The sequence below is a fragment of the Ovis aries genome, chromosome 23 (genome assembly GCF_016772045.2).
Source record: "Ovis aries strain OAR_USU_Benz2616 breed Rambouillet chromosome 23, ARS-UI_Ramb_v3.0, whole genome shotgun sequence".
Classification (NCBI taxonomy): Eukaryota; Metazoa; Chordata; class Mammalia; order Artiodactyla; family Bovidae; genus Ovis; species Ovis aries.
This window is the reverse complement of record NC_056076.1, coordinates 5,172,786-5,461,143: the sequence shown is the minus strand read 5'-3', so window position 1 is coordinate 5,461,143 and position 288,358 is coordinate 5,172,786. Positions and strand designations below refer to the sequence as shown.

The 288,358-nt window shown below is 40.1% G+C and overlaps 1 protein-coding gene, 1 long non-coding RNA gene and 1 other non-coding gene across 8 annotated transcripts; 1 reads left to right on the top strand and 2 right to left on the bottom strand.

Annotated features, from left to right (window-relative positions):
• Positions 1–74,338: 74,338 nt before the first annotated feature.
• NETO1 (neuropilin and tolloid like 1) lies at positions 74,339–191,585 on the bottom strand. 5 transcript variants are annotated; one of them, XM_042239213.2, is made up of 11 exons: positions 191,196–191,585; positions 189,143–189,196; positions 188,768–188,905; positions 183,531–183,779; positions 133,952–133,993; positions 133,706–133,872; positions 121,394–121,622; positions 93,049–93,162; positions 89,868–90,426; positions 88,822–88,896; positions 74,339–87,977 (listed from the first exon to the last, which is right to left on the bottom strand). In XM_042239213.2, the coding sequence occupies exons 1-10, from the start codon at positions 191,221–191,223 to the stop codon at positions 88,836–88,838; spliced, it is 1,641 nt and encodes a 546-aa protein (XP_042095147.1). In that variant the 5' UTR covers positions 191,224–191,585; the 3' UTR covers positions 74,339–87,977; positions 88,822–88,835. The 5 variants fall into 5 exon arrangements, with proteins under 5 accessions (XP_042095147.1, XP_004020448.1, XP_042095146.1 ...); XM_004020399.5 differs by having other exon boundaries at positions 133,706–133,833; XM_042239212.2 differs by having other exon boundaries at positions 74,339–88,896.
• A 1,754-nt stretch (positions 191,586–193,339) lies between these two features.
• Positions 193,340–226,256, top strand: LOC132658517 (uncharacterized). Of its 2 annotated transcripts, none has more exons than XR_009598274.1 (4): positions 193,340–193,839; positions 205,936–206,053; positions 224,046–224,126; positions 224,231–226,256. It is a non-coding gene; the product is annotated as an uncharacterized LOC132658517 (long non-coding RNA). The 2 variants fall into 2 exon arrangements; XR_009598275.1 differs by having other exon boundaries at positions 224,226–226,256.
• A 47,229-nt stretch (positions 226,257–273,485) lies between these two features.
• Positions 273,486–273,557, bottom strand: TRNAF-GAA (transfer RNA phenylalanine (anticodon GAA)). Its single transcript has one exon. It is a non-coding gene; the product is annotated as a tRNA-Phe (tRNA).
• Between the last annotated feature and the right edge of the window lie 14,801 nt (positions 273,558–288,358).

The following is a 288,358-nucleotide window of genomic DNA, read 5'->3' as shown; positions in this document are numbered from 1 at the left end:
TACCACAGTTTTTAACTCCGGATTCCAGAGACATTAAAAATCCCTTTGAACCAAACTACCTGTCTCTCAAACAAAAGAAATAAACGGAAAGTTATAAAATTAGCAGACAAATTTCTGTTTCTTGGAAAGAGAAACCAAACACTCTGATGAAATTTTAGATGTATTGCAAGGGTCTTCCCAATCCCAGAAACAGGAATTACAGGAATTCGATTAGTATAGGTCCCTATCGAAGACTCTATACCTGATAAAATTGTTGACCCCCAGAGAGCTATTTATTGGCACGGTCATCAGGCTTTGTTCCACGGGGTAAGTGTCCATGTAAGTGTCTACGTAGAAGCAGCAGGAATATGAAGAATGGGAGGGAGGGTCAGTGGGCCAGAGAACAGACTCATTGTGAGATAAACCAAGTAAAATATCGGGATGCGCCCTGTTCTTACTCCTGTGTGTTACTGGACTGCGTTAGTCGCTCAGTCCTGTTCAACTCTTTGAGACCCCATGGACTGTAGCCCACCAGTCTCCTCTGTCCATGGAATTCTCCAGGCAAGAACACTGGAGTGGATTCCCATTCCCTTCTCCAGAGGAACATCCCAACCCAGGGATTGAACCCTGGTCTCCTGCCTCGCAGGCAGATTCTTTACCGTTTGAGCTACAGGAAATCCTAATTCCAGCATTACAGTTGCCTTTACTTTAATTGTCTGCTTCATGTTTATCCTCTCCATCACGCTGTGAACTTTCTCAAGTCAAGGATTTTTAAACCTGAATTTCTCAAGAACGGTGGTTCTAGTAAGTTCTCAATGGATGATTGTAGAAAGAAGGGTGATAGAATTGACGAACATCAATTCTAACAACCCTCAACACACATACACACATGCACACATAAACATGGATATTTGGTATCTAGGTTACAAAATTCAGATCCAAGACATTTAACTGACTCACGCAAGGACCTTCAGCCTGTTGGCAGGTCCGATTATAAAAAGAAATCTCTGCATTTGTAGACCACTTACTTTCAAAAACACTCACTCTTTTTCCCTCTGCAATCATTTTAATATCTGTTGAATTCTCTTGCTGCTTTCCTTCCCTAAAGAATACAAACAGCCTTGTACTAAAATTCATCTACTTTAGTCAAACACATAATAAGGAATCCATTCATATTCTGAAATAAATACAAGGTGTATATGCATGCTGTGTGGGATACTGCTCACTGAATTCTCAAGGCACAAAAGAAGGAGAGCAGTTATGAAAATGTTTCTGCCTTAAAACTAAAATCTTAGCAGTAACTAAGAAAAATTGTTACCTGTCTAATAATAGGCTACTAGTGCCTTTCTATAAGGAAATCGGTAAAATATGCTTTCCTGGGAAGGGCCTCTGTGTCACAAACACACTAACAAGGAGATTAGATGCTTTGCAAACTTCTTTAGTGAGGAGACTGCTCATTTATTTTTTAATGGGCATTTCTGTTTCCTAGCAACCAGAAAGTACTGCATTAATCTATCTGCTGCTTACGGAACAGATAACTCAGGTGCTATCTGCGGCAGCTGAGCTGTGGAAGAAAAGGAAAAGGCAACCTGAAAGAAATTTATCATTTTTTTTTATTTATACTGTTGATTCAAATTATATGATCCCTGCTCAACTTTCTTGGGTTTGCAAATTACCAAGCTGAAACCAGACCGTGTAGGTATTCTATAGTTATTAAATAGGAAAGACTAATAAATAACTTTAAAATATTTTCCTATTTTTCTTAATCTGAATGAGTATGATTATTCATTTCAAAGCTGATTTCACTTCCAGAAAGCACTTTCTGGAATTATAGACATGGCAACATGTGTCAGGACATAGAAGTGTCACTCTGCATGCCCGGCATCAACGGTACTAGAGACGTTTGGGAACAGGAAGCCACACTATCACATCCCAGCTTGCTTTTCCATGCAAATCTGGGCTTAAACGCCGTGGAATTAGCATCTCTGGACCATCCATTGCTTGCCAAAGCTGACTCCTCATAAAACTCGACACTCCTGTCTTATGCCACATCTCAAAGTATCTCACCAACAGCGGAGCTACAAATATTCCTGTGAAATTCGTTCAGGAATTAAAATTCAAACTTGCATAAATCTAGGCATCATACAATGTCTTAGGAGTGCAGTTTGAATGAGCAGCTTAAAAAATTTTACCTATAGATTTTAAGGAAATAATGCCATCATCTGGATCTGAAAAGTACTAAAATAATTCTTTCTGAATTAAAATTAGATTTAGTGTAGCCCGTTATTAGACCAGTGTAGGTACTTGTTCCTTACCTATCATGCTATCACCCTGCTCCTTTCCTAATTTAGAAACTACATTTTAAATTAGTAGATTAAAAACATCAAAGATCCCTGGTAGACAACTCTGTCTAAACATAGATTTGTAAGAATAGTATCTGAAGGATAACACTAGAATGATACATCTGAGTAAATTTGCTTTAAGATTATTTTCTTTCATGGTTATGTCATACAAATTTCTCTTCAAATTACTATGAATTAAAAATGCTAAAAATCTGGTTAAAAAGCAAACACTAAACAATAATGTAATCAGTTGAAATACAGTAAGTGAGGGAAATATTTATATTGTACACAGAAGAATTTGGACATGAACAGAATGTCTATTTTTGTGATTTTAAACTAACATTTGACTAATACATTCAGTTCATCATTCCAGACAACATAAGAGTTTTTACAATGCAGTTGAAGAGGAGGAAAAACTTTTCCTTTCTTCTCTTCTAGTTTCTTTGGCTGATCTAATGATTAAATTAACCTAAGACAGGGCTTCTCAAGTGGTGTTAGTGGTAAAGAACCCTTCTGCCAATACAGGAGACTTAAGAGATGCTGGTTCGATCCCTGGGTCAGAAAGATCCCCTAGAGAAGGAAATGGCAACCCACTCCAGTATTCTTGCCTCGAGAATTCCATGGATAGTGGGGCCTGACGGGCTACAGTCCATAGGGTTGCAAAGAGTCAGACAAGACTGAAGCGACTTAGCATGCATGATGCAAGACAGATTGCTGCTAAGTCACTTCAGTCGTGTCCAACTCCGTGCGACCCCATAGACAGCAGCCCACCAGGCTCCCCAACCCTGGGATTCTCCAGGCAAGAACACTGGAGTGGGTTGCCATTTCCTTCTCCAATGCATGAAAGGGAAAAGTGAAAGTGAAGTCGCTCAGGTGGGGCGGACTCTTCTCAACCCCATAGACAGCAGCCTACCAGGCTCCCCAGTCCCTGGGATTCTCCAGGCAAGAACACTGGAATGGGTTGCCATTTCCTTCTCCAAAGCATGAAAGTGAAAAGTGAAAGTGAAGTCGCTCAGTTGTGTCCGACCCTCAGCGACCCCATGGACTGCAGCCTTCCAGGCTCCTCCATCCATGGGATTTTCCAGGCAAGAGTACTGGAGTGGGGTGCCATTGCCTTCTCCACAAGACAGATTAATAGGACACAAATTTTATGGAAACTCATAGAAAGAGAACACTCAGTGAAGTGACCAAAGCAGTCAGTTTTATGTCTTTTAGACAAAGAAACAATAAATTTGTGAGGAACTACCATGCAAAGAAGTTTGGGCATGGGGTAGTAAGTTGGTGAAGAAGTAACACTGTTTGTTTATACCACCTTCTCAGCCCTATATTCTCTGTGTCTGGTGATAAGGTTACCTGCTACCTCCAGGCAATCGGAGGGTGCCTTTCACAGATGAGATGTATTATTTCCTGCTTCCAGGGAGACAAAAGTTTCTTCTTGAACCAGAGGCTTCTTAAACTCTAATTCAAAATAACCCATATACCAGAGTCACATTTTGAGGAGGCCTGCCCTGAACTTCATCACTGTAACCAGTGGTTTTGTGAGGAATTATGATAGGATCTTACTGATCGAGGCAAAAACATCAAAGAAAATTTGAAGTAGTCACTGTCTTCAATCTATTTGACTAACCTGCCATTATGATCAGTGATGTAATTTAATAAAGTATCGTTTATTCTTTACCATGTATGTGAAACTATGCGCTATGTTATGTGTGATATAGAAAGCACACAGATCACTTAGACAAGACCCTCATGGTTATTAAGATTGTAATGTATTTGTAGTTAATTTTTAAAGCCTGCCATCAGTGGCTTATCCACTCATTCATCCCATATAGTGTTGCCTGCTGCTGCTGCTGCTGCTGCTAAGTCGCTTCAGTCCTGTCTGACTCTGTACGACCCCATAAACGGCAGCCCACCAGGCTCCCCCATCCCTGGGATTTTCCAGGCAAGAACACTGGAGTGAGTTGCCATTTCCTTCTCCAATGCATGAAAGTGAAAAGGGAAAGTGAAGTTGCTCAGTTGTGTCCAACTCTTAGCAACCCCATGGACTGCAGCCCACCAGGCTCCCCTGTCCATGGGATTTTCCAGGCAAGAGTACTGGAGGGGGGTGCCATTGCCTTCTGAGCACCTTGTAAAGTATATTCTGGCCAGGAACACAGGAACAGGTAAGGCAGAAGGGATTTACACTGCAAGGGATGTGTTGCATTCAGAGAGAGGTGTTTTCTAGCAGAACATGAGAAATGTTATACACGAGGTATAAACAAGTGCTTTCAGAGCCTAGAGGAGAAGCAATACAGTAGTATATTAAAAAGTAGTTTGTGTTATTTTGCACGGCAAGCAGTTCTCAGGGATTCATAATTGCAGTCACAGTGGCCTCCTGTGGCGGTAAGATATTTTTACAAAGTAATATCCTTTAGTTATTCTCAAATAAAATTTTACAACTGATTCATACACATTTTCACACTTACTCTAGGGTATAGGAAGTGACAGAGAAAGCCCAGAAAAGCCCTCCTCTTCATCTCTGCCAGTAACCTAGAATTCTTTCTCAAAGATTTCAGAAATCAAACTGAGGACCACGGGTCAAAGTAACCACATAGGGGTTCTTTCCCAGACAAGCCAATTCTTTCTTGATCATAGTAACCAAAGATATTTTTCTTCTCTATTTCTGCCATGGCTTAGGTTTGTTATTGTTGGTGCTTTTCAGGGTATGAGTTGTCTTTTAGTCATCTGTGCAAGCCCATTATGTTCACCAGATTTCCCTGAACTGAGTTCCCACCTGGAAAATCGTTAAATGAGGAAAAGTGCAGTTGATCTCAAGGAGCCTTCATCTGATCTCAAAATAAAATCAGTGCCAGCGTGGTCGAGGTGGCTTATTCACTCCTGATATTTCAAAAATAAGGTCCCTAGCTTAGGCAAATGGATATTTATATAGCAATTTACTGAGCATCTGAAGTATCCTAATTGAATTGCTGGTTGTGAAATGGAGAAAAATAGAAAGAAAAAAAGCCCCCGTTCTTATCTTCTTTCAATCTGGAGAAAATGGGATGGAAGATACAGCTGATAAGCAAATGTGTGCACATTGGATGGTGAGTACTGTGAACAGACAGTCAGTGTAAGGGGAGAGTCACTTTACACACTTTTCATAGTGAAGTTGTAAATACCTATGTGAGCACATTATAATATTTCTTTCCTTTATTGCTTTTCATCTTATTTCCTTAGGCCTACTGATTTTATAACAATATTTTATAAAAGAATGGCAGTTATTTTCAGGAAAATTATTGACCTTAATGATTTTAAAGCCAGAGAACAAGAAAGAAGTTTAAAGAGGGCAAAGAAACAAAGTCATTCAAAACTTCAAGAGAATCAAATATTCTTTCAAAAGTCTAACTTGGTTTGATAGAAGGTCCCTATTTAAATATAATCTCCTAGGTTATTGTTATTTATAAGTATTGTTAAATATTATTTATAAGAAGCAACATCTCAAACTATTCTCAGTCCTCTCATAGAAAGTGAAGTCAGTAATAATTTGTATTTATTTTCATGAATATCCATGGGAAAATAAAAGAAAGCAAATGAGAAAACACAAATGTCTGTAAAAAGGATTACAATATCATTATACCTACAAATTATTTTAATTAGAAATATAAAGAAAATATTTAGCTTTATCTTGAATCAAGCAGATTGTTTATTTTTAGTTTGATGCCCACTGTTTAAAAGGAAAACCACCATTTTAGAAGTTTCCAAATAAACAGCTCATACCAGAAATTACTAGTGATATTTAATCTATTAATATTTATAATTGACATTTTTCCAAACTCAAATATATTTCTTTTTCTTTTGTAAGATAGAGCATCATTTATAAAACATATTCTCCAAAGTACTAAAATCCTATAAATATGAAAAAGTTATCTTAAGTATTTATCTCATTTAAGGGAAAAAATGATCATAACCAGTGCTCAGTATAAACAAAACTGCAATTAAGCCCAGTTGCAATGAGAAAACAATTGAAGCAGCAAAAAGCTGGAGAGTGAAGGGGCTGAAAACAAAAATCTTTCTTTCTCATGAATTTTATACCTTACTCAGCAAATCTGACAAACAATTGCAGAATGTTGTGTGTTCTGTGTATGTTTCTGCTTTCTTAAGTACAGAAGTCATTTATGGTAAGTTTGAACACTTGTACACATCTCAAAGTCCAGCGCTGATGCTGCAGAATAAACAGTGGTCTTCATAAATCTATATTGTAAGAAATGGTTACCAGGGATGGTCTCCAAAGAAGAAGTTTGCAAAGAATCAGATTGTTAAGTGGTCAATTTGATGGCAACAAATGAAAAATTCTGAGGCCCTGCTTCCATTTTCTGACCTGAGCCAATGCTGACACAGACAGCTGGCGGTTCTTGCGGTCACCAGGCTGGTGTGAATAGAAAGTGACAGCAGTGTGCTACTTGTCACATTTGAATGAACAGCTACGGTGACAGGAAGTCTTTACATGTCAACATGATAACTGTGGCTCTGTGAGAGCCCAAATTCCGTGTTATTGTCCCCTGGAGGGAAATTGGTACCTGATAAATTGACTTCTTTCAATGAAGTCAACACATATTTATTGAGAATCTTGGGCCATAAAGAAGGCTGAGTGCCGAAGAATTGATGCTTTCAAATTGTGTTGCTGCAGAAGACGCTTGAGAGTCCTTTGGATTGCAAAGAGATCAAATCAGTCCTTCCTAAAGGAAATCAACCCTGAATATTCATTGGAAGGATTGATGCTGAAGCTCCAATACTTTGGCCACCTGATGCGAAGGGCTGGTTCACTGGAAAAGAATCTGATGCTGGGAAAGATTGAAGGCACGAAGAGAAGGGGATGGCAGAAGATGAGATGGTTGGATAACATCACTAACTCACTGGACACTGAATATGAGCAAACTGTGGAAGATAGTGAAGGGCAAGGAAGCCTGGAATGCTACAGTCCATGGGGTGGCAAAAAGATGGGCACAATTTACTGACTGAACAACAACCACCACCCTTGGCAAACACCATGGTTATCCAGTGGTTGATGGGGTATATCAGTCCCTTACTCTCAGGGAGCTTTCCCTCCATTGGGAGAAATGGGGAAGAGAGACATCACAAAGAAGCCGAATCCTTAAAGACAATCTCTCATCATGGTATGTGCTATGAGGGAAGCAAAACTAAGAGGGGCAACAAGACAGAAACACTGGAGTGCCTTGAACTCAGTGGTAAGGATAAGGCGCCTGAGATAAGAGGGCGGAGATCAACAAAAGGAACATTCCATGGGGCAAAACAGCAGGGCAAGGTCTTCATTAACAAACTTTGGATGTTTGCAGAAAGCTCAAGTTCAGAGTGAGGCAAGGCTCTGATGGTTCCACCTAAATAACAAACGTAATCTAATATGCAATATACACATCTTCTATGTAAGCAAAAGTAACACCCTGAAATAAACTAACCTGCAAAGCAATCTTTCAGGTCAGCTCAGTTCAGTCGCTCAGTCGTGTCCAACTCTTTGTCACCCCATGAATCACAGCACGCCAGGCCTCCCTGTCCATCACCAACTCCCGGAGTTCACTCAGACTCACGTCCATCGAGTCAGTGATGTCATCCAGCCATCTCATCCTCTGTTGTCCCCTTCTCCTCCTGGCCCAATCCCTCAGAGCATCAGGGTCTTTTCCAACGAGTCAACTCTTCGCATGAGGTGGTCAAAGTACTGGAGTTTCAGCTTCAGCACCATTCCCCCAAAGAAATCCGAGAGCTGAACCCCTTCAAAATGGACTGGTTGGATCTCCTTGCAGTCCAAGGACTCTCAAGAGTCTTCTCCAACACCGCACTTCAAACGCATCAATTCTTCAGCGCTCAGCTTTCTTGATAATCCAACTCTCCCATCCATACATGACCACAGAAAAAACATAGCCTTGACTAAACGGACCTTTGTTGGCAAAGTAATGTCTCTGCTTTTCAATATGCTATCTAGGTTGGTCATACCTTTTCTTCCAAGGAGTAAGCGCCTTTTAATTTCATGGCTGCAATCAACATCTGCAGTGATTTCGGAGTCCCAAAAAATAAAGTCTGACACAGTTTCCACTGTTTCCCCATCTATTTTCCATGAAGTGATGGGACCAGATGCCATGATCTTCGTTCTCTGAATGTTGAGCTTTAAGCCAACTTTTTCACTTTCCTCTTTCACTTTCATCAAGAGGCTTTTTAGTTCCTCTTCACTCTCTGCCATAAAGGTGGTGTCATCTGCATATCTGAGGTTACTGATATTTCTCCCTGGATTCTTGATTCCAGCTTGTTCTTCTTCCAGCCCAGCGTTTCTCATGATGTACTCTGCAAAGAAGTTAAATAAGCAGGATGACAGTATACAGCCTTGACTTACTCCTTTTCCTATTTGGAACCAGTCTGTTTTTCCATGTCCAGTTCTAACTGTTGCTTCCTGACCTGCATGTAGGTTTTTCAAGAGGCAGGTTAGGTGGTCTGGTATTCCCATCTCTTTCAGAATTTTCCATAGTTTATTGTGATCCACACAGTCAATGGCTTTAGCATAGTCAATAAAGCAGAAATAGATGTTTTTCTGGAACTCTCTTGCTTTTTCCATGATCCAGCAGATGTTGGCAATTGGATCTCTGGTTCCTCTGCCTTTTCTGAAACCAGCATGAACATCTGGAAGTTCACGGTTCACTTATTGCTGAAGCCCGGTTTGGAGAATTTTGAGCATTATTTTACTAGCGTGTGAGATGAGTGCAATTATGTGGTAGTTTGAGCATTCTTTGGCATTGCCTTTCTTTGGAATTGGAATGAAAACTGACCTTTTCCAGTCCTGTGGCCACTGCTGAGTTTTCCAAATTTGTTGGCATATTGAGTGCAGCACTTTCACAGTATCATCTTTCAGGATTTGAAACAGCTCAACTGGAATTCCATCACCTCCACTAGCATTGTTCATAGTGATGCTTTCTAAGGCCCCCTTGACTTCACATTCCAGGATGTCTGACTCTAGGTGAGTGATCACACCATCATGATTAAATGGGTCATGAAGATCTTTTTTGTATAGTTCTTCCATGTGTTCTTGCCACCTCTTCTTAATATCTTCTGCTGACACAATGTGGTCCACTGGAGAAGGGAATGGCAAACCACTTCAGTATTCTTGCCTGGAGAACCACATGAACAGTATGAAAAGGCAAAATGATAGGATACCAAAGAGGAACTCCCCAGGTCAGTAGGTGCCCAATATGCTACTGGAGATCAGTAGAGAAATAACTCCAGAAAGAATGAAGGGATGGAACCACAGCAAAAACAATACCCAGTTGTGGATGTGACTGGTGATAGAAGCAAGGTCTGATGCTGTAAACAGCAATATTGCATAGGAACCTGGAATGTCAGGTTCATGAATCAGGCAAATCGGAAGTGGTCAAACAAGCGATGGCAAAAGTGAACGTCGACATTCTAGGAATCAGCGAACTAAAATGGACTGGAATGGGTGAATTTAACTCAGATGACCATTACATCTACTACTGCAGGCAGGAATCCCTCAGAAGAAATGGAGTAGCCATTATGGTCAACAAAAGAGTCCAAAGTGCACTACATGGATACAATCTCAAAAATGACAGTATGATCTCTATTCGTTTCCAAGGCAAACCATTCAATATCACAGTAATCCAATCTATACCCCAACAAGTAACGCTGAAGAAACTGAAATTGAATGGTTTTATGAAACCTACAAGACCTTTTAGAACTAACACCCAAAAAGATGTCCTTTTCATTTTAGGGGACTGGAACGCTAAAGTAGGAAGTTAAGAAACACCTGGAGTAACAGGCAAATTTGGCCTTGGAATATGGAATGAAGCAGGGCAAAGACCAATAGCGTTTTGCCAAGAAAATGCACTGGTCATAGCAAACACCCTCTTCCAACAACACAAGAGAAGACTCTACACATGGACATCACCAGACTGTCAACACCGAAATCAGATTGATTATATTCTTTGCAGCCAAAGATGGAAGCTCTATTCAGTCAACAAAAACAAGACCAGGAGCTGACTGTGGCTCAGATCATGAACTCCTTATTGCCAAATTCAGACTCAAATTGAAGAGAGTAGGAAAACCGCTAGACCATTCAGGTATGACCTAAATCAAATCCCTTCTGATTATACAGTGGAAGTGAGAAATAGAATTAAGGGACTAGATCTGATAGATAGAGTGCCTGATAAACTATGGTCTGAGGTTCGTGACATTGTACAGGAGACAGGGATCAAGACCATCCCCATGGAAAAGAAATGCAAAAAAGCAAAATGGCTGTCTGGGAGGCCTTACAAATAGCTGTGAAAGAAGAGAAGTAAAGCAAAGAGAAAAAGAAAGATATAAGCATCTGAATGCAGAGTTCCAAAAATAGCAAGAAGAGATAAGAAAGCCTTCTTCAGTGATCAATGTAAGAAATAGAGGAAAACAACAGAATGGGAAAGACTAGAGATCTCTTCAAGGAAATCAGAGACACCAAGGAACATTTCATGCAAAGATGGGCTCGATAAAGGACAGAAATGGTATGGACCTAACAGAAGCAGAAGATATTAAGAAGCAGTCTTTAGTTTCCAATAAATTGTAAAGGAATGATTATTATTAAGAAAACACATAAACTGATTCCAATCTCCCACTTGCTCCTGCCTCCTCCGTCTCCCCCTTGATATCCATATATTTATTCTCTACTTCTGAGTCTCTATTTCTGCTTTGCAACTAAGATCATCTATATACTATCGATATTATGTATAAAATAGGTAACTAATGAGAACCTCCTGGTTAGCTTAGACAGCTCTACTCAGTGCTCTATCGTGACCTAAATGGGAAGGAAATCTAAAAGAGAGAGGATATTCGTATATGTAGTGTGGATTCATTTTGCCGTACAGTAGAAATTGACACAACATTCTAAAGCCACTATACTTCAATAAAAGTTAATTTAAAAAACACACAAAAGTACTTTGGGTTACACTTAGTTCTTCATTATTTATTACATCTTTTTTGTTGTTGTCTTTCATTCCACAATTTCCAGCAGCAGTCTTTTTCCTAGGATACATGCTTAATTTCCCTCTCACCGAAAATTTCATCTCTTACCCCAAGCCCATTTCATTCCAATACTCACAGAAAATAAAAATATATCCCTGCAGATCTGGAGAAGAGTTGCCAAGTATATTCAATTTATTCCACTTTTGTATCTAATTTCACAGGGTTAACCCAATTCCAGCCTCTCCTCCTTGCTGAGGGATGTGAAGACCCGTTGTACAGTCTTAGTACATCTATGCTTATGACTACATTTCAAGTGGTCCATGAATCATCTGCTATTTCCCACATATCTATTTTAGACTCGCCAAGGGAGAAGCAGTTCTGAAATATGTTGTGTTAGCAGTACTTTTTTTTTTTTCAAATGACATATGTCACCTAATCTCCTCTGCCACAACAGGAAATCTGGACCCTTTTCCTGTCAAAGCAGCATCCACTTCTATCAATAGAGTTCCCAGAGCATCATTCAGCAACAGGGTATTCCACTACCCTGAAACAAGCAATACTGAGCACCAGCAACTCACACTTGGTGGTATTTTGAGAGTGAGAGCAGCATTCTCCCCAGTACATGATGTCGGATGGATGCCTCCTGGATAGATCAAGACTCCTCCGTGTTTTCTCCTCTGACAGCACACTGTCAGACCAGACCGCTAGAATTTCAAGAGCCTGGGTTTTATTTTGAAGGTTCGGCTTCAAACTCAGCTCATTATTTGTAGATGTTGCTATCAAACAAGTGAGTTTTAAGGAATGAAAGTTTTAAGGATTGCAAGTTTTAAGGACAGCATCATGGCATTACCTTGCCATGTAATAAAGTCCATATGTAATATTTTTTCCTTAAGGTAAAAGTGAACAGTGAAAAAGCATTAGTTGCTCAGTCCTGTCTGACTCCTTGTGACCCCATGGTCTTGAGCGTGCCAGGCTCCTCTGTCCACAGGAATCTCCAGACAAGAATACTGGAGTAGGTTGCCATTTCCTTCTCCAGGGATCTACCCAACCCAGGAATTGAACCCAGGTATCCTGTATCACAGGCAGATTCCTTGTCATCTGAGCAACCAGGGAAGCCCCTTCTTAAGGTAAAGTGTCTTCAACTAGGAAAACAAATAATACTTTGAGATCGACTAGTACTTTTCTAATCTTTAGCTTATATTGCTTTTGTGGGAGAGTGTGTGTGTGTATGTGTATGCAAAGAAGGATATCTTCAGAGGAATAGGAGAAGGGTGTAGCCTGGTGTACACTGAATGAAGGATGCTGCACGCTGTACGACTGTGACAGACACCACTAAGACTCCAGATTAGTTACACGGAAAGAGAGGAACCCGGGTGGACACAACGACTGAATCAACTATTGACTCCTTATTAGAGACCTAATATTTCAAAATTATGAAACCAAAGCAAAATAATTTGGGATACCTGAACATTCACATATAGTACTTTCATTGTCATTCCCTCTCTTCTTTTTTTTCTAGAGCGGCTAGACACTTTGACTGCGACAATCTTACAGCATCTTTGTCTGAGGTCAGCTCCCTCATGGGCTAGGATAGAGATCCTAGGATAGACATCAGTATACACAGGTACATAATTTAGGATTTTTGATAGTCACCAAACATTTGCTCAGGTTTATGTCTGCTGTGAAATTAATAAGACCTAGGCAAAAATATTGGAAAAGACAATGGCACCCCACTCCAGTACTCTTGCCTGGAAACTCCCATGGACGGAGGAGCCTGGTGGGCTGCAGTCCATGGGGTCACTAAGAGTCGGACATGACTGAGCGACTTCACTTTCACTTTTCACTTTCATGCACTGGAGAAGGAAATGGCAACCCACTCCAGTGTTCTTGCCTGGAGAATCCCAGGGATAGGGGAGCTGGTGGGCTGCCATCTATGGAGTTGCACAGAGTCGGACACAACTGACTTGACTTAGCAGCAGGCAAAAATATTGTAGTTTTGAGTATGTGTATGTGATATGAACAATGAAATTGCCCACATTCGTGCAGGCAAGCAAGCCCTAACTACTTCGCATTTAGAGCAGGATCATGGCTAATGTTGCTCTTGGAGGGATGGGTAATACTCATGATACTCATGGCAGGACTATTGAGGTTGGAGGAGTAAATGGCAACCCACTCCAGTACTCTTGCCTGGAAAATCACATGGGCAGAGGAGGCTGGCAGACTACAGTCCATGGATTGTGGAGAGTCTGACATGACTGTCCAATGAAGCCTGTGTGTTGAAGTGATGATGGACTTTGCAATAAAATGTGGTATGTGGTTCAAAAAACAACAGAAATAAATGTGCTGATAAAGCATAACTGCATGTCATATAAATGTGATAGATATCAGATTGGATGAGAAAATGATGGAAAATATCTCTAGAGAAAATTTTAAAAGGGGTGAAATTTGGCATAAATCCAAAACAGGGGTGAAGCAAGTGGGAGGAACCACTTAGAAGAACTAAAAGGAGCATTCAGATTCAGGGAAAGAAAGCTTGTGAGGAAGCAAAATTCCTGGGAAGAGTGTATTCTAGAAGGAGAGGGTCCTTAAGAGTGTTGGATTATGCAGAGCTGTCAAGAAAAACAAAGAGTCAGAGAAAGGCACTTGAATTGATCCGCTATTTGTAAAATCCTCAACTGCCACTCAAATGATCCAGGGCTTTCATGATAAGCCCTGGTTAATGACGGGAGCTTCATCTGCAATGCAATGGAGATGGAGGAGAATCCCATTTAATACAGTTAAGAAACTGACATTTATCACTCCATTCCCTACCATGCAGAATCTGCTAAAATAAAATATCCTGACATTGGGAAGATTGTGGAAATATGAACACTGGCTATGAAAGTTCAAAATGTGACATTTGTTCAAGAAGTTGTCATAACATTTTATAGATATCTCCTTTTAAAAATGCAATTTCAAGGAGACTTCTCCCAAAATAAAAACATCTTCTGTAACAGCATCAGGTATAAAGCACAGTGTCTATTTGGGGAAACAATGTGGATGTCCACCCCAGGGGAAAGAATCAGCCCGCACTTTCCACGCTCATCTTGCTGAGTTGTGCCTATACCTACAACCCTCCACACCATGCCAACCCCTTCTGTGAAAACACACGGGACCTTCTCTCTAGCTGCAAGCCACAGTCTCATGTTTTAGCTGATTCTACACATCAGACTTATGAAAAGAACTGACTGCCATCACAATTCTTTATGTGACTTCATGACTTCAAAATCCAGCTTATGGCTCTAACCCTTCATTCAAACCATGTTTTTCTTAACCATCTACCGGCAAATTCAATGCAGTCTATTTTTCCTTATGTAACATTATCCTCTGCAGCACTTGACCTACAAGCTATTTCTTGTTTCGCCTGCTAGGATGTGATACTTTTCTCATTCTTCTCCCTACCTGCACTTTCTGTCTATCCTTGAATGGGTTCCAACACATTCCCATCTCCTTACAGCCAACATTATGGGCTTCCCAGGTGGCTCAGTGGTAAAGAGTCCACCTGCCAATGCAGGAGACAAGGGTTCGAGCCCTGGGTCAGGAAGATCCCCTGGAGAAGGGAATGGATACCCACTCCAGTATTCTTGCCTGGAGAATCAGAGGAGCCTGGCAGGCTACAGTCCATGGGGTCACAAACGTGTCAGATGATTTAACAACTAAACAGCAGCAGCATAGCCAGTATTATCAGTTTTCCATTCTTCTTTAACGCTCTCTAGCTCTCTCCATCCCACACCCAACCCACTGGCAATCTTACATATGGCGCAGATTTATCTCTACCATGTCTATGTGATGTTTAAAGAAAAAAACTACAAGGACGAGATGGACAATTTTTTTTTAAAGAACTGTCTCGAGGGGAATTTGCTTCTCTATTAACATATATTGATTCTAAATCCAGCACCTGATCGGCTATGTAGATTTTTTTTAACCCTCTTTTTTTTTTTTTTTAATCAATTTTCCAGAGGAAACACAAGCCAAGGAAGACAACTCTTTCGGTGAGTTCATGAAATTTTTGATTGCTGAATGACCATCAATGCCAGGTCCCTCTGTTGGGAACCAAATCATGACCAGGAGGTTGCTGTTAGAGGAGTTAAGTGATTTTTAAATGACATGTGAAGCTCTAGTGGTTGGATGAGTCATAGAGAAATAAAATCTCTATTTTACAGTGATTTTTATGAAGATAATGAGGACGAGTCATTAGCAGCAGAGACTGTTCTTTCTGCCAGAGGACGCTGGAGGGATACTGACAAACCCTCAGGATGTGGTCTCCTAACTCAGAACTTCCTACCAGTCACCTGGTGGGGCTTCATCATTATAACACTTCCTTGTGCTAGATCTGTTTTCATTGCCAAAAACATGGCTTTAGGTTAATTTAGTCACATTTGGAGTTGAGCTGATCTTATAAGACATCTGACTTCTTACGGAGGTTTAGAAAACCACCTAGTTCTAGGAGCACACTGAATGATCACTGCCAAGATGGGTAACTTGGGAAATATTTAGAAAATAGCTCATATCACCTATTTAGTGTTATTTTATTAGTCCAACATTTCATATTTTCATTTTCCCTCAAAAGCTGTCAGATATTTCAAAAACGCCTGTATAAACCACACTCATTCCTACATGTTGAGCTCCAGACTATTTATTCAAACAACTTTTGACACATTTCCAGCAGGTTGCAATAAACAGAAACTTAAATGAAGGCACATTCACAGTCAGGTCCATTGTCTCCTGCCTTCTCCATCCCTTCCTCCCAGGCTCTAACAATCCATATCTGTCTTCTGAACTTTCTTTTTTTGAATATTGCTGTCAATATCTTACTATGCTTTGAGACATCACCATCATCTTCCATGTCCAATCTTCTGTTTGTCCTTACCCTTGACATGTCTCTAATCCCATGACATCCATCATGGTTCAGGTTCACATTACTTGCACCGAATCATGTAATAACCCTTTTCATGGTCTCCAGATTCTAATTTCTATCCAATCAATCTCTCCAAAACACTAGAGCCAGCAGAACCTTCCTCAACTACAGTTTTATTTCTATTACCTTCCTTTGCTAATGTCTTTATTGGCTCCCCCTGGACTTACTAAAATCTAAAGTGACAAAAAGAGAATAATTAAAACTCAAGCTCAATTAGACAGAGCCAGGTGTGACACCTAACTATACCACCTTTCAGATTTGCAACTGACCTGAATGCCCTCCTTTGTAGTACAGGCTTAAAGGTACTATTTACTTATCTCATGCTTTATTGTGAATATTATGCTGGAAAAATATAAAGTGTTTAGAATAGTGCTTGGCATATATTAAGTTGTTAGTATCATTATGTAAATTATTTAACAGAGTGTTGAAGGCTTATGGTGATTTGTCTCCAAACAAAAGTTTAAATTTGAACATCCTTAATTAATATTTTAACCAAACTGATCCCCAAATAGATTATCAGCAGTCATGTCAATTTTCTGTTTTCATTATTTTCTTGTTACAACCTTTTCTTAATATATTTGCTAGCTATTTACTTATAAATTCTATTCATTTGTTTAAATCCAGTGCATAACCATTATCTTGAAGAATGTGTGTGTGTGTGTGTGTGTGCGTGTGTGTGTGTGTGTTCAGTCGCTAAGTTATGTCTGACTCTTGTGACCTGATGGATTGTAGCCCACCAGGCTTCTCTGTCCATGTGATTCTCCAGGCAAGAGTACTGGAGTGGGTTGCCATTTCCTCCTCCGGGGGATCTTTCCGACCCAGGGATCAAACCTGCATCTCTTGCCTCTCCTGCATTGGCAGACAGATTCTTTACCACTGAGCCACCAGGGAAGCCCCACCTTGAAGAATACAGCTTCCCTGTTGGTGTCAGTCAGAGTAAAAGCAGTACTGATAACAATAACTAACGTAAACTGAACAGTTACACCTTCCATCCTCTGATTTAAGAACTTCGCATATATTGCAGCAGAGTCAGCTTCTGTGGATTCTCGTAGCATTTTGATAGCTCTAACTCACCTCGTGTACTATTGGCAGCATCACTGATTTTTATAAATCTTGTTCAGACAGTGTCATCTTCTTGCTCAAAATCTTTATCCTGAACCTCAGTGACACTGACAAGGATGGTGCGAATTCCTCAGCTGTTGATTCAGCCCACCGCCACTCATTGTCCCAGTTTCCTCCTGGTCCCTTGGACATGTACACAAGCACTTCTCTCACATTCTCCCAGGCTCTACCCTGCACACACGTCTTGCCTTCGAGATGCTTCGTCTCTGCTCAGTTCATCTTGCCTCCCCTACCTGGTTACTCTTGCAATTTATTCACCCTATTGTTCCATCTGTCTTGTCTGGCTTTGGGGACTATGTCAAGTCTACCCCCTGGCACCATCTTTCTTAGCTCCAATCTTTCTTAGCTCACTCCCCGTGTACAAAAGCACTGTTTGCATCACTCCCTTGGAAGCTGAGAATCCGAGCTTTCAGTGCGTATTTTTCTGTATGTTTCTTGCTTCTTGAAATAACTCAAAAGCTATTCAAGGACAGGGAGCATGTTTTCTGCTGCTTCACAGACGCAATTCTAATCTTGACCAGGTGACACACCATCATCTCCCCTTTGGCTCTCCTTCCCTGGTCACCTCTCTCTTGGCTAAGCAAAGAGCCCTCAGATCCCAAGGAAGGAGAATGAGGTGTTGAACAGCGAGTCACAGATCAGCTTTCTCATCACAGAAGGCCTTGAATCTCACACCAGACAAGAATCTTAAAAGCCAAGCTTTGTAGAAATAAAACTCTGTGTTTGTCTGGAGTCATTTAGCTCTCATTTGATGGACTGAGAGACAGGCTTTGCTATACTAATCATAGACTTTAAGAAGGAAAAACTTTAATAAGACTCTAGCAGGAGATGGAAAGCCTATGCCTTCAGGTTTTCAGTAATTGGGAAAAAGAGGCTGATTAAGAGAAAGCAGGGTCGCAACAGAGAGATCTCGTCCTACCCTGTGAAGTTCAAGTTCTAGTTTATGGTTGTTCAGTTGCTAAGTCGTATCCAACCCTGAACCACCTGGACTGCAGCATGCCTGGCTCCCCTGTCCTTCACCATCTCCCAGAGTTTGCCCAACACATGTCCATTGAGTCAGTGATGCTATCAGCCATCCCATCCTCTGTCACCACCTTCACCTTTTGCCTTCACTCTTCCCCAGCATCAGGGTCTTTTACAATGAGTTGGCTGTTTGCATCGGAAGAAGAAGAAGGGAAGGTGAGAGCATGTCCCAGTTATTGCAGGTTTGGAGCACACCGTCCTGAAACCTAGCGTCTTAAAGAGCTTGTATCCTCAGCCTGGGCAGGCTCTGCTCCACGCTGTCAGCTGAGTCAACACTGCTGGGGCCTGGCATCTTTGGAAGGATGGTGCCTGGGCTGGAAGGACTTCAACTTCTGGAGGAGGTAGAGGAGCTCCTCGGCATTAATCTCCAACCCTGAGAAATCTCTTTGCCTTGTCTCTCAATCTGATAAATTCAAGATAGCTGGACTTCCTATATGGAGGCTCAGTTGAAAGAGAGATTAAAATCAATAAGCATCAATAGTGAGAGAGATTAAGAGAACAGGCAAACCCAGCTTCCTCTTGGCTGGCTAGCCTGAAAAGTGATGTATCCACTCTTTAGACAAGAGTCTCTAAGGATGACCTTTTGCAAGGGAAGGTTAAATACTTTTGTATAAAGAGTATCAAAGTATCTATGGATGCACTCTAAACCATCTCTGCAGATGAGTAGTGGAATGGAAATCTGTAGAGGAAGCCCACTGACCTACTGCCCATTGCTAATCTTGCAGGAGACAGCACCCAGGTAACCTGTGCCCCACTGCAGATGGGGCGTCATCCCTGGAAACAAGACATCACAGTCTGGCTGGACAGAGAGACAGCACTTTAAGAAGCCAGCCCTTCCCAGTGCAGGCAGGAAGGGTCCTGAGGTTCCCCAAGCCTCTCGATGGATGAGCCAAGTAGCTGTAGAGGGGAAAAGTAAACAAGAAAGAAAAGATTTCCAGCACAACTGTAGGGCAGAGATCAAACGAGAACTGTGAGTGCTTGCCAGTGCCTGTAGGAGGTGAGGTGTGGAGGGACCACATAGGAGGAAGAATTGTCAGGCGATGCCAACAAAGCTCCAGGCAGCTAGCAGGGGAGCCACCTGGTGGGCCACGATGATGATACCCACTCCAGGACCTACCAGAGGTCAGGAGATCCTCCAAATCCCATGTCAAGTCCTGTGAGCACACATGAACCCCTACTTTTCACCCAGACCTCAATTTGGGGAGAAGGCGAAGGAGGCAGAACTCTGAGACTGAGTGTTTACTGGGGACCAAGTTATTTGAGCAAACTCTGGAAATAGTGAAGGACAGGGAGGCCTGGCATGCTGCAGTCCATGAGGTCGCAAAGGGTCAGACACGACTTTGTGACTGAAAACAAAAACAAAGTTATTTGATTTATTTCATCCCTAAAAAGGAATTGAGCTTAGATAGTTAAAGTTTATTTATGGAAAGGAAATTGTTAAGTCTAGGAGAGACGGTTCTCATTTTTTTGGTATCCACTGGGGTGAGGCTTGTAGAATAAGCTGAATCAAATATAGAATGTAAAAAAAGCTATACTGTATTTTCTTTGTACATCTCAGTTAACGTAAGTAGGTTTTCAACACTGGTGTGAATATATCCACAGCGCAACATGCTATGAATGTCTTACATAGAGAACAGAGTCCATAAATATGTATTAAGTTGGTCCTTTAAAGATTTTGCAAATGCAGAGAATCCCAAAAAGTATTCCAAGGAGTGAACATTTATTAAATGCAATCAAACTCAAAATGTGTTTAAGAAGTTCAACAGGATCGGCCTTCCAGCGTCACAGACATTATTCCTGAAGTGAGCAGCCACAAAGACACCCTGCATGTTAGACTGTCCAGGGTGAAAGGCGTGGACAGGCTTCCTTGGCTCTGGAGCTGCAGGGGGCTGGTGCTGTGGGCGGTTTTGCAACCAGCTCTGCCCCAGGGTTGGCACTGCTCTGACCATGGCCCATGCTCCCTTGGTGGCTTAGTGATAGGAGCCTCGAATACTAGGTGACGAAGCTCCATGTCCCTAACTTCCGGGGTTGTGCACGCGCCTTTCACCCCATAAAGGAAGGCTTGAGCCTTGATGGAAGGAACTTGTTTCACATCCTTAGAGACTAATGAAGAACCACCACCTTTTCTGCCCGACCCCGACCTCGCGTCCCAGAGATGGAAAATGCCCTTGGCACCTTTTAACCTCAGAGAGGTCTGAGCTGCTTGTGCCTGTTCTGCCTGTGAAACGTAGAGCAAGCCACTTTCTGCACATCTTCCATTTCACCTCCTTTCTAGCAATCTGGTATCAGTTCCTAATCTCTCCTCCCCAACCCTTCCCCTTTTGAAAGATTTTCTGCGAGAATTGCTGTTGGTTTTCAGGAAAATGGATCCCTATCGGCCCATGAAAGGGAAGACCACAAAACTGGTGCGGACTTAAAAAACTAGCAACTAAAAATGAGACTCAGACACAGGAAAGCTTTCTCCCATTTTGCTCGCTCTCAGGGAGTGTGGATGGCAGAATCTCCCAGGGCGAAATACTCTGGAGAGTTGTGTTGGTTCAAGGGGGGCCCTAGCTCCTCAGAGCCTGTGCTACAGCCTCCGGAAAGGACGATCTGAACGCCTAGTTGAGCAGCACCCCCAGCGCCTGTGCTTAGTCACGTCCGCCTTTTTGTTTCCTTACGCTGTAGAGTCAGCCCACATCATCCAGACTTCACGCAGGAACCGGGGTGAAGGGGTCACACTCTATCTTGTGCAGCAGTGACTATAAATCACACTTACTCTTGCAATTGATTTCTCACTGGGCCACCTTGACATCACAGAATTTCCGACACGGTTAGTCTGCTCAGAATTCACTTGATTCACTCAGTGTGAGTTTTTAAAGTTGCAATAAATACCAGGAAGACTTTTTATGTGCAAGATAATTTTCTGTAATCTCTGAAACCATAGCGATGTACCAGGCTATAGATCAACATGATGGGGAGGAGGCAGTAGGAAAGATGGAAATATGAGCGCACCTCCAAGGTCTGATGGCAAGAAAATGTAATTGTCTAAAGAATGATATTCCCAACCCAGGGATTGAACCCAGGTCTCTCTCATTGCAGGCGGATTCTTTACCATCTGAGCCACCAGGGAAGCCCAGAGAATGATAATTTGGAAAAGTTAGGAAGCTCCTCTCCCCCAAATGCCCTATGAAAACAGGACAAGTAGACATGTTACCAAAAGGGGGACCTCAGGACAAGTAAGCAGAACGCCTGTGTTAGTCACCAGACAGAAAAAAAAGAAGAAGTAAAGGCAAGTCAGGATTTCCCAGCGTGAGAAACGAGTACAGAAATAGAGCTCTGGGCTGGAACCCACAACGGGCAGACTGTCGCCCCCCTCTGCTTCCCTCTATCCATTACTCCTGCTCTGTGTTTAGTTGCTCAGTTGTATCCAACTCTTTGTGAACCCATGCACTATAGCCCACGAAGTTCCTCTGTCCATGGGATTCTCCAGGCAAGAATACTGGAGTGGGTTGTCATTTCCTCCTCCAGGGGATCTTTCTGACCCAGGGATCGAATCCAGGCCTCCTGCATTGCAGGCAAATTCTTTACCATCTGAGCCACCAGGAAAGCCCAATTTTGTGGTATAATTACTGCTTTAATTCCACTCTCCAATTTTGATTCACATTGTCATTAAGCTCCTTGATGTAGATTTGGTCTTACATGGAGTAACCAATTGGAGAAGGAAATAGCAACCCACTCCAGTATTCTTGCCTGGAGTATCCCAGGGACAGAGGAGCTGGCTGGCTGCCATCTGTGGGGTTGCACAGAGTCCAACACAACTCAAGCGTCTTAGCAGCAGCAGCAACAGGAGTAACCAGTGGACTTCCCTGGTGGCTCAGCTGGTAAAGAATGCCTGCAATGCAGGAGATCTGGATTTGATCCCAAGATTGGGAAGATTCCCTGGAGGAGGGCACAGCAGCCCACTCCAGTATTCTTGTCTGGAGAATCCCCATGGACAGAGGAGCCTGGCGGGCTACAGTCCAAGGGGTCGCTAAGAGTTGGACACAACTGAGGGACTAAGCACGCATACCCTAAAATTACACAAACATTATTTTTTAGTTGCTTGGGGCCTGGATAGCAACTATAGAGATTTAAAAATACAGATATAATAGGAGAAGAGCAGAAATAGTTAGTTGTGCATGTCAAAATCTGTGCCTAGCTGACAACAGGATTGTATTTATATTTTGCTTGAGCTTAATTCCTTGCATATATTTTCAGACCTATAATAAACCCCAAGCTGCCTCAAAGGTTCACATGGGTGTCATCTATGGGGTCCCCTTCTGAGAATAGTTATATTAACTTCTTATTGGTCAATAAACTCTCTCCAATTAGAAGTTAAGATGTTTGAAGTCGGGGGTTTGGGGTTTGGTTTTATCCCCCACAGTATCTACAAGAGTGCCTTACAGACTTACATAAAGGTATTCTATTGATGTCCTTTAAAGTAATAGCTTCAAGCAGAGTTTGCTAAGTCACTTCAGTAGTGTCGGACTCTGTGCGACCCCATAGATGGCAGCCCACCAGGCTCCCCCGTCCCTGGGATTCTCCAGGCAAGAACACTGGAGTGGGTTGCCATTTCCTTCTCCAATGCATGAAAGTGAAAAGTGAACGTGAAGTCGCTCAGTCATGTCTGACTCTTAGCGACCCCATGGACTGCAGCCTACCAGGCTCCTCCATCCATAGGATTTTCCAGGCAAGAGTACTGGAGTGGGTTGCCATTGCCTTCTCCAAGCAGAGTTTATTCCCTGCCATTTCTGGAAAAAACAATGAAAGACTCAATTATGTCTATGCTTAATCCCTATTCAGGGCAGGGAAAAAGAGAGGACCAAACTCTGTGGACATTTGATTGGCGTCAAGATTGGGGAGCCTCCATCAATGTAATTCAATGAGAAATCAGATTAGAGTCTGCTTACTGAATAGTTCAGGTGTCGTTCGCATCATTATATTTCTGTTTGTGCTGAATCGTGCACACTTAGGTTAACTTGGGTTTGGGTCCTTATCTCTGAAAAAGACACTCTTATTGAATTAAATAAAATGTGTTATTTTTAAATGGACCTGTTGTTCCACAGGAAAATATTTGCTGTATCACATTGTAACCACAGATTTAGCCAGATCACATAATTTAGATGGTTGCTGCTGCTGCTGCTGCTGCTGCTGCTGCTAAGTCGCTTCAGTCGTGTCCAACCCTGTGTGACTCCATAAACAGCAGCCCACCAGGCTCCCCCGTCCCTGGGATTCTTCAGGCAAGAACACTGGAGTGGGTTGCCATATTCTTCTCCAATGCATGAAAGTGAAAAGGGAAAGTGAAGTCGCTCAGTCGTGTCCGACCCTCAGCGACCCCATGGACTGCAGCCTACCGGGCTCCTCCATCCATGGGATTTTCCATACAATAGTACTGGAGAGGGGTGCCAGTGCCTTCTCGGAATTTAGATGGCTACATGTGGTCAACTATATGATAGCCTTAGAGGCGTACAATAAGCTCAAGCAACAGGTAAGAGGCAATTCATTCCTGACATGGGATGAAAAACGACCTTTGTTTCAAGAAATTAGTCTTAAACTATTTTAAAAAGATATTTCCTAAAAAATCTCCCCTATGTTTAATATCTTTATTGAGAAGTTATTTATATACCATAAAGTTCATCCACTGAATCTCGTATAGTTGGGTACTTTTTGTATATTCACAGAATAGTGCAACCATCACAACCAAAGTTATGTACATTTCCATCACTACAAAAAGGCACTCCTCCTCCATAGGTGAGACACCCTGTACTGCCCATTTCTCCTGACACAACTTCATGTCTATTTCTGCCCCTAGCCCATCCTGTACACTGGATGAATGGAATCAGAGGATGTATATAGCCTCTTGTGTCTTGTTTCCACCAATCAGCATAAAACCTTCACCATTCATCCACGTAAATCAGAATTGCACTCCTTTTGTTGTGGATAATATATCATTGTATGGATATATCCATACAATATGCATTGCGTCATATATCCAATGTATGGATATACCACATTCCCCACTTGATGGGCATTGGGATGGGTCCCGCTTTCTGTCTATATCTTGCAGCATTTTAAAAGATGCCTTTTCACAAACCCACAGAGCCCGCTTGCGCTTTCGCACTTGGAAAGTGTGAAAATCAGCCTCTTCTCCAACCTCCAGCACAGAAGCTTCCCAACTTGTTGGCAGGGCAACCGCCCAAGCTCCTGCTGCAGTTACTCTAAAGATGGACTTCCATTTCTCCCCGAGCATTCAGTGGCATAATCAAGATAACATTTGGGGGTCTTTTCTGTTTTTTTCTCATTCATTGGCTGAATCCACTTCACCGATCATCTTCATGATATTACAGAATAAAAATAAATACTTTCCAAAATTGAACACAAAGAGCCCCAGTATGATAGAAAAAAAATCTGTTTCTCTCCACAATGATGTCGTTGTCTATTGGGAAAACAAAGCACAGTCAAATTTTCTCTGCACTCCGCGTTGTATTATAGCAAAGTGACCTGCACTAAACTTTAAGAAATTTTGTGAGAAAGAAGCAGCTCTTAAAACACGAACTTGCATGTAACAAATCAAATGAAAAACCAAAGCCCAAAGCCCAAAACTAATAAATCCTCATTGCTCTGTATTTTGTTAGTTTGCTTGCTATGTATTTTAAATTTCTTACTTGCTGCTACTGCTAAATCACTCAGTCGTGTCCGACTCTGTGCGACCCCATAGACGGCAGCCCACCAGGCTCCCCCATCCCTGGGATTCTCCAGGCAAGAACACTGGAGTGGGTTGCCATTTCCTTCTCCAATGCATGAAAGTGAAAACTGAACGTGAAGTCACTCAGTTGTGTCTGACCCTCAGCGACCCCCATGGACTGCAGCCCACCAGGCTCCTTCATCCACGGGGTTTTCCAGGCAAGAGTACTGGAGAGGGTACTGCTGCTCAAGACAGGGGTGTGGGCCAGGAGCTGAGCCTGCTGACTTGCTACCCCCAGCCCAGGCCACTTGAACAGCATTCTTAGTTGCTAGTATTTTCTTTATCCAAAGATGGAATTTTAGCGTACACATTCACACGCACATACACACACACATGTGTTCAGTTCAGTGAGTAAAAATAAATTCTTGGGTTCTTCCTTTCTATTCCTTCCTTCCTTGTTTTTTTCTTCTCTGTCTGACTCTTCCATCTCTGACTCTTTCTCTCTGTCTCCCTGACTCTCTCTTCCCAGAGCTGGTTCACAGAGATGTTTTTTCCCGGGCCACGTATGAGTTGAGCTCTCACTATGCTCTCACTGATGTCTCTGGGAAGGATGTCCAAGTGTGGGGAAGCAGCCCAAGGGACGTGCCAGAAATACGGGACACATCAAAAAGCTGAATGGGTTGGGGTTATGAAGAGATATTTGAGAGCAACTCTATGACATTCCTTTCAATCTCAGTATGCAGAAAGTTGGGGAAATGACCAGAGCCAATTAAGCTTAGGTTCTATTGTGTGCAATGAAAAAATAAAATACAAAAAAGTGGTGAAATACAGGAGGAATTTTTACCTTACACAGATGATAAATCTAGAGGTTAGCCATCTATTGCTAGTATGAAGGTTCCCACATCTTATGCAGGACTAAGCTGTGATTGTTCCATTCAAGCCACCCAGAATTTGTTTCTGTCTTCAGATGAACTCATGGCACAAGATGGTTGCTGGAGTGCCAGCCATTATAGCTATATTCCAAGCTTTAGGGATGAGATAGAAGGAGGGCAGCAAGTGGCATACCACATAGGTAAGTTAGCGTCTTTTAAAATCCTGAAGTGGGTTCTCAGCACTTACTCAAGCACTGTGACTGTGACTTTCCGGGAGTAAACCATCTGCCTCTCATGTCAGTCTCTGTATCATGACATCTATGGATGCCTCAGTCACCTCTGCTCTTTATTCAGTGATCCTCTCAGGTGCTGCTAAACCATCACTCAAGTCTACAAGTCTCGCCTCATATTCTACACACTTATCAAGGTCACATGGGAAGCAGCCTAACATTACATGAAAGCAAGAGCACATTTGTGAAGCTGGTTTAGATCTAGATGCCTAGATAAATCATGGGAAGTTCCAAAACTTGGATTTCACCTTCTCCCCAGACATTCTCCAGGAAGAAGAGTAGAATCCCTGCTTCTGGATGCCCCAGACCCATCTAGAGCTTTATTGTCACTCTCTGAGGAGTTTGGTCAACAGTGGATGGAGAACGAATCTCTTTCTCAGGAATTCTCAAAAATAAAATCCTTTATTTCCCTTGGATTCTTCTCTTAACCATATCTGTGAAATATATTCTCTACTGGGGTCCAGCTTAATTCCGACTACAACTTAGGTTTTCCTAAAGTTGCTAATCCTGTTTGTGACATTCTGTCCCATGATTGGTATTGACTGTTTATGAGTTTCTGGAAAGTGAGGATAAGTTTTGATTAATGCATAGTAATTTAATCATGCTGCTGTTGTTGTTATTTAGTAACTAGGTTATGTCTAACTCCTTGTGACCCCATAGACGGAGGCCCACCAGGCTCCTCTGTCCATGGGATTTCACCAGGCAAGAATACTGGAGTAGGTTTCCATTTCCTTCTCCAAGAGATCTTCCTGACACAGGAATTAAACCCACGTATCCCACATAGCATGGGCAGGCAGATTCTTTACCCCTGAGCCATCTGGAAAGCCACATTTAATCATATAATCAACTATAATATGATTTCAATATTCTTATGAAACCACCATCTAGTAAATGAAGGCTTAGTTCCTTGAGAATTAAATATGAAGATGACACCCCTGCCCCCGACCTCTCCTCTACTTCGTCTCTTCACCCAGCGGGGTGGCCTACTAGGCATGTTCATCACTAAAACACTCATTAAGTGTGAAAACTGTTTGAAAACAATTTTGCTTTTCTAGTTTTGGTTCAGCTTTCCATGGGAAAGAACCCAAGATTACTTAGAGAAAACAACATTCTTTTGATTCTGAACTTCAATTCACATGTCCCATCTAAAGTTCAAGGACTGTATTTTAGTTTTTTGTTTTTTGTTTTTTTTTTTTTTAAACAAACACTAGATAAACTTTAAAGGGATACCCTGAGGAAGAGTAATTACTTTGGAATTGATTCTGCTGTTCAAGTGGCTTCTCACTTTAGAGAAACAATTAAAGCTTTCCACTTCTGGGCCTCGGTTCCCAGAATAATTGGGCATTCGAATTCCTTGGGATGCACGTCAGAGATGAAGGTGAGACGGGCACAGAAGATCACTCTCAGCAAACGTCGCTCTCTTCCTGCTCCCCTGCACTCCTGCAGCAAGCTGTAAATGACAACATGCCGTGTGAATGCCAGAGTCTCACAGGCTTTGACGGCTGCACACACATTTTTGCACATTTAGTCCTACACATCCTGAGGTAGTTTAGACTAGATGTTTGCAAATCCCAGACTCTTGGGACATGCAGAAGGTATGCAAAGGGGATCCCAAAGTAAGGGACATTAATTTCCCATTCTGTGGAACACACACAAAGCAGCTGGACACAGATGTTGACCACAACCCCCAGGACCAGTATTCTTATCTGGGAAATCCCATGGACAGAGAAGCCGGCGGGTTACAGTCCGTGCAGTCACAGTGAGTTGTGCATGACTGAGCAATGAACCAAGAAACGAATTTCCCATTCTGTGGAAGCAATTGGATGTGGATACTGTTGACCACAAGGTTCAGGGGAATCTGAAATTACAGGATGTTACTTCTACACCCTACCGTTCTGAATATATCTTACCATGGAAACTTTTTTTGTTGTTTCTTCATTAAAGGTTTAGACAACTTATACCCACATCCAGAAAACATTCATAGGAATACAAATATCAGTGTATATACTGTATCTAAATACCAAGTTATGTTTACATAATGATGCTGATACCACAGATATACACCTGGATAGGAAGTCTCATAGAATAATTTCTTCATCAAATAAAATCATGATACTGGAATCGCTGAATACAGCCAAATTGCTTAATATCACCTTTTGAGGTTTGAGTCAAAACTTACTGCCATACATTTATTTTGGTCAGTAATTTATATCATGCTATAATAAAAAAAAACACTCATGGAATTTTTATTATTATTTCAGCACAAGAGTTCTACTAATGGCACACTGAGTTCCTGTCTGGGTCAAACACTGTACTTAAGCAATGGCATCAAAAATCAGGATTCTCTGTTCTCCCCTAAATTATATGCTACACTGCCTAGCCTGTTTCAGAGTAGAGGAGTACTAAATTAAGTTTCTAAAAATATCTAGTCAAGGCAGGCATACTGGACAATGTCTATGCATGTTATCGTTAAAACATGACAATATCATTGAGGAAGATTCATTTGTTTCTGATCCCTCATCTTTCCTTTCTCTCTTTAGGTAACACTTGGAAGAATGCATGTAGTTTAAGACAAGGGCTTCAGAGGACTTCTCTGGCGGTCTAGTGTTTAAGATTCTGTGCTTTCATTGCAGTGGTGATAAAGAATCCACTTGCCAATATAGGAGATACAAGAGAAGTATGTTTGATCCCTGGGTCAGGAAGATCCCCTGGAGAAGGAAACGGCAACCCACTCCAATATTCTTGCCTGGTTCCATAGACAGGGAACCTGGTGAGCTACAGTCCACTGGGTCTGAGTTGGACGTGACTGAAAAACTGAGCACACACACAATGCTGGGGTCCCTGGGTTCAACCCCACGGGCTGCATGGAGGGGCCAAATTAAAAGGAAAAAAAAAGAAAAAGACGCGGTTTCCAGACCTCCTCGTTAGAGTGAAATAAAGAATGTGAAGAAATCAAAGATCACAATGCTTTCCCCCCCCCACACTCAAAACAAACACACCCAGAATCAGAACAGAAGCCAGTTCAAATAGGCATAAACACATCTCTCATGGGAAGCTGAGCAGGCACCTCTACGCTTACATTAAGGAGATAAATCATCCTCTTCTCCCTTCCAGACATAGGAGTTCCGATAAGGACCTGGAACTTCGCAACACGGCTCGTGAGGATCTGCCCTGGGCACTGGCCCCGTCATGGGAACTGCCCCATCGCTTACTGCCTGTTGAGCATTTGTCCTCATCTAACTCGAGTGGCAGAGTCTTCTCCACGGATGACTCCTCATTCCTCTGCACATGTTTCCTCATTTGGTTCCAGGACATAATATTCTCCTGATTTTTCTCCCCCTTCATCGATTTTCTTTCTCGGGAACAGTTTGGTGGCCACCCCTCTTTCCCCCCGATCTCCTATATTTGAGCGTCAAGGTCCGCTTGTGGTTCTCTTCTCCATCCTACCCCCTCTCATCCAGTCCTGTCTCACGGCCTCATACCGTGTATACACTGACAATTGCTTTACGTGTACTGTAAGCCTTGAGCTCTCCTGAAGTCCAGACTCATCTACCCAACGGCCAGCACGATACACAGCCTGTGTGTCTAACAGACATCCCGAACGACAGGTGTGCACTCGGAGAGCCTCGTCTCCTTCTTCATATCAGCTCTGGGCTTTCCTCACTCTGATGATGGCCAGCTCTTCTCTCCATCCTCAAGGCCAAATCCTTCATGGCATCCTTGACTCATCTCACTGATTCCTACTCTACAGCCAAGGAAGAAGAAGAAAACCCTTGGACCTCTGACATTCCGCTTCCTAACAGCTGGGAGGCCCTTTTGGCTCTGTCTTTGGAATGCAGCTGGACCCCAGTAATGCGGTTCACTCCCGTGCACCACGCTGATCCAGGCCACAATGACTTCTCACCTGGACGAATGCAGGAGACTTCAAGCAGCTCTCTCTACACTGGTCATCTGCTGGCTGTTCTTGAAGAAGCATCAGGACCATCTTTGCAAGTATCAGATTCTGCCACCCCGCTGCTTTTCATTCTGCTTAAAAGTCCCGCTTTTCCACTGGGTGACTGCACTCCGATGACCTGTCTCTGTCTTTGCTGCCCCTTAGCTCTTGTCTCAGAGCTTCCCAGGTGGTCCTGGTGGTAAGGAGCCTGTCTATCAATGCAGGAGATGAGACTTTGGGCTGGAGGAGGAAATGGCAGCCTGCTCCAGTATTCTTCCCTGAAATTTTCCATGAACAGAGGAGCCTGGCCATGGGGTGGTGAAGAGTCGGCCATGACTGAGTGACTAACAATTCCTCTTTCAGGAGGTGAACAGGGTTCACTGCGCCCACACCAGCCTCCTCGCTCACCTACAGTACTGCAGGCGAGGCCCCAAGGCAGGGCTTGAGCTTCCTCTTGTCCTGTGAATGCAGTGCTCTCTTCACAGATGTCGCTGGTTATTTCCCACTTGTGCTTCTAGAGTCTGCGTAAAGGGCATGTCCTTGCAAGTCCTACTCTCACTACTCTATGAAAACTCTAAGTGTGAGTCACTCAGTCATGACCGTCTCTTTGCGACCCCATGGACTGTAGCCCGCCAGGCTCCACTGTTCATGGGATTCTCCAGGCAAGAAATCTGGAGTGGGTCGTTATTTCCTTCTCCAGGGATCTTTCAGACCCAAGAATCGAACCAGGGTCCCGTCCATTGCAGGCAGATTCTTTACCACCTGAACCACCAGGGAAGCCCTAAAACTATAAACTCCAACCCTTCTTTTTTCTCCTCTGCAGTTTATGTTCTCAAAGCCCTTATCAATCTTTAATAAACCCTGTGGTTTCTATTATACTTACTCACTACACTTACTGATCTGATGTGTGAGAACATAAGGGTCTCAAGGACAATCACCTTTGTTTTGTTGAAGGATACGTCCAACAAGTAGAAGACCATACAGAACACAGATGGATGAGAAATACTGAACGGTCAAGGGTGCTGCGAATTAAATTCCCCAAAATCAAAAATGTAAAAGCTTAATGGGCAAAATGAAAGGAGGATTAATGTAAAGCCTTATATCTCAGTGTCCGCTATGCTGGGTCTCTTGTTCCTTCTCTCCCTTCCTAGTATGTGCTCAGTTTAAAGAGCTGCACTCAAACAGCTCTAAAGCCACAGCATTGACAGAATAAACAGATGAACTCAAAACTACTTGGAAGTATCCATAATTTGGGGTTTCCTTTCTTTATTTCTCTTTGCCTGCTCTTTTTAAAGAAGCAATCTTTAGGTATGCATAACTGAAAAAATTCTTTGGACTTCCTAGGTAGCACTGTCTCTGAGATCCAGAGACAAGAGATGTGGGTTTGATCCCTGGGTCAGGAAGATTCCCTGGAAGAGGAAATGGTACCCCATTCTAGTATTCTTGCCTGGAATTCCATGGATGGAGGGAAACACTTTAGGCCTGAGTAAAAACAGACAGACAAATTCATGATGCATCCTTTGAACTGGCTACATTTAAAAGGAAAATTTTCAGCAAGCTCTGATCATAAGCAGCTGTCTTATTGGTTCCTAAGGAAGACCAAGTTAAAATCAGAAAAGAAAATGTGGCAGCTAGCCTTAGGGACTTCCTAACAGGATGATGAAAGAAGAAAAATTAGACTTAAAACAAAAATCCAACATAAATTCCCCGTCTTAAAAATTGCTCTCCTACAAATAATCAGGAAATAGATCAGCTGGACCTCAGTGTTCAAGGACTAACTGAAACAACTGTCTTGAAAACTATACAAAACCAGAAGCAAAATTCTTAATATGATATGAAGCTGTTATCTTTAACAATTCCAAAACCAATTTTCAAAATCCGTATAGATATTATAAAACATAAAGATATTAGAACAAAATTGTCCTGTACTTAAGAAAAAAAGAAAATTTTAAACAGCAATTACCCTGAAACCCTTAGAGGGGGGAAAAAAATCTTAAATTCCTTCTCCGTCTCTTGAAGTTATAAATCTTATCATCTCTTTGAAGTATAAGCATAGCCCACAAATGCCTGAGAGTGAAGGAAGAAAAAAGGAAAGAGGCCTTTTTAAAAATTCAAACTGCAAAGGGGATCTCTTAACCAAACTCTACACCACAGTCACCACAAGATTGCTGATCAAGAGCAAAAGCAAAACTTAAAATTCTTCTCCAAGAATAGCAATGCTTCAGGCATCTAAGCAAGTTCAGTTAATTAATTACAACTGTAATTTACAAAATAGTAAATTTTGATTTGGGGGTAGTTTGTCCAAAATATCAAAAATGAATGTATCTGACTGATGACTCAAGTTTTGAATGAAAGCTAAAAGAGTTCTCTGTGTGAATGTATGCCTGCTTATGCATATACATTATAAATGTGGTATTTTTATACCTTCAGATGATATTGCCAAAATTAATTTCTAAAAGAACTCCACTTAATTAGATTAAAAACAAACAAGCACCTAAATGAATTAAGATACAGCACAGACTAGCCCAAGTGCTTCACAAGCTCACATGATATAGGATTAATCTTTAGTAAATAAAAGCTAGTTTAAGTTTGTTGGTTTAGTTCATACAGACATGTCTTTAGAAATGTCAGTGTAAATATAATACATTTATCCTATGTAAGTTCTAAAAGTCAAATAAGCACATTTTATCTCTATTACAAAATTTATCAGCAGATATATACATACATACATAAGATGGCTAATTGCTTTAATGTTTTCTAAAGTCTTCAGGAGTAATCTTTGTGTGATTGTTAAGAACACATGCATTAAGCAGGTGTAAACAAGTAAGAGTTTTTGGGTGAACGTTTAAACAAAAACTGTCTTATGATATATTTACTTAAACAGTTTTCCCAAATCTCTTTGGTAACCTATACCATTAGAATTTTGCTAAGTTAAATTAAATGATGAAAATTCATTGACAATTGATGACCTTTTCCAAATAAGATAAAATAATAGAACACTAATTATTGAACATAGGTCTGTCTACTGTTGGCTTCCTATTGTAGAGAAACTGAAGACAAATTTTGAACTGTGGTGTTGGAGAATTTTCTTGAGAGTCCCTTGGACTTCAAGGAGTCCTAAAGGAAATCAGTCCTGAATATTCATTGGAAGGACTGATGCTGAAGCTGAAACTCCAATACTTTGGCCACCTCATGTGAAGAACTGACTCATTAGAAAAGACCCTGATGCTGGGAAAGACTGAAGGCAGGAGGAGAAGGGGACGACAGAGGATGAGATGGTTGGATGGCATCACCGATGCTATGGACATGAGTTTGAGTAAACTCCAGGAGTTGGTGATGGACAGGGAAGCCTGGCACGCTGCAGTCCATGGGGTCACAAACAGTCAGACACAACTGAGCAACTGAAATGAACTGAAGACAAATTTGAGTCTGTGAGTCAATGTCAGGTCCCACCCTGAAAGACTGAACTGTTAAAAAGAACTTTGTAGCAATTATAAAGAGGGAACTGAGCAAAATTAAATGATGATGGAAGTGGTGAGGATGGGGCCATATCATACTGGCCAGAGAAAGACAGGTGGGCATAAGAGGTATAATATACCCACTGTCTGAATGACTGTCTGCAGAGGGCTTTACCTTGGTTTCTATATGAATAAGCAGTTTAAAGTTTATTTTGATATTTTGCACTTTTGAGGTAACTCTCATTAACAGCACTGATTATTCAATAATTTGTCGTTTGGGTAACATGACTGTCAGTGTTTCTCACATTTGGGGGCCTGGAAAAAGTGCAGTTTCTTGCTGAATAGAAATTTCCTCACCTTCATCTTAGACCAATTTGATGATAGCCTTTCCAATAGCCCTGTTAGTAGATTCTGTGTTAGCCTGAGTCAGCACTTGTTTACACAGCTGTCCTTGTCAAGCACGTGTTCCGTTTTAGACTTCCCTCTCAAGGAATTGGAAGGCAGTAAAAATGACCATCATTTTAATACTTCTAGTCTGAAACTGTCTGACAGTTGATCAGTTAATCAAAGATATATTTGAAATTAGGGAATAAAAAAGTGATTCAATGTTACACACCATATTTCAAAGTAAAACACACAGGCATTTTCGCTTGCCAGCCTATTAGCTCAGGGCCAGAAGCTTCCTTTGAGTTTAAGTGCATATACTGAAGTCTGGTCTAGTCTATCTTGAGTATATTACAGCCTATAGCATCTTTATGACTTCTAGTTCCATTTTCTTTTATGTGGAAATTATGAATCAATCTGATTTCAGATTCATATAATGAACTTGTGCATGTTTTCTTTAGTCTGTTAAATTTTCACTCATACATAAATGGAGTTTTTCTTTCACTTGTTACTATAAGTTTTTTGAAACCATTTGACATAAATTTTACAGAGAAAGATCTCTAGATTTTCCTTCACTGTTTATTCCTTGAGGTGACATCTGATTTCACCACATTAAAATAATAAGCTCAGTCACTACAAATGGCGTTTTGAAGAAACAAAACCATCTCTTGGTGAGACCAGGGATTGAACCCAGGTCTCTCACATTGCAAGCAGATTCTTTACCAGCCGAGCCACAAGGGAAGCCCACATATTAACTATAGGAAGCAGAAATTCTAAAACTCAGAGAGTAAAAAACGCTCAGCTAGCCAGAAGTGACCATCTCCATGGAATAATATCAGTGTGTCAAAAAAATAGAAAAATAAAAAATAAATAAAGGACACACTCTGGGTTCAATGATCATCCATTAAGAGAACGTCTTCATTAACTCCAATTAACTTCTGAAATAGTTATTGCCTTAAACTCTTCCGAGGGGCATAAGTTCACATTCCCAGGACCATGGCTGATGTATAAATGCACACAGGAACAGAGGTCCCAGAAATCGGTTAGCAGGCTTCCCCCGACACCTGCACAGACACACATTCTCAAATGTCCCTCACCTGCCCAATCACAAAGGCAGGACTCCTTAAACAAGCAGGTAAAACAAAGGAATTACAGTATCTTCTCAGGGCTCTCCTCCCAATTGTCTTCACACAAAACGGCCAGTCGATTACAGGCAGAACTCTTTTTTAATAACTCAGAGTTAATGCATCAACAAACTAGAAGTTGACCATGAAATTTTAATCTGATGTGGAAACAGGATGTCAAGATGTATTTTGCAATTGCTATTGCATTTCATTTTATTTGTGATCAATACCTAGAGGGGGCTGTGAATGGAGTGTAGACTGTGAAACCACTTGTTCGTATATGCTGCTGCTGCTGCTGCTGCTGCTAAGTCACTTCAGTCGTGTCCGACTCTGTGCGACCCCAGAGACAGCAGCCCACCAGGCTTCCCCGTCCCTGGGATTCTCCAGGCAAGACCACTGGAGTGGGTTGCCATCTCCTTCTCCAATGCATGAAAGTGAAAAGTGAAAGTGAAGTCGCTCAGTCGTGTCAGACTCTTCGCGACCCCATGGACTGCAACCTACCAGGCTCCTCCTTCCATGGGATTTTCCAGGCAAGAACACTGGAGTGGGGTGTCATCGTATATGCTAGAGCCTAGGAAAATGTCCCCTTTTACATTTCAGCTTCTTGGAGGGAGAGAAAGAGAAGGGACAGGCAGAAGCATAAAATAATCATATTTTGAGCCTTAATCACATTTAAAAAATCAAAGCACAATTTTAGAATTTCAGTTTATTGGGTGAGATCCAGTTATCAAAGTAAGAGTTCAGAACCTCTTTTTTTTAATTATTTATTTTAATTGGAGGCTAATTACATTACAATGTTGTAGCGGTTTTCGCCATACATTGACATGAATCAGCCCTGGATGTACATGTGTCCCCCATCCTGAACCTCTGTTTCTATAGGAAATTTTCTTCTTGAGAAATAGCGGTCCTCGTGAGAGTCACTAGCTCCCTCCGGTGGCCACTGTCAGGCATTACCACCTCTCACAGTCCCTGGGTTTTCTGTCCTTAGTCGTTTGAAACAAATGAGCGAGCGGACCTTTTTGTTCCCAAAGCTGCAACTCATCTGAGACTTTCATAAATAGTTTAGACTTACACCAATTTCATAAAGATAATAAATTCCCCTTAAAAGTCTGAATCTCCAATACACTCGATAGATCTGTGCTCTTGGTTGAAGATGATCACATCGTTTTTTCTTCTCGTGTGTGTGTGCCTCGAGCAAACCTTGAACCAAAAGCATGTATGTCAGCAGCCATCTCGAGATTCCGAACTGAAGAGGCTGACAGGGTTTGACAGGGAGTCCTGCTCCGCTGCTTCCTACCCAGCCGAGCAGAAGACCACAGCACCCCGAGCACTAGCGGAGAGCAAGGGCGCGCAGCCAGCCCTCACCCGGCGCCTTAGAGGGCGGGGGCGGGTCCGAACCAGACCCGGGGCCCGCGCGGCCTCCTTCGCATGCGTCCGCCACGGATGCGCGGGGGCCGGCCGCAGGGGCATGGCGAGCCGCTGCCCCCGAGGCACAGAAGAACAGACATCACACACGCTCAGCCGGGCTCACGAGAGACGCCTGGCGTCCGGTGCACGCGCGGGGCCGGGGGCGCGCGTTCACGGAGCGGCCCCGAGGCTGTGCGCCCGCAAACCTGCGGAACCCGCAATCTCAGCAATCAGGGCCTAGTCTTTCCCTGTAGGAAGAGGTCTGAATTACAGCAATACCACTTTCAACTCCATTCTTAGGGACAGAAAATCAAAGTTCGGAGAGACCTTCTCTGGCTTTCTTCCAAAGTGAGCCATCCTATATATTTTCAAATTTTTGTTCTCCAGCCACGCTTAGGTGAAGATAGACCCACGGTATCATCTCCCTGACTGCCTGACTGCCTAGAGAGCAAACGTTTCTGTAAGAAGCCCTTCAATCCTTAGTTAACTCCTCCGATTCCTGATGGGATTCTTTCCCTGTCTCCCCCCCTCTCCCTCTCTTCTTTTCTCTCTCTCTCTCTCTCGCTCTCTCTCTCTCTCTCTCTCTCTCTCTCTCTCTCTCTCTCTCTCTCTCTCTCTCATTCTCTCCATGGTCCAGTTCGCCTTTCACCTCCCTGGTGCCTACACTCTTGGTTTCACCCGCCCCGCGATGAGCGATCTTCACCTGCCAACTAATTAGCCAAGTCCCCTTTCCTTCCCTTTCTTTGACGATCGATTTCTTTAATCCTTTCTCTATAGTCTATGCTTTTATTAAGAGGCTGAACAAAAAAATGGAAGCAGTTTACATGACAAGATATCCCAAAGGGAAGATGACATTAATATGCTTTGATGACTTGGTCAAACCAAGCAATGATTTCTGGTAGGTCGTTGACAAATGTGAAAATACTTCTTACTAGGCTACATCACAGAAATCTCATTTGCATAAGTGCAACAGCAACGTATGCATAGGGTGCACACGCAATTTTATCACCCCCAAAGTTTGCACAGAAAACCCACTTCTTGATTTAGGAATTTATAGAATCAGGAAGCTGGAGGGGACAGAGGACCTTCAACCGTCAGCTGGCCATGTGCCCTTCAATCAGACAGAGTGATGTCAAACCTTTCCTCTCATCACTTTCTTCTTTGACATCCATTGAAGAGGACAGTGATGTTCCAGTTTCTGCAAGGATATTGAAAAACTTCTCCTAGACTCCAGTAAGACTGAAAATTCTACCTTGAAAGTTCTCAGTCTTTGAAACAGCTACTTCTTTATCATGTAGCAGAAAAGAAGGTGTTGGCGGGGGGGGGGGAGATCTCTCTTCATGGTAAAATGTCCCTGAGGATTAACGAGTAGCTTCAAAACTCTCTGAAGCTATGTCTAAAATTAATTGCAAAATGTACTAAAGGAAAGGGCTTTCCTGGTAAAGCATCTGCCTGCAATGCGGGGAACCTGGGTCCGATACCCCAATCCTGGGTCGGGAAGATCCCTTAGAGAAGGAAATGGCAACCCACTCCAGTACTCTTGCCTGGAAAATTCTATGGATGGAGGAGCCTGGTAGGGGGATCGCAGAGACTCGGGCATGACTGAGCAACTTCACTGGCACTAAAGGAAATAGTTTTGACTCATTAGTACGTATCTATCCAATGTGAAATTGTATAAAGTTAAGTTGCCAAAAGGAGCTTGAGGTTACATGAAAAATGTTATAGTTACTCTGCACCCCAAAGTACATAGCTGCCCCCAAATGCTGTCCTAGGTAACTGGTGATTGTCATTCTTGTTCCACTGGAGAGGCAGTTAGAGTAACTTTAGATAAGGATAACTGAGGAATTGATGCTTTTGAATTGTGGTGCTGGAGAAGACTCTTTGGAGTCCCTTGGACAGCAAGGAGATCAAACCAGTCCATCCTAAAGGAGATCAGTTCTGAATATTCACTGGAAGGACTGATGCTGAAGCTGATGCTTCAAATATCCTACCAGAACAAAGACAAAAAATAAATTACTTTCCAGGTATAATTGCCATAGTAACTATTTTTACATTGAGTTTGTATATATTGGCTTGTTTGTGTTTTATCATGTTTGCTGTTGTTCATACTTAGGAAACTTTTTGGACAATTTGCCTGTTTTTGATTTTTTTTTAATGAAAAACAGGCACCATGTCTTCAAAATTTACTTTCTCTGTGTGTTCTCTGTTTTTGTTTATCTGCCCTGACTTATTTCTCCTGATAGGCAACTCATTTTTAGAACTTCTCTATCCCCACAAATTGTCACTTTTACATCAGTTTAAATATGCCACACAAGTGTTTAAAATTAATTTTAAAGCTTTCACCTCTTATTTCACTGAACTGCAGAACTTGAATGGATCTATCAGATCCAATCTGATACTGATTTTAGAAATGAGGACCAGCCTGTGGTACCATTAAATCCATAATCAAATCACTGAAACTTATGACAGTTGTGGGCCTCCCTGGTAGCTCAGACAGAAAAGAATCTGCACGCAGTGTGGAAGACCCAGATTTGATCCCTGGGTCAGGAAGATGCCCTGGAGAAGAGAATGGCAACCCACTCCAGTATTCTTCCCTGGAGAATCCCATGGACAGAGGGGCTTGGCGGGCTATGGTCCATGGTGGTCACAAAGAGTCAGACACAACTGAGCGACTAACACATTCACTTTATGACAGCTGTTTTTGATGCTGTTTTTTTATTCATTGTTTTTATTTATGTAATCATGGAGCTTCTCACATATTTTTAGAAATGTCTATAATTTTTATCATCATATACATTGCTTCAAAGGCTATGTCTTATTCATTATTAGACCCAAAAGCAAATTTTCATTGGAAATGAATCACTAAGTTAGATGAGGCTTTTTTACTTTCAAATATTTTATTTATCTGTGTGTTAATACTATTTCATTTTTTTCTAGAATAAAGTAGGGCGGAGCACACTTTTATTTCTATTTTAGCATTTTTGCAGATTGGTTTAAAAACTTCTTTCAGAAAGGCAGGAATGGAACAAGTTTTAACAATGCCATTTATTTCTTTGAGCCCCTTTCAAGATATATTCCAAATATCACAGCATGATCTATGATATAAAACCATTTTTAATACTCTATCCTATGACAGCTTGATTAAGTTCTGTCAGGAAAAAGTTTGGAAGACTTTAAAATGAAAAAAATAAGATTACTTTGTGTTCTTTCAATGAAATGGTGGAAAGCCTAGTGACCCTCAGGCCTTATCTGATCTGTCTTCTTTTTCAGCTGACCTATTTTATCATTCTTTAAGTTGTAGATAATTGATAATAATGCTAATAATTATTTTTTCATGGACATTAAAATGCATTTTATTAGGCAGAGATTCAATGAACAACCACACACTGGGAAAAGGGGTCCCTGACAGTTCCTGCCCTGTGGACAGTGAGTCCTTTTGTATCAATTAGCAAATTCATTTCAGCATTCCTGGTTGCTTGATGTGTGCGTCTACTTCTGGATTATTCTTTGCTGTGATTTTCCCATCGTATTGGCCTTGTCACTAATTAATGAGTTAAATAATACTCAGGCTATGCTTATTTTAGATTTGTGTGAAGGTCACAATTTTACTTTCTTAAAAGTTATCTTCTATTCTGGAGTTGCCAGTGGATTGCCCAGCAGAACCAGGTAAATTGTATCACCAGAGGTGGAGAACCATGCCATCTCCCTGGGAGATGAACCCAGAGTGATTTCTAAACAGCAGCAGACCTGAATCTCTGTCTCTGTAGTTTTTTTTATTTTTTTAATGCAACTTGTTTTGTTTAATTTGATGTTTGGCTTGCATGTAAGCAATAAATTGCTTTCTCTTGGTAGGCATTTTGACTGGGGATTGGTTTATGCTGGACCATTTGAAGATATCTGTAGATGGATGATAGAAATCTATTTTAAATAAGATGACAGAGAATCTAGCTTCCCAGTATTTTTGTCTATTTGTTCAATATATTTAAAGCATGTAACTAAGACCCAGTTTAGTGACAAAATAATTTGTTCCATAGTCATTAAAGCTACTAATTTTCTCAGTCTCTATTCCAATATTGTGACATATTGATATTTAAGGTACAGATGTATTACACCCAATGCAAACAAACTCAGAATTCCTGAAGGCAGACTTTTCTTTCTAAGTTGGATAGAAAGAGACGGAGGATGGTGTCAACCAGCATGAAGCAGAAGCACACGCTGCGTTAGGGTTATTGTGGAGATCGAGTAAATACATGTAGAGCAATTAGAAAAGCACCCACAGAGAGCAAACACTCAACCTCGACAAATGTTCACTTTTATCCTTCACTTGTGTTCTTGATCAAATAGAATTTTGTCTTGAGACTGTTCAAAAGTTCATCCTGCATTGGATTTATCGAAACATGATATGATACTGGAATTTAGGGCATATTGTATTTGATAGTAGCCAATTAATAAACATTTATTGAATAAATGATATCTTCAAAGGGAAAAATTACCTTTTGTTTGGACAATGTTTTTTAGAAAATACTTCTTTATTATAAACTTGAATAAGTCAGCTTCTATATCCCATAATTTATATCCCTATTCATGTACAGAATAGTCAGAACACTTATCTATGACATCCCAGGTGTGTAAGACTTCTGTCCTTTAGGCCAACACCTACTAACTTTTCAAATATTCTTTACACAATACAGGATTTGGTGCCGGAGAAGACTCTTGAGAGTCCCTAGGGCTGCAAGGAGATCACACCAGTCAGTCCTAAAGGAAATCAACTCTGAATATTCATTGGAAGCACTGATGCTGAAGCTGAAGTTCCAGTACCCTGGCCATCTGATGCAGAGAGCTGACTCATTGGAAAAGACCTTGATGCTGAGAAAGATTGAAAGTGGAAGGAGAAGGGGACAATAGAGGATGAGATGGTTGGATGGCATCACCAACTCGATGGACATGAGTTTGTGCAAACTCCAGGAGACTGCAGCCAGAACTTGTGAAAATGCAGAGTCCTCCAGTATACTGTAATAATGTTGTATCTTATATATCTACAAGATTAATAGTGTCCTCAGCAAATATCCAGGATACGCTAAATGAGGAATTATTCCAAATGCTAAATAAGGACTTGTCTTGTCGTTGGTGCAGCTGAGTTCCAGTAAGCTTTATGTGATCTTCAATCATTTAGAATTATCCAGCCACGGCTACTCCAGTTAGTGGGAGCACAGAAACTAAACACATCTTGTTCTGCTCTGGACTGTTCAGTTGTCAGCTGTGTGTCCCCGCTGGCCTTCCTTATCATTTATTAATATATAAGCAGGCTAGGATATAAATAAGTGGTTGCTGTATTCAGCTTCTGAATCAAACGCAGCCTTTTCCTGACAACTGACCATATGGTGTCCACTCATTTTCATAAATAAATCTTCAGAACTATGGTAACAGGTTGATCTCTGAAGTACATGATATAAAATCTTCAGGCAATGGGAACTGTGTTATTTCCTTGAAGCAGAAACCTCATCTGATAATAACAGATGTCCTGTTCTCTCCAGTAGAGGTCTCTCTTATACTTTCTCAACAATCTAGAAAAACAATGAACCATGATTCTTCAGCATCACTAACTCACTGGACATGAGTTTGAGCAAACTTCCTGAGACAGTGAAGGTCAGGGAAGCCTGGCATGATGCAGTCTATGGCATCACAAAGAGACAGACACGACTTAGCGACTGAACAACAGCAAGCAACAATGTTTTTTAAGAAAACTTTTCTATAGATGTTCAGTGATACTTAACACTGTCAGCTCTAAGGGTTTTTGGAAAATCAATTTCAAGTTGTGTCATCATCAGAGGAATATTTTCCTGCTGCTTCTACATAATTTTAAATGAAGTTGGAGCGTGATTCTAACAAATAAAAAAGCTGCAGGAGCTTCCAGTTAATATGGATACTGACCAAAATGTTAGGAAAGACATGCTCTATATGCCTGGATATTTATCATCTCTATCCCCCTTCATTGAAGAGACAAGAGAAGATCCATCAGTGTTCTAGAAATGCAAAATATGCTGTTCACTCCTGCAGCAAGACTCGGAGTTTCAGCTCTTAGCTGAACTTAGGGTGTCGGTGGCACCTGTGATCTTCTTTTAATTGAGTAAAATGAGTCTTGAGAGCAGAGTGGGAAGTTGTTCACTTGAAATGCTGTTTCCTTTACATTTGTTTACATGAAATGTTGAGCAAGACTATGTGTGTTTGGTTGAAAGGTGGTGGGGAATAGGGCTTAGCAATGCTATTCCTCAAAGGAAGGTTATTTCTCATCACTCAAATCTGTAAACTAACTCCCTCCACCACGCCCCCATTTCTTTGGGCTCCCTGGTGGCTCAGATGGTAAAGAATTTGCTTGCAATGCAGGAGACCTGGGTTCAATCCCTGGGTCAGGAAGATCTACTTAAGAAGGGAATGGCATCCCACTCCAGTATTCTTGCCTGGACAATTCCATGGACAGAGGAGCCTGGGGGCTACAGTCCATGGGGTCACAAAGAGTTGGACATGACTGAGTGACTAACGCTTTCACTTTGGGCTTCCCAGGTGGTAAAGAATCCTCCTGCCAATCTGGGAAACATACGAGATGTAGGTTTGATCGCTGGGTTGGGAAGATCCCTGAAGAACTGAATGGCTACCTGCTTCAGTATTCTTGCCTGGAGAATACCAGGGTCGGAGTAGCCTAATGGGCTACAGTTCATGGGATTGCAAAGAGTTGGACATGACTGACATGACTTAGCACATCCCCATTTTATAGGAAAAGTAACAAACGATAGAGGTATAGTAAGAGAACTGAAATTAAACATCTGTGACTAGAAATGTAAAGTCAAGCCTGTATCACTCCCAGGTAAAACTCATTCCATTCTTTTCTGTTACAGAGAAAATATCTGCCTTAAAGATTAAAATGTACCAGATTGTCATATCTGAATTTTTTACAGCTTTGTATTAGTATTCATCATGCATATATGGGCTCAGAGATCAAATAATCTGTATGACAATCACACAACTATCTTGGGGTTAATAAACCTTCTTTTTACTGTTAAATGTTTGAACTAATCTTCTCAGGAAATGAATATAAAAATAGGAGTTGACAATCTACCTTATCTTAGAGAAAGCGCTCAGATCCCATAAGAGGCCTGCTGCTCTAAAGCATAAAAAGCTTTATGATTTTACTTACTAAATGACTTTCAAGTCAGGTAAATAGAGTAGCATTTCTTTGAAAGCCTTCATCGGTTGTCAAGTTCAGTTCACTTCAGTTTAGTCGCTCAGTCGTATCTGACTCTTTGTGACCCCATGAATCGCAGCACACCAGGCATCCCTGTCCATCACCAGCTCCTGGAGTTCACTCAGACTCACGTCCATCGAGTCCGTGATGCCATCCAGCCATCTCATCCTCTGTCGTCCCCTTCTCCTCCTTCCCCAAATCCCTCCCAGCATCAGAGTCTTTTCCAATGAGTCAACTCTTCCAATGAGGTGGCCAAAGTACTGGAGTTTCAGCTTTAGCATCATTCCTTCCAAAGAAATCCGAGGGCTGATCTCCTTCAGAATGGACTGGTTGGGTCTCCTTGCAGTCCAAGGGACTCTCAAGAGTCTCCTCGAACACCACAGTTCAAAAGCATCAATTCTTCAGTTGTCAATTCTGCCCACTAATAAACCTTCATCAGTTCAATTCAGTCGCTCAGTCATGCCCAATTCTTTGCAACCCCATGGACTGCAGCATGCCAGGCTTCCCTGTCCATCACCAACTCCTAGAATAAACCTTCATAAACAGTGATAAAAAAAGGAGCAACAGGCACCAAAGTGAACACCACATCTCTAGATGACGGCTATTAAATGGTAATGCACTAAAGCTAAATATTCAATTACTTCGTATGAAGCCCATCTTCCTCTAGTATAAAATAATACTGATGCTAGCTATTTCAGTGATGAAGATTCTAAGCTATATTAAACTTTCTTCAGCAAAGGAATCTGTGTGCATGCTTAGTTGTTCAGTTGTGTCTGACTCTTTGCAACCTCAAGGACTGTGGCCCTCTGGGCTCCTCTGTCCATGGGATTCTCCTGGCAAGAATACTAGAGTGGATAGCCATGCCCTTCTCCCGAGGATCTTCCCGACTCAGGGATTGAATCCAGGTCTCCTGCATTGCAGGCAGATTCTTTACTGTCTGAGCCACCAGGGAAGCCTGAATAAAAGAAGTGAGCTGAAACTGTTGTAAACACATCATATGCTTCTGCTTTAAAGTATGAAACCACATGCATTAAATCGTTATCCAGAGAGAATAGCACAACAGAGTGTGATTCAGAGTGATTGTGGAAGTTGGATGGGTCGTATGTAGAGATACAGTTTTTGTTTGGTGCTGATATTTGAAGTTACTCAAAGCAGTTCCAGAGACAAGTGGAAAATAGTCACAGTATAATAATGAATCATGTCTTGATCAAAAAAGAATTATCCTCTACTAACCTTTTTAATTTTACTTGGGTCATGTATATGCTCATGAAAGATTAGAATATTTGCAAGAGTGATATGAGTCTATTATTTTACATGTAACAGATCCCCAACTCATTTCCTCTGTGACTCAATTCCTATCAATTCTTGTTGTTTCTTAGCAACGTTACAAACCCAGGCTCTATAGGGCTTCACATCCGGCAAGGGGTGGGTGGGGGGGTTGTGTCTCCATGATTTTTTTGGGTTATCAATGGATAAGACTTTCTAACCAATTAATAGGACGCCATACCTTGTATATATACTTTTTAAAGAATCATATAGAGGACTCCTGTTTTGGTAAAGACAGAGCAGAAGCAGCTTTTTCCCCCTTTTCTTTCTGCTCATCATTAATAAAGCTCTGAACATTACATGTAAAGCAAAAATAAGAAGATTCTTAAAGGGGGAAAGAAAAGGCAGACCCAACAGTGACCTTGAAACCCAAAAAGGAGTTAACAGAGTTCCTAAGTTTTCTTTTGCCTCATGCAGTCCAGACTTAGAGCTGAAGAATTCTACCCGTGACCCAGAAACTTGAATGAACACTGTCCAAAAAGTCCCAACAAAGCCTGTTCTCTTTGGTTAAAAAATCTAGAAAGGTGCATCCTGGGAAAACAGGATTTTGATTTTTTATTTAATTGAAGGATAAGTGCTTTACAATGTCGCCTGGTTTCTGCTGTACAACACATGTGCCCTCAGCCTCGAGCCTCCCGCCCCCACCCCTCTGGTCATCACAGAGCGGAGAGCTGAGCTCCCTGCGCTGCCCAGCAGCTTCCCAGCAGCTCGCTTTTCTCACACGTGGTGGTGTCCATAAGTCGATGCTACTCTCTCAATTCGTCCCCCTCTCTCCTTCCCCCACTGTGTCCACAAGCCCTTTCGCTGTGTCTGCAACTCTAATCCTGCCCTACAAATAGGCTCATCAGTATCATTTTTCTAGAGTCTGTATCTATGCATTAACATATGATGGTGGTCTTTTTTTCCTTTCTGACGCACTTCACTCTGTATAACAGGCTGTAGGTTCATCTCACAAATGACCCAGTTTTGTTCCAACAGAATAGTTTAGACAACAGTCTCTCTACTTCAGGGAAAACCACAGGGAAAAAAACTCAGCTCCATCCCACCTCTGCCATCAAAGAGAGCAGGGAGTTTAGATTCCTGCTCTCCCCAGGCTCCAGACTCCCCACTGGATAGTGTCATCCTGGCTGGACGGTGACACGTGGAGAGCCAGGACTCCCGGCCCCGCCGGGATCGATGAGGTGGCCCCCCTGCCCCACCATCGGGTTCTGTCACTGCTGGATAACCGCCCAGCAGTAACGAGGCCAACCCCTCCACTCCATCAGCAGAGAACAGCTGAGGAGCTGAAGCAAGACACCCCTGCCCCTCCAAGCCCCCGAGGGTCAAATAGGAACCAGGGCAAGGGGCATCCCCCTGCTCCGGGAAACTGGGACCACCCCCAGCTGGCAGCAGGAACCCTGCTCCCTTCTCTTGTCCAAAGTGAATAAGAGGGTGTGGACCAAAGAGAAGACTCAAATAGGACCCAGCTTCAGCTGGAAGTCATTTGTCATGACCAGAATTAAGGAAAAAATGATTAAAATGAGAAAATTCAAACAACGGACTCCAAACAGCAACATGATACTGATGCTAGAATTATCTGATAAGGGCTTTAAAGAAGCCACGAGAAAAATGCTTCAACATCATAAGCACAAACAGACAAGTTTCAAGAAAGAAAACGAAGTTATAAAGAACCAAATGGAGGTATTAGAACTATGAAATATAATAAGTGAAATCAAAAACCCATTGGATGTGGTCCACAAAAGAATGAGAAAGAAGAAAATCAGTGAACTTGAAGTTAGAATAATATGTATCACTGAATATGTATTACAAGAAGCCAACACCCGGGTGGCTCAGTGGTAAAGACCCCATCTGCCAAGCAGGAGACATGGGTTCCATCTCTGAGTTGGGAAGCTCTTTTGGAGGAGGGCACGGCAAGATTTTCCAGGATTCTTGCCGGGAAAGTTTCATGGACAGAAGAGCCTGGTGGGCTACAGTTCATGGGGTTGCAGAGTCAGATACGACTTGGTGACTAAACAGCAACAAATATGTGAAAAGGAGAGAAACATACTGGAAAAGATGGACAGATTAACAGAGGCCTGTGTGATTGTAACACAAGATCTGAAACATGTGTCATGGGAGGCCTGGGTGAGGATGAGGACAAAGACAAGACTGAAAACGGAGTTTAATAGTTAAACTTGGCAAAAAACATGAATTCTTTTCAAGTACAGGTGGCATATTTACCAAGATAGACTTCACCCTGGCTCAGAAAACAAATCTCCATAAATTTAAAACAAATGAAGTCGTATAGAATGTATTCCTCGGTCACAGTGGAATTGAACTAGAAATCAATAACAGAAAGACAGGAGAAGTCCAGGCGCTAGGAAACCAAACACTATGTTCCAAACAATCCTGAGGTCAAAGAGGAAGTCTCTGGGGAAATAAAAGAAACAGTGAACCAAATGAAAATACACTGAACTGAATATATTCATAGAATTTATGGAGTAATTCCTAGAGGATTAAACAAAATCCTTATAAATCTAGGATTTATAAGAGCAAGCTGAGGTTGAATTATTATCTCTGTCACATAATACCAGTTTCTTAGAATTATGATGTGATGGTACAATGTTTTAAATAATTTTTTTTCAGTAATTAGTAATAATAATCACCATTCAGTACTGTTATATGTGGTGGCATAAATTATTATCTGCATAAATAAGCTTATAAATGGAAAGTCAATAAATATCTATTGTATTTAGAGAAGTGATTCAAACTGCAAAGTCCTTGTTTGATAGTCTCAATACCTTAGCTATTAAATCTGTTTACTTTCTATAACTTCAGAAATGGCTTTTTGTGTGTGTGTGAAGAGCTTTATCATTTAGAAAGCCAACAGGGATTAACTCCACAATGTTGGTTTCAATAAGGACAATTTAGCTTCAAAGAGGAAAGGAAGGCAGTTGATACACTTTCTCAACATCTGGCAAGCCATTTTAAAGCACTGAGTTAACTGGTTGGAATGGTTTTATAGAAGGTGTCTTTGTTGCATTTAATATCAGACTGGATAAATATGAGGCTGTCATTTTAAAGACAAAGTCCTGGCAAATTGCTATGATGGCATGCTCCAAACAGCTGTCACTGACCCACTGTAATAATATATTAGTTTGCATAATGGGTACCTTAAAATCCTGCAAGTAATTGTTACATAAGAAAAAAGAATAAAAGTATCATCTGCTATTTTGAATGGCAGATGAACACCATGAGCTCTACTTAATGCTGTTGATGTAAAGTACAAGGGAGATGTTATAAAACTCACTGACAGGTATAAACACACTTCAAAATATGTACAAGATCAATCAACGCGATGCACAACTTTCACCTGCCAGCTGCTCCATGCAGATAAGACAACTGCAGAGTCCTGGCAGGAACCATGCCAATAAAACAGCTTCTCCAAGGATCCCTCTGCAAGGGTGACACTTCCTTGCCGAGCCTGCATCCTCAGTCCTCCAGTGAAGGTGCGCCTTAATCCAGGTGAGAAAGCAGGGGAAACGGAGAATGACTTTGAGTTATGTGAGCAGTCAAGTCAAAAGTCAGTGCAGCAGATAAAATAATTAGTGTACACTTCGTGTGTCATTAATCTGAAATGAGGGAATGGCAGAGAGAGGGGGGAAAGAGACGGCGAGAGAAAGGGACTGTTATTCAAGTGGCCTTAGGCAGTTTATTTATTGAAAAGTAGTTTATTGGAAAACTATAAACAGTGTGATAATGCCTTCAGGCAGATATTTTCCATTTGAAATATAACTGAATTTTAGAGCTCGAAGGCGCCTTGGAAATCTTTTCGTTGTTTATTTTACACATGGGGAAATCACAGAATTAAGCGCTTTACTCAAGGTAACCGCAAGTCAGGAACAGAGATGATAATAGAAACTGCTTCTTCTAATTCTCCATTTATTTCTGACCAGATTCCTTATCCTCTTCTAAATTGCAAGAGTCAGTGTTTCCATTTTTTTCCCTCAGTTTTTCTGCACAGGGCTACACTTCTGGGTGTGCTCCAGTCCATGGAGTCACAAAGAGTTGGATACAACTTAGCAACTGAACCACAACAACAACATTGTGGGGCCTGATCCACAAGTCAGGTCAGGATGTGCTGAGATGTGGATGCAGAGACTGTGAGGAGGCAGGCGGTGGTGGCTTGACCCCGGAGACCCTGGAGTCTCAGTGTCCACTGAGGAAAGGCACCGTCGTGTTGGAAACAGATTGTGCACGTGGGCCTTTGCTTTCCTGTCAGCACATGTGATGAGAAAGACTGAGATAAAGCCTGCGACCCCATGGACTGTAGCCCAGCAGGCTCCTCTGTCCGTGGGATTCTCCAGGCAAGAATACTGGAGTGGGTTGCCGTGCCCTTTGCCAGGGGCTCTTCCTGAACCTGGGATTGAACATGGGTCTCTCACATTGCAGGCAGATTCTTTACTGTCTGAGCCACCAGTCTTTAGCTCTAAACTCTGCTTCCCTATTCTGCCGTCAAATCAGGTGGGAATACTCTGCAGGCTTTAGAGCCCGGTCACTGTAACGGTTATCTAGCAGAAGAAACAAAATGCTGAGTAGAACTTCGTGCCCTGACTCTCAGGCTTATATTCTAATCCCAGAGCAGCCGCTGACTAACTGCTTCCTCTTGTAGGTGTTTAAGGCTTCCCTGGTCCTCTGTGTTCTCAGGGATAAATACATTTAAGGATGTAATTCTGTAATATGTGAAAATGTATCCTAAACAGCTAAGTATGAAAACTCACAGTTATCATTACCCTCATAGCACTTAATGATTGGTTTCCACACATCCAAACTTTTCCAGTCTTTTTTTTTTATATATAATTTTGAAATTATTTGACAGCGCCATGCAGCTTGTCGAATCTCAGTTCCCCAATCAGAGATTGAACCTGCGCCCTCTGCATTGAAGTGCAGTGTCCTAACCACTGCACCACCAGGGAAGCCTCTGTGTTTTTCCAGTTCTTGACAGCACCATGAAGAGTTGGCGGAACCAGCCTCACAGTCCACGGTCCTGCTGCTCTGATCTCTTTTACCCACATTACTTCTCTTGCACCATCTTGCCTTTCCCTCCGACTGCCCCCAGAGCCTAAAATCCCTTGGCATGGCTGCCAAGACCCTTCCCCGTCTGGCATGTGATGGGTGTGGTGGGCTCAACACAGTTCCCCCTCTTATCAACCATACAACTTCCTGCACTTTTTTTTCCCTCTCCTGATCAGATCAGCCTTTCCTTCCCTGTCCATCTGTGGAAAACCTCCACTTTTTGGTCTGTTCCTGAAGCCTCACTGGCCTGATTGCAAAAACAATGTTGAACAATGACATAGAATTATCAACAATATTACACTCAGGGACCATGTTTGGGAACCACTTTGTAATCAAAATGCATTTAACAGTAATTTTTTTACCATTTAAAAAATAATCTAGGACTTCCTCAGTGGCCCATTGGGTAAGACTCCTCGCTCCCAATGCCTGGGGCACAGGTTCAATCCCTGGTCAGGGAACTAAGGTCCAGCATGGTGCAGGGTGTGGACAAAATAAAATGAAATAATCTAATATAGTTTTCAAGATGGTTTCATTGAATAAATTCTGGAGGGTGGTAGCAACCAGCCCTCTTCTGAAAATATCAAATGCTTTGAGTTACTGTGATAGGAAACTTAGGATTTAATAAAATCTAAATTTAACCAATGACAGATCAAAGAACAGTTAGCTGAAATAAAATTGATCAGTTGGTTCTTGTAAAAAGTATTTCCTGAGTTGCCTTTAAAATATTGTTTGATGTATATTGAATATTTGGGGGCATGCCATTGCAGAAAGCAAGGTACAGACGGTTGATTTCAAGAGAGGCTCAGGTTCTGAAACTGTCATAACAGAACTAAATTTATTAGAAACTATAGTGATCAGATTGAATTGATATTTTAGGGAAAAAAATTACACTTTCCCAAAAGTTTGGCACAGTTCTTATCTTTGAAAGAGAAGGCTTAATTTTGCATTTTGGGTGGTTCAACCACGTTAACGTAAACCCAGTAATTCTCTTAAATATTAAAGTGATATCTGCATTGTTATAGTAGTACTTTAAAAATTATGAAATAATTATCTGGAATAATGAGAATTATGACCTTAGCTTTTATGGATTATAAAGAATATTATAGATAGATGGATATGGATAGATATACCCCAATGTCTCTTTTAGATTCAACTCAGTTGTGTCCAACTCTTTGCAGCCCCATGGGCTGCAGTACTCAGGCTTCCCTGTCCCTCAGTAACTGCTGAAGCTTAGTCAAGTCCATTGAGTCAGTGATGCCATCCAACCATCTCATCCTCTGTCCTCCCCTTCTCCTGCCCTCAATCTTCCCCAGCATCAGGGTCTTTTCCAATGAGTCAGCTCTTTGCATCAGGTGGCCAGAGTATTGGCATTTCAGCTTCAACATCAGTCCTTCCAATGAACATTCAGGACTGATTTCCTTTAGGATGGACTGGTTGGATCTCCCTGCAGTCCAAGGGACTCTCAAGTCTTCTCCAATACCACAATTCAAAAGCATCATTTCTTTGGTTCTCAGCTTTCTTTATAGTCCAACTCTCACATCCATACATGACTACGGGAAAAACTATACCTTTGACTAGATGGACCTTTGTCAGCAAAGTAATGTCTGCTTTTTAATATTTTTTAAATTTATTTATTTTTGACTGTGCTGGGTCATCCTTGCTGCTTGTGGGCTTTCTCTAGTTACATCGAGGGAGGGCTATTCTCTAGTTGTGGTGTGATGGCTTCTCATTGTGGTGGCCTCTCTTGTTGCAAAGCATGGGCTCTAGGCATGCTGGATTTAGTAGTTGTGAAGGGGCTTATTTGCTCCTTGGCATGTGGGATCTTCCCAGATCATGGATTGCACCTGTGCCTCAGTGCATTGGAAGGTGGATTCTTAACCACTGGACCAGCAGGGAGGTTCCCATGGACAGAGGAGACTCGTGGGCAATAATCATGCATTTAAATGTAAATAATTTTGTTGTTGTTTAGTCACTAAGTCCTGTCTCTGTTCATGGATTTCCCAGATAAGAATACTGCTGCCATTTCCTTCTCCAGGGGATCTTCCTGACCCAGGGATCAAACCCATATCTCTTCTGTCTCCCACATTGCAGGTGAATTCTTTGTCTGATGGGCCATAGGGGAAGCCCTGCGTGCTACAATCCCTCCACTTTCCCACTTGGCAAATATTCTTCCAGGAATCCTTTGGTGGTCCAGTGGTTAAAACTCCACACTGACACTGCAAGAAGGCACAGGTTCAATCCTTGGTCAGGGAACTGAGATCCTACAGGCTGTACTGTGTGGTCAGAAAAACAAAGCAAAATAAATATACTTCCTGGAGCAGCCAGAGTGGCCTTTCAGAGACATCAGTCTGATTGTGTTGCCATACAGCTCATATCTCCCCACAGTTGTGTAGCAATGAGAAAAATTCTAGTCTTTTTTTTAAGTAATTGTTTTTATTTTGAAACAATCTGAAGCTGTCAGGAAAAAAAAATAAAACTATAAATACCATATAAAGGAGTTTCTTTCCTACAATGCATTTCAGAGAAATTGTCAATATGTTGTCCATCATACTCAATATTAGAATGTATATTTCCTATATATAGGGAACTTCTCCTATGTTGGGCTTCCTTGGAGGCTCTGATGGTAAAGAATCTACTTGCAATTCAGGAGACCTGGATTTGATCCCTGGTTCAGGAAGATACCTTGGAAAGGGAATGGCAACTCACTCGGATATTCTTGACTGGAGAATTCCATGGACAGAGGAGCCTGACAGGCTACATTCCTCGGGGTCACAAAAAGTTGGACACGACTGAGCAACTATCAATATTCACTTTTTTTTTTCTCCTACATAATCGCAATAAGACCAACAAACATAAGAAATAAAAATGGCTACATTTCCACAGTATCATCCTCAGATACCATTCAAGTTCTGTCAGTTTTCCCAACAGCATTTTGTATAACAAAATGACCCAGATCAAAACCATGCTTTAAAATTGGTTATGTCTTCTCAACCTTTCCCTGGCTTCATAACTTTGACACTTTTGAAGATTACAAGCCAGATGTTTTCTAGAATGTGCTTTCATTTAGGTTTTTCTGATGTTTTCATAGGATTTGATTCAGGTTACACATCTTTGAAGCAAATATCATGAAAGTGACAATGTGTTCTTTTCATTGCATCCTATCAAGTTTGATATGACTCGTTTCTCTGATGTTAACTTTGATTCCCTAATTAAAATAGCACCTGCCAGACTTTTCTGGAAAGTTACACATCCGTTTCACCAACATCACACTTGAGAATGAGACCGTCACTGTCGCCCTATTCTTTTTCTCGATTGTTGCTACCATGTTACCTAGAAACCAATCACCGGTTTTGTCTTCTCCCTTCTCCTGCTTCTTGCCATCCAATCATCAAACATTTAAATAAAGCAAGAACAGTTTCATTTGGGGGACATGATAGTCTCCTGTTCAGTTCTATTAGAGGCCCCAAATTGGAGCCATCAGGGTACAGGGTGATTATGGGGGGGCTGATGTTAGAAAATAGAGCTGGCCTGAGAGCCATTAGCATATAGATGGTAATAAAATGAAGAGAATGAGTGAAACCACTTGGGGGAAAATTATGGGATGAGGAGAGTGATGGGACAGGAGCAGAATCCTTAGAGACACTCGTATGGATGAGATTGTCAGATGACAGGCAATTCAAGAGCAAATAAAGACATTGCAAAGTTAATTGCAAAGTTTCAGAGAGAGCCACAGGAATGAGAAGGTAGGTGGAAGAAACAGTCTTTCAGAGCTTGATCAACAGCAGATGTAGCAGATGTACCCACAAAGCATTTAGTGGTGACTAGTCTTTGAAAGGAGTAAAAATAGAGATTTGACACATTTTTCTGTTTTTTTGGATTAAAATGTATATGTTTGCTTTGATAGAGAGGAACACACATTGGATACCTGATATACATCAGTCATTAATGTCCTAGATGATCTGATCTTAAAATGGTCTTATTTAATAAACTCTCATGAGAAAAAAATATAAATAGGTATTATTATTCCATAATTTATAGTTCAAGCAATACTCGGTTGGGAAATGGTTTATTCAGACTGGAACTCAGGTACATATGAACCTCAGATCTACACTAGATCATGTATGCCAAGGAGATTTTAAAATAAATTGATTTATATATATACATGAGAAAACTGATATTAGATCAAGACAAGTGTTTCCGTTACCTTCTCTTCAGATGTTTACACAGCAAATTAAAATTTTATTTTCATGAGTTACAGTTGTTTTGCAAGACTTTCTGAAGGACAGGACCTTTCTGTACCTTATGTGCATGCATGGGTGCTCAGCTGCTCAGTCCTGTTCAACTCCTTTCCACCCCATGGACTGTAGGCCACCAGGTTCCTCTGTTAATGGAATTTTTCCAGGCAACAACACAGGAGCATGTTGCCATTTCCTACTCCAGGGGATCTTCCTGAGCCAGGGATCAAACCCACATCTGTTGTATCTCCTGCATTGGCAGGTGGATTTTTTTTACCACTTCTCCACCTAGTAAGCCCTTTATGTTGCTTATTAATGTCAAAAATCTAACACAGACCACAGCAATGATTACTGGAAACAGCCACTTAAGAAAATGGATGTATCCAGCAGAAATACCACATTTAGTCAGCATATATTCAGTGAATGTCCAAATTGTTCCAAGCCCGCTTTTGGTGCTGCAAAGAGGACAATGAGCCCCATGTATACATTCTCTGATCTCACAGTTTTCCTTTACAGAGTGGATGATAGATAACACACAAGCAAACACAATGTGCTGAGGGATCCTGATCACTCAGGAGAAATACAGCAGGACAAAGAGATAAAGAGCACCCATGTGGGCAGAAGAGGATGGAGCGCAGCTCTTTTAGATAGAGAGGTGGTGGACGTCAACTCTCAGGTGACAGCTGAGCAGAGACCTGAAGTCTGTGAGCTAACCATGCGGCTGTAACAAGGAAGAGGTGATTAGGAAGGACAAAAGTGTTTCGTCAGATGAATAATAGCTGGCGGCTTATTCCAAGATAGATTGTTAGGAATCTGGAGAAAGATTGAGTAGGAACTAGTAATAATGATGGCAAAACACACACAAACAATATTCAAGAGTAAATGGTCTGTTTTGGACCAATTAGCCCATTTTCTCTGGGTACTATGTTTCTTTCTGCTTGATTTCCACCAGAAAGCATGGGCTCGTGCAGGTGTGCAAATTCCGTAAAGATCGTGTATTTAGAATGGAAGCAAACAGACTCATTAGCTCATGCCCTCCGTCCCTCTGGCAGAGCAGAGCAGAGGTTAAAGGGATCCTCAGTAATAATCTATGACTTCAATAAGCTAAACGCATATGGTTAATCATTCACAACCTCCCACTACGGTATGTCTACATTACATACCTATGTATGTCTGTGTTATAATTTCTGTTTTCAGGATGGAGAACTGGAGTTGGTAATGAAGCAGAAGTCTCCTGAGAAAGTTATTTTCAAGCCTAGTTTAAATTTTTGGCTCACTAATTTTGTGATGTATTATTAGACTGGAAAATCCCAAATCATCACTTGGAATAAATATGAAACCCACATGGCTTCTTCCACACAACAACGCTTCACAGCTTCTAAGTCCATGGAAGAGAGTTACTACCAGGACCCCTCTCCTGAGACTTTTCTATTCAACCAGACACACCTGGTTTTAAAGCAGAAAGGTCAGCCTCGTCACCTCACAAAGGCTGTGGTGGCGTTTCTACAAAACATGTCACTTTGAACACAAAGTCAGTGAGGTGCCTCTATTGGGATTACATTATTGGAATCAAGGAGAAGTATTTTCAAATGTCATGCTCCTATCATATAAATTTCTGCACCTGTTTTAAACATCATAAAGAAGAGTATTAGCCAGAAGCACTTAGATAAAAGTTCTTCTGTGACAAAAGAAATAAGGAAATAAAACCCTGGCAGGGTTTTGTCTGAGAGCAGCCATATTGTTAAGAATCTGAGCTGTTGTTCACAGATAAACGGCTGTGACTCTAATCCCAGCCTAGCAACCTGTGGCAAGAGTTTTCATCTTTCTAGGTTTAGGGACTTTTATTTTTAAAATGGGCAAAGTAATAATACTTATTTCATTGGGTTGCTGTGGGTGTTAGAGAAGATAATGCCTATAAATTATTAAGCACAATTCCTGGCATATAGTAAGCAGTTAATAAATAATAGCTATTGGAAAAATATTTAAATAATTATATTATTTTGTACATATAAGTATCACATTTATTAAATGTAATATGTTTTATTAATATTTAGTAAAATGCATAAAATTATTAGATTTATAATAGATTGGAAATTATTAGATTTATAATAAATTAGAAATTATTAGATTTATAATTAATTAGATTGCAATGAAATAAAATCTAATACTGTAAAATTTAATACATTTTATTAAATGTATTAGACTCAATTTCAAACTTATTTAAAACTCTAAGATCTATAAAGATTTCACACTTAATCTTTTAAAAAGATCAATAAAATCATTCAGTGTATTTTTTATGGTAAAAAATATATAGTGTCAGTTTTATACACACTAAAAGTATTTTTAGTGAAACTTCTTCCAAGGGGAATTCCTGGTTCTAAAAGTTGTCGATTATATCTGCACAATGCTGAATTATTTGCTTTCATCTAATGTTCAACCATAAAATATGCTTTTAAGAAATCTGATTAAGTAGTAAATGATTTTAACATTTAAAGCGATTTTTTTTTCTGTATGTCGTTTCAGCATTTTTCACCAGGAGGAGAAAAAGACATTCTGCCTAGTGAGAGAACATTGATATAACCACAGAAATATGTGTTATTAATATTTATGTAAGGTTATTTTGAACTGTGGTGTTGGAGAAGACTCTTGAGAGTCCCTTGGACTGCAAGGAGATCCAACCAGTCCATTCTAAAGGAGATCAGCCCTGGGATTTCTTTGGAAGGAATGATGCTAAAGCTGAAACTCCAGTACTTTGGCCACCTCATGCGAAGAGTTAACTCATTGGAAAAGACTCTGATGCTGGGAGGGATTGGGGGCAGGAGGAGAAGGGACAGAGGATGAGATGGCTGGATGGCATCACTGACTCGATGGACGTGAATCTGAGTGAACTCCGGGAGTTGGTGATGGACAGGGAGGCCTGGCATGCTGCGATTCATGGGGTCGCAAAGAGTCGGACATGACTGAACGACTGAACTGAACTGAACTGAAGGTTATTTTAAATTCAAAATGGTTTCCTAAAAGATATACACCCTTCAAATAAAGGTAATTCTGTATTTCAAGCCAAAATAATCAGGTAGTAAATGAAAAAAGGGAACTTACCTAATCAGAAGAAAATATAAGAATTTCAGGATGAATTTGGCATTTCCTTTTTTGCAAAAATTAGAAGTTATGAGAAACACTTATGTGTGTATGTGTTAGTCACTCAGTTGTGTCTGATTCTTTGTGACCCCATGGACTGTAGCCAAGCAGGCTCCTCTACCCATAGAATTTTCCAGGCAAGAATACTGGAGTGGGTAGCCATTCCTTTTTCCAGGGAATCTTCCTGACCCAGGGATCAAACCCAGGTCTCCTGAGTCTCCTGGTTGGCAGGTGGATTCTTTTACTGCTGAGCTGTCAGGGAAGCCCTTCTCTCACTTTATCTACAGACAATTTCACTTGCCAAAAAATAAGGCGAGGGGCGTGTTTTAAAATGAGTCACCCTGAAGCCATGCTCTAGTCAGGGTGCTAGTGGTCGTGAATTAGTTGAGGGATTTCCCACATAAGAAAATTCTATTTGAGTCTGTTTGAGAGTCTGTCTTACTTTTTGCTTTATACTTTAGCTATAATCATCTTATAGAAGCATGCTACTGAAAGGTGAAATGATCATTACCTGGGATAACAAGCTCATCTCCTGAACTAATTCTCAATAGATTATATACTGAGAGGTGAAATTTTAAGGCAAACCACAATTATCAAGATTCAGAACTCATTTGATTTTAAAAAACATATAGACTTGACCTAAAAACTAAGATCCATCATCTTTCTCAGAAGAAACCGTAGGATTTCCCTGCTAATGCAGGGGTTGGGACACTTTGCTTCCACTGCAGGGTCATGGGTTCGATCTCTAGGGATCTATGATCCCTCATGCCATGCAGCGAAGCCAAAACAGAGGAAAAAAATAAGGAAAATCAACTCTAGCCTTTTACAGCATTTCCTTGTGGTCTCAGGCAGGCTATGATGGAATCTATAGAATGAGTGCAGTGTTACTACTTGTGTTTAACACAGAAAATGTCAGAGAGATGCAAAGACGTCAACAGTAACAGAACTAAGAGCAAGCAAGCATGGTCTGAGGTCCCACTTGCTGCTTTTTCACAGTCTTCTGCGATCCTGTAGATATTTTAGGAGCCATTTATAAAGACTATTCTGCCCTTGGAAGTACAAATGTAACTACTAAGGTCAATACAAATTGACATTTTTAGAAATATAAAACTAGACATAAATCCATACTAATGTGTATACATAAACTGCTCCTTTACTTGTGAAACAATCATTATGTTTTCACAACAGATATTGATATTCTACTTAGCAAAAGAATGAGATTTTTTTATAAGAAATGTAAGCAAGTAATATTTTAAGACAGTTTCAGTAGAAAGCCAGGCTTTCTGTTGGTATAATGACTTCAAAAAAGAAGTCAAAGTATTGCTCATGAGGTAAAGAGCAGGATTTGCTTTCAGGCTTTCAAAGAAAAGATAGATAGTTATAAAGAAACATCAAAGTGAAAACAGGGATGTAGAGAAGATCCCAGGGAAAAGAGGACCCTGGTCATTCTCAAGAAAATCTCCATTTTGTGGCATCCCAAAAGACAAAACCACTGCTATGAATTTTTGAATGTGTATTGAGGTTCAACAATTTGAAACACTTCCTGGGATCTTTAATTGAAATGTACTTCATTATTTAGTAAATTCTTCCTTATTCACAATTGCTTTGTGTGAGTTGATCTTGGATGGGCTTCTCAGGTGGCTCAATGGTAAAGAATCTGCCTGCCAAGGCAGGAGGTTCAAGAGATGCAACTTCAACCCTTGGATTGGGAAGGTCCCTGGAGAAGGAAATGGTTCAGTTCAGTTCCGTACAGTCGCTCAGTCGTGTCCAACTCTTTGCGACCCCATGAATCGCAGCATTTCAGGCCTCCCTGTCCATCACCAACTTCGGGAGTTCACTCAGACTCATGTCCTTCGGGTCCGTGTTGCCATCCAGCTATCTCATCCTTGGTCGTCCCCTTCTCCTCCTGCCCCCAGTCCTTCCCAGCATCAGAGTCTTTTCCAATGAGTCAACTCTTCGCATGCCAAAGTACTGGAGTTTCAGCTTTAGCATCATTGCTTCCAAAGAAATTCGAGGGCTGATCTCCTTCAGAATGGACTCGTTGGATCCCCTTGCAGTCCAAGGGACTCTCAAGAGTCTTCTCCAACACCACAGTTCAAAAGCATTAATTATTCCGTGCTCAGCCTTCTTCACAGTCCAACTCTCACATCCATACATGACCACAGGAAAAACCATAGCCTTGACTAGACGGCGCATAGTCGGCAAAGTAATGTCTCTGCTTTTGAATATACTATCTAGGTTGGTCATAACTTTTCTTCCAAGGAGGAAGCATCTTTTAATTTCATGGCTGCACGCACATCTGCAGTGATTTTGGAGCCCCCCAAAATAAAGTCTGACGCTGTTTCTACTGTTTCCCCATCTATTTCCCATGAAGTGATGGGACCAGATGCCATGATCTTCGTTTTCTGAATGTTGAGCTTTAAGCCAACATTTTCGCTCTCCTCTTTCACTTTCATCAAGAGGCTTTTAGCTCCTCTTCACTTTCTGCCATAAGGGTGGTGTCATCTGCATATCTGAGGTTATTGATACTTCTCCTGGCAATCTTGATTCGAGCTTGTGTTTCTTCCAGTCCAGCGTTTCTCACGATGTACTCTGCAAAGAAGTTAAATAAGCAGGGTGACAATATACAGCCTTGACATACTCCTTTTCCTATTTGGAACCAGTCTATTGTTCTATGTCAAGTTCTAACCATTGCTTCCTGACCTGCATACAGATTTCTCAAGAGGCAGGTCAGGTGGTCTGGTATCCCCATCTCTTTCAGAATTTTCCACAGTTGATTGTGATCCACACAGTCAAAGGCTTTGGCATAGTCAATAAAGCAGAAATAGATGTTTTTCTGGAACTCTCTTGCTTTTTCAATGATCCAGCAGATGTTGGCAATTTGATCTCTGGTTCCTCTGCCTTTTCTAAAACCAGCTTGAACATCAAGAACTTCATGGTTCACATATTGCTGAAGCCTGGCTTGGAGAATTTTGAGCATTACTTTACTAGCATGTGACATGAGTGCAATTGTGCGGTAGTTTGAGCATTCTTTGGCATTGCCTTTCCTTGGGATTGGAATGAAAACTGACCTTTCCCAGTCCTGTGGCCACTGCTGAGTTTTCCAAATTTGTTGGCATACTGAGTGCAGCACTTTCACAGTATCATCTTTCAGGATTTGAAACAGCTCAACTGGAATTCCATCACCTCCACTAGCTTTGTTCGTAGTGATGCTTTCTAAGGCCCACTTGTCTTCACATTCCAGGATGTCTGGCTCTAGATTAGTGATCACATTATCATGATTATCTGGGTCGTGAAGATCTTTTTTGTACAGTTCTTCTGTGTATTCTTGCCACCTCTCCTTAATATCTTCTGCTTCTGTTAGGTCCAGAACATTTCTATCCTTAATCAAGCCCATCTTTGCATGAAATGTTCCCTTGGTATCTCTAATTTTCTTGAAGAGATCTCTAGTCTTTCCCATTCTGTTGTTTTCCTCTATTTCTTTGCATTGATTGCTGAAGAAGGCTTTCTTATCTCTTCTTGCTATTCTTTGGAACTCTGCATTCAGATGCTTATATCTTTCCTTCTCTCCTTTGCTTTTTGCCTCTCTTCTTTTCACAGCTCTTTGTAAGGCCTCCCCAGACAGCCATTTTGCTTTTTTGAATTTCTTTTCCATGGGGATGGTCTTGATCCCTGTCTCCTGTACAATGTCAGGAACCTCATTCCATAGTTCATCAGGCACTCTATCTATCAGATCTAGGCCCTTAAATCTATTTCTCACTTCCACTGTATAATCATAAGGGATTTGATTTAGATCATACCTGAATGGTCTAGTGGTTTTCCCTACTTTCTTCAATTAAATCTGAATTTGGCAATAAGGAGTTCATGATCTGAGCCACAGTCAGCTCCTGGTCTTGTTTTTGTTGACTGTATAGAGTTTCTCCATCTTTGGCTGCAAAGAATATAATCAATCTGATTTTGGTGTTGACTATCTGGTGATGTCCATGTGTAGCGTCTTCTCTTGTGTTGTTGGAAGAGGGTGTTTGCTATGACCAGTGCATTGTCTTGGCAAAACTCTATTAGTCTTTGCCCTGCTTCATTCCACATTCTAAGGCCAAATTTGCCTGTTACTCCAGGTGTTTCTTGACTTCCTCCTTTTGCATTCCAGTCCCCTACAATGAGAAGGACATCTTTTTTGGGTGTTAGTTCTAAAAGGTCTTGTAGGTCTTCATAAAACCATTCAACTTCAGCTTCTTCAGCGTTACTGGTTGGGGCATAGACTTGGATAACTGTGATATTGAATGGTTTGCCTTGGAGACGAACAGAGATCATTCTGTCATTTTTGAGATTGCATCCAAGTACTGCATTTTGGACTCTTTTGTTGACCATGATGGCTACTCCATTTCTTCTAAGGGATTCCTGCCCACAGTAGTAGATATAATGGTCATCTGAGTTAAATTCACCCATTCCAGTCCATTTTAGTTCGCTGATTCCTAGAATGTCGATGTTCACCCTTGCTATCTCTTGCTTGACCACTTCCAATTTGCCTTGATTCATGGACCTGACATTCCAGGTTCCTATGCAATATTGCCCTTTGCAGCATCGGATCTTGCTTCTATCACCAGTCATATCCACAACTGGGTATTGTTTTTGCTTTGGCTCCATCCCCTCATTCTTTCTGGAGTTATTTCTCCACTGATCTCCAGTAGCATATTGGACAGCTAATGACCTGGGGAGTTCCCCTTTTGATATCCTATCTTTGCCTTTTCATACTGTTCATGGGGTTCTCAAGGCAAGAATACTGAAGTGGCTTGCCATTCCCTTCTCCAGTGGACCACATTCTGTCAGACTTCTCAACCACGACCTGCCTGTCTTGGGTTGCCCCGCAAGCATGGCTTGGTTTCATTGAGTTAGACAAGGCTGTGGTCCTAGTGTGATTAGATTGACTAGTTTTCTGTGAGTATGGTTTCAGTGTGTCTGCCCTCTGATGCCCTCTTGCAACACCTACCATCTTACTTGGGTTTCTCTTACCTTGGGTATGGGGCATCTCTTCATGGCTGTTCCAGCAAAGCACAGCCGCTGCTGCTTACCTTGGATGAGAGGTATCTCCTTACCGCTGCAGTTCCTGACCTTCAATGTAGGATAGCTCCTCTAGGCCCTCCTGTGCCTGCACAGCCACTGCTCCTTGGGTTGCTCCTCCTGGCCGCCTACCCTCACCTCAGGCGTGGGTGGCTCAGGAGAAGCCACCTCTTACCCGAGGCCAGGGGTGGTGACCCTGAGGAGCCACCCAGAGCCCGAGGCCAGGGGCTGCAGCTGGGAGGAAATGGTAACCCACTCCAATATTCTTGCTGGGAAAATTCCATGGACAGAAGAGCCTGGCAGGCCATAGTTCATGAGGATCACAAAAAATCAAACATGACTGAACACAAAGTATTGTATTATACACAATATTATATTCTACTGTGCTAAGAGAAAGGTGAGAGGCTGATTTTTTCATCTGTATTTTCATGACAATGTGCAAACTCATGATCACATGCAAGGAAAAGTGATCCATAACATATAAGACTTCTTTCTATTTAATTCACAAGAATATTCTAGGGAGATCTTGGGCACCATGGGGTTCAGGGTATGGATGAGTAGCTAATTTGCCAAATGGGGATCTGGTCTTTAGTCACAGTTGCAGCCCAGAGAGGAGCCTGGATGCAGGAGGCCACCTGTCTTGGACTCTGTCCACTTTTCTGCTCTGCTAAAAGACCCTAATGCGGGGAGGGATTGGGGGCTGGAGGAGAAGGGAACGACAGAGGATGAGATGGCTGGATGGCATCACTGACTTGATGGATATGCGTTTGAGTAAACTCTGGGAGATGTTGATGGACAGGGAGGCCTGGCGTGCTGCGATTCATGGGGTTGCAAAGAGACGACTGAGTGACTGAGCGACTGAACTGAACTGAACTCTTTTCATAGGAACTTTGTTCTTATGAAGGGGCTTCCCTGGTGGCTCAGACAGTAAAGAATCTGCCTGCAATACGAGAGACCTGGGTTTGATCCCTGAGTCGGGAAGATCCCTTGGAGAAGGGCATGGCTACCCACGCCAGTATTCTTGCCTGGAGAATGCCATGGACAGAGGAACCTGGCCAGCTAGAATCCACAGGGTCGCAAATAGTCAGACATAACTGAACAGCCATCACTTTCACTTTGCCCTTATGAAACCAAATTCATGCACCATGTACAGAATCCAAGTGGGAAGAGAAGGTAAACATTATGGGTCACCTGAGTTCTATTATTTAGGGTCAGAAACAATCCATTTGCAGAATTGTCATGCAAAGACTTCTATTGACACATCACCACCTTGAACTTGTTCACGGGGCCATGTCTGGCCAGGAAGGTGGATGTGAAGCTGGGCACATCACTGGGTGAAACAGGCCACACTTCAAAGGCTGAGGAACTCTAGATGGTTTGGGGACATCATTCTTCTCTTAAAAACCAATTCTTCAAGAGCCAAAAGAGTCATAGAACTGTGAATCTGTCACTCTCCTTGCAATTTTAACAGCCCTCTAAATGCACCCCCATTCCTATCATAGAGTTAATTAATGCAAATGGTAGTTTCCTGGAATAGACTCATTAGGTAAATCCCAAATGGATCTCAGGCTGCCAGTTAGGAATAAAAGGAAGTAGGCTTGTGTACAGATCCTGCATTAATTAGAACCCATCTGGTTTCATGAACGGACTCCAAACCCTCCACGAGCCAAAAGGATGTGTTTCATCTGCTGTGACAATAGCAACACCTAAGGCTCCATGTCGCCCCATCTGATAATCAGGACGGGCACCGGCCTGGCTGCAGGGTCCATTTTTGGCAGGGTCTCCCCAGGGTCCCCTTCCCCAGCCTGTGTCAAGAAATCACTGAATTCCATACTGTGGTGACTACAGAGACCTAATAGGTCATTTTCCTTGTTTAAAGAGACAGCATTTTCCCCTCTGAGATTTTTTTAGTATCGAATGGACGATGGTCTTGGAAATTGGAGTCTACTTTCAGATATGTTGGGATCTAGCTTGTTTCCTCCTGACATGGTTCTCCTCCTAGAAGGTGTGGGCATTGTGTTGGCAGCACTCAACTGGCAAAGAGAAGAGCAAGACCCTATTCTCAGATCTGTTGGGAGACCTCAGGGAAGTCACTCAACCTCTCTGGTCCTCAGTTTGTCAACTATGGAGCCCATGGTTCACCCTAGATGCGTCTGAAACCTTTCAGCTTGCACTCTCTTTTCTCCTCCCTCGACAAGGCGAGACCTTGATGATCCATTCTTCCATGCGTCTTTTAAAAAGCTCACATGTGCGGTAGGTAGATCATTCGGTATGGTTTCCTTTACTTAGAGGGCAAAACACTGCTTCCCCATCGTTTTCTATCCTCATCATTTTTAAAGAAGATTGAGAAGTTAGTGAGAATATACCTACTATGTCAAAGCGTCTGCCTGCAATGTGGGAGACCTGGGTTCCATCCCTGGGTGGGGAAGAGCCCCTAGAGAAGGAAATGGCAACCCGCTCCAGTATTCTTGCCTGGAGAATCCCATGGACAGAGGAGCTTGGTGGGCTACAGTCCACGGGTCGCAAAGAGTCCGACACGACTGAGCGACTTCACTTTCACTTTCACTTTCATAGTCACTATAATTAATATTTGTTAACAATTTAGTTATTTAGGGAAACATTTTCATGTAACATTTTCATTCTGCTATTCCTTCTGAGCGGTACAGCTTCAAACCCCAAATTCCAAAAGGGATTAAAATCCCACACCATCTACCTCACTGTTGGGGAATTAACTCTTAAGACTGACAAACAAATACTCTTGAACACCCCCTCCCACACAGTAGTGCAGTTCAGGTGGGTTAATTGACTCTTTAAAGTCTATTCATACAAAATGCACACTAATTATTAATAAATGCAGAGTAGTGTTTGAAGAATAATATAGGGAATCATGACTAGAATACTTAGTAAAATGTTTTTTAGGACTAAAGTGAAGCAAGATTTCTCCCTCTTAACAAGTAATCATTCGCTCATAAATTCTATAGACACTTGTTGGACATTCTCTATATCAGATGTTTTGCTGGATTATAGTAAAAGTGTGGGCTTCCCCAATCATTCAGCAGTAAAGAATCCCCCTGCAATGTAGGAGATGAAGGAGACATGGGTTCAACCCCTGTGTCAGGAAGATCCCCGAGAGGAGGGCATGGCAACCCACTCTAGTATTCTTGCCTGGATAATTCCATGGACAGAGGAGCCTGGTGGGCTACAGTCCATAGGGCTGCAAAGAGTCAGACACAACTGAGCACACACACACATAGAGTGATAAAAATGTGAATAGGACCATGTGTGCTAGTTGCTCAGTCATGTTCAGTCTTTGCAACCCAATGGACTGTAGCCCACCAGGCTGTCCATGAGATCCTCCAGGCAAGAATACTGGAGTAGGTAGCCATTCCCTTCTCCAAGGCTCTTCCTGACCCAGGGATTGAATCCGGGTCTCCTGCATGCAGACTCTTTACCACCTGAGCCACCAGGGAAGCCCCTGAAATCCCTTGTCTCAAATTCAAATACAATGAGGAGAAATAACCAAGAAAATCCATCATTGCAAGAACAGACTATTGTATCTGAATTCAAGTCTATGGGAGCAAGGACTAGAGGGGCCACCACGCCAGACTGAGAAAGTCAGGTGTGTCCTGGAATACAAGAAAGACACTGAATCTCTTACAGGGTTGCCAAGAGGCAATCTGGAAGGAAAAGAGATAAGATGCTGCTGAAGCCCTCAGGTGAAAACAGAAGTTATTGTAATGCAGACTGGTTCTCCAAAATGCCAACTTGGCACCAAAGAAATACTCAGACCAGTGAAAGTGAAAGTTGCTCAGTTGTGCCTGACTCATGGAATTCTCCAGGCCAGAATACTGGAGTGGGTAGCCGTTCCCTTCTGCAGGGATCTTCCCAACCCAGGGATCAAACCCAAGTCTTCTTCTTTGCAGGTGGACTTTTTACCAGTTGAGCCACAAGGGAAGCCACTCAGAATAGAATTTCTTCATCAAAAGGAAGGTGACTTCATCTAGGATGTCAGATTAGAAAATTTAGGTGTCTGGATGTCCAATGGTGATGGATGAGAAGTAATATATGTGGTGACTGAAAGAAAAAAGACCAGAGAAATGTCAAAGATACTTAAAGCAGAGCTTATTTTGTTGAAAGTTGAACAACAGCAGTCTGAACTTATGGAAGCCAAAAGAAACATCAGAAAACCCTAAAAGGTATCAACAACAAAAGATGAGCTTTAACTTTAACATGAACAGCATATGGGCAACTTAAAAATGGATCCAGAAAGCCACTCTGCAGAAAAAAGTGACAGAAATTTAGGTAATTTCCTGATTCAGAAGCCAAGATATTTAACTGACTCAGACTACCTAGGCTTCCGCTTTCTGCTCTCATGGGCATTTCTCTTACACCAGATTCCAAGTATCTGATTCTGATCTCCCTATGATCTTGCAATGGCTAATGAGAACACTCAATGACTTTCTTCTCCTCTGCTAGTGACTAAGTCTTTAAGAGTTGGAGAATCACTCTTATTGTTCATAACTGTCTCTCTTGAGTTCCGTCAGAGAGCTCAGCAAAAGTTGAACACCAAGAGTGAATGGTGATTGGTTATATTAATTTGTGTGTGTGCAAAAGTAGGAAGTCAAGAAACACCTGGAATAACAGGGAAATTTGGCCTTGGAATGTGGAATGAAGCAGGGCAAAGACTAATAGAGTTTTGCCAAGAAAATGCACTGGTCATAGGAAACACCCTCTTCCAGCAACACAAGAGAAGACTCTACACATGGACATCACCAGATGGTCAACACCAAAATCAGATTGATTATATTCTCTGCAGCCAAAGATGGAGAAGCTCTATACAGTCAACAAAAACAAGACCAGGAGCTGATTGTGGCTCAGATCATGAACTCCTTATTACCAAATTCAGACTGAAATTGAAGAAAGCAGGTAAAACTGCTAGACCATTCAGGTATGACCTAAATAAAATTCCTTATGATTATACAGTGGAAGTGAGAAATAGATTTAAGGGCCTAGATCTGATAGATAGAGTGCCTGATGAACTATGGACGGAGGTTCCTGACATTGTACAGGAGACAGGGATCAAGACCATCCCCATGGAAAAGAAATGCACAAGAGCAAAATGGCTGTCTGGGGAGGCCTTACAAAGAGCTGTGAAAAGAAGAGAGGCAAAACACCAAGGAGAAAAGGAAAGATATAAGCATCTGAATGCAGAGTTCCAAAGAATAGCAAAAAGAGATAAGAAAGTCTTCTTCAGCGATCAATGCAAAGAAATAGAGGAAAACAACAGAATGGGAAAGACTAGAGATCTCTTCAAGAAAATTAGAGATACCAAGGGAACATTTCATGCAAAGATGGGCTCGATAAAGGACAGAAATGGTATGGACCTAACAGAAGCAGAAGATATTAAGGAGAGGTGGCAAGAATACACAGAAGAACTGTACAAAAACGATCTTCACGACCCAGATAATCACGATGGTGTGATCACTAATCTAGAGCCAGACATCTTGGAATGTGAAGTCAAGTGGGCCTTAGAAAGCATCACTATGAACAAAGCTAGTGGAGGAGATGGATTTCCAGTTGAGCTATTTCAAATCCTGAAAGATGATGCTGTGAAAGTGCTGCACTCAATATGCCAACAAATTTGGAAAACTCAGCAGTGGCCACAGGACAGGAAAAGGTCAGTTTTCATTCCAATCCCAAAGAAAGGCAATGCTAAAGAATGCTCAAACTACCGCACAATTGCACTCATGTCACATGCTAGTAAAGTAATGCTCAAAATTCTCCAAGCCAGGCTTCAGCAATATGTGAACCGTGAACTTCCTGATGTCCAAGCTGGTTTCAGAAAATGCAGAGGAACCAGAGATCAAATTGCCAACATCCACTGGATCACTGAAAAAGCAAGAGAGTTCCAGAAAAACATCTATTTCTGCTTTATTGACTATGCCAAAGCCTTTGACTGTGTGGATCACAAGAAACTGTGGGAAATTCTGAAAGAGATGGGGATACCAGACCACCTGACCTGCCTCTTGAGAAATCTGTATGCAGGTCAGGAAGCAACAGTTAGAACTGGACATAGAACAACAGACTGGTTCCAAATAGGAAAAGGAGTGTCAAGGCTGTATATTGTCACCCTGCTTATTTAACTTCTATGCAGAGTACATCATGAGAAACGCTGGGCTGGAAGAAACACAAGCTGGAATCAAGATTACTGGGAAAAATATCAATAACCTCAGATATGCAGGATGACACCACCCTTATGGCAGAAAGTGAAGAGGAACTAAAAGCCTCTTGATGAAAGTGAAAGAGGAGAGTGAAAAAGTTGGCTTAAAGCTCAGCATTCAGAAAATGAAGATCATGGCATCTGGTCCCATCACTTCATGGGAAATAGATGGGGAAAGAGTGGAAACAGTGTCAGACTTTATTTTCTGGGGCTCCAAAATCACTTTAGATGGTGACTGCAGCCATGAAATTAAAAGACACTTACTCCTTGGAAAAAAAGTGATGACCAACCTAGATAGTATATTCAAAAGCAGAGACATTAATTTGCCAACTAAGGTCCGTCTAGTCAAGGCTATGGTTTTTCCAGTAGTCATGTATGGATGTGAGAGTTGGACTGGGAAGAAGGCTGAGCACCGAAGAATTGATGCTTTTGAACTGTGGTGTTGGAGAAGACTCTTGAGAGTCCCTTGGACTGCAAGGAGATGCAACCAGTCCATTCTGAAGGAGATCAACCCTGGGATTTCTTTGGAAGGAATGATGCTGAAGCTGAAACTCCAGTACTTTGGCCACCTCATGCGAAGTGTTGACTCGTTGGAAAATACTTTGATGCTGGGAGGGATTAAGGGCAGGAGAAGAAGGGGACAACAGAGGATGAGATGGCTGGATGGCATCACTGACTTGATAGATGCAAGTCTGAGTGAACTCCAGGAGTTGGTGATGGACAGGGAGGCCTGGTGTGCTGCGATTCATGGGGTTGCAAAGAGTCGGACACGACTGAGCGACTGAACTGAACTGATGAGCGCTCAGTCATGTCTGACTCTTGGCGAACCTTTGGAATGAAGCTTGCCAGGCTTCTCCGTCCATGGGATTCTCAAGGCAAGAACTCTGGAGTGGTTAGCCATTCTCTTCTTCAGGAGATCTTCCCAACCTTGGGATTGAACCTGCGTCTCTTTGGTCTCTTGCGTTGGCAGGTGGATTATTTACACTGCACCATCTGGGATTTACAAGAAGGTAAACTAGTAGTTCAGATGGTAAAAACTCTGCCTGAAATGCTGGAGACCTGGGTTCGATCCCTGGGTCAGGAAGATCCCCTGGAGAAGGGAATGGCTACCCACACCTGTCCATTCTTCCACGGACAGTGGAGCCTGCTGGGCTATAGTCCATGGATCACAAAGAGTTGGACACAACTGAGCGAATATCACTTTTTTCAAACTGAGCAAGAAGCAATGTGGAAAATAGACAACCTGACCTCTAGTCACTGACTGGTCACGGCTCTTGGGCACAGCATCTGAAACACTTCCATTTTTCAGCCACTAACAGCAGCCCTCCTTCTTGAAAAAACCCTTGACCAGCCTCCTCCCCTGGAAAACTCCCAATTTTCCTTTGATGCCCAGCTTAAGAGTTATTTGAGTGGCTTCATGACCAGAAAAACTGCATTTGGTCCCTGCTTTGGCTGGAGAACAAGGTTGTCTCTGTGAGTTTGTAAGAAGGCAATATAACAACCAGAACCATATCAAAGATGTAGGAAATATCTTTCTAATTTTTTCAGGGCATTACCTGTTTTTGAGATACCCAATCTCCATTCATATTATACAAATATAAATATACCTTATATCTCTACATAGCTAAGTCTATGTCACTGCAATTATCTATTTACTTACCATCTTCACAAGAACATGGATGTTCATGTTTAAATTTCTAGGTCACAAATAGGTATCTGGCACAGAGCATGTACTTTACAAATATTAATTTAATGTATGAAGCCATGATTAAAATATTAAATGAACATGCAAATATTTTTTTAATTTAAAAATAGTAAAACTCACATAAGAACAATCAAATTACTTTATTGCATTATATATGTATAATATGTATATATATAATTGTACATACACTATAATTTTATAAGCTTTACCATGCATGTATAATATGTGCATATATAATTGCACATACCCTATGATACTTCAAATATTTATCGTATTTATTTTTTGTTGCTGCTAGTCAGAAGTCAAACTAATAAACACTTTCTTTTTACCAAGAATGTGAGAAGCAGTATAGCTGAGTCAAACTGTCATGAAACTATGAAATCTATGAGTATGGCATTACTTCAATTTGTTAACTAAAGTTTTATATTTTGTTTAAGTTTAGATTCACTTTAGAAGCAATCTGTCAAATTATTTCAGGTTGGCAGACAGTACAAACAGTCACTTTATTCTGCAACGTTTTGAAAGAATGTGGGCGAGAGATTTTTCTTCAAGAATGAAATTGGAAAGTTGATTTTCTTGCTGCCAGTAACTATGGTCTCATATGTTTCTAAATACCTTTCTTAAGAAGAAGGATCCAGGAAAAGACTGAAGGAATGACAGTGACCCATCAGATCTCTAGAGCTAAAAGAGGAAAAGCAAAGTCACTTCTTGATTTATATCAAATAGTGTAGGTTGAAAGAATATGCTGCCAGCGGGAAGATATGAAAATAGACTGAAACCCCAGGACCAGAAGTGGCAAACAAACCCCCAGCTTTCAATGCCAAAGGTAGTTGGTGAGAAGTAGGTGAGATATTAAAAATGCTAAAAGAAGATAGATTTCAGGAAACCAAAGTTACTGAGCAAAGCAATGAAACTGCTTGTTGTTGTTCAGTGACAAAATTGTGTCCAACTCTTTGCCAGCCCGTGGACTGCAGCCCAGTATGCTCCTGTGTCCTCCACTATCTCCCAGAGTTTTCTCAAATTCACATCCACTGAGTCGATGATGCTACCTAACCATCTCATCCTTTGCCATCCCCTTCCCCTTTTGTCTTCAATATTTCGCAGCACCAGGGTCTTTTTCAATGAGTCAACTCTTCGCATCAGGTGACCAAAGTATTGGAGTTTCAGCTTCAGCGCATGTCCTTCCAATGAATATTCAGAATTGATTTCCTTTAGGACTAGCTGGTTGGATCTCCTTGCAGTCCAAGGGACTCTCAAGAGTCTTCTCCAGCACTATAATTTGAAAGCATCAATTCTTTGATGTTCAGCCATTTTTTTGGTCCAACACTTTATTTATATCTATATTTTTCTGTATCATTTATGAATAATATAATATATATATTGAATAATATAATTCAGTATACATATATTGAATACATATTGAATATATATAATATAATATATATTATATTAAATGTAATTATTCTATATATATAATTGAATAATATAATGAATATATATATATATATATATACACACACACACACACATTGGTAGCCTGCTGTGTCCCTGAGGCAATGTTAGATACTATATGTATACAGAGAGGTAACAAAACACACAATAAATAGTGCTTGCCCTCAGTGGAATTTTCAGTCTACAGGGATGACTGTTTTCTAATTGTTGGCATATTGGAGTAACATTTTCTCAGTAGAGAAGTGGATCGAGGGACATGGGGGTGAGCACCACCCAACAGAAACACAAAGAATGTGCATACTGAGGACCAAAGACAAGTAACAGTGTTTTAGCCAAAATCCAGGTTAAAAAACAAGGGTAAACAGGAAGTATGGATCTTATAGAAGTTGCAAACACCGCCATGTAGGTTTCCTCTTGGACATTCATGTAGTTCATCACAGTCATGGTGATGATTGCAAAGGATTGAGCATTTCAAGTAAAAGAGGCAGAAGCTAGGTGTTTTTGCTATCATCTTAAGGGATATTCTTAATTGTAAATGTGCCATAGATACACTCTCCATAACACATTATTTGCCATATTATAGACCCAGTTCTTTTTCATGCTGTCTTTGGAAATACTATACTCAATTATGTTGCATTTTGAACACAAATCAGTATTCACTCATGTCTTCAAGACATTGTCTATAATCTGTTTCAGTCACAGGTAAGCAGCAAGGTATGTAACTGTTTGATTAGATTATTGAGTCAAATTACATATTTGTGTATACATTGATAGTAACTCCATTCAATAATAAATTTGCAACAGTATTATGGATAAAGATTACTTTATTCCTCAGAGACAGATAGAATAGGAATAAGTAACACCTGTAAAACAGAAAAGGCTGTTAATCTTTATTTAGTGGGTCCTGATAGATGGGCCTGAATCTCTTGATGGTAATTGCACTGAACATTTAATAGCAGGTTTTGTTTTCGAAGGCCTTCCTCTGCATGAATCTTTATGACAGCATTGGTGACAGTGCTATCATTTTGTATGTTTAGGTTTGTAGACTGCACAAAAGAAGGTGGTTTTTTTTTTTTTTTGGCATCATGTATAATTCAATATGCTGCCACTTGGTATATAGCAAGACCTCATCTTTTACCATTTATGATTTTTAAAAATCTAGGCTTTTTAAAGATATGCTTACCTGGAAGCGTTATTTTCGTTTTATGGCACTACATTACCTATTTAAAAATACATGAAATTTCTTATAAACTCAAGGGGTTCAAATGTTGTATATTCTCTATAAATGGTAGCCATTGTTGTTCAGTTGCCCAGTCATGTCCACCTCTTTGCGACCTCATGGACTGCACTACTCCAGGCCCCCCTGTCTGTCACCATCTCCCGGAGTTTGCCCAAGGTCATGTCCATGGCATCAGTGATGCCATTCAGCCATCACATTCCCTGATGCCCTCTTCTCCTTCTACCCTCACTCCTTCCCAGCATCAGGGTCTTTTCCAATGAGTAGGCTGTTTGCATCAGGTGACCAAAATAATGATAGCCATATTAATAATAAAAAATGAAATACATTCTCTAGAGAATAAACTTTAAAAACATAGTCAATATGTAATATGCCAATATCTTGTCAGCATACTCAAACCCTTGGTCTCATTCCTAGATGTCGATAAGAATATTGTTACTACTTCTATGAGGTCAAAATCCTTTTTGTAAAATCCTTTTGCAATTTCCAAAATAATCTCCTGCCAAAGCCAGAACCAGTAGCTGATCACAAAAAGCAATTAGGGAAATTGTCTATTTTAGATACACAGGTTTCTTTGTATATGCTGACTACTTCTATGATGCTTTCTATTTTGTTCCTGCAGAGTTAACTGGGTTGAATTAAGCAAACTGGTTGGAATATATGGGGCTTTCCAGGTAGCGCTAGTGGTAAAGATCCTACCTGAAACTGTAGGAGAGGTAAGAGACACAGGTTCAATCCCTGGATCAGGAAGATCCCCTGGAGGAGGGCATGGCAACCCCAACCCACTCCAGCATTCTTGCCTGGAGAATCCCATGGACAGAAGAGCCTGATGGGCTACAGTCCATAGGGTTGCACAGAATTGGACATGGCTGAAGTAACTTAGCACAGATGCACAGTGAAATATATATATATATATATAATTCGAAAAATTTCAAGAGTGTTCTTCCCAATGACCATTTCTATTCCATTCAGAAAAGAATCACTGCACCCCTACTATTGGCAGTACCACCATTGGAATTAAGCCGTAGGACAAATCTTCCACCTGTAATTAGTCTAGGTCAGGTCAGGAAAGCAGAATTTCCATGGTATTATAAGGCTCAGACAATAAAGAATCTGCTTGCAATGCAGGAGACCTGGGTCAGGGTTCGATCCCTGGGTCAGGAAGATCCCCTGGAGAAGAGAATGGCACCCCGCTCCAGTATTCTTGCCTGGAGAACCCCATGGACAGAGGAGCCTGGTGGGCTAGTCCATGGGGTCGCAGAATCGGACAGGACTGAGTGACTATCACCGTCACACACACCATAAGAATAAGGAGTTTAATACGAGAACTGGGGACTCCACGGATGTAAGAGGAGAAGGTTAACGCAGGGCTGAGAACTGCGGACACGTTCCGTGAAGACTTATGAGCGAAGCACAGGGGACAGAGAAGACAGAGCTCCGGAGCCGCCAGAGCCGCCATTTCTGGTCACCACAGCGGAGAACCGGAAGCTTGGAGACGTGGCCCCGGAGGTGCTGCATCTGCCCCCCCGTGACTTCCTGAAAACGGCGTCCACCCTGTCCCCCCTTCCAAGAGCTGTGTGAGGGCCTCTCTCACCAACGCTACCCCTGAGTCAGAGAGGGAGGGAATACCGTGGAACCTAGTTTCCCATCCTACTACGTAGTGTTGGTGGTGCGTCATGAAAAACAGACAATCCAACTGAATTCCTGTAAAGAGAAACCAAACAAACAACTCACCATTGATGGGAAAATTAGTTTTCATAGAGATGAACATGCATGCATATTGTTATTTTTTGTTTTGTTTTTCTTTCTAACCAGCCAAATAGTTTTAAATCCTTTCTTTGGTGTTAGTCATATAATGTCACTGAGCATCAATTCCCCAAGGAAAAGCATGGGGCTACTTACACCCATCTTATAATTGAGTTCCTGAGGATTGAGTTAGATAGTGCATATCAAACAACAGTACATCTCAGGAGCCTGATAAATGCAGTCATCATTTAGGATACGTTCACCAATGAGAAACCTAGATTAATCTCTGGGAGTCCCTGTATTTATTGGCTCTGTGAACTGGATAAATCAGTTGACATCTTTAAGACTCATCTTACTCACCTGTAAAATGGAGAACATAATAATATCTTCCTTCAGAATTAAAGGCAGGATACAATTAAACAAAATAATGTATGTTCAAGAATCACTTTATAATTATCCTTTAATGGTTTCCCAGTAACTTGTCATTTTCAGTACAAATCTTCATGCTGACAGGAGAAAACTCATATCTATTGCTGAGAAGCCGAACCCTACTAATAGATGCATAAGTTGTTTGTCTTTGCTGAGACCAAGCTCTAGCTTCTGCCATAATCTGACTTGTGCGTGACCATCAGGTAAATCGAGAATACTCTAGGGAAAGCAATGAATTGAGTCTGATTACAAAATGGTTTTTTTTTTTTTTTTTTTGGTGTGTGATTGCATTTTTGCTTTTTGACAAGCACAATTTCCAAAATAATTTCTTGGATAGTCTTTAGATATATCCTTTCAGAGCTTTACAGGATTAAGCTGTCAATTTACAAAGAATTGCACCAAGAAATGTAATGGTATCTGAAAAAAAATGTAAGCATATCAAAGTAATCATTCTTGGTAAAACTTGAGGAGAATGTAAACCTCTAATCTTTTTTTTTTTTTTTTTGATCAAGTCCATCATGAATAGTTGAAAGATTTTCGTGATTAAAAAAAAGCTAATAGAAAAAAAAATTGTAAAATGTTTGCAGTTCTGCTAAGCCTGGCTTATGCCCAGCACACATTTTTTGAAAAATTTTACTTATGTATTTTTCTGCTCTTCACACTATGCTCTTTTGGCCCAATACGTTCTTCACACACTCACTCAAATTCAAATCAGAGGGACTTCCCTGGTGGTTAAGATTTGGCCTTCCAGGGCAAGGGATGCAGGTTCGATCCCTGGTTGAGGAGGTAAGATCCCACATGCCTTGTGGCCAAAAAACCCAAAACATAAAACAGAAGCGACATTGTAGCAAATTCAATACAGACTTTAAAAATAGTACATAGCAGAAAAGTCTTTAAAAATTTGAATCTAATTTCATGTAGATACTTCTCTCAGCATAGATCACCCTAATATATACCCTCTTCTTGCTCATCTTGTTTCTCTTACCCTACTGGCATTAGCTTGCCCTGTGATTATTCCTCTTATTATGGAAAAGTTTTCCATTCAACCAGAAAGTGTTTATGGTGTGTCCAGCATATCTTCTGGGGTTACAAAAAAAAAAAAAAACGAAAAGGATTTCTTCTTTCCCTCAGAAAGCTGGCACCCTGGTGGGAAGAAAAGATACAAACATAAGCAATTCAATTATTTATTTAACGAAATATGCTGGGCATCAACTTCTCCTCCCAGAGACCAAATATTGGTCTTCCCTCTCTACCAACCCACTGAATAGTGAATGACACAGGAAAAGATGATGACACCAAAACAAAATGACAAGCAGGGAATAATTCTGTCTGAAGAATTTAGAAAGTATCAATTAAGGAGAGGCTTTGTCAGTGATCGGCGCTCATGCAAGATCTGCGGCATGGAAGAGACTCCTCCAGGGCAAGGCACACACAGCTGGAGGCGGCTCCCCGACGTGCAGGCATGTTCTTGAGAGCTCGCCGCCTCACTCCGTTCTGTGGACTCCAACAGTTGTGCGTGGTTGTCCAGAGAATCTCGAGAATGACAGAATCCTGTAGGCATCGGAGCTCCTTTGGTGCTTTCAGCTGAGACCTTTGGTGCAACGTCTCTGAACCCTGCTCCTTCAGGCTTTCCCAAAACTTACTTAAAAGCCCTTTCTTCCTAGATGTGTCTCCCATGCCTTGACTATCGCAGGCGGTTTTGATTTTCCTGGTGGGTCCATGTCAGGAACTTCTATCCTCTTTCACCTGCACTGGTGATGCCCCAGTGGTTCCCAGTGGTTCTCAGGGACCTGGGTCCTTGCTCTTGCATGGGCTCTTCTCCAGGCAGCAACAGAAAGCACCAGGGAGAGCTGAGCCTCATTCAGCCACTGCTCTGCTGAGACTCTGCAACGGCTTCCCAGCTCAGTCAGAATACAACCTGATTTTTACAGCGTGGCTTGACCATCCTTATCTGATGCCATCCCCAGCTGCTCCTCCCTTTATCTCTTGATGCTCACTCCCTCCCCATCCCTCCCACACTGTCTTCTCATTCCAAACTCCAGGTAATCTCGTCCCGCAGATATTCACATCTCCCTATTTTACTTGACTAAGACTTTGGTCAAGCATGACACTATCAGAAGTGCTCTGTCTTTTCCTCATAGAGTAACAATTCTGCATCTCAACTCTCTCTATTCCTCCAGTATGCCTAATTGTTTGGTCAAGACACATTCATAAGATGACGTGTGATTGTTATTGCTGCTGTTTATTCCCTTTTGTATGTTTCCTTTAACTAGATTGCATGACACAAAAGAGGGAATATTTTCATCTGCTTTATGACTAAAACAGTCTGTGTACCTTTGCTATTTGGTGGCTCAGTTGTGTCTGACTCTTTGCAGCCCTATGGACTGTAGCCCACCAGGCTCCTCTGTTCATGGGATTTTCCAGGCAAGAATACTGGAGTGGGTTGCCATTTCCTTCTCCAGGGGATCTTCCTGACACAGGGATCAAACCCTAGTTTCCTTACTGATGAATTGCTATTGCTTGTGTTATATTTGTTGAATAAATTGGCAATGGCCCTGATAACCACCACCACAAGCCAAAGGAGCATACATTTGTAGCATTGAACTTTTTGGAATGTCAAAATGTCTAACTGTAGGAAATTCATGGATATAGAAAGAAGAGTCAGACTCTCAATTCAGACACACAAGAATCACATGTTACACAGGATCAAAATTCACCAATATGTTAAAGGATACAGGTCACCGTGAATCTAAGGTAAAGCATGTGAAGTACAGTGGTGCAAACTCAACACTCTCAGTCCTTTATAGCTGCTGTGGGACCGCCATACACAATTTCAGCATAGGGTCCCTCTAAGTGGATTGTGTATGACTTCCCTTACTGAGAGAGACATTTCAGTGATGAAATATTGTCATTTATTACTTAGATAGCTGCATGCTGATTTGGACAGTTTTTAGCAGATTTTGTGCCATAAATCCATGAATTGTAATTTCATTTATCACAAGCAGTTTAGACAGGCCAGTGCATCACGCTATAACGAATCCACAGATGAAGATTCTCTACTATCTTGCTCCAGTGATTCCCATCAGGAATTCCTAAAGCATTCTTTCAAGGAGAATTGACTGTTATATCTGTCTTTTGTTCCTTGTCTCCATTGGCACTCATTAGATCAGAAAGAGTGGTTTTAAGTTAATGGCTAACATTTTCTTCCCCATTTTTTTTTTTTAAATTAAGAAACGGGTTATCAAAAGGCAGCAAAATTGTGCATGGTTAAGACTATAGATTCCATACCTAGACTTCCAAAATTAAGTCCAGGCCATACAATGTATTAGTTACAAGAGGTTGGGTATGTTATGGAACTTCTTTGAACTGCATTTTCAAGTCTGTAAAATACGCTAACAACAACTACCTTCTATGGTTGTTATGAGGATTGACTGGGAAATACCTGTAAAATATTTAGAACAGTGCTTCACAGAAGTTGAACCTTCAATCATGGTTCCTGACTAAATACTTTAATGCAGAGCTATTGTTTAGGGAGTCATCACACTTTTGAGATAAAACTCCTTTCTGTACCTTCAGAAATGGCTAAGTGGGCTACACTTACTAGGAAAACAGGAATACGTACAGGTGGGTGTTCTGGTAAAAATTCAAATTGAAGTACTATCAGGAATGTTTTTTGGGTGAAATGAATTTATCATAACAATCTATAGTTTCATCCAATTAAGCCAGGAAAATGGATATTCCCCTCTGTGTAATCACAAACTACAGGGAATCACAATTGAATAGACCCCAGACTGAGTCAAATTACTCAGTGCTTCTATCAGTCACATTTTGCTGTCTCCCTGTTCCCTTGAGATAAAAGTTTGATGGTGGTTGATTTTAGAAAGATTAAAATTCTTATCACTGGGTGATTAGATTTGAAGTCATTCCTTGTGAAAAACTGAAGTGATAAAATTTTAACTTTCTATGTTCCGTGGCTGATTAGTTAGAATTTAAGTTATTAACCCTCCTAGGAAATGCTCTAAAATGTCTAATAGACCTGGGTAGAGTCTCCATGCTCTCCTGAAGACACTGACCAACCATTTTTAAAAAGGGAGTTTATTCCCTGAGAATAAAGGAAAAATTTAGAGATCCATAAGAACTGATTCTGGTCCACATGAATGAATTAAGGAGAGCTGACTAGAGCTGTTTGTGTGCATGCTCAGTCATTTCAGTCATGTCCAAGTCTTTTGCGACCCCATGGACTGCAGTCCACTAGGCTTATTTGTCCATGATATGAACCAGGCAAAAATACTGGAGTGGGTTGCCATTTCCTCCTCCAGGGGATCTTCCCAACCCAGGAATCAAACCTCTATCTCCTGCACTGGCAGGCAGATTCTTTACCACTAGCACCACCCGGGAAGCCCCAGAGCTGTTTAGGTCAGGAATATAAATCAGAAAGAGAGCACGTGATGCTTTTTCATTTCAATGCCATTTTAGTATAGACGATAGTCTCCTTTTTAAATCCCCATGAGAAGTGAGAGATATCCATGAAAGGGAGGGCTTCTCTGGTGGCTCAGTGGTAAAGAATCTGCCTGCAATACAGGAGACACCAGTTCAATCCCTGGGTTGGGAAGATCCTCTGGAGAAGGAAATGGGACCCCATCCAGTATTCTTGCCTGGAGAATCCCACGGACAGAGGAGCCTGGTGGGCTACAGTCCATGGGGTGGCAAAGAGTTGGACATGCCTGAGGCACCAAACAAAACAACAGCACAAAAGGGAACACCCGCTCATTAGAAACATGCATTGTTCTCATATCTAATTTAATGTCTCAGGATTAAAGAACTAATAGCTCAGAAACAACTGAGTCAAATGCTTCATTCTTGTGTGAAATTTAATTAGGCAACATTGTCATAAGTTAAGCAAAACAATCTCAGGGAAGGATTTCGAAAATGCCCTTAGCAAGCGAAAACATTTCAGTTAAAATCCATCAACATCTTTGGATCAGGAAAACAGAAAACATAGTAGATACATCAACGGAGAGACTGTGCTCAAGGAAATTCTGTTACTCAGGTTGGAAGGCAGGAAAAATGAAAAGGGGGTGGGGGGTCACAGGTATTAAGCCACACAAAGCCTGGCCAGCTCTGGGACTGAGGAAACAAGGAAATGAACCGAGGTTTTCAGAATATAGAATCCAGGAGTCCTTCAGAGGCAGGGCTGAGCGCTTTGAGGGAGACGCGTAGGCTGGTTCATCTGTCTCTGAGGGAGCGGCGAGCCTTGGTCCCCAGGTGCTGAAGGAGGCTGGGGGCTGCGCTGAGTCCAAGTGAATGCCAGACGGAATTCAATCCCTCGAAGGCCGACAGAAACAGAACAAAACCTAGACGTCCTCTGGGGCCTCATGTGCCACTCCACCTTCCTCTCCTCACCTCTGTGAGGAGGTCTGAGCAGGGATCAGCTGGCAAAGGAGATGGTTCATTTGCAGCGTGTCAGCCCTACCCATCTAGAGCAGAGTCGATTTGCAGGTGATACATAACACCTTACCAACAAGAACAGTCCTTCAAAAAATGATGCCTGCTTACAGATGGCTGAAGGACAACATAGGGCCAGAAAATATCTGTGTATCATAGAAAAATTTCAACAAAACTGGGAGAAGAAACTTGGCCTTAGAAAAGGGGTAAGGAGGGTGTGTGTTCTCACAAGAATATTTATAAAATCATAATTCTTTAACATTATCAATTAATAAGAGTTTGTTCATCTTTTCTTTTGACACATAAAGAATGTCCTTTCAGACAGTTGGGCAAGTGTATTATATGAAACTGTTTTGTAGTAGTATACATCCTTAACAATAATGATCTACTAGGAAGAGCTGCCTTTCAAAGAGTGGTTTTTTAAAAAGATACTTTTATTCATAAAGTTAGCATATGTAAGAATATAAAAATCTACAGAGACTTCTATTAAAAGCTAATAAGTAGTACTCCCTCAGGCTTACTTTGAATCTGGCTTAATTCTATAGTGTTTAGAAAAGTGAAAGTGTTATCGCTCAGTTGTGTCTGACTCTTTGTGACCCCATGGACTGTAGCCCACCAGGCTCCTCTGTTCATGGGTCTACAGGCAAGAATTCTGGAGTGGGTAGCCATTCCCTTCTTCAGGGGATCTTTCCAACCCAGGAATCAAAACCAGGTCTCCCATATTCCAGGCAGATTCTTTCCCATCTGAGCCACCAGGGAAGGACCAGAGTTTCTAGAAGGAAGGGCTAATAAATAGAAGCCAAGTGACAAGCCAGGACAGTGCTTCTGTGCCAAGTAAAGAGATGATTAGTTTAAATGTAACTTTTGTACTCATCTGCTTATTCAAACAGAGTCATACTGACTGTGCACTTAACAGCTATTTTGAGGGATACCCAAATTGCCCATTTCCGATACCTACATTCAAATCCTTATGTTATAGAAATAACAATTCTCAATTACACATCATTAGGAGCACACCTGTGCTATCTAGTACCAACCTCAGTTATGACAGATGGTGGCAAATTAATAGCTAAGAGTTAAAGGCTGACCTCCTTCTCCCCCAGCTACTCACCCCTACAGTCCTTCCATTTGGTCCTGTCCTAAGAAGCCCTCCCAAACTGATGAAAGGTGAGGTCTACTCCTGAGCTGTCTAAATCCCAGGTTGATCACAGTGCCGGAGAGCTCCTTCTTTGTCAGCAATGCCTGGTTGACAGGTGGATAAACATGGGCCTCAGAGTTGACATTTTCCCCACTCTGTGGGACAAACTGGTTAGACACACATGTGAAAACTAGAGCTCCCATACTGGTACCACCATTTTCACATTGTTTATTTATAGACAGTGTCATCTCTAATTTTTGTAGCAAATTTCTTCATTAGGTACAGACTTTGTATTTTACAGATAAAGAAGGTGAAGCTCAGAGAATTCCAACAACATAAGAGCTCATGAAAAATACGAAGTGAAGCTAATATTTGAATTTGAATTCATTCTGTTGAAAAGCTATTTTCATTGCATCATACCACATTTTTATACCATAATTTGGCCACCGGATGCAATAAGCCAACTCAGTGGAAAAGACCCTGGTGCTGGGAAAGATTGAAGGCAAGAGGAGAAGGGGGTGACAGAGGATGAGTTAACTGGATGGCATCACCGACTCAATGGACATGAGTTTGAGCAAACCCTGGGAGATGGTGGACAGGGAAGCCTGGTGTGCTGCAGTTCGTGGAGCTGCAAAGAGCTGGACATGACTTAGCGATTGAACAACAATAATGATTACGAGACCGCAGTTACCTATCTAGTTGGCTATATGCTTGCTTATCCTGCTCTCAAGCTATCAGGCAAATGTATACCAAACTATTGTCTGGGACTGAAAACCAGAGTTTTCTGTCAAGTGTTGGTGCTTCTGATTGTACTTGTTAAGCTCTGGAGCTCAATGTTGTTCAGTAAGATGATGCAATAATATAAACACTGGAGAAAATCTCATTTGGGTGAAATGAAAATTGGTGGGTTCCAGAAGTCATACATTTCACTGTGGACAAGAAGAGGCTGGGAGTTATTTTTCATACCTGCTCCATATAGATGATGCATTTGTTCCATGACTAGGAAATGAAGTTTACACATAATTTAGGAAAAGTGATTTATTTATAATGTATTATAGGGTATAAAAAGTATTTTCCAATGCATTGTCATTTGGTCCTCAAGAGCAATAGGATGGAGAAAAGTTACTATAATACATATTTTTACAGCTGAGAAAACACAAAAGCATGGGATTTTGTGATTAAGCATCAACTAATTTCAGTGAAACATACTATATTGAATATTAAAGGGTTGCATTCACATCAGTGAGGACTGATGGCTGATTCTGGAGTTAATCAGCTTGAGTTCAGACCTGGATATTTCATTCCTTATTGTATAATCCTAAAAAAGCCACCAAAACTCTCTGCAGTTTCTTCATATGTACAATGGAATTTATGACAACAACAAGAACAACCATAACAAGTATTGTTAGTAGTAATCATAGAATTGCTAAAACGACTAAAGGAATAAACACATGGAAAGCTTTCAGAATGGGGCTTAGCATGTAACACTCAGTATCTTGACTAGTTACCCAACCATAATCTTAAAATAATAAAAAATGGCAGAAAACAAACCGAAAGTAAGACAGGTATTTCTAGGTATCTAACAATCCACCAGTTGTTCTTTTCAATATCTTGTTTCTGTACTCTTCTGATTTCCTCTATTTATTTCATTTTCATTCAGTTTAGGTAACACAGTGCTGTCAGAGGATTCTACTTCAAGGACAATTTTTCAGCCAAACTTTGCTGAGATATTGAAATCCTGAGAATGAAATGTGAAATCCCTTGGATGGCATTAGCTGCACTCAGAAATCAAGATGTAAATGCAATTTTGCTCTTCCAACTGTATTGACTATTATTCCTTTACTCTAATCCTCTGTTCCAGCCAACTCAAATCCATGACGTTGGGAGACTGTTCTCTTCTCTGATTTCTCTAGGTGGATATCTCCCTGATATACTGCTTGGCCACAGTCCTCAATCTTCAAGATCTGCTTAGAAAAGCAACTATTCATTAAACCTCTCTTCTCTCCTTGAGAATATATCCTACCTCCACATCTGTGCTAATAATGTCTTTATTATAAAACACTCTTTATATTGTATACTCCTGACAGTTGAATATATTTCATCTTCCATGCCAGATTAGCAGGAAGTAACTAATTAGCTTTTCTAATGGAAAGCTTAGCAAATAATTTTGAATTTCATTTTCCTTACTGACCTCCTCTAAAAACACTTTCCTCTATAAGCCTCCATAATTATGTTCCTTGTCAGCTCGCCACCTTTTATTGTCATCCCCAAAGCACTTAGGAAGAGTCCTGGCACACAGTTTAGACAGGCTCAAAAAACACTGGCTATGTTAAACTTAGCCCATGAGAAAATGAATGGAAAGCACAAATTTTATAATGTGATATAATAAGGAAATTTTTATTTTAAGTAATTTATATGTTGTGTTTTCTGGCCACTTTTACATTTTGTGTCTTGATCTGTGTCTATTAAGAGGAGGGCAATTTTTTTTTTTTATTTTTCCAAAGAATGAGCCAATGTAAAATGACAATGCTTTAGAGTATGGAGAGGTGGTAGAAGCTGGGGATAAACAAGAACACTTGGCTGCACAACTGCGGATAAAAATAAATGGTTTAACTTAACAATCACGCTGGTGCAGTAATAAGAGCCTTCTGGGAACCAGCTCTCATAAGTTTGAAGTCTGAAGCAGGTTGAGTTTATTATTCTTACCGCTCTGATTAGGTTTATAGCCACACTTTAATTCTCTAATCAAATGGAATTTAATCATGACAAATCAAACATTACATATGATTATTCTCTAATATGATATGTAAAAATGGCATATGTATAAAATCAAGTGCAAAAACTTATATTTCCAAATCAGCACACTAGACTTGAATTAGGCAAGTAAAATGCATTTGGACGGAAGTAAAAAAACCTTCATTCAGGGTTTCAGAAAGTGAAAGTCAAGTCGCTCAGTCGTGTCCGACTCTTCGTGACCCCATGGACTTCAGCCTACGAGGCTCCTCCGTCCATGGGATTTTCCAGGCAAGAGTACTGGAGTGGGTTGCCATTGCCTTCTCCAAGGGTTTCAGAGGTGTTGCACATAACCATGATATGCCTTCCAGATTTTGAAAGTAAATTCAAACATAGAGAATTGAACCCAAAACAGCTATTTTCAAATGAGTGAATGTGGTGTGTAACTACGCTGTCAGAAAACATCTTATGGGATTAATAAAGCAGTCATGCAAGTAATATTTGAATTCACTTTATCAAAAATGTATCTTTATTAAAATAACTTGATTTGAAACATCTTGAAAGTCTCAAAATATCCCTTTCCTTATCTACATATGTCTCCCCATTTGAATTTAAATCAAAGGTTGATCTTCAGATGACATGGTCTGATATAGCCTATACGTATGCTGGTAAATTTTAATGCTGACTTTTAAAGATCTTCCCTCAGGGGACTCTCAGGCATTGTGGAGCTGCCGCACTCTCAGGATCCAGCATCTAGATTTACAGCAGGGACAACAGATGCCTCCAGCTCCCTTCCTCAGACTCATTACTACCTTCTCGAATGATCAGGCAATGCCCATACTTAGACATTTTTAGTGTTACCACTGGAGAGGCCTATCTTCATCTGAAATATTTTTGTTTTCCATAGAGCTGTTGTGTGTTAAATATACGTAAGCCATCTATCTTCATCATTATACCTAATGCAGTTGGATTTGTTTTTTAAGTTCTTGATTTATGGTGTAAATCTCCTTTCATCAGTGAACCAGCAGATTGGAAGCATCCTGCTCCTTTAGGAAGAACTAGAGAGAAAAGTCCTGTGGATATTTCAAGGGACAGTGAAAAGTAAGTGGTTCACATGTACATCATTCTTTTTGAGATTATTCATTCAACGTGTATAGGATCTTATGACAACTTCTAAATAGAGATTTTTAAATAGACTCAATGGGCATGAGTTTAAGCAAACTCCAGGAGATGGTGACGGACAGGGAGGCCTAGCATGCTGCGGTCCATGGGGTTGCAAAGAAGTCAGATATGACTTAGTGACTGAACAGCAACAGAGAGAATAATATAAAATATAGCCAATCACTTAAAAACAGATCTCTAGATGCATTAACTCTGAAATAAAAAGGTCATGAAAATAAGCATGACAATAAAAGAATTAGTCAAATCAAATTAAAAAAGACTAAATTTTAACATAATGTGGATAAAATCTGTAGCAAAACAATAAAAATAATCTTTCTTTATAATGTCCTACACAGCTTTTCTATTCACCAGTTTATCAAATTCATGAAGTGATTATTTCTGTGGACTGATATTTTTTAAAATACAGACTACTCAGAATTGCTATCATAATCAATTTTCTTTTTATAATTTTTTCTTTCCCATTTATTTGTTTCTCTAACACAGAATTCCCAACAGGGATGTATGTGAGTAAATTCATCTATTGAGTTTGTAGAGCTTGCTTGTGTTACCAGGTTGGAATTGTGATAGATTAGACAGCTTTGCCATTTGAAGGACAAAATTCTATAGAATTCAGCAGTTTTGGAAATGCTATTAAGCAGATTTATAGCAATCTGGTTTTTATAAATTATTTTCTAAGAATACACATTCAATATTTAAAATTACCCACTCACTAAATCAAACTTTATAGAATGTGTATATAATTCAAAAGCAATTAAATATATTATAATATTATTTTAATTTATATTAAAAATCATAATTAGTAAGCTTTCAGGATTTATATACGTGACTGAGTATAAGGACAACTTAGAATTGTGTAATTTGGGTCATACAGGGCTTGTGATTTTAAAGTATTAAGGAAAAAAAAAAAGTTTCTTTTCTAAAAGGGGACCATATTCCATAAAGTTTTCAAAGTCAAATTTGGAAGAAGTACGCCTTAATTCTTAAGGACTTCCTGTAGTCTAAAAGGTGGGAAGAATTGATATAAAGTGTGTACTTACGTAAGTCAGTTTTTATCACTCTAATAGAAGAAAGCATTTCTCTTAACTCAAGTTAGGAAATTATTATACATTTTTATATATCTTTATATAAAAAGTTATAAGAGCAAGCATGTGACACAGGAAATGGAAGAGTAACAGCAGTATTAGAGAATGCATGCTTTTTACAGTGTGTCTAATAAAAAGAACATTTTTCCAACTCAAATATCCAGTACTGACATGCAGGGTATTTTCTTAAACTGCCAGTCAATCATATTGCTAAATGTTTAATCAAAAATCATTTCTATTAAAGGGTATGAATGGTAAAATACCTGACTTCAAAACTATTTCTGAAACTTGGAATCTTCCTTTGATTAAAAAAAAAAAAAAGGAAATGGGAGTATATAGGAAAGACAAAAAAAAATTGAGATTTTTCTTATTGCAATCTAGTAATTTTACTTAGTACTTTTGGCTGCATTTAATGATATTACAACAACAGATGTTTATAGTCCATAAAACCTCTAGCTGGTGTTTCCATGGTCCATATTTTCACTTTTCACTGTAGCATGTTCAAAATCACTCAGGAACGCACTATTCTCAAGCAGTCTATATAATGAGAACAATGTACATGTAACACAAAGTTCATCCAAAATTGTGGGTTGTTTTTTTTTTTTTTTTCACATATCACGCAATGTACAATTATCTAACAAAGACATAAAGCAACATAGAAGCAAAGTGAAACCGACAGGAAAAATAAAGCTGGGATAGTCTCAATCAGGAACTAATTTCTTCTTCAAGTTTCCAGTAAATCTCAAAAGGTATTTAAAAACTAAGGAGCACTTGGTGGCCTGCAACCAAATTATGAAATGAACATATCATTGTGCAGCGGGGAGGTCTTGCCGAAGTAATAACAAATGTCTGTAATTCTTAAGTTTGGATAAAGGCAGTGGAATGAATTTAGAAATATGTCCACTTTTCATAATTCACTATAGAATTTCCTTTTCACAGTCCCCATGTTTGTATAAATAGTTCTTCTCTGAAAATAAAACACAGTTAAAACATTTTCTCCCAATGAAATATGCACACAAATCCACCAATTTATCAAGGTAACATAGAGCATAGGAACGCATTCACCTAATTCAAGAATAGTTGATAGGTTTGAAGAGCTTTAAAGAGATTAATTATAAGTAAATGTAACTGGAGACAAATTAGTCTAATAGAGACATAGACTCTTAAGTGCTAAAAATAAAGCCATTATGTTACCTGATAACAAAAATAGATGTACACATAGACAACTGATATTCATGGAAAGTTTTACATTATCAAGCATTCAAATTTTATATTATAAAATTTGACATAACATGCTGCATTTAATTTGGATGAAGTAAGCTACATATTCATGCAAAAATAAGAGTGCGCAAATTGTATCAGTACCACCAAATAGTGTATGCGTTTTGAGTAGATATTGCCAAATTAATACAATTATCGCCAGTTTTATATGTTGACTTCAGTTATATTGAGACAGTATTCAATTCTTTAACTATGAGAACCTTGGATTTCTTTTGGTATTCAAGAGTTCACCAATTTTTGTATCTTTACCTTAAAGCATAGAAAGCTTAATTTATTAACTTAACATCCTTTTAAATTACATTGTATTATAATGCTTGATGGTAAGAATATTAACATGTAAAGTTACGTCTAAGAATCATCCATCCATCAGCATTGAATCCAGTATGTTTCTAATCATGAAATGTTATGAAACACGTATCTCTGGAAATAATGAGTAGATAGCACATTCCCTTAAAAAACTGCAAGACGATTGCAACAGAACAAAACAGAATACAACAAGGTGGGAGAGGGAACCGAGGGCTCTGGCTTACCTTGAATTTTCTTTTTAGACCCTAGTTGTGTTGTATTCAGATTCATGTTTGCTTAGAGACCCAATGAGGCAGAACCTGGAATGTTACGGCTATTTCATTCAACAAAGTAATATTTTCACAAAAAAACAAATATGCACACAAGTATTTACTTAAAAGCATTCCTAAAAATTCATAAAAGTGTGGAAATAGATTTTTTTTTCCATCAGCATGCAAAAATCGCTAATCAACTAAAAATAGGTTTCTGAGGTTATATAATGAATTGAGGAAGTATGAACTTTTATACAACAAACTAAATGCTAGTAAACATGCAAAGCAAAACAAAATTTGATTGGATTTGGGGATTTAAAGTCACTTCTTTTTTTCTAAGTTTAAATTTTCTTTCCTCAAGACTTTTATTAGTTTGGAGGCTCATAATACAATATAGATAATTTTGTCTTCATATCAAAAGGAAAATGTTTTTACTAATTCTTGCCACAATTAAATATAAATGTTTAAGGTTTTAGCATACCACGCTATCAAACACAATTTATAATATAAGTATTATGTGGTATGTGGGAAAAAGTATTTTAATGTTCATACCAAAAATATAATGCATTATATTGCAAAATATGTTATTTTACATTAAAATTGTTCAGCAAGATGGGTTAACCACCTTGGTAAGGCAATGAATTCCAAATATCATCTCACATCTTAAAATATAGAAATATTGATGAGAGCAAACTTTATCACCACGTGGAAGAAAATTAGCTATATAAATCTGCAATATAAGTTAACATCAGATCTTTTATAGAAATAAATATTATATATGTATAGAAATAAACAAAATCTCTTTGGTCTGTGTAAGCACACCTATATGTACCTAAATGGGATTTAGGAAAAATATAGAAAGCAGGGCAACAAGGAAAAGAAGAGGCAAACTCTGAAATACTATGGTTTGTCATTAACGAAGGAGAGACTGAAATGGGAAGGCAGACTAGAACAGGGTATGCTGGAAGCATCTCAGTCTTCAGGTTATACTTGTCATCAAAAAATCTATAGATACTGACCGCTGGACGGCTTTCTCGTGGCGGGACAGCCTGTGACTCGTGGTGGGCACCTCCTCGATCTCGTCGATGTCACAGGCGTCGGCAGCCTCCTGGGAGTAGTTGTGTTTCATGACGAGGATGTTCCTTCTGTTCATGGGCGGGATGAGGGGTTTGACGGGCTGTGGGGGCATCTCGGTCAAGACAGAAGCATCTCTCGTGCTGAGGTTGCTGCGGCTGCCTTTCGCACTGGACAGTTGTGAACCACAGTGATGGTCGTGAATGCATTTGGAAGAGGACCTCCTCAGTTTATGGTAGTTTTCAAAGTCGTCGGCCACATCGGCAAAGTCAGCTGTGGTTCCTGTCCCTCTGAGGGTACACAGCTCATAGTGAGGAGGCTCAAACACCTCCTGGAAAACTGTCTGGTCAAAGTCCGATTTCCTTTGGACATATTTTTTACGAGGCTGTTTGATCTGCACAATGACAGAAATGATAATAAGGATGATCACAATGCAGGAAGTCACGCCAATGACCGTCCCACTGGTGTTGGTCAGCTGGTCCAGCAGCCCGGCCTTCCTCTTTTCTACAGGTCCAGGGAGCAAAAACAACAAACAAACAAAACAAGAAACAACCCACCACGCATTAATATGGCAGTCAAAGCGTACATCGAGAACTTCAAGATGAAGTAGGCTGAGCATAAAAATTTTCACTGTCTTAAATGTAAAACGAGTCTTTAAAAGACACAAAGAATTTCACAAGAGCCCTCTCTGCTAGCCTCAGAAACAGCCACCACCACCAACCCCGCCATTGCACAGCATCACTCACTTAAATGTAATATACGTTTTGGAGAAGGTCTCATAAAACCTTTAGGATGACATCTGCAAATCAGCTGGTCATGTTAAAAATAGTACCTTCTTCTTCTCGTTGGTGTAAGAAAACTCACACATGCCAGCAATGGGAACACAAACATACCTATATTGTTTTGTATTTATTCTTGATGTGGATAACTGAACTCACAGTTTTCTGATATCAAAAGATTATGATTACACTTTGAAGACAGACACTTCTGGAATGCTGGCATGAGGATTTCTGTGAGTCTTTTTCCCAATGCAACAGTTTTGGCAAAAATTTTAAAAGTAACATTTAAAGTTCCTGGAAATTGAGTGGCATACAGCAAACAGAGGTACATACGTTCAAGAAAATCTACTAAATTTGTTTAAGAACAGGGATAGCTTGTGGCCTTTGAGCTGCTCCACCCTCAGTTCGTCCTGATGGTTTCTCTCCCTATTGGCCCCAGTTTGGAGGTACAGCACCCCCCACCCTACCAGCAAGGGCAAGCCGCCAGCATTTCTCTACTCTCTTTCCACCCCTCAGATCCATCCTGCAGATTCTCCATTCCAGGGAGGAGACGGCGGCCAATGCTGGCCCCTCCTCTCCTCCCTCCAGGCCCCACTGGTAGGATAGAAGGTCTATACCTGGACAGCAGGTTGAGCACACTGGGCTCCAATCACATGTGTCCCAGCTCACTCATAGCGTGAAACTATCTGAAGGGGTAAGCTGAGAAGACCAGAGGTCCTCATCCTCAGCCAGGGCCTGATTCATAAAGCGGGAGTGTTCCTCCCAGAGAATTGGGCCGCTGTCCCTGCCTCCATCCCACTTCCCCCATCAGCGCACAGAGAGTGGTGGTGCCCATGGAGAGAGGTGGGCCATAAGAACCATGGCCACAAATCCGCTTTAACTAAGTAAAGCCAATCTCTAACAGTGCTGTACGAGCTCCTTCACAAAACATTTAATTCCCCTTCCATTCCAAGGAGGTTCCTTGGACACAACACGGATCATTGCTCACAGTCTCTAAATAACTGTTGCCAGTTCTGCTTCTCTTGTTGATTCTGTGAGCAATAGGTACTGTGGTAATGCCTCTCTGCTTCAATATTTTAATAGAAGATATTGGACTTTAGGGCTGCTCTGGTGGCATAGTAGTAAAGAATCTGCCTCCCATTGCAGAAGATGCAAGAGATGCAGGTTCGATCCCTGGGTTGGGAAAATCCCTTGTGGAGGAAATGGCAACCTGTTCCAGTATTCTTGCCTGGGAAATGCCAAGGACAGAGGAGCTTGGTGGGCTACAGTCCCTGGGGTTGAAAAAGAGTCAGCCACAACAGCATGCACACACACACACTGGACTTTAAGTATGGACAGTTATTTGCCCGTTTTTTTTTTTCCTTTGCAGATTGGTGAATATAAGATCTGAACAGAAGAGGGTATGTGGTACTTTGAACTTAACCAAAACCTGCATCATTCATAATCAAGTGAAGAGTTTTGTTATTCAGTTGCTAAGTTGTGTCTGACTCCAAGACTCCATGGACTGCAGCATCCCAGACTTCCCTGTCCTTCACCATCTCCCAGAGTTTGCTCAAATTCATGGCTATTGAGTCAGTGATGCCATCCAAACATCTCTTCCTCTGTCACCCCCTTCTCCTGCCTTCAGTTTTTCCCAGTATCAGGGTCTTTTCCAGTGAGTCAGCTCCTCACATCAGGTGGTGTACAGGCCAGAGAAGGAGGCTGGATCAAGGGAAGATATTCTCATTGGAAAGGAAACAAAGCATTTCAGTAGGAAAACTGAAGTCGAGGTAAGCAGCTTTAGGCACCTGAGGGCCCTAAGGTTCCTTGGATACAGTTGCACCTCTAGAGCATGTGCACAATGGCCCATGAAGACAGCCTGGGGTTGATGGAGAGGTGTAGCCACTGATGAGGGAGCTTCTGATAGGAAACCCAACTTGGCTTGAGAAGCTCCAGTGGCCAGTCCATGGTGCTGCAGCTCCAGAAGGGAGATGAGCCAATAAGCATCTCTGTCCATGGAAGTCTCCAGGCAAGAATACTGGAGAGGGTAGCCATTTCCTTCTCCAGGGGATCTTCCCTTCCCAGGGATCGAACCTGGGTCTCCCACATTGAAGGCAGATTCTTTATCATCTGCACCACCAGGGAAGCCCATTCAAGTGTAAAAGGCAGTTCATTGCGTGTTAAGGAATGCAAAAACAACAAGAATAAAAGCCAAGAAAAAGGCCTACAAATCAATTCTAAAACAGATAGGAAGTTGGTAAAGCCAATATACAATCTATATTTAAGATCGTCTGATGCATAAAAACATTGGATAAGCTTCTTCCCACACTACAGATAGGTTTTGCCAAGTCCAGGGACTCATGATTACCTTTACAATGATTTTCATCCCAAGGGTACACACAGTTCTGGAGTCCATTGCATACCAACGTATTGTTAATACACATGTTACTGTGGCAGAAGAAAGTATTGCCTTCACAGGGAGCTAAAAGAGAAGAAAAAAATGAAGGAAACAGTTTTAACTGATGCTCAGTTGTAAATCACTCACATCACAAACCTAGAAACAAAAAAGATTAGTATGATAATTCACAGTCAGGTTGAGATAAATGATAAGACCGACATTCCATTCGCAGAAGTGTTGCCATAGCAGTAATTATTTCTTGTGCTACTAACCGAGCTGGCATTCTTCTAGATGTGTTCAGCTTATAAAACTGGCACAGGAGGTTTTCCATCATAAAAATGAAGCACTTTATCAATGCGAGTTCTTTTTTTTTCACTTTGTGCATTCATTTAGAGAAACTTCACTGATGACCACATGCATAACATTATGCTTTACACTGAAGTTCTGTATGTATAAATTTAACTGTCCTGTTCAAAAAAGTTTTAGTTTAATGGAACCATTGAAATACTTTGGAAAGTGTATGCTTACAAAATACTAATGAAGAAACTATATACTAAACCAAACCCTATGATATTATTTAAGCATACGAAAGAAGCAAAGAATATCATGGAAATTCAGAACAAAGGAAAATTAATCTTGAACAACATAAGAAAAATACATATCATTCTCATTGACATTTAGCATGTAATATGGTAACGAAATTAGCCTCAGTTCAGTTCAGTTCAGTTCAGTCGCTCAGTCGTGTCCGACTCTTTGCGACCCCATGAATCGCAGCACGCCAGGTCTCCCTGTCCATCACCATCTCCAGGAGTTCACTCAGATTCATGTTCATCGAGTCAGTGATGCCATCCAGCCAACTCATCCTCTGTTGTCACCTCCTCCTGCCCCCAATCCCTCCCAGCATCAGAGTCTTTTCCAATGAGTCAACTCTTTGCATGAGGTGGCCAAAGTACTGGAGTTTCAGCTTTAGCATCAGTCCTTTCAAAGAAATCTCAGGGCTGATCTCCTTGCAGTCCAAGGGACTCTCAAGAGTCTTCTCCCTACTTGGCCTATATTTCACACAGTCTACTAACTTTAGGTACAATGGCCAATGATCTCTATATTATAATTCATGTTGGATAAGGTAAGAACTCTAAGAATTATGTAACTTGGTAATAAAAATATAAGAACTAGCGATGCGTCTAATTGAACAAATTCTAATGTTAGATATGACTTCAATATTACAAAAATACATTTCTTTCATTATAGAATAATTGGTTATTTATAACAAATCTCTAGAGTAATACTACACTATGAATTACAGACAGGGCTTTAAAGTAATTTTTGGTTTTGCCTTTTTAATCATCCACATCTCATAAAATGTAATTTTAGTGTTTATTTTTGTCAATAGTAGTTCCATAACCATTTTCAGGACAGGTATCCCCAGAAAAACCCATTAGATACCAAACACAAAATTTACAGTGGTTCATCAGTAAAGTTTTTATCAGTGATCAGTATTATCTAAACAGTGCAGTCATGTGATAATTTTCACCTTCAAAACCACATATTGTGGGGTGTTTTTTCTTTAAGGAAAGTTATCTTCTTTAAATGTATGTTCTATATTAATCAAAGTTGTTAGGAAAATGCTTTACATAAGGTAAGTTAAAATATTTGAATGTTCCCAGAGGAATACTTTCTTTAAATGATCAAGTCTTGAAAATCAAAAGCAACATAATTTGAACCAGGCATTCCTCTGACTCTCCAAGCCCTTCTCCCTGCTGTCCCCCTCATCCCAGACCCCAGGAGAGTTTCTTCTTCCTTCTGCTTGGTTTGCCTCTAAATCCCTTGTTAGATAATAAAAAAGATGTAATTGTCATTTCAAAAAACAGTATTAAAGAGTAGAAAAGATGCAGATGCAGTAGTCATTTTGAAAAGTATCAGACTTAACATTTTATTTGACCCCTGCTTTCAACATGGTGTAAAGCTTTTATAATGCAAAATGTAATGATGTGATCTATTACTGCAAAAGTCTGCTTTTCAGTATGGAACTAACTTTGAATTTCTGTAGTCAACCATTTTGCAGAACCAATATGGTCTGTTTAGCAGATAATGAATGTTGTCAAAATGTGTACACAGAACAAAAAAGGAGTTTTCTGCAAATAGATTAGAACAGCTGCAAAATGGAAAAAACACTTACTACCTGATAAACTGCAGTGGTTTTGAAAGTACAACTAATCCATCAAGTAAAGAATACCTTTAAAAGATCATAAATATGCTTTGAAAGAGGAGGAAAAATTATTAGAATTACTATTAAATAGGATGGGTTTGCTTTTAAAATTTTAAATCTATAGGTAAAATGGCATCGCATTCTGTACCAGTGAGGTAGAACAGTAGCTTAGTAAAGGCACTAAAGATTTGGATTCCAAATTCTCCAAAAGTGATTTTGTTTCTGTTTCTGCTACTCAATAAGTCTCAACAATGTCTTACAAAACACCAAAGTGTCAGTCAGTTATCATTAAATATTGGTGGTTTGACTGGGAATGGAACAGGGCATCTAGGACTGTCAATAAATCATATTCCTGACACATTACATGAGATAATTATGCAAATATGCCAGTTAATTGAAACCATCCTCACTTGCAAAAAGATTACTATTCCACTCCTGTTTCATTTTTCCTTCCTCACCTTCGCTAACATTTATAGAACTGCCAGGCAAACAACAAACATAAGCAAATGAGCACACTGTGCAGTGGCTAAGAAACAAATGATCACAGCTCCTACTCCTTGAACAAAACTAAAGATTGTCTCATAGACACCAAAAACAAAATAGGATCAGATTCTGAACTGTCTTTATATTGTACGTCTGAACATTTCTCTGTTCTAAAATGTGAATGCACAGGAGTTCATTAAAGATTCTAATTTTTACCTCCTGCTAAAAAAAACTAAATGGCAGCTTCCTGCCTCCCAAATCAAGGTATGTTCTCACTGTTCCTTCAAGGATGTCTGAGGATATACACACATTCAGCCCATAAGCGCTTCCCATTGCTCCCCACACGCTCCTGAGACCTTGGGTTCATTGGCCACACTGTTCCCTCCCTTTCTCTGTGTCCTAGAAAAATTCCAGCTCTACTCTGCTATCCAAATCCTATCAGAATGAAATTATCTATAGAGTCTTGAAATATCATTCCAATCTATCAGAAAGTTATCTTTGCCTTAAATCCTATTCTACTTTTAATTTTTAAAAGAGTTTAACACTTAGTATAAGTTTTTCATCTTTCCCCATGAGTTCTTTAAGGCTATGAACATGCTTTTTTTTTTCTTTAACAAAAAAAAGTATTTTTAATTTCTTAGTGGGTTAATATTTCTAGGGTTGTAGTAAAGAGTCAACAGATATTTTAATTAATTTAATATCAGCTAAACTTTTGAAAGTTTAGCTGACCAATTTAGCTCTGAATATCCCAGAGAGAGATGATTCTTGCAAGTGTGTTTATCGGTGGAGAATTAACCCTCCAGGTCAACTCTTCAAATGCAACAGAAATTGTGATATTCTTAGCAACTAAATCTCATTCATTCATTTGGTTCTCTGACTACTGCTGAAAAAAGCACATATTCTATCAATTTTTAGAGGACTTATTCTACTTGGAAATTCAATATACATTGTCAAAAGCGATTGTCTCTTAAAAAAACCAACCCCCTTATTTCCTAAAATTATCTTGAAGAAATCAAGGTTTACTTATGTTAGGTAGTTAGAATAGGAAAAGGGGGTCCAAAATGGTGGTGGCTAAAATACAAAGGAGGGAAAAGCCCGAGAAAATAGAACAAAGGAAGGTCCAGGGACCCGAGTGAGGACCTCGAGTAAAACAAACAGCCCTCCTGGCTAGCCCAGTTTACATACAGCAGGCTCAGGGGGAGGAGAAAAAATATTTAAAAAGAGGAGCCAAAATTGAGCCAGGGGCTTCTCATCGTATCTTTTGGGTCGGCCCACCCTCAAGGCCTGAGGATGTATTTTCAGTTGCTTTCTAAATAAAACTGAGCTGTAACACTGATCCATCCATTGCTTCAAATTTTTGCTGCAGTGAAACAGAACCAAGGAAATTACACACTCCCCTGACACCAGAAAGTGGCAGCTAATAAAGTAACCCTCAAAATTCAAAGTATTTCACACAGTTAGTGTCTACGATCAGAAATCTACTTATTTCCAAGGATCAAGCCAATGAAAACTGTGAGCACAGGTCAGGTATTCAGCAGATTTTCTGTCAGGTTACGAAGAGGATTCCTTGGCACGTTTTTCCCCACTGCTTTCTCCTCCTGTCCTTCAGCTCCTCTCTCCACCTATGCCACTGCTTACAAAGTATTGGGCAGGTCATCATCTTTCCATTTCTGAAAGTTGTGCCTGAAATCATTTAGCTAAGATTGGGACTCAAACCCTCGTGGCAGGGACTCTGTGCTATGCTTCGTCACTTAGTCATGTCTGACTGGGACTTCAGACTGGCCAAAAATCCATGGTGCCTGGCTTCAGGACCTAATGAAGCTCAGGCCCTTGATGCCTTACTGAAAAAAACTCAGTGAGAGACACAGCGATAGGTAAGGTGTGGATTTGTTTGTATTCAGAGAGAAGCACATTCAGAGTGTGGGCCATCACAGAGGGGAGTGGCTGTGGAATGTGATGTGGTTAGTTTTTGTGGGCTGGGTGATTTCATATGCTAATGAGTGGGAGGATCATTCCAACAATTGGGGAACCACCCACTCCTCAGTCTTTCGACAGTGCCTTGGAACTGTGCTGGCGCCTCTGGGTGTGTCATTTAGCTTACAGATTGAGGATCAAGGTTTAGTTGAATTTGACTAGTCATCTTGGACCCATCTGATTTTAATCAGTTTATGTTATGCCCTTGGGCTTTGTCATTTTTTCAAAAGTTGGGCCCTGACCCCTTCCCTCCTGTTTCATGCTCTTTTCCTGAGCCCCTTCTGGGCTCACAATGTTGCCTTTCCTGTCCCTTTCTGCAGGGACAACCAGAAAATAGCTGGCCCTTGGGAGAGAAATACCATATAATATCCAATCTTTCTAGATATTCAGGCCTTCGTCCTCCATGCTTCTTACAACACGTGCATCAACAGCATTTCTCAGTGAACCCACTAGGGCAGATGACAGGCACACAATGCCTGCTAAAAGTCCATCTATTGGTGGTATCTCTTCAAGGGCAATTGGGCTTATAGGGATAATGTTTGCCATTTTGGGAGTTAGCCCTGCAGGTTGTTTGGACCCAAATCCTTACCACACTTCTCCTAAAGTTACATAGGAGACACACCCCTGGATCAAATCTCCACTCTACTTTTATGGAACATCTAGTTTGTTGCCTCTTATCAGTTTGTTCCTAAGCCACTTCCTAACTCCTACAACCAGGGCTCTGCCCCCTTGTAGGCAACATTGCTCCACTCAGCCTATTATTAAAATACACTTAAGGCCCCTAACAGGACCAGATAACCCACTCCTTTGTCATTACTTCTGTTATTACCAAAAGTGGATCTATGGCAATAAAATGTTTACCATTGGAAACACCCTAAACTGCTCTTATGGAGGACTAGGGGAAGAAATCAGTGACTTACATTTCCTCAAAGCAATAAGAGGATAAGGCTTATGGCTGTTTTACCAGGTTCCCAGTCTCGGCACAGGCTTGGATGGCTTTACATCATGGTATCTATTCCCATCCATAGTGGACAAACCAGCATAGAGTTAAGATTACAACCCCTTAATCCTTCCCAGCACTGATAGTACTAGAGACCTTCAAGATGCCCAACTCTAGCCTGGGGATCCCAGGAGGTCAACCTGCCTCGACCTGCCTAGGGATCTGACCCCTGGGAGGCTGACATGCCTCAACCTGCTTGGGGATCTGCACCTTGACTTAGGATGCCCAGCTCTCAGGCTGCAGCAATACTGGGTAGGATAAGTGCCGGGAGCCAGCGTGAGGAATCCCGCCCGTGGCAATGGTCATGAGGAAAGAAGCCAGACAAAACGCAAAGGTGTGATCTAGCTTCAGGGGTTCCCCTGAGTTTTCCTGAACATCTACCCCCAAAAAACCAGAATCTGCCTGCACACCACCACTATTCTCTGGCAAAAAGTTAATTCAGGGCTTCAGTCTCCTGCATCAGCTCAAACCCTTGATGGCTCTCTAACTTGCCTAACAGGTTTCCCCGGACATTTTACAATTTGTGAATTGCATACAGCCCCCCAACCTCGAGAGGCACAAAGCTTAAAGCATCTTAAAGATACAGAGCCTTTTCTAAAGAGCTAAAAATCATATTGGTGACAGGTTTTCACTGTTGACTCAATGACTGCTGCCAGGCCTCCATATTCTTTATCTTTTAGGCACCTGAAAGATATTAATCAATGTAATTGGGGTATAGAAACAGGAATATAGTAGTTTTGATATTAGCAACACTAGACTTTTGAGTTACTTACTTTTCTCTGTTATATATCACTGCACTCCTCTTGTGTCCTTGCTATGTAAGAATGTAACTTTATTTAGTGCTTTCTGAGAGTGGCACCAGACTTTGGGAAGAACAACATAAATAAGTCTTCTGGTTGACAAATCCTTATCAGAAAAGGGCCGTAAAATGTCAGTTGGCCCTCTGGCCAGAAGATGATGTAAATCACCTAAGACTTGTGTATACAACTAGGTCTACAGAAAGAAAGCCTGGTTTTGATAAGAGTCAGGGCTGCTGATGCTTCATAATTTTGTATTACCCATTGATCTCTATGTACAATCAAAAAGGTATAAAAGGCCTAAAAGACAATAGAGGCCGTGCCAGTCACTGGACTGGTTTCCCCCGTGTCTTCTCTTTAGTCTAATTTCTGGCTGAGTTCCCATCTGGGGCGTGGAGGCTCGCCATGTCTACTTATTTGCCCTGGCTTCTAAGATCCATAAGAGAGGGAGCCCAAGGCGGGGCACCCTCCGATATTCAAACGGACGCTGATGGCCTAACGTAGATGGTGCAAACTTCTTGTCTCGAAGTTTTATTGGCTTTCCACGTAAACCAAGTTATTCAGCCTCTTTTCTCCACTTAATTTTCCTACTACACTATTTCTTCCTAATCTAATCTTATATTTCTAATTAAATATATAAATAAGTTTTTCCTTGCCTACGCTGTTCACCCTTCAAACTACCCTGGATCCACCGGGGCTGGACCCTGGCAGATAAGCTTCAGAAAGACTCACCGCTAAGGAAGTCCACTTATGGAAATAGAAGAAGGCCTATTAGTTGGGACCATGCCTGGTCTCAGCGATAACTGAGGAGTCCAATGAGAACCCCATTGCTTTTCTGGAAAGTCTAGAAGAGGCCCTCCAAAAGTTTATCCATCTGGACTTAGACTCTTACAAGGGACAGGTGATTTTAAAGGACATATTCCTGTCCCTATGTGCATCAGGTATCAGGATAAAGTTACAACAGCTCCAGTAGCAGGACCCTGCTGCCTCTTCAGATGAGATGGTCCAGATAGCCACCAATACTTTTTATAACAGAGAACAAGAGAGAGAGGCCAAGCCCCAGAAGAGAGAGAGAAGGAAAGAGACAAGGCATGCCTAGATGCTGGCCACCCTCCAGGGAAGCCCTATGGCAAACCCCGAGTCCTTGAAGGACAAGGCACAGGGCAAACACCTAATCTGTAGACAGGTGAGACATTGGGCCAAAGAGTGTCAAAACCATGACAAGTCTCATAAAACGGCTTGCTACAAATGCCATCAATTGGGACACTGGGCGGCACTCTGGCCTCAGGACTCAAGACTCTCAAGGTCAAATGCCAAGCCTTCCCTCATGATGGTTCAAGAGGACTGAAGCAGCCCATTCCAGCCAGCCCACCTGTCACAGATAATCATCAACAGGGCTGGAACCAAAAGTGCAACTGGATGTGGCAGGTAGATCCAAGAATTTCTTGGTTGACACAGGGGCTACCTACTCTGTCCTGACCTCCATCTTCACAGCCTTCTCAGTGCAAACCTGTACCATTTTGAGTGCTACAGGAAAAAACAATTACAGAAAGATTTACCTGAGCACTTCTTTGTTGCTGGGATGGACAACTATTTTCCCATCAGTTTCTTGGTCCTTGAGTGTCTTACTCCCTTATTGGGAAGAGAGATTTCCTTGCCTTTGAAATCTTGCAGCAATTGCAGTCCTGATAGAAGATACTTTAAAATTCTCTTCTGGGGGCAAACTAACTATTTTTACCAGCCACCAAGTGAAACAACTCCTGAATGGCAGAGGCCATTTATGGATGTCTGATCAAAGGAGCCTCAGATATCAAGTACAGCTGATGGAAAATCCAGGTCTCACTATATCCACTTGTGAGGTTTTCAACCCAGCCACCCTCCTGCCTACTGCTGAGGGCTCTTTCCCCTTTCACTGTTGCCTAGAAACCTTGGGCCACTGGACAAAACCCCGAGAGGGATTGTCAGAAGATCCTCTGACCAATCCTGAGGAAATCTGGTACACTGATGGAAGCAGCTTTGTCTTAGATGGAAAAAGAAGAGCCAGGTATGCAGTAGTCTCTAATTTTGAGACCACAGAGGCTAAGCCTTTGCCCCAGGTACTTCAGCCCAATTAGCTGAGCTCATGGCCCTGACTTGAGCTTTAGAGCTGGGAAAAGGAAAAAGAGTAGCCATTTATACTGACTCCATGTATGCCTTTCTGGTGCTACATGCACATGAAGCTATTTGGAAAGAAAGAGGCCACTTGACCACCCAATTATCCCCAATCAAATATGGTGATCAAATCCTCAGGCTCTTAGAGGCAGTTCATCCACCCACTGAGGTTTCAGTCTCCCACTGTAAAGGACACCAAAAAGGGAGCATGGAAATGGCACGAGGGAACCAAGCAGCTGATCAGGCAGCTAGGAGAGCAGTATTACAGAACAATGACCTAATAGGGGTTGTCACCTTAGTTCCACAGACTAATTTACCAGAAACTCCATCATATACTGAAGGTGAGACTCTTAAAGCTAAGAGCGAGGGCCTTCAAGAGGATCATATGGGGTGGTTCCAAAAGGAAGGACTCCTTTTTCTGCCTGGACCCTCCAATAGAAGTTGGCTAACTCCTTACATGCCACCACTCATTTAGGGGAGAAGGCACTCCAAAGATTACCACAAAGGTCCTTCAGAGGAACAGGCCTCCAAACAACTATAAGGCAAGTGGTTTCTTCTTGTCCCACTTGCCAATGAAACAACCCCTGAGGAGCTCAAAAACCCCAGCTAGCCCAGCCCATCCAGTGATGTGAGGCCTACCTAGGAGAGGGCTGGCTGATGAACTTCACCCAGATGCCAGTTTCTTAAGGGTATAAATACCTATTAGTCATGATAGATACATTCACAGGATGGATTGAAGGTTTTCCCACCTGGACTGAGAAGCCTGAGGAGGTGGTAAAAAGAAAAAAAAAAAATGCTCCATGAAATCATTACAAGATTTGGTCTGCCTGGGTCATTACAAAGTGACAATGGGACATCATTTAGTTCTAAGATCACCCAAGGGGTCTGTAAAGCATTGCTGCTGCTACTGTTGCTAAGTCGCTTCAGTCGTGTCCAACTCTGTGCGACCCCATAGACAGCAGCCCACCAGGCTCCCTCGTCCCTAGGGTTCTCCAGGCAAGAGCACTGGAGTGGGTTGCCATTTCCTTCTCCAATGCATGAAAGTGAAAAGTGAAAGTGAAGTTGCTCAGTCATGTCCGACCCTCAGCGACCCCATGGACTGCAGCCTTCCAGGCTCCTCCATCCATAGGATTTTCCAGGCAAGAGTACTGGAGTGGGGTGCCATTGCTTTCTCCACTCTAAAGCATTGGGCATTACTTATTATTTCCATTTTGCCTGGAAGCCTCAGTATTCAGGAAAAGTAGAAAGAGCCAACCAGTTCTTAAAATAAGGGATAAAAAAGATAACTGGGGAGACCTCCCTGGGATGGAAGGAGGCTTTACCGATAGCTCTCTTCCACACCTGGATTGCCCCTAAGGAACAAGTTGGTCTTAGTCCTTATGAGATGCTACATGGGAGACCTTTTTTTATGCCAATGACTTCTTCTTAGATCCAGAGGCTCAGATCCTCTGGTCTTATACCATGGCCGTTGGACAATTCCAACAATTTATATGCTTGTGGGATGTCAGCCAGCACCCTAAAGATTCTAAAGAGCCTCCATTATATGCCCCAGGGACTCAAGTCCTAATTAAAATCTGGAAAGATGGGTCCCCAAAGGCTCCACTCCAGCCCACATGGAAGGGCCCCTACCCTATAATACTTTCTACCCTCACAGCAGTCAAGGTTCCAGGACACAACTCCTGGATTCACTACTCATGAGTCAAGCCATGGAGAAAAATGGAAGAGAGCTCTCAGTTTACCTGTGAGCCACTGGGAGATCTCAGATACCTATTCAGAACGACAAATGAGTGCCATTATAATGAACACCCCCAAAATTAAGCTTCTGGGGGTAAGATTTCTCAGGACAGCTCTAAAGAGCCAACACAGCTTGGCAGGGGTTGTACTCCATAATAGACAGGAGACAGATCTCCTGATCCCTGAAGAAGGAGGGACTTGAGCCATCTTGAATGAGATGTGTTGTTTGTGGGTAAATACCTCCAGTTAAGTTAAAGACAGTCTCACAGTCCTCAAGAAAAACATTCTAGATCCTACAGGACCTCAGAGAACAAGCTGGAGAGTTCTTGGGGGTGGCCACAGTCTCTTTTTTGGGGATCCTTCTCCTGGTGTGGAGGGAATTTGGAGTTGGTTAATGCCCCCTTACTAATCCTTGTTATCACCATATTGATGCTGCTTATGATTGCTCCATATATCATCAATCATCTAACCCATTTTGTCTCTGTCCAGGCCAAAAGGCTACAACGCGCAGCACCAGTTTAACAAGGACATATAAAACTACAGCTGACCACGGAAAATATCACTCACCCTTAGATGGACACCACTATAAGGACTCTGAGGATTGAGACTAGCAAGAGGGAGAGGTCCAATGATGTTTGCCATCCAGTTCAGCAGGAAGTAGCCAGAGAGACCTTGATGCACCTATTCCCAAAGAATTGGGCCTCCTATCTCTTGAGGGGGGAATGTTAAGTAGTTAGAATAGGAAAAAGGAGTCCAAAATGGAACACAAATAAGGGAAAAGCCCGCAAAAATAGAACAAAGGAAGATCTGAGGACCAAAGTGAGGACCTCAGGTAGAACAAACAGCCCTCCTGGCTAGCCCAGTTCATACAGGTCAGGCTCAGAGGGAGGAGAAAAAGAGGAGCCAAAATTGAGCCAGGGGCTTTTCTTCGCATGTTTTGGGTCGGCCTGCCCTCATGGCCTGAGGATGTATTTTCCTTTGCTTTCTAAATAAAACTGAGCTGTAACACTGATTCACCTGTTGCTTCAAATTTTTGCTGCAGTGAGACAGAATCGAGGAAATTACACACTCCCTCGGAACATAATGCAGCTAATAAAGTAACCCTCAAAATTCAAAGTATTTCACAAAGGCAGTTCCTATGATCAGAAATATACTATTTCTGGGACTAGGTCTTCTGTCGCTTTCAGAATAGCAAACATAGCCTCATATTGGTGTTAAAACCCAAGTACCTAGAAGAGAGGATTTGCATTGCATCTGGTGTCTGAATTATTTAAAAGCATATTTAGACATAATGAGTGTAGCGATTGTGCTTCATCAGAAGGATTTATCAACATCACCATTTTATCATCCAATCTAACCCTAAGTATTTCTTTTGAGAACAAACAGAAACTGAATATACTGAAATATTCCATGAGCCAAAAGATGCCTTCTGTGTAAGCACAGCAGTGCTCTGGATTTAATCATTCATAGAATGATATTTCTAGATATAGAAAGTGGATATTTTAATGCTGAGTCTTTCCAAACTGTTTTCTCTTCTCTCCTGCATGGACAGATAAAGACGTTTGTGTAAAGCACCCTTTTTGGACCAGGTTAATTGTCCATGAACTTGAAGCTTAGAGAGTGCTTCTTCGGGCACTTGGTCCTGGGATTGTAGAGTACTAAACTCTACAGAGGAGAAGGCAATGGCACCCCACTCCAGTACTCTTGCCTGGAAAATCCCATGGATGGAGGAGCCTGGTAGGCTGCAGTTCATGGGGTCGCCACGAGTTGGACACGACTGAGCTACTTCACTTTCCCTTTTCCCTTTCATGCATTGGAGAAGGAAATGGCAACCCACTCTGGTGTTCTTGCCTAGAGAATCCCAGGGACGGGGGAGCCTGGTAGGCTGCTGTCTATCGGGTCGCACAGAGTCGTCGGACATGACTGAAGCAACTTAGCAGCAGCAGCAAACACTACAGAGGGTAGAGCAGCAACTCAGACTTAAGGAGTGATAATCCCTAAGGAGAGATCGCTTTTTTCAACAATACTCACTCAGTTACCACATCTACAGAACAGGGAGGCAGGTGGTTGTTGTTTAGTCGCTAAATTGTGTCTGACTCTTTTGCGATCTCATGGACTGTAGCCTGCCAGGCTCCTCTGTCCATGAGATTTCCCAGGCAAGAATATTGGAGTGGGTTGCCATTTCCTTCTCCAGGGCATCTTCTTGATCTAGGGGTCAAACAGCAGTCTCCTGCATTGGCAGGAGGATTTTCTACCACTGAGCTACCAAGGAAGCCCCATATATTCTGTTACCTGCAGACAACATGCTCCTTCTTGACGTTCAAGGCAAATGAAGCTATGTGACTGACTTACGGCCAGCTGCATGCTAGCTGCTGCTAGCTGCTGGTGGTGGCTGCATGTGAGACCCTGGTTTCGCTGGTTTTAGGATCCACCACAGCCCCATATGCCAAGATGACCTCCTAGCGTTACCCTGCTGAAAAAGTGTATGTTTAACTGTGTTTAATCCAACTATCTCCAATTTTATTTGTATACCTCTTAAGAGACAACACACACACACACAAACTCAAAAACAAAAGTTTGGCAAGTGTTGCTCCAATGTTCAAAAATCATTATAGTGGTAGGATTGTTAATTCTTAAGATGTCATGGAGTAGTAGGGAAACTACTGAGGTATAAAGTTGGGTGGAAAATAAGGATACAAATTGTTTTAAATTATAGTCTCACATGCAAATATATATATATATGAAAACCTTTACTGGAAATATTAAGCTAAAATGCTAGCAATGACTACCTCTAGGATATTTATAAATTATATTTGGATTTTGCTGGGAAACTTTTTCATATATACATATACACACAAATAATTACTTTTATGATTGAAAATCTGATGATTTTTCATGAAAAAAAGTCAAATGTTAATCCAAACAAGTCTATTTTATCTTTCAAATTTTAAGAAGTAAAAGAGTAGCTTTCAAATAATATTAATATTTTATTATATTCAAAGATAATGAACTACATATTTCACTGAATTCGTTTCTTTCTTTTGGAAATTATTTTTTGTTGATATTTTAAAATCCTCTCATGTTCCCATTCTTACCATTAGGTGGCAAGCATTTACCATTTTTTGGTGAAATAGGGATTCAATCCTTCCAGATGCTTATATTATGAATGCATCTGAGACAAATAACCTTTACATCTATATACATGGCTGATTGTTAAGGAATAAAAACTTGATCAGGAGACAACAAAATGAATTTTTTGGCATATTTGAATTAGGTAAAAGAGGACAAGAGGAAGAAGGGTAGTCAAACACCCAAAATTAAACTTATTTAAAAATATGATAATCACAAAACATATATTTTATATTGTTAATCATAGATCTATCATCATTTTTCAGTATCATGTCACATGCTTTGAGTACTGTTCCAATTCTGTAATTAGGTGCATGCTAAGTCACTTCAGTTGTTTCCAATTCTTTGAGACCCCATGGACTGTAGCCCACCAGACTCCTCTGTCCATGAGATTCTCCAGGCAAGAACACTGGAGTGGGTTGCCATTTGCTTCTCCAGGGCATCTTCCCAGATGCAGGGACTGAGCCCACATCTTTTATGCCTCCTGCATTGGCAGGCAGGTTCTTTACCACTAGCACAACCTGAAGATATTTAATTCATAACTGTTGGTTAATGCACCAACACTAAAGTTCAATCTATTCAGGTTATTTCTTTCTTCACCCACTACATTTCTTTTCAAGCCCAGAAATCCACTAAATACGACTCAGAGAATATTAAAACAAAATGGAAATAAAAACTGTCAGATACCTCTCTGAAACATTGATATTTCAAATACCTGTGCTTTCTGGTTAATAAACCTATCATTCAGTAGATCAGTTCAAAATCAAAATTACATTGTATTTCATCAAGAAAATTTGGAAATATAAGTGATGCTTGATCCTATTTTTCTTTAAAAATTATTTTTATCATCTCGGGTTTCCCTGGTGGCTCAGTGGTAAAGAATCCACCTGCCAGTGCAGGAGGTTCGGTCCCTGATCCAGGAAGATCCCACATGCAAGGAGCAATTAAGCTCACACGCCACAATTATCAAGCCTGTGCTGTTAGGCCTGTGCTTGCAGAAAGAGAAGTCACCGCAATGAGAAGCGTGCAGAAAATGGTTTTGTTTTTTTTTTTTTTTTTTGGTGGGGTGGATTTCCTCTAGTGGGAATATCTCTTCCCCTTTTTCCTGGTGGGAAAAACTGAAGTCGCCTCCCCCCACCAAAAAAAAATTTCCTATTCAGTGTGCCCTTTGCTACAACCTCCACGTTTCATTCCAGTGTCTCTGAGCTAAGTCATGGAATGCCGCTGGTAATGTAAATGACTATGAGAATGCAAATTGTGTCCTTAGAGGATGCAGAGAACCCACTCCAGTATTCTTGCCAGGAGAACCTCATGGACAGAGGATCCTAGAGGGTCTTTTGGGTCACAAAGAGTTGGACACGACTTGCGACTGAACAACCAGCCACAACTAGAGAAAAGCCACAGAGGTAACAAAGATCCTGCATAGCCAAAAATAAATAAATAACTTAAAAAAAAAAAAAAACTAACTCAAAAAAATCATTTTATCATCTAAAAACTGATTGGGGTTTACAGTCCCCCATTTTTGGATTATAGGAAACAGGTTCCATTCAGCCTCCAGGACCTTCCCTGAGTTCCCAGGAGCAGGTTTAAACAGATGCTAATTAGGGAAGAAAGGAACAGTCAGAAGAAACAATGGGGCAACCTAGGGGCAGAGTCCAGGTTCCCCCTCCTGGGATATACTTAGCAGTATCTCTGAGCTGTTTCCCAGATACTAAAACCCCCACCAGGTGGGAGAAATTAACAGCAGGATGCCTCGATGCCTACCAGCATGTCTACTCCAGACTGATTGGAACTGAAGGTTGATGATGCTGATATTCACTTAACTCCTCACCAGCCCACTAGAACAATGTTCATGAGCTGATCACACCCTTTTTGAATCAAACTCCTCATTTCCCCCTCCAGGTCAGGACACATTTTGAAGGCAGTAGCCTGCTGTGGCCCCCTTGCCTGGCAGAGCAGTAAAACTGCTCACCTACTTCACCCAAAGCTCTCTGTCTCCAAGACTTAAATGAGTATCTGGGTTTGGGTGTGTGTTAGTCACTCAGTCGTGTCTGACTCTTTGCGATCCCATGAACTATAGCCCACCAGGCTCCTCTGTCCATGAAATTTTCCAGGCAAGAATACTGCAGTGGGCTGCAATTTTCTTCTCCAAAGAGCCTGAATTTGCCTTCATTCTCAGGGGCTCATTCTTCTGACTTGTATTATTTTGTGCATCCAGACTCCAGGTAACTTTCCCACTTTGCATCTTAATTACCTTCTCAAATTGTACACGGCTGGATGAGCTCACAGAACACATTACCACCCCACTCCTGTTAATCACTCCCTGCCTCAATTCTGCCTTCACACACCCTGCTGACGTGAATAATGGCACCTCCTCAGCTCCAGGCTAAAGTTTTAGGGTCATATTTGGATCCTCTCTGCCCTGATGCCCTCAACAAACTGTCCTGTAGGTCTGCCAGCTCTCTCTCAGCTCCAGTAATGTCTCCACTGGTATGACAGAATCATCTTTCACTGATGGTCTCCTACATGGATCCATGGAGACAGCGAACAGAGAACCCTTGGACATTTAAGTGTAAATCAGGTGGAGGTTCACTCCTTTTTCAGTTCAGTTCAGTTCAGTTGCTCAGTCATGTCCGACTATTTGAGACCCCATGGACTGCAGCACGCCAGGCTTCCCTGTCCATTACCAAATCCCAGAGCTTACTCAAACTCTTGTCCATAGAGTCAGTGATGCCATCCATCCTTCTCATCCTCTGTTGTCTCCTTCTCCTCCTGCCTTCAATCTTTCCCAGCATCAGAGTCTTTTCCAAGGAGTTGGTTCTTCCATGAGGTAGCAGTTTCAGCTTAAGCATCAGTCCTTCCAATGAATATTCAGGACTGATTTCCTTTAGGATGAACTGGATTGATCTCTTTGCAGTCCAAGGAACTCTCAAGAGTCTTCTCCAACACCACAGTTCAAAAGCATCAATTCTTCAGTGCTCAGCCTTCTTCACAGTCCAACTCTCACATCCATACATGACTACTGGAAAAACCATAGCTTTGACTAGACAGACCTTTGTTGGCAAAGAAATGTCTCTGCTTTTGAATATGCTGTCTAGGTAGGTTATAGTTTTTCTTCCAAGGATAAGTGTCTTTTAATTTCATGGCTGCAGTCACCATCTCCAGTGATTTTGGAACCCAAAACAATGAAGTCTGTTTCCATTGTTTTCCCATCTATTTGCCATGAAGTGATGGGACCAGATGCCATGATCTTTGTTTTGTGAATGTTGAGTTTAAAGCCAACTTGTTCACTCTCCTCTTTCATGTTCATCAAGAGGCTCTTTAGTTCTTCACTTTCTGCCATAAGGGTGGAGTCATCTGCATATCTGAGGTTATTGATATTTCTCCTGGCAATCTTGATTCCAGCCTGTGCTTCATCCAGCCTGGCATTTCTCATGATGTACTCTGCATATAAGTTAAATAAGCAGGGTGACAATCTACAGCCTTGACGTACTCCTTTCCCAATTTGGAACCAGTCTATTGTTCCATGTCCAGTTCTAACTGTTGCTTCTTGACCTGCATACAAATTTCTCAGGAGGCAGGTCAGGTGGCCTGGTAGTCCCATCTCTTTCAGAATTTTCCACAGTTCATTGTGATCCAGATAGTCAAAGGATTTGGCATAATCAATAAAGCAGAAGTAGATGTTTTTCTGGAACTCTCTTGCTTTTCTGATGATCCAGCGGATATCGGGAATTTGATTTCTGGTTCCTCTTCCTTTTCTAAATCCAGCTTGAACATCTGGAAGTTCATGGTTCACATACTGTTGAAGCCTGGCTTGAAGAATTTTCAGCATTACTTGGCTAGCGTGTGAGATGAGTGCAATTGTGCGGTAGTTTGAGCATTCTTTGGCATTACCTTTCTTTGGGATTGGAATGAAAACTGACCTTTTCCAGTCCTGCGGCCACTGCTGACTTTTCCAGATTTGCTGGCATACTGAGTGCAGCACTTTCACAGCATCATTTTTTAGGATTTGAAATATCTCAACTTGAATTCTATCACCTCCACTAGCCACAGCATGAAAAAGCACAAAGGTTGACACTGAAAGATGAACTCCCCCAGTTCAGTAGGTGCCCAATATGATACTGGAGATCAGTGGAGAAATAACTCCAGAAAGAATGAAGAGATGGAGCCAAAGCAAAACAACACCCAGTTATGGATGTGATGTGTGATAGAAGTAAAGTCTGATGCTATAAAGAGCAATATTGCATAGGAACCTAGAATGTTATGTCCATGAATCAAGGCAAATTGGAGGTGGTCAAACAGGAGATGGCAAGAATGGACAATGACATTTCAGAAATCAGTGAACTAAAACGGACTGGAATGGGTGCATTTAACTCAGATGACCATTATATCTACTACTGTGGGCAAGAATCCCTTAGAAGAAATGGTGTAGCCATCATAGTAAACAAAAGAGTCCAAAATGTAGTACTTGGATGCAATCTCAAAAATGACAGAATGATCTCTGTTTGTTTCCAAAGCTAACCATTTGATATCACAGTAATCAAAGTCTATGCCCTGACCAGTAATGCTGAAGAAGCTGAAGTTGAATGGTTTTATGAAAACCTACAAGACCTTCTAGAACTAACACCCCAAAAGATTACCTTCTCATCATAGGGGACTGGAATACAAAAGTAGGAAGTCAAGAGCTCCCTGGAGTAACAGGCAAATTTGGCCTTGGAATACAGAATGAAGCAGGGCAAAGGCTAACAGAGTTTTGCCAAGAGAACACACTGGTCAGAGCAAACACCCTCTTCCAACAACACAAGAGAAGACTCTACACATGGACATCACCAGATGGTCAATACTGAAATCAGACTGATTATATTCTTTGCAGCCAAAGATGGAGAAGCTCTATACAGTCAACAAAAGCAAGACCAGAGCTGACTGTGGCTCAGATCATGAACTCCTGATTTCCAAATTCAGACTTAAACTGAAGAAAGTAAGGAAAACCACTAGACCATTCAGGTATGACGTAAATCAAATCCCTTATGATGACACAGTGGAAGTGAGAAATAGATTTAAGGGCGTAGATCTGATAGAGTGCCTGAAGAACTATGGACAGAGGTTCATGACACTGTACAGAAGGCAATGATCAAGACCATTCCCAAGAAAAGAAATGCAAAAAGGCAAAGTGGTTGTCTGACAAGACCTTACAAACAGCTGAGTAAAGCAGATAAGCTAAAGGCAAAGGAGAAAAGGAAAGATATACCCCTTTGAATGCAGAGTTTCAAAGACTAGCAAGGAGGATAAGAAAGCCTTCCTCAGGGTTCAATGCAAAGAAATAGAGGAAAACAATAGAATGTGAAAGACTAGAGATCTCTTCAAGAAAATTAGAGATACCAAGGGAACATTTCTTGCAAAGATGGGCACAATAAAGGACAGAAATGTTTTGGACCTAACAGAAGCAGAAGATATTAAGAAGAGGGGGCAAGAATACACAGAACTATACAAAAATGATCTTCACGACCCAGATAATCACGATGGTGTGATCACTCACCTAGAACCAGACATTCTGGAATGTGAAGTCAAGTGGGCCTTAGGAAGCATCACTCCCTTTTAAAACACTCCAAAACCTTCCCAGTAAAGTGAGATAAAATCCCAAACTCCTTAGCACCAACTGTGTGTTTTGGGGTTTCTTCCAGCACGCGGATGTGTGCTTAGTCTCTAAACTGTCTCTGACTCTTTGGTACCCCATGGATGGTAGCCCGCCAGGCTCCTCTGTCCATAGGATTTCTAGGCAAGAATACTGGAGTGGGTTGACGCTTGCTCCTCTAGGGGATCTTCCCAACTGATGGACTGAACTTGTGTCTCCTGCATTGCCGGCAGATTCTTTCCTACCGAGCCACCTGGGAAACTCCTTTTCCTTACCCCAGGTCTTACCCAGCTTCTTCCTAAGCTCCAGGGTTGCCCAAACCACCCAGGGCACTCATGTCCACATCATTCACAGGCACGTTACCTCATATTGTGTTTTTCCACAATTCTTAACAGGGTTTATCTTTTTAAATTAACTCACTCCACATCATTAGCTTCCTTTTATAAGAATGAGAAGCAAGGGACTTGTTCTCCTCACTGCCTTATCACTGGGGCTCAGAACAACAGGTTCTATATTGTAGGTCCTTAAATACTTGCTAACTAGATATCAGAGCAAAACTCCTTTAAGTAGTAAAATGGATATGAAGTGCCGTCTTCTCATTAAATTCTAACAATGCTTTTAATTTCTAAGGAATAGCTAAATTTTTCTTATGCATTTGATGGAAGAAAATGTCTAAAACATCAGAGATCCCAATTATCAGTAAGCATCTGAGTCAGCGTTCAGGACTCAAAAACTATATTAAAAAATGTGTAACTTGCTGCTAAGTATGATTTTTAATGGTGAGATCAGAATTATAGAAAAAGAACAGGAATGCAAGCATACATACATACACACACATATATATAGCCATTAGAATTGCCTCCTAAGACAAACGTTTTGTTTTGCCCAAAATGAATGGAATAATTTCCCTGCCACCATTCTTTAAACATGAAATGTATCTTAGGCTATGCCATTAGAGGAAATGCCATTTTACTTGAAAAATGCAGACTAGATTTGAGGCCAGAAATAGATTTGTGCATCTTCTCTTCATCTCTTTTATCATCTTCATATTTTTTTTTGAAAAATCAATATCTGCTTCCAAAACTTTATGTTCCAATGTGACTTAGTTATCAGTCAAGATATCCAGTATTTTTATTAAGCTATAGTTTAATCTTTTCTTTTCTAATACAAGAAGTTCTATCCACAATCTAATACCACTCACATTTATTAGATCCCCAAATGTTTCCTCTAAAAGTGCATATGCTATTACAAAAAGAGAAGCATCTTCATGAGAATATTATACTGCATGGATAGAGACCACTTCCTTCCTCACAGAGGGCACTGACCACTTCATGATTTATCCATTCGATTTGATGCCAAGAAATCATTACACAGTTTTATATGCGATTATGTCTGCACTGGGTCAAGCACCTGATGATTTGTGCACTGTGTGCAATTAGATATCACTCTACTTACAATAACTAGGATATTTTATTTCTCTGGGGTCTGCACTCGGATTATTACTAGGACTTGGGCGTAGGGACCAGGGCTTGTTTTCATAGGTGATGACCGCATGTCTACAACAAAAGACATTAATGCATATTTGTTTTCATTATTGAACATACCAACTCCCCAAAGGAGGACTTTCCGTATTGTTGTTTAGTCACTCAGTCACAACCAACTCTTTGCCAATCTTTGGACGGTAGCCTGCCAGGCTCCCCCTGTCCATGGGATTTCCCAGGCAAGAATTGGAGACGGTTGCCATTTCCTTCTCCAGGAGATCTTCCTGACTCAGGGATAGAACCCAAGTCTCCTGTGTCTCCTACACTGGCAAGCAGGTTTTTACCACTGAGCATCCAGGGAAGGCCAGAACTTGGAGTAAATAAGAATTAAAGCCAAGCGTCAATGGAGACCATAGCCTCAGGCTTGCAATTCTGTTAATTTAAAGACCAACGAATTACTGGGTTACGTGTCTTAATCTTTTAAAAATACACAAACTCACCACAGTGATGAATGAAGATCTGTATCAGGACAACGTCAATTTACACTTTAGTCTACCTTCTAATTGGTCATTTGCTCCCTCTAGCACTTATAATTTTCTTTCCTTGATGAAATACATATAGACTATAATGCCGACAAAGGTCTGTCTAGTCAAAGCTATGGTTTTTCCAGTAGTGAACCATAAAGAAAGCTGAGTGCCAAAGAAATGATGCTTTTGAATTGTGCTGTTGGAGAAGACTATTTAGAGTCCCCCTCAAACCAGTCCATCCTAAAGGAAACCAGTCCTGAATATTTATTGGAAGGACTGATGCTTAAGCTGAAACTCCAATACTTTGACCACCCGATACGAAGAACTGACTCATTGGAAAAGATCCTGATGCTGGGAAAGATTGAAGACAGGAAGAGAAGGGGACAACAGAGGATGAGATGGTTGGATGGCATCACTGACTCTATGGACATGACTTTGAACAAGCCCTGGGATTTGGTGCAGGACAGGGAAGCCTGGTGTGCTGTATGTAGTCCATGGGGTCGCAAAGAGTCAAGATATGACTGAATGACTGTACGGAACTGAACTGATAATGATTTTTGATCTCAGCACATGACCCAAACTTGTAAATGTGTTTGGCCTAGACTTTCCTAGAGGGAAAATTAAATATTACAGTTTTGATTTGATTGCTATCAAAATTTTTTGGTGTATTTTTCCAGAGTGTTACTGAGCTCTGTGCACTTTTATAGTAATAATCAAATTACAATCTACATGCTTTTTTTTTTTTAATTTTAGGATCCATTAAATTTAGCTTATTGAGGTGATATGGTAATTTCCTTGTGCATTATAAAATGGAGAATTTGTACTACCTAGGACAGAATGCAGACTGGGTACAAGATTAGCAGCTGGCAGGCCAAACCATGTTCCAGACAAGACAGGATAGGGTAATAAAACTGAACAGTGAAATAATCACCAATTACCATGACACAAGAGTACGGACCCTACTAGTATAAACAAAAGCTGAAGGGAAAAAAAAAAAAAAAACTATACAAGAAGAGAATTTGGTTTCTTAGAATGCAGGGTTTAAGTGGATGATATACTGAAGTATATGAGGAAGTGTGTGGTGGGAGGAACAGAGTTCCAGATACAAGGGAATGCTTGCTGAAATGAGTCACATGTTTGAATTCAGTTTGAATGAGTGAGGCTGCACCTTGAGAGGAGCAACCCTCTTATTCATCTTTGTGCCACCAGTGCCTGGTGCTTCTGTGTTTACTGAAGGAACAACAAAATAAATGGAGGATCACAAAGAAGTAGAAAACCGGACCCTTGTCAAGGACTAGAACTTTCAAACTTCTTTCAAAAGGGAAAAAAGATTATTATCAATATTTGTGGTGTATACTTAGACCAAACAGGATATCCAGTGCACTTCTATATATCAATAACAAACTATCTAAAAGGGACATTAAGAAAACAATCTCATCTACAATTACATCAAAATGAAGAAGATAACCTAGGAATGAATTTAACCAAGGAGATGAAAGACATGTACTTAACACATTGGTGAAGACGTCTCCCTTTTGATGATCAAAATCAACTGACTAAGGATCTTATTTATATCTCCAAAATAACTTCTACCATATAATGTATTAGAAAATCATATCTCAAGCTACTCAGGTTCTGCCTATCTCAAGAGGAGAAAGGTTGTAAGACTCCAATACTTTGGCCACCTGATGCAAAGAGTCAACTCATTGGAAAAGACCCTGATGCTGGGAAAGGCTGAAGGCAGGAGAAGAGGATGACAGAAGATGAGACGGTTGGATGGCATCACTGACTCAATGGACATGAATTTGAGCAAACTCCATGAAATGGCTAAGGACAGGGAAGTCTGGTGTGCTGCAGTCCATGAGGTCACAAAGAGTCAGACACAACTTAGTGACTGCTGCTGCTACTAAGTCACTTCAGTCGTGTTTGACTCTATGTGACCCCATAGACGGCAGCCCACCAGGCTCCCCCGTCCCTGGGATTCTCCAGGCAAGAACAGTGGAATGGGTTGCCATTTCCTTCCAACAACAAACACTGAGAGGTGGAAATCTTTTGGATCATCTCAGAATTCTGCCTTCCACAGAACCTTTCAACTCAACGCCTCATTGAAATTAAAAATTACTACATATATATATATATATATCAGTCAGTTCAGTTCAGTCGCTCAGTTGTGTCCGACTCTTTGCAACCCCATGAATCGCAGCACGCCAGGCCTCCCTGTCCATCACCATCTCCCGGAGTTCACTCAGACTCACGTCCATCGAGTCAGTGATGCCATCCAGCCATCTCATCCTCTGTCATCCCCTTCTTCTGCCCCCAATCCCTCCCAGCATCAGTCTTTTCCAATGAGTCAACTCTTTGCTGTAAATAAACCTGTAGTTTAGATTCTATCGTCTTTTGCCATAAAATGATATGAAACTAAATATATAATCTCATTTTAGCAAAGTATTGTAACCATTATTCCCATATCCTTAAAGTGAACAATTTTCTTTTCATCTCTTTTTTTGTTGCATGTCTGTTTTTATCAGAAATATGCTGCACATTAATCAAGAATTAAGTGATTGAGATTTTATTGTGGTCTAAATAAGAGTAGAAGAGCAATTGAAGGTGGAGCTTGAGAAGTCACCATGAGATAGTACTCAGGGTATTCTTTCATTCCAGTTGCTGCAAATTCTTGGAACACAGAAAAAGACCTGCTCAGAAAGTCTGACTTGTGACTCACTGTGAAGAGGTATACTTCACTAATGTCTCCATTATGCATATCAAATACTTAACCATAGAGTTCTATCATAATTGATCACATATTTTCATATATAAGTATGCTCAAAGTTGAAATTACACCAATTCTAATCAGTTTTTTAAAAATCTGAATGATTATTCAGAGCAAGACAATGTCTTTATATAAAGTGATGCAAATGTGTAAAACTCTCTCCTTACAGACAATCTGAAATTGAGCTACCAAAATAAAATATAACACACTTTCAATATCACTGTAAGAATTATTCAAAGTGTTCTACGTTTATGTCAAGTTGGATTCGTTCTTCTTTATCCTCACTTGTGTTTCTCATCTGATTTTTTCCTCCTATTTGTTGATTTTTGACCCAAGAAAGCAAATTAGTCACAATGGTTAATATATTTTCTTCTTCATTTCAGAATACATTTAAAGTTTAAATAAGTCATCTTTCTTAGAGAACATTATCCAAGGTTATTAATAATATATTAAAATTTGAGATCTATTTTGGGTACCTGTATGTGTTTTCATCTCCATTAGATGGACTGTTTGAGTGGACTGAGATTGTGAGTAATCTGAGCACAAAATGCCAGTATTAAAAAGACTATAATCAAGTAAGACAGTGCCTCTTCGGTGATAATACTGGTTTTTTTTTCTCTAGTTGCTAGGTTTCAAAGTTGCTCTGTGGGGTAAAGTCTGGATACTATTCCTCTGAAGCCAATGTCTTTGAGCAGCAGCCAGCAGCATTGTGATACTATTAATCAAGGTAGCCATCTCAGGTAGAGCTGAGAAAAGGCTGAGTTGAACAGTCAGCAAGACAGTGCGGGCAGCAGTATGCTATTTATGGGAGCGATCCAGTGAAGACATCCCATTATTCCTCATGACACAGTTGAAGGTAAATACTTCTCCATTCAGTGATCTTATAGTCCCCCCATTATACTAGACGATATTTGTTGTTGCTACAAATGCTGGCATTTAACCCAGACTTTTAAAATGCCTCTAATGCGCATGGGAAACCTCAACGTCTGATGACTCACAGTAAGAATTTCTGTACCTCTCTTACACACTCATCCTTTGTCTTTTCTGTGATTTATTCGGACACAATGGACATGAGTTTGAGTAGACCCTGAGAGATAGTGAAGGACAGGGAAGCCCAGTGTGCTGCAGTCCATGAGGTTGCAAAGAGTTGGACACAATTTAGCAACTGAACAAAAACAACGAACAACAACAGATTCAAATGCAAAAATAAAAATGATTTGAAAATATATTCCCACTGGCATCCATTAATTCCTGGGTTCATATTTTGAGAACAGAAGCCCCTTGTCATGATTCTACATTAGTCTGATGTTTATGGTAATGTACGATGCTGTACAATGTATGATTACAGAATGTAACCATGAAACATAAATGTAAGATGCATTAGGTAAGACAGAAGAATGAAAATTCAGTTTGTAAAGCATGTAAAACTATGCTGACAAATGTTTCACGAGTGATGCATAAGTGTGATCTGCTTTTAACATCATCATCTTTAGAAAGTGGAAGCTCTGCTCATTCCTTAAAGATGACAAAGGTATCCATGGAGACCTGCCAATATCAGGGTTCAGGTCTTACATTCTTGCCTCAGTACTGTTAACAAATCATTGAGCATGGGGTTGAGGGTATTCAGGGGAAGTCAGTTAACCTTCCCTGGGTCTTTTCTTTTTCTGTTTGAATTCATAAAGTGTTTGGGATTGAAATACATGACTTCTAAGCTCTTATCTAACCTCTAAAATATCTTATGGCCCTAATATAAGATATTTTGACAGACATTAGAATATTATTGAATATGCCCTAAAGCACCTCTCAACACTGAACTGGGGATACCATCTAAGAAATGTGGGAACTAAGAAAAATATCAAGGTGCTTTCTCACTATTAGAGTAAGAAAGGGCTGGTCACCGATTCACATCTCTAATCTTTATTGCATATGTGTGTGCCGTGCTCACTCGTGTCCTATTCTTTGCAGCCCTGTGGACTATAGGCCCCCAGGCTTCTCTGTCCATGGGATTCTCCAGGCAAGAATACTGGAGTGGGTTGCCACTTCCTTCTCCAGGGGATCTTCCTGACCCAGGGATTGAACCCACGTCTCTTACATCTCCAGCACTGGCAGATGGGTTGTTCACCTCTAGTGCCATCTGGGAAGCACGACACATACACAGTATGATACAATCCCATCATTCTTTAAATAAGAAGAACTTTAAAGACTCATGGATCTCCACCTTTGAATTGAAAGGCGCTTCGTCTTCCCTCCCCGCTGTCCAGCCTAGAGACTTGCCCTATACCATTCACACTTGATGAGAACCCATTTCTCATATATTCTCCGTGGAAGTTCATCCAATGTTGTAATATCACACTTTCTATGAGCTAGACACTTTTCCCTGAATCACAGTCAAACCGCTTCATATAATTAATTTAACATTAATCTTACTTCTCAGACATTAATCCATACCACCGCTCCCCCAAGTTTAAGGTAACTGTCACATTTTGGACAAAAGAATCTCTAGGATAGGGATACCTTCTCCTTTAGCCTTTTCCCCTGACTCTAAATACTTCTGCATCCTGATCAGCCACTCCTAGCTAATTACTCTGCTCTCATGAATAACACTCAGAAAAGAACAGGCTGCGCAATTTGCATTTTGACCACTGGAGCTTCCTGTGAGCGTGTCTCCTCTGAGCTGCTTATTGCACATTTGTTAACACAAGCTAAGACTACATTAGATATTGTTGTCAATTATTTAAAAGTATTGGCTCCTATTGAGTTTAAATGAAATAAAATCTTAAAGAAATCCTGGAGTCTGGGTTCCTTTGCTTGACATATGAAACGTAAGAAGACATTTTGTAATTTATCCTTACTAAATTATGGTGCAGTTTTGATAAAAATTGCATTTTGTAATATTTTAGTAACTTTATTACTTAATGCATTAACTAGACCTCCCATTTATGTTAAACTAGAAAGAAGTTCTTAGTCTATGATTATCCAAGGCTGATAAAAATATTGAATAAGATATAATCTGACCCTCACCAAAGGCACAATCGATTAGATTTAGAAGAGTACTCATTGATGAAAACACCACATGTGCTATCTTCTAGCCTGAATTGATTTAAATTCTAAGTAAAAAAATAATGAGGTTTTTTTCTCCAGATACCTTGCTGAAATAAAGATGCACTAGCTCTAACATTTTGATCAATTCCTGAAAGGAAGACCAAGATAACAACTTGCTGCTTAAATTTGCAATAATCCAGGATGGGAGACTTAACATACTCTGTGATGGTATCAAGATTCAAAAGACTGAGGGACATTCCCTACTTCTGGTGCCATAGAATTCTCCAACTGGGTAAGTAGAGAGCAATTTAAAGCCACAACCATTCATTCATGGTGCAAAATAATCATCTAGGACATTTAACATTTTTGGATTAAAAAAAAAGATGGTGGCTGCTGCAGCTAACTTTGAGAAATCCTTGACATTTCAAAACCATTTTGTCTTTTTCTTTTTTTAACGTACAGTTTCAAATGACAAGGTACTGATTCCTTAAAGCTGAATTTCTTGGGTTATTTTTCATTTGCATACATTTATCAAGCATAAATTACTCAGGGTTTCTGAAGAACATTCCAAATATATGTCTATTCATCTGACTCATTATTTGTAAGAACATGATTTTCTAAAATTGCTGTGCTTTTGCCCATAACTCTGGGTATCATCCATTGTGCCATTTAAACTATTTTCTGGAACTTTTTCTGTTTACGCTGTTCCCAATCAATTCTTCCTCTTTGTCTAGTTTACCTGGAACTCTGCAGTCAAGGACCTATTTAAAATCAATGGGACTGCAAGAGAAGCTTACTAAAGAGAACCTACCAAATATTTTTATGACAGTTTTTAAGATTTAAACTCAAACATCAATGGAAACTGCTGCCTCCGTTCCCTGGCTTCCTAAGATCTAACCCACAGACAAATGGAATTCATCATACCCCAGTTTAGTAGTGCGAAATGTCTTAAGTATGGCTACAGTGCATATGTTGATACTGCGTTGCTCTGTTAGTCCCTAAGTCCTGTCTGACTCTGCGACCGCATGGATTTTAGCCCACCAGGCTCCTTTGTCCATGGGATACTCCAGGCAAGAATACTGGAGTGGGTTGCCATTTCCTACTCCAGGGGATCTACCCAACCCAGGGATCCAACCCGGGTTTCCTGCATTGCAAGCAGAGTCTTTACCGTCTGAGTCGCCAGGGAAGCCCTGCATTTGCTGATGTAAGTAATCAAAAGGTCATATGTAACTCTCCTGTTTCTGGATCAAAGAGAAGGAAAGGGAATCTAAGCGGTTTGAACAACGTATTAAGGCTCAAGCTGCATGAAGGAAACACCATTCACAGTGCATGAGATCTGCACCCTCCGACCCACTGGAAGGCGGAGCAGCGAAGAGCGGAGACGCTTACGTTCTTGGAAGGACGTGAACAGCATCTGGAAGCGGCTGTTGCGGCTACCCTCGTCGGCCCACATGCGGATGACCCCGAGCCCCGTGCGGAGCATCACGTCGTTGGCCACCGTGCTGCAGAACTTGGCTTTCAGGTCCTCCACCGAGCTGCTTCCGTCATACACCGCCACGAAGTTCCTCTTGCATTCGTTGGAATTCTGCATCTCATAGTCCAAGAACCGTAAGTAGATCTGTAAAACAACGAAGATGCGATCATTTCCCTGCAAAGAGGGAAGCAGTTCAGTAAGCACCAGCGCTTCCTTTCTCTTTCTCAGTCTCACAAGACAAGCTTGATTGCAATCAATCTTATTCTTTTGTCCCTGTGGGTGGTAGAAAGTAAAGACGTGTATCACTCAGATCAACTTCTGCTTAATACTTTTTTCAAATGTTATTATCCCTTCTTTTAGGTATTTTTACCCAGATAATTCTTATGTCTTCTCTTTTCTGGAATCAGTTATTAGTTTTCATACTTACTATTTTATTTTAATCAGCACAAATGTGTTTTTAATATTGCTGATATATTCTTGTTAGAGTTCCATGACTTCAATTTATTTCCAAAAATGTGTGGAAATGCAACCTTTGTACTAATATCAAACAAAACCAGAAATGGCATCAAAAGATAGTCTCTGCTTTTACTTTGCTTAAATTATTTCACATAACTACACTGCTTCATTTTAAAGATAGAGTATATATATTTTAAAATACAGCTAAATCTGTGGTCATTCTAACCATAACATAGAATCAAACCATTTAGTTAAATCCATGTAAATAAAAATTAGATTGACACTTAATAGGTAAAATGGACTGTACAAGCTACTTTAGAGATTATTGTTAAATACTTCCCCAAACTCTATAAAGTGGTGCCTTTATTATTATATTCAGGAAATGCAGACTTGGATGATATAAATTACAAATTAGACACAAGGTCCCTCAAGCCAGTCTGTAGTCCTTTCACCATATTACACTGCTTCAGACATACTGTTTTAAGAGCAACAGATATTATTTGACTCTCTATGAATTTGCATTAAAAACTGAAAGCAATTAATTCAACCAATGATAAATATATATAATGGACTACTACTCAGCCACAAAAAAGAATGAGATCCTGCCATTTGAAGCAACATGGATGGACCCCAAAGGTACCATGCTGTATGAAGTTAGGTGGAGAAAGACAAACATGATTTCACACATATGTGGCATCTAAAAACCAAACACAGTTTAAAAAAATTAATCTGTTAGATAGAAAACAACAAAACCAAACCAGAATAGTTGTTACCAAAGGGGAAGTGAGTTGAGGGTGGGCAAAATAGGTAAACGGGGTCAACCTTATGCTGATGGATAGTAACTGGTCTTGAGGCGGTGATGGCCTTGCAGAGTACGTAGGTGGCGAATTATAGTGCCGTATGCCTGCACCTCATGTAACAGTAATATTAAAAAATGACTTCTTCCATTCTCCAGCCACAGTGGCATTATTCTCCCTCTGTACGACAATATTACTTTGGACATATTTTGAGCTTTAGTTACAGGTCATATGTAACTTTTGTTGAACTATGTGCTCCTAAAAAGCTGGGACACTGCTGTACTTATTTTATTTTCAGTGTTTGACCATGTGTCATGTATGTTAAGCACTCACCAGAAAATTTAATGGATGTACATTTAATGACTGACTATAATCTTGTTTTCTTTATTGACTTCATTTTTTTCAGCATCCATCACATATCTATTGGGCACCTACACACCAGACTTTGAGTGCTATAAATCATGATAATTATATACATATATATGTATAATAAATGACAATTTATTATTTGCAGAGGAAATGGTATGCAATAATTCTCAAGACAAGTTATTTATAATATAACTCTAAATTATGACATAAAAGCATATATGTAGTATGATGCAGACTTATAAGGAACTGACTGAGTAAAATGTGGATCTTAAGTCAGGAAGTCTTCATATAGTTCTCAGGAGTAAGAACAAAACAGAAAATAGGGAGAAATAGACAAAATTGAGAAGTAATGGCAAACACCATAGTTTTATTATGCTTTGTATGGTGAGAAGGTTTTCATGTATATGTGATCTGTAAAATCTCAGTTGGAAGCTATGCCAAAACTCCCAAATACTTTGATACTGATTTTAAATTAACTGACATTGTTGTCGCTGTTGTTTAGTTGCTCAGTTATGTCCAGTTTTCTGCAAGCCCATGAACTGTAGCCCACCAGGCTCCTCTGTCTTTGGGATTTCCCAGGCAAGAATACTGGAGTCATTCCCTTCTCCAGGAGATCTTCCTGACCTAGGGATTGAGCCCGGGTCTCCTGCATTGGCAGAGGGATTCTTTACATTGAGCCCCGGTCTCCTGCATCGGCTGGGGGATTTATTCTCAGTGAGCCGCCATTACTACAGCCTTATAAAACCTACAGTCTAAGAAAACCTCCTGTTTATCATTCCCAGGTTATTGCTTTATTTTATTCTTTCAAAAGTTCAAATATTACTCATGTAGCCTATCTTAGATCTACTCTTCCCAACCAAATATTGCATTTCAAAAAATTATCTAGAAAATTTTACTGTCCATCTTAGGAAGGTATATGTGAAAATATCAAACAAGTTCATACTAACTAGTTTGTTTTTCAAATTTTCACATGGATTTGTATACAAAGGAATTGTATCTGTCATTCACATGATCTTTGCCAGGAAGCAAAGGAGACCAAATAGCTTACTTAAGGAAAATAAATCAATAAGAAAGCCTTAAACTGGATTAAAATCCTGAACTCTTATTTTAAAGATCTTTTCATTTGGCCCATCCTGATTAAAAGTAAATAAAATGAAAACTGTATAAAAATATAAATAACTATAAAGTCTAAGTATTCTTGGAAGGTAGAAGAATTTAAATGCAACAAAAATCAAATATATATTTATATTCTCAAATAGTACACAATGATTCCAACATATAATTAGCCCTCAAAGTAATATGCAATTAGAATTGTAAACACACATAGTTCGTAATAGGAGAAGACACTGAGCAGAGTGACTGAAAATCCCTCCCTCCAGTGTTCTTACAAAGTTGTAAGAAACAAACACGATGCCCACAGAAAGAAAAATAATTAAGGCGATTGTTCAACTAATTTAAGAAAGAAGGATTTTTGATTGTGTCATATTTTCAGGTTGATTCAGGGGTAATATGTCTGGACAGTTATTTCAGGGTTCTTTTTGACTCTGAATAAAGTCAACTTAAAATGCTAACTACTTGCATCGTACATTGACAATAACTCAAGACACTGTGCAAAGGCATTATCTCACTCGAATCTCTCCGACAGCAATGCGCACTATTATCACAACTATTTTAAAATAATATGACGTTTAAAAAAGCAAAGTGATGCTCTTAAAGCAACACAGGACCTTAAGTAATAGATCAGTATTCAACTCAGTTCTGCTTGACACTTTTCTCCTTGGTATCAGACTTTGCAGACTCAGATAAATTTTTTTGAAAATTTTCAGATGGATAGTCCAGAAAGTTATAGTCCTAAATGAAAACAAACTACAACAAAATTGACAAGTAAGCAAGCAAAACAAACCATTTCTATTTTTCTAAAGGGACTAAGAAACATCCTGATGATTGACATATGAACGAAATTCACAGAAAACAAATGTGTCCCTCTGAAATAAATGGCTGTTTTAAATTTTCTTTAAAAATAAGATTATCTTATAGAAGAACATTGATATAGGGAAAAAGGTGATTTGCATAGTTGACCCTTGTTTTCTCATTTGACATTTTCCATGGGAGGTGAATGGTGTACACTCTTACAAGAACCTGCATGGCTGAAGTGGAAGAACCTTCTATATTTAAAGACCATTCTTATTAGAGCTATTTCAAATCCTAAAAGATGATATTGTGAAAATGCTGCACTCAACATGCCAGCAACTTTGAAAAACTCAGCTGTGGCCACAGAACTGGAAAAGTTCAGTTTTCATTCCAATCCCAAAGAAAGGCAATGCCAAAGAATTCTCAGACTACTGCACAATTGCACTCATCTCACACGCTAGTAAAATAATGCTCAAAATTCTCCAAGCCAGGCTTCAACAGTATGTGAACCATGAACTTCCAGATGTTCAAACTGGATTTTAAAAAGGCAGAGGAACCAGAGATCAAACTGCCAACATCCACTGGATCACCGAAAAGGAAGAGAGTTAGAGAGTTCCAGAAAAACATCTACTTCTGCTTTATTGACTATGCCAAAGCCTTTGACTCTGTGGATCACAGTAAACTGTGGAAAACTCTTCAAGAGATGGGAATACCAGCAACCTGACCTGCCTTCTGAAAAATCTGTATTCAGGTCAAGAAGCACAATTAGAACTGGACATGGAACAACAGACTGGTTCCAAATAGGGAAAGGAGTACGTCAAGGCTGTATATTGTCACCCTGCTTATTTAACTTATATACAGAGTTGCTGCTGCTAAGTCGCTTCAGTCGTTTCCGACTCTGTGCAACCCCATAGATGGCAGCCCACCAGGCTCCCCCGTCCCTGGGATTCTCCAGGCAAGAACACTGAAGTGGGTTGCCATTTCCTTCTCCAATGCATAAAAGTGAAAAGTGAAAGGGAAGTCGCTCAGTCGTGTCTGACTCGTAGCGACCCCATGGACTGCAGCCTACCAGGCTCCTCCACCCATGGGATTTTCCAGGCAAGAGTACCAGAGTGGGGTGCCATTGCCACCTCATGAGAAATGCCAGGCTGGATGAAACACAAGTTGGAATCAAGATTGCTGGGAGAAATACCAATAACCTCAGATATGCAGATGATACCACCCTTATGGAAAATTCTGAAAGAAATGGGAATACCAGACCACCTAACCTGCCTCTTGAGAAATCTGTATGCAGCCCAGGAAGCAACAGTTAGAACTGGACATGGAACAACAGACTGGTTCTAAATAAGAAAAGGAGTACGTCAAGGCTGCATATTGTCACCCTGCTTATTTAACTTATATGCAAAGTACATCATGAGAAATGCTGGGCTGGAAGAAACACAAGCTGGAATCAAGATTGCTGGGAGAAATATCAATAACCTTAGATATGCAGATGACATCACCCTTACGGCAGAAAGTGAAGAGGAACTAAAAAGCCTCTTGATGAAAGTAAAAGAGGAGAGTGCAAAAGTTGGCTTAAAGCTCAGCATTCAGAAAACGAAGATCATGGCATCCGGTCCCATCACTTCATGGGAAAGAGATGGAGAAAGAGTGGAAACAGCATCAGACTTTATTTTGGGGGGCTCCAAAATCACTGCAGATGGTGATTGCAGCCATGAAATCAAAAGATGTTTACTTCTTGGAAGAAAATTTATGACCAACCTAGATAGCATATTCAAAAGCAGAGACATTACTTTGTCAACTAAAGTCCATCTAGTCAAGGCTATGGTTTTCCAGTAGTCATGTATGGATGTGAGAGTTGGACTGGGAAGAAGGCTGAGCACCAAAGAATTGATGCTTTTGAACTGTGGTGTTGGAGAAGACTTGAGAGTCCCTTGGACTACAAGGAGATCCAACCAGTCCATTCTGAAGGAGATCAACCCTGGGATTTCTTTGGAAGGACTGATGCTAAAGCTGAAACTCCAGTACTTTGGCCACCTCAGGCGAAGAGTTGACTCATTGGAAAAGACTCTGATGCTGGGAGGGATTAGGGGCAGGAGAAGAAGGGGACGACCGAGGATGTGATGGCTGGATGGCATCACTGACTCAATGGACGCGAGTCTGAGTGAACTCCGGGAGTTGGTGATGGACAGGGAGGTCTGGCGTGCTGTGATTCATGGGGTTGCAAAGAGTCAAACACGACTGAGCAACTGGACTGAATTGAACTTTTGGCAGAAAACAAAGAACTAAAGAGTGTCTTGATGAAAGTCACAGAGGAGAGTGAAAAAGTTAAAACTCAACATTCAGAAAACTAAGATCATGGCATCTGGTTCCATCACTTCATGGCAAATAGATGGAGAAACAATGGAAACAGTGAGAAACTTTATATTTTGGGGCTCCAAAATCACTGCAGATGGTGACTGCAGCCATGAAATTAAAAGACATTTGCTCCTTGGATGAAACGTTATGACCAACCTAGACAACATATTAAAATGCAGACATTACTTTGCCAACAAAGGTCTGTCTAGTCAAAGCTTTGGTTTTTCCAGTAGTCATGTATGGATGTGAGAGTTGGACTATAAGGAAAGCTGAGTGCCAAAGAATTGATGGTTTTGAATTGTGGTGTTGGAGAAGACTCTTGAGAGTCCCTTGGACAGCAAGGAGATGAAACCAGTCCTGAATATTCATTGTAGCGACTGACGCTAAAGCTGAAACCCCAGGACTTTGGCCACCTGATGTGAAGAACTGACTCATTGGAAAAGACCCTAATGCTGGGAAAGATTGAAGGCGGGAAGAGAAGTGGGCGACAGAGGATGAGATGGTTGGATGGCATGATCCACTCAATGGACGTGAGTTTGAGTAAACTCCGGGAGTTGGTGATGGACAAAGAAGCCTGGTGTGCTGCAATCCATGGGGTTCAAAGAGTCAGACACGACTGAGCAACTGAACTAAACTTATTAGAATACTATCCGTAGAGGAGTTGAACAATTACAGTCACTGGATATTATATATTCACTTCTGAAGCATTCAATCATTTTAAAACTTTTAAAAATAATTTTTAAAAATAAATAAAATATTCCAGTGATAACTTTACTGAGTACAGAGTTGTTACTGCACAAACCAAATCCATCAACCAGACCAGTGATCAAGTTTTCCCACTGTAGCTATAGTATATACCATATTTAAAAACCGTCCCGCATTAGGATTTAAATGGTATTTTGTCAGCTTAAAGCTCATGCCATAATATCACTAAGGGGTAAAATGCCGTGTGACAGTGTTTTTACTTAAGGTCGAAAACAATAGAAAGCTTTTTAGTGTGTCTGCTGAAGAAAAGAGAAAGTGATAAACAGAATCATATATAACTTCAGTAAAATAGTCAGATTACAATCTCGTCTCAGTGCATCAATTTGATGCATTCTTCTTTCTAATCAGTCACAAAGAGTTTGAGCTGACAAAATGATTTATGGAATAGGACGTGGGAGGCTTCAGAACATATAAGCAATTTCTAGTAATGTCTGTCTTCCAAGTCACACTAATAGGAGAGTAGAATCCCTTTTGCATATTTAAACCAAGGATATCTGGCTAACAATTTACTAAGTTAATATACTTGCAAACATTTAATATCAACCATTCAACCTGCTTCCATTGTCTGTCTCCCAATGATGTGCAAAAAACAAACACTGTTTGGGGGTCATTTTTTAAGACTTGCCAGAACAGTTTTCTCCACGATAAATATAAATTAAATACACCACAGTCTGAGAAACACTGACCACAGTTTCAATATTACTTTACATTTTGATAGATAAAGCTACATTCTAAAAAGCGTGTTGCCCAGGACTACTGTGGTTGCTGTTGGTTTGTGGCTGGACTTGCAGGGCCTTCTAATTTTAAGTAGTATATCCCACGAATTTGGAGGAGAGCAGCATGCACTTTGTTCAGAGGAGAAAACCAGAACATCATATTGTGTTCTGAAGTGCTGAAAAACACACACTCCACACAACAAACCCAGATAAAACAACATTAACGTGATTTTCTGGCCTGCACAGACAAGCATCTCAGTAACTTTTCAAAATCTGACGCTACAAACTGAGATTTCATTTAAAAACAAAGTTGAAGCATAACACTGTCTTAGGTAGTTCTCTAGTCAGTTAAGATTTTCATGTTGTTCATCCAATTGAGACAATAAGGGCAGGCTCAGTCTTTACAGCCCCTAATCTTATCATTGTCATCAGTTTTTGCTGCTGCCCTTTGCTGATGCATTCATTTTCTCCTTGCTCCCGTAACAAATCACCGCAAACTGAGCAGCTTTAAACAATGTTGTTGGGTGGTTGTGCTCAGTCGTTCCGTCTTGTCCGACTCTTTGTGACCCCAGGGATTATAACCTGCCAGGCTCCTCTGTCTGTAGGATTCTCCAGGCAAGAATACTGGAGTGGGTTACCATTTCATCCTGCAGGGGATCTTCCCAACCCAGGGATCGAACCCACGTGTCTTGCAATTCCTGCATTGGCTGGTGGATTCTTTATCACTACCCACCCCCACCCCGCCCCCCGCCCTGGAATTCTGCTTTAAATAACGTGCATGTATTATCTCTAAGTTCTGTAGGTCAGAAGTATTGGTGAGCTGCACTGTGGTCTTTGCTAAGGTCACATGAGTCTGAAAATTCAACTTCACTGTAAAATATTAATTTATTGTATTTGTAAATTTGTTCTTTTTTGTCTTAATATTATTCGCAACATTTTGAATTAAGTAACATTTAAAAAATTATTTTGAAGCTTTAAATGATGGAGAGTTAATAAAATTTATAGTTTTATTCTCCCCAAACCTTAATTATTAAATAAATAATCTTAAATTTATATACTTTTGTAAGTCTTTTGACTTATTTGTGACATCACACTGGACTGGGGATCAAGAGAGAGACTTGCTTCAATCCTTCTACTAACTAATCAAATATTTGAGCAGTTACTTATCATAGATTCATCAGGTTTTGGTCTTAAAAGGAGTTTAGTATTATCTATGCCAAAAAATAACTTGACTTTTTAATTATTATACAAAATCCCAGCCAAATTTTATTGGCTTCCTTCCATGAATTCTCATTTGATCTTTGGACATCTCCATTATTAAAATAAAAAAAAACAAAAACCTTCTTTATATTGAATGTTTCTCTAGATCCAAGCATTCAAATAAATTCCAGTACTTTAAAAATATGCAAATTAAGTCTTATCTTCTTAATTCTATTTCCTGACAGTTCTTCAGATGTAAATAGATTGTCACTATGTCCAGTTATATATATATATCAGTTTATTTTTTCCATGAGTGTTAACTGAATGACAGATTTTTCCTGGCACTGGGTACCTGCAGAGAAGGGCCTTCCCAGATGGCACTAGTGGTCAAGAACCCTCCTGCTAATGCAGGTAGACCTAAGAGACACAGGTTCCATCCCTGGGGCAGAAAGATGCCCTGGAGGAGGGCACAGCAACCTCCTCCAGTATTCTTGCCTGGAGAATCCCATGGACAGAGAAGCCTGGTAGGCTGCAGTCCATAGGATTGCAGAGTTGGACATGACTGAAGTGACTTCACACACACACACACACACACACACACACACACACACACACACACACACGCATGCACCTAGAGAGAAATAAGCTCCAACCTTCACAAAATTAACATTGTTACCATCATTGGCTCATCTAATATCCTTCTCTAGTGGTTCTTCCTGATCCAGAACTAGACACAATTAATATGCTCCCATCTCACTTGCTCTAGAATCTATATGAAAGCCAAAGGTTGCTTGCTGCTCCTGCTGCTAAGTCACTTCAGTCGTGTCCGACTCTGTGTGACCCCATAGATGGCAGCCCACCAGGCTCCCCCGTCCCTGGGATTCTTCAGGCAAGAACACTGGAGGGGGTTGTCATTTCCTTCTCCAATGCATGAAAGTGAAAAGTGAAAGTGAAGTCGCTCAGTCGTGTCTGACTCGTATCGACCGCATGGACTGCAGCCTTCCAGGCTCCTCCACCCATGGGATTTTCCAGGCAAGAGTACTGGTGTGGCCTGCCATTACCTTCTCTGAAAGAGTTGCTCACAGAGACATATTTCAACATCTCATTGTTAACCAACTTCACTATCCTGACTCTGCTTATTCATCTGCTAAACGCACTTATCAGTAATGGATTTCCAACTTTCTTTCTGGCTCTGGTATTCCAATTTCTAAGAAATCTGGGTTAATCACATTCTAATTAAAGGCAATCATCTGTATTACAATTCTCAAACAAAGGCGCTATCAGATAGTGTATTTTCTGTTTATGAAAGGGCTGAGAAGTGACATACACTTGATGTAAATTTTAATGGAACCCCAGTAAGCTATTTAGCACGTTCATTGTGTAATACGTTGCAATCACCAGTTATCATTCACATATTCACAGGAGCCATTTCAAGCTTAACTTGGGCTTTGATAGTCTGTTCTCCTAGGCTGCTAGGACCTCCATATAAATAGAAACCCCAAGTAAAGTGTCATCTCCATTGCTTTTTTCAACAGTTATTCAAAGCCACTTCCTATCCCTTAACCTTTAATTTAACAGAGAAGCCCTGTCACAATAGAGCCATCTTTGTTCAGCTCTGCAGGCGGCTTCCCCTTTGGGTCACAGAATGCCAGATTCTGTAACAGGCAGGTACACCTGGCTCTGTTCTGGGATTGTACAAAAGATGGTCTGTTTACCAGCTGGAAGGAAACAGTGTGTGTTCACACTTTCATTGACAGCCTCTCTTTGACACTGCGGTGACAAAGATGCCAGTTATGACCATGAGGTGGGGCTCAGATACTTCCTGTTGAAAAAAAAAATCTAAAATAGAGTTCACTCATAGAGTTGAAGGAAAATGAATAGCACATGTGAATCCACAAATTATGTGAGAACCTAATAAACTGCAATTGAACTCTCACATAATCCTTGTAGTAGGTTGGGTTTTATGTCCCTAGTAGCCTTGGATTTTTTTAATGGAAGTATTACTATGTCTTTCATCATAAATCATAATTTTAACAAAGTTAATTAACCTTTTAAAAGATTTGTTTTGATGCAGAGAGACCTGTAGTGGTAAAGCTGGATAGTGGACCATAGTCTGAATCTCCATCACCAGAAGTTTGGGAAAAATATGCCACACTTCCAGATTATATGCAAATCCCAAAGACATATGCATGGGAAATCAAGAGAACAAAGATAAAAGTATTTCCTGAAATACCAACTCACATGGAGATGAGTCTTATTTTTCCCTCATTTGGAATATCCAGCCACCAAATTCTTTCATATCTAGCCTCGGGTGACAACTCTGTCCTTTCTAGACATGGAAAATCTGTTTTTTTGAACATACACATTGGACCATATCACTTTGCTGTTTCACAGTCTTGTATGTATCACTAAGAGGAGGGCATGGCAAGCCACTCCAGTCTTCTTGCCTGGAGAATCCCGTGGATGGAGGAGCCTGGTGGGCTACGGTCCATGAGGTCTTAGAGTTGGACACGACTGAAGGGACTCAGCACACACACACGCACACGCATCACTAACGCACTCAGGATGAATCTGGGCTCTTGAAGGGAACTAACAGAATCCTTCCGCTTAACAATTCACCTCTGGAATTCTGCTTTCATGTGGTTACGAGCAATTAATCCTCGAGAGGGGGGATCACTTATGATCCCATGACCGTAGGGAAGCTATTTACTCCACCTATCAAGGCAAGTCCCACCCTGTCTACCTGAGAGCATCATTTCTCATCAAAACTCAGAAGATGCCTTGCAATGCAACTTGATCCTACCTTTGATTCCCCTCACCAGGGGCAAGTGATCTTCTTCACTCTACTACACCTTATAAATACCTCAATGATCTTGTCTTATTTCATGGATTATTTTGATACATAGTTGTCTAAAAATTAAATATAATAGCATAATTTTTCATTTGTTCACCATAGTGCTTGAGAGTTTATAGACACACTAGGCCAATTAATTAAATAACAAACTGTTCAACCTCAATAAACTGGCAATTCTAAATCTAACACAAATCAATAAAGCTTTACTGTAACTATATTCTACTTCTAAAGGATGACAATAAAGGGAGAATAAGCAAATAATCGACACACTAAACCAGTGATTGCTACTGGTACAAAATTCTCATCCCTGTATTTCTTAAGACACATCCATAATAGCATGAATAGAGTTGTTCTAAACAAGTGTTTCCAAAACAGAGATTTGAGTCTGAATCTGGACCACAGTGTTACACACCAGAAATGCATGACTTTGTCAGCCCTGGACAATTTCTTTCACAGATTTTAAGTTAAAAAGCAAGCAAACTGCAGACACTGACAATAAGGGCATAAGTTAGTTAAACCATAGCTTGCTTACAACATTTCAATACATTTTTTTAGAGGTAGATTTACCCTAGAGTCTCTTGTCCAGATTATCCAAGGATCTCTTCAGCATTCTTTCCATATTATTGTGACCTTGAATGTTACATTAAACAGAGGAAGACATGCTACATTTCTAAACAAAAATAAAATGATCGCTTAGGATTGCACTCTGAAATATACTGAGCATGTCTGGTTGGTTCAAAGCAATGCAATGCTGGAGACACTTTTCAAGTTGTCAAACCTGCGTTTCACCTTGAGACTGACCTTGGATCGTGGGGGTGCTCGGATGTACCACTTGCAATCAACAGCCTCGCTAGCAGAAGCTTTGCCTTCCTTCATAATCTGTATAGACTCCACAATGCCTTCAGGGCCGCCCATCTCAAACTCACACACTAAATAACGAGATGCCAGACAAACATACAAAAATGGAACTTGAGTAATAAACCAAAAGTATATATCACAGCAGAAAACAAAGGTCTCTGAACAGTATTAAATATCTGTTTTACCAACCTGGTAATGGTTTCAAAACTCCAAGGTCCTTAAAGTCAGGATCTTAAAAATTGAGAAAAAGACAATTAGTCTTATTCTGTATTTATGACTTAAAATGATACTGAGTAAGATATCATTGAATCACTCAGGAATCTCCCTTATAAACCTATTAAGGGAAATTAAATGGTTAAATAAAAACTGTATAATAATGTTAAGACTGTAATGTTAATTTATATAATATTATTACTAAAGGATTTTTATCAAAGAGCCACTTTAAAAAACCTTCCAATATCATTCCTTCATCTAATAATCAAGTAAAAATCTTACTCATTGTCTTTATAATCAGACAACATTTTTTTTTTTTTTTTTTGTAAAATAAATCCGTAGTTAGGGCTTCCCGGGTGGTGCAGTGGTAAAGAATCCGCCTGCCAGTGCAGGAGATGCAGGAGACATGGGTTCGAGCCCTAGGGTGGGATGATGCCCTGGAGGAGGAAATGAAAACCCGCTCCAGTATTCTTGCCTGGAGAATCCCCATGGACAGAGGAGCCTGGCGGGCTACAGTCCATGGGGGTCACAAAAGAGTCTGCCACCGCTGAGCGACTAACCAACAAAAAAATCTATAGGTAAGTCAAGGTTTGGATAAACGTTCACCTATTCTAGACACAACTATTTTGTGTGATTTCAAAGAGTCTTTAAGTTGAAACAGAATTGAAAGTGAAACACCGTAAACCATAAAGTCCCTCTCCTCTGGCCAACTGTACTACACTGCTCCTTTGGTGGTGGTGTATTGGCTGGGCTGTGCACCCTGCGGGATCTTACTTCTCTGACCGGGGATTGAACCCAGACCCTCGGGAGTAAAAGTGAGGAGTCCTAACCTCTGGACCACCAGGGAATTCCCAATCCTGTTTTCCTCAAATCTTCTTCCCCAAATCTTCACCCCATGCTAGTTTTCAAAGTGCTCCCCAGGATTCTGTCTACTCAACGACCAGTCTCCTCCCAGTCTTCTCAGTCTCCTCCAGGCCAGGGGTCTGTCCTTCTCTGATCACTTAGGTGTTTTCCTGCTCAGTTACCCAGTTGTATTTGACTCTTTGTGACCCCATGGACTGCAGCCCACCAGGCTCCTTTTTCCATGGGATTCTCCAGGTAAGAATACTGAAGTGGGTTGCCATTGCCTTCTCCAGGGGATTATCCTGACCCAGGTATTGAACTTGAGTCTCCTGCCTTGGCAGGTGGATTTTTTTTTTACCACCTGCCCCACATGTGCTTTCAGGGAAGCCTGATTTGTCATGAGCCTCTGCAGCATCTTAATTGTTATCAACCATCTTAATTGTTATAAACCAAAAGTGGTAGTCTTGTTTCCATTTCCTGGAATTGATTCTGAAGTGACTAGGCAGCCAGGATAACATATCACTGAACCTACTGGAGGGCTTCTGAGAATGTTTCACTTGATAACATATAGAGACAAGGCGTATATTTTTCCCAGCTCAGGTTGTCGGCATGTTGGTGTTGGCCCCTTTGGGATCATGTGCGATGGGCAACTTATGATGTTGGCAGAGGCTAAAGAAAGAAAATGCTGACTCTTATGATGAGCAGAGACTTCCCAGGTGTCTTGGTGGTAAAAAAAATAATCTGCCTGCAGTGCAAGAGATGAGGGTTAGATCCCTAGGTCAGGAAGATCCTCTGGAGAAGGAAACAGCAACCCACTCCAGTATTATTGACTGGAGAATTCCATGGACAGAGGAGTGTGGCGGGCTATAGTCTATGGAGTCACAAAAGAGTCGGAAACAACGTAGTGACTAAGCAACCACAACGAATGATGAGCAGAATGGAACAATGGAGAACTGTGAGTCCTTAAGGATATCACTGGGCATTGTATTCACCTTGTCTGGATTTGCAACTCTCTGAGCTTCTTGCTTTTTGAAACAATACACGTCCCTATAGTCTCAGTTACTTTGAATTGATTTTCTCTTATTTATGAGCAAAGGCATCAAAGGCTATGATTTATCTTGGAGACACACGGTATTCAATTTAAAAGATGATTGTGAAATTTAATTTGTCTTTGCCACTATGGTATTAGTGACAAAAGTCGTACAAAGTTAGAAATGTTTTGTAAGACACCACTTGGTAATGGTCTGGGGTTGAAATATTGAAGGCTAGCACGCTTTCTGGATAGAATTAGGTCTGGATATTAATACCACGTGTGTGTGCGTGTGTGTGCGTGTGTGTCCGTGTGTTTCTGAGGATGCTTCTCAGTGCATCTCTGTATGTGAACGCACAAGCCCATAAGTGCAAACTGGTGTCACTAGTTCTACAAAGTAAAGGAAAGATTTAATTTCTTGTGGGTTTTTTAACTAGTAAATTGCACTGATCTGTTGAAGCTGAAAGGATTGTGGGATTGTTCCTCCTACAATTTAGATGCGTCCTCTGTCTTCTTCTTAGACTCACTTTATTGCAGGACACTGTTAGAATAACCATGCATTTAAAATCAACAAAGAAATCCTTTTGCATAAGTATTTTGAAAACAGTTCTTTTGCCTTTTTGGAAAAGAAAAACAGAAATACCTGCATGGAATTTCCATTAAAGAAACAGAAATGAAGACAAAGAGTTTATTTGGATCGGTCTCCTCCTAGCAGAGACTTTTTCCCCTTCATCTAAGTCAACGGGTATTTGATCATTTTTTCAAGAAATGTGTATGTTAATACCTACTGTATACAAGAAAAGAATTATTTTGTAGAGAATTATGCAAACTGCCTGTCATCATTTAGCAGTTTTATTGGTATTGAAAAGATCCAGCCATTAAGCTTGCCTACTTCAGTTATTTTTGTTGTTCAGTTGTGTCTGATTCTTTGGGATGCCATGGACTGCATCCCAGCGCGCCAGGTTACCCTGTCCTTGACTATCTCCCACAGCTTGCTCAAACTCATGTCCGTTGAGTCGGTGATGCGCTCTAAACATCTCATCCTCAGTTAGCTGGAATATTTATTATTCATTACATTCGTTTTTACTATTTTGCATAATACTTAACAATGGTCATTAGTGCTACTCACTATCTTCTTTTTGATGAGAATGTTTCAGCCTTGCAGAGCTGTTCCTGTGATTCCTGTGAGAATGCAGTTGGTATTCTATTCTCTAGTTTGAAGGCTAACATTTGTCATTTTTATAACTCATGCCAGACAACGTTGAGAGAAATTCCAGTTCTGAGAATTGAAAAAATGTATTTTTGTCATTGTATTAATGGTGAAGCACTGATTGCTTAAAAAAATTCTTTGGGGAAAATAATCATTTGTGAATTAGACACCAGTAATATGACGAGCACATTAATACATGGCCCCTGTGAGCTGCAGAAACAAACAAAAAATAAACAACACAGTGACTTGTAAAAACAGCCAACACTGAATTTAAGGATATCGAGATTGATTTATTGCTTCAGGTTGTCCAGGGCAATGACATAAATTATTATGCAGAAGCACAGTGACCTTGGACTTAGAGCTCCCTAAGTCTATGCTCCACTAAACAATCTGAATCAACTTTTAGAAACAAATCAAATCATGATACACACCTGGCTTCCCATTGCCCTGAGGTTAAAGCCACAACTCTCTGTAATGCAACACAGCATCCTGGGTGTTCATTTCCCAGACCACCTGCCCAGCACAACCCAGGCTGCTAACCTCACTCTCTCCTCTCAAAACACGTAGACGCCTTCTGTTTCTCCAGCACCCTAGGCTGTTCTCATGCTCAGCACTTTGAACTTGCTCTTTTCTAGGTCTGCAGTCTCTCTCCCCCAGGGCTCTGCACCCATGAATCTTTCTTATTCTTCAGTTCTTGGCTCAAATATCTTTGAGGAAAGACCTTTCTGAATGACCCACTCTAAGGCAGCATTGACTCCCACTTTCTTTTGTTCATTTTTTTAAATATAAAAACTCATTATTATTTCATATTTATTATCTTTTTATTGACCACCTACTCCCACTAGACTATAAAGAAGTTCACAAGGGCCTTTTAATCTCTTCTTCCTCCCTTTATCCATGAACCTAGACACTGCTTGGACATAATAGGTGCACAATAAATGTTACTGAATATAACATATGTCTTCGTCTTTGCATATAAAAATAATTGCAAATCAGTCAACAGTACAAGATAATCAAGTTATATGTATAACTTGTATGAGTTATATGAACTGATATAACTTGATTATTTTGTATTGTTGACTGATTTGCAATGCTTTATATCAACACTTTTCCAATCCAGAGGCACTTACAGGAAATCATTAATGTTGTATTTAAGTGTACTTAGGTGTTGTATTTAAGACTGACTTCCTATTTACTGAACCACATCTTTTTTCTTCTTGGGCACACAGCTGACTATGTTTCCAGGCTTCCTTGCAACTCTGCGTACCATGTCCAGTGAAATGTGGGCAAAACAGTAATGTTCACTTGAAGGTTGAGCTCACAAGTATTTCTTGAAAAAATCATCCACTCCCTTTCTCTCTCCCGGGGTCAACACCAGGAGGCAGACCTTGAAGATGTAGAACTCCAGCTCCAATTCTGAAATGGAAGTGGAGCACAGCCTTTTCCTGATGAGGCTACATGAGCAAGAAGTAAATTTCAATCACCTGAACTTACTGAGGTTTTAGGATTTTGTTGTTTTTATCATAAATTATTCTCCTAACCCAACACTGTTCAAGTTATGGTCAGGGGCCTCTAGGGAGCAGGAGACACCTTCATGATAGCCAACGGCTAACCTGTCTCACAATCCTACTAAAATGTTGTCTTTGGCTATCCTCATTTCTTGGGAATATAGGGCAGAGTTTTTCAGATCCTACATGACATGTGATGACATCACAAGTGTGGTTAAAGGAGGATTCGCTTATGTTTTCAAGAGCAGTCTCAGGCAGCGAGTTTAGGGTAGAGATGACATACCGTTTCAGAGATGAGCCCACTTTATTCTCAACGATTTAATAGGGCACTGACCTGTTATCTTTAATTTCCCCTGCTATAATCTCTGTAACTCCATTCTTGTGTAATACATTCTAATTTAGAAATCTTGAACTTTGTCTTGAGTCCACACAGAAGCACAGCTAGAATTAGTACGTTTTTCCTGTCCTATTTTATAAATACACACACACAAACACACACACACATACATATACAGATAGACAGATATGGAGCGATAAATAAAGTATAAGCATTATGAAATTTAACAGTATTTCCTCTGAAATGAAATAAATGTATTTATAATATATTTTTCTTACTGTGAAGGATGGACATTTTGTCAGAGATGGAGGAGACTAAAACACTTTCTCCATCACCATTACAATGTCTGTATCTAAAGTTTGAGAAAAGAATGAAATTCATATTTCAAAGAGGTTTCTTATTTATGGAAAGGAGAAATGTACTCCAAATAAAATGAAAAAGCTTTACATAAGAAATGAAAAGATGGGGAAAAAACTATTTTTCCTTCAGCTTTAATGATGTTAATAATTTGCCCTATTGTGATTTAGGAAGAAATATATTTTATAGTAGTTTTATTGTGACAGTTTGCAGCATTATTTTGAGACAGTTAATAGTCTGGGAAGTCTTGAATATTTTAAACATGAACATAATACGCTCTTTAAAAGCTAAAATTCTCTTTCAGAGAGAGTATTGTATGTGATTCTCCAACCAGTGTGAGAACTTACCTTTTAAGATGCTTTGCTGTCTTTTGCATTTCTAGTTTGAAAGCTGTAACAGCTAATTTTTCAATTTTAAAGAGTTCATCACATTTACAGTAGAAAAATTCAGTTCTTTTTCTTTAATGATTGACCTCAAAATTATGCCACAACTGAACTAATGCAGTAATACCATTCAAGAATGTCCTGTTGCATAACACACAGTCAGTTAAATTTTAACATCTATGAAGCCTGGGGAAGTACAGATTTCATTATACTTTCATTTCTTATTTAGAGTTTAGTTCATTTTCTTTGAAGGAGATCTTTCACTTCCATGAGTCAGAGAACTCTGTTATTTCAATTTCTTTTTCAGCATCGTTAGGTGTTAAAACATGCACTTAGGTTAAGAAAGCAAGTTGTCTAATTTTACAAAAGTCTACAATGCCTCTTTAAATATAGTAAAATACACATATTCTAATTTTATGGTGAAATAATGCTTGTTAATAATTGTATAAGTATATGAGATAATGTTATATAATTGCATAGTTATTACTTATTACTTTTTATTTGGGAAAATTTTGAATAAACAAAAAATAATATTTCAAAACCAAAAAAAGCAAAAATTCATATTTCACTTTTGAAACTAAAAATAACAGTCACTGAAATATCTTACAAAGCAAGTTATTGTGTTGACTAGAGAAGCAAACACAAGACCAGAAAAACTAATCAAGCAATGCTTTCGTCAGCTGACACTGTTGAATGTCTACTGGCTGAAAAGTATTTTTTTAAAAAGCAACAAAATCCAAGACACTGCCGCTTTCTAACTATATAGTAACTTGCAGATGTAAATTTTTAGCTTTAAACAAGAAGACAGTTAACATTTTGTCTACGGAACCTTACTTTTTTCTAACAGACAGATGTACAGACATGGCTGAGCTTGCTTATTTTTCTCAAAGTCATCACAGATCTTCGTTTATACGAATGCTTGGCAACAAACACAAGAAGTATTGAAATATTCAAATTGTTGGATAACTTTTAAATCTTAGGACTTACACTGAAACATCTGTGTTGACAGTTGCATTGATGGTGCAAAAGTAATAAGGGAATAAAACTGCTGAATCAGGACCATGGCACCAAACCTTAGCTGTTAGGTTCTGTTACATAATTCACCCCCGTGCATTCTTGACGGTACAAAAGCCTTTTACTTTAGAATCTCCTTGATGAAGCATTCAAAATTACTAATTTTAAAAAATGTAAACTTTTGATTACATATCTTTTCTGCAGAAAGAACAGAGTAAATCTGCTGACTTTTCAAGGAAAACAAACTGAAAACATTTGCTGCCAAAGAAGAAATTCAAGCGAACTGAAACGTATCCATCAGTGTGTATTTGACAGATCCTCAATACCGAAGTAATTTTTCAATGTGACTGTTGTTTATGTGAACAAGTATGATTTTTGATATTGAGTAATGAAATATGCTCATATTTGGAATATCTGCTTAACAGTGATCCAATAACTGTTATCTAGTGATTTTGGTGTTGAATAATTACGCATGGGTAAAAGAGGCATTTGAAGAGGAAAATACGTTAACAGATGTTAATGTAACAGAATATGAACACTGACACAGTTTCACATTCCCCATTGCAACTAAGCTTTGAGAAACTATCACTTTATGAAGTTTGGACTAGTATTCAAGTGAAAAGGCTATGAAACATTTTTACCTTTTCCCTCTATATTTCTCTGTAAGGCTGAATTTTCTTCATAGACTTCCATCATAAAAGCACATTACAATTTTGTAATACAGAAGCAGATCTGAGCATCTAGCTATGTCCTATTAAGCCAGACATTAGATTGACAAAATTGTGAAACAATGTAATCCCCCTAAGTATTATTATTTTAATATTCATTAATGGATATGTTAACATTAATCAATGTTTTAAAATATGTTTTTATGTTACCACATAATTGGTTTCCAGTGTGATTTTTCTATGAATTAATAGTTATTTAAAATTTTATGAGTTTAAATGTCTAATATGACGAATACTGCATGATATAGCTTATAAGCTGAAGCACTTTAAGGTCTTCAGTATTTGTTAAGAGAAGATAAGGCTTTTGAGACCAAAATATTTCAGAACTTCTGCCTTAACCAACTCTATCTTTGAATTATGGGGAAATGTCTAATCCAAACAAAACTTCTTATGGCAAGTTATTAAATTCAGGACTGTGCAATTCATTTATTTTACATTCCAAGGAAATTTCCACCATGTTAGCAACATTACCGCATTGTTGTTAGAGATTCTTTACCATCTGAGCCACCAGGGAAGCCCCAGCTTGTAGATAGACTTTCAGTAAATTATTGTTTATCTGACTAAATTATGACTAAATCAAAATCAGAAGCATCTTCATTTTACAAATGAAAAAAATAGAGCTTTGACACCTTTAGAAAAAATAAACTAGTTCTGACCCAAAGGCTAAACCTAAAACTTTGCACAAATCACTGAATAGTTCGGAAGCATATTTTTCTTAACTAACATCAAGATGTTGTTGGTTTAGGCTTTTAAATGTACATGTGAGCCATTATACCATAGAGCACAGCAGTGTTTCTAGAAGAACATTTATGGGAAAATGTAATTGCTTGACATGGCCTTGTAAAACCCCCTGATTATAGAAATCAACTTTGATACTGTCATATGTTTGCAGTGCACAGCTCAACCAGAGAAAGCTAATTGGTATTTTTGTCAAATTTTCACCATCTCACACAGCCTGAATTATGTCATGAGCTCCATAATGTTTCCACTTCTCATCTATACTTACTTTTGAAAATCTCTAATGTTTGTATCTTTATTAAATCAGCCTTTGCCTTGAAACTAACTGCCCACGTCAATAAGCACTCTCCTGTCTTTTCACCTGCCTGAAGCCCATCAGCGTTCAGCCTTGTTTCCTACTCAAGATTGAAAAGCACTGTTTGTGGTTTTTGAAATTGGCTAACTGAATGTAGGATGCCATTTTAAAAACTGACTGCAAAACCACTTGACAGCACAGTACTAAGATAGCTTGCATCACCATGGTATTCTAATAATCTGATTTATCTCTTCTGCAGAAGCAGCATCGCTCCAGTGTAAAATGCACAGTGTAATATGCATTTAAGCCTCTTCTAAAGGTTTACTGTTATCTAAGACCTTTTAGAACTAAAACCCCAAAAAAGATGTCCTTTTCATTATAGGGGACTGGAATGCAAAAGTAGGATGTCAAGAAACACCTGGAGTAACAGGCAAATTTGGCCTTGGAATACGGAATGAGGCAGGGCAAAGACTAACAGAGTTTTGCAAGAAAATGCACTGGTCATAGCAAACACCCTCTTCCAAAAACACAAGAGAAGACTCTACACATGGACATCACCAGATAGTCAACACTGAAATCAGATTGATTATATTCTTTGCAGCTAAAGATGGAGAACCTCTATACAGTCAGCAAAAACAAGACTGGGAGCTGACTGTGGCTCAGATTCATGGGGTTGCAAAGAGTCAGACACCACTGAGCCACTAAACTGAACTGAACTGAACTGAATGACAACAGTGGCTTCAGTATGTTTTTTCCTTCATAAAGGAAATGTGAATATGAATGTCAAAGTGTTAGTCACTCAGTTGTGTCCCACTATTTGTGACTCCATGGACTGTAGCCCACAGTGCAGAGTTTACATATCATGATTTCTTCTTTCTAGATTAACATAAAATTTATGCATATATGAATTTTAGAAATAAAAACATATAAGAGTTTTTGGAAGGAAGTTTGCAAGTCCTGTAAAATATTATTGATATTTGCATGGTTTTTATAAATGTATTGCTTCCTTATTTATTTAGCTGTAATATATTCTGTGTCCTCATGATGCTCATATTCTTAATTTTAAATATACTGAGAGAATATATTCTTTCTTATAAAATGAATGCACAGATGCTGGATTTTGCTTGTGTTCACATGAAGTAGGCTTTTGCAATGTTTGTTTTTGATAGTCACAAGGCAATAATAATATTCCCAGCAGAAAATATTCATTTCTCTGTAGAATAGAGACAAACCTTGAGGAAAGAAGAGAAGAAGAAATCATCAGAAGATTAAAAGAATAACAAAAACAATTAAAAAGAAAAACTAGATTGTCCAAAACCAAAGTTTGGTATTGGAATCAGATATTATAGAACGTATTAAATTTTCTATCCAAGGGAAACCAGGAAAACTCTTGATTGATTATTGGCAAACCACTCCCCTGTCAAGTTTCTCTCAGAATTCCCTCATTCACTCATCCAGTAAGTGGATGATCATTGTGTTAAGCCAGACCTTGTGGGGCTCCTGGGCACAAAAGGCTTCCTGTGTCCCCCATTTCTGGATTACCGGAAACAGTCTTCATTCAGCCTCCAGGACCCTCCCTGAGTTGTAACGGCCAGGTCCAAATAATGGCTAAGCAGGGAACGGGGGAGATGCAGAGATAAAGAGGAGCAGTCAAGAAACAATAGGGCAGGCCTGGCCCAGAGTCCTGGTTTCCCCTCAAGAGATACACATCATGGTGCTGTTAGTCGGTCAATAGCTCTTCGCCATCCCATGGACTGTAGCCCACCAGGCCCCTCTGTCCATAGGATTCTCCAGCGAGAATAATGAAGTGGGCTGCCATTTCCTTCTCCAGGGGATCTTACTGACCCAGGGGTCGAACCTGAGTCTCCTGCAGGTAGATTCCTTACTGCTAAGCCACCGGGGAAGCCCATACAGCACAGTATCTTTGAACTGTTTTGCAGACACCGAAACCCCCACCAGGTGAGAGAGGTTAAGAGTATGCTGCCCACAAACACACAGACCCCAGACCCACTGGAACCACAAGGCCGATGACTGACTCCAGATTAGTTCACCACCAACCAATCAGGAGAATGTCCACGAGCTGATCAAGCCCTCTTTGGACCACTAATACAAAACAACTCACTACCACCTCCAGGTTGGGACACACAGTTTTGAGGACATCAGCCCACTGCAGCCCCTTTCGCCCAGCAAAGCAACAAAGATTAGCTTTAATCTTTTCTATGTGATCCAGAACTCTGCCTCCTAGAATTAATTCAGTGTTGGGGCACAGAGGCTGGATTTGGCTTCCTAAGTAGGTCCCAAATCACATGAAACCACAAATAACTGAATCCATCTTCCGAACCATCTTTTTCCACTAGAACTGGTTTAGTAGGACAGTTCTTGCTGGCACAACTGTGGTGTCAGCACTGTCAGTGATTACAGTTCCTCCAGTGCCCTCCTCTCTTGATCCATTACTTCTCATCACTCCCTTCCCAATACCTATTCATGTCTTTTGACATACACTGCGAGTATTGTTTAGAAATCAGGAGGAAGACTGGAAGGTTGACCACAGGAGAGTTTAGAGGAAATATTTGGGCAGGTAGTGTGGAGGTCTATTTCAAGGTCCCTGGTGTAGAGCCTTGTACCAAGGTCAGAGGGTAAAAATTTCCAGGATTAACCAAGCCCAAAAGGCTTCTCAGGTGGTGCCAGTGGTAAAGAACCCACCTGCCAATGCAGGAGACTAAGAGACAAAGGTTCAATCCCTGGGCTAGAAACATCCCCTGGAGAAGGGCATGGCAACTTGCCCCAGTGTTCTTGCCTGGAGAATCCTATGCACAGAGGAGCCTGGCGGGCTACAGTCCAAGGGGTTGCACAGTTAGACATAACTGAAGCGACTTAGCACACACACATAGCAACTGTTGCCATGAGTCTCCTGATCTTAACTAGCCAGTTCCCAGGCCCCATATTTGGTAAAATACTCATTTTATTACCTGCTCTATAGCACCCTAACCAGTCACCTAAAGCCACCCTTCCAGTAGGGATTTTCTCTGTCTTCAGGCTATAAATATTGGCTGTGCTTAGTCGGTCAGTCATGTCTGACTCTTTGTGACCCTGTGGACTGTAGCCTGCCAGGCTCCTCTGTCCATGGGATTCTCCAGGCAAGAATAATGGAGTGGGTTGCCATGCCCTCCTCCAGGGGAATCTTCCCAACCCAGGGACTGAACCCAGGTCTTCCGCATTGCAGGCAGATTCTTTACCGTCTGAGTCACCAGGTAAGCCCAAGAATACTGGAGTGGGTAGCTTATCCCTTCTCCAGGGGATCTTTCTGACCCAGGAATGGAACGGAGGTCTCCTGCATTGCAGGTGGATTCTTACCAGCTGGGCCACCAGCGAAGCCCAGAACCATTGGCTACTAGTCCACAAAAGGGGTTGACTCTCTCTTGAGCCAACCCACTGTTCTAACGGCATCTCTGATTCTAATAAACTCTATACTGCTCTCATTCAGCCTCATGTCTGGAAATTCTTTTACAGCCAGTGCGTAGACTGTGGCAAGTAGTAGAGACTGGATCTGAGGTTTTATGCCTAGACGAGTCAGAACAGGAAATGACTTCTTGATAGCAAGTGAGTCGGGGAATAACTAATTGCTTTGGAATCTGCCCAGCACGTGTGCACATGGCTGCTGAGGAATAGAATCCTCCTGGCTCTGAACATGGCAGGAACCGAAAGCAGGGGTGGCTCCACAAGGTATGTGTATGGGGGGTGGTGAGGAATGGCTCATCCTCACATCAGCATCTTTCATCCCATTTAGGTCACTTCATGCTAAAGAAATCACATCACTGACAACTAAGAAAATGACATATTTTACTAAAAGGCTATGTTTTTCATTTCACTTAAAAATATAAATGCAAGTATCCTGAAGAAGCCTTATAAGTTATAGCTGATGCGAAAAGCTGATTCATTGGAAAAGACCCTGATGATTGAGGACAGGAGGTGAAAGGGGTGATGGAGGGTGAGATGGTTGGATGGCATCATCAACTCAATGCACGTGAGTTTTCAGCAAACTCCGGGAGATGGTGAAGGACAGGGAAGGCTGGTGTGCTGCAGTCTGTGGGGTCACAAAGAGTCAGACACGACTTAGTGATTGAACAACAACAATAATAGCAAAGTTGTACAAGCCAAGCAAATTTAGCTTCAATGCAAGATTTTTTTTTTTTTAAGGCAAGATTTTTTTGAACTCCCTGTCAATTTGATGAGCTTAGCCCCTTCTAAATAGAACTGGAACAGCCTCTAATTGGAAACATGGGGAATGTTCTCTGTTGGTACCCTTGGCTAGGATACTAGAATGTGTATGCCAGGCACTAGCAGTGCACATGGGCAAAGACAGCCACAATGGGACCAGAAAAAAGAGCAAATTCAACAAGCCAAGCTCTGGCACTAGCAACTGATTTCTGTGGAAGCACGCGGGATGCTCTGGCTGAAAAATCCTCCTGAAGTCCATGGAGTGGCTTCCCAGGCTAGATAAGACTTTGTTCTGTCTATATATGTAAATGTGATCTTACTTTTAAGACACAATTTCTACCTCCTTTCACCAAGAACAGGATCTTTGAGTTCTAGCTAGTCTTCCACTCTGCAAATCCCCAGACTTGGCCATGAGCAGCCCTTTATCACAGCCACAAGCACTGCATGGAGATGCGGAAGGATTGAGATTAGAAAGGCAAAATGATATGCCAGTTAAATAGTGTTAATAACAATAATAAATGGAAAAATGGCAATGTATTCTATTAAACAAAATGGACCTGAAAGAAAAGCCAAAATATATCATTAAAAAGTGAATTAAAATTAATTTCATCAAGAAGAATCCACCAGAAAGCTTTAATGATGTTGAACTTGTATTATGTAACAACAATAAGGCTTCTTTCTAAAAGATTAGGATAAAAATATCAGCTGGGCTTGGTACAAAGCAGAAGACTTGCCAATATCAACTACTGATAGATCATAGATAGGATACATATTTCCTGATGTATAAAGTGACACCTAAAAACAAATTATATCCATGTAAAATTTAGAATTTTCACTCTTGGGTGAAAAATGGATGAAAAATACCTGAAATATTATTTTACATACCTAAAATATTATTTGTGGTTTTAAAATTACAAATTAAACACAACTGCTGTAGCCTCATTATCTTCTTCACACTGCAATTATTTCTATTAGAAAGCCTTCAGTTTGGGGAAGTGCATCTCACTTCCTCAAATGCCTGAGATGAGTTGGAGAATTCCTGCATAAAAGTCATAACATAATTCTTACTGAATGTTTATAAATATCCAAATGTAAGCTAGAAACCTGGTAAATTCCCAGATATCCGTTTTTCCCTTAGTGTTTAACAACATAGACTAGGTACAAAAGGACCTTTTATGTCATTTAGCTCAAAAATTATATCCAAATTTTAGAGTAAAACAGAGCTAATCTAAATATGTATGAAGCCATGTAAGAAAGCACTGTGTCTAACATCGCAGTTGGCAGTTTCAGAGGTCTTCTCCTAGGTTACCAAACTATCTGAAAACTGAAAAGATCATCACTTTTTTGTATTCTCCACTAGCAAGTAATCTTGATCCATTTTAAAACTAGGGGAATTAAATAATTACAAAAAAAAAAATTATCATCTTTCCATTTCCACTTTTCATAGCGATTTCCATCCCCCTCTCCTCAGGTCCCCCAGATCACAGTGATTCTGCAGGTTTGAATGAGTGTATAAAACAGTATTTTTCATGAGTGTTTCACTTGAGAATACAAGTGATCGAAATCGGGAACCTAGTTTTGAACCACATATTAGCCATATCAGACTAACGCTCCCAAAACCCATCCAACTCTGAAAAAGAGTTAACTCTCAAAAGTGGAACCTCCATCTTGGGAAGAATGATTGATGCCAGAGCATCCATTTGACCTCCAAATCTATCATTTCCTAAAGATTTAAAGAATCAAGCTCATTTTCAACCTACATCAAAAACAATTTGAAATGTTCACTGGAATATGTCTTAGAATTTTAAATAGCACTGTAACTGACATTTCTTTCCACTGGTATGTAAAAAATAATTGTGTAACTCTGAAAACACTATTGCATTACAAAAACTCTGAAATTGTTCATTTGCCCTTAGACAGCACTAGCTTAAGACCCAGTTATTTATTGAGACATTTGTTAAATCTGCATTCCCGTTGCTTATTTTTCTGTCTTTCAAATATAACTGCACTTCAGGTTATTGCATTGAGAGGTGTAAAAATAATCCATAGTTTCCCCAAAGTAATGGTCTATAGCAGTATAAATCAACATCATAAATTTTAGGTTGGAAGGAGAAAATGAGGTCCCTCCTGTTTAGTCAGAGAGTAAGATTGATGAGATCCCATTAATTTTATTCCCTTAGACTTTTCATTTTATCAATCATTAGGCTTCTCGTGACTCCCTGAGCTGAAAACTTCAAAAACAAAATTAACTTTGCACGGTTCTTTCATCAGCAAGATACCAAAAGCTTTCAATTATTTTTGTAAAACCTCTCACTACCAACCTCCTTTTCCAGTCTGCTAAGATCTTAGTCCCACCTTCTCACCTTAGGGCATCAGAATTCTAACCAATCTCTTTGCCTTAGTCCCCCTTTTCTTCAGTACTTTGTATATAATGTTTTAGCTGAATAGACAAAAAAAGCAAAAGTTGTCCTCCCATATGCGGTCAAATGATTTTTGAAAAGGGTTCCAAAACATTCAATGGCAAAAGGACCTTCTTTTCAACAAATGATGCTGGGAAAATTGTGACACTTTTCATTCCAACAGTGTATATATTCTTCTAACAAATCTTAGCTTATTGATATATTTGATACTGTTTTCTTTACAGAAAATTATAAACTTCTAAAAAACTGTATAATTGCTGAAATTTTGAGAATTGATTAACACTTCACAATTAAGTAACACTATGATTACAAACATATTTAACATCAATATAGGGTTTATTTCAAAATGAGATATTTTCATAACATTCCTAAGTTCTGTTCTGACAATAAAGCCTTTAATTAAAGTCTGCCAACACTAAAATATATAAATTTGAATTTTAAAAGACTTTAAATATTAAAAGCATTAAAACATTTGATATAACTTTAGTTTCACTTCTTAATTTGTCTACCTTAAAATTTATTTTCTCAAATATTGAAATTTCTTATTGTTAACTATCATGAAACTTTCCTCACAAGGAAACAAATAATAATGATATTAAGCATAAAAAACAATGTTAAATGTAGAGAAATTTCAAAATAAAATGTTAGAAATAAAAAAGTTTATTTTTTAATTGGTGTATTTGTACAATGTAATGATTTGACATTTTTATAGATTACACTCTATTTAAAGTTATTACAAGATAATGGCTATATTCCCCTGTACTGTACAATATATCTTTGTTGCTAATTTATCTCTTAATCTTATACCCCTATCTTGCACCCCTACTTTTTCTTTAAAAACATAAAATTAATTTTGAATTATACTTGATATGAAAAGACTGTCATTTCAGGATATTAAATTTATATATTATTAATATATCAGGACTTAATTTTTTCAGCTAATTATATTTAATGAAACCATTTCCAGAATCTATTTCAAAATGTACTTATTGGCATGAGATACATACTATAAAAACTAAAACATATAGACAGCATTATTCTGGCATGAGAAAAAATAAAATGGTTCTGTTTCTGCTTTTGTACTAGAAGAAAGTGAAGAATATGTTTCACATTAAAGCTACATAAGTGAGAAAATTCAAATTTCTAAACTACTCTAAAAAATTCAGAAAAGTCTTTGATATATGGACAGTCCCTTGACGTTCATTTAATCTATATATAGACAATGAGAGATGGATAAATGATTTTTTACTTTTTATGTTTCAGGAAAGACTGACAAAAAATGTGTGAGAAATAGATTTTATAAGCTCCTATTTCTAAAGTTTCAACTCGTCACAATTTACCTCCATGCAGAGCAGTTAAACATCAAGATTAATGTGTCGGAACCATCCAGACTGGAAGGCAGAATCAAGGGCAGATTATGCTGGTTGCAGTATCCTTTGCCATCTTTACCTAACCAGGCAACAGAACTCTGTCCCTCTTCCCACCAGCCCACTTACTTGTATTGGTGGTACCATTTGTTCAGCAGACATCTGCTCTCCTTGGGAAACACACAGGATGATGCAACAATTAAGTGTCAACTTGACTGGGCCCTGGGGTGCCCAGACATTTGGCCAAACATTGTTCTTGTGTGTCTGTATGGGTGTTTCTGAATGAGATTAACCTTTTAATTGGTAGAGAGTAAAGAAGGTTGCCCTCCTTAGCATAAGGTAGGCAATGAGAGCCTATTCATGTCCAGTTCTTTGTGACTCTATGGACCATATAGCCTGCTAGGCTCCTCTGTCCATAGGATTTTCCAGGCAAGAATCCTGGAATGGGTTGTCATTCCCTGCTCTAGGGGATCTTTCCCACCTAGGGATCACACCCATGTCTTCTGTGTCTCCTGAGTTGGCAGGCAGTCTGCCGCTGAGCCAGCCTGGAAGCCCCCTCCTTAATGTGGATGGACCTCATCCATGGAATAGTTAAAGACTGGAATAGAACAACAATGGAGCTGGAGTAAGAGGAAAGACTTCCTGCCTGCCCGCTTGAATAAGACATCAGTTTTTTCTGCCTTGGGACTCAAACTGAAATCTGGATCTGGAGCTTTTCCACTGATACTGTTCAGTTCAGTTCAGTCGCTCAGTCGGGTCTGACTCTTTGCGACACCATGAACCGCAGCACGCCAGGCCTCCCTGTTCATCACCAACTTGCGGACTTTACCCAAACTCATGTCCATTGAGTCGGTGATGCCATCTAACTATCCCATCCTCCGTCGTGCCCTTCTCCTCCTGTCTTCAATCTTTCCCAGCATCAGGGTCTGTTCCAGTGAGTTAGCTCTTTGCATCAGGTGGCCAAAATATTGGAGTTTCAGCTTTAACATCAGTCCTTCCAATGAACACTCAGGACTGATCTCCTTTAGGATGAAGTGAAGTGAAGTCGCTCAGTCATGTCCGACTCTTTGCGACCCCATGGACTGTAGCCTACCAGGCTCCTCCATACATGGGATTTTCCAGGCAAGAGTACTGGAGTGTGTTGCCATTTCCTTCTCCAGAGGATCTTCCCGACCCAGGGATCGAGCCCGGGTCTCCCACATTGTAGATGGACGCTTCACCGTCTGAGCCACAAGGATTGGATCTCCTTGCAGTCCAAGGGACTCTCAAGAGTCTTCCCCAACACCACAGTTCAAAAGCATCAATTCTTCGGTTCTCAGCTTTCTTTATAGTCCAACTCTCACATCCATACATGACCACTGGAAAAACCATAGTCTTGACTAGATGGACCTTTGTTGGCAAAGTAATGTCTCTGCTTTTTAATATGCCATCTAGGTTGGTCATAACTTTCCTTCCAAGGAGTAAGCGTCTTTTAATTTCATGTCTGCAGTCACCATCTACAGTGATTTTGGAGCCCCCCAAAATAAAGTCAGCCACAGTTTCCCCATCTATTTGCCATGAAGTGATGGGACTGGATGCCATGATCTTAGTTTTCTGAATGTTGAGCTTTAAGCCAACTTTTTCTCTCTTTTCACTTTCATCAAGAGCCTCTTTAGTTCTTCTTCACTTTCTGCCATAAGGGTGGTGTCATCTGCATATCTGAGGTTATTAGTATTTCTCCCAGCAATCTTGATTCCAGCTTGTGCTTCTTCTAGCCCAGCATTTCTCATGATGTCCTCTGAATATAAGTTAAACAGTATTGGCTGTCCTAGTTCTCAGACTTTTGGATTTGAACTGGAAGTAAACCATCTGCTTTCTTTGGTCCCCACCTATTGATGTTTGTATTTCTAAGCCTTCATAATGATGGAGCCAATTCCACTTAATAAATTTCATATTTATGATTGATATAATTGATTCCCTACATAGTCGATTCCATTTCTCTGAAGAAGCCTGACCAATACAGATGACACACAGGCCCCCATTTCTCTCCAGCCCATCTTTTGCCTAGAAACATCCCTAAAACTGGCTAGCACCCTACTTATTATCACTGTCTTAGTGCCTATATTTTGATTCTTGGAGCTGAGCTTTCTTGCCCTTTCTGACCTCTACTTTATATAAATAAATAAAATTATGGGAATATCTCATAAGAATCATGAAACATTTAGCAAACCCTCACAATTTGCAGCCACTTTAACGCTGGTGACTGCATTAATCCTCAAACTTAATTGTACAGGGGACAGTGATCAAGACCATCCCCAAGAAAAAGAAATGCAAAAAGGCAAAATGGTTGTCTGAGGATGCCTTACAAACGCTCAGAAAAGAGGAGAAGCTAAAGGCAAAGGAGAAAAGATATACCCATCTGAATGCAGAGTTCCAAGGAATAGCAAGGTAAGATAAGAAAGCCTTCCTCAGGGTTCAAAGCAAAGAAATAGAGGAAAACAATAGAATGGGAAAGACTAGAGATCTCTTCAAGAAAATTAGAGATATCAAGGGAACATTTCACACAAAGATGGGCACAATAAAGAACAGAATTGGTATGGATCTAAAAGAAGCAGAAGATATTAAGAAGAGGTGGCAAGAATGCACAGAAGAACTATACAAAAAAGGTCTTCATGACCCAGATAACCAGGATGGTGTGATAACTCACCTAGAGCCAGACATCATGGAATGTGAAGTCAAGTGGGACTTAGGAAGCACCCCTACGAACAAAGCTAGTGGAGATGACAAAATTCCAGTTGAGCTATTTCAAATCCTAAAAGATGATGCTGTGAAAGTGCTGTACTCAATATGCCAGCATATTTGGAAAACTCAGCAGTGGTCACAGGACCGGAAAAGTGGCTACAGGATTGGAAAAGACTCTGATGCTCTGCAGCTTTATTCCAAACCCAAACAAAGGCAATGCCAAAGAACTAATGCACAATTTCACTCAACTCACACACTAACAGAGTAAAGCTCAAAATTCTCCAAGCCAGGCTTTAACAGTATGTGAACCATGAACTTACAGATGTTCAAGATGTATTTTAAAAAGGCAGAAGAACCAGAGATCAAGTTGCCAACACCCGTTGGATCATTGAAAAATCAAGAGAATTCCAGAAAAGCATCTACTTCTGCTTATTGACTAAGCCAAAGACTTTGACTATGTGGATAACAAAAAACTGGAGAATTCTTAAAGCGATGAGAATACCAGACCACCTTACCTGCCTCCTGAGAAATCTGTATGCACGTCAAGAAGCAACAGTTAGAACCAGATATGGAACAACAGACTGGTTCTAAATCAGGAAAGGAGTACATCAAGGCTGTATATTGTCACCCTGCTTATTTAATGTCTATGCAGAGTACATCATGTGAAATGTCAGGCTGGATAAAGCACAAGCTGGAATCAACATTGCCGGGAAAAATATCAATAACCTCAGATATGCAGATGACACCACCCTTATGACAGAAAGTGAAGAACTAAATAGCCTCTTGATGAAAGTGAAAGAGGAGAGTGAAAAAGCTGGCTTAATACTCAACATTCAAAAAACAAAGATCACAGCATCCAATCCTATCACCTCGTGGCAAATAGATGGGGAAACAATGGAAACAGTGAGAAACTTTATTGTGGGGTGGGGGCTCCAAAATCACTGCAGATGGTGACTGCAGCCATGAAATCAAAAGATGCTTGCTCCTTGGAAGAAAACTTATGACCAACCCAAGCAGCATATTAAAAAGCAGAGACATTACTTTGCTGACAAATCTAGTCAAACTATGGTTTGCTGTCTAGTAAAACTATGCCATCTAGTCAAAGCTATGGTTTTTCCAGTAGTCATGTATGGATGTGAGATTTGTACTATAAAGAACGTTGAGTGCAGAAAAATTGATACTTTTCAACTGTGGTGTTGGAGAAGACTCTTGAGAGTCCCTTGGAGTACAAGGAGATCAAACAAGTCAATCCTAAAGGAAATCAGTCCTTTGAATATTCATTGGAAGGACTGATGCTGAAGATGAATCTTCAATACTCTGCCCATCTGATGTGAAGAACTGACTCACTGAAAAATATCCTGATGCCGGGAAAGACTGAAGGCAGGAGAAGGGGATGACAGAGGATGAGATGGTTGGATGGCATCACCGACTCAATGAACATGAGTTTGAGCAAGCTCCGGGACTTGGTGATGGACAGGGAAGCCTGGCGTGCTACAGTCCACGGGGTCACAAAGAGTCGTACACACCTGAGTGACTGAACTGACCTGAATGAATTCTCACAGTAACATCTATCTCTCAAGATGGTTATCATCCTAATTTTTAAAGCTGAAGGAAGTACGACTTCAGGGGACTGAGAAAAATGGTGAAGATCGTGCTTCAAACAAGTGGAAAACGTGGAATTTAAAGGCAGGTAATCTTGCTCGAGAGCCCACACTCTTACCTGCTACGTGACCAAAGTGTCATTCTATGATTTAAAGGAGCTGCAAGGGGAAAGGTGTGAGGCTGCCGTGACACATTGTGCTCACGGTCACCCAGGTTACCTGCTGACCTTCACCTGCTGGTTTCCTGTTCGTCTTCTAGGTTGTCCCAGTGTCCTCTCAACAGAAGAGGAGAGAAGCTGAAGACCTCCCGGGCTCTGATGAGTGAAGGGTGTTCCCTAGACACCTCTGTGCCCATGTGTGTGCTCAGTCATGTCTAACTCTTTGCAACCCTGTGGACTGTAGCCCACTAAGCTCCTCTGTCTTTGGAATTTCCAGGCAAGAGTGAGTTGCTATTTCCTCTTCCAAGTGATCTTCCTGACCCAGGGATCAAACCTGTCTGTGACCACAGTTTTCCTAATACCAGATTCAGCGGGAAAGAGCCTGTGAGAACAGCAGAGGTCTTGTAGTATCTCTGACTCCTCACAGATAGAGGGGGATCTGTGTGTGACTCATAGGTACAGAGAGGATGTTAGAAGTCATGTGGGAGCTTGACTGGGATTCCAGTCTCCTGAGGCTGGAGGAGGTGGGGAGAGGTGGCTCCAGAGAGACAACTGATCGTCAAACAGGCAAGTGGACCATTCAAGAGAGTCAGCTCACATGGGCTCATGATACCAGGAAGCTACTGACGGACCAATGGCCCCGTGGACAGTGGGCACTGGGCACAGCCCAAGCCACAGATCAGACTGCAAGTGTAGTAGCTACCGTTTCCTGACACCACCAACGAAAGATAGTGAGGAACGCTGCCCTGCTCTTGTGTCCCATGGCAGGACTTGGGAAGTAGAGCAGAGAATAGAGCCATTTGCAGAGGAGGCGTCAAAAGAATTGAGGAGAATTTTGACTATGACTAAAAAGAAAAAGAAAAAACTGCATAAGACGAAGTTGTTTACTGCCAAGCAAATCTGCGAGCTCAGAGTCAAGAACATAATTTTGGTGATGAAACAGAGTGACACTTTTCTAAGCCCGAGTTTCATGCATCTTATAACTACAGAATAGATAATAATTGTGCTACTATTATCAAAACAGCATGAGTTGTCATAGGGATAAAAGCTGAAGACTTAACTCCTGGCAGACATTGTCCTCTAAGCTTTTTTAAAAAAGTAAATTATTAAACCTGCATATACAATCCAACTTCCGGGAACACAAGAACAAAAGAAGCTTCTGCGATAAATTTTCCAACCTCCTTCCCTCTAAAAAAAAAAAAAGATACTCAAAAATTCTTATTGTTCACCCACAAGATTTATTGGAACACATCCACGCCCACTGTTTTATGCATTGTCTGGGGGCTGCTCTCCCCCCACAATGGCAGAACTGAGTGAATTTCACAGAGGTTGTGTGGCCCCAAAATATTTACTTTCTGGTCCTTTCCTGAAGGCGATCTTGGCAATGGAAGGATCCGGATGGAAAAGAAAAATAGTAGGCGGTGGCATAGAGGGATGATTTTGTGGCTGTATTTTTAAAAGAACACTTTGACTGCCATGTGGAAAATATTCTGTTGGGAATAGAACTTGACTTTATTATACAATTTTATGTCTGTATTATACCATTTTGTTCTATGGCAATAATGTTTACTCATCCAAAACTTTTAATGGAGTAGACAAGCACTTTAGAGAGTGGGCAGAGGTTTTTGGTTTGTTTTCATCTCAGTAAACACAGTTCTCAAAATTCCTAACACTTAGTGGCTACTCATGAAATAACTGTTGAAGAAGTAATGGGACTCGGTCCTATTGTGACTCAAGTCACATACAGGACTTGCCTGAAGGGAACTTTGTTTCTAATTATATTTCCATGGCATTCTACCATGCGTATGTTTCTCTTCTCATAAAGTTTTTGTGAGCCTCAGTTTTAGAGTTATGATATCAAATTGAAGTTACAGTTATCTGACTCTGAGTACTTGGTATAGATGAATTAAGAGTCTTCTTTGGACAATAGAAAAGGCCTGGGAAGTATTCATTAACTATTTTTCTTTTCCATCCGGATCCTTCCATTGCCAAGATCGCCTTCAGGAAAGGACCAGAAAGTAAATATTTTGGGGCCACACAACCTCTGTGAAATGAACTACTACTACTAGTATTCATTCTACTACTGGGAAGTATTCATTAACTATGATCGGATGAGAACAGTTTCCAAATATTCATTTCTCAAGACTAGAAAAGTTACTTAAATTACAATAAAAGAGATTTGGACCAAATATAAAATTACATATTGCTTTTAGAATGATAGAACAAGAAGGGTTGCCACATATTCTTGTGAAAGTTCTAATACAATAAGAAATGTCCAGTCATGGATGGTTCAGGTAACCATACTAAACATGGAAAGAGAAATGGTGGTTTTCTTTCAATTAATACCTCTCTATCTTTTTATATTCCTTAATTTTCTATATTCCTATATGTGTATACGTATACTTTAATTAATTTCAGATGTGTTTCTTGTGAGTATTATATAGCTGATTCTTCTCCTTAATCTAATCCACTTTTCAGGTTTTTTTAATTGGTAAATTTACTTTGTTTATATTTTATATTGATCAGTGTAAAATAGGAGAAGGCAATGGCACCCCCCTCCAGTACTCTTGCCTGGAGAATCCCATGGACAGAGGAGCCTGGTAGGCTGCAGTTCATGGGGTTGCAAAGAGTTGGACACAACTGAGCGAATTCCCTTTCATTTTTCACTTTCCTGCATTGGAGAAGGAAATAGCAACCCACTCCAGTGTTCTTTGCCTGGAGAATCCCAGGGACGGCGGAGCCTGGTGGGCTGCCGTTTACGGGGTTGCACAGAGTCGGACACGACTGAAGTGACTTAGTAGCAGCAGCAGCAATATTAAATATAATCAAAGATGTTTTTGCCGCCCAATTTTGAATTTTCTTAAACCTCTTTTTTCTTCACATTTCCTTTTTCCTGTCTTTCTGCCTTCTATTTGATTTATAAGCTTTCTGAATTCCCTTCTAACTCTTTGGTGGCTTGGAAACTACAGACACAGGCAGTTGGACAGTATTTCTATACACGTAGTAGTTTTTCTCAAATTTGTAAGTTATTTGTTTAATATGGTAACCTTCCAATATTTTAAAGGCTCAGAAGTGGGTTTGCAGAATTTTATATTTAGTCTATTTTTTCTTGATGTTTAATATATTCATAGCAAATTATTTGGAAATGACTCTGAGGACTTCGATTTCTTGTCATATTAATTGACTAGAACTTCTAAGAAGCACTACACTTAAACACACACACATACCCATGCACACACATGTACACACCCTTCCTCAAGGACAGTCCCATGACAAGCACACTCATAGAGACCCCACTGGTTCACCAACCACAAAATGACTCTCAGACTCAAATAGTCTTACAAGTCTGAACTGAGCTCGCTGCACCAACAGAGGCTGGGCTTGAGTGACCTGGTCCAGAGGAGGAGAAAATGTGGGGAAAAGAAATGCAAACATAAATTGGTCTGAATGTTTGAACATACATCAAGGAGGGTATTGAGCTTCTCCAATAGTGGCTCAGTGGTAAGGAATCTGCCTGCAGTGCAGCAGATATGAGTTCGATCCCTGGGTTGGGAAGATCCCCCGGAGGATGTAATGGCAACCCACTCCAGTATTCTTGCCTGGGAAACCCCATGGACAGAGGAGTCTGGCAGGCTACAGTCTATGGCATCTTAAAAGAGTCAGACACAACTGAGCAACTAGACAACAAGACAACAAAGGAGGGTACTGCTGATATGTGATTTCTATACGGACATTTCTACAGGGGTTTTGAAATTTGAAAACCACTTTCAAGGGTGCTGAAGTGGCACTGGTCAGGCAGAAACAAAGCAGAAGCAGAACAAGCCATCTTAAGAGGGAAGTTTCCCCAGATTAGTCCACATTTGGCAATAGATTAAAAGAGAATATAAAAAGTTCACAAAAAGAGAAGGGTCGTCATTCCACATGACATCCAGCATAAATAACATACAGTAGATTTTAGAGTGAAATCATCTAATACAGAATATACTTTTTGTAGATATACATATAATGATTTGAAAGAGGCATTTGCAAAAAGAAGTATACAAAAAAATTATTTTTTAAAAAAGACTGAAAATGGAATTTCCATACATAAATTTGTTAAAGAACACAATTGAAATTGGCAGTATTTTAAAATATAATAGCTAAACATTTTGGAGAGCTGATGGAAATATGAAGCCACCAATCTAGAGGGTACAGTATCTTCCAACAAAGTAAATAAATAAAAGGAAATCCATGTAGACACGCGGCAGGAGAATCACTAAACAGAAGATGAAGATAAAACCTTGAAGGAGCAGAAAGAAAGGCCATGTCAATTAAGGGCAATGACAGAGTGATGGCAGACATTTCAATAGCAAAAACACAAGCCTAGAGACAGTCAAATAATATCTACTGAGAGCTGGGAGAAAATACCTGTCAACCTAGAAATTGTCAGCCAGCCAAAGGATCTTTCAAGGATGAAGGGGAAATAAAGACATTTAGACAGTAAGTAAACAAGGGAAGATTTTTATCTCCAAGAGACTGGTTCTAAAGGAAAATTTGAGGCTGTAATTCTCAAAGAAATATGATCTCCAAACAGTTTCAAATGTAGGAAAGATCAGAAAATAAAGAAAAAAATGGTGATAAGGAACATCCTACATTTTCTAATCACAATACAATTTAAATTAGAAGTTAGCAACAAAAATAAATTAATTTCATACAGAAATTGAAAACCACAATTGCGGCAGCAAAAGAATGGGTCAAAGAAGATATTTTGAAAGACACAGGGCTGAATGACACCGAAAGGGATTTGATAAGACCTAAATAAGACAAGGGTTATAGTGTGCACTGTGATCATGAAGTTTTACAAGACTCAACATATTAAAAATGCTGGCTTTCCTCACGTTGATCTACAGACCAACCAAAACCCCAACAGTGGTCTTCTTTAGTGGGTCATGACAGATGATTCCGCTTCTTTGATGGAAGAATAAAGATCCAGAAATACCCAAGACCCTATGACTAGTTATTAAATCTCATTATAATACAACTTATTGTCATTATTTTTAAATTTTCACAGTTAGTCTCAGCACATTCCTGACACACCTCACATGATTCAAACCTGAGAAATTTAAATGTGTATTTCAACATCCAGTATCTACTTTAGCTGTTAAAATAGATCTGTGTTTGTTTTACCCTAACATATGTTTACTTTTTGGAACCCAAGCAAATTATTTTCTCCTTTGCCAAAAAGTAAATTGAAAAAAAATAAATGGAATAATAAGAGCAGAATAGAAACCCTTGGGAACAAAACAATCTTTGCCCAGCTTCTGTGAAACCGATGCAGCACACACACTGTTCTTTAGTCAGGATCGTAAGCTAGTCCTGCTAGGACTCCTAGTGACAGTATAATTCTGCCACATCAGTGGAGCTATAAAGACAACATGCATGTGTGTAGGGCTGAGCACTGCCGCAGAGTTAGAGGATAAAATGCAGTATCCCAGGACTGACCCAGGCAGGTTAAGATACATCTGAATATATAGGGAGTGTATCCACAGGGGTGGGAGTGGAATTAAACTCAGCCCAAGAAAAGAGAAACTCTCGGCTGTGCAAATAAAGAAGGGCACTTTGGAAGAACTCATAGTGTGTGTTTCTGAGCTTGCCTCAGTCCAGTCCCCAGGGCTACACGTGTGGATGAAATCAAAGAGGAAGTACTAAAATATCTATTGCTTTGTCATCCTCTCGTATGGCATATATGTCATCTGCAGAATTATGGAAACAGGGAGCAGCCCCCACATGAGAGAGGAACAGCAGTGCTGTATTGGCTCGGGCTTGAGAGTGGGAACCGTGCTGCTGGAATTGGCAAAAGCTGTGGCATGTGCGTCCACATGTTCAGCACCATGGACAGTATCCAGACACCGGAAACTGAGGCTGGCATCGAAGTGTGAACTTCAGCAACGTAGGTAACACCACATATGTCTTCAGAAAACCACTGTCGTATCACTTATATTGGGCACTGGAAGGGACTGGAATATTTAAACAAGGACCCCAAGAAAGAAGTAGAAAAATGGCAAAAATAACAAAGGTCTAGGGGCTGTGACTTGGTTAGTGATTCCTCACTAAGCAGATGTAAATAAAGAAGCTTGCCAGAATTTGGCAGTGCAGACTTCATTTGGGGGATAGCACAGGCAGGAAGGAGATGGATTTCACCAGGTAGAAACAAGGCATAAGAAAAACCTGTGTTAAAGTGAATTCTTAGTGAAGCCAAGTCTTGCATAAAGAAGTGACAAGAGATGGACTTTAACCATGCCCCTCCCTTGACTCTGCATTGCCCCTCAGATTCAATCACCAACCTATTCTTCATCCTCCCATCCCATTATTTCTTTCACTGACTAGGTCCTTGAAAGGTTATTCTTTACTTATTTGGTTGCCCAAATTTATTCACTGCTTATTTATCTGCAGTTTGAATTCTACCTTAACCACTCAGGAAAACTGTATTTGATAAATAAAAAAAAATCAGATTGATAATTATAGTTCAGCTTATACAAACTGGAAACCAACTTACTTGAAACAGTTTCTTCCACTTTGTTTCTGACATCCTCACTCCAGCATTCGAAGTTCTGATACTAGTTAGCCACCCATCAGAGCATTTATTTTAGGTGTCAAACAGCACCCTCTCTGTTTTCTTGCCAATACACCTACTCAAATGTTGTCTTTATCTTTCTTGGTATTTCTTTGCTGAGCAATACAATCTACACCCATGATTTCTACTACCACCCCCAAGCCAATGACTAACACAATTGATTTCACTGATCAGATCTCTCCTATAATTTAAAATTCTATTCAACAACTGGAGCTACAACAATGAATTAAAAATGATCTACTTCACAGAATTACAGGCTGGCGCATCAGATAATAAAAAACACTATGTTGCTTTATTCCTGTATTTCACCTCAAACCAAAGATGTTTCAGTGTAACTCACTGTCTTTTCCCCTCACATATAATCAGAGAACATATGCTATAAATTTTAACATCTCCATAACTCTTGGTGCTATATCTTCCTGTTCATCTCTAGTGCTACCACTGGAGCTCATATTAATTCACCTGGACATATTTTACAGGTTCCCAATTCATAAACAAGTCTACCTTCTCCCAAATTACTTTCTGTCTTGTGATCCAGTGATATTTCTGTTTCAACAATGATCATCTCCATACATGAAATCTTTTGGTAGTGGTTTCCATTGTTTAAAGACTGAACAAATACACCGGCATAACAAATACTGACTTTGATCTCGGATACCTTTTCCAAACACATCATTTATTATATTTTTGTGCATAGCCTTTATTCCAACCAAGCCAAGTCACTTGCTGCATATTTTTTTAAATGGAAAAGCAATAGCAATATTTCTGTTTTGGGGCATTGTGGTGCAAGGTCTGTTCATACCTTCCTCCTTCTAAGTACTTTGAGGTCAGATTTAGATTTACCCCTTGAGAATGCTTTTCTGTTGCTTAGTCTTGTGTGAGTTATAGGCATCCTCTTCCTTAAAACCGCATGTTACCTTTATTATGACATGTAACATACTGTACCCTTTGTCTCCTAAAGTAGAAGATGAACAATATAAGCTTTATTTATTTATCTCCAATTCTTATCACATGAATAAATAACTAACAGGAAAACTTGGTGATAATCTTTAAAATTCCTGTTAAGTCTACCATGTGCTTAGTCTTAAATTCTGCTGCAATGTAAAATGTTTTATAATTCTTAGAAAATATAATACAAAGATGTAGGCCCTGAACTTTATTTACAGAAATATTTCATAACATCCTAGACATTTCAGTAAGACTCAAAACAGTTTTAGGACAATGATTATTTTTTGCAAGAGTTGATAAGTCTCAGGTCTGAAATTTGGGTAGTATGCATCACTCTCTTAAAGATCAAATTTCTTTCAGGGAAAAATAAACACTTCAGGTTTTATTTGGTCACATTTACTCTTCAGGAAGAGCCACTTCTGAATTATATTGCATAAGAATTAAGAAATAGCCAAGTCATCTCCTTTAGGCTTTTATTAACCCATACACTGCAAGGCTTATAATTCTGTCTCCTGAGCTCACAGGTAGCATTGGGCAATTGATGTTTATCATCCCTGTTGCAACATCTTCTGGTTTATTAGGATGATCCATGGGACTGATCTGTGACTGGACTAGCCTAATATACTCTGCTGGCTGCCCTGATGTTTAGACAAACAGGGATGAACAGACCAATATATCATTTATTATAATTTGCTTTCTGTTTAAAATTTTACAGTTTTTGGTGTTTAGGTGTACATTTTCCTTATATAGGAGTGTAATAAAACACTGTTCATAATTAGGATCTATTTTTATTAGTAAGTGATATTGACATGGAGCAGGACCCTATGGTCCTTGCCCCTCCACATCCTCAGCCTGCCTTCTGTCGGGGGAACACTTCAGTCAAAGAACAAGTGTAATCAGAGAAGTAAGAAATGCTGAGACAAAGGAAAACAGTCAAAGGAGACCAAATAATAATAATGTAGTCACTAAGCACAGTCAAGGACTTTTAGTTCCTTCTCAAGGACTACAGATGATATTCTGAGCCTTATCCTGTGAGCTGTCTCACAGATACTGAAAACCCAGGTGGAAGAAGTTAACTACACGATGACCAGACTGTACCCAGGACATTAGCCGCCACAATTCCGAGAACCAGCCTCAAAGAAATGGGAACAAATGGACCCTGGAACTGAAACAACTGTACCTAAAACAATCAAGATGACACTGGTCAGACCACTGATGACCAATCTGAAGGTTGTCAGAGCTGACTGTGCTGTTTCTGCTTGGAGCCTGCCCTGCCCCACTCTGTCTATAAAAGGTCTCACTCCCTGCTTATCAGGGGAGGGGGAGTAGGGGTGAAGGGAGTAGACCTTTGAATAGATGTTGGCCACCCTCCTTTTCACCCACCTGGCCTGTTTATAGACTTTTGAATGGCAAGCAGCGAGACGACCCCCCACCCCTCCACACACACACTCTTTCATACTATCTTGTTCAGTTTTTCAATATGTGGTTCATTATGTGGATAACTTGAAAAATATGCTGAGCAAAAGTTAGGAATACTTTTGGGTAGTCTGAACACTGTTCAGTGGAAACGTCTTATTAATTTAAAGGTTTTTAAAGTATTTATCTTACTTTATTTTCTCTGGTCATCAATCTATACTCATTACTTATATACTGATTTTAAAAGAACCTCAGTAGATACTGAGTAATATACAGAATCAGGCCAAGGAAAGTAAAACCTACCTAGGAAAATTTAACATATTAACATGAAACCTACAGAATAACACAGAGCCGTAAAAAATAACTACTGCCAAATCTGGGGATATAGTCTAGAAAGGGCATGCTATAGGAATTCAAAGAAAAGTCACCAAGGTAGGAATATTCAAGGGAAAAACATTTTATGAAAGAAGAATATTTTTTTTCTCAACAAGGTAAAATGCCCAGAGAGTTCTACTTAAAACAATTAGTGGTGAGGAATCTAACAAGAGCACACCAATAGGTGGTAAAAACAACTTTTCAGAGAAAACAAAAAGTGGCAATCATTACTTCCCTTCCCTAGTTTTGTCTCTTCAATGACTCTGACCAACATTAGATAGATTTTGACATAAAAAATTTAAAAAAAAATTAAAAGAGGGGAACAAAGCATGAAAACTATTTACTTAAACAACTCATACAATCAAGACAGAGAATCTACAGGTTGCATTTAGCTTATGACTAAAAGTACCCACTAGAAATATTTTTTTCCTACCCTGGAGACAGATTTAACCATGTTTCTTGCTCAAATAGTCGCTGAAGATTCTAGTGTGTATGTGTAATCTAGAGAAAAGTGATAAATGCAATAAATGCTTGTTAAGCAATATATTCTGAGAAATGGAATATTTCCTGCCATATCAGCAAGGGAGGTAACAGTCATCTGAGACTGCCAGCACCACCAATGGTGAGCTGATGAGCCTTGAGAGGCTCAGGAAGGAAAGAATACCTGCCACCCGGCAGCCACCAGACTGCAGCCCCTCCCCCATGGGGCTGGGAGGACTTGGGAAGTGAAAACACAGGATGCTGGCCCCAGATGGCTGAGATGCACATCAAAGGACGGATTTCAGTGAGTTCAGACTCTTGCATCTTTCCATACATATTAATAGAAAAGCGCTAAATTCCTTGACTCGAGGTACCTGCTTTCCCTTTAACAATAATCAATTGACGTTCAGACTACCGGCCCTTTGTTGCATGACTTCCATATAACCTGGCTCCCCTACCAACCTCCTGAGAGCAGTTCTCTCCGGGTTACTTGAGATGCTGCCTCCCAGGCTTGAAGTTCTAACATAACTCTCAACTTTTAGGCTGTGAATTTTTCTAAGTCAATAATTCCATACAACGTACCAAAACCTTTGCATGCCTTATATTTTAAACGTCTCAGTAACCCAATGAATTTGGTGCTGTTGTTCCCACTTTCTAGGTGAGAGATTTGAAGGGTATCAAAGGCCACATGACTACAAAGTGGATGGAGCAGGATTTAACTGAACTCCTTTAAAGTGAGCTACTTCCCTTTGAACCACAGGTTCTATTTTGCTGTAGCAAAATCTTTAGAACACCAGTTAAAAGGATCTGAATATGTGTAACTTTATGCTAGATTGCTGATATTTAATGCAAACCATTTCCATAGAAATAGAGTCTATACCAGACAATATAACACAGAAAAAACTATCTGTGCCCCAGCTCCAATTCCACTTTTAAGTTACATGATATTTTAAAAAGTTAATCAAATATTCTAAACAATATTAATTTCTTTTTGAGTAACAGAAGTAATGAAAATAATTTAGTTGTCAACTTCATAATTTTTTTTCAGATCATAATGAGCTGAGCCAAATAAAATTCATGTTTTGTTATTCATTCATTTATGCATTTATTTTTGGCCCTGAAGTCATCTCCAAATCTCTCACTGTTTAGAGAAATAAAGTACCATCTTGAGTTTTTATTGACAACATTGTTTGGGCTAAAATATGTTAAAAATATAGTAGTTTCCAGGAATATGTCACTGGTGATTTTTAAAGTCCTAGGGCATAATATCTGAGCTGAAAAACTCACAATATTCTAGTGGGAGAGGGTTAAGTCACAACTAAGATTACAATAGGAATCCCATGAATGCCAGTAGGCATATGCAGGAGAGGGACCTCACAGAGCAGAATGGTCTTCATCTGAGATTAATATGCAACTTGGAATTTGCTAAGTGGAACAGGCAACTAGCTGGACAGCATTTCCAGTGACACAAACAGTGATGCCTTGGGTGCTTTGAGTGTGGTTCAAGACGTTTAAATCAGAGTTCTGAGCACTAGAGCATCCAGGCATCAGAATGGAGAAGCAAGAAGATCACAAAATGCCCTGTGCGCCCTTCTGAAGAGTTTAGATCTTATCCTGGGGCAAAGAATCACCAATAAAGGAGTTCAATTAGGGCAGTGTCATGACCTGCTGTGAATTTTAGAAAATCACTTCAGTAGATGTTTGGGTATTATAGGAGGGACAATCCTGAAGCAGGAACATATATTAAAACTCCTTTCTGGCAACTCAGTGAAGAAATAAGGAGGGCGCAAAATCAGTGCCAAGGCAGGAAGGTACGGCAGAGATTCAACAAATAATTAGAAAGCATTTCTGAACGACGTGATGTTTAAATGAGATGGAAGAGTGAAGGATAATGCCCAGCTTGTTTGAAGGCCAAGGACTTGGTGGTGCCACTACTCAAAACATGAAATATGGGAGGAAAACATAATTTTCTGGGAAGGAAGTATTGATACTCTTGAATTTGAAGTGGACATGCAAGTAAAAATAGGAGTTGGTTGAGAAACAGATGAGAAGGAGGAAATACTTGGAGCGTATTCTTCTATATGTTAATACTATGGCTAATGTTTGAAACACAAATATGACTCACAGTTACTTCCTTATGAATCTCATGGTTTAGTGGGAGGAAAATGATGTAAACAGTTAATTACAATACCATGCGGAAGAGCAATAAGAGAGGGATATAATACAGTCATCCTAAGGATCCATGAGGGATTGGTTCCAGGACTTAGTGTAACTCATTAATCATTTCAAATATGTTATTTAATATCTGTAACCAGATATTTAAGATCTTTAAGACGAAGATACATATTTGTCAGGATCATCAGTAGATCCCAATGCCCACAACGCTCAGAACAAGTACACAATATAGTCTTGATTAATAAATGCAGGAATAGAGATGCCGATACAGTGAATGGACACGTGGGCCTGGTGAGGCGGGTGGGGAAAGAGGGCGGAATGAACCGGGAGACTGGGGTTGACGTATACACACTACCACGTGTAAAACGCTAGTGGGAAGCTGATGCATAGCGGGAGCAGCTCAGCTCGGCGCTCTGAGGCGACCTAGGTGGGTGGGAGGAGAGAGGAGGAGGGGGACATGTGTATACATATGGCTGAGCCTCTCCATTGTACAGCAGAAACTAGCACATCATTGTAAAGCAATTACACTCCAATTAAAAAAAAAAAGCCTACATAGATGAATGAGTAGAAGGACATTCTAGGCAGGAGAAACGTGCAGAAGCAGAGAAGAGTGGAATTGCGAATAGCTTTTTATAAATGGAAGACGTGAGTCAAAAGTAGAATGGTGGAGGAAGGCTAGACCGACGTCACATTCTTAAGGCCCACGACTGTCCTCCTAAGAAATGGGATACTCAGCCACTGAATGGTTTTAACCAGGGGGTGAATACAATTAGATTTTCCTCTCATATAACTCTGGCAGGAGTGGGTTAGAGAGATGGGAAAATGTGTCTGAAAAAAAGGACACAGGATATTACACTTGGCCAGATGAGGCATCCTGGGGGCCAGAATGAACATAATGTGAGTAGGAATGGGGGAGATTAAAAGCAGTGGAGAACTTTCAGGATGTAGAATCAGGAGAACTCAGTGAGTGATGAGGACTTAGGGAGTAGGAGAGAGAAAATTAAATATGGTTCTCTAATTAAATATGTTCATCTAATTTGGATTTGAATTTCTGGATGAACAATGGTGCTCTTGAATAACAACAAATAGAACACAGGAGAAGACTTAAGCCTGGGGCAATTTTTTTAGTGTGTGGTATTCACTTGGCATGCAAAATTAATGAGCTCAAGTTTGAACATCATAAATATAACAGTGGACATCTAGGGGATCTCTATTAAGCAGCTTTCTGCAGAACTGACTCCCCAGTTGACTCCAGAGAAACTACAATAAGATAAATGTAGGAAGAGCAATGGCGTGGGTTGTAGGTTAAACAATCACTGCATTGGTCGGCAAAATAAAAATTGAGTTAAAACATTGTTCTTTCTTACTGTAAAGGTATCTAGGACCACAGTTAGTTTATTAATTTAACTTTCTTAGGAAGTACTGCATAGGAGTTAAAAACAAGAGTTAGGGTCAAACATCAAGGGATTTTAATTTTTCTACTGTAACTTGTAAACTGGGTGAGGCTGGGTAAGTTTTTAAACATTTCTAAGTTTTTGTTTTTTCTTTCCAATATACGAAAATAGTTTTAATAGATTTGTTTACTAGGATTTACTAGGTTTATTCCTATGGAGTTCAAAGAGGAATAATCTTACTTTATTTTACTTCCAACTATAGCCTTTGACTGATACAGAAATTTCTTTCCCTGTCAGTGAATGAAAGCTTGAGAGGATTCTGTGAGTCTTTAATTTCTAAGAAAGTTCTTCTTATGATCATTAGGACTCACTTTCTGATATTTCAGCTTCTCAAAATCCAATAGTTGCGGGTCATCCAAGCATTCTCCCTTGGGACTTCTGCCCTGGTGGTCCAGCAGCTATGACTCTGCACTTTCAGTGCAGGGGGCCTGGGTTCAATTCCTGGTCAGAGAACTAGATACCTCATGCCTCAGCTAAAGATCCCACATACAGAAACTACGACTGAGCACAGCCAAAAAATTAATATTAACATTTAAAAATAAATGAATAATTAATTTAAAATACTTAAAAAATAAAATGCAGATTTTCGTGGCTGGGGTGAATAAAATTCCACAGCAGGTAATATTTCTCATCAGTAGAGAGTGGCTTATAGGATCATTCTTCATCCAATAATAAAAGTAATTTCTTATAATTAAGGTTTTAAAAATCCAGGGGAATTTATTTATTTGCTTAATTATGACATAGAGACAGAACTTGCTGTTATCTGAAAGATGCAAAATATACAGAAAGGATAAACTCTAGGATGAAGGAAAACATCTCAATGCTCTACAATAAAAATCACAAAGGGTGAAAAAAAGTCAAGTTTAGCCCTGAAGGAAACAGATGTCTGTTAACAGCAGGACATAATACCTAAATATAAACATTTCTTATGTTCAAATCTCAGCTTTGGTAGGGAGATGACCTTAAGCACAATATGCAAAATTTTAAATATTTGTTTTTTCAAGAATTTAAAATGAGAATGGCAATGATACAATACCTCACAGGTGGGCTATAAAAATCAAATGAAACAGAGTTTGCAACGAGCTTAGAACAACCTCTGGCATAAAATAAGAACTCAATAATTCTTTAGCTTTATTAAGATGAATATCTTATAATCAGACAGTGGAAGGCAAGAATCACTGCCTACATTAATTTTGAATGACTACATTTATCACATACTGTTCTGCTGGACAATAACATGGAGAAATTTGAGGAGGAGATATTTTATCTAACAAATCCAAATACTTTTGATAAGAAAGCAGCTTTTTATAAATATGTAGGATATGTGTATCAAAATATTTTCCAAACTAACTTCCCTTTTCTTATCCCTACCATCTAAATTGTAGCCAATTGTGAACACCCATTGCTCTTCTACAATGTTACAACTTGCAACAGCAATCAGTGTAAATTCAATAGAGACAATCAAGCAACAGATAAAGTAATAAAGTAAATATTATCTGAATTACAGGGAAATAATGAATACAGAAAAGGAACTCTTCTTTTCTCCCTCCCCTGATTTCTTCATTAAATTAGACCAAATGTGTTTCTTCAAATCTTGAAAGACACCTGAAATCATCCTGATAATTGAGATATTATATATTTAAAAGCAAGCATAAATAAATGATATCTTTACTAAAAGGAAGTATGGCAATCCATACAGAAAGAAAATGAAAATATTACTAAATGATCTGTCATTCAATATGCAGTACTGCTCATGTCTACCCTTGAACCTTTCAAAACCATCCCAGAGAAGCTCATCTTTTGTAACCTGTCTCATGGAAGTAGTTCTCTCCATAACTCAAGAAAAGGCCCTTAAGCATTAGAACCCTCCAAGCATGGGACTATGTCCCGGCATGTGAGCTCAGTCGTGTCTGACTCTGCAACCCCATGGACTATAGCCTGCCAGGCTCCTCTGTTCATGGAATTTTTCAAGCAAAAATACTGAAGTGGGTTGGTATTTCCTCCTCCAGAGGACCTTCCTGACCCAGGGATCAAATCCATGTCAAATCCTTGTGTCCTGCCTCTCCAGCATTGGCAGGTGGATTCTTTACCACTGAGCCACCTGGAAAGCCCCTAAAGTTCACCTACACTCGAAGAAAAACTGATGCCAATTGATTACCAACTAAGACTGTCCAATAAGAAGACGCCAAGACCAAATAAAATGTAAAATTCCGAAATATACAATTTTGTGTTCTAATTTACTTAGAAGAGTATTGGCTCAAACTCATACAATATTCTATTCTAATTTGTGGATGTCATAATTAGTTGTGCTCAGCCCTCTAATTCGCTCACTTCTTCACCTTCCGTAGCTGCTCTTCCTGCTTCAGCTCTGAACTGCTAACAGGCTTGCAATGTGCCCCCAGAGCTATCACACTTTAAAAGCTATCACCCTTTGGACATCTTTAAAAACAAACATAGCACTTGCTATTCTTGTATTCTCCAACATAAGTTATGACATAATCACCAAATCATTAAGGATGGAAACTTCAGTCGTTTCTACTCTTCTTTCTTGACATGCACACCTAATGTGTCACTAAATCTTACTGATGTCAAATTTGTTCTTTCAGTACATTGCCGCACACACTATGCTCATTTTGGCTCTTACAATTTTTTACCTGCATGATTTTAATTGTTTATCTTTGTTTCCTGCATTTTTATTCTTTCTCTACTCAATCCATCCTCCACATTCTAATAAATCACAGGCAGGACTACAATAAATGTCTCAAATATTGCAATTCAATTTAAAATACTAGTCTATTTCCCACTTCTCCTAAAATTATATATCATTACCATGGCTTAGTCTAAAGGAGATCAGACCTGGGAGTTCTTTGGAAGGAATGATGCTAAAGCTGAAACTCCAGTACTTTGGCCACCTCATGCAAAGAGTTGACTCATTGGAAAAGACTCGGAAGCTGGGAGCGATTGGGGGCAGAGGAAAAGGGGATGACAGAGGATGAGATGGGTAGATGGCATCACTGACTCCATGGACGTGAGTCTGAGTGAACTCCAGGAGTTGGTGATGGACAGGGAGGCCTGGAGTGCTGTAATTCATGGGGTCGCAAAGAGTCAGACACGACTGAGCGACTGAACTGAACTGAACTGAACTGAACCATGGCTTAGAGAAGGAAATGGCAACCCATTCCAGTATTCTTGCCTGGAGAATCCTATGGACAGAGGTACCTTGTGGGCTACAGTCCATGGGATCGCAAGAGTTGGACATGACTGAGTGACTTTCACTACCATGGCTTTTGAAACATTATTTATCTGAATCAGTCTCATCTCAACTTTTTTCAAAGTCACAAATCTGCTTTCCAAATGGTCTTGACTGGAACTTCCTTGGTGGCCCAGTGACTAAGACTCCATGTTCCCAAAGCAGGGACCTCAAGTTCGATCCCTGGTCAGGGAACAAGATCCCACATGCTGCAAGTAAAGCTCCCACATGTGGCAACTAAAGCTCCCACATGCCAAATGGTCTTGACTTCCTGCTATACATTTTACCAACTTTTGCATGGCTGCTATCTCACTCTTTCTACCTTCTTTGGGTACTTAACTCCATTCATTTCTCTTTTAACTCATGTAGGTGTGCATTCATGTAAATTTCAGTAACTATCAGCTCATGCCAAACACTGAAGAGGCTCTAGAAACTTAAAGATATAAACCGATGTTCCTTCCTTTCGAGAAGTCTGGTGTCAATGGAGAGAAAGAAAGTTTTTTGTCATGCATGTCACTAGGGCATGATGGAGCTGGCTGGGGGAGCCCGGGAGGACACAGGGTCCATCCTGAGGCTGCAGGGAGGGGTGTGCAGGGAAATGTCACCGAGCGACGTGTCTCTCGCCATCAGGCGATGCCCCCACTTACCCTTTAGGGGCCAGTGCTCTGTGCACTTGCCGTGGCACTCACTATATTAGGCATAAATATTCTGTCCTCAAACACACCCTCAGCTCCACAAGAGGAGATCCTGCATCTTAGTCACGTTCACATCTCAGCATTTACTGCGCAGTTTGGACCAACTATGGGTCAAAACTCTTCTAGTGTTGCTGAATGACTCTAAGAAATAATCAGAGGTTTAGATGTGATCTCAGGGAATATCACATCACATCCAACAATATATGTTCATATTTTGGCTATATCGTTCGTAGCAAAATCTATAATGATAATGGGGCTAGTACTGGTCTCATGAGGAAACTGAAACTTTTAGAGATTGAATAAACTGCTGTTGCCAAAAGTCACATAATAAGAAAGGTTCTAAGTCAACACTTCAACAGTCTAGCACTATGGCCCATATTTAACCACATTTCACAAAATATTATATATATATGTATACATGTGTATGTACACATACATGTAATATGAAATTATTAGAAAACCATGAAACTGAGAAAAATAGGTTTATGCAAAATGAAAAAATGAAGACTCATCCAAGTAGACTGCAACAAAGACCTAGCATAGCTCCGATATTCTCTGAGAGGAACGGAGCGTTCCCCTGCACATTTCGAAGGAAATGCCTAAACAGCTCTTTTAACTTAACTATGTACTAAAAGTTACGGCCTCAACTTATTTTTCCCTGATGAGGACAGAGATGTTACACTGAAAATAACTTGAAACTATTGAGGAACTTTCCTAAAACACGGGTGCCTCTTAGGCATCAAAGAACATGTCATCCATAGATAACGAGAAAGCACAACAAATCACATCCTTAGAAGCAATTTGCCTTAAGGTCACAAAAAGCTGGGCTTTGCCGTGGATTACCTTATGATCTAGAATGGATCATATAAGTTGTTAATGGAGGAAAAACTGATACACAACTCAAGCTAGACATGAAAAGTGTAGTCCGAAGAACATACATGCCAACAACGACATTTGAACAGGAAACTAAACACTGCATTTATTCATAGAATCATTACGTTTTTCCTGTGCCAGGGCTCATAAACAAGAGGGACACAATATCTGAATTTTTTTCTAGAAAATGTGGGCTCAGACCAAACAATGGGGCTGGAACAGTGAGGAGGCATAATGAAGAGCCTAGGGGCCCAGCAACCTGTCAGAAGAAGGCGATAAAGAGTTAGTAGAAGCCAGTGGAAGACACACTGCCTATAGCTGTCAAGGAAAGAGGTATGTGGCCACTACTCGGGGAAATGAAAGAAGGAATGGAGAAGCAGAAGCAAGAGCAAGAACCAAGGGGATAATGAATGGAATGGACCGAAGAAATGATACAAATGATAAAAACAGTGGTCAACAAAACATAAGCATGGTTGTATTACTTTTTGATGATAATTTTCTTTGAATTTAAATTTGGGATAAACCTTATTTATCCCAAGTATTATTTGAAAATTTAAATGAAACAATAAAATTGTAAATATTATTTGAAAATACTTATTAAAGGAAAGTAATATGCCCATGCAAAAAAACCTAAGAATAATTTTCTCACCAGTTAACCAACTATCTACCACAGCAGATCTCTTCAAATCTGACTCATTTTCATGCTGCGGGAACTCTCTATGTCAGACTTCACCTATCATTGCCATGACAACCCTCATCTCTGCTTTCCTAGCTCATCAGCACCGCCACTGACCAGTCTACAAATTTGACTTTGTTTGCCCGCCAAATCTGCTAAAGGTAATATACTTTCAGACTGCACCAGCAAGCATAATAGAGTCTGGGAATGTTTTAAGGTAGCAATACGGATCTCTGTATCTCATTTCTCTTTGAATCACTTAGAGAAATTCCTTGGGGCTTTGAAGTGCAAATTTCAGAAGGAAAGTTCCAAGGGAATAGAACAGGTTTCTGATTTGGGTTATGATCAATAGACAACAGAATAGAAGTGACGTATGTACGACTAATATGTCCTGCTTAAAAGGCAAGTTTAGCTCTTCTGTGGCACATGGCTTGCTGACTGAATAGTCCTTCTGGATCATAATCATTCTGTAATCCTTGTGGTCGTCTGGGTGAAGTGAGGTGTCTGAAATGAGTTGGAGAGGGAAAATGCCATCAGGATGTACTGAAGCAGAATTTCAAGCAAGTCAGCATAGCTGTGGAATGGTGGGAAGCTAGCCAAGTGAGCAAGCAACAACAGACAGCATAGCTCTTTTGAAGCAAAGGCATCAGGGAGATATGCCATAGAGAGGCAGAGGCTTAAAGAGTGCCAGGTTCTACAAATAGCTATTATTGCCACAAACAAAAATGCCACCATCCCATGCACATCTCTGGAAAGGATTGCAAGTTGCTATTTTGTTGGAGTTACTGCCATATTTATGTATAAAGATGGCATTCACATAAAATCAAATGATATAGAGAGATAGGTACATATATACATACATATAGAAATAGAGTATCAACTTTTTGAAGGGTGAAGGGCATCACTCTACTACACAATATCTTACTCTTCTCATAGAATATGGACTCACTGTAGGGAACACAGGATGTTTTACACAGTGTATATTTACAATATTAGCACAGTAAATCAATAAATATTTGTGAAGAAGTGTAAGTGGCAAATACAAGTGGAGATTAAGTCGTTCTGTGAGTTCACTTTAAGTACAGTTACATGAGCTGTACTTAAATAGCTATAATGGAAGACAAATTATAAAATAGAAAAACATTTTTGGTCAACAAAATAATAGTGTGGGTGTTTTCCTGAAAACTATTTGATTGATTCTGCACATAAATAAATGATAAGAAGTATTAAACTATGGGCAAATTGTTGTAAAAATTTTTTGAAAATAAAAAAACTTAAGACTATAATGTGTTCTTAGTCAAAACATATACATATAGATTGTTATAATTTGAAAAGCATACTTTTTGAATATGCTATAAGTCAAATGTTAGCGTTTGCTAGGAGATTTTACCAAAAAGCCTGGTAACTATGGACACTTAGGAAAAAACATAAGAATGCAAAATGGAGATAAAACAGATGCTTTTTTTTTGTTGTTGTTCTTTTATTGTATTTCTTGAATGCTTCTCTGACTCAAATGATACCATTTCTCTTTAGGACAATTTTAGTGGAGGGTGGATGGTGGTCTTTGGATGTTGGGACATCCAAAGGTGTGATTGGGTCCAGAGGTGATGGGTTCAGAGGTGATGTTGTGATTGATCAATGTATGATCCTAGATAGTCCGTAAGACGCCTTTGGGGAAATTAGTGAACAGTACCCATTTCCGGATATGGGTCTGCTCGGGGCACCTGAATGGGAGCAGAATCAGCTCTCCTTCCCTCAGCCTGGTGTCCTGAACATCACAGCTGTACACAGAAGCCCTGGGGAGAGGGAAGCTGTTGGGGATTGGAAGCAACTGGTCTCTGAAGAAAGTCAGAGATACATGTGCTAGGAAGAAGGAGTCATTGCAGGAGAAAGAAATTCAAGGTTTCTCCTTGAGTATTTAGCACATCAGTCATAGGTTCCAAGTCATGAGAGCACTTTACACACAGCTAACTGACCAGGTCAGTAACAGGAGACATTTGAGAAGAACAGGGAATGAGTCACACACTTCCGGCTGGGGGGTCGGGGCTGAAAAGGCAGATGTTTATAACGGAGGTAGTGGGAAGGAAGATAAATCATTGCCTTTTTCATCACTGTCAACTGAATGGCATTTCAGGCAATATGGGAAAGGTGAATTTTAAAATCTATAACCAGTAATGGTGAAATGTGGGTGATACAGTTTTGTCCCTTAATTAAATTTCTTAACGTAACTAAACTGAAAACACATACAATATGTGATGTAATTAAAGTCATGATCTCTACCTTTGTGAAAGGTGGATCAGCACAGTGGTTGTATAACTGATAAACAAGCAGTCACTGAACTTCTACACAGAGCTCAGGAACCTGGGCAACGCCTTTTCTCTAGATCACTGCTTTCTTTATCTTTAAAATAAAAAGGCTGAATGAGATGAACTTCAAGGTCTCTTTCAGATCTAAAGAATACCCATGCCTACAATGTAAATATATCTGAGGCTCCACATGGACCAGTCTCAAACATACCATATTTAAAAACATGCAGTCCAACAGTTTAATCATTAAACAAACAAACAAAACACACACCTTCTACCTTTCCAGGAAAAAGTAAGATGAGGAAAGGTATTCTGTCTGTACAGGAAACTTCGTTAAAAATCCTTCTCTTCTGCTACAGCTTTCAATATTCTCTGTACAGATGGGAGCTAATCCTGGAAATTCTCTCCCACTCTCAACTTCTCTCCTGAACACCCACCTAGACCAAACAGCCTCTCTCCCTCTCTCTCTCTCTTTACTTATTCCTCAACCTTCCCCTTGAGCCCTCTTCTATACACATCAGATCAACCAAATCATAGGCTGGGGGGATGAGAGTTGAGGCATGGAGAAACTGCCCTTGCATGAATATCTTTGGTAATTATTACATGTCCCTATTGTGACTCTCAAGTTTTCAGTTTCATTTCTTGAAAAATAAAAGCCTCAAGAAGAAATGTAATTTCGTTTCATACATTTTCCATTTGACAGTATTTGCTGGGGTTAAAATTAGAATACTGGGAGCCTACAGTGTAAAGATAATAGAAAGACAACATAATGCTATCTGACCAAAACTTATTCAATCTTTTATTTCTAGGTGAAAAAAATAATCAGATAAAGTCCTTGTCCTTGTTTTAACATTAACCTATAAACTTTTATTCTTTCATCTTTTAGTATAAAATGCAAATTAAAGTTTAGTTACTGAAAAACTGGTACAGATAGATGAAATATAGCTTTTCTTTCTTACCACCAAAGCATATATCTAAACTCTGATTATCTAGACAAGGAAAATTAGTAATTTTCAACATGTTTTAATATTCACACATTTCAAATAGAAAAAGCACTGCAATGGATAATTAAAGTAACATTGAGTTTACGACAGTATTTTACCTAATTAATATATATCATTTACTATACACAGAAATCTTTTTTAAACATTCAATTTAAATCACTGCACTGCAGTGTATCCCTTCCATTGCCTTTGGAGTGAATCAGTATGGAGTTTTCCAAGGAGTCTAGGAATTGTGCAGAATGTTCCTGAAACACTTTGCACTGCTCAGATGAAACGCGCTATTTAAGTACAAAGTATCCTGATAATTTCAATGTTGACAACGCCACTCATCCCATGACAACACCTAACTCGACCTAACTTATCTGATACTTCAAGGCATAATCCTTAAACTAAACTTCTCCAATAGGATGTTTATAACTTTGATATATACAACAAGTTCAGGAAAATATCATCAAAAGAGGAAGATTTCAAAAACATTATATTTTATGTCTGTAAGGATGAGACTAAAAAGCTGGCTTAAGACTCAACATTCATAAAAAGAAGATCATGGCATCCGTTCCCATCACTTCATGGCAAATAAATGGGGAAACAGTGGAAACAGTGAAAGACTATGTTCCTGGGCTCCAAAATCACTGCAGGTGGTGACTGCAGCCATGAAATTAAGATGCTTGCTCCTTGGGAAAAAAGCTATGACCAACCTAGACAGCATATTAGAAAGCAGAGACATTACCAACAAAAGGTCCATCTAGTCAAAGCTATGGTTTTTCCAGTAGTCGTGTGTGGATGTGAGAGTTGAATCACAAAGAAGGCTAAATGGTGAAGAATTGATGCTTTTGAACTGTGGTGTTAGAGAAGCCTCTTGGGAGTCCCTTGGACAACAAGAAGATCAAACCAGTCAATCCTACAGGAAATCAGTCCTAAATATTCACTGGAAGGACTGATGGTGAAGCTGAAGCTCCAATATTTTAGCCACTTGATGCGAAGAACTGACTCATTGGAAAAGACCCTGATGCTGGAAAAGATTGAAGTCAGGGAGAGAAGGGGATGATAAAGGATGAGATGGTCAGTGGCATCACTGACTTGTTAAACATGAGTTTGAGCAAACTCCAGGAGTTGGTGATGGACAGGGAAGCCTGGCGTGCTGCAGTCCATGTGACTGCAAAGAGTCGGACACGACTGAGTGACTGAACTGAACTGAAAGAGGAGAAAGTCTCCCCATTAGGAAGGAAAGCACAAGGCTAACTGGACTTCCCTGGTGGCTCAACTGGTAAAGAATTCGCTTGCAATGCAGAAGATGGGGTTTGATCTCTGGGATGGGAAGATCCCCTGGAGAAGGGATTGACTTCCTATTCCAGTATTCTTTCCTGGAGAATTCCATGAACAGAGGAGCTCGGCTGGTCACATTCCATGAGGTCGCAAAAGATTTGGACGCCACTTTAGAGACTAAACAACAAGAAGAGATATTTGTTCCTAAAGAGATTGAAAGGGTTACATTGCCCAAGAGTAGAATATCTGGGATGTTCTTCTTTCCTAATATCACACAGAGTCCCTGATAATGCCTTCGAACTGGTGGAACAGCACATACGGTTATATATTTTCTCTTTAGTTTATATCTTCAAGTGGCAAAGAAAATTGAGACCTAGGGAAGCTGGCTGCGGGGGAGTTATTCTCTACTTAAATGGCATTTTCTGTTTAAGTAAAAAAAATGTGGATTGTGGAGAAGAGGTATTCACTCTTCCAAAAATTCATTTTTATTTAGAAATAAATTTTAAATTTGAATAAAGTTCATCTTAAAATGACCAACTATGGTATGTTCTCTTTTTGATTTATCTCAAGTTTTATTTACATAAGTGACATCAAAAATAATATACTATCCTTTTCAAAAACAAAAAATAACTGATAATGCTGATAAATTTTCACAATATGTCTATCTTGGTTTCTTCAATTCCTTCTCAACCATCTTACTCCCAAAATCATCTAAGGTAATCATTGTTACGAGTTTGGTGAATATTATTCCAGTAATATTAAAGTAATTTTATTATAAAATATTTTCTCACATGAGAAAATATTTCCCAATAAATGTTATTAAGATGAGAAAACCTTATTAAGATGAGAAAATAATGTCAGTCTATTGCAATTTTTATATGTTTTCTTTTTCAATTATCTGTGGGTTATCAAATTTTCCATTATGTAACTTGTAACATTCTCAGTAACTCTGAATTCATTTCTTGTCTCAGGAGCGGGAGAGTGTATGTCACAACACAACTGTGTTTACACCAGGAGCAGAGAGGTTTTCCCAAGAGGGATCATCCCGGAACCTCCCCCAGGGCTCTGGGGTCCTCAGCCCTTTTTTTCAGACCTCACTCTGTCCTTCATTTCTGCAGACCTCAGAGTCTGACTGGCTGAGTTTTCTCTGACTGTCGCTCAATCTCACAATCCTTCTCGTGCATGCTAGACTGTAATCCTAGGTGATTCATCATTGCACTGTGTAAAGGTAAAGCATCCAGAAATAGTCACAGTCTATAAAATAAAAACTGCAGAGTCATCAGAATGTGTCAGAAGATGGGAAATCCCTGTAAGAGTGAGTCGGTGGCATCTTCTCTAGCTCTGCTTCTCACCCTCCAAGTCCACACGAGACCTCCATCCACCACTGTCTACCACCAGATCACAAGTAGTTCCCAGGAACACAGGAGCCAGGGATTAAAGGCCTATGTTTAAAGGTGACTAGGAAAAGAAGTCGAAGATATTAAGAGACAAAAACAAATTTTGAGATAAGAGTTGACACAAACTAGTGTCCTGGTCAGGCAGGACCACAGCTCAAGACTGGACAGAGGAAATGACCCATGGCAGTTTGAAACCTATAGTCATGTGCAGATGTGAGAGTTGGACAATAAAGGAGGCTGAGTGCCGAAGAACTGATGCTTTCAAATTGTGGTGCTAGAGAAGACTCTTGGAGTCCCTTGGACTGCAAGGAGATCAAACCAGTCAGTCCTAAAGGAGATCAACCCTGAATAATCATTGGAAAGACTGATGCTAAAGCTAAAGCTCCAACACTTTGGCCACCTGATGCAGAGAGCCGATTCATTGGAAAAACCCTGATGCTGGGAAAGATTTAGGGCAGGAGGAGAAGGGGGCAACAGAGGATGAGATGGTTGGATGGCATCATCAACTCAATGGACACAATTCTGAGCAAACTCTGGGAGACGGTAGACACAGAGGAGCCTGGTGTGCTACAGTCCATGGGGTCGCAAAAAGCTAGACACGACTTAGTGACTAAACAGCAACAAAAAGCTTTAAACTAAATCATCACTGGGAAAAAATGATCCATGTTATAGAGGTGAATCATCATGTACCTTAGCTGGATGCAAGTTACAAAGTTAAGCTTCAATATTTGGATTTCACACTCATTGTATAATCTTCTGATTATAATCTGGATGTCTATGCATGGTTGCTTACAAGAAACACTGAGCTGTGTGAGTCTAAGAACACTTAACTGAAAATGTATGTATGTTTTTATATGTGTGCATATATGTATATGCATAGATGTTTACACATGTATGTGTATATTCAGTCTTTTTAGCTTGGTTAATGGGACTTATTACTAAGAGCGGGTAAATTCTCACGTGCCCACCTCAAGCTTCCGAGACTATAAATTAAGATCCAGATTCCAGATTGTGATAAGTTTTCAAAAATAATGAAGACCACCTGGTCTGCTCTAACATATTTTATGACTGTTATCAGAAGTAACTGTAACCCTCCTGTGGAGACTTAGACCCACTCAAACAAACCTAATAAGGAAAAGTGACATCAGGAAGGTTAAGTTTTGCACATCCACCCCCCAAAGTCAGGGAAACAGCAGTTGTAATTTTTAAAAACATGTGAGACGCTTGCTCTCCCAATAAAGTATGCCAAGCCCCCTTGACTTCTAAAGAACACAGGATCAAATTAATAAAATAAGAGCTATCAATAGTTGAGATCTTATAGGAAGTGAAAAATCCATAAATATGCATTGGTCAGTAATCAAACAATCTTCCAACAAATCTTTTGAGGTAATCAATATTATTTCTATTTTTATTTTACAAATTAAAATATTGAGGCACAAAATGTGAAGAATCATGTCCAAAATTTATAGCAAGCAAGAATAAGAAAGTCAGAACTGGAAGCCTAATCTGCTTCTAAAGCCAGTGTTCCTCACGGCCATGCTGAAGCCAAGTGGGGAAGATCCTCTTGCAGTGGGCATCCCACTTGGGGGCCCTCAGAATGTCATCACTGCTTTATAACTTAAATGATAAAGTGAACTTGAAGAACTCTGCTCAACTTCCACAAATCACTTGAAGCATACTACCAAATAAAAATAAAGCCCAAATTAAAGTGAAGCCTCTGTGACTCCCTGCTCTCTATATGCCGCGTGCTCCGTGGTCACTCCGTCATGGCTGACTCTTTGCAACCCCATGCACTGTAGCCCGCCAGGCTCCTCTGTCCACGGACAAATTACCACTAATCTCTGCCTCCTTCATCAAGTAAGTGGCCTCCTCAATACTGTCTCTTTACAGAATGAGTTGTGGATTATGGTGCCACTCAGACAATGGCCTCGGGCCATGGAATGTCAACTTCCGCAGACATGGGTTTTTACACATCTCTCATGGTCCCACATTTCCCTCAGATGCCAGGTGTAGGCTTCCTGGCACACTTTAGTTTGTCCACGTGACTAGAGAAGCTTAAGTCTATCCTTAATGTAGTCTTCATTTCGTGAACCACCTCCCTACATTCCCTTCTGATTCAGTAGCTCTAGGTGATAAAATCTTCTCCTTCTACAGATGAATTAGCATGGCTCTAAAGAAACAAGGAGCAAAGAACAGCACTTGAGAACCAAGAAGATTTTGAAACCCAAAGATAGCAGATTGAGCGTCACCATTTATGCATCTCAAGTAGAGCTAGAATCTGGATCACATTGCTGAAGTTGATGAAGTTGACTCTACATCTCTAACGAGACTATAATTTTATATCCTCATATTGTTTCCATGATTACTAATCTCAGGATGAAAATGGAACTTATGAAAGCCTAGATCATAACACAAGCCATCGTCTTTAGGTTCTGGCTATATTCTAAATTAGCGGTCAAGAAGAAAATACGTATTTCCATTAAAAACTCTAGCACTAATTAAGTAATCACAATGTTTATACATTTTCAGAACACATCAAGCTTGATTGCCACACGTAAAATATCCATGACTTCTGTTAACAACCCAATATTAGAAAAGCATAATAAAAACCACAATCTAGTAATGTTTAAGGCTAACACATATGCTAGTTTATATCACTCATTTTAATTATTATATTATTAGTCTATAGTATCATAATAAAAGTCATCATTAGTCTCATATTAATTATTTAAAATATTTTAGTGTTTGAATGGAGCATCATAGCCCTGCTCTGATGTTACCTCTGTAATGTGGGACGGAAACTTGGACAAAGTTTACGTACACTTCAATTTAATCTACTGCCTGTTACAGCCTGAGTAAAACGATACACACAAACTTTAAAAAAATATGTAATTATAGGTAAATAATGTGCTTTATGTAAGTTGAGTCGTCTTTCCATTTTAAAAAATGACCTAATCAAATCTCAAATTGCTGCAGCCTGATGTTCACAAAGTTTAAAAATGTGATAGCAATTTTTATTATAACAAATGATAGCTCATCATAAAGTGAGCCAGTCAACATCACAGGCCTTTTTTAATATTACAGTTTAAAAGGAAAATTGACATAGAATGGATAATTATATAATAACAGATAATGTGTGCCAGGCCTTGCAAATGAATACTGGGCTGCTAGGGGGCTCACTTTTCCTTTCATCACAACTCTTAGGGATTTGCATTTCTAAAAAAGAGATTAGTCGGCTTTATCCTAAGATCCATTTGCTTTAAAAATGATAATTTTCAGGACAAATGAATATTTTATTCAAGTTCTCCAAAGATCATTTTGATGGATACATTTTGCAATATTGCAACTGCCTTTTCAAGTTTATTGGGATTCAAAGTACAATTAGTTTCTCTATTACAGACTGCCTCTTGAATTACATGTTTCAGCATAATGGAAGTCCAACTAATTAACTGTGTTGCTGATGACCATGTAAACCCCTGAGTCACTTCACTTTACCTCTAAAGTAGGCTAAATTTTAAGGAAAAGTAATTTCCCTTCCAGAATTTACGAAATGAAAAGAGAGAGCACTGTAGATTTGCTTCCAAATAGAACTGGGAAATTCTTTGGAAATGATAAAGTTGTCTTACAGAAGTTCTTATACTATGATAGAAAGAGAACTAAGGAAGAAAACAGAGACGGAAAAAACAAGTCCCCACTTACCAGGTGTAAAATTGTACCGGGCTGAAAATCCCATAGATTCCAGCTCTCCATCAGCAAAAAATTTAATCCATAGAAATCTTCCACTGGATTTTATTACAGGTGGATTTTGTTGTCCACAAAAACGTCCAATTATTGGAGAAAATCCAAAAGGTCCATCTCGAACTTCAATATGATCAAATTTGCACTCCCAAGATGGTTCAATAGAGTACTTTTCATCAAAGTAAAGTTCAATGCACTGTCTTGGGGCAGCTAAAAAGAAAAAAAAAGAAAAAAGAAAGAAAGATTATGTCTAGAAGGTCCTTTTTAAATTTGTAGTTTGACTTTTCTGATTCTATTTAAGATTTCATCTTGTATAATAACTTCTATCCAACTTTGACTGTGATATACATAGAAACACTAAGGAAGTTTGTTTCAGTTAGTATTCTAAGGGATAAAATTTCTGTAAGAATGTCTAAGGGATGATTCTTAAAACTGATGAGGTTGCCCAAAATATTATTCTGATATATAAAGACCATTTCAATGTGTGACACAATGAACAAGTCATGGTATTTTTGTGAAAGGCTCGTAACTCAGGTTTAAAGAGTGGAGAGGCATCTTTCTGTTGCTGCTGCTGCTGCTGCTGCTGCTGCTGCTGCTGCGTCGCTTCAGTCGTGTCCGACTCTGTGCAACCCCATAGATGGCAGCCCACCAGGCTCCCCCGTCCCTGGGATTCTCCAGGCAGGAACACTGGAGTGGGTTGCCATTTCCTTCTCCAGTGCATGAAAATAAAAAGTGAAAGTGAAGTCGCTTAGTCGTGTCTGACTCTTCGCGACCCCATAGATGGCAGCCCACCAGGCTCCTCCGTCCCTGGGATTCTCCAGGCAAGAACACTGGAGTGGGTTGCCATTTCCTTCTTAGCGACCCCATGGACTGCAGCCTACCAGGCTCCTCCGTCCATGGATTTTCCAGGCAAGAGTACTGGAGTGGGGTGCCATTGCCTTCTTCCAACCTTTCTGTTGCTTCTCCCGTATCTTCAGGAGAAGCCATTTTTACGGTCAGACACCACTTGAGATCTGCTTCGCATGGAGTTCTACAATCACTCAAGTAGTCCCAATCAGATGTCTTGGTTAGAGCGGAAGGTGTGTAGAGGAATATGAAGAGTAACTCTTCCAGAGCACAAGTGTTATCCTGCCATTCTCAGGCTTAAACTCAATCAGAAACTATCAGCTATAAGGGAACAATCAATACAATGGACACACAGGTCTCTTTGAAGCCTCCTGCAGCTCGCCCCAGCAGGATCTTTCCACCTCACAAACAGCCCACGCTCAGGCCATTCCAGGCCTTCGTGTTTTCTAAGACAGTCTACCCTTCCAAGTTTTCATGTGTTTTCCCACTTTCTTGACTACCTGCACACTTCCAAACCAACTCCTGTTTACGTGAGGAAATCTTGCTTAAAAAACAAACACACGACAACAACAACAACAAAACAATACACACACACACAAAGAAAACACCTCCTCTCTAAAGCTAAATACACAAACTGTGTCTGTCTACCTTCTTTCTTCCGGCTTCCCTCGTAGCTCTGTCGGTAAAGAATCTGTCGGCAGTGCAGGAGACCCAGGTTTGATTCCTGGGTTGGTAGGATCCCCTGGAGAAGGAAATGGCAACCCACTCCAGTATTCTTGCCTGGAGAACCCCCATGGACAGCGGAGCCTGGCAGACTACACGCCATGGGGTCACAAGAGTCAGACCTGACTTAGTGATTAAACCACCACCAACCACCTTCTTCCTTCAGCACTCAAGCACAGTACTTGTCCTTGAGGATTTGTCCAAAAAAACCAAAACAAACAAACAAACAAAAAAAAGCACACACAACCACACTGTCGGGTGAACTGCAGTAAATGAGCTTATCTTTATAAGCGCGCTTACAGCGCTCATCACAGAAGAGTGAGATTAGGTGAGCAGCTCTGTAAACCTCTACATGGAGGCATTTGCTGAAGCCTTTCCATTCTTGCCTTGTCATGGCCAACAGTTCAAAATTCTGGCATTTTAGACTGCTACTCAGTCAGGGTACCCCCAGTACAGCCATCACAGCTGCTGAGATATCCACACTTTTATCCTCGTTAGCAAACAGCCGTCTCGAATCCTTTGAGTGCTCTCCAACCTCCTGACCCTCTCCAAAGACCAACCCCTCCAGAAACTTGAAAGTTAAGACCCGGCACAGGAGGGCCCGCTTCCCATGTGATCAGCAATCATTCCGAATGGCTACTGTTCCCTCCACACAAGTTCTTAAATATATATTGAATATCACACACTTGAGTGGCTTTAAAACTAAAGCCTTTGGTATATGCTTGCGTTTAAAGTGAAGGCATGGGTATCAAAACGTATATAGCATTGAGATATGTAATCACCAGAAAATTAGAGACTCACTTTATAACCCAGAAACTCTCTGCCTTGTCCTTCACAGTCCACATTGCCTTTCTCTTTATTCTGCCCTCCCTTACGTATTATTTTACAAAAATCTACTTTATGTATTTCTTATCTCCTCTCTTTCCAGACCAATGCACTGGATGCCATGGACATCCCAAAGGAGGGAGATTATAATATAATAGTATTTGCAGCTCCATCCAAGACCAATTAAATGAGAAAATCTGGAGGCTGACCCAGGCATCTATATTTTTTAAAAGAGTTAAAATGCTATAAATGCCCTTTGGATGATGGTACTCATACTAACAGTCTCAACAGCAATCTCTGTGTTTCTCACCTGTAAACATACACTTTCATGCCAGGACTGTCCACTGGACTAAAGATCCACACGCAATTCCTTCATGAGACATCTCCATAAACATGAAACTGAACACGTGGCTTTCCCTTTAACCCCCTGCCCCACTCCTGTTCCTTAGGTGGCATAACAATCGCATCTAACACTCAAGCCAGAACCTATAGAATAGTCCCCGGATCGCCTACTCTCCCCTCCCTACATCCAGTCACTCAAGGTTCAGTTTCGCAAATACCCTTCATTGTTTTCCCATCAATGTCGCTTCTGTAGTTCAGGGTTTCCCTGTGGTTTACCTGGTCTTTCACAACAGTTTCCACTTCGGTTCTTTTCTTCCAGTTACTTCATCAAAATCGCAGCGTACTATTTCTCTCCTGCGATTATTTCAGTGGCACCCCACTGTCTACAATATCAAGTCCAAACTGGCCTGGGTGACAGACGGATACCAAATTCTCTCTTATCTGAGACCACGTGCACTCCAGCCTCCTCACTTGTCCCTCTCCTTACCCTCTGCAAAAGCCCTCTGAATCGACATGTGGTTAACTAACCACACTGTATCTCTGAACCTCTGCACATGCTATTTTACACAGAGAATGGCAGTGTCCTGAATGGTCTTTAAAACCGAATGCAAGCATCTCTTTCTCCTTATAGCCTTGTTTTTCTCCCTGTTTCAAACACTGCTCATCTCAGAGCTACTTTAGATTGTTTACTGGAAAAGAGCATAGTACCCAGGCCACATTGTAGGTTCCATAAGGCAAGTACCATGTCTATTTTGCTCAATACTCTCTAAACTGTACTAACAAGAGTGGTTCAGTAAATATTTGCGAAATGTATGAATGACAAAGGGGCCAGAATGAAGTATTTCAAGAAGGGTTCACAGTGATAGGGGGTTCTCTTTATTTCCCAACTTTAAGTTTTGTCCTTGACATGAAAGAAAGATCTATCAAATTAACATGTGCCTTGTTTGTAAGTAAATAGTGAGCATAAATACCTTTTATGGTTAACTCTGGTAAGGTAACTCTGTGAGTGTGTGTGTGTGGTAGGGGGAGCACAGGTGTTTGGGAAGTTGCAAGTGTGGGGCCATTAGGTGCTAACACATAATATTGAAAACTTCAACCACTAGATGAAATGTTCATATATTTTAAAAAATTGTCCTTAATAAAGAGGTGTCTACAAGGGTAATGGAAATGGAAAATGTTCAAAGAGAAGCGAATCCCTTTTTCAGCACTTTTTATCCTTCAGGCTGGGAAAAAAACTGATGAGGAGAAACATCATCATTTGGAATGCTGACTTTGGCATGAAAGGATGAAAATGTCACTTTTGAGCACAGACTGAGGCTCAGAATAATATTCAGATTGATATCTGGAAAATATGAGTATGAACTAAAAAAACTAAATTGGAGGACAATTGCTTTACAATGCTGTGTTCTGCCTTACAACAATGCAAATCGACCACAGGTATACATATATCTCCTCCTTCTTGAGCCTCCCTCCCACCCTCCATGACTACATTTCTTTCTACATGAATACGTTTTGGGTGCTTCATATTATTTAAGAGAGAAAACAACAAAGTATAGATTATTCTACTAATTATTTAACCAATAAAAGATGAGCTGCCAAAATTGTTACACATTCGGTAATATTATGCCAATCATACATCCATTCCATTAATTCAGAATTCCATATCAGTGAAATCAACTGCAAAATAAACTAAGTTGTTGAATTCTTTTTATTTTCCAGAATTTACCTGTTTATAAGTCTTTACTAATCACTTCACTCAGGGATTCCCTGGTGGCTCAGAGGGTTAAGCATCTGCCCTCAATGCGGGAGACTCAGGTTTGGGGGAGATTCCTGGAAAAGGAAATGGCAACCCCCTCCAGTACTCTTGCCTAGAAAATTCCATGGATGGAGGAGCCTGGTGGGCTACAGCCCATGGGGTCGCAAAGAGTCGGACACGACTGAGCAACTTCATTCACTCACTAATCATTTCAATAATTAGCTCGATCCCACATTTTATAGTTGCTGGATTCACTCAGAGATATTTTTTGTGTAGGGCGTCCAGAATCAATTTTTGTAATGTCTCTATGTATACTGGGCTTCCCCGGTGGCTAAGTGGTAAAGAATCCTGCCTGCCAATGCAGGAGACACATGTTAGATCCCGAGACGAAGGAAGATCCCCTGGAGAAGGAAATGGCAACCCACCCCAGGATTCTTGCCTGGGAAATCCCATGGACAGAGGGGCCTAGTGGGCTACAGTCCATGGGGTTGCAAAGAGTTGGACACGACTTAGCAACTAAACAACAACAACAAAGCCTTTACTAATCATTTCAATAATTAGCTCGGTTCCAGATTTTATGGCTACTGGCTTCACTCAGAGATATTTACGTGTAAGGCCTCCAGAAGCAATCTCTGTAATGTCTATATGCACACTGCCCATTCCGAGTTCAGGGACAGCCAGGCCAGGCCGGACTTGGCTCCCTCACCTTCTATGATGTAGATGCATTCCCGGTCAGGGGGGTACTTGCTTGGATAGTTCGGAGAAGTGAAGATACCTCCCTCTGCATGTTTTGTCCAAGTTCCACACTGCACAGACTTCTGTGTTTCTGAGGTGGTTTGCTTTTCTGCAAAATAAAAATTTTTAAAGCCCCATTATCCAATTTTCTATACAACTAAAAATAGAGAGGACATTCTTACAATATCCATTAGTAAATTAACTTCTAAATGCTGTCTTAGTCAAAACCAATCAATTATACACACTATAAAATGCTCAGATATTCTGGAATATTAAGAATATGGAGAATACAGGAAAATGCAAGTGAGGAGAGGCCTCCCACTTGAATTTTTCCAAAGAAACACACCTGTTCCTTTTTTGGCTGCTCCAGACAAATGGAGGATGATTAAACTTGCTACAACTGAAACAGAACAGAGAATTGGGAAGATTAATGTACACTGAAATGACCAAATTCTATTAACAACATAACGGTTTAAAGATAAAAAGATATCAAAGATTATTACTGGCAACCCTTCTCAGATAACTAAGAACTTGCACAAACTGATTCAAAATGTACAAATCAGGACAATTTAGGAATCTCCTCAGGAAGTAATGCCAGTTAAGAATGGTTGAGACTCAAGCTCCTAAGGCAAATTCAGACTTTGAGACTAAGAGTCAACACTGTCACCTACTACTGTCACATCACAGTGGGCTTTCAGGAGTGTGGCCTGGCTGCCCTTTGTAAATGACTTTGCCAGCTTCTTGCAAAGAAGACAGAGGGTCAGCAGGGCAAAGGATGAAAAGGAAAAGTGTTTTCATCAACAATGTTACTGTATTTTAGGAAACAAATATTTCACCAAATCCTATGGCAGGTGGGGGAGGGGAACAAGGGAACAACAGCCTAATGTGGACTGAAGGCATTAAGTACCATAATAAAAATGTTTCTTTTACAAAACTGACCTACCAAGTAACCCCAGTCCTCAGCATGCTTAGGATAGGAAATGAATCTCTCCTAATCTTAACTTTGATGCAATCTTTTGTATTATCCAGGAATATTTTATAATTTTAAGAAAGGTTATTTCTATAAACATTTTATTAAGGCAGATTTTCAGTATCAGAAAAAGACGCTGATCTAAAACTTAACAGTAAATCTAGGAAGACCATTAAAACGCATCTTACTGTTTTACTTCCACATCCTTGACTTACTTAATATTTTCACAAAGTCTAAAACTGAGAGAAGTATTAAAGTAATCTAGTCTTCATAATTTCTGATTTTGCCTTCTGTATTTCTCTTTTATCATTTATTTTCCTGTCAATTATCTAAAAGCTCTCAGTTTCATTAGGTCTGTAATTATAAGTCCACTTAAAAATGATTTTGGATAAGGGCAGGTATAATCCACAATGATTTCCTAAACGAAAGTTCAGGACAGGATCTTAAAAATGCATCCATGAAGACTGTTCCAGGAAAAGTATATGTGAGCCCTGATATTAGTGTTTGAGAAGGGATGTCAATTATTTTACTTGTACTCTGTGTAGCCTGTTCTGCTTTTAGATTAAAACAGGTTGTTATTGTCTGTGTTCAGGTAGAAAAAAAAAGTCTTACTCTTAACTTACCATGTCTACACACACACACACACACACGTTTACAGCCACCAATACCAAGCTGCTGGTTTGGGGTTTCTACTCGGATGGAACCGCACTGTGGATTGTGTCCTGTGATGAACACAGCAGCAACGCCGGTGGCACGGGAGCCTTACCCTCCCTCTATCCTGTGAGATTCCCAAGACAGATCTTCTTAGCCTGCCTTTTACTCGATGACTTCTGACGCTATTTGCCTCCAGTCCCCCGCCCTCCCCTCAACCGCACGCGAACCGCACACTCGTGAAGCGACACTCGAGGTCTATCTACACTCTCCGGAAGAGTTGAGGCTGGCACTCGCGCTACCCTCGAGCGTGGCGTTCAGGTGGCTCACACACGACCCACCGGAGGGGCGACACGGGCCCGCTGGGCTCCAGAAGCCCCTGAAACGACCGTTCCTTCTCCTCCCCGGAGCTGTCGAACCGGCTCTCTCCCCACCTTCCGCCTGAGACCTCCCTGGGACCCGCTCCCCGTCCCCTGCCGCACGTGCGCGTCCCCACCGGGCACTCGGCACCCTCCACCCCCCGACGCCCCGGCGCACGGCGAGGCTGTTTTCCTCGGCCGACACTCAGCTCCAGGGACCACCGCCGCGCGCCGCCCCCACGCCGGGTCGAGGATGCTGCAATACAGAAAGTTTACATCTGCCCCAGACTCGCGGGGACTGCGGGGTCCGGCGAGGGCGCGGCGGGGGCCAGGCTGTCCCCGCGCGCTCGGCCACGAGGGGAGGGAGGCGGGGAGGAGGGTCCCCCGGGCGGCCCGGCGTGGCGGGAAGAGGTACTCACTGTGAAACAAACTGCGTCCATAGATCATGTCTGTTCCTTACACCAGAGGCTCCAGGCTCCACTAATTCCATTTAGAGACGGGAAGACTTCCAGTGGTCAGGGAGAGGACGGAGTCGAGAGAGGGTTGAGAGGTGCAAACCGGGAACAGATGAAGAGCGGGGGGAGAGCGAGGCGGGGGGAAAGCCGGCGATCCGAGCCCACACAGCAGCAAGATCCGAGTCCGCGCGTCCTCCGCCCCGGGCTCGCGCTCGCACCCGCTCGCCCTCTCACCGCCGCGAAGCCGGCAGCATCCTGGCCGTGACGCTCGCCTCACGCCCGGGCGCCGGGCGCCTCCATCCGCGCCGCCGGCGGCTGCTCCCGCCCCCTCTGCATCACCGCCGCCGCTGCCGCGGCGGGCAGGAGGGCGCGCGGGCGGCGGCGGGCGCGGGGCGAGCCCTGGGGCGCTCCGGCCGGGGCCGGGCAGGGGCTGGGGCCGCGCGGCGCGGCGAGGCGGGGGCAGGTCCGGACCGACGGCAGCGACGGAGCGCGCGGCGGCGGCGGCGGCTGGAGGGGGGCTCGCTCAGTCCCCGGTTTCATACACCACGAGCAGCAGGTCGGAGCAGCCCTCCTCGGTCCAGCCCTTGGGGATCGTCCGCTGAGGCATTGAAGACAGGAGGAGGAAGGGGTCCGTCATCGGCTCGCCGGGCTCCGCGCCACCTCTGCGATCTTGCGGAGAGAGGAGCGGGTGGGTGGGCGTCTGGGAGGAGGGCTGCAGGGTGGTGGCGGAGAGACCGGGGTGGCGGGGGGCGGGCGGGAGGCGGGGACGGGAACGGGGCGGGGAGGGAGCGGGAAGATGGCAGAGTTACCAAGTGGGCGCCTGAGTCATAGCCCGGGGCGGCGTGACCCTCCGGGAAGCCCGCGGCCCGCGTGCAGCCGCGCAGCTCCTCTCGGCCGGCGCCCCCGGGGCTGGTGCGAGGCCGAAAGGGGCGGCGGCGGCGGCTGCAAGGACATCACACCCGCTCCGATCCTGGGGGTGGGGCGAGGGGGAGAGGGGCGAGGACCAGGCTGGGAGCCGTCACTCCGCCAGCCCGGGCAAAGGGGGCCAGAGGGCGCCGGGCAAATCCGGAGCTGGAGACTCGTGCCGGCTAAAAAGGCGAGGGGGGAGGAGGGGCCAGCACGTGAAAATCCCTCTCGGGGTTCACATGTTCACTTTTGAAAAACGCCTAGAAACTGCGATCGAGCTGTCCCCCGCGCCCCACAGTCCATCTGGCTAGAGGAAGCGGGTCCCGTCTCCCTTCAGGGGTGACGACTTAGCCATATACTCCGGGCTCAGGCTGGGAGACCAGGCAGGGGCGCGCCGGAGGCGAAGGCAACATTAAAAGTTTCGCATTTTATCGCCTGGCCTGACTCGGAGGTCGCCCCAGACAAACCGCTCGGGTAGAGGCACGGGCTTCTACCGCATTTCTTTCGCCCTCCCCAAGATATTTTTTAAAACCCCAAGGCAAACACCGATCACCTCCCACCCTACCCCAAAATGGACAGACGCACGCTCGCGCAGCGCGTTAAACTCGGAGAGGGGAGGGAAAAAAGAGTTGCTGGGGAAACAACCCCGAAAGAAAAAAAAAAAAAATCCAGCTTCTAAAATGAGAATAAATGAATATGGAGAACCGTAAACACTAGGCGGCCGAAGCAGGGCTGGAGCGCGTGGAGCGGGGTGTCCCTGCCTGGACGCTGCGGTAACCCCCCACCCCCGGGCTGCGTCCCGCCCTCGGGGCTCTGCGCACTCAGCCCGCGCCTACCCGCCGCCGGCCGCACCTCGCGGCCCCGAGGACGCCGTCGACCCCCAGTCCCCGCCTCGGCGGCCCCAGACCCCAGCGCGCCCAGCCGCAGCCCCCGACTCCACCGCTGGGACTGGGAGTTGGGCGGGGGTGGGGTGGGGATTCCGGCGGAGAGGAGGCAGGCGTAGCAAGAATTCGAGGAGGTAGAAAGCTGAGGGGCGCTGCGCCGCCGAGACTAGGTCACCTTAAAAGGCAGAGAGGAAAGAGCCGGGCGCGCGGACCCGCGGCCGGGCCGCCCCCTCCTGGCACCTGCTGCTGTAGCGCCGGGCCGCCCACGGGCGTGCGCGCGCGCGGGGGACGCGGGATGCTCGCAGCCGCCCTGCCCTCAGGTTCCCAGCAAAGCAGCGGCGAGAGGGTGGAGGTCTTCCTGCCAGTAATCTGAGATGAGGGATAATGAGGTGACCCCGAGGCTCGAGAGGATCCCCCAGCTCCGGAAGCAACCGCCAAGACTCCTTCCTCCCAGCTTTTGGCTCTTTGATACCGGGCAGCTGCAAGTCCTCGACCGTGGTGGGGTAAAGTGATGACAGAGAGAGGGCTGTGTGTGTGTGTGTGTTTCGGTCCATTTAGTGAAAAGTGGGTAGATGGGGCAGGGTGGGAAGGAGAGCTAGAGCAATAGAAGGTGAACGCCAGACTGGGTGAAAAGGAAAGGGGGAAGGGAGAGAGAGAGACCTAGAGGCAGAGATAAGAGAACGCAGAGGCAGAGAGACCGCGCGCCCGCCGAGGGCCAACTCCATCCGAAGGCGTGCCTGCGAAAGGAGCTGTGAGCTGGAGAGATGAACCGAAGTGAGCCGATGGGTGGAGAGTCGGAGAAGTATCTCGGAAAACTGGTATGTATCTGCCCACGTTTCTGCTCCTAAAAGGAAAGGTTCAAAGTGGGAAATAGTTAGCAGGTCCGCATGCGGTTCTTGTGCCAGCGAGGGGTGTGTGCTTGCGTGTGTGTGTGTGTGTGTGTGTGTGTTGAGGTGGGGGCTGAGTGGATGGAAGTGAAGTCAAGGAAGACTTGAGCAGTTAGTAGATGGTGAATAGATGCCAAAGAGAACAGGTCATCTATGGGTGAAGGAGAGCCATTTAAAAACGGCCAAAGACGTATAAGTTGATAGTAGAATGTTGACACATTAAAGATTGGATGGTAATTATTTTTTGCATCCAAAAATATTATTTATGAAAGTGACTTTTGGGGGTAAAAATCGTTCAATGAAACAGTGGCAACGTTAAAATTTTTTTTAAGGGAAATCTATTTCTCAACAGCAGTTTAAGGTAAGAAGAAGAAAAGTTGGTCTTTGCTAAATCCATCCACTCAAATATGTCTAACAATCCCCCACCCCCAGTTTGCTTTCCCAGGACACAGGTCTTTGTAACTTAGCTAAGGATGGGGGCACTGAAATACTGCTAGACCAGTGTGTGGGCCTTGCATTGGAAGCGGGTATCCAGGCCAGAGGGCAAAGAGGAGGGTCACCCAAGCCTTTTGTCCACGTGGTAATTAGTCTCCTACTGGCCGGCATGTCTGTCTTTGGGATTAGATTCTCAGAAATAGGGGCCTCTTTGATCTCTGACTACCCCTGCCTTCTGGGCTGTGCCTGGGGCTGAAGCATTGTTGTTCAGTCACTCAGTAGTGTTCAACTCTGCAAACCCATGGACTGTAGCAAACTAGGCTCCTCTGTCCTCCACTGTCTCGCAGTTTACTCAAATTCATGTCCATTGAGTCAGTGATGCTCCCTAACCACCTCATCCTCTGCTGCCTCCTTCTCCTCATGCCTTGGATCTTTCCCAGCATCAGGGTCTTTTCCAATGAGAAGGGTTGTACTTCTACTCACACCTCAGTGTCCAAGTTCTGAGCCTGCATATCTTGAACTGGTAGAGAAGCTCCATGAGAGAGGCGCTCGGGTCCTTTCTTCCTTCTTCACTCCCCAAGAGAGAGTCAGGCAGCTGCTAAGGCTTTTTGCTCCACCCCCTAAATTCTTCTAGGTTATGGCTGCAACTTTTCCCTTGAAGATTTCATTCATTTTTCTGCACACAGACATGCACAAGTCCTATTAACCATCCACCACTTGCTTGCTTGGCAACCTGCCTTTTCCCTTTTGAGTCATGAACCACCACTTGCTGAGTAATGCTACCTCACTGATGGGGACCCATGATTTTTTTACTTTGTGAGAAAAAGCAGCATATGGGAAAAGTTAAGCTTCTCCAAGGGAAGGTTTTGCACACACATGGCCAGATTTCAAGATATGATTATTTTGAAAGAGAAAGCTTATAAACAGATAGCTTTGACAAGTTCAATGTGCTGTCCTAGAAAGAGGGAGTTTTGTCACAGTTCTCCAAAGTTAGCATTGAAATATAAACTACTTATAGGATAGAAGGTGGAATTAATGCCCTTTGAGCCCAATCAAAGTGTCATTGTTTTCCTTTGAACAGTACACCCTATAACAATGATTGATAAGAAGGAATTCTAAAACCCTAAAAAGAATTGGGGGTTTCCATGGTGGCTTAGTGGTAAAGAGTCCCTCTGCCAGTGCAGAAGGCAATGGTTCAACCTGTGGGTCGGAAAGATGCCCTGGAGGAAGGCACAGCAACCCACCGCAGTATTCTTGCCTGGAGAATCCCATGGACAGAGGAGCCTGGCGGGCTACAGTCCATGGGGCCGCAGGTGGATTGGACACGACTTAGTGACTAAACAACAATAACAAAAAGAATGGATGTAGGACACTTGTTCTTCTGATTCAAAAGAAAGTATTTATCTACATACATGTGGTTCTCTATAGAAACTAATAAAGCTCCAGGTCTACTAGGGATCTTTTGTCAATTCATCTGAACTATTGACATCTTCTTCAAGGTTTTTTATTTAAATGGCTAAAATAGGTGGTGTTAAAAAAAATGACTATAATCAATAGCGCTTCCAATACATTCTGTATTAGTCTCTTGAACATCTCCTAACATATTTTAAAGTTCTGTTTCTTCCATTTATTAACTCAATATACAGGTCATAATGTCAGTTTATCAAAAACAAGTCATAAATAATTGCTGCCAGACAGTGGAATTTTTTAAAATGATCTGCAGTATTCTGGTATGAAACTGAGTTTAAGCAGTATTGATAAAGTCATTTTTTTCAATCTATAAATGTATCCTGACAGGTAGAAAATCTGCATTAAACAGAAGACAGGTAAAACCTTTAAAATCTTACATTTAAGCCAGATAGGATATGTTATGAAAATAGATAAAATAAAATATTATTTTCTTCCTAGTATGAATATGTTGTATTATAGCATAAGAATATTAGCTTCTTGTGGGTAAGAGCTTACACAGGACTGTATTATTCAGCCAATTTTCACCTGTACTTAAAGATACGTAGTTATTATCCATCTTTCATGTTGAGAACTGGTTTTCCTTGTAGGACTATGTGCTAAGTCGCTCCAGTCATGTCCAACTCTTTGCAACCTGTCCATGGGATTTTCCAGGCAATAATACTGGAGTGGGTTGCCATGCCTTTCCTCATCTTGTTTCATATTTAATGGTAATTGTCCTCCAGCAAAAATGTATTATCATGTCTGGAGAAATGTGAGGGGAAAACAAAAGTCCATTACCTACCGAACTATACCAGGTACACTTTAGAAAAACTTTATTATTTTTCTGCTGGTTCATTTTTAATTGACAGCGGCTTAGAAACAAGAAGATTTGTTAGTAACCACTGGCCTAATGAAATTGCTAGTAGCCTGTAAACCAGCATAAACTAAGGGAACTTTTCTAAGTATATGGACTGAGATTGAGATGTTCATTGTTCTTTACCCACTCACTGTTATTTTAGGGGAGAAAACAACCCTCATCAGGGGTTTAAAAAGGATTTGGTCATATTTAGATAATGTACGTTAAGGTGAAGAATAAACCTACATATTCCATGTCAAAATATCTGTTAATGACTATAAGCAAGACTACTTATAATTGCCAAGTTAGATATGTTAATGGTACTTATGGGTGCCAAAGATAATTTTTATCTTTAAGTATATAAAGTAATAGCATTACTTAAGTTTACTTCTTTCAGCTATTTTAAGGCATATCATGTTATTATTACCATAATTTATTGGATATTATGTGGATGATTTGGAAAATTGATAAAAGATAAAACTGTCTTGTTGAAAATAACTCTGAATGTTAAATTAGGACAATGCTTAGATCTGACTCATGACATAATTCAACTTCATGATTCTTAGGAAAGAAACAAGCTTTAGTGCATGGAAATAAATTAACAAATAGCGTAATAGCAAAGTCATCTATCTATGTATCTATTTGTTTCTTTGACTTTCCCTTTTCTGTTATACTCAATATGTTGCAAGGAAATGTCCCACATGTTTTCATTTCCTTTTGCAAGACAAAAAGAGAAATTTAAAATAGCTCTTTCGCCCATTTTTAGGGCAGACAAGTTTGTAAAAAAGGACAGTTTCAGGAAGGAGCGATACTGCAGCAGAATTTGTGCCAAGCAGTTACACTTACTTTTTTGTTTTTAATCAAGAGATGATGTCATCAGTGCTTTTTAGTAAATGTATCATTTAAAATAATATTCTTCAAAATAGTTTTCTAATGACACACACAGTTAATTTTTATAAATTTCTCTGGGAAAATAAAGGATTAATTACAGTTGTTACAAGCTTATATGACACAGTACTCTGAGCACAGTGGGTTTTTGTCAAAGAAACAAACAGATAAGTAAAGAGAAAATAGTTCTCATATATGCATAGAATAGAAATTTGAAGATTTATTTTAAAATGTGTGTCCTTTAGGTTTTTGTGTTTGATGACTGTAATGTGGGAGACCTGCCTTGGTATGATAGGAACTAGATGTTCTCATAAGGTCAGATCATGAGAACCAAGTTAATATGAGTTAAAATCACAGAGGACTAAGTTACAATTATTTTTATTTGTAACTAAAGCACAGCATAGTTCTTTTGCTTCAAAAGTTTATAAGCTGATGCTTTCAAGTAATGTATTTTGTTAAGTCCAATTCTAGATAATTTTTGTTTCACTTAAAAATCATTATTGGACCACAGTTTACTGGCATTCTTAAATGTCAGCAATTTATTAATCTGAAAGAACAACTGATAATTCACGATGATCTCCTCCATCCTCAGCTACCCCTAGATACTATGCTGGGAATATCTGCACCATTTTACCATTTCATTTGTACTAACGTATAGTTTTCCATCACGGTCAGTATTTTTACAGCATCAGTTATGAGTATGTAGGATTTGGAATGGAGTGGATTTTCTGACTTCTGTGAGTGTTGAGTTTGAAATCCTCTGTCTTATCCCATCCTATCATTTTAGAATGAAAAAAAAAAGAAAAAATAGACCAGAAGAAGCGATTTCCACAATACCACTTCATTTGTAACATAATGACTGATGAAATCTAGATCTCCTAATTCACAGCCTGGGAGAAAAGTAGGAAGAAAAAAAAAAAAACTTGTTACTCAATTTGGATTTTTTTCACCTGAGTTTAAAGGAAAGCCCTAATATTTTTCTGCATTTTTTTTCACTAATCACGTCCAGCCAGGATATGTATACCTCCAGAGCCACTGGTGAATGTAATAAGTATATCCATGAAAGTGAAAGTGTTAGTTGCTCAGTGATGTCTGACTGTGACCCCATGGACTGTAGTAGCCCGTCAGGCTCCTCTGTCCACGGGATTCTCCTGGCAAGAATACTGGAGTGGGTGGTCATTCCTTACTCCAGGGGAGCTTCCTGACCCAGGGATCGAACCCAGGTCTCCTGCACTGCAGGCAGATTCTTTACCTTCTGAGCCACGAGGGAAGCCCAAAGTTCTTTAAAAAAAGAAAAACAAAACCAAACATTTTCTTCAGTTCAGTTCAGTTCAGTCGCTCAGTCGTGTCCGACTCCTGCAACCCCATGAATTGCAAAGCAATTAAAGAAAATAGCAAGTGAATTTTAAGAGAAAGCTCAGAGAACAGAAACTCCTTGACATATAGAAGGTAATTGTCATGTTGTTACAAATTCTTACTGAAATAGATGAGTAATTACACACACACACACATGCACTCAACATAAGGGGAGACAAGGTGAGCAGACATGGGCAGTTTGTTAAACTTTCCAGCATTGTATAATGCATGTCAACATTTCTTCTGCCTCTGATAACAATTCCTGCATTATCTTCTCAGCTCCCCGTAACAGTCTGCTTAAGGACCTTTCAGCTTCCAACTTCTGCTCAGCACCAAAGCCAATGACACTTGCTGTAGCTTTTTTTTTTTTTCTTGCCGAGTAGCATATTGCTGCAAGACCATTAATAAGATTTCAAGAAGGTGCCTTGGTTGTGCTCCCTGAGGTACCAGTGGATGGGACCAGAACTGAGGATCAACTTCCAAGACAACTGCTTTCTTCCCATGTCCGATGCCTCGGGGTCCCTCGTCCTCTCTTTCACTCTTCCACTCTTAAACAGTGATGCTTGACGCCCTGGTGCTTTTCCCGTGGCCTGGACTTCCACAGCATGGCAATATCAGGTTGTTTATACATCTGACAGTGGTTTCTTGATGTATGAGTGACAGGGAATAGAAACCGTAAGGCCAGTGAAAGTGTCCGCTTCAGCTAGCACATGATCGTTTTGGTCGTATTCCACTGAGCAGAGCAATTGCAAAGTCCACTCAGACACAAGGGAACAGAGAAGTGGAATTTATTATCTGTGGCAAAGTGACATAGTCGCATTGCAGACCACATATGTTGTGAAGGCTGTCTCTAAAAAGCATGATCTCTCATCTTTGAAATTGAAATGAGTGCTTCTTTGTAGGTTCTTTTGTGTTTTAAAACCAAGGAATAAAGAGAATACCAGTGGTACAATTTAGTAGGTACATAAATTGTATCTTTTATATAATATTGATTTTATTAAAATATATTTGTTACTATAATGTTATTATTCATTACTGTGACAGGGTACTGTATCGGTTTACAGTTTTTTCTCATTTAAAGATACATTAATGTAATTTGTGTGTGTGTGTTAGTCACTCAGTTATGTCTGACTCTTTGCAACCCCATGGACTGTAGCCTGCCAGGTTCCTCTGTCCATGGAGTTCTCCATGCAAGAATACTGGAGTGGGTTGCCATTTCCTACTAGGGATCTTCCCCACCCGGGGATTGAACCCTGGTCTCCTGCTTTGCAGGCAGATTCTTTAACCATCTGAGCTACCAGGGAAGCCCTTAATGTAATTTATAAAGATCAATACTTTCTTTTTCTTCTTTGTACTGTAATATTAGTGATATAGTAATATGTTAACACTTTAATAAAGTCTCTGAATTTCTTTTTTAAAAACTTAAAAATATGATCTCTCAGACCTTTTCTGTTACTAGCTCTGGGCTGGCAAGCATCAGGGTGAGTGTGAGGCTGAAAGCAATATAAAGGGAGACCAGAGGTATGCTACTCTGGGGCAAAAGATGCCCAATCCAGTTTGTGCAATGTTTGTTAAGCAAATAGCATCAAAGCAAATAAATATCATGAAAAAGATGCTGTTATATATTTACAGAAAAAGGAAACATGGCAAGTTGATATAATGTTTCTGAACATATGTGTAGCTAAAATTTAGCCTCAGATTAACATTTTTTTAAAAAAAGGAAATAATGAAAAAATAGAGAAATATATGAAATATTCATTGCAGTTGAAGATTTTTAACACAGTCCCCTAAGAAACGGACTGATTAAATACATTTTAAATTAGCGGGACATCCCTGGTGGTCCAGTGTCTGGGACTCACTGCTCCGGATGCAGGGGGCCTCATTAATCCCTGGTCAGGGAGCTAGACCCCACGTGCTACAAGTAAGACCCTACAGTGAGGACCAAGGATCCAGCATGCCACAACCAGACCCAGCACAGCCAAATAAATAAATGCGCAGATATTTTAAAAATAAATGAAGAAAACTAGCAAAACCTGGGAACATATGTAGGTAAGATCAATTTTTTTTAGTGTAAGCAAGAATTTAATTCAACATACCAAAATGAGTTTCCTCCTCATTTTAAACTCCTATTAAACATTTATTAAATACAAATATATGCAAAACACAAAACTGGTAAATTCAACCAATAAACATACAAAACTAATATCAGAATAAAATAATATATCCTTCTGAAGTCATCATTCTTGCTCTAACAAGTCAACTAGCATTCTTGAAAATTGGGTATGCTAAAAATATCTTTCTTTTCACTCTTGAATTTAAGTGATAGGTTACAAGCTTTTAAATTTCAGTTTCCAAGTGTTTTTCTCTTTAATACTGACAACATAGCTCTGCTGGCTATTTAGTGCCCCATGTTTCTTTTCAGAAAATTCTTGTCAGTGTAATTCTTATTTTCTGAGGTCTGTGTTGGTTGTTTTCTTTTCCATTTCTTCATAATCTTTAAAAAAGTCTGTTGCAGTTGATTTTATTAAATGTTACCATTGTGATTCTAGCTGCTTATTTTTTCCAAAATATTCTGTTTGGTATTCGTATGTGTTTTTGGTTTGAGATCTATAACATTCTTTGTTATTATTAACACAAGATATTTGTTTTGGTTTGAGATCTATAACATTCTTTGTCATTATTAACACAAGATATTTCTTTCCATTTTTTCTTATTATCCTCCCCGTCTTTCATTCTGAGATGTGTGCCTAACCTTACATGTATTCTTCACATCCAAGAGTTTGTTTCCTGATAACTTCTGGATAGTGTTTCAACACTGACTGTTTCAATACTCTCATTTTATTTAACATCTTAGGAATGAACATTTTTTGTATCCAGTATTTCTAATGTATTCTTCTTCAGTTAAACTTATTAATTGCTGTAAAATAAGTCAACTCAAAACTTCATGGCTTAAAACAATAATTAGTTTATTTGCTCATGATTTTGTGGGTCACCAGTTTGGGCTGGGTTCAGCTGGATAGTTTTCCTGCTGTTCTGGTCTGGGTCATTTATTCAGGAGTCATCACTTGGTGGCTAAATTAGTGTCAGATGGCCTAAGATTATCACATGCAGATTCCTTGCATCCTTTCAGAGTGCTTATACAGCAATTGTGACATTTTTTTGTTATCCCTTGGGACTAGTAGCTTCTTGATATGATGCTTATGTAAAGAAAGAATAGCACTTTAAGTCCTAGCTTGCTCTTTTCCACCTGAAATTAGGCAATGGGAGTTTGGAGTGTGCCTTGGGTCAGAGAAACTCTAATGTTTTCCTTCTGAGTTAGCCATTCCCCAGACCTTGCCCCATCTCATAACAGCCCTGCCCTAAGTATTATTCTTTAAAAAAAAAAAAAAAAAAGAAATGATTTTTACCTGGAGGATAATTGCTTTACACTGTCGTGTTTTTTTCTGCCACTCATCACCAGGAATCATGCCCTCTCCATCTGGAACCCCCATCCCACCCCTCTAAGTTGTCACAAAACAGCAGGCTTCGAATTCGAGTCTCCTGTGTCTCCTGCATTGGCAGGAAGATCTTTACTGCTGAGCCACCAGGAAGACTTAGCTAACAGTTAGTGCTTGCTTTAGGTGTCCTTGTCAAGCCATCAAATTCTGAGTTACAGGGAAGTTCCTCCATATCAAAAATGTCTTCTTGATATTTGTATTTTGTCCTCAGCATGGCACCTGCTCACTAATTCCCAGGGTCTACTAATAATTATGTCCTTTTCAAAATAACAACAGAATTTTTTCCCATCAGGACATGGCTCTCCTTGTTATTGGTTGAGAATCAATGAACGGGGTTTAGGAGCTGAGTTTTATATCATAAGTGGTTGTGTATTTTCAATTTAGAAAGTAATTATCTTCCTGTATTTGAGCAAATGTTAGAGCTTGAGGTTAGGCTGAGTTCAGAAATAAAGAAGCAGAGCTCATCATCTTTTTGTGCATTGAGCACCGTCTGTTACATTTACCCCAGTTAGTTGTTCACTTTTGTCACAGAAAACAGTTCTGTTTCCAAGTCTGAATGAGGTATTCCTCAAAACATTCATGTAGCTACCATGAGGATTCCAACGGAAAACTCACACTCAAGCAACAAGAAAAAGATTTTTAACAGATGCTATAGCTGTAGAAGCCTAAAATATGTATTAGAAATGATTCCAGAGAGTTCAGAAGGGCAGTCAAACTAATGCCAAATATATCACTTGTGCAAATTTGTGGTCATGACAATCATCTTAGTGAAAAGAGATCTATGTTTTTTGTTTGTTTTCGAAGTTTATCCCAAATGATTTTTATATGACAAAGTCCTCTAGGAAAGAGCAATCCTTTTATATAAAGCTTCTTCTTTTTGAGTGCTTGTTTTCCTTTTCAAGAATGTTCTGTATTGAATAGAGTAGTTTTGCAAAGGAGTGAGAGAAGAAGGGGCTTCCCAGGTGGCACTAGTGATAAAGAAGCTGCCTGCCAAAGCAAGAGACAGATTAAGAGACTAGGGTGAAATTCTTGGGTTGGGAAGATCCTCTTTAGGAGGAAATGGCAACCCACTCCAGTATTCTTGCCTGGAGAATCCCATGGGCAGAGGAGCCTGACGGGCTACAGTCCATAGGGTTGCAATGAATCATATACAGCTGAAGCGGTGTAGCACACACCCACACATGCATGAGAGAAGGTCAGATTGATTCATGAAGAATCAACGTGTTTTCCTAAAGTAACACTCCTTACACAGCCACTGGATACTCTGCACATCCAAGACCATCTTCTGCCGCTGCTGCTAAGTCGCCTTAGTCATGTCCGACTCCGTGCGACCCCATAGACGGCAGCCCACCAGGCTCCCCCGTCCCTGGGATCCTCCAGGCAAGAACACTGGAGTGGGTTGCCATTTCCTTCTCCTAGGTACTAATACTGATGGTATAGATTACTTTCAAAAAGACTAAAATGATTATAATTTTGATTCCCCAAAATAGGAAAAAAGTGCTCAATAATAAAATACACTAGATAAATAGACAGATGATAGATAGAGAAAGAAAAAACGAATATTCATATGTTGGACTATAATACCTTATTTTACCTAACTGGAATATACTTTCAAGAACCACCTTGTCCATTTTTTTGAAATGAAGGATTTGCCTTTCCTTAGAAAATCTAAATATTTCAAAGATGAAACATATTGTTTTTGTTACCCTTAGCAATAAGGATTTTTTATAATCTATTCTTGGTATATAGTTTTGACTCATTTTTAAAATTTTAGGCACAGAACTTGGGATTCATAACCGCATACAGATGGATAGAGGTGCTTGAAAAGAAAACCTCCTCTTGTGGAATACCAAATATAAAATTAAAACCTATTACTGTAAGGATAATGTGGATTAAACAATGAAATGTGGAAATTAGTTTTCAGAGATTATTCAAATATAACATTTACACTTTCCTTAAATAATATAAAATATATAAATATATTTGTCCATTTCTGCCTCCAAGGGTAGAGAGTGATTTAAGGTCAGTAACTAATGCATTAAATTCTACAGCCAAAGTGACTGGTCAGTGATGAACACTTGACCAAATCAAGCAAATGATATACTGACATTATTTCTGTCAAATGTTCAAGGAGAGTCCACTGAGGCAGGTATTGGCATAAAATAGGAGCCAAATGGATGCTTATCTTAAGGCTTTATAAATATGGCTAAGTGATCTATTGAGTATTATTTAAACCTATTGGACTACTCAGTAATGCTAATTTTATGGTAATATACTTTGCATATTTTCTTACAAAGGATGTTATGCTATAGGATGCATAAGGCATATATACTATGGAATAGTACAGATAGACTAGGAAAGAAGCATCCAGAGTTTGGGGGCATGGATAGCCTCCAGAAAGGAAAAAATGAGCCTGGGGATGTTTAGGACCCTCAGAAAAAGCCAATTCTCTATTTCCTCAGAGAAAAGCAGAACAGAAACAAATTATTTCATATTATTTGAGCTTCTGGATTAAATTGCGCCTAAAGTACTACTCCTGTGTTTTTCAGTTTTATGAGTCGATGAGTTCAGTTTTGCCAAAGTCAGTTTGCATTGATTTATTGTCGTTTGCACAGGAAAAGAGCTATAATTGATACAACACAATTTAGAGTAATTTTATCTGACAAAACCTTATTCCAATCAGATGGACAGCAGGTATAGGAGCACAGAATCCAAACTCTTCAGGTTTTGTCCTGAGTAGAATTTGAAAATGGAGAATATAGGTCATCAGCTGACCATTGGTTGTGCGTCATATCTGCCCCAAACAAACCCAGTTTTTCTGGGTTTGAATTGATTGAACTTGTTTTTTTAATTGTAGCTTTTTAAAAATCCACATAACATGAAATTTACCCTATCAACAAATTTATAGGTGTACAGTACAGTGTAATTTATATGCACATTGTTGTAAAGTAGACCTCTAGAATTTTTCATCTTGTGTGACTGAAATTCTGTATCATTGAACAACAACTCATCTCTTCTTCCTCCCAACCCCCCGGCAACAACAATGCTACTCTCTGCTTCTATGAGATTGACAACTGTAGATACATTTTGTAAATGGAATTATGCAGTATGTCCTCCTTTGTGTAACATGACATCCTCAAGGTTTGTCTACATTTACATACGGCATGCGTTTTTCCTTAGGCTGACTGATATTCCATTGTTTGTAAAATCACATGTTATTTTTTACACATTCATCTATCCATGGGCATTTAGGTTGTTTCTACCTGTTAGCTATTGTGAATAATGCAGCAGTGAAAATGGGCATGCGTGTACTTCTGTGAGGTCTTGATTTCGCTTCTTTCAGATAAATACCCAGAAGTAGGATTGCTGGATTGTATGGTGCTGTGCTTAGTCACTCAGTAGGGTCTGACTCTTTGTGACCCCACGGACTATAGCCCACCGGGCTCCTCTGTCCATGGGAGTCTCCAGGCAAAGATACTGGAGTGAGTTGCCCCTCCAGGAGATCTTCCCAATCCAGGGATTAAACCCAGGTCTCTTGCATTTCAGGAGGATTCTTTACAGCCTGAGCCACCAGGGAGCACAAGAAAACTGGAGTGGGCAGCCTGTCCCTTCCCCAGTGGATCTTTTCAACCCAGGAATCGAACAGGGGTCTCCGGCTTTGCAGGTAGGTTTGTTACCAGCTGATCTACCAGGGAAGTTTATATTGTAAACTTATATGGTAAGTTTATATGGTAAACTTATATGGCAAGATTATATGGTAGTTCACTTTTAATTTTGAGAGGCAAGCCTGCACTGTTTTCAGTAGAGGCTGCACCATTTGAAATTCCCATCAGTAGTATAAGGATTCCAATTTCTCCACATCCTCGCTTTCTTTAAATATATATTGACTATCCTCACAGGTGTGAGGTGATATCTCAGTGTGGTTTTGATTTACATTTCAGCACCCCACTCCAGTACTCTTGCCTGGAAAATCCCATGGATGGAGGAGCCTGGTGGGCTGCAGTCCATGGGGTCACTAGGAGTTGGACACGACTGAGCGACTTCACTTTCACTTTTCACTTTCATACATTGGAATAGGAAATGGCAACCCACTCAACTGTTCTTGCCTGGAGAATCCCAGGGACAGGGGAGCCTGGTGGGCTGCTGTCTCTGGGGTCACACAGGGTCAGACACGAATAAAGCGACTTAGCAGCAGCAGTAGCAGCAGCAATAATTTTTAAAAAGAAGAGACATCATTTTGTCAACAAAGGTCTGTCTAGTCAAGGCTATGGTTTTTCCAATGGTCATGTATGGATGTGAGAGTTGGACCATAAAGAAGGCTGAGTGCTAAAGAACTGATGCTTTTAAACTATGGTGTTGGAGAAGACTCTTGAGAGTCCCTTGGACTGCAAGGAGATCCAACCAGTCCATCCTAAAGGAGATCAGTCCTGGGTGTTCATTGGGAGGACTGATGTTGAAGCTGCAACTCCACTACTTTGGCCACCTGATGCAAAGAGCTGACTCATTGGAAAAGACCCTGATGCTGGGAAAGATTGAGGGCAGGAGGAGAAGGGGACGACAGAAGATGCGATGACTGGATAGCATCACCGACTCAATGGACATGGGTTTGGGTGGACTCCAGGAGTTGGTGATGGACAGAGAGGCCTGGCATGCTGTGGTTTATAGGATCGCAGAGTCGGACATGAATGAGCGACTGAAGTGAACTGAACTGAATAATTAGTGAGGTTAAACATCTATTTATATATCTATTGACCATCTATTTTAAGAGTAAGACCCAACTTTGGAAAAATAAAATAATCAAAATATTATTTAGATAAATACAAAAAGATTTATATAATTTGCTTATTTTAAGAAATAAAACATCATCACTATGTTTTAGTTGGTTATTGATGAATAACTGTTTTGTTTTATTGGAAAAGTCAATAGTGAGTTATAAAATAATCCATTATTTTTAAAATTCTGATTTCAGCCTAGAAGCAAATCCACAGAAATTATAAGCATTATCATAAAAATCTCCATAACTGAGAATGTATAAAGAGATGATTTCATGGTCGTTTTGATCATAAGGGAGCAAGCTTATGGTTAAAGTTAATAATCTGAAGATGATGATATGGGATATTGAGAGAAACTGGTTGTTGATGAAATCACTGGGCATCTGAAATTACCTCCAGAATTTTTAGTAGGTGAATAATGCATTCCATTTTTAAGTTTTGTTTTTCAATAAAATATACAACAGTTTTTCTCTAGTACACACTGAAATTTAGCTTCTGATTATGCAGCTTTTGAAATTGTGTCTAGATTTGTTTGAATTAGACTTCTGCATTTGTGAGGAAAAAACATTTCATGAATATTGACGTCTTGAAGAAGTACCCCATGATATGCACAGAGAAAGAAAGGATTAGGCATTAAGAACATAAAACATCAGGTGCATAATTTACGGCTAGTAGTGCCAGAAGTCACATCACCTTCATCCCACTCCTTTTCCCTAACTTAGTTTCAAGAATGATCAAATAGTAAAAATATTCTTTTGAATAAAGTCTTTGCCACAGGTTGTGTGTTGCAGAGACTTGCTGAGAGAGGAAACAGGTGGCTGGAGAAACAGAGCAGGTGGAGGAGAAGGAGGTGGTACCTACCAGTCAAGACTAAAGCAGGCTTGCGGTATTCACAGGGATGTGTCCTTGAGAAACATGGGTGGGAAGAGGACAAGCTGCAAGGCACTCCCCCCACCCTTTGCTTTATATTCCATCTCAGATTGTGTACTTCTTTCTGTGCCGTGATACTTTCTTCTTTTCTCATTCGAGGTTGGTGGTTTTGCTTATCTCAGATATGTTTAAGCTATAGGAAAGCGAAGAGGAGCAGATGAACTTATTTTCATCTATTGCTCTCTCTTACTGTTACCTAAAGACAATTTCTCATATCAGATGAGAAGGTGAATGATGAGACTGAGTATCTCATTTCACAGATGAAGAAGAAACCATGCATGGATTGCATGGGTATGTGGTGCTAATGTCTATGTATCAGTTCCATTGTTTATGTACAATCATTGATCTGTTATACCAAGCCTTGGACAGTACAAACCTTGGACCAGTGATATTACTAACCCATGGTAAGAACTTGGCTTTAGGAAAAGGAAAGACAGAAAATGGCTATTTTCTGTATTATTTCCAAGCCAAATTTTGTTCAGAAAGGCAAATCTAAGGAAAAACAAAAATTAACTCATGATTGAAAACTTGATATAACAGTAGATAATTCTTAATTTGAAAGACTATGTTTCTAGAGTTGACATTGGACCAACAGTGATATTCTGAGCTTATCCTGAAAAAATAAAATTTTCCCAAACATACATGAAGATGGATAAAAATAGAATAATCCTAAACAAATTTTAATATGGAATGACCATCTCAACTTCTTTGACTCTTCGCCTTTTCTCTCCAAGGCAGTAGTTTTTTCAACCTTTAGCTTTTCATTTTGGTCATTAAATCCATATCTCCAGAGTTACTTAGACTGCTGTATATTGGATTCTCGAAGTTAGACACTACGTAATCAAAGATTTAACTACTTTGAAGAGCTAAAGATTTAACTACTTTTCGGCACACTTTCTCCTGTACTTCATCCTTTGGTGAGACTTACAGTCTATTTTTTATTATGCTATATTATATACTATATTATAGTTTTCATTCCAACCCCAAAGAAAGGCAATGCCAAAAAATGCTCAAACTACTGCACAATTGCACTCATCTCACATGCTTGTAAAGTAATGCTCAAAATTCTTCAAGCCAGGCTTCAGCAGTATGTGAACCATGAAATTCCAGATTTTCAAGCTGGTTTTAGAAAAGGCAGAGGAACCAGAGATCAAATTGCCAGCATCCACTGGATCACTGAAAAAGCAAGAGAGCTCCAGAAAAACATCTATTTCTGCTTTATTGACTATGCGAAAGCCTTTGACTGTGTGGATCATGATAAACTGTGGAAAATTTTGAAAGAGATGGGAATACCAGACCACCTGGCCTGCCTCTTGAGAAACCTATATGCAGGTCAGGACGCAACAGTTAGAACTGAACATGGAACAACAGACTGGTTCCAAATGGGAAAAGGAGTACATCAAGGCTGTCTATTGTCACCCTACTTATTTAACTTCTATGCAGAGTACATCATGAGAAACGCTGGGCTGGAAGAAGCACAAGCTGGAATCAAGATTGATGGGAGAAATATCAATAACCTCAGATATGCAGATGACACCATCCTTATGGCAGAAAGTGAAGAGGAGCTAAAAAGCCTCTTGATGAGAGTGAAAGAGGAGAGTGAAAAAGTTGGCTTTAAAGTTCAACATTCAGAAAACGAAGATCATGGCATCTGGTCCCATCACTTCATGGGAAATATATGGGGAAACAGTCTCAGACTTTATTTTTTTGGGCTCCAAAATCACTGCAGATGGTGACTGCAGCCATGAAATTAAAAGACGCTTACTCCTTGGAAGAAAAGTTATAACCAACCTAGACGACATATTAAAAAGCAGAGGCATTACTTTGCCAACAAAGGTCCGTCTAGTCAAGGATATGGTTTTTCCAGTGGTCATGTATGGATGCGAGAGTTGGACTGTGAATAAAGCTGAGCACCGAAGAACTGATGATTTGAACTGTGGCGTTGGAGAAGACTTGAGAGTCCCTTGGATTGCAAGGAGTTCCAACCAGTCCATTCTGAAGGAGATCAACCCTGGGATTTCTTTAGAAGGATTGATGCTAAAGCTGAAACTCCAGTACTTTGGCCACCTCATGTGAAGAGTTGATTCATTGGAAAAGACTCTGATGCTGGGAGGGATTGGGGGCAGGAGGAAAAGGGGATGACAGAGGATGAGATGGGTGGATGGCATCACTGACTCGATGGACGTGAGTTTGAGTGAACTCTGGAAGATGGTGATGGACAGGGAGGCCTGGCGTGCTGAGATTCATGGGGTTGCAAAGAGTCAGACATGACTGAGTGACTGATCTCTTCTCTGATCTGATGATCTATTTATTTAAGCAACTAATATTTACTGTGTGAAACAATATTATCATGGAAGTAATGTTTCACTGCAAAGTCAAATAGTGTACCATGGTTATGTGTCTTTCACCTAGAATTTTTTTGTCTTCATTAGAGTTTCTGACTTTTTTTTTTGAATGTTCCCTACATAATAAAATTACTTTTCCTTTGAAAAGTTTAATTTAGTAAGTGTTCTGGGGGAACCTTTTTATTCCCTTGATTTTCTAACCTGAGTGTGGTCTATTTAGCAGCTTTTTCTTTTATTCACCTTACTTGGAACTTTAAGCAAGCTTCAAGTTGGAAGCTTCCTCATACACTTATTTACCCTAGTTTATTTCATGTTTTTAAGAATAATCTGAGTTAAAGGTTATAGGAAATGAGGTACTTTTATAAGACATTTCCACTGTCAGATTTGCTTAAGAACGAATGGAAACAAGCCAGATACAATTGTGCTGTGAGATAACTGAACTCAGGACTGTGGATGGCCCTTCCACCACTCGCTATGTTCAGCTTCTACTGGCAGAAAAAGAAGCTTAGACAGCCACCAGTCGGCCTTTACTCGAACAGTAATGGCAGTTCTGCTCTGATTTTGTGCTATAGCAGTTAGCATTGTGCATGCTTGCATGCTCAGTTTCTCCAGTCGTTGTCTGACTCTGTGCTACCCTGCAGACTGGAGCCTGCCAGGCTCCTCTGTCCATGGCACTCTCCAGGCAAGAACATTGGAGTGGGTTGCCATGGGCCCTCCAGGGGATCTTCCCAACCGAAGGATCGAAAATGTTCCTTTATATCTCTAGCACTGGCAGGCAGGTTCTTTACCATGAGTGCCACCTGGGAAGCCTGCAGTTCGTTTCAGTTCAGTCTCTCAGTCATGGTCATCTCTTTGTGACCTCATGAACTGCAGCATGCTAGGCTTCCCTGCCCATCATCAACTCCTGGTGCTTGCTCAAACTCATGACCATTGAGTTGGTGATGCCATACAACCATGTCATCCTCTGTTGTCCCCTTCTCCTCCTGCCTTCAATCTTTCCCAGCATCAGGGTCTTTTCCAGTGAGTCAGCTCTTTGCATCAGGTGGCTTAACTATTGGAGTTTCAGCTTCAGCATCAGTCCTCCCAATGAATATTTAGGACTGGTTTCCTTTAGAATTGACTGGTTTGATCTCCTTGCACTCCAAGGGACTCTCAAGAGTTTTCTCTGACACCACAGTTCAAAAGCATCAATTCTTTGGCATTCAGCCTTCTTAATGGTCCAACTTTCACATCCATACATGACTACAGGAAAAACCATAGCTTCAACGAGACAGACCTCTGTAGGTAAAGTGATGTCTCTGCTTTTCAAAATGCTGTCTAGGTTGATCATAGCTTTTCTTCCAAAGAGGAAGCATCTTTAAATTTCATAGCTGCAGTCACCATCTGCAATGATTTTGGAACCCAGGAAAATAAAGTCTGTCACTGTTTTCATTGTTTCCCCATCTATTTGCTGTGAAGTGATGGGATCAAATGCCACGATCTTAGTTTTTGAGTGTTGAGTTTTAAGCCAGTTTTTTTACTCTCCTCTTTCATTTTAATCAAGAAGCTCTTTAGTTCTTCTTTGCTTCCTGCCATAAGCATGGCGTCATCTGCATATCTGAGGTTATTGATTTTCTCCCGGCAATCTTGACTCCAGCTTGTGCTTCATCCAGCCTGGCATTTAACATGATGTACTCTGCATAGAAGTTAAATAAGCAGGGTGACAACAGCCTTGCCATACTCCTTTTCCTATTTGGAACAGGTCTGTTGTTCCATGTCCAGTTCTAATTGTTGCTTCCTGACCTACATACAGATTTCTCAGGAGGCAGGTCGGGTGGTCTGGTGTTTCCATCTCTTTCAGGATTTTCCAGTTTATCATGACCTACACAGTTAAAGGCTGTTGCATAGTCAATGAAGCAGAAATAGATGTTTTTCTGGAACTCTCTTGCTTCTTCTATGATCCACCAAATATTGGCAATTTGATCTCTGGTTCCTGTTCTAAAACCAGCTTGAACATCTGGAATTTCTTGGTTCATGTACTGTTGAAACCTAGCTTGGAGAATTTTGGGCATTACTTTGCTAGAGTGTGAGATGAGTGCAATTGTGTGGTAGTTTGAACATTCTTTGGCTTTGCCTTTCTTTGGGATTGGAATGAAAACTGTCCTTTTCCAGTCTGGTGGCCACTGCTGAGACTTCCAAATTTTCTGGCATATTGAGTGCAGCACTTTCACAGCATCAACTTTTAGAACTTGAAATAGCTCAACTGGAATTTCATCACCTCCGCTAGCTTTGTTCGTTTTGAAGCTTCCTAAGGCCCACCTGACTTCAGTCCAGGATGTCTGGCTCTAGGTGAATGGTCACACCATTGTGGTTGACTATAGGATAACTACTTTTCCTATAGTTCCTATTTTTCCTATAGTTCCTATTTTCTTATAGTTCTTATTTTTCCTATGGTTCTCCTGTGTATTCTTGCCACCTCTTCTTAATATCTTCTGCTTCTGTTAGGTCTATACCATTTCTGTCCTTTATTGAGCCCATCTTTGCATGAAATGTTCCGTTGGTATCTCTAATTTTCTTGAAGAGATCTCTAGTCTTTCCCATTCTACTGTTTTCCTCAATTTCTTTGCACTGATCACTTAGTAAGGCTTTCTCATCTCTCCTTGCTATTCTTTGGAACTCTGCATTCAAATCAGTATATCTTTCCTTTTCTCCTTTGTCTTTAGCTTCTCTTCTTTTCTCAGCTATTTGTAAGGCCTCCTCAGACAGCCATTTTGCCTTTCTGCATTTATTTTTCTTGGGCATGGTCTTGCTCCCTGTCTTCTGTACAATGTCATGAACCTCGGTCCATAGTTCATCAGGCACTCTGTCTATCAGATCTAGTCCCTTAAATCTATTTGTCATTTCTACTGTATAATCATAAGGGATTTGATTTAGGTCATACATGAATGGTCTAGTCGTTTTCCCTACTTTCTTCAACTTAAGTTTGAATTAGGCAATTAAGAGTTCCTGATCTGAGCCACAGTCAGCTCCTGGTCTTGTTATTGCTGACTGTATAGAGCTTCTCCATGTTTGGCTGCAAAGAATATAATCAATCTGATTTCAGTATTGACCATCTGGTGATGCCCATGTGTAGAGTCTTGTCTTGTGTTATTGGAATAGGGTTTTTGCTATGACCAGTGCATTTTCTTATCAAAACTCTGTTAGCCTTTGCCCTGCTTCATTCTGTACTCCAAGACCAAACTTTCCTGTTACTCCAGGTGTCCCTGGACTTCCTACTTTTGCATTCCAGTCCCCCATGATGAAATGGACATCTCTTTTTTTGGTGTTAGTTCTAGAAGGTCTTGTAGGTCATCATAGAACCTTTCAACTTCAGCTTCTTTGGCATTAGTGGTTGGTGCATAGACTTAGATTACTGTGATATTGAGTAGTTTGCCTCAGAAACAAGCAGAGATTATTCTGTCATTTTTGAGACTGCACCCAAGTACTGCAGTTTGGACTCTTCTGTTGACTATGAGGGCTACTCCAATTCTTCTAAGCGATTCTTGCCCACAGTAGTAGATATAATGGTCATCTGAATTAAATTTGCCCATTTCAGTCCATTTTAGTTCACTGAATGCTAAAATGTTGATGTTCACTCTTGCCATCTCCTGTTTGATCACTTCCAATTTACCTTGATTCATAGACCTAACATTCTAGGTTCCCGTGCAGTATTGCTCTTCACAGCCTTGGATGTTACTTCCATCACCACTCACATCCACAACTGGGTGTTGTTTTCACTTTGGCTCTGTCTTCTCATTATTTCTGGAGTTATTTCTCTGCTGTTCACCAGTAGTATATTGGGCACCTACCAACCTGGGGAGTTAATCTTTCAGCGTCGTATCTTTTTCTTTTTCATACTGTTAGCATTACCTTAATAGAAAGTTTGAAATACATTAATTCCATGGAAGAAATAATAGAAATAAATCAAAAGTAAACAAACCAATGTGTATCTTGTCCAGTTAGGTCAAAGTAGTGAACACACATTTAGCCTCAGGTGTCTAAACTTCTGATCTTGACCTACCTCAAGCCATGATCTTTGTTGAGCTGTGTTTTCCTTTTCCTGTAAGATGTCCTGTTTCACCAGACCAAGCACTGACATGAATCCTCCAGGTCTAAATACTCAGTCCTATTCTTTCCATTATAGTTTAATCAACAAGAAACAAAGCTATTTACCCTAAAATTTAAGATTTTTATGAGCATGAACAGGTTTCTCATGTGAATTTATAAATATTAATCAATGCTTCTTTTAACAATATTTATTTATTTATCTGACTGCACCAGATCTTAGTTGTAGCATAAAGGATCTAGCTCCCTAACTGGGAATCAAGTCCAGGCCCCTGCATTGGGATCAGGGAGTCTCAGCCATCGAACTACCTAATCTATGCTTCTAAACATGGATTGTCCAACCTGACTTCAGGGCATTTTATTTCCTTGTGTTTTGTCATAGATGTGATTTGCACAGAAAGAAGTCAGCTTTCAACTCAGCATGATGTTCATATATAATTATTATTAACATCCTTGAAAATAATTTCTAGGACCTGAAAGAGGAGTGCAGACCTTCATCATGTGATTTTCCTAATGGCATGCTTTTTTACCTTTTCTTTTAAAAGACTGAGGTAGGGTCCCATTGCATTGTAATTTAACGCTGTAGAGATTATTTTTTCTCGACTTTTTGAACTGAGGAAGATAACATTCATAAATCCTATGGTACACAGGCCAGGTTTTTATAATCCTCTCCTTTTTCACATAAGTGCATGAGAGCAGGTTGGTGACCTGGGTTTGAGTCAGGTGTGAACACAGAGCTGCCCTGTGGACTGAGCCACAGATGTGTGTGCAGGGATTGTTGCTATTCAGTCTCTAAGTTGACTTTTTCGCAACCCATGGACTGTAGCCTGCCAGGCTCCTCTGTCTAATAGATTTCCCAGGCAACAATACTGGAGTGGATTGCCATTTCCTTCTCCAGGTGATCTCCCTGACCTGGGGATCGAACTTGTATCTCCTGCACTGGCAGGAGGATTCTTTACCACTGAGCCACCTTAGGCTGTGCCAACTGGAGTCCTGGGAATGCATTTCTGGTAATAGGCTAAACAAGAACCTGAGGCTTTTTCCTTTGTTGTTTGAGGCAGATGAGGATGTGGAAATAAGAGTATTTTATCCCATTGATATTCATTGCTCTTTAAACATTCTCTTTATTTTGACCAAGTGAAATTGTTAGTAGCTCAGTCATGTCCAGCTCTTTGTGACCCCGTGGATCATAGCCTGCCCAGCTCCTCTGTCCATAGGACTCTCCAGGCAAGAATGCCAGAGTGGGTTACCATTTCCTTCTCCAGGGGATCTTCCTGACCCAGGGATCGAACCTGGGGTCTGTTGCATTGCAGGCAGGTTCGTTACCAACTGAGCCACCAAGAAAGGCCCATTTTGACCAAACCAAAATCTCTTTGATTGGGATAAACTCCAGAAGCTGAACTAACTCATATTATATAAATCTAATTAAATGCAGTTAACTGAAAAACCTCACCAAGTTTTTATTTGGCAGATTTAATGACTAGAGCATTTTAATTAAGTAGAATTTTCAAGGGACATTGATAATAGTATTTGGTTTTAAATTGAGAAGAAAGTCTCTTTACCTCAAGAGAATGAAAGGAGTAAATAGAGACTGCAGTTCTTTTTTCATTAAAAAATAATCAATCACGTAGAAGCTGTTCATAGGACTTTTCAGGGCGACAGATGCCTGGTGTGTTTAAGCAATTAGCCTCTCGAGCAGGATGGCAATTTCAGGCAAGCATTGGTAGTAGATGGTTTGTGAAAAGTTATGTGATTCAGTTATTCAACAAAACCCTTAATTGCTCCATATACTCTCATCTCATCCTGAAACTGCACAGGCAGAATGGAAATCCAAAAGTTCATGGTGAAGAATTCTTAGCAATTGGCATTTGAGCCAAGAGGTTTCTTTACATGTTTGCTCTTTTTGATATTTGCTTCTCTAATTGAAGAATTAATTACCGTCAGCAGGTAACCTGCCATGTGTTAGTCATTCTTCTGAAAAGCTCAGCATTCTGTCTGTAGATGCAGTTTCATTTCTCACCACATCTGAGAATTATTAATTCCCCACCCTTGCTAAGGAGATGCGAAAAGTCATGTGTACTTCTCTGCCATACCTGCATTCTCAGAACAGAAAGCAAGGCTGAAAAGATAAGTGACTTAATCGTGATATGCAGAATTAGATGATGAAGGAGTGGACATTTAGTCTCTACCCAGAGAGCTGAGATATGTGAGGGGAAGTGAGAGGACCACCATTCAGAGGGCTTCCTTCCAAGGCTCATGCTTTCAAAGTCACAATAGGTCTCCACTGATGCAGAAATTATAAATTTATCTTAACTTTCAATTATTGGTTTGGATAAATGAATAGATGACTTGGAGTACTGTGAATAACAATTAAATTGCATGATTGTAATAATACAACAAAATCAAGTAAATTAAAAGTTATTCTGTTTCTTCTCCCTTGCTTTAGTTTGTTTTGATCAGAATCCTTAAAATATTAAGCATTATTATTCATCATCAGTATCAAAAATTCCTGCTTGTTTCATGTTTGATGTTTTGGGGGAGTCTGATAGAAAATAAAAACTGTATTTGTATGATGATGTATTCAACAAACATTATAGTCTATCAGAACATTATAAAGTTATCCTTTAACGTATTACAAAGAAAAGAGGATTTTTGAGTTTCATGCTGTAACTATGGCAACAGTGTAGGCTTAAAACAATAGCAAACATTGTTGTAATATGAAACACATCTATTTCATACACTTTAAACATTAAAAACCACTTCACAGTTCTCTGAGCATTTGTCAAAAAGCGCTACTGTATAAATATTGATAATTAGATTCAATAATCTCCCTGGATTTAGAGCATTTCCTCTCATACGGCACATGGGGTGCTGGCATGCACTCATGATGTAAACTCTGACAGGGACCAAAATTTATTGAGATTGATATAGTTAATATTAAATTTTTAGAATATACCAAGTATGTGTAACAACTGCTTCCCTGAAAAGCAGTTTAATTCTAAATACATCTATTATGTCTACTGAGAAGACTTTTCGTAGCCTTCAAGATGGGCATATAATTAAATGCCTTCATAGTTCTGAATGGATCGAACATTTAAAAGGGTAGGGTATATTACTCAGGCATTAAAAAGGATGAAATAATGCCTTTTGCAGCAACAAGGATGGACCTGAAGACTGTCATACTAAGTGAAGTAAGACAGAGAAAGACAAGTATCATATGATGTCTCTTATATGCAGAATCTAAAAAAAAATTACAAATGAACTTATTTAGAAAACAGACTCACAGAAATAGAAAACATACTTATGGTTACCTAAGGGGAAAGGGTGCTGTTGCTGCTGCTAAGTCGCTTCAGTCATGTCCGACTCTGTGCGACCCCATAGATGGCAGCCCACCAGGCTCCCCCGTCCCTGGGATTCTCCAGGCAAGAACACTGGAGTGGGTTGCCATTTCCTTCTCCAATGCATGAAAGTGAAAAGTGAAAGTGAAGTCACTTAGTCGTGTCCGACTCTTAGCGACCCCGTGGACTGCAGCCTACCCGGCTGCTCCGTCCATGGGATTTTCCAGGCAAGAGTACTGAGGTGAGGTGCCATTGTAGGGAGGGATAAATTAGTAGTTACATATACACACTAAAATATATAAGATAAATGACCAAAAAGGAGGACTCTGCTCAATATTCTATAATAACCTAAAAGAGAAAGGAATTTGAAAATGACTAGATACATATTTATGTATAACTGAATCACTTTTTGTACACTTGAAACTAACATAACATTATTAATCAACTATATTCCAATATAAAATAAAAATTAAAAATTCCACCTGAGCAAGTAAAGACCCAGGTAATGACAAGAGCACTTAGAAATTAAACAATGACCCCATACGCAAGCCAGCAAGAGAGACACAGATAAGGAACAGACTTTTGGACTCTGTGGGAGAAGGCGGGAGTGGACGGTTTGAGAAAATAGCACTGAAACATGTATATTACCATATGTGAAATAGACCGCCAGTCCAAGTTCCATGCGTGAGACACGGTGCTCAGGGCTGGTGCACTGGGATGACCCTGAAGGATGGGATGGGGAGGGAGGTGGGAGGGGGTTCAGAATGGGGGACACACGTGCACCCATGGCTGATTAATGTCAGTGTATGCCAGGAGCCACTGCAGTATTGTGAAGTGATTAGCGTCCAATTAAAATATATTAATTAATTTTTAAAAATTAAAAAAATAAAAAATAAAAAAAAATTAAAGTTTGAGGAAATCAGGGCAAAAAAGGAGGAGAGAGTACCAGTGAAAATGCTCAGTGTTATTAGGCTGTATTTTACTTAATTCAGTAAAATGAAACAAAGTATTTATATAATGATTATGACATTGATTTGCAAAAAATGAGTAACTGACGTTTTTGTTAAGATAGGAAATGTTCATTTTGTTCTAATGTGAATTCATGAGACTGTAAATTTTTTGTAATGTGGGAGATACTTGTTCACAGAGAGAATACTCTTAGCTCCAGAGAAGCAAATTTGCAATAGAGAATCAGTGATATTTTGTTGGTCAGAATAAAATTTAGCATCATTAATCAGGTAATACTAAAGTGAAGTCAGAACTCTTTCTGCCCATACTTTCCATGTCACCTTTATTTTACAATCAAGTACTGAAATTTAGATAGTTCAAACTTTTAAGTGCACAATATGTTCTTGTATGGAATAATTGCAATTCAATTTACTCAATATATTCTGCATAAGTTATAGAAAATAAAGAGCATTTAGTTTTATCTATTATTTTCCTAATGACCAAAATTATGCTAATAAAATTGAGAAGCAGTAGAACAAACAATTACTTCTGAGATTCAAAATAAAATGCTATTTTAATTAAAATAATTATCAATACAGATGGTTGTTATTTTCCATTATGCACTTACTAAGAGTTCTGCTGGTCATGGGGTAGTCACTTAAAAAAAAGCATAATATAATTTCAATTATTTTTCTTAATAAACCTGGAAGATAAATAATAACATGAATCAAAGGAAGATTATGAAAGAAGTATAGAAATTACTAAAGGTACTATCAAAATTTATCACTCAATAAAAGTGCATATTGAACATACTTCACATTGTGTTAATGGATCATAGTCAAGCTAATTAATATACCTATCACCACACATGATTACCTTTGTGTATGTGTTTGTGATAAGAACCAAAGATCTTGGCACATTTCAAGTATACAACACAATATTATTAATTATATTTACTACACTGTATGTCAGATCCCTAGAACGTTTTCTTCTTATAAGTGAAAGTTTTTATCCTTTGCCCAATATATCCCTATTTTCTCCACCTTCCAGCCCATGGCAACACCATGCTACATTTTACTCCTATCAGTTAGACTTATAAGATTCCATATATAAACGAGATCATATGGTATTTGTCTTCCTGTGTCTGTCTTATTTCATTTAGCTTCATATCCTCTAGGTTTATTCATGGTTTGCAAAAGGCAAAACATCCTTCTTTTTCAGGGCTGAATAATATTCCATTGCAAGTATGGACCACATGTTATCCATTCATCCGTCAACAGGCAGTTCAGTTCAGTTCAGTTGCCCAGCCGTGTCCCATTCTTTGTGACCCCTTGAACCGCAGCACGCCAGGCCTCCCTGTCCATCTCCTGGAGTTTACCCAAGCTCATATCCATTGAGTCAGTGATGCCATCCAGCCATCTCATCCTCTGTTATCTCCTTCTCCTCCTGCCTTCAATCTTTTCCAGCATCAGGGTCTTTTCAAATGAGTCAGCTCTTCACATCACATGGCCAAAATATCGGAGTTTCAGCTTCAACATCAGTCCTTCCGATGAACACCCAGGACTGATCTCCTTTAGAATGGACTGGTTGGATCTCCTTGCAGTCCAAGGGACTCTCAAGAGTCTTCTCCAACACCACAGTTCAAAAGCAACAGTTTTTTGGTGCTCAGCTTTCTTTATAGTCCAACTCTCACATCCATACATGACCACTGGAAAAACCATAGCCTTGACTAGACGAACCTTTGTTGACAAAGCAATATCTCTGCTTTTTAATATGCCATCTAGGTTGGTCATAACTTTCCTTCCAAGGAGTAAGCGTCTTTTAATTTCATGTCTGCAATCACCATCTGCAGTGATTTTAGAGAATTGACTGCAGAAAAATAAAGTCAGCCGCTGTTCCCACTGTTTCCCCATCTCTTTGCCATGAAGTGATGGGACCGGATGCCATGATCTTCCTTTTCTGAATGTTGAGCTTTAAGCCAACTTTTTCATTCTCTTCTTTCACTTTCATCAAGAGGCTCTTTAGTTCTTCACTTTCTGCCATAAGGGTGGTATCACCTGCATACCTGAGGTTATTGATATTTCTCCTGGCAATCTTGATTCCAGCTTGTGTTTCATCCAGCCCAGCATTTCTCATGATGTGCTCTGCAGGGTGACAATATACAGCCTTGACGTACTCCTTTTCCTATTTGGAACCAGTCTGTTGTTCCATGTCCAGTTCTAACTGTTGCTTCCTGACCTGCATATAGGTTTCTCAAGAGGCAGGTCAGGTGGTCTGTATTCGCATCTCTTTCAGAATTTTCCAGTTTATTGTGATCCACACAGTCAAAGGCTTTGCCATAGTCAAAAAAGCAGAAATAGATGTTTTTCTGGAACACTCTTGCTTTTTCAATGATCCAGCAAATGTTGGCAATTTGATCTCTGGTTCCTCTGCCTTTTCTAAAACCAGCTTGAACATCTGGAAGCTCACGGTTCACGTATTGCAGAAGCCTGATTTGGAGAATTTTGAGCATTACTTGGTAGTGTGAGCATTCTTTGGCATTGCCTTTCTTTGGCTCTTTGGCTTATGGCAATTTAAACAGTCATAATAGTGTCCTAGATCTTCAAGCTTTCAGCTCCTATCTCCCTAGGCTGGACCTTGAGTAAATAGGTGACAGTTATCCTTTGAATTCCAGCAATGTTGTCAGTAAAAGTAAATGTGTTAAGTGTTTTGGCAGCAGAGTCACTGAACTATAAATCTTTACTTTTTTTCTTCTTTCCATAGAGTGAGTTTAATGTATCATGGCTATTAACAATTCAAAATTTACACAGTAGATTTATCTCTTCAACATTTGGTAAATGGAGTATACTATCTGTGATAAATATTACTAATCTTTTATTTGTCTGCTGGGTGGAAGTAACACATACACCGTTCTGTAGCAGCAATATTTGATCTTAAGAAAATAATTTATGACACTTCATGTACTTGTGGAGTATCAAAATTCATGATCCTTTTGGACCTCCCTCCCACCTCCCGCCCCATCCCACCCCTCTAGATTGATACAGAGCCCCTGTTTGAGTTTTTTGAACCATACAGCAAATTCCTGTTGGCTATCTATTTCACACATGGTCCAAAAGGGAGGGGATATATGTATACCTATGGGTGATTCATGTTGAGGTTTGACAGAAAACAACAAAATTCTGTAAAACAGTTATCCTTCAATAAAAAAATAATTTAAAAAAATTCATGATTGTAATTCTAAAATATGAAATATGAGATAGTCTATTTTCATATGGAATAATACATTTCCACTTATTGGCTTATATTGAATCACCAAATTATGGATCAAAAAAAATCCTAAAATGCATTAAATAGAAAATGCAATCTGCTAAACAAGTGAAAGCATGACATGAACTCATCATAATGAATAAACCTGTCTTCATTTCCATCACCAGAATGGCACGGTTGACAAGACAAGAAAATAAATTACATTTTTACTGTTTATTTTTTGGATGAAATATTACAAATTGATTTTAATTGTATTTAATGTTATCTCTTAAAAATTATAAAAAAGCAAGGTACATTATCAACACAGATAATAGCAGTTTTCACTATAGAGACAGAAATATTAATACATGATTGAGGTACTATGACTTTTAAAATAAAATTTTTATATTTTAGTAAATTTGGATGAATAGAGAAGTTGCATAGGTAGAGTCATCATACCCCTCTCACGCAGTTCCCTTGATATTAACATCTTGCATTACCATGGTACATTTGTCACAACTAAGAAAAGCCAATATTTGTATACTAACTTAAGTCCACACTTGATTCCATTTCAGTCCCCTTCCCCTCATCCACACCTTTTATTTTTGCTTCCAGGATCCAGTTCAGGATACCACATTGCACTCAGAATGTCATGATGTTTAAAAAGTAAATTCTCATAGGCAAATCTTCAGTGGAAAAATATGATTAAATCTAAAAAGGTAAAAAAAACCATTCAGTATGAAATCAACGCCAACTGGTATTATGCACAAAGGTGACAGAATGAATGAGAATTATAGTCATCAGCAGACATTATATCACTCTACACTGAAGAGTTCCCTGAAAGAAAAGGACAGAAATCGATGAGACTCACATTCAATTTAGGAATGTACAATGAAATTTTAATAAAAAGGCTAAGAAATGCTTTTTACATTTAGAAGGATAGTTAAGATATAAATATCACCAAGCAAATGATCTGAGAGTTAAGTAAAATGATAAGATGGTGGGATAGCAATTTATGATACCCCCTAGGCACCTAAACTCAAGAATCAATACAGTGTTCTACTGAAGGTTATACAAATGAGATTTTAGAGCCAAAGAACTGCATAGATAAGAAAGAAGCAAAAAAAAAAAATTTGTTTATCTTCTTCAAAAATAGATTGATGCCCATCAGTCTGTGATTGACACTTGCTATAGTCAATACTCACCCTGAGTAGGTCATGCTCCTGTTGCTTTATCAATTCAGAGTCTGTTTAGAATCACAGAGACAGGAAGAATTCTTGTTTTGGAGAAAAGCTGCATACCTCAGTAACCATGATTTGATGAAGCATTTAGATGCATTTGAAAGGCACATTGTTTTGATTTTTTTTGTATTAATGAATAATCTATCAAGGCAGGATTAATTCATGGTGATAGCATTTGCTGTGCATCCTAGTAATAATAATTAGTAATAAATGATTTGGGCATACAAAAGTTAAAAATGTATGTAGTGTAATATATGTAGCATTTTATGCTACAATATTTCCTCATTGTTCTGAAAATAATAAAAAAAATATGTTCTACAACAATGTTTCACCATTGTTCTAAAAATGAGGAAAAATTTATTAAAAAATTATTTAGGAGATGCTAAGGGCTTTCCAGGTGGCTCAGTGGTAAAATGCGGAAAAATTTATTAAGAAATTATTTAGGAGATGCTAAGGGCTTTCCAGGTGGCTCAGTGGTAAAGAACCCCCCTGCCAACACAGGAAATGCAAGAGACTCAGGTTGGATCCTTGGGTCAGGAAGATCCCTTGGAGAAGGAAATGGCAACCCACTCCAGTATTCTTGCCTGGGAAAACCCAAGAACAGAGGTACCTGGCAGGCTACCATCCCTGGGGTCACAAAGAGTCAGACACAGCTGAGCACATATGCTTGTATGATGAAATGCTAAATGATTGGTGCTCCCAAAGCAGATACATAGATACACACTATATATTTTTTTTAAATCTTCTTTTTAGAAAAAAAATTCCACGAAGTCTTTGGCTTGAATATCTGGATGGCCCCTGAATCTTTATTTGTTTGCATGTTTGTTTATCCAGGTGGGTGTCATTTGTTCTTTCTCTGCTCTGTGTCATTATGGCTGTCCTGTGAGCTTTCATCTCTTTAATGTGGTTCTTTTTCTCCGCCTACTCTTTGAGGTCAGTGGATGGATGGCCTTAGCTGACAACGTCCTTTGGACGTACCTGTGGCATCTTCCACGGAGGTCTAGTTATGAAGCAGCCGGCCAGCAGGAAGCTGCCAGCTCACTGTCTAAGCACCATGGTGAGTCAATGCCTCCTGGCCTCCTGGTCAACTCAAGGCTCAGGACAAGAGGAGCCCCATCCCACCTGGTCACTGTTTTCTCCTACGCATGTGGTCAGGAAACCCTGACCAACCGCAGTGAAAACTAGAATTCACTACCTTTGATCGATACACAGATGTCTCAGTCCTACCGGGAACGGTCATCAGTCTGAGGTTCTCTTCCTGCCTGACTCTGCCCTCTCCTCTTCTACCGAGTGAGGAAAGTTCTGGATGGGGATTGGGAGGGAATCGTCAGTCCCAGGACTTGCCTCTCTCTGCTCCATTCTGTCAAAATGTAGTGAAACAGTGGGGGTCCATCTTCCACTCCACACAGCTGAGTATCTTCCTTGAAGATGAAAGAACAGTTCAACTGAGTACAGCTGGATCCGTGACGAACTCGTGAAGAAGAGCTGCATGGCTCCCTGACACAGTGGACATTGACATGATAAGAGAAATAGACATTTGTTTTTTCCTCAAGCCACTGTGATTTGTGGTCTTCTTGTTTGTTTTTTATTATCCTTTAGCAATTGATAGGGAATATGAGAATACCTCTTTCCTCACACATTTGTCAGCAGGTATTAAACCTTTGGATCTTTGGTAGCTGTAGATAAAAGTGGTATCTTAATGTCCTTCTTGTCTTCTTTTTTCTTATAACAAATGTGATTATTAATATTTTATGTTAATTAAAAGTGCATCCTATTTGTAGAGAACATTGACATTTCCTTTCTCACTTTTCTATTGGTTCATTATTATTGATGTATAGTAATATAAAGTTAACAATACCATATTTGTCAAAAGTGATTTCTTTTATTTTCATCCTTACTTTTTTCTTATATCTGTGGTAATTCTTTTGCCGTGTAAGATATTACAATACTTTAGGTAATAATATTTATCTTTTAAAAATAATTCTTAATTTCTGTTTCATGCTTACAGATGTCTTGCATACTGCAGCTGTTTTCTTAATCTGTATTTTCTTCTGATATTTCATGATTTTTTTCATTTAATTAATCTTTCTCAAATTTGTTTTGATAAATCTATAAACTTGTGATTCATTATTCTTCCTCTCTAACTGGCTGCTTAATTATCACAATTTTTATTGAATAATCCATCTTTTCCATAAAGATTTAAATGACCATGTTCTGGTATTAATACTAAAACTTAAAATCAAATAAATATGACCCTCTAGACCAAACATCAGAATCTAATATTATTTATAATAGTATAATAGTATAGGATGCCAGGTTAGGTTTTAATCCCTCAGGAAATACTTCTCATTATTAGCTCAGGCTTTACTGGGAGTGGATATTAGAGTATTCTTGAGGGAGATGAGTAGAAAACAATCAAAGTAATAATTATTAAATGTCTAGACATAATGAAACTTTATTGTAGAAGATATTTTGCATTCTCATTTTTCTCACTTTTGGAAGATATTTGTAAGATATCTAAAATTTTCTTTAAATTTCTGTTTTGCCAACAAATATCTATATTATTAGTTCTTGGATATTAACTCCATAGTGTGAATTCATGTGAATTATTTACCTGCAAAACATACAACACTAGTTTTGATTCAAAATATAGTTTTCCACTTTCATACAAATTTTAAAAATTCAGACAGAAATACATTATGATCGACAAGTGTTTGCATGTTGATTTGTACTGACTTTCCTTGTAAGCTTCATAGATGAGCTTCTATATGATAATGGCTCATATATGATAATCTGCCTAAAAGGCCATCTCAAGTTTTTAGAAATTGTGTGAACTTTTCTTGTATGAATCTCTTTTATTCACCATCATCAACGGAGTATGATTGCTACTTGCTTAAAAGTGAAAGGATGTAATATCACACTCAAATGATTCTTTTTCAGACAAATAAAGATTCTCAAACCAGATGACAGTGAGAATAATAATATCATTAATAAAGCTTGTTTCATTCGAGGCATCTGCCAATCAAAACACTATTTAAATTTAATTGAAGAATCTGTCAATGAGAAGGGTGTATAGAAGTTTCTGTAAGAAAATACAGTTCATGAAGGGAAGTATGTAAAATAGGACTTTTGTAGGCAACGGATTAGTCTGTGAAGGTCAGAGGTCAACCGTGGAAACCTGGGTTGTGTTTTCTAAGTGAAGGGATGATGTAGGGTAATCATACGGTAATCAAACACAAGATTTTGCCCAAGCAAGTGATATGGAATTAAGACTTCTAAAGACTGTTAAGACTTCTAAATAACAATACATAATTTATTATCTTGCCTGTAAACCCAGTGGCTCAAACTGTGGGCTGGATAATCCCCTTGCGAAGCCCATCCCCCTGATCTCTGACCCTGATGGCCTGAGTTTACCTCCAAATTCCACAATGGGATCTTTGGCAACACAGGAACCTGTGAACGATGACCTCAAAGATGTCTTTTCCACCCCTCAAACACCCCTCTTTCCAGTCATCTCAAGAATAGGGACATCAATGACGCTCTTGAAAATCATAGAAACCAGAAATAAAACAACTTATGTGTCAAATTCTGCATGACTCACATCAAGAAGAAATGAGTATTAATCTCCCATTGCTCCTTTCTTGACATATGACATAAAATGTAGAAAGTTCATTCTACCTTCTCCTAATTTTTCCCTTTAATATAGCTTCAATTTTTCTCAACCTGCAGAGCCATAAGACTATATCCTTTTATTTTCTTCTTTCTTGAATTATTTGAGTGTGGTGGTAGCTTTTGGTTATTTTTTCAGGAAATCTCCAATGAATAAGAGGCCAATGATTTATGTTTACCCCAGCGTGGCAGTAGGCAGAGTCACTCACACACCCATTTGGTGGGGTTTTAGTTCTTGGGTCCAGCCCTACCCAGCTCTGCAGTCTTCCCCTTTTTCCTCTTCACTTTCTGGACTGTCTTTTCAGAGAAGCTATAAAAGCAAATTGATGTCTCACTTTTTTCTATGCAGTTTCCTCTAGTCATTTTTTTCCCTATAAATCTGCATTGCCACTTTCCTTCTTTATTTTTCCAAATAGAGATTTACTATGGAAAGCTGAACATTGTCTTCTGTATTTTCATGTGGCATCATGTACGTTTACTTCCTACTTTTAAAATCTTGCATATTAAAATTAAAGGATGATGTGAAAAAAAAAAGGCATATACCTTAGGTTGCCATTTTGCAGTGTTTCAAACAAAATGGAAAATGGGCTGTAGCGTTGAATTCTAGAAAAGGACTCAACTATTCAGCATACAGGGATGAAAGGATTCTGATTATGTAAAATGTTTGAAATCATTGTTTTTCAAAATGGAGAGAGTTTTTCTAATGGAAAACTGTATCTTGAAAATTATGAATCAATGATTACATACTAATGAAGATAGCAAAGACGAAATCTTATTCATTTAACAAATATTTACTGCACAGATGCTATGGTTCAGGCATGATTCTAAATGTTGGGGATGCATGAACCAACGTGCAGAATCCTTTTCTTGTAAAGACAATGAGCATGCAGGAAGACTAGTAGATATTAAATAGGCAAGAGTACATGTGGCCATTTCCTTCTCGAGGGGATCTCCCCGACCCAGGAATCGAAGCCAGGTCTCCTGCATTGTAGGCAGATTCTTTACCAGGGAAGCCCATTAAATATCGAGGACACATGAAGCACCCATCCATCCGAGAAGAGGCAGCCCAGTTCAAGTGAACTCAAAAACTTGTTTACACTGAAAAGTAAACAGAAGTCCTGTTTCCAATCTGATGAAGGCAACAATGATATCAACTGGCCTGTCTCCTTCCCCCAAATGGACAGATAATCTCCGGGTCTTGCGTGCATCACTCCCCGTTGCTTTCAGAGACTGCCTCTGACCAGTTAGAAAAAATGCATCACAATCAATTTTGGGCAAATTATTACCCCTTTAGCAGGAGTGTTGGTGGCATTTGCTAAAAGCAGCTACCAAGAAGAACCTTCTTTCTCAGAACATGTGTGCAGTCACACGTCTGATTCTGCTGACAGAGCGTCTTCAGTCCTAAGCTTGAAAAATTTTTTCCCTTTTTATCATCAGACTCTGTGGCACTGCCAGCTTTGATGATTTAGGAGTGATCCATGCATTCTGAGGGATTTTGACCCCATTGTTTCTATGAGAACATCATCTCAGTCGATATTGTCTCTGGTATGTAGATGACAAAGCTAAAACTGAGAGTTTACTAAATGAAAAGATGCTTTATGCATTGTTAAGTGTCGGAGCTGGGATTAAAACCCAAGGCGTTATCACTTCAAGGAGTGCGGACTTTCCTCCAGACCAGTAGTCCCCTACTCTTCGTGTGCATCAGAATCACTTGGAGAGTTTGTTAAAACACAGACTTCTGGGCCCCACGTCAGAGAATCTGACTCAGCAGATGTGGGTTGGGCTCAAGAATTTCTAATTCTAACAAGTCCCAGGTGATGCTGATGCCACTGGTCCAGGGATCTCCCTTGGAGAGCAATGATGGAGTCCAGGCTGGCCTAGAGATTCTCTTTTGATTTTAGGAAGTTTGAACTGTGAAGTTTTCATTTTTGTTATTGTTTTTACCTATGGTCACCTGGCGGGTGTGAGTAAAGAAAAATGCAGCTCTGAGAACCATTTCTCTGCCCTGGCAGGGGTGAGGTTGAAGGAACAATCACAGACAAAGTTTTGCACTGTTGAAAAGCAACAATTGCTTCTTTTAGAATTATGGTGTGAAAGTAATTAAGCAACTCTGTCACACTGATAGTGACCTGAATAATCAACTCTCATGAGCAAACAGTTTCAAATAATTAGCATTGTTTAGTCATTCTGGGTTAGTTTTTCTTGCATAACCTGTTTTAATCTGAATTTGGAATACTGACTGAATTTTGGAATTTGGCTTGCCTGGCCATAGATATTATAAAGCTCTTAACAATCTTAGAAGACACATTGTCAAACACTTTTTATTTCACAACTGTTGAACTTAAGTGAAAATGGAAAGGAGAACAAGTCCTTTGGGTTATTTGTTCTAAAAAAAGTTATTTGCTGAAATATCCCATCTGCAGACAGACATCATTCCTAAGAATCTGAACGATGTGTCCAGCAAAGAAACACACATTCAAATCACTTTGTAATGTAAGCATAAGTTAATTCTTTGTACCCAGTAACTTAAGAACTTTATCAGTAACTCATGAGCAATTTATTTTTTCTGATACCCTCTGGGTGGTTATTTGTGACCGTCTCTTGGACGGGGCCAAACTGAAGGCTACCTTATTTTCCTTCAGTGTGGTGGAAGAAGAATACAGTTTTGAGATTTTGGGGATAAAGCAGTCCATGCTTGAGCATTATTCCCTCACATTTAAATTGGTATCTTATGTTTTTCATCTCAAGTTTAAATAGTTATAAAAGATGTATTTTGCAATATTGGAGATATTGACATTATGAATCACAACTATTTTCTTTCACCTAAATATATACCATAGATTATACACACCAGTGTCACTCAATACTCACCTAAAAACATATAGAAAAAAATTGTTCTTTAACAGTTGTGAATTTTACGCTGCTGCATTTTCCTCTTTGAATTTTAATTGCATTTTATTTTCCCTCCAGTATCCAATTCTAATATGCTTTAATTTTTAAAAATATTTTACTAAGCACATATGTATGTGTGTATATATATATACACATATATATGTTCATATGCTACTCACACATCTGTAAGTCTATCTATATATAACTTAAAATGTTCTGGTCAACCTACATTGTCATCCTTTTTTTTTTCTTAACTGGAGTATCATTATAATTATTTTTAGTGTTCAGATGAGGCGTCCCTGGTGGCTCAGTCGGTAAAGAATATGCCTGCAATTCAGGAGACGAGGGTTCAATCCCTGGGTCAGGAAGATCCCCTGGAGAAAGGAATGGCAACTCACTTCCAATATTCTTGCCTGAGAAATCCCATGGATAGAGGAGCCTAATGGGCTACAGCCATGGGATTGCAGAGATTCGGACATAACTGAGTGGCTAACATACAACACAACAAAACTGGATAAAGATATGATACACTTGTAAATTGTGTAAGAAGTAAAATTTTATTAGAAATGTAGCTTTTAATGAGATAGCAGGAATATACATGTATCTTGATTACAGAGTTTTTTGACACCTCAGAGAGGTTCTCTCTTTTGGACAATGGCCATAGTGAGATAGATTACTTGGTGCCTGTAATTATTAGCTATGTGATTTGGGAAAGTCAATTAACATCAGCTTCAACTTTCTTATCTACAACGTTCTAAACACTATGATCATGGCATCCGGTCCCATCACTTCATGGCAAATAGATGGAGAAACGATGGAAACAGTGACAGACTTTATTTTCTTGGGCTCCAAAATCACTGCAGATGGTGACTGCAGTCATGGAATTAAAAGACACCTGCTCCTTGGAAGAAAAGCTATGACAAACCCAGGCAGTATATTAAAAAATAGAGACATTACTTTGCCAACAAAGGTCCATATAGTCAAAGCTATGGTTTTCCAGTAGTCACAATATGGACATGGAAATAGTATTTATTTCACAAGGTTGCTATCAATACTATGTGAGTTAATTTAAGAAAAGTACTTAGAACAAAGCCTAGTACATACTTTGGTGGTACATGTTTTACCTGTTATTATGATTAATGCTCTGATGAAACTTCTACTTGGTCCAAGCCCCATCCTTACCCCCTTTACTGGGCTAGTAACCACTTTTTCATTAGTCTTCTGCTCAATTTTTATTCAGGATGGTTGCAAATGGAATTGTGGACAGTGGCAGCTGATCTGGGCTGAAAGAGCTCTCACATACCACCTAATATGATCATAATGATGGTCATCATTCTGTAACTACATGGACATCACCATCAGCAGAGAATTTAAAGGAATCCGTTCACTATATGGTTAATGCAGAGGAAACTGAGGACTGATTGTAAGCTCTACCCTCCAAAAACAGTCTCCATAAAAGCTCTTGAATGACCAATTGAAATCTACATCTCAGTGAAAATACTCATTCACTTCTCCAGTAGATTAAACTAGACCTCTTCTTCATTACTGTTTTTATACTACACTACTTATTAGGTCTACAAAACTACTCATTTTTTTTTAATCAGAAGAAGTGATAGCTTACTCAGAATCCTTCAACAAGAATTTCAAGGACATCGTTTCACAAGAGTTGGACATGATTCAGTTGGACAAATACAAAAAGTTTTAGCATTCACTCCTGGGGCTTCCCAGGTGGCTCAGTGATAAAGAATCAACCTGCAGGAGCTGCAGGAGATGTGGGTTTGATTTTTGGGTCAGGAAGATCCCCTGGAGGAGGAAATGGTAACCCACTCCAGTATTTTTGCCTGGGAAATCCTATGGACAGAGGAGCCTGGTAGGTTAAAATCCATGAGGTCACAAAGACTCAGTGGACACGACTGAGCTACTGAGCATGCACGAGCAAAAGGCATTGAGTATACTGCCTTCTATATATCAAGAGTCCTTGCTGAATATTTCTGTATATATTTAAAGATTTCCACACCTCTTCAATTTCCATTTAAAATATCACAACTTGAAAAATAATCCTGTTAGCATTTTGAAAGCAGGACAATGCGGCTCCTTCCTGTTCTAATTGATCGTGAATCATTTTGGATGGTTGTTCTCCATATGGATATGCATTTCTGTTAAATGTAACAGCTTAATCTGTTCATAGACTCCCTCCAAATGAAATTCAGCCTGAAATAAATAAACCCATCAAAAATAAGTATAATACATGTGAAACTGACTCCACAAATCAGAAGAATTAGGCTTTTATGACCTAACGATGTATAGTTCTTTAAAAGGCTCTCTGTTCTTACTAGAACTGAAAAATAATACTGTTTTTCTCAAATCTATGGGAAAGAGATAATACATTTATGTGAAATTGATAATAAAATGTAGCAAAGCAATAGAAAAATCCTTTTTATGATTAAAATGAGGCAAATAAAATAAATTTTGTGGGGTTTTTTTTTTCCTTCCCATAAATTGCTTTGGCTTAGAGTTCCCAGATATATTGGAGGTACTCATTCAGAATTTTGAGAAGCAGTACATGTTATCTCACTTTAACTTAAATTTAGTGTATTTAAGGAGTATATGGAGAAGGCAATGGTAACCCACGCCAGTACTCTTGCCTGGAAAATCCCATGGACAGAGGTAGGCTGCAGACCATGGGGTCGCGAAGAGTCGGACATGACTGAGCGACTTTACTTTCACTTTTCACTTTCATGCATTGGAGAAAGAAATGGCAACCCACTCCAGCGTTCTTGCCTGGAGAATCCCAGGGATGGCGGAGCCTGGTGGGCTGCCGTCTGTGGGGTCGCACAGAGTTGGACACGGCTGAAGTGACGCAGCAGCAGCAGCAGCAGCAAGGAGTATATGGGGTTTCCCTGGTTGCTCAAATGGTAAAAATCACCTGTCAGTGCAGATGATCCAGGTTCAGTCCCTGAGTCAAGAAGCTGGCCTGAAGAAGGAAATGGCTACCCACTCCAGTATTCTTGCCTGGAGAATTTTATGGACAGAGGAGCCCGGAGGGCTACAGTCCATGAGATTGCAAAGTGTCAGACATGACTGAACAGCTAACACTTTCACTTCATGGTATCTCTTTCACTCTTTGTATGAAATCTCACACACACACACACACACACACACACACACACACACACACACTTTCTATAGAGAATTTGAAATCCTTAAACAGAGGACTGAGACTTTAGTTTTTAGAGACATCCAAGAAAAAGAATAAAGGTAAGATATTTTGAGCTGGAACTCCCCAGATGGCTCAGTGGTAAAGAATCCACCTCCCAATGCAAGAGACACAAGATATCTAAGTTTGACCCCTGAGTCAGGAAGATCCCCTGGGGGAAGAAATGGCAACTTACTCCAGCATTCTTGCCTGGGAAATCCTCATGGACAGAGGATCCTAGAGGGCTACAGTCCATGGGGTCGAGGAGAGTTGGGCGCAACCAAGGGACTGAGCTTGCCCCCACATTTTTGGTTCGTAAGGTCTTTGAAGTATCATGCAAGATATGTGACCACCCATTCTATGAAGATGCATGATAAACAAATAAGCAAAGCAAGAATTTCCATCCTTCTTCTGGAAATGTAGAAATCCACCTTCTCTGCCTTCTTCTATAAGAATTACTGAGAAGTTTGGTTTATGACATTAAACAATAGTCAAAGCAGATCCGTGGGAGGACAGCCTTCTGTTTGCTAGGGCCAAATTAAGTTCTTGCTTATTTTTCACTCTCATGGTAGTTTCTGTCAATGAATAGCAAAAAAATTGGTAAGATTTTATATGAAAATAGCATTTTATTCATATTATAAGCAGTCAAAAATAAGGGACCATGAAGGTGACTTAACCACTAATTGAAGTTCATTGGATATCTGTTAAAACTGCTGTATGAGCACAAGGCCTTGGACATGAGAAATCTGTTAATACTTTAATGTTAACAGCATTCTTGTCTTTATTTTTTTTATTCGTCACTGTTTCCTCTGGGTAGAATATTTAATACTCGAACTTATTATTAGAAAAGCACATGACAAACCTATAGGCCTCCAGAAGACCGTTGTTATACATGTGGTAAGGTTCAGAATTACCTCTCCTGATTCAGAAGTGCAGAGGTGAGTTTGACCAAGAAAGGGAAGTAGCAAAAATGTGGCCAGGCAAATCCAGACAGTCCACACAGAGGTGGAACTTACCCTGAAAGCCCTGCTGGGAGCAGAACTGAAATGCTGAGAGATGAAAAAAGGGAGGCACCAGAGGGAAACATCCATGCTCTTTCAAGCACTTGCCTTCAATAGATGTTAGGACTCTATATCATGCATGACATTCCATGATGTCTTGATTGAAGTCTTTATAGAATTACAATAAATCACCCCTGACAGAGTTTAAAGAAATAGCTACCCAGTGATGAAGCTGAAGCTCCAATACTTTGTTCACCTGATGTAGAGAGCTGACTCACTGGAAAAGACCCTGATGCTGGGAAAGATTGCGGGCAGGAAGAGAAGGGGGTGACAGAGGATAAGATGGTTGGATGGCATCACTGACTCAATGGACATGGGTTTGAGCAAACTTGGGGAGAGAGGGAAGGACAGGAAGCCTGGTGTGCTGCAGTTTATTGAGTCACAAAGAGTTGGATATGACTTAGCAACTGAACAACACTATTACGTAATTAATTTTCTCGCACAAAACTCCCCATTATTGAAAGCTGCAAAGACACAGTAGAGAAAAAAATCATTTTTATTGTATTAAAAATATCTTTAATTTAGTTATTTAGGGACTTCCCTGGTGGTCCAGTGGTTAAGACTCTATGCACCAATGCAGAGCGTCCGGGTTTGATACCTGGTCAGGGAACTAGATCCCACACGCCGTAACTAAAGATCCCACACGCTGCAGCAACAAGAAGATCCAGAAAAGGATCCCACGTGTGTTAACAAGACTGAAGATCCCAAGTGCCACACTAAACCCACCACAGACAAAGAAATACATATTTAAAAGATTTGTTACTTAACAAATTGGAAACGGTAGTAGTCAAGATTCCACTTCTTTTACAAAATATTTCTATGTTAGTCAAATATATAGCGAAGTCGCTTAGTCGTGTCTGACTCTTTGCGACCCCATTGACTGTAGCCTACCAGACTCCTCAGTCCATGGGATTTTCCAGGCAAGAATACTGGAGTGGGTTGCCATTTCCTTCTCCAGGGGATCTTTCTGACCCCGGGATCGAACCAGGGTCTCCCGCATTTAGGCAGACGCTTTACCGTCTGCGCTACCAGGAAAGCCCTATGGTCAAATATATAGGGACATGATAAATTTTTCTACATAATGTGTGCTGTGTACTCAGTCACTCAGTCATGTCCAATTCTTTGCAGCCCCCTGGACTGTAGCCTGCCAGACCCCTCTGTGCATGGAATTTTCCAGGAAAGAATACTGGAGTGGGCCATTCAGGGGTGTTTTCAACCCGAGGATGGAACCCACGTCTCCTGCACTGGCAGGTGGATATTTACCACTGCACCACCTGGGAAGCCCTGTTGAAGAGCTAATTCAACACACTAATACAGAATTTAACTTTAGAGCTGATAAGGCGCTTATCCTGAGTTTGATAATTTCAAGGATATTATCATGAGTACAGTCCAGGGTGGACTAGCTTTTGCATTTACTTCTTAGGCCTCAAGCGTCTGTTGTATTTCTCATCTTGTCAGCTTGCTTTGCCTTTTCTATGTTTACATGAACATTCAAGGTTATTTATTTCCATTTTTCCTCAGGATCATTTTTATTTTCTAAGGAATTATCACATTCAAGATGTTTTAATGGCATCACTAGGGTTCCTTTTTATTCAAAGGACAAAATATTGCTGTTGACAGCATCACCAGCGTATTCTTTCAAACTGCTCTTTTAGGTCCATAGATATTTCACATGTTAATTGCAGATTTAAAATTCAGCACACCCATGAGAGAGGAATCGTAAACTCAAAGATGCTGTGACAGGGATGGGGTAAATTGTTCTTATCTTCAGCAGTCAATTTTAATCAGTGATTGTAAACAGCATATTAATATTTTCCTCTGAGATTTTACATGTCAGGAACTCTGTTAAATTCTGTTTTTCTCTTAGCCTTATATATTTTGAGGCTATCTGATTAGGTGCAAACATATTTAGACTTTTTATATATTCCTAACATGTTGATTTTTTCATATTATAAAACATTTCTATCTCAATAATTTTTCTTAAAAAATATTGAATCCATTTTTTTTGTATATTGTTGCCAGCTTCCTTTTGTTTCATACTTGCAACATATATGTTTTGCAATATTTTTATTTTCACCTTCTATCTGTAGTTTTATGTTTAAACGTTATCTTATAAGAAACTTATAGGAGATTTACTGTAAAATCTAACCCAGTAAGGCTAGAGTTTTAATTGGACAATTTTGCTCATTTATGTTTAATGTCATTACAATGTATGTGCATAAGTCTACCATCTTATCTGCACTTTTACATCTCAACTATTTCTTTTCTCCTAGTTTTCAAATAATTAAATTTTATTGTATTTCATTTTCTTCCTCTATTATACATTATTTTACTAAATTTTAGGGTTTGATATTGAAATTATAAATCCATCATTAACATTAGAATCCAGTATATAGACTTATTATTTAAATTTTACTTGGAAGATAATTGCTTTACAATGTTGTGTTGGTTTCTGCTTATATAGTAGAATTTTAACACTTAGTCATTGTAAGGACCTTAAAATAATTTAACTCTTGTTTTATTCTCAAACCAACTCTTATATTTTTGTGCAATTATCATCAGCTATTTTACTGTTCTGTATATTTATGTATCCAAGACTTTATCATTAATATTTTATTCAAACAGTAATCATTTAGACAAGTCCACATATTTACTTTCAGTAGGCTCTGTACTCCTTGTGGCAAATCTGTGACTCAAGGTCATTTTTCCTTCTGGGGTCATTTTGCTTCTGTCTGAAGAACCCTCTAATTGTTCCCTTTACATGCACATCTCCTGTTCACTAATTCTCTAAATTTTCATTTACTTAAACAGTTAGAACTGGACATGGAACAACAGAATGGTTCCAAATAGGAAAAGGAGTACGTCAAGGCTGTATATTGTCACCCTACTTATTTAACTTCTATGCAGAGTACATCATGAGAAATGCTGGACTTGAAGAAGCACAAGCTGGAATCAAGATTGCTGGGAGAAATATCAATAACCTCAGATATGCAGATGACACCACCCTTATGGCAGAAAGTGAACAGGAACTAAAAAGCCTCTTGATGAGAGTGAAAAAGGAAAGTGAAAAAGTTGGCTTAAAGCTCAACATTCAGAAAACGAAGATCATGGCATCTGGTCCCATCACTTCATGGCAGATAGATGGGGAAACAGTGGAAACAGTGTCAGACTTTATTTTTTTGGGCTCCAAAATCACTGCAGATGGTGACTGCAGCCATGAAATTAAAAGACACTTACTCATTGGAAGAAAAGTTATGACCAACCTAGATAGCATATTCAAAAGCAGAGACATTACTTTGCCGACTAAGGTCCATCTAGTCAAGGCTATGGTTTTTCCAGTAGTCATGTATGGATGTGAGAGTTGGACTGTGAAGAAGGCTGAGTGCTGAAGAATTGATGCGTTTGAACTGTGGTGTTGGAGAAGACTCTTGAGAGTCCCTTGGACAACAAGGAGATCCAACCAGTCCTTTCTGAAGAAGATCAGCCCTGGGATTTCTTTGGAAGGAATGATGCTAAAGCTGAAGCTCCAGTACTTTGGCCACCTCATGCGAAGAGTTGACTCATTGGAAAAGACTCTGATGTTGGGAGAGACTGGGGGCAGGAGGAGAAGGGGACGACCCAGGATGAGATGGCATCAAGGACTAGATGGACATGAGTCTGAGTGAACTCCGGGAGTTGGTGATGGACAGGGAGGCCTGGCGTGCTGCGATTCATGGGATCGCAAAGAGTCGGACACGACTGAGAGACTGAACTGAACTGAACTGAACTGAAAATGTACTCATTTGCCTCTCTAAAAAAAAGAATATATATATATATATATATATATATAAATTTACTTATTTATTTGACTGCCCCAGGTCTTAGTTGAGGACTGTGCAATCTACTTCCCCAATCAGTAGTTGAATAAGTAGTTGAGCCCCCTGCATTGGGAGCTCAAAGTCTTAGCCACTGGACCACCTTTCTTTTTGGGAAAGAATTTTTGATACATATAGAACTGGATCCCCAGTATGTTTGTTTTGTACTTTGAATGTAATTATCCATTTTCTTAAACGTTTTATTGTTGCTGGTTGAGAAGTTTGTGTTTCTCTGGATGCTTTTAAGAATCTTTGGGTTAAATTTTAAGTTTTACTGTGCTGTGCCTGTGTGCTTTTCTTTATATTTACCCTATTTGACTATTCTCAGTCTTTTCTAGTTTAGATTGTCTACCTATGACAATCTTCCTTTTGTATTAGAAATATAAGCAACATATTTGTGAATGTTTTTCTTTCATATTTGTTATTTACACATGTATTTCTTACTGTTTGTACTTGTTGAAACATAATTGCTAAGCAAGCATCTTATTTATTATTCACTCTCATTTTCTTGCCACAGATTTTAAAAAATAATTTGCATAGAATTACTTGAAATTTAAGGTTTTAGGTAAAACAAAATTACAATGCTGGGGATGCAGGTTTGATAGCTGGTTGAAGAGCTAAGATCCCACACGCTAATGGCACTAAGCTTGCACGCCACAGCGGAAGTTACCCTGTGATGCGACCGAGACCCAAGGCAGCCAAACAAACAAACAAACATTTAAAAGAAAATAATATATCGAACGTCTTCATTTAAGGAACTCGGCAGATGAAATGCAAATGTACTATCAGTTCAGTTCAGTCGCTCAGTCATGTCTGACTCTTTGCGACCCCATGAATCACAGCATGCCAGGCCTCCCTGTCCATCACCAACTCCCGGAGTTCACTCAATTTCACGTCCATCGAGTCGGTGATGCCATCCAGCCATCTCATCCTCTGTCGTCCCCTTCTCCTCCTATCCCCAATCCCTCCCAGCATCAGAGTCTTTTCCAATGAGTCAACTCTTCGTATGAGGTGACCAAAGTACTGGAGTTTCCTCTTTAGCATCATTCCCTCCAAAGATCGCCCAGGACTGATTTCCTTTACAATGGCCTGGCTGGATCTCCTTGCAGTTCAAGGGACTCTCAAGAGTCTTCTCCAACACCACAGTTCTAAAGCATCAATTCTTTGGCACTCAGCTTTCTTCACAGTCCAACTTTCACATCCATACATGACCACTGGAAAAACCATAGTCTTGAGTAGATGGACCTTTGTTGGCAAAGTAATGTCTCTGCTTTTGAATACGCTATCTAGGTTGGTCATAACTTTCCTTCCAAGGAGTAAGCGTCTTTTAATTTCATGGCTGCAGTCACCATCTGCAGTGATTTTGGAGCCCCAGAAAATAAAGTCTGACACTGTTTCCACTGTTTCCCCATCTATCTGCCATGAAGTGATGGGACCAGATGCCATGCTCTTTGTTTTCTGAATGTTGAGCTTTAAGCCAACTTTTTCATTCTCCTCTTTCACTTTCATCAAGAGGCTTTTTAGCTCCTCTTCACTTTCTGCCATAAGGGTGGTGTCATCTGCATATCTGAGGTAATTGATATTTCTCCCAGCAATCTTGATTCCAGCTTGTGCTTCTTCCAGCCCAGCATTTCTCATGATGTACTCTGCATAGAAGTTAAATAAGCAGGGTGACAATATACAGCCTTGACATACTCCTTTTCCTATTTGGAACCAGTCTGTTGTTCCATGTCCAGTTCTAACTGTTGCTTCCTGACCTGCATACAGATTTGTCAAAAGGCAGGTCAGGTGGTCTGGGATGGCCATCTCTTTCAGGATTTTCCACAGTTTATTGTGATCCACACAGTCAGAGGCTTTAGATAACACATAATTAACAAGCGAACATATACAAAGGCATTATAATGTAGACAGGGTTTGGAGTAATCATTTTAGTACTTGGTGTCGTTATCCTGAAAATGTGGTTACAGAGACAAATGATAAATAATGCTTTTTTGTTAATAGTTTTACAATATGATATTTCAACTTTCAATCACCCAGTAGTCAAAGTTCAAATTTATAGATTATAACTAAGAAAGATATAAAAAGATACCACAGCATTAGTCAAAGTAGTATTTCTTTTGGTTTAAAGGAATTTCTAGTCCAGTTAATAAGTTGATCATGGAACATGTAAGAGATGGAGAGGGCAAAAGAAGAGCTGGAAATTGCATGCATCTTTGAGGATATTTTGAAAATGAATCATAAATCATTCCATATGCTCGTTATTCTAAAAAGTATTTTTTCAGTAGAGCAATTGCTTGTAGAATTATAAAATAACAAATTGATATATACAATTAACACATTTATGCTTATTTTAGAAACAGTTTTCTAAGTTGAACTCTAAACATGATTGTTATTCTTGTTTTGTACACATCTTACTTTTTGAGACATCACTTTAATTATATTTTATTATTTCTTTAGAAATTTCATTTTCTGTGCACAGAGTCTTCTTCATCTATTTCCAACTGTGCAAGTATAGAAGAATTGACGTGAATATGCTACCAGTGAAAACAGGCTCATACAGAAAGATGTCTGCAGACAAATGTATAATTTGGATAATTTTTGTTACTGTGTCAGAGGTCTCTAAGACCATCGCTACACGTGATGACTCCTTGGATTCAGCATATCGTCATAGTCACAGTTATGATTTATTACAGTGAAAGGACACAAAATAAACTCAGCAAAAGGGGAAAAAGGGGAACATGGGGGATTCTAGGTGCAAGGAGGGCTTCCCAGGTGGTGCTAACTATAAAGAATCTGCCTGCCATTGCAGGAGACATAAGAGACATGGGTTCGACCCCTGGGTTGGGAAGATCCCCTGGAGGAGGGCATGGCAACCCCCTCCAATATTCTTGCCTGGAGAATCCCACAGACAGACAAACCTGGCAGGCTTCAGTCCATGGAGTCACAAAGAGTCATATATAACTGAAGCAACCTAGCATACAGCACGCTAGGTGCAAGGAACACAAGTTCTCGCCTGGCGGGAAGATGACACAGGATTCCTTCAGTCCCTCAGCAGCTAGATGGGACAACACAGGAAACAGTCTACAAGGGGACTCACTAGCCACTCAGCACCAGTGATTTTTATGGAGCACTGGTCACATGCACACTCTTCTGGCATGTACCAAACTCCCAGAGTCTCGAAAGGAAAGCAATTTCAGTCTAAACTATAGTATTTGCTCAAGGCATTTAGGCACTTGTTACTCTTATCACAGAACAGTTCTGAAATCCAAGCTCCCAGACATCATCCAAAGGTCAGTCTTATAAGCAGGACTTCCTAAGGATGAAGTCTCAGTCCTTCTAGGTTAATCTTTTTCTGCAGAGTCCCTTTAATTGTGTGGTCTTGTTTTACTTGTGATTTAAGGTCAGTTCACATGGGATACCCATTTAAGCCATTACAGACACATCGATGAACTTAATGGTAAAGAAACAGTAGTTATTTTCTTATATCATTTTAAAGAGATTTCTTATATCATTTTAAAACCAGAGAACAGTTTTTGTGTTTTTTGGTGATTATCAGAATATGATATTAAAACTTTCATTCATAAATCACTAATCACTGAGTTTTTCTCAAGCATGTCTTTTACACAAAAGTAATTCAGCTTCAGTTTTAAGAAAGAATTTCTTTTCTGGATATATTTGTGAAAACTATTTAACAACTCCAAGTCAAATATGATGGTTGCATTCAGGACTTTTTTTAAAAGTAGTGATTATATATATATATATATATATATATATATATATATATATATATAACAGAGAAGGCAATGGCACCCTACTCCAGTACTCTTGCCTGGAAACTCCCATGGATGGAGGAGCTGGTAGGCTGCAGTCCATGGGGTAGCGAAGAGTCAGACACAACTGAGTGACTTCATTTTCACTTTCATGCAATGGAGAAGGAAATGGCAACCCACTCCAGTGTTCTTGCCTGGAGAATCCCACGGACAGGGATAGGGCCATCTATGGGGTCACACAGAGTTGGACACGACTGAAGTGACTTAGCAGCAGCAGCAGCACACATATATTACATATATATTATATAGATAATGGCTAAATTTATATCAAGAAGAATAAATTTATGTCACTAAGAATATTTCAAACATTTACAGAACAAATCAACCACAATCTCTGCATAGAAGAATAAGTCCTGATTTATTTGTTATTTATTTTTGTGACATATCATTATAGAGTTTTAGAAGTTCAAGCTCTCAAATTACTGTATGATACTGACTGGCTGATCTTCATATAAATGTCTCCTCGGATGAGGTATTTATTTTTTACTTTGACCTTTTAAGTCAGGATAACTCTGATTATAATTATTCTCTTCATGTAACTGAAGTCAAAGAGGTACTTAAAATCTCAATATTAATCTCTCCAGCAACATTAAATTTTAGCAAGCCATTCTTTGGTCCCTAAATAGGGCTAAATATTCTTAAGAAGGAAGCATGAGTGACAAGCATTAAGCTAGTTAGGAACATACGCATTTCTATCTGAATCGTTAATGCTAGCTGCTATAACATTTAAATTACAAAATCTAACCAGTTAAATACAACAGTGCTTATTTCTTCCTTATACAATACCGCACACGAGTCTGGCAATTTCCACAAATATTTGGGTTATTTTCATCAGAGGTTTCATCACCATTTCACCCTGAGCTCTCTTACAGGCATTGCCTAGAGAGAAAAAGGCAACAATGCCAGGACACTGGGTTTTCAACCCATCAGCCCCGGAATGACAGCACTATCATGCACCGTCCATTCCCCACACTGGCACTGTGGCTGAAACCCAACTTCAAGTGGTCAGCATGGTCTTTCCCACAGCTGCTCCTAAAGTCCCTTTTCTTCTTTTCAAATGTCGAACAAAAATTCCCTTTACTTCTTTTTCTGATCACTTACTCGTTGTGATTTTTTTATTCAGTGGACACCTAGGAAGAAATGTAGACATTGAAAAAGATAATTACCCAGTCCATGGGAATAATCGTCATGACAGAAGTTCCAATAATCTGCATAGAAATAGAGGCAACAGTGTTGCCCACAAAGGGAGAACCTGGCCCAGAGGAGATGTCATTTATACTAAAGTCCCACAAAAAAAGTCTTCTCTTCTGACACTGATATTCCACTTGAGAGATATTTTGCCCAGAGTTCAGCCCAGTGAGGCTTCTGTTACTGTGGTCGGCACCAACAGGCCTGTTCCTTATGCAGAAAATGGGAGCATCTAGGCTGAGGGTTGAGAGATGAGTGCTTTCACTGTAGCCTCCAGGATGACCTTGAAACGGTGCAGAGACTAAGCTGTGTGGCACGATTCCAGGAGAAATCTCCATAAAATCAAATATAACAGTATATGACATAATTTCCAGGCTCCCTGCTCTCTGTTCCCCTAAGTGAAATCATTTCCTAGCCAAAGCGGTTTTCCAGATGTCAGACAGTTCCGCTCTCTTTTACGTCCATCTGCTGCTCAAACTACCCCACTGCCCTCTTCTATCCAAGTTTTAGTTTTCTTTACAAGGAAATTCAAATCCTACATCATCACATATGGTTTGCTGCTGCTGCTGCTAAGTCACTTCAGTCGTGTCTAACTCTGTGCGACCCCATAGACGGCAGCCCACCAGGCTCCCCCATCCCTGGGATTCTCCAGGCAAGAACACTGGAGTGGGTTGCCATTTCCTTCTCCAATGCATGAAAGTGAAAAGTGAAAGTGAAGTTGCTCTGTCGTGTCCGACCCCATGGACTGCAGCCTACCAGGCTCCTCCATCCATGGGATTTTCCAGGCAAGAGTACTGGAGTGGGTTGCCATTGCCTTCTCCACACATATGGTTTCCTTACTGTAAAATGTTTCTCAGCTCTTATGACTTCTAAATATTAGCTTTTGAATTTCCTTTCCAGCCTAAACTCTGTTTTTTTCCCATGTTAGATTAAAATGAAGTATGAGAACATTATTCATAATAGCCCTTCAATGGTTATTGAATAAATAGTCATTTCTTCAAATTTAGCTATATATTTGAAATATTGTCTAATTTAGATCAAAACGTAGATTTTGGTTCAATATTTATGTTATACTTATATCTGTCTCTCTATTGAAAACCTTAAAAGAAATAGCCAGTTGTATAATTTAGTATTTCAATATTAATATTTTGATACAGTGCTGTAAGTGCTATTTTTACTGACATAGTCATTACTCTTTGAAGAGTTATAGATATTCCTCTATAAGTTTCCAGTTTTTGCAATGGTCAGCGTAATTCACTATACACAAAGAAAGTTATATACCTGAGAGAGACAATATAAAATCAATATTTTTATTAAACCAAAACAACATGAAGTCATACAAGAAATTATAATTTGCAAAATTCAGGAAAAAATAAAATGTAAAGAAAGCTAACATTTCAGTTGATAGATGGAGTTTTGGCTCTGGTGAATTAAGAATTCAACAACAAATAATGCATCACTCTCTACTTTTAAATGACTTAGTAGCCATTTTAAACTCCCCTTTACTCACACTTCTCAAAATCAAGTGTGATTTTTAACTTGTATAATTCAGAATGATAATGAGGATAAAAAATAGGCAAGAAAATTTCATGCTTTTATTATTTCTTGATTCTGCATACCATTTACAGTAAATGATGCATCTCTAATACACTTCCTACATTTGCAGCACTATTTCATTGGGGTTCAGGAAGGGCTATCCTAAAATGTGCCACAGTGATGTATTTTTTTTTTTTTACTTTATTTTACTTTACATTACTGTATTGGTTTTGCCATACATTGACATGAATCCATCACGGGTGTACATGTGTTCCCAAACATGAACCACCCTCCCACCTCCCTCCCCATAACATCCCTCTGGGTCATCCCTGTGCACCAGCCCCAAGCATGCTGTATCCTGCATCGGACATAGACTGGTGATTCGATTCTTACATGATAGTATACATGTTTCAATGCCATTCTCCCAAATCATCCCACCCTCTCCCTCTCCCTCTGAGTCCAAAAGTCCGCTATACACATCTGTGTCTTTTTTGCTGTCTTGCCTACAGGGTCATCATTGCCATCTTTCTAAATTCCATATATATGTGTTAGTATACTGTATTGGTGTTTTTCTTTCTGGCTTACTTCTCTCTGTATAATCGGATCCAGTTTCATCCATCTCATCAGAACTGATTCAAATGTATTCTTTTAACGGCTGAGTAATACTCCATTGTGTATATGTACCGCAGCTTTCTTATCCATTCATCTGCTGATATTGTTTTTAAAGTTACTTAAGAAATAGCCAATGCAAGAGGGACACTCTGACCCTCCATACTGTCTTCCTGAAAGCAGGAAATTAATCATAATAGCCCCAAACTGGAAACAACACAGATGTCCATCAACACTTGAACGGACAGACAACCCATACAATTGAGTCAGCCACAAAAAGGAACCAAATAGTAAGTGATCTGTGAAACAAGACGAATGAAACATAGAATATTCATGCTGCATGAAAGAAAGAAATCAGTTACCAAGTGGTGTGCCTATCAGGTATGTTATGTGCATCACGCATTCCAAATGATTCTATTTATGTGAAATGCAAACTAGCCTGTAATGACAATGAAAGAGCAGTTGACTGTTTCTGGAGGCAGAGGAAGGGGCAGACCACAAAGGGGCACGTGGAATGTTTTGAGGGAGACGGAACCACTCAGCAACTGGTGGCCTGCCGGGTGGGACAGCTGTCAGAACTCACTGAGCTGAATACTCTAGAAGGCTGTTCTCTCTGCCTGCTGCACAGGGCTTCTGTCTCAGGTGCAGGTGGATGCTTTTGCCATTGTGTGGAGTACATGGCCCTTTGCATTTACATGCTTCTCTTTCTAGTGAGATTCTGAGAAAGAATGGGAGCTATTGACCTTTCCATAGGAATGTTTTATCCAGATCCATATAACACACTGTTTTGTTGTTCAATCACTAAGCTAGGTCCGACTCTTTGTGACCCCATGGACTGCAGTACACCAGCCTTCCCTGTCTTTCACCATCTCCCAGAGTTTGCTCAAACTCATGTCCATTGAGGTGGTGATGTGATCCAACCATTTCATCCTCTGTCACCCCCTTCTCTTGCCTTCAATTCTTGCCCAACATCAGGATCTTTTCCAATGAGTCAGCTCTTCTCACCAGGTGGCCAACACACTGTTTGGAACATGCTTATTAAAGCAAACTAGATATTCAGGGATACACAAAGCAAGGTTCCTGTCCTGGAGGAATTTGGGGACTGCTGCAGAGAGAGCTAACCTGGTGGTGGGTGGGGAGGCTTCAGGAGCTGCTTGACAGGCTTCCCTGATGGCTCAGTTGGTAAAGAATCCACCTGCAATGCAAGAGACTCTGGTTCAATTCCTGGGTCAGGAAGATCCACTGGAGAAGGGACAGGCTACCCACTCCAGTATTCTCGGGCTTCCTTTGTGGCTCAGCTGGTAAAGAATCCTTCTGCAATGCGGGAGACCTGGGTTCAGTCTCTGGGTTGGGAAGATCCCCTGGAGAAGGGAAAGGCTACCCACTCCAGTATTCTGCCCTGGAGAATTCCATGGACTGTATAGTCCGTGGGGTTGCAAAGAGTCGGACATGACTGAGTGACTTTCACTTCACTTTCACTGACTTTGGCACAGGTGCTAAATGAGAGCAGAAAGTAATGATTCTTCAAGGTCAAGCTCAAATTCCACTTCATTCTTGAAAGCTTCCCCAAGTCTCACAGGGAATTTCTTTCTTTCAGTTTTTATAGCACTTATAGATTGTAGCATATGTTTGGTCTGAGGAGACGCTGTGAATAATGTAGTTTTCCTGTTTGCTTGCCTTATTTCCTACAGAAATGCAAGTTTGAGATGAGCTGAGAGCTTCTTTATAGTTCTCTGTATCTGCAATAGCCCATTATGTATTTAGGTGGAATCCAGTAACCATTTCTTTCTGACTTCTGTGCTTCCTTAATGATATTAATAATAACTCCTTTTATACGAAACAGCCTCTGATATGTTTGAAAGGCTAATCTGCCAAAATGCATTATAAATAGCATGACATATAAAAAGATATATGTGGCTTAAGGTCAGAGTAATTACACTTATATTAACCCTCCTGTCTTGATTTAAGACAACTGTGAAACTCTCCTAATGAAGCCTGGCATTTGAATCAGCTTTTGTGGTATAATTATCCTTAAGTAAATATTTTATGTAAGTTTGCAGCAGAGGAACTATATTTAGTCATGGGTCTATGATAAAAATACCAACACTCCTGCACTAATTTCAAAAGGCAAACTAAAATTAACTTTCTTTTTATAAATAAAAATTTAACATGAACTATATATCCACTAAGTTCTGCATTCTTTTTGGTAACCTATGGCATTTGGGAGACAAAATACTTAATAGCAGCTCCTGATATTGCTTGATTTTAGTAACGGTCATGGCTTAAAACCAGTGGTACCTATGGGAGGAATTTCTAAAAGATGCAGAAAGGGCATCTGGGTTTTTAGAAATGCAGCCTTGTTGAGCATAATGGCTCTTAAACCACTGTCTCCTAGCTTCAAATTCATCCTGGTGTATTTCGCTTTGTCAGACAAGAGCTGGCTTCTACAAACCACATTACTCCTTAGACAGACACAGGCACCCCTTCTCTGAGCTCCTGAGTGAAGGTCCTGGGAGACAGGACCCTTCTTAGACTTCACATCCCAGCTCAAAGGCCCATCTTCGAAACATCTAAATTCAAATATTCTAAATTCCTGCCCTTTCTTCTTTCAACTTTTTAAGAAGTAGCTTCTTCTGGGAACTTCCCTGGTGGTCCAGTGGCTAAGACTCCACACTATCAATGCAGGGGACCGGGGTTCCATCCCTGGTCAGGGAACTGATCCTATATGCTAAAGCTAAAGATCTCAAGTGCCACAACTAAAACCAGGTGCAACCAAATAAATAACTAAATTATATATATATATATATATATATATATATATATATATATATATATGTATATATTCAGTTCAGTTCAGTTCAGTTGCTCAGTCGTGTCCAACTCTTTGTGACCCCATGAATTGCAGCACACCAGGCCTCCTTGTCCATTACCAACTCCCAGAGTTCACTCAAACTCATGTCCATTGAGTCGGTGATGCCATCCAGCCATCACATCCTCTGTCATCCCCTTTCCCTCCTGCCCCCAATCCGTTCCAGCATCAATGTCTTTTCCAATGAATCAACTCTTCGCATGAGGTAGCCAAAGTACTGGAGTTTCAGCTTTAGCATCAGTCCTTCCAAAGAACACCCAGGACTGATCTCCCTTAGAATGGACTGGTTGGATCTCCTTGCAGTCCAAGGGACTCTCAAGAGTCTTCAACACCACAGTTCAAAAGCATCAATTCTTCGGCGCTCAGCTTTCTTCACAGTCCAACTCGCACATCCATACATGACTACTATATATATATAGCCACTTCCCTAGTGGCTCAGATGGTAAAGCGTCTGCCTGCAATGCAGGAGACCTGGGTTTGATCCCTGGGTCGGAATGATCCCCTAGATAAGGAAATAGCAACTCACTCCAGGATCTTGCCTGGAGAATTACATGGACAGAGGAGCCTTGCAGGCTATAGTCTATGGGCTGTGAAGAGTTGGACATGACTGAGCGACTACCCCCCCTCACACACACACATATACACATAATTTAAATATATATATATAATATGTATATACATATAAAGTAGCTACTGGCATATGATGATATCTCAGAGTTGCTTTTTTGCCTTCTTAAATCTCACAAACTAGGTAATGATTATGTGCATATTAAACTTCCTAACTTCTGTTAAAACAACTGATGTGGCTTCAGTGCCCTCATTGGACTACGACTGATCCATCTAAACAGGCCTCCTGCAGATGGACTGAGTGTATGGCTCTTGGGTACTTTGCCAACAGAGTTCATGTAGTCAAAGCTATGGTTTTTCCAGTAGTCATGTGTGGATGTGAGTTGAGCCATAAAGAAGGCCGAGTGCTAAATAATTGATGTTTTTGAACTGTGGTGCTGAATAAGACTCTTGAGAGTCCCTTGGACTACAAAGAGATCAAACTGGTCAATCCTAAAGGAAATCAACCTGACTATTCATTGGAAGGACTGATGCTGAAGCTGAAGTTCCAATACTTTGGCCACTTGCTGCTTGAAGAGCCAGCTCATTGGAAAAGACTCTGTTGCTGGGAAAGATTGAAGGCGAAAGGAGAAGAGGGCAGCAGAGGATGAGATAGCATCACCAGCTCAATGGACATGAACTGAAGCAAACTCTGGAAGATAGTTAAGGACAGGGGAGCCCGGCATGCCACATCCACGAAGTCTGAGTCAGACGTGACTTAGTGACTGAACAACAACAAAAACTTGAGTTCTACTGGATAGCTTTTGTAAACAGTGTGGGTCCATTACAAGGACGGAACACTGGGGTCACTCAGATGTGGGTTCAAATCCTTTTTCTTCCTGTCATCGTGACACTGGGAAAGTTATCATACTTCTTGTTCCTTTCATGTGTAACAAATTTATTTTATGTTTCCCAAATAGCAGATAAGTACAAAAAGGAAATGTGCATGCAAGCTCTGTGCACACATGCTTGGCAAATAGTAGGCTGTCCAGTCATCCTTTCTGTAACTGGAAATTGCTACTTCCTGAATAAGTATGTATTGTCCCTTGTTATTTCTACAAGAGGTTATAATACCTCCATGCTTATAAGTTACAGATGTATGTTTGAACTCAAGTAGGAGCGCAAGCACATCTCAGCAGACTGTTCACTTCTGTGTTGCATGGCCTTTAGGAAAGTCTCCACAATCTTATTGTGTTATGAACATTTAATGTATTTCTTTTACCCACCGTGAGGTCCTTGAGGGCAGAGTCATGTGTCCTTGGTGTATCTGCCATTTGTATTCAGACTTCATCACATTGGTTGGCACCCACCCTAAATTAGCTGATACCTCCAGGTCTTAAATTAAAAGCCTGTTACATGCCAGTTTAATTTGATGCTACAATTTCTGTTTGAAGTGATAGTTGGGTTAACTTGAGCTCCTGGATTGATGTTCAGACTCTTTTCTGCCTTGGGTCTCTGCCTTGTCTTTATCTGGATGGCAAAAGCCCTTTATAACCTCTTGGGCTAAGGACACTTTTTCAATTTGTCCAGCACATTTAGGGAGACTAAAAGGTAACATTAAATCTGGATCTTACGGTGTTCATCCTTTAATAGTTACTACATGGACCCGATATTTAAGGAGTGAGGGATTATGCTCCACCTCCATAGGCAGAGTGTCTACATCCATCATTTGGAATTCTCCTGAAATTCAGGGGTTTTTCAAGCATGAGAGAGTCTCAGATTGTTATTCCCCTTTAGTCAGTTTCCAGAGCGCCGAGTCACTGTTATCAGCTAGCGTGTGTGTGGGTGTGGGTGTGTGTGCTCAGTTGGGTCTGCCTCTTTGCAACCCTATGGATTGTTGCCCACCAGGCTCCTCAGTCCGTGGACTTTTCCAGCTGAGAATACTGGAGTGGGTTGCCATTTCCTCCGCCATGGGATCTTCCTGACCCAGTAATCAAAACCAAGTTTCTTGCATCTCCTGCATTGGCAGTCGAATTCTTTACACAGAGCCACCAGGGAGGCCCAGGATTCTGTAGAGTCTGGATTAGCTTGGTTTTCAAAACAAATAATCTTTAAATGAGCCCTTGACACATTATTTCCTATGATGACTTTTATGAAATCAAAATGTAGCTACTTCTGGCATGAGATTCATATTCTGTTTTGAGAGACTGAATCTCCATGCTAGCTCATCCCAGAGCAAACATGAGAAAATCAAATACCTTTCTGTGTCCGTAAACATCCATCAGACAACCTAAGCAATTTATGTATCATCAAATATGCCTTTGGCTAACACTGCATGTGTATTACTGGAGAGATAAAATAAAATTGAACAATATAAAAGTGAAGAGCAGCATAAAAATGAGTCCTGTGAGTGACAAGGCCGTAGAGGGAAGGCACACGGTGGGCTGGGAGGTGAGTTAAACATTCTTAAAGGTGGGTAAGAGACACGGCAGAGAATACTGAAGGAAACACTGGATATGGAAAGGGAGCGTGAGAACTGTTTGCAGGTCACAGTGCGGTAATAAGACACCCATTCATCCAACTAATGTGCTTTGAGCATCTTCCACTGAAGGGCTAGTGGATGGATTGGGCAAATTATAACAGATGAGTTCAGCCGGGTTTGTGCCCATTTACAGAGGTCTGAAGAGTCTGAATTCCCTCTTGTACCTCTTAACGTGCAGTTACAAATTGCAGTTAATCATCAAAACAATCCCCAAAGTTTACTGCTGCTATCATCCCCATTAAAAAAAAACACTTCTCTATGCTCTTTAAAAAAAATATTATTTATCTTTATTTATTTGACTGTACCGGGCAGGTCTTTAGCTGTGTGCAGGCTCTTAGTTGCTGATCAAGTTCCCTGACCAGCAATTGAACCCAGGCCTCCTGAATCTTAATGAGGCTTAACCACTGGACCGCCAGGGAAGTCCCTTGAGCCGTGCTTGGAAGTCATCAAAGTTGAGCCTTATATTTGGTTCAACTCTCTTGATGAACCTGAAAAGAAAATTCAGTTAAAGTGTTTAGATTTCAAATAATCATTTTCAACAGTTTGAAGTGTATGTTCTATTAAAAAATCAGCTCATTCATTATTTAATCATTAAATGTCTAAATTAATTCTTTTATGGATTGACAAATTTATATCATGTACCTAGTGCATACATCACAAATCAGTCCTTTATCTAGACAGTCCTTATGGAAAATAAAACTTTAATATTCATTGACATATAACTTTGAACAACTAAAGGTTTATCCTGGAATATCTATAGATTTTTAAAACAAGGAAAAATAATCATGTAGCTTAATATAACATATATTTAATATATATACTTTTTCTAGTTACTTATCTCTTTTAGAAGACATTTATATAAGTAAAATTTTGTACTTATCTAATCAGAAAAAAAATCTAACAAGGAAAAATCTTGTGATCTTAAGGAACTTTAACATTCTATTTGAAATATACTTGCTAATCATTTATGAGACTGATGAATATATTTTGTTCAAAAGAAATTACTTTGTAAATAATATCGTAGGTCCAAAAATAGGTTATTGAATTATATCATTTTAGTGTTGGAAGAGACCTTTGGGTTTGTTTTTGTTTGATTGTTTGTTTTTGTTTTTTGTCCTTATGTAATTATGTTAAGTATTTGGGCATTATTTGAAAGACAAACTGTGGGTTGTTGTTTTTTTTTTTTTAATGTTGCCCTCTCATCAGTTCTGTATATTTTCTGGAAATCCACACTTCCAAATTTTTCTAAACATCAAGACAGTGTAGAGGCAAAAAGTGCCATGTGTCATGAACCACTTTGACTGAGACAGAGATAACCACAGGCTGCCCGTTCCGTGCAGGTTCCGGAGCAGGGGGAGGCTCTGTAGCAAGTTCAGGCTGCATCAGGGCCGCGCCAAAGCTCCAGCAGTGCCAAGGTCACTCCAAGCACCTGTGGTAAACATGGCTTTGTATTAGAATCACTGCACATACCTCTCAGATTCTGGAACAAATCTGTACCCTCCTTTGCATATAATGTTTCCTTTTTGAGAAACAGTTTCTGACCTTGTAGAAACTGAATACTTAGCTATGGACTCTCAGGTGATGGTGTGAGCTGGGCATCCATCCTAAACCACTGCAGTCTGACCCACCTACTCATATGTGTGGGTGTGTACAGCAACGCTCTATCATCAGATAGGAAAGTGTGTAAGACACCGAACTCAGACAGGTCAGAGGTACAAGTGAGCTGTGAGAGCAGGTGGCCCAGAGTCCTTCAACCAAACATGGCTACGTCACTGCCTCTCTCTCACCCAGCCCTGCACACGATGTTTCTCCTGGCACCACAGTGTGTGGATCCACCACCCTGACATTCCACACAGCAATGTGTTGACTCACATAGCTTATTTCACGACGAAAGAAATGCATCCTTAGAGCTGTACAGTCTCAGTTTGAATCTCTGTGAAGACCTGAATGAAACAAGCAAAATAATAAAAACCTGTGAAGGTCCAGGAGAAAAAAGTTTCTAGACAGAGAGATGAATCAGTGCAAAGAATGAGATGGGTTCAGGCAAAATCCAAAATGGGAACCACTGGGTCTGGAGTGAACTGCGTGAATACAAGTAATTTCGAAATAAGTTTAGGCTAAGAGATAGGGGCTAAATCATGGAGCGATTTTTAGATCATGATAAGGTGTGTGGGTTTTATTATTCCAAGCCATTGCATGTTTCCCTTTTGCTCTGTTCTGTTTAGGTCAACCCCACATCTTTCTCTTTCATGGGATAAAAATTTCAAATTATTTCACCAAAAAACCAAGATAATGGCTGACTACTCTCCAGGGAGATCCTATTCTAATAGTCAGAACATAAGTCCACACATAGAGTTCTCCTCCTCTGTACTTATGAGAAGATGCTCTGCCGCTGTATTCTCTAAAGAAAACACAAGTTAATATAGCATAATGCTCACTAAGCTTGGGGCATATGCGTCTAAGAGAAAAGAGGGTAAACATGTCTTAAGCCTGCAGTCCTAAGCCCCAGATAGAAGGGGTATAAGGGGTTGCCTAGTATTTCACACAGTTTTACATTTCTTTTAGTCAATAAAGTGGTTGGTAAATTATTTAAAGGACTGGTTCTGCGTTATGCATGGAGACAGATTCCATGGTTCAGTCAAACATCAAATAAGTGTTGGAATTTGCAGCAGTGCTCATCGTTTCCCTAAAACCTTAATTCTGAGTAACAGTGGGAGCAGCTTGGCTCCAACTCAGAACATAAATTCCCAGATCGCTCCACACAGGTTTGTTGATGCCAGAGCACTTGACGTTTATAAGGAGCACGTCTGTGGTGGTTACGATCTGGTAGGTCTTTTCTGAGGGCTTTGCCTTTATTACCACTGATTTCTCATAACAAACTAATGTGACCATTATGATTATAATTTTCTCATAGATGGAAAGACTGAGGCACAAAGATGTTAAGTCACTAGCCCAAGACCACATAGGTGAGAAATGGAATATTTCCTGCTAGTCAGTAAATAAAAGAAGTCACAGCCATCAGCAATTGTAGCCACCATGGATGGTGAGCCAGTGAGCCCTGCCAACGTTCAGGAAGGAAAGTAATACCTGCCATCTAGCAGCCACCAGACTGCAGCCACTCCCTATAGTGAGCCCTGGAGACAAGCAGGATGCGGAAAAGTTAGTGCAAGTGTGTGTTCTCAACACACAGTGAGGCCAAACAAACTGAAACATAAGAGTTTGGAGCAGAGAAAGGTTAAATAAATTCAGGGCCATGCAAGGAGACAGGTGGTTCATGCCCTAAAACGTCCTGAAGCATTTTTTTTTCTTTTAATTTTCTTGGCAGCAGTGCATTTTTAAAAGCTAGGTTGGGGACGGGGGCAGGTCGCAGGGTCTATAATGAGCTTGTGCACATTTCTCTGATTGACTGATGGGGAGGGAGCAAGGGGATGTCACAGGGGTTATTTCTCAGCCCTTGGGCTCTTGGAGGCCTGGGGCTGTCTGCGCAAGGTCATCAAATAGTTAACATCTTACATTTGATGGGTTGTTTTCCCATCTGTGAAACAACTCAGGGATGTGCATCAGATATTGTTATCTAACTGCTTCAGAGAGGAGCTAAGCAGAGGATATGAGGGAGGGTCAATCCATGGCATGACCCGCAGGCTTCTGCTCAGTTATGAAAACAGAGGATGGGCACTTCCTGGTGGTCCAGTGCTTAAGAACCCACCTTGCAATGCAAAGGATGGAAGTTCAATTCCTGGTCTGGGAACTAACCATGCTGTGGAACATCTAAGCCAGAATGCCACGCTAGAGAGTCCATGTGCCACAGTGAAAGACCCCACATGCCACAACTAAGACTGATGCAACCCAGTAAATAAATGTTAAAACAAAACAAAACAAAACAGGATACTGGCTCTGGAGAGCTGAGGGGCATATTAAAGGAATGATTTCAGTTAACCCTGACTCTTATATCTTACTATACATAGTTCAGTTCAGTTCAGTCGCTCAGTCATGTCCAACTCTTTGCGGTGCCACAGACTGCAGCACACCAGGCCTCCCAGTCCATTGCCAACTCTTGGAATTTACTCAAACTCATGTCCATTGAGTTGGTGATGCCATCCAACCATCTCATCCTCTGTTGTCCCTTTTTCCTCCTGCCTTCAAGCTTTCCCAGCATCAGGGTCTTTTCTAAGGAGTCAGTTCTTTACACTAGGTGGCGAAAGTATCGGAGTTTCAGCTTCAGCATCAGTTCTCCCAATGAATATTCAGGACAGATTTCCTTTAGGATGGACTGGTTACTTACTATCCAAGGGACTCTCAAGAGTCTTCTCCAACACCACAGTTCAAAAGCATCAATTCTTCAGTGCTCAGCTTTCTTTATAGTCCAACTCTCACATCCATACATGACTACTGGGAAAAAAACATAGCTTTGATTAGATGGACCTTTGTTGGCAATGTAATGTCTCTGCTTTTTAATATGCTGTCTAGGTTGGTCATAGCTTGTCTTCCAAGGAGCAAGTGTCTTTTAATTTCATGGCTGCAGTCACCATCTGCAGTGATTCTGGAGCTCAAAAAAAAAAAATAATAATAATAATAGTCTCACTGTTTCCATTATTTTCACATCTATTTGCCATGAAGGATGGGACCAGATGCCATGATCTTAGTTTTCTGAATGTTGAGTTTCAAGCCAACTTTTCACTCTCTTTCACTTCATAGAAAAATGCTAAATTCCTTAACTTAAACAGAGTTGGTTTCTTTAATTATCTGCAATCTTTAGATGTTCCCTACTACCTGCCCTTTGTTGCAAAACTCCTATTATCCTAGCTCCCCCCTCCCCTCCTTGGAGCAGTTTCACAGAGTGTCTGAAATGCTGTCTTCTAAGTTCCAGTCCTCATTTTGCCTCAATAAAACTTAACTCACAACTCTCACATGCAACTTTTATTTTTAAATCAGCACAGGTTACAAGTGTATGATTCAGAGCTCCTTGATTTCTCCAAATCCAGCAAAGAGAATGCAGATTTGCTTTTAAGTGTAGCTTTGATGTTTAAAAAAATAAGCATGTGTAGTGACCAATGGCTTTAGAATTTTAAAGCTTTGTTGACTTTTAAACCATAATTCATCTTAACAAAGATGTGAGAAGCAGCATGTTTGAAACAGAAGCAGTCAGAGAATCTTATTCAGGAGAATCTACTACAAAAACACCACTGATTGTTTTTTTGTCTGTTTGTTTTCAGTGAAAAAGCCACTGACTGGCTGTTTTCAGGAAAAGATTACTCCTTAATTTCTTCTCTTAGAAACTAAAGTGCCCTCATGCAACAACAATCATCTTTTATGACGCTTTGTTTTTGTGATTTGAGTTTTGCTTGTTTTCCCAGTTTTTCCTGAGGTTGACATTTAAGCTTTAGAAGCAAGATAACAGAAATATAATGTTAATCTATGCATTTCATGAGATTTAAACTTGGAGAATGCTATGAATGCTAACTATTGATTCATCAATTAATTACAGTCAATTTATAGACTCTGGAGAAGGAAATGGCCACCCACTCCAATATTCTGGCCTGGAGAATTCCAGACGCTGGTGTGGTGTGCCTAGATATTCCTGTGAGATGAGCTAAGCTGGCTGGTCTGTGATACTGAAGACTAAGTAGTCCTGGTCAGTAAGGTCCAGGAGTTAGGGCAGCCTGAGCTCTTCTGCATCTTCTCTGGGCTCGTCTCGTTAGCATTTGACTGTCTTTATGCTGCCGTTGGACTTATCCAGTGGCCCTAGTGGGAAAGAACCCACCTGCCGGTGCAGAAGATGTGCAACATGGGTTTGATCCCTGGGTCAGGAAGATCCCCCTGAGGAGGACATGGCAATCCATTCCAGTATTCTTGCCTGGAGAATCCCATGGACAGAAGAGCCTGGCTGCTACAGTCTGTAGGGTCACATAGAGTCAGACACGACTGAATTGACTTAGCATGCTGGCTTTGAGCTGCCTGCATGCAATTGCTCTAACATCACAACCTACTGTTCAATTGCTGCCTTATTCCCCACTGCCCTTGCAAATCCCCTATTCAAAGGTGCCCTGAAGTCATAGACACACTTTTTCACCACAGTCCAATGAAATGATGGCAAGAGAGGACTTGAGATGGATATCATTGAATTTCAGACAAAACTCCTTAGAAGAATAACTTGAATATATCCATATTATCAATATAAGACTCCTTCAGAATGAGGAATGTAGGTACACATCAGTACATTTCCTGGAAATGGATGTTAACAGAGACTAATTATGCCAAATTAGTTATTCATTACTAAACAAGTAATCCCCTGACCTGAATGTCACCCAGGTCTTACCTCTTGTTTGTGTGATCTTGGGCAACTCATGTGAGTCTCCTTTACTTTTATTTATTTATTTGGCTGTGCCAGGTCTTGAGGTATCTGGGATCTTATTTCCCTGCATGCATGCTAAGTTGCTTCAGTCATGTCCAACTCTTTGGGACCCCATGGACTGTAGTCTGTCAGGTTCCTCTGTCCATGGGATTCTGCAGGAAAGAATACTGGAGTGGGTTGCTGTGTCCTCTTCCAGGGGCTCTTCCTGATGCAGAGATTGAACTCATGTGTCTTATGTCTCCTGTATTGCCAGGCAGGTTCTTTACCACTAGCGTCACCTGGGAAGCCCAGGGATCAAACGAGGGTCTCTTGCATTGGGAGCATGGAGTTTTAGCCACTTGACCACCAGGGAAGGCCCTGAAAATAATTTAATCATTTCCTTGATTTGCAAAAAATACCACTTTCCCTACTAATTTCACCAGTTACTTTTGAGGATACAAATATATTTTGAACCATTTTAAAAACAAGGAAGTACTATAATGAATGCATTTGAAACAAATAAAAATCTTTCATATTTTAATATAAAACAATTATTTGCACCAATGACGTTAATAAGCTAGAGATTTAACAGTCACAGAAATAAAATTTTGCCATGTCAAAGAGAGTTTAATCAAGTAATTCCTAGAGCAGGAACCCATCAAATTAAGTACATTAGCTGAAATAACATTGAATTAGAATAAGTAAATCACTTGAATATAATGAATATTCTTTAAAAAATTAGATCAATTAATTACACCCCTTTCCAACCCTCTTATAATCGCTGGCTATTCTTATACCATCCTAAACACTCTCAAACAGTTTACCCATCTTCACAACTCTATTTTTTTTTCTCACTGATGTATAGTAAATCTGCTAGTACATAGAAATGAAGCACAGATATATTTTGAAGTCTTCATGGCATTTTAGATGTAAGTAGCTTGAAATATGGGAGAGAGCAATGGCACCCCACTCCAGTACTCTTGCCTGAAAAATCCCATGGACAGAGGAGCCTGGAAGGCTGCAGTCCATGGGGTCCCTAAGGGTCGGACACGACTGAGAGACTTCACTTTCACTTTTCACTTTCCTGAACTGGAGAAGGAAATGGTAACTCACTCCAGTGTTCTTGCCTGGAGAATCCCAGGGATGGGGGAGCCTGGTGGGCTGCTGTCTATGGGGTAGCCCAGAGTCGGACATGACTGAAGCGACTTAGCAGCAGCAGCAGCAGCAACCTGAAATATGAGAACACAAAAATGGTCCCGGAAGATATACGGAAAGAAGCAAGTTTGACTTTAACCAAAAAAGCACAAGAGCATTGGCTCTCCTCCAAGTTTCATGAAGTCCCTCTGAAGCAGGTCAGAAGAGGTGCAAGAATACAAAAAGATCTTCACTACCCAGATAACCATGATGGTGTGATCACTCACCTAGAGCAAGACATCCTAGAATGCAAAGTCAAGCGGGTCTTAGGAAGCATCACTACAAACAAAGCTAGTGGAGGTGATAGAATTCCAGATGAGTTATCTCAAATCCCAAAAGATGATGCTGTGAAAGTGCTGCACTCAATATGTCAGCAAATTTGGAAAACTCAGCAGTGGCCACAGGACTGGAAAAGGTCAGTTTTCATTCCAATCCCAAAGAAAGGCAATGCCAAAGAATGCTCACACTACCACACAATTGCACTAATCTCACACCCTAGCAAAGTAATGCTCAAAATTCTCCAAGCCAGGCTTCAACAATATGTGAACCATGAACTTCCAGATGTTCAAGCTGGTTTTAGAAAAGGCAGAGGAACCAGAGATCAAATAGCCAATATCCACTGGATCAAAAACGCAAGAGAGTTCCAGAAAAACGTACTTTTGCTTTATTGACTATGCCAAAGCCTTTGACTGTGTGGATCACAGCAAACTATGGGAAATTCTTAAACAGATGAGAATACCAGACAACCTTACCTGCCTCCTGAGAAATCTTTATGCAGGTCAAGAAGAAACAGTTACAACTGGACATGGAACAACAGACTGGTTCCAAATTGGGAAAGGAGTACGTCAAGGCTGTATATTGCCACCCTGCTTATGTAACTTACATGCAGAGTACATCATGCGAAATGCCAGGCTAGATGAAGCACAGGCTGGAAACAAGATTGCCGGGAGAAATATTAATAACCTCAGATATGCAGATGACACCAGCCTTATGGCAGAAAGTGAAGAACTAAAGAGCTTCTTGATGAAAGTGAAAGAGGAGAGTGAAAAAGATGGCTTAAAACTCAACATTCAGAAAACTAATATCATGGCATCTGGTTCCATCACTTCATGGCAAATAGATGGGGAAACAATGGAAACAGTGGCAGACTTAATTTTGGGGGCTCCAAAATCACTGCAGATGGTCACTGCAGCCATGAAATGAAAAGATACTTGCTCCTTGGAAGAAAAGCTATGACTAACCTAGAGAGAATACTATGAAGCAGAGACATTACTTTGCCAACAAAGGTCTATCTAGTCAAAGCTATGGTTTTTCCAGTAGTCATTTATGGATGTGAGAGTTGGACTATAAAGAAAGTTGAACCCCCAAGAACTGATGCTTTTGAACCATGGTGTTGGAGAACACCGTTGGACAGCAAAGAAATCCAACAAGTCCATCCTAAAGGAAGCCAGTCCTGAGTGTCCCTTGGAAGGACTGATGCTGAAGCTGAAACTCCAATCCTTTGGCCACCTGATGCAAAGAACTGAAGCCTGGCGGGCTGCAGTCCATGGGATTGCAAAGAATGACACACGACTGAGCGACTGAACTGAACTGAACTGAAGCAGGACAGTTCAGTCCTGCTCGTTCATAAAACCTTAGAAGGTGAATTTAGAAGAAAGAACTTGTTCCTGCGGTATGCATTAATCTTGGCTGAAGCTGAGGGAAGATGTGAACCCACTGTTTTCTTTCCTAAAATAATAACATATAGTTAACACAATAGTGGGAATAGAAATTGGAACTTTTTCACTGACCAAGATTTAACATAAAAACTGTTACCATACAAAATTATATTTAATAATACTTTAATAGTTCTATTAACAACAGTACAGTATTTGTTAAATTGCGCTTCTCCAACTCCACCTTACAGCTTCCCTGGTGGCACAGCGGTAAAGAATCTGCCTTTCAATGCAGGAGACACAAGAGATGCAGGTTCAATCCCTGGGTTGGGAAGATTCCCTAGAGCAGGAAACAGCAACCCACTCCAGTGTTCTAGCCTGGGAAGTCGCATGGACAGAGGAGGCTGGCAGGCTACAGTCCATGGTGTCAAAAAGAGTCAGGCATGACTGAGTCATTTCCACTTTATTATTATCATTAATCCTATTGTTGTATTGTCAATTAAAATATTAGATAAAATCAATTGACTCTTTGGGGAAACAATTAAAATGCAACAAAATAGCTTCCATTGAAAAACTTTTGGAGAATGTCAGAGGAAGCAAAATTGTTTCTAATTCAATTTTGCAAAGTTCCCTCAATGATACAATATATGCACATTTGGGAGCTAAGAGACAGTTTCTGTTTGTTGTCTATTTTTTCTTTTTTAAATTTTCAAAAAAAATTGTATTCCTTAAAATATTCTTAAAGACATTATATACTCTTTTTTTTTTTTTAACATTTTCCATATGCAACTTACTGACTTCTGGTGCTATCATACTTATCTGAACTCTGATTACTCATTATAGAAGCCAAATAAAATTTTATCCACTGTGTGCCTCGGTGACTCAGACGGTAAAGAGTCTGCCTGTAATCAGGAGAACTGGATTCGATCCCTGGTTTGGGAAGATCCCCTGGAGAAGGTAAGGGCAGCACACGTCAGCATTTTTGCCTGGAGAACCCCATGGACAGAGGAGCCTGGTGGGCTACAGTCCATGGGGTCACAAAGAGTCAGACATGACTGCGTGACTAACACACACACACGCAGAATGTTAGATGTGCATATACAGCCAGATACCTCCCTACACTTAATGGAGGATAAAGTCATGTAACATTTTTCTGGTGTCCATTGACATGCAAAGCACAATAATCTACACAGGTTATCAGTGGCATAATAATGACTAATACATGAAAGTTCTTTAAAATGTTAAGTGAATCAAGTCAGTGCAAGGTATTATTATCTCTTCGACTGTTATTACCACTTGTACTGTTAACAGTCATGGCAACCACATAATGCCCTTTGAGTGGGAGAAGTAATAATAACACTGTCATTTTAAAGAGCTCATTTTGAGCCTGGTTCACCACTAAATACTTTATATGCATTATGACATTTAAAGTTCTCAACAACTGAATGAGGTTAGTCATATGCCTATTTATAAGTTAAGAACCTGAAATGTACAGTGTTTAAGGCACTTTTCCAAAGTGCGATCACTGGGAAAGTTGGACAGGGATGTCGTCATTTTCTTTCCTTCTGTTATATCCCCAGGAGCCTAACCAAGTTCTGACATGCTGCAGGAGGTCAATAATAAAGGGACACAATTCAGGGTAAGGTTTTTGCTATGTTAACCTCTCCAGGTATCTCTAATCTGCTGCTGCTGCTGCTAAGTCACTTCAGTTGTGTCCGACTCTGTGCGACCCCATAGACGGCAGCCCACCAGGCTCCCCCATCCCTGGGATTCTCCAGGCAAGAACACTGGAGTGGGTTGCCATTTCCTTCTCCAATGCATGAAAGTGAAAAGTCAAAGTGAAGTCGCTCAGTCGTGTCCGACCCTCAGCGACCCCGTGGGCTGCAGCCTTCTAGGCTCCTCTGTCCATGGGATTTTCCAGGCAACAGTACTGGAGTGGGCTGCCTAGGGTTTCCCAGAGAAACCCAACTGACATGACATAACATATAGAGTTGACCCTTGAACAACACAGGTCTCAACTGTGTGGGCCCACTTCTATGTGGAATATTTTCAATAATAAATACTACAGTACTCCATGATCCAATGTTGGTGGATCAAAGAATGCAGAACCTTGGATACTGAGAGTGGACATAAGTTATGTGTGGATTTCTGACTATGTGGAGGTTCTGCACCCCTAACCCCTGAGTTGATCAAGGGTCAACTTGTATACACAAAGAGGGAGATGTCTTTCAAGGAACTGGTTCACAGGATTCTTGATGTTGTTCAGTCCCTCAGTCCTGTCCGACTCTGCGACCCCATGAAATTCAGCATGTCCAGGCTTCTTTGTCCTTCACGATCTCCTGGAGTTTGTTCAAAACTCATGTTCACTGAGTCAGTGATGCCATCCAACCATCAAATCCTCTGTTGTCTGCTTCTCCTCCTGGCCTCAATCTCTCCCAGCATTGGAGTCTTCTCCAAGGAGTTGGCGCTCTCATCAGGTGGCCAAAGTATTGGAGCTTCAGCTTCAGCATCCGTTCTTCCAATGAATATTCAAAGTTGATTTCCTTTAGGATGGACTGGTTTGATCTCCTTGAAGTCCAAGGGACTCTCAAGAGTCTTCTCCAGTACCACACTTCAAAAGCATCAATTCTTCAGCACTCAGTCTTCTTTATGGTCCAACTCTCACATCTGTGCCTGATTACTGGAAAAACCATAGCTTCGACTATACAGACCCTTGTAGGCAAAGTGATGTCTCTGCTTTTTAATATGCTGCCTAGGTTTTTAATAGCTTTTCTTCCAAGGATTGTGGAGGCTGGCAAATCTAAAATCTGCAGGATGGGGAGCAAGCAGGCTGCAGACCTGGAGAAGCAGCAGTTCAAGCTGAAGACTACCGGCTGGAAGAATTCCCTCCTCTTTTGAAAAACTCAACTGGTTTGATAAAGTCTACTACAATTTAAAAAGTAATTGGCTTTACTAAAAGCTTGCTGATTAAATGTTACTTTCATCTGAAAATACCTTTACTGAAACACCTAGAAAAGTGATTGACAACATATCTGAGCATGGTGACTGATCAAATACATACACAACATCATGACCTTGCAGCAAGTTCACTGGGTCTAAGCATCTGTAACCTTAACTCCAACAAGCTACTTGCTTTTTGATTCAGTTTTATAGAGCAATGATACATTTTCTAAAATATCACCCTCTTGTCTCCACTACATCCGCCACCATCACCATCCCATCCCCCCAATCTCTTCTCTCTGCTTCTCACTATTGCTCCTGTAAAGACAAAGCCAATTATGACATTTCTCTACTAAAAAGTCATGCACTGGCTTTCCACTTGAGTCAGTAAAAGTCTAAAACCTTACGAAGACGTCCTGGCCAAGTGTGATCTGCTCCCTGGTCTGTGGTTGCCCATGGTTGCTCTCACCACCCCTATTTTCCTTTCTCATGTCGTTCCAGCCTCCTGGACCTCCACACAGATCCCAGGTCCCAGGATTTTGCCCTAAGCTCAGGCACTGGCCACTTTTGTGTCTGCCTAAACACTCAGAGTGGAGGTGAGGATTAATTACCAAAGGATATGAAGGATCTTTCCAGGGCTGATGAGAATGTTCTATATCCTGATTGCACTGATAGTTATGTGGTACATACATTTGCTAAAACTCATCTAAATGTATCCCTAAAATAGTGCATTTATTGTATACAAATTTTGTGTGTGTGTGCTTAGCTACTCAATCATGTCTGACTCTGCAACTCCATGGACTGCTGCCTGCCAGGCTTCTCTGTCCATGGAATTCTCCAGGAAATAACTATACTTCAATAAAATTGAAAAAAATGAAATGCAAAAAAAAAAAAAAAAGATTTATCATTCCCATGGCTGATCATTTGGCCCAGTAATTTGGAGCTAAATTATATTTTACACCCCCAATTATATTTATTTGAGAGCAAATAATTACCTTACTATCTCTCCATTTTGTTATCTCAGGCTGCTATAACAAAGTACAATAGATTAGTCATTTTAAAAATAGATTTATTCCTCACAGTTTCCAGCTTCACCAGGTCACCTTCTAGCTGTTCTCGTGTTATGGAAAGAGAGCTCTGGTCACTTCCTATCCTTTTAAGGACACTAATCCTATCATAGGCTCATAATATAATCTAAGTGCCTCCCAAGGGACATCATATATCATCAGGCTTCTGATTAGAGCATCAACATATGAATTTTGGAGAAGCACAAATATTTAGTCCGTTGCACTCACCTTTCTTAAGTCTCAACAAATATGCTCATCCTGACCTTTCTAAGTTGATATTCTTTAATAAATTATCAAAAGGAAATTGGAACATTTATTTGCTTACTCATTTCTCTGCTTATTCATTTCTCTAGGTTTCCCCAACGCCCCCCCACCCCCGGGTAAAATGAAATGAAACTTTAAAATCAGATTCTTTTCCTTCTTGTACAAGTCATGAATATGATAATCTCCTCTGAGTTTGAAAGGAGCTATTTCCAAACAAGTTGATCTAATTGTCTTTGAAAAGCAAGTTCACTGTTTATTTGTATATGTCATCATTTATTGCATAACCATGTTTTTTGGAGTAACATGATTGTTTCTAAATAAACGTCACAGCCTCTGTAGTATTACACATACATTTTATATTTTAGGGATTTTAAACTACCAACATTTATTTTAAGTGGTCAAAAAAATCTGCTTTTGGTAATTATACACACACATACATACACACACACACACACACACACACACACACATATATATATATATATATATATATATACAGTTTTTATAAGACCATTTAAAGATGTTTAAAATAAGATGTAGACTTTTGTAGTTGGAATGCAAACATAATGTATTTAGTTAGAGTACTGTCTACAGTAGGGCACCTGGCTATAAAAACCAAGCACTGAGTCAGAAATCACAAAATCCAGAGTGCAATCACAGTGTATGCCAGTAACTAGGAAGGGATTTTAAATAATCTACACGACTTTGGATTTCCCTGGTGGCTCAGTGGTAAAGAATCTGCCTGCAATGCAGGAGATGTGGGTTCGATCTCTAGGTCAGGAAGATCCCCTTGAGAAGGAAATAACTACCCACTCCTGTACCTTTGCCTGGAAAACCCCATGGACAAAGGAGCCTGGTGGGCTACAGCCCATGGGGTTGGAAAACAGTCAGACATGACTGAGTGACTAGACAACAGCAGTACCGTGTTGGATCAGTTTGCTTTTGTAAATTGATGAAGTGGCAATATGGAACACCACAGTGTCCATTATTTTTTCAGGCTTTAAAAATCTCAGATTCTAAAATTTTATAACAAATGTAAAACAAATCAGAATTCTACAGAAAGACTATTGAAGATTATATTGTGGGGACTTCCTTGGAGGCCCAGTGGTTAAGACTTCACCTTCCAAAGCAGAGCATGCAGCTTTGATCTCCAGCTGGGGAGCTAAGATACCATAAGCCCTGAAGCAAAAAAAAAAAAAAAAAAATCCAAAATATAAAACAGAAGAGATGTTGTGACAAATTCAATAGAGACTTTAAAAATGGTCCACATCATAAAAATATTGAAAAGTATAAAGGTTTTATTGTGGTAGTATTTTGAACTTATAAAGCACAACTTCACAGAGACTTGTAGACACACTGTTCCCTTAACTTATCCTGGCAGTCACTATTTTGTAATTATCTCTTCCTCTCTCTCTCTTTTTATTTTTATTTTTTGATAGATAGAGATCAGTAGAGGGATGGATGGATAAATAGATGGATGAGTGAATACATAGGTAGATGGAGATGAATAGATAAATGGATAGATGGATTGATAGATGGTGGATAAATAGATGATAGAGATGAAAAGATGGATGGATAGATAGATATTAATAGAACGGTGGGATATTTGGAAGATGGGAAAGGTTATGTGTGTGCAGGGGAAGGAGGCATATGGAAAATCTATGCTCACTTTTGCTGTGAACCTAACACCACTGTCAACAATAAAGTCTAACTTAAAAAAATAAATAAATAAAAGTCTCCGAATAGACTCTCATGTTAGTGTCACCTGAAGTTTAGCTTGAAAGGGCAACGTCTTTTCTGGATTGCATAGTATCTTCTATAGGAGAAAACCACTTAGCTGCAAGGAACAGAAGTTTGGTCGTATTAAATCACTTCCTGCGGGCTCCATTCGCCTGCAACAGTGCACACATTTTACGGTTCAGTAGTACGAAAATTTGCCTTCTGTTTTTCCTGTAGTCATACTGTTTGAAAAGAAGGCTTTCTACTATGTAATTTTATTTTCTAGATTAAGTGAAAATGAGTAGAAATAGACTCTGGCATTTGATAAAATAATTCAGTGTTTCTTTTTGCTGCATATAAAATGTGCTCACACGTTATGCTGTGTTTTGTTGGGTGAAGTACACATTGTATGCTACAGTAACATGCAAAAAATCTTGTTTATCATCTTCTGCTGACAGCATGTTTCTTCACTTATGCACCGAGAGGCTAAATGACTGCATTTATGTAGTGACGTTTACCTTGACGATTTTGTGATCTCAACGTTGCACACGTGGGACTTCGTCACTCAGTCATGTCTGACTCTATGTGACCCCGTGGACTGTCGCCCACCAGACTCCTTTGTCCCTGGGATTATCCAGGCAAAGATACTGGAGTGCATTGCCATTTCCTCTTCCAGGAGATCTTCTTGACTCAGGGACTGACTCAGCACCCAGGCCTCCTGAACTGCAGGTGGATTCTTTGCCACTAAGACACTTGAGAAGCCCTGATCTCAGCATTTGCATTGCTTAATCTCACTTTACCGTTGTTGGACTTGACTTATAAGCTAAGAAATTCACATGGGCATAGCATCTACCCAAAGTGGTTTGGATATACCAGTCCTTGACAATCTTTTGTGCTATTTAAAAGCAGTGTTGAGGTATCTTTGGAGACTTACTTCTGATCATCATCTTACTTAGCTACATCTTATTGAACCAAGTTCAATAAGAACTGTGCTTCTCTGTCACAGAGATGTTTGTAAATTTTACATATATTTTGCATGTTTTCACAACTACTGGGGGTGGTAGTTAAAATATTTTTAGCTTTAGTTTCAAGAGGGTGCAGAATTTGAAATACCTTCTTAATCATGAAAGACAAATTAAATTACAAGCAGCGTAGGGAAAGTAGTATATGTATTTAACTGACAAAACATAGCATATAATTGTTACTGTTTAGTTACCAAGTCATGTCTGACTCTTGCAACTCCATGGACTATAACCCACCAGGTTCTTTTGTTGATGAAATTACCCAGGCAAGAATACTGGAATGGGTATATATTTCCTTTTCAAGGGGATCTTTCCCATCCAGGCATCAAAGCTGAGTCTCCTTCATTAGCAGGTAGATTCTTTACTATTGAGTCACCCAAGGAAACCCAGACAGATAACTGGATTGTAACAATTACACATGGTACAAAGCTTCAGTGAAAGACTAATGTAATAGACGACAAGCAGACACAGATTTGGGAAGGAAATCTTGGGAAAACAACTTTTAGAGAATAAAATTATAGGCTCCATGGAAAATCTCAGAGTTTGAGAGTTTAAAGAAACCTTAAAGATTATCTATTTATTTAAAATCTCGTTTACAAGCAAGGAATGAAGATTTAGGGAGGAAAAAGTAAATAGAATTCAGTATGAATTATAATGTACAAAAACACTTACTTCTGCACTTACGGTAAAAGGCATGGATTGCTGTCATTGTATAAGTATTGTTAGGTGGCTGATAAGTGTTATATAAGATCAACTTTTTGATGTGACTTATGAAGGCGTGGCTGGAAAATTCTCCCTTTCTAAAAATGCTTCTGCTTCTACTCATTGTCCCTGTAGAGATGAAACTCACAATTCATTTGGTAAAGATTACTCCAGTTTTTAAAAAGATAGCTACAATAATCTATTTAAGTGCATATGTATAAATCTGCTAGAACACTAATACAATAAACTATCAACTATTAACACCATTTTGTCAAAAAGTACAGGCTCTAAGCACAGTTAAAAATAAGGAACTTTAAAAACGTGAAATACAGGGACCTTCCCTGGTGGTCCCAGAGTTAAGACTCTGAGCTTCCAATGGAGGGGGTCTGGGTTCGATCCCTGGTCAGGGAACTAAGATCCCACATGCCTCAGAGTGAGATCTAAAAAAAAATGAATTACATACTAGGTAAATTTTGATATTAGGAATAGAGACAGACTAATTTTAAAGCATCAGATAGTGGTAGACCTCTCTGCTCAGGTCAGGCTTCAGAAGAAGTATGAGTTCAACTGTCTTACACTGTTTAATTTCTTCTATGAAAGCTGAAGAAAAAAATTTGCCAGGAATTAATATTTGACTATAAAAAGTCATCCATACCTTTGCGCATATTAAAAGATATATATTTATTGTTCAATAAATACGTGCAGATGTGGTTACTGAGATGGAAAGTAGAAACTCCAACACTTGAAGAACTCCAAAATTCTGAGAAGAAAAGTACAAAGCTCTGTCCACTGCTTTTCTCCTGTGGATCTAATGGTGATCTTGATCTCTTCATTGCAGTTTCTAAGGCCACTGGGCAAAATTATCCAGATACAGTCAGATTCATTCACATCTTCCTATTTCCAGATTCCAAACAAACCTTCCACAAATGTGGGCTCAAATATTTTCTACACGTTCTTTGGTCATTTTTATAAAGTACCACTTTATAAAAAATTTATTCAATTGGAAGATAATCGCAATATTGTGATGATGTCTGCCACATATCCACATGGATCAGACATATGTCCTCTCTCTCTTGAGCCTCTCTCCCAACTCCTCTCCCACCCCTCTAGGTTGTCACAGGGCAGAAAGTTCCATTTCAAAGAGCTCCTTTGGGAATTTAAACAGATACCTGAAGTGAGTGGAAAGTGCCTGACTATTGTAGTCGAGACCGTTTCACCCAGTGAGTAAGGTGATGGAATCTACCCATAGAGAATGTCATTTTCAAACGTCTTAGTGATGAGGGTGCTATGGTTTTTAATAGCAGTAGCACAGGAGACTTGCCTTGTATTTTGGGGCTATGTTTAGGGCAGATCTGAGGTCATGGTACTCTTGTACCTAAAAACATTTAACTTCCATAGTGAGCAGTATCTCACATTTATCTCGTCAATGTTTCTAGAGTTTCATTCAAATCTGTAGGAAACCTTCAAGTCAGAAACTACCAGAGAGTTGTCATCTATTTTAAAGACTAGCAGGTAGAAGTGCCTGCTTGTTCTCTCTTTATGGGTGTTTTGTAAAAGTTCAGAGTAATCTGTTTACCCCTATGTGCCTGTGCAGTCGCTAAGTCATGTCCAATTCTTTGTGTCCACTTGAGCTATAGCCTACAGGCCCCTCTGTCCATGAGATTTTCCAGTCAAGAGTACTAGAGTAGGTTGCCATTTCCTCCTCCAAGGTGTCTTCCCCACCCAAGAGTCAAATCCACACCTCTTGTGTCTTGCATTGGCAGGCAGGCTCTTTACCACGGAGCCATCTGGCATGGCAGCAACTGCGCTTAAAAACAGACGCAGTTGGTTACAACCTATTGGCCCTCTTTCACTTTCTAGCATTGGGCATACTTAGCTTTGCAAACTAGGAAATAAAAGCAGGCTTTTCACCTGTAGGCTCTATTTACTCATTTAGTCAACAAATATTCTTGTCCCAAGCAAAGTACTTCTCTTTAGATACAGTATTTTAGAAAGTCTTTGAAAATTTTCTGCAGCTTGCATTGTACTGAATAAAGCATACAATGAAAAAAGTGCGTATTCTTTAGAGTCAGTTTCATATCATCCAACTTGTTTATTTAAAATAAGCTCCTTCAAACATGACAATGCTCTACTACACTAAGTGGGCTTGTTATAAGAATGGTGGCCCATGAGTCGATGATGAGTCTGTTGTGGTGGCTGTAATCTTGTTTCCTGAAGAGCATGTTTATCTCACGCATTTTACAGGCATTTCTTCCCTTTGACTCTATAGCCACTGAGTAAATAGAAGCTAGAACATGAAACCCTATTACTGTAATAAATCCAGCTAGTAATTCTCTTGTCAAGCATGCTTTCCAACAGGAGAAACTGCTGGAAGCATCTCACTTGTATGCAGGAGATGTCATTGACTACAATCAGCCAAAGGTAAGGGCAGAAATGATTACACTTCTCAAAGCATCCGTTGAATATCTACTATCCACAAGGCATTTTGAAGGAATTGTGCCGTAGCTCTCTTAAAAATCCCAAAACACAGATAATTATTCCTTTTAAAAGGCTGTGTAGCCAGTACATATCTATTTTAGTCTTGGAAATTTATTTTCACCTCCACTATACAACAGCAGTAATGTTTGCAAATTGTCATTGACAGAGACCATTATATGGACCTTAGTAAATAAACTATACAATTAAAAGCACTGACACATAACCTGCTGTGTGTTCTTTTATTTTGGCTGTAAATGAATCTCATCCAGACAGAATACATTTATAGCCTATAAAGGTACAAGATAAAGTATCTTGTGAAAAGGTTAAGCCATTAAGGGAGGTTTTTATCCAATGTAAAATATGTTGAAAGCTACACTCATTGGGTACCTATAAGAGTGAATGATCAATTTTAGGAGAGAAATAATGGATTTCTTCAAAGTTTTCCAGTGCAACTTCTGAGCAAAAAAAAAAAAAAATGTAATGACAAATGGCATAATTCTTACGTGTAATGTAAATGTTAAAAAATCCTAGAATGTAATTTACTTTGTGTATTTGTTTGTGTTTATTTTCAGATGTCACTGCAAAAAAAAAGCATGCTTTATAAGGGTTGAAAAGTGGTGTCAGACAGGGTAATTTGTCCCCCATAACAATGCATAACTACTCAGGCAAGTGCAGTTTAGCCTGTGATTATGCTGTGTGTGTGTGTTAGTTGCTCAGTCCAACTCTTTGCAACCCCGAGGACTGTAGCCCATGAGACTCCTCTGTCCATGAGATTTCCCAGCACCAGGTAAGCCTCCCCTGCCGCCCCCCGCGATTACAGCGGGGATGTTCTTTTCCTTCATCACAGTGTCTGCTACAGACCCTTCCCCATGACCTGCCCCCACCCCAGCTCTCATTCAGGTTTGATTGTGGAGTCTACACATGCACCTAATTTTCACCACCTACACAGCAAATCACTGCTAGAACATCTTCATGAACTTCATGAAGACGAGATTTTCTTATCCATGAGTCACTTTCTCCCTTTTCTGTCCCTTTTGGAATTGCCTGCAGAATTCTGCATTCCTTCCCCCCTAAAGTTCAGTTATCAAGCAATGTCCCAGAATGTAAGTATCTCTCAATCTAGTGATTAAAAACTGCTCCTGGGCTTGTTTCTGTTCCCTGAGTGGACCTCTCCCAGTTTCTCAGAGGATACACTTCCTCAAAATTGCCTCCTTTAAGTGTCTGATTCTTAATTCTAAGTCATTACTGCTTAACAAAATACTTTTTTTTTCCCCTTGGAAAATAATATAGTACAAATATTGAAATCCCCTAAGATAGCATGTAGCACCTAATAACAAAGGAAAATAAATGAACAAAATGAAAGGAATAGCTCTCCTTGAAACAAAACAAATTAAAATTTGCAATAATCTGCCTTAGACTGAACATTAATGTATAATACAGGTGTTTTGTTGTCAATTGATGTATTAAAATCTCTTAAAAATGTGCTGCTTTAAATAACAACAACATATCTGTCTGAGTTCTGAAGATCCACTGGCATTTCTTCTCTTTCCTTGGTACTGACTACAGCACTGGGATGGCTTAGGAGGACCAAACATACCTCCTCAGAGGACGGGAAGTTGGTGCTGGCTGCTGGGTGGGAATCTGCAGGTTCAGCTGTTGTATTCCTCTTCACACCAAGAAGGCTGGGTTCTAAGAAGGAGCTTTCCAAGACTCAGGAGCTACATTCTGCCAATCATCATAAGCGATGGGCTCAAGAATCTTTGAAAGCTGTTTCTTCATATTTTATTTGTCAAAGCGAAACACAGGGCCAGCACACAGCAAAGGGAAGCTCTCCACCTTTTGAAAAGGGAATAGCATGTATGTGCAGGAGGAAGCAAGTGGTGGCCGCCATGTTGGAAACCGTTTACTACAGGAAGCCTGAGAAACACAGGTTTCCACATAAGCCCTCTGAGAAAGCATAGTTTTTACCCCTGCGACATGCTTTCTAGTCTAAATTATCCTATATTTTCCTTCAGAATCTAAATAAACTTTCTTCCAGGGAACTCTGACTCATGCAACGTGGTGAATTCCTCTCACACCTGGCAAAGCAACGCCTCTCCTTTGGCTTCAGTAAGTAAAACCTATCCAAGAAATATATTTCCTTGGGCTATTAAAATATTATCCTGCTAGATAATACAAGGCAAATACAGTACGTACTGATTATCTTGTCATCAGAATGCCTCATTATGTCTTTCTCTTAATGAGGACCTTATTTGTGAGATTGCTGAGCTGTGAAATACATTCTAATTAATTTTGGAATATTAATTGGTTTTAAATATTCTATACTTATAACAAGAAGAATACAGTTCTTTATTCAGCATAATCGAGTCCATGTTGCAAGCGATTTATAGTAGTGTGTTGGCTGGCCACAGGCTATACACATGGAGCATCCAAAATTAAAATGACAATACAGGTAATTGAGAAACTCCGTTTTATATACCAAATTAAGTTTTAATTGGAATCTCTGTTTTTCTCAAAATTGTCTGCAGCATATGGTAAATCATTTTGAAGCAAGTTTCTATTAAAGGTTGTTAAATCATTCATGCTTGCATACTTTGAAAGATTAGTTTAAATGTCAAGTCTATCATATCTCTCTCCCCCATATAGATTTTTTTCTGTGATCATGTATCATGGAGCCTCTTACTGGTAAGCTCACAGTTGTTATTAAACCCAATATTCCCTTATTCTCGGACATTCCTGAGGGGGACTCAATCACTACCTTCACGTCCCAGCATCATAATATCAACATATTCAGCTGACATTAGGCATAATGGTAAACTTGAAAAAAATGCAGACACAAATAAGCAGTATACACGAACAATGAGCTTTTAGTAAGTAAACACTGGTTGAAGTGAAGTGAAGTGAAGTGAAGTGGCTCAGTCGTGTCTGACGCTTTGTGACCCCGTGGACTATAGCCCACCAGGTCCCTCCGTCCATGGGATTCTCTAAGAATACTGGAGTGGGTTGCCATTTCCTTCTCCAGGGGAATCTTCCCAACCCAGGGATCGAACCTGGGTCTTCCACATTTCAGGCAGACACTTTAACCTCTGAGCTACCAGGGAAGCCAAACACTGGTTAGTAAATTAAACTATACTGCCGCTCAGTGTAGTTTAGTCACTAGGTCATGTCTGACTCTTTGTGACCTCATGGACTGTAGCCTGCCAGGCTCATCTGTCCATGGGATTCTCCAGGCAAGAATACTGGAGTGGGTTGCCATTTCCTCCTCAAGAGAATCTTCCTGACTCAGGGATCAAACCTGCGTCTCCTGCATTGGCAGTCAGATTCTTTACCACTAGCAGCACCTGGGAAGCCCAAAACTAAGCTAAAGTGAATGTAAAAAATGTCCTAAATTTTTTTGATCGGATGCAAATCCACATGGAGGTGTTGTAACCTATGAGAGATTTAAGATAGCATTACTGAACAAGGAGACACATTTTTTGTAATACACTTTATTTCAAGAACTTGCTTTATGAAAGTATAAATATACACCAAAATTCAATACCTCTGACCTTACACATTTCCTTTAGTCTTCAGCAAAGTCTCTTCCCCAACTAGCATGAATAAATATAGAGATGGAAGTAATTTTCATTGAAAAAAAAGTCACTAAATGGTATGTTTACTTTCCCAAAAGAACAAAAGTTCAGTGACCACCCTGACACCAATGAGAATTACCACATAAACCTTACTGATCTTTAACAAACATAATTATTGAAAGCTTTAAGAGCAGATGGTGGCATTTATAGGTTACATATTAAGGATAATCTCTACACACTGCACATCCCAAATCTCACATTTGTTTGGGAAACAAAAGATTTCCATTGTTTCAGCTTTCTAGGCCTTTCCTCCTTATACCTGATGTTTACCAGTTTCTTCCTGAAGTTATCCTTCCACCTCTTCAGAGAAGATTATTACAAGATGCTACTACCATTTTGATTAAACGTGTAAACCTTGATCTCTGCAAATAAAAGACTTTTAAAAAGTAATGATCTGAAATCCAAAAGAATGAACAGATGCTTTTCTTATAAAATTAAACTGATTTTTAGGATAATGACAAATGCTCTCAGATAGTTGCATTTTGTGAGTTTAAAAAAATGCAAATAATATCAGGTCTACTGACTTTTCTTGAGAAATCTATTAACAACCAAAATGGAACAAGGATCAGTGAGTGATTGACTAGGTAGGAACTCATGCAGATGGCATCAATGAAACACTGAGTCGAAATCTGCCCTGAGTCACACATCAGTTTTTAGGGCTCATTTCAATGACAAATTTGCAGCCTTTTCATCACAAGATTTAATTTTTCCTATCATACATATTTTTATGTTCTCTTCATATTTATATACCTGTATATTAAAAAAAAAGTCTCTTCGGGTGGACCACTTGAAACTATCACAGCACTGTTAATTGGCTATACTCCAATACAAAATAAAAAGTTTTAAAAAATATTCTTCTGAAAGCAAGCTTTATAGCTGCACCAGTGTTTGTGATGTGGATAAAAGAAGTGTGTTTGGCCATAATAAGTGTCAATAATACCAATAGAAATCTATAAAGTAATCATAACACAGTGGCATCACCAAGAGCAGGAAACCACTTCTGGCCTCACGTCAAGTGGCCTCTGCAACAAAATGACAAACTAAGCTGCTGCAATCATGCCACTCAGCCTGATGGTACAGGCTAATATTTATTGTATACACTGTGTACAGTATCAAACCAAATTATCATTTTATTGAAGTAAAATATTAGTGCACTGCAGTCTGGCAAAAATAGTGGAGATTCAATATATATATGGTTCTCTTAATCTTTCTCTCTTCAGTGGCTGAGAAAGACATGCAATTCAGGTTGATAGATTTCAAGTACCAGTTATTTTGAATTGATAATATAGATAGAATGCACTGCATCTTCAGGATGGGTAGCAAGCACATTCATATCTCTTTGTAATATCCAAATAATGGTTCATGTCCTCTGTATATCTCCAGAATAGAGGATTTGCTCAGTCCAAAGGGGCAAGACAGACATATACCGTAAAGCAAGAGCAATGTCTCAACTCCATCTTGGCTGCTGTAACAAAACACTGCAGAGTGGGTGGCAGAAGTTTATTTCTCATACTTCTGGAGGCTGGAAGGCCAAGATCAGAGCATCAGCATGGCCAGCTTCTGGTGAGAGTCCCTTTCTAGGGATCTGATTGTTGTTTCCTCGCCTGGGGGAGGAGCTAGGGAGTACTGTGAGGTGCCTTTTATTGTGAAAGTGCTGCACTCAATATGCCAGCAAATTTGGAAAACTCAGCAGTGGCCACAGGACTGGAAAAGGTCAGTTTTCATTCCAATTCCAAAGAAAGGCAATGCCAAAGAGTGTTCAAACTACCGCACAATTGCACTCATCTCACATGCTAGTAAGGTAATGCTCAAAATTCTCCAAGCCAGGCTTCAGGAGTACGTGAACCATGAACTCCCTGATGGTCCAGCTGGTTTTAGAAAAGGCAGAGGAACCAGAGATCAAATTGCCAACATCCACTGGATCATGGAAAAAGCAAGAGAGTTCCAGAAAAACATCTATTTCTGCTTTATTGACTATGCCAAAGCCTTTGATTGCGTGGATCACAATAAACTGTAGAAAATTCTGAAAGAGATGGGAATACCAGACCACCAAACCTGCCTCTTGAGAAATCTGTATGCAGGTCAGGAAGCAACAGTTAGAACTGGACATGGAACAAAAGACTGGTTCCAAATAGGAAAAGGAGTACATCAAGGCTGTATATTGTCACCCTGCTTATTTAACTTCTATGCAGAGTACATCATGAGAAATGCTGGACTGGAAGAAACACAAGCTGGAATCAAGATTGCCGGGAGAAATATCAATAACCTCAGATATGCAGATGATACCACCCTTATGGCGGAAAGTGAACAGGAGCTAAAAAGCCTCTTGATGAAAGTGAATCTTGATGAAAGTGAAAGAAGAGAGTGAAAAAGTTGGCTGAAAGCTCAACATTCAGAAAACGATAATCATGGCATCTGGTCCCATCACTTCATAGGAAATAGATGGGGAAACAGTGGAAACAGTGTCAGACTTTATTTTTGGGGGCTCCAAAATCACTGCAGATGGTGATTGCAGCCATGAAATTAAAAGATGCTTACTCTTTGGAAGGAAAGTTATGACCAACCTAGATAGCATATTCAAAAGCAGAGACATTACTTTGCCAACAAAGGTCCGTCTAGTCAAGGCTATGGTTTTTCCTGTGGTCATGTATGGATGTGAAGGTTGGACTGTGAAGAAAGCTGAGTGCCAAAGAATTGATGCTTTAGAACCGTGGTGTTGGAGAAGACTCTTGAGAGTCCCTTGAACTGCAAGGAGATCCAAACAGTCCATTCTGAAGGGGATCAACTCTGGGATTTCTTTGGAAGGAATGATGCTAAAGCTGAAGCTCCAGTACTTTGGACACCTCATGCGAACAGTTGATCATTGGAAAAGACTCTGATGCTGGGAAGGATTGGGGGCAGGAGGAGAAGGGGACGACTGAGGATGCGATGGCTGGATGGCATCACGGACTAGATGGACGTGAGTCTGAGTGAACTCCGGGAGATGGTGATGGACAGGGAGGCCTGACGTGCTGCGATCATGGGGTCGCAAAGAGTCGGACACGGCTGAGTGACTGAACTGAACTGAACCATTAAAAAAATTAAAGTGTAGTTAATCTACAATGTTGTGTTAGCTTCAGGTGCACAACAAAGTGTCTGACTATAACCATCTTGGAACTGATTTGTGGTTTTATTGGCTTTTTAAATTGCAGATACTTGGCTTTTGAATATTCATAATATACAATCATGTAAATCATAGAACAGAGTTTCTAATAAATTCAATCAGAATAAATAGAAAGAGTTTTTGCTAATCTTTGAAAACAGGAAATCTTTGTCACACTTAAACATGCTCAGCTTTATGGATGAAAACTATTGTCTTTATGACATGCCTGCATCTCACCTTACCTACAGCAGTAGCATGACCACACTCGAAGAGTAAACCTTTGTCATGTCTCCTTAAAGTATTGTTGTCTTCCTACACACGTTGGATCAAAATAAAGCTCATTTGAAGTTGAAATGGAAATTGTTGAAATGCACACAGTGGGGGCTAAGCTATCAGAGTTAACATGGTTTTGTTAATAGTTATAAATACAGTTTGTCCTTTAAATCATTTCATTAAAAATACAGAAAAGAGTAAAAAAATATTGTGAGGTCACCACACAATTTGTAGTAGATTCTGCATTTTTCACTTCTTGAAATATAGTCACATATGTGATTCAGTATTTCTCAATTTGAGATATAAATTTCTCCTTTAATTTTTGAAATAGTAAACAATCAAAATACAGTCAAGACATTTAATTTTTTGAAAGCAAAGAATTATGGTGGATTATATATCAACATTTTATTTTAAATAGATTCATTTGAACATCAGTGAAGATGCTTGTAAGATTGTTTTCTACTCCAAACTTCATTTCTTTGTTGCCTTTCTTTAGAAAATCCATGTTTCCAAGATCACTCTAAGTGAAAAACTGAAAGAGATATTCTTCTATATTAAAATAATTGCTGTTTTGCATTTTTGGTTTCCTGGTTTTGGTTAAATATTTCAAGCTAAACATTTTTATTCCTTTTTCCTTAAATTTTCAAGTTTAATCACTATTTTTAAAAATTAACTATGTTATCCTTCATATAAATTCTTAAACTAATTCAGTGCCAATTTATTTTCTTGTATGGAGAAATTGGAAGGACTGTGATTCAACAAAATAAAAAACTAATTACATAGTAAAAATAAATATTTTTTCTTTCTCCATGTGATTTCTCAAAGTTTTCTTAAGACTTTGGCACCTGTGACAAAGGAACTACCATAGTCAAAATATCAACTGCCATGCTTAACATATTGTAAGTGTGGGTTATGGAGAGATTTAGATAAAAGGGCTGTGATTATGTGAGAGCATGGTTGTGAGAAAGGAGTAAATACCTGAGTACCAAACATTCAACCTGATGACAAAAGATAAGGAATGTAGGATTAAGAATTCAAGGCCTTAATGATAAGCATTATTTAATGTCCAGTTCTTCCCATGTTAATCTGAGTCTTCGAGTATTTTGATTACTTGAGTTTTCTGTGGCCTAATCGTTAAACTGTTTTTGCTTGGTAGATTTTTGCTTTACATCTATCTATGAAAAAGAGACTGTTAGTTCTGAAAAATAATGGAGCTATGAATGTGAGATGTGATGAAAAATTGTGCCAACATTTTAAATCAGATGTTATATAAAGTGTATGTAGTAATTTTTTAAAAGTATTTGAGGCTTATATAGAAAAAAAATTACTCTAAAAAAATCATACAAGTCTGAATATAAAGTAGAAGGGATATATTTATCAGTCAAAATTTGTTGTATTTCCTATAGAGTATTAAAGCATCATTTATAACTGAACATTAAAAGAGGAAATAATATTCATGATATGTATCAATATCTGTCTAAACCTGTTTATAATAGAAAAGAACTGTATAAAATATTCTATCTCATCAATTTCAAAAATAATATAGAAATTGAAAAATTGTATTTAGAATGATTCTGGCAGGTGAGAGGCCACATTGACTAGTGATAGCTTAAATGTGCCTGCTGCATTGTTTGAGTCGTGTCCAGCTCTTTGCGACCCACCTGCCAGGCTCCTCTGCCCATGAGATTCTCCACGCAAGAACACTTGAGTGGGTTGCCATGCCCTCCTCCAGGGGACCTTCCCGATTCAGGGATCAAACCCACATCTGCTGCACCAGCAGGTGGGTTCTTTATTGCCAGTGCCACCTGAGAAGCCTCCTTCTAAGGAAGGCCCCTAGAGTTTAGATAGAAAAATAAAATGTATCACCATCACTGTCCACGTCTATGCTTATAAATCCTGTCAGTGAAAACAATGACACAATGAACACACTCTCCTAAGTTACCGTCAATGTCTTGAACATACCATTAAGGAAAATCTCTAATAGTAATGTCCCATATTTATCTTGTTTTATACTCTGAAGTTTCAAGAAACTGCATATGTAATACTATGGTAATTGTGACCAATAATTTAGAAGTAGCAAGCATTATTATTATTTTCTTATTCTTACTACAGTTACAATTTGGGGGGTATGATATGTGAAAGTTTAGATTAAGTACAGCACCTGCCATGATTCAGGTCAAAGATTAACTCTATTAGCCATCTGGATTCAACATCATAGTTAAATACAAACAGACGCATCTTCTTACCTCTAGCTAAGAGCTTTTCTTTTCTTGCCATCTGAATTAGCAAAGAATGTTAAAATGAAAGTAAGAAGTTCATGTTAGGACTTCTCAGTATCGCCACCAGGTTAAAGGAAGCATTTCTAGGACCCAATGGTCTCTAATATTCTTCTCAATAAATGATAACAGGATAGTCATATGTAACAATTCACACTTCCGTATGGAAACCTAATGATAGTCTAAATAGAACTATCGTGCATATGTATATATTTTAATTTCAGTGTAGTAATTGAAAATTACTTAAAATTAGCTTAACAGAATCACTTTTTCTGCACATACACACCCTCTTGGATAGACTACTAACTACTGTTGGGTTGGTCAAAACATATTCGTTTTCCCCTACCTAACATTTTATGGAAAAATAGAACTTATATTTTGACCAACCCAGTATTTTTGTCCTAACAGCAGTGGCTATGTTCCCTTTACATTAGATATAGCATAACAGTAAAGATCAGTAATGCATGTCTCAGGACAATACATGTTTTCTCAAAATACTTAAATGAATATTCAACATTTATCCTATGAACATTTATAGGTAACATTTCAAATAACAATAATCTTGTTCTTGCTGTGCAAATGATCCATGTAGTCTTCATTACTACTTGGAAAAATATTCTATATTTATTCTGTGGTTGGAAAATATATCATTCTTCAATAATCCCAGGGAGCATGCTTCTACGTTAGAGCTAAATTGATTTAGTCAAATCTTCTCTAAGGACAGATGGATAAAATAACCATGCCTGAGATTAAGTAATAGCTTCTTCAGTCTAGACAGCAAAATGAGAATAAATGACCCGAACATCAAAGGAGCTGGTCCAGCAGGTGATTCAATAACAACTATTTGAAAACTCTAGGACATTTTTCTATTTACATATAAGAAAGAATACATACTGAAAATATTTTAAGGTGGCCACTTTCTGTATTTCTAGGAAGAAAGTACTGTAGCCAGTCTGTATGGTGGAGCTGTATTTTTTATTTCCTACACATTTGCTCGAGCTTATTTAGTGGCCTCAGCAAAATACTCTCCTTGGAAAGGTTTTAAAAATCTATCTAATAAAAATAAATAATATATAGAGGTTTTTGGCAATCCATATTCTACAGTGGCTCAGTGGTAAAGAATTCGCCTGCTAATGCAGGAGACACAAGAGACGCGAGTTCGATCTCTAGGTTGGGAAGATCCCTGGAGTAAGAAATGGCAACCCACTCCAGTATTCTTGCAAGGAAAATTCCAGAAACCTGGCAGACTGTGGTCTATGAGGCTGCAAAGAGTTGGACACAACTGAGCGACTGAGCACGCACACACGCTTATTCTTCAAACAACATTTTAAGGCTGTTTTAGTTGCCCATTAGAACAGAAAAGCTCCACCATTTTCTTGGACTTTTTCTAATGCTTCTTGAATTCTAACACAACAAATTTGTATATTCACTAGGCTTCATAGCATCTTGAATTGCTAATTTTGCTAGTTTTACTAGTTCATATGACCATTAAAATGTAAAAAAATGAGTCAGCTTATATGTAATAATGGCCAACAAATTTTAATCTTATAATATAAAACATATTATATGCCCTGCAACTCCTTGGTATTTGAAGACAAGACATGCTGCTTGGCTTATATCAGACCATGAATATTAGTTAGTATTGCCACCTGCATTTATATTCCAATCTCTCATGTAAACTGCCTCCCTTAAAGCATCTTCACTTAAGATTTAAATAATTTGGGCATATATTCATTATTCTTCTAAAAAAATTCTTCTTGGCACTGCTTTTCAAGGCCATGTGCTTTTCCCATTCTTAGTTTTAAAATCTTGGAGGTGCTTTTCATGCTATCGTCCACATCTGGCCTTCTCACCCTTCCATACTACAACATCACTTGGATCATGCTTTTTGATTGGAAAGCATTTTCAATTTGCTCCTTTCAAAATTTTGGTGGGTCAGGAAGGACAAGTGCATTCAATATCAATTCCAAAAGAAAAAAATGTTATTAAGAAGCTATTATGACACAGACACTATTTAAGTTCCCAGACAACGAAAATAAGAATCAAGTCTGTGGATCACTGTAAGGTACCGAGCTTATCCCCTTGGCTGTGGATCGTGTCTTCTTTCTAATTCTTCTTCATGTCCCTGTTAGACAACCTTGACAAAATACAATGGCTTAAAGATCTAAAATCATCCCTGGTGGCCATGTAAGAGTTCTCCCGCATCAGCTTGGAATATGGCTCATCTCTCTCAATTTTTTTAACAGCATTTGTAACTCCTAAGGGTGGCTCAGTGGTTAAAAAAAAAAAAAAAGAAAGAAAGAAAGAAAGAAAAAGAAAATCCTCTTGCCAAAGCTGGTGATGCAGGTTCGATCCCTGGTTGGGAAGATCCCCTGGAGAAGGAAAGAACAACCGACTCCAGTATTCTTGTCTGGGAAATCCCATGGACAGAGGAGCCTGGTGGGCGACAGTCCATGGTGTTGTGAAATAGACAGACACAACTTAGCTACTGAGCATGCACGCACCTAACTCTTAAACTCCGCTCTGATCAGGTGGACCTGCCCAGTATCTTTCATCCAATCTGTGTTCATTTCATCATTTTCCTCTCACTAATGTTGTTTCTTTTTTCCTGGAATTGTATAAAATCCTACAAATTATTTAATAATGTGACCCTCTCCACCAACTCTAGAGCAGAATGCTGTTTAATCCGTCTTAACTCTTTACGGTAGGGAATTTGACATAGTTTAGCACTTACTTCTTCTCCAATCATTACATATGTTTTAGTTCTGCCTCTTGAGCTAGATTATAAACCTGTGAATATTGGGGCCTTATGGATGAGTCCTCATGTCTACCAGACACTTAGAATGTGATTTCAAGTCTGCAGATATTTGCAGGATAAGCATTTGATCTTTCCAGACATCAAGGATAATGACTTAGTCCAAAGAGGAGCTGCCATAGAGGGGGTTTCATGGTAATCTGGGGATTTCGGTGTGTCTAGAGACCTAGTATATGCTGTACACCTCCTCTATGTAGTAGTCCTCAGATTATGCTCACTTTCCGCAGGTATTTTTGTCCTTCAGCCTAGCCAATCACAGCAAGACCACTCCCACAAAGAACTGACTATGAACTTGGCAGTAACTCCTCTTCCTCCAGCTAATCCAGGAGTTAAATCTGAATTCCAGAACCATGTGACTCATTCACATCTCCTGTTGGTGCTGTTGTGGTATGTTTTCAAATGTAGCAAATGAAAGTGGCCTTAGGACATATACATATGCCTAGGGCATTCTTTCGGAGAAGGCAGTGGCACCCCACTCCAGTACTCTTGCCTGGAAAATTCCGTGGATGGAGGAGCCTGGTAGGCTGCAGTCCCTGGGGTTGCTGAGGGTCAGACATGACTGAGCGACTTCACTTTCACTTTTCACTTTCACGAATTAAGAGAAGGAAATGGCAACCCACTCCAGTGTTCTTGCCTGGAGAACCTCAGGGATGGCGGAGCCTGGTGGGCTGCCATCTATGGGGTCGCACAGAGTCGGACACGACTGAAGCAACTTAGCAGCAGCAGCAGCAGCAGCAGCAAGGCATTCTCATTCAAATAATAATTTTTTGAAGTATGGGAAAAGAAATAGATTTACATTTCTGTAAATTTGGCTTAACATAAGCACACAGGCATATTTGTATTTTTCCCGTCCATAACAATCACACCTGGTTGTACCAGTTATACTCAGAAAAAGACTAGAAACGACAGTGGCAGTTAAAAATTGGTGTTAGTGCACTTCCAGTTTTTACTTCTCATAGTCTTTTGTACCAACCTCAAGCATTTTGACTTCTAGATGAGTTTCTTATTACCTACAATTCATTGTAATATACATAAAGAACATTAGTGTTGATAGAGTTTATAAAGATAAAGATATCTCATTTTTTTGTCTTTGATTAAAGAATTTGTAAGATTTTTCTCTCTTAAAATGCATCTCTTTTATCTAACAAAAATGCATGGTTTACATAAGGTAAGTTTGAATGCTATGAAAATAAATTACTAGGATTTAGGTACTTTTCCAGGGCTTCCCAGGTGGCTCAGTGGTAAAGAATTCACCCGCCAAGCAGAAGACATACTCCAGTATGCTTGCCTGGGAAATCCCCTGGACTGAGAAGCCTGGTGGGCTACAGTTCATGGGGTCAAAAAATTCGGACACGACTTATTGAGTAAACAACAACAACAAATGCCATTTCTTTCAGAAATAAATGTGTTACTGAACTATGTGGAAAAAGCTGAAAGAGCTCTTCTTTTAGGCTAGGGAGCCAAAAGTTAATGTCACTGAGTAAAAAAAAAAAAACAAGAGAAGCTGGAGCTGTATCAGAATTAATATAAGGACTCTCCTCACTGGGCAGCTTCTTAAATTGAAAGTTCTCAGGTCACCATGGTTAATGAATGTTATTTACAGGAAGTAATTTAAGTACCAACTTAACTTCCACATCATGCAGAACTGTGCCTTGACCTACAAAGGTAATAAATAAGAGTTGTCTAGATCCATAATAGAAAGTAGGGTTGCAGTGTGTGTCCTGTGAACTCATGGAAGGCACTGGTAGATGAGTAATTATTTCTTCCCCAGTGAACAAGAGGATGCCAGCCAGGAAAACCCACTCAGAAAGAAAAATAACGTTTTGGGGTGCTCTGCGGCTGGTTCTATGAGATGTGTTAACCAAGCTGAAAGTACATTCAGGTGAACGTGACAGCTGAACAGCTGGTTCAGATGTGAGACGTATATTAACTAGCTCAAGGTTTGAGCGGTAAGAAATCAGTTTGATTTTACCGTCAGGTTAATGAGGGTGCTTCTTGCTTTGGGGTGTTGTTGAGGAGCAGTGATCACTGGCCAGTGACGTCTAAGGAAAAGAGAAAGAAGAAGTAAATAAACAGGTGGAAAGGGGATGCGTTTCCACGTCCAACTTTTAATGTGGGAATAATTAATGTGCTTCCACTAACTCTCCCAGAACTTGACATCTACGTGGCAGCAAGAAGTGGAACATGGCGATTGACAACCCTCATGTTGTCTGAAGTGATAACGCACAGATAAACTCCATGGATTCCATAAGCAGAGTTCAATATTTACATAGAGGTTATATGGAATTTTCTAAGCCTCTCAAAAATTGATTCGTGGTCACCTCAGAGTGACTGCAAATATGCTCAATGAGTTAGTTTTTTAAATAATTGAATTGAATTCTTTATCTTGCATACAGTGTAACCTAGAATAATTTTTCTCTTTTGTCCAATAAGTAACTCTCACTCACTGTTAACATCTCAAAACTCTTCAAGCATCATCTCTCCTACAAAATCTTGCCTCTCACTTCCTCAGCTTCCTCAACAGACGAAGGCAGCTTCCCACCTCCTCTACGTCTTTGCAGGAAAGATCTTCTCTATCTCCTGTCTTCTAGCAAAATTTATCAATGTCATGCAGTGAATTTGCTTGCTTTCTCTCTCTCTCTCTCTTTTTGCAATGCTGTGTAGCACATGGGTCTTACTTCCCCAGCCAGCGATAAAACCTGTCCCCCTGCATGGGAGCATGGAGTCTTAACCTCTGGACTGCCAGGAAGTTCCTGTTTCCTCTTCTCGATGAGGACTTTTCCTTGCAAGCCTGCTCCACTAGTACTGGTGGGAGAAACTTTGTGCTTAGCAGAGGAAATGATTTTTTTAATTGATGAAGAAAACTTCATCATTTCCTTTTATTCACATTTTCTCAACATCTTGAATTTAAACTTCCCAACTCCAATTTTCGACTTCATCAGCAGTCATATTCCCGGGGATGTGGCGCGTGTGTGTGCATGTGTTTGTGAACCACAGGGACCCTTCCCTGTGTCTGTGACTGGAAGTCAAGGGAGTCAGTCCACCAACTAATATTTCTGAGTGCATAACATGAAACATGAATAGTTGAGCTATTGTATCCTAGTTTTTTCATTTGCTAAGTATATAACCCTGGGAAGCCACTAACCTGCTCTAAATGTTCATTCCTTCATCTTCAAACAAGTGAGGAAAACAATGCCCAGCACAAAGAATTACCATAACCTTAAGTAAGAGATGGAGAAGGCAATGGCACCCCACTCCAGTACTCTTGCCTAGAAAATCCCATGGACGGAGGAGCCTGGAAGGCTGCAGTCCATGGGGTCGCTGAGGGTTGGACACGACTGAGCGACTTCACTTTCACTTTTCACTTTCATGCATTGGAGAAGGAAATGGTAACCCACTCCAGTGTTCTTGCCTGGAGAATCCCAGGGACGGGGGAGCCTGGTGGGCTGCTGTCTATGGGGTAGCCCAGAGTCGGACATGACTGAAGTGACTTAGTAGTAGTAGTAGTAGTAAGTAAGAGAAATTTGGTGAAAATTCTTTATAAAATGAATCACTCTATTAAAATGAGGATTTTTTTTCAGGTGCATGCCTTTAGACTTACTCTCATCAGTAATATCACTGCATTGCAATTAGCATTTTCATTGGTATATCACCTATTATAACGAGAACTTTTCAAGGCAAAGACTTTGCTTCTCTAATATTGCAGGGGTATATGGCACATGGTGATTCAGTCGCTAAGTCATGTTTGACTCTTGGGACCCCGTGGACTGTAGCCCTCCAGGCTCCTTTGTCCATGGAATTTTCCAAGCAAGGGCATTGGATTGGGTTGCTATTCCCTTCTCCAGGGGATCTTCCTGACCCAGGGATCAGACCTGCATCTCCTGTATTCCAAGTGGGTCTCCTATATTGCGGCAGACACTTTCCCACTGAGCCACCAGGGAAACCCATATGATACTTAGTAAGTAACAAATATTTACTGATTAACACAGGGGTCTCTGAACTCAGAGATCTAAAGCCTGATGGTTTGAGGTTGAGCTGATATAATAACAATAGAAATAAAGTATGCAGTAAATGTAATGCACTTGAATAGCCTGAAACCATGCCTCCCTGCCACCCCAGTCCTTAGAAAACTGGTCCCTGGTGCCAAGAAGTTTGCGGATCATTAGATAACAGATCCACCCAAGAATAAAGAGAAAGAAAATTAAAGCATCCTTTGAACACACAGATGCCCATTAACTGTGAAAGCATAGTTGTGTGATCCCTGTCACCTGGGAAGATCACCTTGCAAGTAACATCTATTTAATTCCCCATCTACTTGATTTAATTATATTCAGCTATATTATTTGTGGCTCATTAAAGTATATTTAATTAGTTTCACAAGTTAATTATTATAGTAGTTTTAATTACCCCCTTCCAATTTGCAGTGCCAGTTGTTACATTTTATGTCAAATATGGAAGCAACTTTGAGGATGGTCACACTAGATGAATTAAAAAAAAAAAAAAAGAAAGAAATTTCACAAAGTAAACTCCACCCATTGAATGATTTAGTAACAGCTGGGGAAACAGTTGTAAAGAGGACATGAAGTGAGACTTGACTAGAAAGAGGTGTTACAAGAAACCTGAGAAGTAACAGAAGTCTGAGCTTATAAGGAATGATTAAAGAAGTAGGTAGTCTTGAGTATCAGAGAAGGTGATGGCACCCCACTCCAGTACACTTGCCTGGAAAATCCCATGGACAGAGGAGCCTGGTAGGCTGCGGTCCACAGGGTCGCAAAGAGTCAGACACGACTGAGCGACTTCCCTTTCACTTTTCACTTTCATGCATTGGAGAAGGAAATGGCAACCCACTTCAGTGTTCTTGCCTGGAGAATCCCAGAGGCAGGGGAGCCTGGTGGGCTGCCGTCTATGGGGTCACACAGAGTCAGACACGACTGAAGTGACTTAGCAGTAGCAGTCTTGAATATGTGAATCAAAGGCTCTTTCTACAGTTTAAGGCAAGGAATATTATGAAAGGATGGAGGAGACAAATCCTGAAATTGGTGAAAATCTGTAGATTAAATAAACCCTTGTAAATTCATCCCCTGATATTTGAGACTACACTGCACTTTTTACTCAAACATTTGAAACTCTGAGCTCCAATTGTTGTTCTTGGCCTCAGTTACCTATATATGCACCCACATACTGATTCTATTAAGTGCATAATTATTTAACATGTACCATATGTAAGGGACTGTGCTTTCAATATGTGAAGAATAAAACAATAGAGAAGAACATCCTGTTCCAGGATGGATAAATTTGCACACTTATCAGAACGGGAAGCAGCAAGAAGACATGTTGGTCAGACACTCAAGACAGAGGTGAGGACTAATGCTTCTGCCATGCAGCCTGGCATGTGACATCCTAGTTCAGCAACCAAAGGTCATTCCCCGCATTGGAATGAAAGAGTCCTAACCACTGGACCACCAAGGAAGTCCCTCTCTCATCATTTTAATTCCTTTCATTCAAGAATCCAATTTCAGAGAGATTCAGGTTGGCACCTGTCCATCACTGAACACCTCCATCCCTGGTACCTCCAGCCACTGCACAAAGGAAATGTTCATTTCATGAAGGCACATCAGCCAGGTAATCCTCGAAGAAACGGAAATAGATTCTGAGTAGGCAAAACCATCAACATTTATCACAATGACATTTATCATTATTCATGTCAAGTGAAATAAGCCAGATAGAGAAAGACAAATGCTGTATGATCTCACTTGTATGTATG

Excerpts from the sequence above, each read along its gene's own strand:
- NETO1 (XM_042239212.2), bottom strand. The coding sequence starts at position 191,223 with ATGATCTATGGACGCAGTTTGTTTCACA. Across the intron at positions 189,197-191,195 it reads TGGACGCAGTTTGTTTCACA|TTGTAGCAAGTTTAATCATC; the intron begins GTGAGTACCTCT and ends GTTCTGTTTCAG. Across the intron at positions 90,427-93,048 it reads GGATGAAAATCATTGTAAAG|AAAAGAGGAAGGCCGGGCTG; the intron begins GTAATCATGAGT and ends CTGGACCTGTAG.